The sequence below is a fragment of the Gallinula chloropus genome (assembly GCF_964237585.1).
Source record: "Gallinula chloropus genome assembly, chromosome: 1".
Lineage (NCBI taxonomy): Eukaryota > Metazoa > Chordata > Aves > Gruiformes > Rallidae > Gallinula > Gallinula chloropus.
Window position 1 is genome coordinate 53764705 of NC_140085.1, and position 288358 is coordinate 54053062.

The 288358-nt window shown below is 39.4% G+C and overlaps 3 protein-coding genes across 3 annotated transcripts in view; 1 reads left to right on the forward strand and 2 right to left on the reverse strand.

Moving 5' to 3' along the window:
* Positions 1-22747: 22747 nt before the first annotated feature.
* NEDD1 (NEDD1 gamma-tubulin ring complex targeting factor) lies at positions 22748-46375 on the reverse strand (the record flags this gene model as incomplete). The annotated part of the gene is made up of 14 exons (XM_084275382.1): positions 22748-23231; positions 23885-23951; positions 26239-26395; positions 26688-26844; positions 27527-27750; positions 28181-28231; positions 28418-28546; positions 31088-31268; positions 32189-32390; positions 33351-33580; positions 40846-40986; positions 42696-42812; positions 44257-44351; positions 46240-46375. 14 exons carry the CDS (start codon positions 46373-46375, stop codon positions 23127-23129), a joined length of 1992 nt encoding a protein of 663 aa, XP_084131508.1. The 3' UTR covers positions 22748-23126.
* A 7706-nt stretch (positions 46376-54081) lies between these two features.
* CFAP54 (cilia and flagella associated protein 54) lies at positions 54082-168345 on the reverse strand (the record flags this gene model as incomplete). The annotated part of the gene is made up of 69 exons (XM_084262396.1): positions 54082-54201; positions 56460-56537; positions 57891-58080; positions 58893-58999; positions 60162-60335; positions 63375-63583; positions 64481-64681; positions 67027-67168; positions 67703-67798; positions 68562-68667; positions 71452-71560; positions 72736-72891; positions 74944-75070; positions 76332-76517; positions 76716-76873; positions 77830-77968; positions 79167-79269; positions 84718-84887; positions 86179-86273; positions 86628-86838; positions 88233-88286; positions 89690-89812; positions 90866-90952; positions 93081-93263; positions 95866-95932; positions 97522-97728; positions 98177-98264; positions 99006-99203; positions 99732-99881; positions 100921-101035; positions 103108-103243; positions 103337-103560; positions 103775-104002; positions 105007-105185; positions 106824-106960; positions 107340-107570; positions 109146-109294; positions 110233-110344; positions 111021-111147; positions 112204-112293; positions 115894-115990; positions 117847-117990; positions 120172-120294; positions 121863-122018; positions 122996-123143; positions 125636-125775; positions 126789-126974; positions 129314-129406; positions 132335-132508; positions 135011-135132; positions 135216-135293; positions 136057-136204; positions 136892-137020; positions 137983-138041; positions 140233-140380; positions 141426-141560; positions 143525-143610; positions 144210-144378; positions 144495-144607; positions 145261-145356; positions 148518-148716; positions 153090-153191; positions 153293-153406; positions 153821-153964; positions 155114-155172; positions 156202-156373; positions 158402-158548; positions 162761-162866; positions 168149-168345. The coding sequence occupies 69 exons, from the start codon at positions 168343-168345 to the stop codon at positions 54082-54084; spliced, it is 9546 nt and encodes a 3181-aa protein (XP_084118522.1).
* A 26562-nt stretch (positions 168346-194907) lies between these two features.
* CDK17 (cyclin dependent kinase 17) overlaps positions 194908-288358 on the forward strand; it is a 96383-nt gene continuing 2932 nt past the window's right edge. The window contains exons 1-18 of the mRNA XM_084276477.1: positions 194908-195000; positions 232016-232164; positions 236688-236726; positions 246066-246230; positions 253030-253163; positions 271416-271541; positions 276282-276338; positions 277922-278036; positions 278571-278665; positions 279504-279566; positions 282806-282929; positions 283926-284046; positions 284583-284680; positions 284992-285097; positions 285868-285910; positions 287113-287203; positions 287369-287446; positions 287880-288358. The exon at positions 287880-288358 is cut by the window's right edge and continues 2932 nt beyond it. Coding sequence (XP_084132603.1) covers positions 232047-232164; positions 236688-236726; positions 246066-246230; positions 253030-253163; positions 271416-271541; positions 276282-276338; positions 277922-278036; positions 278571-278665; positions 279504-279566; positions 282806-282929; positions 283926-284046; positions 284583-284680; positions 284992-285097; positions 285868-285910; positions 287113-287203; positions 287369-287446; positions 287880-287917 — 1611 coding nt within the window. The 5' untranslated portion in view covers positions 194908-195000; positions 232016-232046 and the 3' untranslated portion in view covers positions 287918-288358. The remainder of the gene's footprint in view (positions 195001-232015; positions 232165-236687; positions 236727-246065; positions 246231-253029; positions 253164-271415; positions 271542-276281; positions 276339-277921; positions 278037-278570; positions 278666-279503; positions 279567-282805; positions 282930-283925; positions 284047-284582; positions 284681-284991; positions 285098-285867; positions 285911-287112; positions 287204-287368; positions 287447-287879) is intronic.

The following is a 288358-nucleotide window of genomic DNA, read 5'->3' on the forward strand; positions in this document are numbered from 1 at the left end:
TACTTCAAGAGAAGCAGACACGTGGAAGAGGGTAATTGCTGAATTCCTTCTGCTGTCCTACACCTCACAAGCACCAGTGTCCTCAGAGTTCACGAGATACAGAGATGACAGTATTGATGAAAATAAACCACGCAGACCATAAAGAGAATATAGAATATGAGACTGTGCATTAGCCACATTAAACAAAAGAAACACCCAAAAAACCCCATCCCAAAACCAAGCAAAAAACCAAAGCACCCAGCACACACAAGCAGCATCAAATCCTTATACTGGTGTAAGGTAGACCTCCCTACCATCTCCACTCATTTTCCAAAAAAACCCAAACTGGTGCTGAACAGTGGACCAGGCACATGGCAGCTAATAAGAATGAGCTTTCGGAGATAGAAATTACTGAGATGGAAGGAAAATCCAAAGAGCTTATTGCTGTCAAGTCTGGGTGGCAGAACAATCTTAATCACAGAACACCGAAAGAACTGGTACATGAAATTGCAACTCTGATAGCATGGATATTAAATAAATCCATCAAATGAGGGAGTACCAATGACTGTAGAAAACCAAATATGGTGGCTGTACTTAAGAGGAAAGACAGAGGGAAAAAAGTAATTTTGGTAATACAGACAGATCAGTCATCTACAGATAGCACACAAATCTCGAGGAAAAGAATGGAAAACAAAGGAAATCAAATGAATTACAGAAGACAGATTATGTCAGACTAGTCCAAAAATCTTTTTTTTTTTCTATTTTTTTCCCCACAAGAAACATTGGGAATATAATCTATCTGGATTTCAATGCATCATTTGCCAAAGCACTACATAGGCAACATTGTAAAACGTGGGAAAAGTCAGCAAATGTATAAGGTATATAAATCAGACAAACTATTTAAGGAGAAATGAGTAAGTGAAAAGTACCAAGCAGAACGCTCCTTCCTAAGGAAGTTCCTTCAGACTGGTCTGCAAGGACATGGACTTGAGCATCAGAAAGGACAAAAAGCATGATAGTGAACAGAAGAAAAGTTTTAATGGTGCAAGATGGAGTCCCTGTAAGAATTGCTATGGTACAGGATAATTCCAAGCTATCACCATGGCACCAGGGAAGTGCAGCCATGGGAATAGGCAAATGCAATTCATGATGCTTTCAGAACTGTTTTGAAGAAGGGCCCTGAGGCTGGCCAGAACATGGAGGTGGATCACATTATACTGAAGACCGCAAGTTTTCTGCTGCAGACTTGGGTTTTCAAGCTCAAGAAAGGTAAGTTCTATATTTAAAAAAAAAAAAATAATAAAATCCAAACTAAAAAATAATCCAAAACCCAAACCACAACACTAAAATACTCAAATTGAGTAGGGAAGACAACAGAAGCAAGAAAGGACTACACCCTGGATTCCTCTTGCCCACTGAACTCCCCCCAAAGGCTGCTCTCTGCTTTCCAAGTTGACTATTCAGGAGCTTTTTGAATTGCAATAAATTCTACACAGTCCTCTCAGAGGCCACTACTCACCATGCTCCTCACTACAGTATCTGTTGGCTTCAGCTACAGACTTCCCCTCCTGCTCAAAGGGAAGCTCCTCTGCCCGTGAATGACAACAGCTCCCCAAAAAGGAGGCTCTCTCCATCTCTTTAGCAGGTTGGGATCCCCTTAAAGCCATTTGACAGATGCAAGCAAATGAAAACCAAACACTATACATCACAGGCAGCAATAGGATGCCATTGGCAACATCATCCAGGCACACGGAGCGCTTTAATTACGGGTGGCGTGAGTGATTCTGGTCAGCCTAGAGTACAAAACTGAGCTCAGGAATACAGATTCTTCAGCTTCCTAAAAATCTGGGGTGCAGCTGGCAGCACAGCAAGTGGCATTAACAGAAAATCCCACCCAAGAAACTTCTTGAGCATGAACCCGGTCACCTGGCACTGACCTTTGTGCCATAGTGACTGTACTGTTAACAGTCTGTCAACTAGGGAGCTCAAAGGTATTCCAGCTGTGTCTATGGAGGCAGGCTTGTGGCAGCTACACTGTAAAGCCTGCTGAGGAGGTAAAAGCCTTGCTTTTTCATGTCAAAACCACTGTGATTTGTCTAAGCCAAGGTGAGAAGGAACAGCCCTTCAAACCAGAGGACAACAAAGAACGCACAGGTACTTGTTAATAAGGGCATGAATAGATTTAAACTCAATATTACTGGGATTTACCTGCTAAAGAGTGGTTCTAGGACAGCTTTTCAATAAGAGGAACCAGGGGAAGTCTTTTGACTAACGCTGGGACAGAAGAAGAGGCACTGGGGTAGCCCTATATGTATTTTGATTGTCTAAAGCTTGACAGTGGTATCAACAGCATTGAGTCATTTTGACTGAGAATCAGGGTGTAGGCCAACAAGGCAGATGTCATGGTGGGAGCCTGTTGTAGATGGCCCAACCAAGATGAAAAGGCAGATGAAATATTCTATGCACACCTGGGAGAAGTCTCACAATTGCTGGCCTTTGTTCTCATGGGGGACTTTGATTTACCAGATGTCTGCTGGAAATACAATACAGCAGAGAGGAAACAGTCCAGTGGGTTCCTGGAGCATGTGGACAGCTTCCTGACACAGTTGGTGAGTGAGCCAAATAGGGAAAGTGCACTGCTGCACCTGTTTTTTGCAGAAAGAGGAGTTGTGGGTGATGTGACACTTGGAGGATGTCTTTGACATAGCAATCATAAAATGATAGTTTTTAATTCTCAGAGAAGTAAGGAGGGGGTTCAGCAGAACTGCTACCTTGGACTTCCATAGGGCAGACTTTGGCCTGTTTAGGAGCCTGGTTGACAGGCTCCCTCAGGAGAGTTCTGAAGGGCAAAGGTGCCCAGGAAGGCTGGACATTCTTCAAGAAAGACATCTAAAAGGTGTAGGAGCAGGCTATCCCCATGCACTGAAAGATGAGTCGGTGGGGGAACAGACCAGCCTGGCTGAACAGAGAGCCTTGGCTAGAATTCAGGGGGAAAAAATGACAAGAAAATAAGAGAGAAGAAGAAAAAGAGAGGAAAAAAAGTCTATAGCCTTTGGAAGAAAGGGCTGGCAACTGAGGGGGGCTACAAGGATGTTGTAAGGTTAATCAGGGAGAAAATTAGAAAGGCCAAAACCCATCTAGACCTTAGGCTAGCTACTGCTGTAAAAGACAATAAAAATGTTTCTGTAAATACATCAGCAACAACAGGAGTGCTAAGGAGAATCTCTGTCCATTGTTGGATGCAGAGGGAAACACAGTGACAAAGGATGAGGAGAAGGCTGAGTTACTTAATGCCTTCTTTGCCTCAGCCTTTAGTAGCAAGACCAGTTGTTCTCTGGGTACCCAGATCTCTGAGCTGGAAGACAGGGGTGGGGAGCAGAGTGAAGCCCCATAATCCTAGTGGAAATGGTTAGCAAACTGCTGCACACAAGTCTATGAGGTGGGATGGGATCCACCCAAGGATACTGAGGGAGCTAGCAGAAGCGATCACCAAGCCACTTTCTATCATTTATCAGAAGTTCTGGCTGCCTGGGGAGGTCCCAGTTGACTGGAGATCAGTCAGTGTGATGCCCATCCACAAGAAGGGCCAGAAGAAGGATCTGGGAAACTGCAGACCTGTTAGTCTGACTCCAGTGCAGGAGAAGGTTATGGAGCAGATCATCTTGAGTGCCATCATTTGACATATACAGGACAACCAGGTGATCAGGCCCAGTCAGCACAGGTTCATGAAAGGCAGGTCCTGCTTGACCAGCCTGACCTCTTTCTGTGGCAAGGTGACCATTTAGTGGATGAGGGAAAGGCTGTGGATGTTGTCTGTCTGGACAAATAAAGCCTTTGACACTGGCTCCCACAGCATTCTCTTGGAGAAATGAGCTGCTTACAGCTCTGACAAGCATATGCTTCACCAGGTAAAACAATGGCTGGATGTCCGAGCCCAAAGAGTTGTGGTGAATGGAATAGCTGGTAGCTGGTCACAAGTGGCGTTCCCTAGGGCTCAATACTGGTGCCAGTTCTCTTTAATAACTTTGTTAATGATCTGGACAAAGCGATCAAGTGCACCCTCAGCCAGTTGGCAGACAACACCAAGTTGGGCAGGACCACTGATCTGTTTGAGGGGAGGAGGGCCCTACAGAAGAGTATGGACAGACTGGATCAATGGAGAGGCACCAACTATACGAGATTCAAAGTTTAGTTTGTCCTGCACTTGGGTCACAACATCACCATGCAACGCTGCTGGCTTGAGGAGGACTGGTTGGAAAGCTGCCCCAAGGAAAAGGACCTGGGGGGTCACTGTCCGGCTGAACATGAGCCAGCAGTGTGTCCAGGTGGCCAAGAAAGCTAATGGCATCTTGGTATGTAGCAGAAACAGTGTGGCCAGCAGGTCCAGAGAAGAGATTGAGCCCCTGTACTCAGCATTAGTGAGGCTGCACCTCGAGTACCATGTTCAGTTTTGGGTTCCCCACTACAAGAAAGACATTGAGGTGCTAGAGCACATACAGAGAAAGGCAACCAGGCTGGTGAAGGGGATGGAGAGCAAACCTTATGAGGAGTGGCTGAGGGAACTGGGGTTGTTTAGCCTGAAGAGGCTGAGGGGAGATCTTATCAGTCCCTGCAACTACCTGAAAGCAGGTTGTAGTGAGGTGGGCATTGGTCTCTTCCCCCAGATAACAAGCAATAGGGCAAGAGAAAATGGCCTCAAGTTGTGCCATGGGAGGTTTAGATTGGATATTAGGAAAAAATTTCTTCACCAAAAAGGGCACTGGAAGCAGACTGCCCAGGGTAATGGTTGAATTACCACCACTGGAAGTATTTTTTAAAAAGGTGTAGCTGTCAAGCTTAGGGATATAATTTAGTGGCGAACTTGGAAGTACCAGGTTAATAGATAGACTTGAGGATCTTAACGGTCTTTTCCAACCTGAGTCAATTATTCTGTAAGGAAAAGCTTCACTTATAGAATGTATGATGCACCTGAGAGTGTTAGCAGAGACCAAACCTGGTAACAGTGTGGGCCTGCCTACCAACTTCAACACTTCAACCAAGCCACACATGACCATGCCATCCCACTCTTGCCCCTGCTTTTTCCTCTGCTCAGGTGCATCACTTGCCTGCTGTGCCTTCCTCAATTCGGGCAGCAAACTCTCCAGGACCATGACTGAGACCTGTTAGGTATACATAGGGCTCCCGACAGAAGCCCCAGCAAAGCCTCAAGGCTTTACCAAGCACACTGAGAAATGATGCAGCAGTGGATAAAGCAGTGCAACTTCACAGGTTGGCACGATCCACAAGTGCCATCGGTGAAACTGGTGTCTGAAGAAACAAGGCAGTTCAGCAGGAATTTAGGCTGGCCGAGCTTTTAGATCACACCATTTGCATTTGCTGCCTCCCATATGGAACTGGTAAAACCCACACTACAAACTCAGTCACATAAAACATTAATCAAAACCCTTTGAAGACATGAAAAAACCAAAACCATCCCTCAAGACAGTCCTTGTTTTGCATAACTTTCATCCTATTTAAATCATGTCTCAGGTGCATGTCTACTAATAACATGCTTTCCCAAAACAATGCAAAACCAGAGTAAAAATATATATATAAAACAGAGTTAAAATAAGGCACACATGAACATTTTACCAGACAAAAAGTACAAACATTCTCCCCATCTCGGTGCCAACAGACACCTATCTCCGCGTGAGAGACCTCAAGGTGTAAACGTCGTGGCAGCGCTCATGTTAGGCAGACAGGCAGAAATCAATGTCCAAAACCTGGGACCCAAACCCTGCTCCAAAGACAGAATTTAGGGTCTCACAGGGATGTCAGAGGGGGATGAAAGCTGAAGACCTAAAAAGGGATTCAGAGACACACCTCTGAGCAGCCACAGCATCTTCCAGTTGAGCTCCTGTCTGCCAAGGCAACAAAATCAACAAATCCCAAATGCCACGTTTCTTCCCTCTTCCAATCTCCTGACACAGCCTGGTTTGTATTTCTTCTGCATTTAGACAGCCTGATAGTCACCCGGTGCTTTGGAAACAGAAGCTCCTTTTTCTGTTTCAGAGTTCAATTTAACCTCAGGCTGCAGCAATAGGTAACTGCTTTGGAAGGTGTGTTTGAGCTCCCCATAATCCTACAATTCAACATTCCTGCTTGCTCAGTGAGGATGGGGCATCCTCTTTAATTGCACAGAGATGACAGGTAAGGTTTCAGAATATTATTACTGGCACATATTTTCCAGAGATTGCTAAACTTGGCAAAAATTAAACAGAAGCAGCAAAAGGAACATTTCTGCCTAAAAATGCAGGCTTCTGCCAAGCCTTCCTTGCAATGCCCATGACACCGTGGCTGAAGAGGATTTACAAGTGACAAAATACTTCCTTTTTCCCCAGAAATATATTCTCAAAAAGAATCCTAAACATGTTGATGAGACAACAAGCAAAAAAGGGCGGCTGGCATGAAAACTTTCAATCCCAATGCTTAAGAGTTTACTACAGATTACTGAGAGGGAGCTTGCAGGCCTGATGGGAATACTGGTTTTCTCTATTTTACAGTTCAATTAGCCAAATGTTTTTGATGCCTTGAGTCCTGTACTAAACTCACTCCAGAAAGCAGATACATAGAGGAAAAAAGATGTTTACTTTAGCAGAAATATCAGAGACCATTTAGAATTAAGGAAACTTCACAGATAGGGTTTTCTTTTTAATCAGAAAAGACTAGATAAACTCAGGAAGGGTTATCTAGTACAGATGAAATTGGGATGAAATTTTAGGCCAAGAAAAAACACGATCAGCACCAAGAACTACTTTCAACTTTATGGGAACCACAAACAGGAGGCTTACGGAACAGAAATACCAGCTTGATCAGCTCCAGCGGGAGCTGCAGTCAGCAGAAACGCTAACTCCACTGCACTAGGAAAAAAATAAGGGAAAACAAGAATCCCAATAAGGGCACACTGACTAAGATGCAAACATAGGGCTTAACATACCATTGCGTTCAGAAAACTAACCCTGTATGCCAGCCTGGTACCCAGCAGGAGGGTGGTTCTCTCCATACACTACAAGTGATGGCAGCGTGCTGAACACACTGCCTCAACCACACTGTGGCACTGCAAAGCCCCTGTGTTTTAGAAGGGCCAAGGCAGGCAATTCTAGGTCATACTGTAAAGCTCCTCCTCTAAGAAATTCATAGCCTGATGGACTTTCAGTCATCTACAACATAATGTTGAAAGCAGAAAAGGGGGAAGAGCTGGAGTACTGCACACTGGCTTCCAGGGTGTGTGGGGAGACTGCAAGTGATGGTGGGGAACCGGAGGAAAAGGAGAGGTACTATGGGGAAAATGAGAAGGACTACTATGGGACCAGGGGTGATGGACATCAACTTGGGTGGATAGCTCAAGAGAGAGCAGTAGTACAGGAAACCAGACTTCATTGGCAGAGACATTCACAAATCTTCGTTTCTTTGTTTGTTGTGGTCACATCCCATCAAACCTAAACTCTCCATGGTGAGGGAGAGGGAAGGAAGATGTAACACAACACTCATCCTGCTCCAGCCCCGCTCTGCTTCCAGCCCCCATTTCTTATGCATTTAGTAGCCCTTGCCACCTTCACTCATCTCCAGTTTTATACAGATGTAAGCAAAACCAGGCTTCTGGAGCACACAGGTGGGACTCTCACATCTAATAATTTCTCAAACATTATTGCAGGTCCCTCAGCATTCTCTCCAGAGGCATCTTACTCCACTTATTATTTCATTTCCTGTTTGTTCCACTGCAAGTTTCCTTTTACTTAATTTCACGCAGCTTGGCAGGATAGCATCAAGCAATTAAAATGAGGCACGTATGGCACTCACAAAAATACTGCACAGTTCTCCAACGTTCTCCACATTGTTCAAATTAATTCACGTTTCACAGATACAGGCCTACAATGCCTCTTTCACTCCACACTTCAGTCCCATTTGCAGATATTATAGTTAAATAATATAACAATCAACATTCATCAGTAAAACATCTAATAACCCACCAGTTTTATACCATCAATGTCTCTCATGTCAGAGTCAGCCCAGAGATGACTGGGCTGAGTCCCAAGGTAGAAGAGGCTCAGCAGCAGGTATGCAACCATCCATCTTGGCACACAACCACACACCAGGCTTTCGCTCACTGTAGAAATTGCTAGAGAAATCGCTCCTCGAGCGTGGGACCTCACCAAAACGTAACCTTTAATCTGAAAACAAAACACATTCCCTGTTTTCACAGTCATGAAATCACTGACATGAACCAAATGCAATCCAGTGCAATATCTTCTTCCTTACTCTGGAGACAATCTGAGCAAATCTGAAAAAAAGTTAAGAACAGAGTTGTTCATCTCATCAAGTTGATTCAGAAACCTAAACGGGGAGGGCGGGGGAGAGCGATGAAGGTCTTAATCAATGTTGTGTCCCTGATGAGCTTCTCAGAAACATCCAGTTAAAATTTTCAATCTAAATTCCAAAACGCTGAAGAACTCACTGTCCTTTACTAAGCTGTAAAAAGTCAAAGCGCTTTCCAGCTCCTCTTCCAAAACTTGACAATGTAGTGAAGCGGCGTCAGTATAAAAGCGTAGCATCTTGGCAGCAGAACATGCAGAAAAAGCCATGTGAAATGCAACACAGCTCATAAAGTAGGTTTTGGGCATCTGGTTATAAGCTGCACCACCTCTTAAGTATCTGCCTTGCTTTTCAATTAGAAGTTGCTAAATGGTTTTTAGCTTACTGTGAAATTAGAGAGCGATATACATTGTAACTACCATCGCATCTTTGCCACCCAGCCTAGAGTGCTCCAAAAACTTGCATACAAAAGCCTGCAGGGGAAGCTCTGCTGCACTCTTAAGTTGCCCAGAAATCTTGTGGCTCTGAGCTCGGTGTTTCAAAATATGATACATTTATTCACTCAGTCCTTACAGAAGCGCAGTTAAACATGCGTGAGAGGCTTAATTTCTGAAGCCCCTAATAAATATGATCACTGATAACCCCAAATCACAAGGCAACACCACATACACCCCTTTGTCTCAGTGCCAATTAGTACATTGTTTGGGAACGAGCTCTAAAACCAGTGTATTACATTATAGAAATGACAGTTTCCCACTTGTTCTAATGAAAACAGAATGGGGAAACCTGAAGAACAAACCCTCTCCTGGTACAGACCCATCTACCTCAGTTGAGCTTCGTTACAAATAATTGCAGCTTTAGAAAACCTGTGATTAATGTTGTTACCTTAACAATCATGCAGTGACCCACACAAAGCACTAGAGAATTTTAGTGTCAAAGGGTTTGTTCCTTTGCTCACATACTTTCTAGCTCAGCCTTGGTGGTTTTCATTGTTTGCACTGTTGGAGGAGTAAAACCATACTTCTCTCTGAAAACACTGCCCAGAGGTCGAAGCAGATTCCTGAGTATTTCCACTATCACAGCCATTCCCCAACTAGGAAACTCTCACGCCTTCTACCAGGTGGTTACGTCTCTCCCCTAATTCCAGGATAACCAACTCTTCACACACCGCAACTTTACAGTCGCAGAGAACAAAATCCAGCTGCTCATTTGCAGCCAAGAGATCAAGAAACCATCAGCATTTTTGCTCTCAAAAGCCAGTGTTCCTTCAAACGGGATAATAAATTGTTTATCCCACGCAGCTTAAGGAAATTAGAGGTTTGTCATTCTGCCCTGCTGCAGCCACATTTTAGGTGCTTTATCTTCAATTGCAAACACAGGCTCATCTCTGCTTCATAATACATTTCAAACCAGATCACCATCAACCTTCACATATGGTCTCGAGCATACGTTTGACTTTGTTTTTGTTTTCCTCTGCTTCAACACCTCCTCAGATTACTCAGCTTAATTCTCTCATACCAAACACTCATCAGTATTCAGTCTTGCTTTATTTACTACCTCCTCCTGGGTTTCACCCACTTAAGATCTCCCTTATGGTTCTTCAAGCCCAAAGCCGCATAGCGCCGGGCACACGGCGCCTGTTTTCCCTGTACTACAAATTCATGCCACAAGCATCGGTGTGACTCAACTCCAAATGAGCACTAGAACAGCACTTGCATTAATTGTTAGCTATTTCTGACAGGCCCGGAGAGTTTTCACATTAAGAAATGGTCTCTTGAAACCATTTTAAGCTCACTCCTCCGTTACAAGCCCAAAATGAAAGGCAATACATGAGAAAGATAAATTAAGAAAAGCTACAGAGAAGGTAAAGAAGATGCCACTTTACTCTGCCTTAACAGAAAATACACACAGTGAAACTGCCATATGCTGAGAAAAACTTGTTTTAAGGGAATAAAAAAAACCTGAACTCCAAATTAATTGTCACAAAACAACATGTTGCTATAGCCTGCTGTTAAAACACAAAGTCCTTTATCGAATGCAAAACATTCCCCATTATAATGCTTCATAGTATAAGATTAGATTTTTTTCTTTTAAATAAAGATAAAAGAAAGCGAAACTTTGTCCAAGGACCCAAGGAAAACAATCCTTCTGGGCCAGTTATTCAACAGTTACACCACCATGTCACACACCTTCCTGAGGCATCAGGTTCTAGCTAACATCAGAAACAGATCGTATTAACCCAAACCACTGTGTTTAAGCCAGCACTTAACCCTAACAATTCAGAAGCAGGCAGTAAAGCAGCAGCACCTCTTTCCCCAAACAACAAGCCCTGTTCTTATGAACATTTGTGACACTGGCTCTTTATTGCTCTATTTCAGCCTATTAGTCAAAAACATCCTGCTTTCCCCTATGTAAACAGACTAGCACTCCACAAGATCTTCTAGAAATAAAAGCAGAAGCTCAACACCAGTGCAGTGATAGATGAAGAATAAATAAAAGTGATCATAAAGTAGCTAGGATGAAGAAAAATGGATTAAAAATAAATATTCACAATAGCTTATAAAGAAATATGCACATATGCTGCTTTAACCAGCATTATTAAAATATATGAACCCTGAATCATTGCTTTTGCTTAATGTCATATGAAGTGTGGGTGTTCTCTTGTTTCTGTTTTAAATGCCAATGGCCATCACCACTAATAAACACATGAAAGATAAAAACAGTCCATAGACTGTAGAGAAGAATCTGAAAGAGGGAGGGGGGGAAAAAAGTCTTTCAGTCATGTGAAAATGACTCCTTCATGACTTCACAGGCACTTGGCTCTTTCCTTGTCTTCATGCCTTTAAGCAGACTACGAAACAGCAAAGTTCAGGACAGGAAGCAAACCTGAAACGAGCCAGGACATGACTACAAAGGGATGAAGGGGAAGAATGTATGTATGTACTGCCCAGCTTTGAGCTCTTGAATTATCTGCCTGGACTTCCAGCTATACCCTTCATGGAGAACACATTCTTTCCTCGGGGAACAACACTCTGGTTTGTCCCCACAGAAGAAACATCTCTGAAGATGTTTCTCAGAAGAAACTGACTCAAGAAGGGGCCAGCAAAGCTAGCCAGCCAAGTTTTGCATCCATCCCCTTCTCCATGTGTCAAGGATGCTTTCTTAAGCCAACCACATTGGGAAAAGGGAGAGCAGTGGGGGCAAATATAGTCTCAAATGCTACATTCAGTTGTTAGTGTCTAAGGTACCCCCTCTAGCCACAGTGTGTGAGAAAGCACACATCATCATATCCCCGACCAGCAAATCCTTCTGCACACAGATAGAGCACACCCACAAACATTTCTCCTGGTCTCTTCCATAGAGAAGAAGATGGTTACTTCCACCTAGAAGCACCAATCATCAAGTGTCTCCTTATGTCACACCTATGAAGCTGCCATGGAAAAAACATGTCCAAACACCTTCTCCTATTCAGAGCCCTCTCACAGGACAACAACCCAAAGGTTTATCAGTGTACATCCTATCAAACACGTTACCCAGGTATGCTGCACCCTCCTCCACCTCTCAGCTCTTCACTGAAGACAAAGTTTAATTCAACGTTTCTCTCTCAAGAAAAAACCCAGATAAACAAAGGGCATTGTGATAACTATTCCACCTACTGTGATTTTTTTCATGCTAGGACCACAGTTCCCATCACAGTTGTGTGCTACCAAAACTAAGAGACCACCTCAGGAGAAGCCATTTCACTGTATAGCATCCACAAAGCCACGCAGCTCACTCCTGCCAAGGGCGTGAATGACCACCACAGAACCCACTGTCTTCAGAAATGAACGCAAATTTCCTCTGCTTTCCCACAGTACAGCCATTTCACACATCAGCACAGTCTCAGAAGAAAACTCCTGTCAAGTTGAAACAGCTACAAAACATGAAAAAGGTGATTCAGCTCTGAGGACATGCTCTGCTGGGCTCTAATAAGCACTGAAGCCTAAAAGAGTGGGAACTAGTGAGACAGAGGATTTAAAACCTTCACTTCTCTTTCTTCTCCTACTGACCAGAGGCTGATAGGAAATTTTGTTGTTCTAAAAAGATATAAACAAGATGGTCAAAACAGCTCAGAATCCAATAGACACCTTAAACAGTAGCCACACATAACAACTTGGATCACAAATGCTTACCCAGTATAATTAGCTTTAAGGTTATCCAGCTTTATTCTGGGTACCACCATCTCTGAAGGTATTTTTTTCCCTCCCCAACACATCGGTAACTCCCTAAAGCCATAAAGAACAGCCTGAGCTGAATTTTCAACAAGTGAAAACAAGGTATGAATCTGCTCTAAAGCTCCAAGACTGTTAGGTACTTAAGTGCCCCTTGAAGCTTCTTAAGTCCAAAAGGTAAGTGCTGAAGCTGCCACCCAGCCCCCACAAGCACCTGAAGGGCCTCCACTCTGTGTGACAAGGTATGCAAAGCACTATGAAAACCTGACAACAATGAGCAAACACCTGCCACAATTTCCATCCATCCTCTGGAAGGCACTGAGTAGGATCTTCCCATGTCTGGGTTCATTCACAGGACCAGAACCAGCAGATAGGTAGATAGATAGATTTGCCACGTGATGGTGGCCATCGAGAGAATATGGATTCTGTGAGCAAAACTCCTTCTTTTGGAGTTGAGAGGTGCCATCTTCAAACACTTTCAAAACCCACGTCAAAGGGAATGAGAAGATGAGATTCCATGTTTCCAGTCCTTTAAAAGAAAAGGACTGAGCCACACAGAACCATAACCCCATCAAAGCGTGCACTCCTCCCATGCATGCTGACACAGGCCAGCCACCCTGGAGTCATGTCCAGCACCTACTGTTGGTTATCTCACAGAGGCACGGCCCTAAAGAGGATGGCTGTTCTCCGACAGTTGTCTGACCTCGCGTTCAGCAGGGAATGGTTCTCCCATCCCGAGCCTATTTCAAGGCTTTAGGTAACTTCTCGAGCAAATGATACTGAATTTGGCAATCACAAAAAGCTCAGGACAAAGAGGACACCTTCTTAAGGTGCTTCTCATGAGCAAATTTTCCTTCCAGCCCCTGCTCTACCTGAATTGAAACAGAAACACCGGCCAATCTTTCTGTTTGACCCACTTGAGCTCCACAACCATTCACTGCAGCCAAGAGCAGTAGAGGGTACCCTACAATGTCAGCTACCCAGACCTTGGACTGTAAGGTCACGAGCAGCCTCCCTCCCCTGTTAGAGCTGTGTAAATACAGCAATACTGAGGTAGAGGATGGCTAGTTCTCCACCAGAGAGTTTTAAAATAAGCTCTAAAATAGTTTAAACTACATTTGCCTGGTTCCCTCTCTCTGGGGTTTAGGAAGCTTACTATTTTCACCAGGGACGGGAACGAGCTGAGGCCAAGACAGATCACCTGGTAGCATCCTACTTCTTCTTTCACTTCGTCCTTCCATCCCTAGAAAACAGCACACATCCTGGTGAACACCTCACATAGCCATCAGCAAGAACAATTACCAACCACCAGCAACAAAAAACCACCAAAACAACCCAAAGAAAACCCCATTAAAGCTCCCTGGAAGGTGCCTGATACCAGGGTACCACTCTCACACAACTCTGCAATGAAATCTACGTTACTTCACGTCTCTTCAGCGTGAATCGTTGGAATGAAAGATCCACTGGAGAGGCTCCTTCAACCAGGACGGACCCCGTGACACACCCGCGCCGCCACTTGCCCGGTTCGGAAGGGCAGAGTTACCCGCCCATCGCCGCGGCCGGCGGTGATTAAGGCTCACGCTAATTATCACTTACCGGCCGCCACCGCTCCCCCGCGACGCCTTTCCCCGCACATGTCACGGCCCCGCGGAGCCGCCGCCCGGCTTGTGGCCGGGTTCCCACGCAGCGGCCCAGCAGGGAGGACACGCGAGGCGCCGGGCCCACCCGTGGGGCGGCAGCCGCGCCGAGGGGAGCTCGGACTCGCGGGGCGGCCGCGGGAGCGCTGAGGCGCGGGGCGGCCCTGCCCTCTGCGGGGGCCGGGAGGTACTGCCTGCCTGCCTGCCTGCCAGCCCGCACTCCGGCCCGCCGAAAGCGCTTGGCGTTGCAAAGGCGGCGCCGCCAAGCACCTTGGAGTGAACGGCCAGGCTTTCGTACCGAGCGGCTCCCAGAGCGGGCCCCGCCGGGCAGCCACAGCCCCGCGGGCTGCTCTCCCGTAGCCGCGTGTATCACCCACCCCGCTCCCGAAGGGGCCGCCGGCACAAGGCGCGGCTTGGCGGCGGGATCTCGGCTCTCAGCCGGGGTGAAACCACGACAGGGGAAGCACAAGCGAGGCCAAGGCTGAGCGTGTTCCCGACAGGTGAGCGCGGCCGCGCCCAGCAGCGGCACAGCGCACCGGGGGACACACCCCTCACCGCCGGCCCCGGGGGGCCGCCGCCACCACCGGCCCGGCCGCCTCGCTTACCCCGCCCCCGACACCCAGTCCCGCCCCACGCTCACCGGCGGCTCCCGGGGTGTCGGCGGGAGCGGGCTTGTAGCAGCACCGGCGGGGAAGGGGAAAGCTCCGGCCGTGCGGCGCGGAAAGGAAACCTCGCCCGCCTCAGCGTGTGGGCTCAGGGATGGAGGATGCTCTGAAACGTGGCCTGGGCCCGAGGTGTTGGCAGCGCCGGTTCCCGAGCCTGCTGCCCGCCCCCCCCAGCCGCAGCCTGGCCGCCACATGTCCCCCTAAGCTGAGCCGAGGTCCCGCTCATCCCTCCCTGGCACTTTTAACTCAATCCTTCCCTCCAGCTCTTCCCCATCTTGTGTTCATCACGCAACCCCACAGGTACTAATTTTTTTATGCTTTTTTTAAAGCCCTCGGATGAGCCTTCGGAAGTTGGGTCACTTCAGGCATCGCACTCTCAGGGATGTTAATTTGATCCTCGATGCTGACATAGTACCAGGAGTAGCTGACTGTACTACTTTCTCCTCCGGAGCTTGCCATGGCATTATCAGAAAAACCCAATAGGTGGCTGGGATAAGTGTATGGATAGATAAGTTTGTTTACGCTCAGCCTTGGTGTGATGGAGTGGATGCTCATTGAAAGAAGCATTTCAAGGACCTGGAGGGCTCCTGTTATTGAATCCTCGGTGCTGTGACTCAGTGTGTGGCAAGGGCTGTAAATCCTCTGAGAGTTGTTTTCATTCCTAGATGCTCTTAACACACAGCAACCGTGGCAAGAAATGTCTCCATCTTTCCCTCTGCAGCTGGAGCTGGCTTCTATTAGTGGAGCTTTGCAGTCCCTGGGATAGGTTACTACCCAGCAATTTGCTAGGAAGAGCAAAGGCCAGGAAAGCGGCTTCAGTGTAGAAAAAACACGGAACAGCGGATCTGCTGTGTCAGAGAGGCGCTAGGGGGATAACATCTTTAAGCATCTCAGTTGAGAGGAGCTCTTGCACCAGGTTTTCTCTTCAATTGCAGATCAGCCTCAAGGTCCCTATCTTCGAAGCAGATCAGCAGGTGAACCAGGTTAATTGCTCAGACATCATTAGATCTGTCTCTCACCCTCCCTCCTTCCTAAAGATGCTATCTATGATCAACAAGGACAGTCAGGTTTCTCAAGCCCAGCTTCCATTTCTGGGAAAGGAGGGCAAGAGACAGGCACAACACAGCAATCCGAAAGGTGGGCTCTTCCCTGTACTCGTACTTTCCGTCCAGAAAGGAAACGGCTGAACTGATGGCACCACCACCAAGCCTCCAGAAAGGCAAACCTCCGTGGTCCTGTTCAACACTCTTCCTCACCACTCTAGTACTACGTATGCAGTATAATACTACTAAACTGATGGGAAAACAAGCAAAAGTCACAAGCAGAGCAAATCATTGGTGAAATCGAATGGTTGGATGTGAAATATTTTGGCTTCTTTGCCTTGCCTCTTGACAAAGGCGACTGTTAGGTGGTGAAGGGACTTCTGTCATTTCTACAGGTATAAAAGTCTTGGTCACTGTTGGGATTGAAATACCGACAAGCTACCGATTCCCTCCTTCAGTATGAGATAACTATTCCCATGAAGTTTGCCACACAACTGCCACTGAAATAACGCAGAAACACAAGTCAGCTGTTATAAACAGTGAAATAAATGCATACCCTACGTGTTTTGACTCGGTATTAAACATGTCATCATCAGTAAAGGATTTCCCATTAACTACAGGAAGCTCGAGTACATTTTGACTCTACAAAGGTAGCTTTTTTCCAAAAGGTGGAGCAATGCTTATCTTGCTCAATCCCAGCGGTGCTCCCATGTGGGTTTTATACTTAAATTCCTGTATCTCTAAAAAAAAGTTCCTAGTGCTTTTCCAAAAAATTACATCTAGTGGAGGGTGTCCCTGCCCATGGCGCGTGGGTTGGCACTAGATGGGCTTTGAGGTCCCTTCCAACCCAAAGTGGTCTGTGATTCTGTGAGTCTGTGACTCTGGGCGTTGCTTTCAAAGCACTGGTACCACTGCCCCCTGTGCTGCACTTGGAGGTGGCGATACCCAACTGTCACACCAATGCCATCGTCGCTTGCCTAATAGCTGGTGTGGAAAGTGGCCTTTAAAAAAAACCCCCCAAACTAAACAAAATAAATGGCAAAATCAACTATGGGATAGGCAATTACAGAAACCATAGTATTGTTGGAGAACACTTGTCTGTCACAGTTGGGTTTTCTGTCACTTCAGAATGGTATAAGGTGACTCAGATGCGTGTCACTGAAGTGCTGTTAGCTCCCTGCATCCTCTCCTGTTGTTCCTGGCTTTTTTGTCTTTTCCATTCTCAAGCATCAAAGTTACTATGGAAACAAGCAATGGCACTCGTGTTGTATTTTATTATTTGTGAGCCCCACCCGTACGTGCCCTGTGAAGTCAGTCTCTGTGGTGTGACCTACAGCTGGGGGAGCACGTTGGCATGGACAGGCACAGGGTGCTGACAGAACGAGATGTTGCTGTGCACCACCCCAGAAAGGGGGTCCAGGAGTGGGGCCAAATGCCCCTGAGGGAAGGGGGAAAGGAGATTTGTAGTAGTTTCTGCCACTGCCAAGAGGCAGAGAGTCCGCAGCTTTCTCACAGCCTGAGGAGCTGATAAGACATCAGACTCAGGGGACAAATACTTTGAACAGTGATGTTCCTTCTCCACACTGTGGGGATGAGTGTGAAGGAGTGTGAGCACCACGTGTGATTCCTTTAAGGCCAATGTGGCATGGGACAAATGTTGTGTATGGTGGCATGAGGACACAGGGTCTATTTAATTTAAATTTGCCCTAATTTTTAAAATTTGCTGACTTTTTTTTTTTTTTCTCAAGAGCTTGTGCTTGAGTAATACAATCAAGTACAAATCCTGCAGACACTCCTGTACTATTGGAAATGTAAAACTGGAGTGGCCAATAGTAAGCAGCAGCCAAAAGCACTCCAGCTATTAAAGAGCAAGTTGGATCTTGCACCATTTTGTTTCTTCAGGTAGACTTGGATAACAAATGATGTCAGCATCTTGTCTGACAAAGAAGTTGTTCCAAGATGAGAACTGGAACAGCATAAACCCAGGACTGCTTCTGAGTTTAGAAGCCATGAGATATGGGGCGCAATTCAATCTATTTAGCCCAAAACTCTCAAAAAATTATTAATTGGGTCGGTTTGCCCTATTTTTTGATTGGTCAGCCTAAGACCTTGGAGAAACATGAGGGGCTTGCTATACAGAAAGCACAGCTCACCCTCTGCAACTTGGTAACTATAAAAAATATCTCCAGCTAGACACCTCTGGGTATTCAGCCATTCTGATAAGTAGTGCTACAGTAAGGCAACTGAGCACTAATATTTATTTATAGCACTAATTTTTTAAAATGAATTCTGAAACGCTTCTGCCCTGTATTCGCTAATACGTGTTTTCATAACCTGTCAAGGCAGTCATATGTAAATAACCTGTGTAGGAAATTGGGCTCTTTTCTCACGTGTCCTTTCCTCTCTGTAATTTCTTCCCTTCTCCATTACTCAGAGGACAAGTGGGGATGAAAAGAATAAATCAGAATTAGCATTCTTGCAAAATAACAGGCTGAAAAAGCATTGTCTCGCAGTAATTTCCATATAGAGAGTGAGCTTTGTAGTGTAAGAAACTGGATGGGATCTATAATAACTTTCAATTATGAGCCTCAGCATTTTCAGCTAGAACGAGAGGACAAATTCGGGAGAGATGCAGAGCCCAAAGCTCAACCGTCTGTCTGCAACTCACATCTGTGAGATGTGAGGGAGAACAACATCCTGTTAGTAAGAACAACAGAAGTTTCCACAGCTCCAACAGGTTTCACGTGATCTTCAGAAGCACAATGGCAGTTTTAAGCTCCCTGCAAAGGCCAGAGACTACGTGGGACAGCGGGTGACAGAAAGCTGGGGAGTTGTTTCTGGGAACTGCTGAACCTGGCTGGAGGCCAAGCGTCCACCAAAGCCCCTCCTCAGCTGGACAGGGGAAAGTACATGAAAAGGCTCGTGGGTCGAGATAAGGGCAGGGAGATCACTCAACAATTACTGTCAGTGGCAAACCAGACTCTGCTTCGAAAAAAATTCATCTAATTTATTACTAAGCAAGACAAGAGTAATGAGAAATAAAAACAAATCTTAAAACACTTCCCCCCACCCCTCCCTTCTTCCCAGGCCAACTGGTTATGCAGCACCAGTGTTTGGAGACCAGAGCTGCTTCAAGATAGGCACAGTCCAAAAAAGTAAAATAAAATGGGTCAGTGATTGCTCCACCAAACAACTCCAGTCCTGGTAAGGTTTGTCCAGAAGGAGCAATGCTCTCTACTTGAGCTTAGGTCTTGGGTCTCTAAGTACCAAGGCTACTCAGCAGTCTACACTTCCTTTCCAGCACCAGTTTTCAAAATCCAGGCAAAGGTTCTACAGATTTAGCAGAGGTTTCTAAGCTTGTTTCCAAATCTGAGGTGTGCCTTCTGAATGAAGAGTAGGGGTTTTATTGTATCACCACCCTCCATCTCATAAAGACACTCTTGAAAACTCTAAGTTTATTAAATAACTGCCTCAGAAGCAGCTTCTGGGAGTTTGTTTTGAAACATTAGGGACACATCCTAACCCTACACTAGCTTTTCCCTGGGAAGAAAGGAAAAATTTCATACGAGCCCGTAACTTCAGTAGAAGGACAATTCAGCAGAAACTGATGCAGACACAGTATTAGATAGGACAGGTCATTGTCTGCACCTGAATGATTTTCTCATGGCTCTTTGTCCCATAAGTGTATCACTGTTTAGGCTGCCAAAATTAACTAGAAAGGATGGGTCTACAATAACTTTTGAAATTTTCATTGAGGGCAATTCCACAGTTATTTTCCTGTACTACAGCAGTGCCAGTGACAAGCAGGAAACCGTGATGTGTCAGAACACAGGTACTGTCTGTACTTTTCTTGTCTACAGGGAGACATCCAGACTCACAGCTAATTTCACTGTTTATCCTGAAAATACTTGAGGAAATGTTGTTCTTGTTCCTTTAGCTTCGTATCTTATCTCTGCCAGCGCCTGGCACGGGATGTTTAAGGAAGAAAGAGATTCTTTCCACATTCAATTCTTGGAGAATTTGTTAATCATCAGCCCCCAGCTACATTGTAAGAGGTAACACAAAAATGGCTTGTGCAGAACCTGAGCAGAAGGTAACACACCTGTAACACACAGGCACAAGTACAGGGGTGGGCAAGCAAACAGCGTGGAACCTTGGCAGCAGTGTGAGATCGGTCATCCTCATACCTAAACAATCCAAAACAGTTTTTCATCTGAAGTTTTGGTACCCAGCAAGGAACTCTAGTTTGGTTCCTGGATACCAAGGAACTCTATTTTGGTGATGCAGGCTGTAAGGCATTTCCTTCCTTTTCGTAACTCCTGTTCCCTGTATAGAAGGGGCAGCGATCAACTTCCAAATTCATCATCGTTGTGGTGTTTATGAACAGCACAGCATGGTGAGAGTTAGTAAGAAATTGCTGGTATTTTGCGTTTTTCTGAGAATAAATTAGTCCAGATCAGTTTTTAAAGTCTACAGACCTTGAAACTGCAAATAAACTTCCCCTCAGGAGAGGTGAGAGATGTACATGTGAGAGAAGGGAACTGAAAACAAGAACGATGTGTAAGTTAAGTATTGGGAAGACGCAGGATCTCCAACTCACCAGGAGCTTAGGTGACAAGATTACTCCCCCAAAAAACATCTGCTTGAACATTATTTTTAGCTGTGAACGTGATCTTTCTGTCATGAGTTTAACAGTTTCCAAGTTGGAAAAGGGAGCTGTACATCTGTTCTTTACTCCACAAGCATAAGGTAAATGTGAACAAGGCTGTGAAAATGATTTGATGGTCTATGTGGAGCCACAGAGACAGAAGAGCTCAATGAAGATTTTTGGGAAGGTGTCTACCTATTCTTCATCTCAGGCTCTAGCTGATTCCCTTTATAAAAAGTAGATCACCACAACATTTGTGCTTCAACCTTTTTGGAAAAAGAAAGCTTTATTTTAACATACAAATCAGATCTGTGTACAAGGCAAAACATACCCCTACAGTGGTAGGCATATTGGGTCTCTGCACGGCCTGTGGAGCCGCTTGTGCTACGGTAATCCTGAGAGATGGAAAAAAGCCCTAAAAAAAATACTTTTTTGTTTTAAAGGCCAAAATACCTCCTTTTAATCACACTCCACTATAATCACCTCCACTTGGGAATTAAGAAAAACATTATACAGTTCTGAGTCGAGAAAACAAATTATCTACAAGCCAAATACCCAAGATATTTGTCTAATTCCCTGCTGTCATCTGGGTATACCAGCAAGAGCACTTGGGGAACAAATCAACAGATGCAAATATGCAAGGTTACTTCATTAACTCTGCAAAGCATGGTGAAGAACAGCAAGATATTTTTGCTACTTCAACTACTATTGTCTTCACAAATTGTGTGGTCAGTGCATACAAATCCTATGAACTTATAAAAAACAAATTCTCTACACACTGTGTTAAGGTACTAAAAACCAAACTTTAACTTACTGTGCTTCCTTTCACCATGAAGTTGCGAGACACAGAAGTATTTTTAAAAAGCTTATAGAGAGCCATGTAACTGCAGATACTTAAGTTTCCATCGCTAATACTGAAGGCTACTTGAACACCCTTATGTTGCTGTAAGATTGAATTTTTTGTTACTTGTCAGGAAAAGAAAAAAAGTAACAGTCTGGGTTTTTTTTAAAAAAATAGGTTAAAGACAAGGAAAAGGTATAGATAAGGTGTTTTTTTAGTTTTATAACATATAAAAATAAGTTACACTATCTATTATGGCTTTCTCATTTAGCAGAAGAGTGCCATCATGGATTGAAGCACTAAACATAACTAACTCACTCAACATTTTCTTAGGTTCTTTTCTTTGAGTTTTGACTGCTTGAAAAGAAACAACCAAATATTAGTGGGAAAATTGAGAAGCCTCCAAAACAATTTAAAAAGCATTAACAATTTAAATAGCAAGAAGCACTTGTAGAAGAAGTCTTTCAGAGAACTTTCCAATTTAATTTACATTTCTAATATAAATTTGAATTCATTTAAAATTGAATTTTTAATTTAATTCCATGTCTTGGCACACATAAAGGCCAAGCCAAACCTCCCATGAACTTCAGTAGAGTTGGGACTTCATACTGAGCTTGACTTCAGAAATTGTTTTTACACACAAGCTATGACGCTGTTATGCTACTGAAGCAATGGTTTCTCCTTAATGTTCGTTGTTAATCACACAACTAAGACACAAGTTAGATTTGGTAGGTAGCTATCTTAAAAAGGCTCCAATAATGCTAAACCAGCAAGATTCAAAACTACAGGTCAACCGCTTGTGTTGTCCGCTACGAGTGACAACGACGGGGTGGAGCACAGAAGATGCTTGAGTCAGAGTATCCAAGACCACATTTACACCACGCTGTATTAGTAAGGGCTGAGTATACTTACGTTCTGAAGTGAAAAGCTTCAGAACAGCAGAAAGAGAAAGCAGCAGCTAGAAAAGTAGTTATATCAAAAATTCTTACAGAAAAAGGCATCCAAACTGTATAAGCTATGACAGTATTCAAAGACACGTAAATAAAAAGAGTTCTAGTCTCATAGCTAAAGCTGTAACAAAAGCTTCAGTGCACAATGGAAGTAGCGTTTGCAACACAAAGTTCCCAGAAGACAAGCACAAGTTTCAGACTTACAAGTGTAAAATGCAAGAAAAGGACGTGGCACTGAGTTTGGAAATATATTCAAGCTCTGGTTTTACTCAGGATAGAAGAGTCGCCAGTTGACTAAAGTTAACTGAATACTGTACTTTCCGACTCCTTATAAACAAGGCTCGTGCAGAAGAGGAACCTTCCCTCTTCTCCAAGAAAAGCATCTACAAGGCAAGCTACAGTGATTGCTCCTGACAGCAGTAAGAGAAAGCAGCAGCTAGAAAAGTAGTTATATCAAAAATTCTTACAGAAAAAGGCATCCAAACGGGTTTGATTGTGTTTATAAAAAAAAGGCACTTCACACGTCGCTAAGCCTCCGATGATGTACTAATCCCTTCAGTTCTTCTGTTGGGAGGATTTATCTCAAGGCGGTTAGCATGAGCACACAAACGTTCTTTACAGTGTTCTTCTGTTACAGAGTTTATAATTACATATATCTTACACTGCTTATTTTGAAGGAAAGATCCACGTTGGAAGGAAGAGCAGGCCTTCACACCATACTTGGGCGATGACGGATGATCTGTCAGACAACACACCACCTGTAGTGAGTTCATACTAATAAAATTAGCAGCGTAAATCTTTCAGAAGTGAGTCCTCAGTCTTTTGTTTTCCTCTCGTAGCCTCTCAATTTCAGCTACTAAGCTTTCATTTACAGAGTATCTTTCAAGTAACGCGTGCATTTCATTCTAGAGAGAAGAAAAAGAGTCCAATCAGTAGTTATAAAGTTAATTACTCCAGTTTTATCCCATTCCCTTTTGAAAATTAAATAACCTAGATAATACTGGTTTTTAAAAATTTTGATAAGAAAAGTAAGACATTTTTTTTATGCTGACATACAGTATTTTGATCATTAATACATTAGTGAATATTTTATCAAAGGGTATTTTGCACTTCTTCAGGATGAGAATCTACTAATGCAGGTTCCATTAAAATGTTCAGTGCCGAGACAAGGTCTTTTTAACACAGATCAAAAGAACAAAGACTCATCAAACATGAAGTCAGAGAACATGGTTCACTGTGCATGCAGTGCCTGGGAGTGAAGCTTTCTGTTTGAACTCCATCTATCTCTTCACCCCAGCTCTTGGTCCTTTCCAAAGGACAGCTGAATTTGGCTTTTTCTAACTCCTGAAATATGGAACTCAGGATGCCTACCCAACATTCACACTCCCTTTATTTAATCAGGCATAAAACAGTTAAACAGATTCCAATTCATTCCAATCCTCCCTTTCTTGCTCTTAATAAGCAAAGTTTATTTTGAGTTTTGAGAGAAGTCGGCATGCTTTAGTGTGACTAAAAATGAAAAACTGAATATATTTCCCACCCTTCCCTTTGTACATACCAGCTGCATATGGAACTGCTTGATCATCTCCACTTGCAAATTCACAATATCTCGATGGCATGCTTCTCTGGGGGAAGAACAGCAGCAGGACAATGCTTAGTTTTATTTAGAAAGCAGTAATTCTCTCCAGTCCTCAGCAACCAGAATGCCACATTTCCATGACATCATGAAACTCAACTCTAAAACCCCTTAAGCCATGAAACGTACTCCCTACCACTTATTTTCCTCAATACTTTTGTTATGACATTTCTTTTCACAAGTACCATTTTGTCAGTTTGTACAATAAAGACCAAGGGTCTTTTCTGTTTAGAAATATAGACAGGGTGATATCAGGACTCTTCTCACTCCCAAGCTGTAAACTCTCATTTTTACCATTCAAAGTTGATTTTTCAATCCCTCGATCACAAGTACCACTGAGAAAGGTGTTCACTGAAGATACAGCTTTCAGTACCACATTTCCAGCACTCTTTTCTAGGAGGGCCCAAAATATCAACTGTGATAAATGATACATTATCCTTGCAAGCCCACAGAAAGCTCCAGATTAGTCTACAGAAGAAGTAGCAGCAGTGCTGACCATGAATTCGTCGATTCAGGGACAACCATTGCACACTACAAGAGCCAGGCTTGGAAATGCCCTCTGAGCACTGCGGTGACACATGTGTTTGGGGTGAGAACAGCTCACGGGAAATCCAGGCAGCTCACGCACTCCTCCCGAATGGCACACACCGTGTCATCGCCTGAGTACTATGCTATGGGTACCACCGCCCTGAAGAAAGCAAGGCACTTCTTAAGTAGATACACACAGATCTTACTTCATTCTCCTTTCCTAGAACACACTGCACACGAAGGGAATATATTCTCCGCTTTTTCTTTCCCCGAGGTTACTGTGCTTCAGAGCTCCTACTGGAGGCAAACAGTCATCATCAAGGGGTCTCAAGACCACCTGCCAGCTTAGAAACCCAAACATGTAGGTTATCTCCCAAAGACAAGTAGTTCAGGAAACAAGAAGCTTTTTAGAACCAAATGAATTATATATTCTTCCTGGTCCTTTACAAAGATCCTTGTCTGCCCTCACCCCCACCCCCCATTACTCAGGGGTAAAGACTTCAGGGAAAAGAGATCATACTCATTCAGGTGAGAGGTATTTGTATCAGTGAGAAGCTCCCTTCCCTCTTACTGACCTCAGTACAAACACTCTTACATTCAGTTTGAATGTACCTACAATTTACAGCAGGGAAGAGGGCCAGCAGAGCCTTCCAGCCACTCCTGGAAGTGTAGGTCAGAAGAGGAAACCCAATCTCTGAGGCTCCAGATCTCAGAGACTAGAAGTACAAGACAGACAAGCCTGCCTTCCTTCCAACACTGCGATGCCTGAACACAGGCTTTAAAAAGGGAAAAAAACCCAAACATCTGCACTCACATTACTTAAAATGCAGTCTGTGGAAAGTTACAATTTTTAAATCAGAGGTGTGATTATTGCCAAAAATTCCCAGGGGAGCTTTACTATAGTCTTACTTAAAGACATGTAACAACATTCAACGTATTCTTCTGTTAGCAGATACTGAACAGCCAGAGCACAGAGTCCTACTAAGCTAGTTTTGCACTCCTTTTTGTCCCCGAGACAGGAATATTCCCCCTGCCCAGCAATCTTTTTACCCCTCAACCACCTCAGTTCAAGCTGCTACACCTTAAACATGGGTTGGGAAGTGGTCCCTGAGACACAACTCTCCCAACCGCTCCATCTCCTTCAAACTCGACTCCAAATCCATGCTGGCCTGACTGACTTCTTTCATGGCAAGTGGAACGTGAGGTATCCACAAGCACAAAGTAATCTGACACCAACCGTCACTTACAGCACAGACACTATTCTGAAACAAACCTTCACCAGTAGAAAAAACACACAGTATTTTTACCTTGTACATGCCAAGCTAACAACAGTCAAAGCCAATGCAAGTCTACTGTCTCGATCAAACTCTCCACAATGTCAACTTTAAGAGAAATTTCTCCTGCTGGGACTGGGAACGAGCAAGGAGGGAAAGAAATCAGCACAAGGCTTCATGAAAGCAGTAAGGACTTCACTATGCAAATAAATTTATCATCCAAGAAGTATTCACTCATTCTGAAAAAAGTACACGCTCTTTTCCTGAAAAAAGCAGTAACAAACCTCAGAGACATCACTCTAATTAGTCATCACAGCTAACAAAATAAAGTTTCATACCTAGATTTCCAAGATAAAGGCTATTAATGGTGTCAGTTTGTAATGCAAGTAGAAATTTCTTAAATAAGATGATAAAACATCTTACTAAGACAACATGTGACTGAAAACAAACAACATTCTGCATGAGTATCAGTACCTGAAGTCGTCCATTGTTTCCTGTATCATATTCTGAATGAAGTTTATTTGGTTTGATGTCAGAGGTGCATTTGGTCTGCTACTCCCAATCGTTTCTACTATTTTTTCTGACAATGAACTGGCCACTCCAGCTGTGACAGACGATGTTATCTTTGGACCTTTACAATTAAAAATAAAATAATCAATCAGTATAATGGAGAACAAGAGGTTCTGCATCTGTCTTGAGTCTTGTCAATATTTTCTCTCTGGAATATTGCCCACTAAAAAAAAAAAAAATTAGGTTTAGGATGAGTCTTTTCAGGGGCAATTAGAGCTGTTCTAGGAGGGCTAACTGGAGCTGCAGAACAATCAGGACTGGATGTTCTGTTTATCTCTAAGGCCATTTAGCAGGCTTCATTCACACCAGTTCGCAATTGGCCACGCCCACAGAGCCAAGCCAACCAAACTTACTTGTTGAGGTAGTACCATTTACTGGTAGATCATACGCAGGATGGGCCTGAACATTCTTCACTGGTCTGTCATTCGTATCAGGAGCCTTCACAGCAGCAGATGGTGGTGGAGGACTTAAAGTTAAAGATTCTACACTTGATGAGCTCGATTTTGAATGCTGACAAGTAAAAAAAAAAGAAACAAGAAGGTTACTTACCATAATTACCTAACTGCACTTGAAGACTAAGTTTTCAGGAATGCACTTTCAAACATTTTGTGTTTCTACTCAAAGGTGTACTTTTCAGTTTCTAGCAAGACATCCTGAAAACTGATTGCTAAGATATTCAGAATTGCCTCAAAAGCACGTGCAGACAGGAAGGACGCAAAAGGCATATTTTGTGGCAAAGTTCTAAACACCATTCGCAGCAAATTCAGACTTCTCTAAAGCAATATGAAAGGAGCTGAGGTTTCAGCAGAAGTACATCAAAGACAGCTCAAGGAGGAGGAAGATGGAGAACAGGGAAAGAAAAGAGGGTGGGAGTGACCTACAAATGACAAATATACTGGTGCAATGAACTAGTCATCATTGTCCATTTTCTAGAAAAATCAAAATATTCCTTAGGCTATCCCAGTTTTGTTTCATGTGAATTTTTGTAACCTGAGCTTGAAGAGAAACACAGATTTATCCTGCATTGCTGAAGGCCAATGCACTTCAACTGTACAACATTTTACAGATTTTTGTCAATAGTGTGAACAGAGTTGCAAATTAAGGTTAGCTAGGATGCTATTAAAGATTTTTTTCTTCAAGTGGTAGTATTGCATCAAGAATCTAAAGATCACTCACAACAAGAACATCATACCTGCTTTAAGACTTCTTTAGATTCTTGTTTTCCAAGATTTATTTTCTTAGTGTCAACCTCTGGATGTTCTTCCTCTTCTTTGACTGCAGCTCCCACAAGTGCATGTAAGGGACTAGGCCTTACTCCTTGTGCACTACTGCCTGATGGGGTTCTTTTTACTGGAAAGGCAGTGGTGAGGTGTGGGAGAAAATCCAAACTGAAAAGGTGGGACTGAAAATCCAGACCTAAAAAGGAAGAGGGAAGGATGAAATACATGAGTGAAAAAACAAACGCACAACTGAAATGCCTGCATACCCACACAAAATAAACCCACCCCAAAAAATCACCACCCAAAAAGGCCACAAAAACTAAATCCTTAAATCCAACTTGCTACTTTCATAAGGACAGTGATGGCATAAAACACAAAACGCCTCCATACATCACTACAAATTCCATAAAGGAAAACCAAAATCACTTTAGGTCCATACTTTTGAACTTCCTGTTACCATGTTGTGTCTTAGCACCTGTTAGGCAACTTCCAGAAAAGTTGATTTGTTTTAGTGTCTGTTTTCACTGCTTATTTTCAACAGTACAACAAAACTAACATGGAAGAACCAGCCCAGGACTCCAAAGGCCTGCCACTGACACTGAAAAATACACTGAAAGCACATTTACCGTCTCCTTTTCCTTGAGGGTGCTGTTCAGTCACTTTAATTGCAACAACATCTATAAAATACCAGAACACAGACAGATTAAGTCTTTATTAAATGAAACCTACATCAGTATTTGCATCATTGCATCGAGTTCATAATCAAAGACAGATTACAGAAATCAGTAAAAGACAACTGTCAAAACGTGTCACACTACACACAGATGCATGACACTTTACAAATGCCAGTATAAGCAACTTACCATCTCTGACTGGAGAAAACAGGTCTCCTAAACTATTCCGAACAGCATCAATATTACTTAAGTCACCACTTTTCCCATGATCTGTTTCTACAGATGGAATCCCATCTGAGCTGCAACTATGGGGCAAGCCTTAAGAGAACAACACATTCAGTTACTCATCGACATTTTCCAAAACCGACATAGACTATCCCTAAACAACCACAGCAAGCACGATGCCCAGCAAGTCCATCAAGCACTTAAGAGCCTTCAACAGATTTCAGTCCGAGGGTCAACTTTAACTCCCTCATTGAGGCTGTCATCTTAGGTGAATATAAAAGCTAAGACACTTATTTTTGTTAATCAGATACAGTTGGATTCCTTCTTTTTGAAAAGGAGACTCCTCAGCCTGAAGTGCACTCGTATTAAGAGAAATCTACATGACGGATGCAGCACATTTATGGTGTTATCAGGCGAAATGAAACCTAGCGAATGCACCTTCCCACATGGCAGGGTGGACAGTTGTCTGAAGAATGGAACCATGTCTTCAGCAAAAAAAATAATGCTGGTAATTATTCAAACCACAGCTTTTAGACTTTTAGGTGAGGAATAGATGGAGAAGTGAACTGAACTGCTAAGATAACAGATCAGGGCTGCAAGCAAGTTGCTATTCTGCCCTCACTGAATTCCTAATACTAAAAAGTGCTTAAATTTTGCTTGCACAAGTTAAGATCTAGGCAAAGAGCATTAGCACTGTGCAGTCTCCTAGAAATACATCACCTGTACGTACAAAAGCTTTACTTTGTACCCACTTCAGTTGAAAACAAAGAAACCAACCCCACAAAGTACAAATCGCTGTTCATAAAACCTACTTCTCCATGTGGAATCACCTCTTCAAGCAACCCAAATGCGCCTGCATGGATGGCTACAATTAATCACATCCAAGCATTTACATAAACTGGGATCTGAGTCAGGCTTAAGATTTCACTTTTAGATGTATTAACATAGCACATTTTCTGCTCCTTCAGATTTGTGACACATGCATAGGATTGCACTTGCTAGTTAAGTAAATACTTGGCGCACTGAGTCAAACTAGGAGTGCAACATCAACCTGTGCCAGAACCTACAGGGGACTGACATGCAAAAGGCATAATATCAAACAGGGCAAAATGTATTTCATATATATTTCACCCATCCCCAGTAATCTAAATGTAATAAGTGCCTGAACTAGAAAACAGCTGTTAAATAGACATTTATGAGAAGCCAGCTTGAAGTACATCTAAAACTTACCATGTTCTGAATTCATTTATACTTCTATGCTTTAAAATACCTGTGACAAAATGCCCCACTCCATTTATAAACTCTATGAACAGATTTTTTGTTTGTTTGTTTTAAATATTCCATCAGATCACTTTACTGCATGCCTCATTTTTCCAAAGTGAAACCCCATTATCAGGGCCTAGAAGAGTTTCTGCAGAACAAGCACAGTTTGCAGTCTCTCATCCATTCCCATTTTAAGTTTATAGACTCCACCTTCTGAAATGTACAGAGGTCTTTGCTTCTGAAATGAATATTCAGTTTAATGAAAAATATTTGTTTGACTTGGAAGGCCTTTATTTTCTTATTATGCATGATCCTGTTTATGGGGTAACAGCCACTGCATCTTCAAATAAAGATAATAAATCATGTATTTTTAACTGAAATAAATTTTGCCACTCCACTCAGCAGTGTTGATTAGCAACACTTCTTATATACACAGGAAGCATTCTACCTCACCTCGCACTTCCCTGCATACCCAAGGGAGGTCATTAATACATGCCCCTATGGACTGCAGTGGCTTATTGCCTAATTACTGTTGCTAAATGTATTTCTCCCTATTTAAAAAGGGAGGGGAAAAAACGCTGTTGCACTAAAATGGTTTGAGGATCTTTTTTTTTTTTGCCAAGAATCAAACCAGAGTTACTGATTTGAGCATATTTTCAGAACTCTTGAATTAAATGAAATTTCAAGAGCACATTTCACACAGTGGCAGAATTTTAGAATAATGCTCAAAATTCTTATAAAAAACTTGTTAATTTCAGAAGCAGAAATAGCAAGTACAGTTATACAACTAATCATACTTGCAACTATATTTAACATCTTTCCTACCATGTGATACTGGAATCCTGCCTCACATAAAAATACAGTTCAGTTCTCACTTGGGTTTTTTGACTGGGTTTTTTTCCAGCCCCCCTTGTGTTTTGTTTGGTTGGGTTTATTTAGATGAGGTCTGCTACTCCTTTTTATTAATAGAATTACAAGACATTAGCTCTGCATTCCATACAACCACTGCATCAGAAAATACATTAGGTGCATAAGGATGTACAGCCAGAATGCAAGAGAGACTCTAAAGGAGAAAGCCCACAACATCACCACAGAGTTTAAATGCAGACTTATACTTCAAGTCTGGAACGTCAGATTTCATGTGTCTAAAGCTTGCAATAGGACCCAATTCACTTCCCTCAGTCTCACAGCACGTCTAATGTAGTGGAGGGAAAAGAAGACACAGATGTGCCTGCATGTACACACAGCTCTTGCACACAAATGCCCTTCCCCCATTGAAATTTTTATACTGATATGGTTAAGGCATGAAATATTCCTTCCATTTTTGACATTATGCCAAGTAAGATTCTATGAGTAAGGAGGAGTCGCTACCTGTTTTCTCCTGCTCTCCTCCCTTATTCTCATTTGGCAACGTCAGAGGAGATGAAACTGCTGCTGCTGCTGGAGAGGCAATGTTTTTGATGCCACTATTTTGAATTCCTCCAAGATTACTGCCAGCTTTGACTTCTACTCTTTTAGATACAGGTTTATTTGAAGAACCTGTGAGGTTAGACTGAAGGGGAAAAAAAAAAAGATCAAAAAAGGACAAGTTGGATAAATTATTGTTCCTTCAGCTAAAAGTAAGAATATCAGCCAATATTCTTTCTCTATCAAAACACTAAAAAAAAAACATTTAGTTCAAGTTGCAAAGGTTGCCTAGGAGATATGCCTTCACAAATATAAAAAAGGTATCTTAATGGAACTTCAAAGAACATGGGGAACTTCTGTACTATATGAACACTATGTGGACCTGCAAAAGAGTAGCAATAGAACTTAAGGTAACAATGGAATGAACTGGCATGAGCCAATTTTCATCGTAGGTTTAGGAAAAATAAGAGATTAGAGAATTATTAGGGACTCCTCCATGTTGTAAAGCAATAGCCAAGCACTAGCAGCTAGTGTGCTAGAAGAAGTCTCAGAGAGGTAAAAAAACCCCACTTTAAAGTTCCTCTGTTTCCACTGATGGAGCCTAATTAAGTCTTAGAAGAACCTCTTAAACCCTCTTTATTAATTCCATCAACTTTTTCACCAGTTTTCTGTTCCTGAAAAAGTGGGTATGTAAGACCATGCAAAAACACCTCAAGACAGGCAGCTGTGTCTCTTCCCTTTCACTGGAAAGGCCATTACAGACCTGTCTGCTGCTGCCTACTAATGAACCCAAGGTGCCACAAACTGTTCTGCAATGGCAGCATATTCACACCAAGAAATTTAAAGTTTCACTCTCTTCTAGACAAAGGCTAGGGGTGGGGGGAATTCCACATTAAACCCCCCAAAATGGCACTTAAGACTGTGCAGTTTACAATTTCTGTGTTGGTATGATCCACTTTTGTTTGCACCTTGAATTCTTAAAAATTGAATAACATTTCTTGAGAAAATGCTTTGCTTTCATTAATCTATATATTGAATAACAAAAGGAAAGTTTGGTGGTTTTACCTTGGAAAAAGTGCTGCTGAACTGAAGACGTATGCATTTCACACAGCCTTTGTGAGCAATAACTGTTTTCACTGGTGATGTCAGTTGTCTTAAGTCATACTGGCAGATTTTTCCCCTGGAACACCCTATAGCCAAAGTAGTACCATCAGGCATGAAGTCTACTGTTGTCAGAGGAAAATCAGCTATTATTGTTGTCAGTAATCTTCAAATAGGAGAAAGGACAGAATAAAGAAGCTTTTAGAGTTCAAAAGTCAGATTTTTCAAACAGAGTACCTATAAAAAAGAAAAATGTAAAAGCTTTTGTAATTCAGTTACAGGTCACTAGTTCCACTTCTCCAGTGCCAAGTAAATTCAGTGACACATCTTCAGGAACAGTGGATTAGACTTAGATACTAAGTGTTCATGCTTAATAAATTAAAGACCGCATATCAAAGGATTTCACCAGGACAGGATCAAATTGCCTCTACAACAGCAGTTCTTAAAGCTACATTATTTACTGGTATCAGCATTTCCAGCAGCAGTCATACAACATACATCCTCTAGCTTCCCAAGCCTATCAACGCTAACCTTCCTACAACTCTAGGAAGAACTTCAGATCCTCATATGCATCCTTCTACTACACCCCTCCAATCCAGAGCCAGACTCATTTCACTCTGGATGAGTAAAAGCAGCACAACCCACACTAAAAGCTGAGTCCCATGAAACCACTTTCCATCCTACCATTTCACTCCACAGCCCCATCGCTACACCCCATACTTTTCCAGCCAATACTCCCTTATTTAAGGCTCACTGTCCCAGAGACTCCATGCACTACAGTTCAGTCCTGTACCTTGAACTAGAAAAGCAGGCAAGCTAAGCTGGGGTGGCTGCAGGTCCTCACAGGCTGTGCTGCCCTGCACAGAAGCCAACTGCTCTGTATCAACAAGAAAAGCCCAGGTCCAAGCGCTTGGGAATGATCGCTCCTATGTAACACCCAGGGGGTTTTGATTGGTATTTAAATAAAAATTTAAAACCACAAAAAAATCCAAAATGGACTATGGGCCAACCACTTCAACCATTCTGAATGCAGCTTGAATATTTCATATCACAGTTAGACATGCCTTTTTAATTTATAATGACCAACTAAGGATCCTATAAACCCCAGGGTTTTCAATATACTCACTTTTTACTTGAAGTGTCATACAGAATAATTCTTTTATCCAAACCTACAGTTACAAGCAGCAGCTTGTTGACTGGAGAAAAGCAGATTTCTGAAGCTGGTGCTTTATGAGCATTTTCAAAATTATGATATGGGTTCTGGCTATTTATATCCCAAAGAGTTACATTGCCACTGTCAGAAACGCTGCCCAGCAAGGACTTCTTAAAGGATGAATATTTCAAGTGTCGAATAGGCTGCAAAACAGACATAAAAGTGAATTGTAAAAACCACTATTAAACACCATATTAAATTATCTTATAAACACACAAACACATTAGAAATGCAGATCAAGTTAGAGACGTTTACAAAGGCTGGCCACTCAAAAAAAAGAGTTTAAAAAAGCTAAAAGAAGTTAAAAAAAGAGCCTTGACTTCACATTACAATGCCATTTTTGCTGTCAGAGAAGCAGACCTATTTCTGGGTTTTCTGTGTACCACTGTGGGGTACCATGAGCTCATCAGCAAAATGAAGGAGAAAGGGGGAAAAATAAAGGAAAATTAGAAAAGTTTCTTGATTTTTCAGCAAGTACCATGCCATCAAACACACTACAAAAAAACCCACACCACATCTAAAATTGAAGGAGTGAAAAGCTACATTATTTCACTGATTGGTCTCCTGCAAAGAATGTTAAATTTAATTCCCCCACTGATTTTAAGTACTTGGCTATAAGCCAATTTGATAAGAGAGTCTCCAGAGTTATGCAAGTGTGTAGGTCCTGCAGAAGAACAGGCATCACCCCGTGAGGGCTAGGACAACAGAAGAGGATGCCTGGTTTCATGCAGGCAGCCTTGATGTCACAGAACCACATAAACACAGGAAGTTAACTTCCCTTTCAGAAGCAGGTCAGTATTTTGTTTTCACCACATTGCCTCAGAGGGTGTTTCAGAACCACACTGTTCTAATATTAAACTATTACACTGAATTTCCAGATTAATTTTATTTACGACTCACTTGCACCGATTCACTCCTGTGACAATAACGCCCTCACACCCAAGCTGTTTCCTAACTCTCCAGTGCTGCTTTCCCCCATTTAAGGGTTTCCAGTACTATCACAGTCCCTTTGCAACACTCCCAGTTTGAATCCTTCTTGAATATGGACAAAGTCTCATACAATCCTCAATATTTTGCTACTGTCTTTGCAAAGGTTTCTTCTGTTTTGTACTGTAGATATCCTGCCATATCCTAGATTGCATTTTGTTTTTTGTTATCCAACCTCCTCTGGCTGTTCATTGTCATTTTATGATGAAGACCACCAGGTCCTTCTTCCCTTCCCCTTGGGAATTTTCAAGTCTAATAAGAAAAGCCTCAGTTGTGACCTAAGTCTGGTATCTTGATTTCTATACAGTCATAGTTCTTCCTGGGTCTATTATTTTGATTTTTTTTTCCTTTTAGATACTGATACCTCTCTCTTATGGGCAATATCTTCCAATTGTGTCTCATCATAGCTCTGCTTCTCATAACCATTATTGAAAATATTAAACAAGATTAGCTACTGATAACCCAAACAAATATTTTATTTCAATATTACCTACTGTCTGACTTTCCTACAACCAATTTCTTACCCATCCTCAAAGCCCTTTCTAACCTCCATCCTCCCTAATATTTTCTCACAAGGCACTGAATCAAGTGGTTTACTCGAGACAGATGAGAGCCATTACATTTTATTTGTCTGAAAATGCTCTCAAAAAGCTATTACAGTACCCTAGCATAGACCACACTGCAATGCACTCTACTGGGTTTTATCCTATTTCTCTCTTTAACTTCATTTCAAAGGAGGCGTGTTGGTTTATATCCCTCCGACACAATTTCCAGCACTTGCATCGTATGTCTCACTGCAGCTCTGATTGCTCCACAAAGAAATGGCACCCTCAGCTACACACTCATAGAGGACAGAAGGTAACTGCATAATTTATATGGTCCTCTACTGGATGCGGTGGAGACATTGTATTGGCAGGAGTAACAGCTTCAGTTCTGTACAGTTATTCCTGTACATAACCCACACAGGAAACATGCCCGTCCCTCACAGTTCTCTCAGTTCTTGACCTCCTAGCACCTTCCTTACTGCTCTGACGTCTGCTCACGTTCCATTTTCTCCCTCCTCTGCCCCCTGCCCACAAAGATTACTCTCTCCTAGCTCTCTTCAAACCTCTCTTGCTATCCTACCAACTTTCCCGTTTCCTTTTCCCACTTTTCCTTCCCACCTCACAGGCACAGGGCAAACACTCCATTGTCTTTCCCATACACAGCTTCCCCATGTTACCTCTGGTCCTCACTCTCACTGAAGTCACTGTGCTTCCTCAGAGCAGCTCAACAGTTCAGTTTCAGGTTGCCGATGGAGGAGGTGTGAGGAAGCTCTTATTCACTCCTCACTTTCACTAATTAGGTTAGCAACGAACTGCACTTGCAACGATGCAATTGCTAGACCAGGCTCCAGGAACAGAGGTGCTTAAATCTGTGCAGTTTTGAGACAAGCAAACGCATCATATTTGTGTCCCTGACAGTATGCTGCATGGCTAAGCTTCAAACCCCTGCCCAGACAGCTGGAGGCATGGAAGAACCTCACTTCTGAAAGCCTGCTCAACAAGACATAACCAAAACATTTCTGCTCCCACCAAGCCACTTAAGATAAAGTTTTCTTAAAAAAAAATACTTTATCTGAGACAAACCCCGGTGAAAAATACACAGCTTTGTGTTTAGCACAGTTAGAGGCAGTAGACAGCTCAGCCTCATATGAGAAAGCACCAAGTATTAAGATGCAGGTGGTCAAACTACATCACTTACGGTAAGTCTTCGCTATGCTTTCCTTATTTCCCACCCAACCATACTCAAAGAGCAAACTAGCAACTATTTCAGAATGAGAGTAGGCTTCATGAAGTAGCACACTGCCTTTACCTTTATAATATTGACTCAACTCTACATGAACGTTGTAACAAAGCAAAAAAACAACATGCTAACCACCTTTCACTGGAGTGAAGTTAAAACACACACATAGATACTATGAAAGCTTGTAAGTATACCCAGAAAAATGGTTTTTTGTGACCCAGTACTGCAAGGGAATGGGATTCCTTGTACAGGAACAAATGAGCTGTTACTACACTTGATCAGACATTTGAGCTGTTTAGTCTTAGACTGTTGTATGAGAGTGCTTGATACTGAAGTTCTGAAAAGGCTGAATGGGATCACTCCACACCCAGGAGACAGAGCTAGGATAATCCAATGCTAAACATAAATCTCAGTTAGTTAAAAACAACACTTATCTCCTTTACAGTATTGCTTTTGTTGTAATTCTCAAGATACTTTTCCAAACTTCTCCCTCTGACTACATTTAGCCAAAGAGGGTACTAAAGTAAGGAATCACCACAATCAGATGTGCATTCAGAGAAAACATTACTTTATTTGTCACTGAATGCAACATTTTTGTTTAACACTTAACATAAAGCACACAGTTATTTCTTTTTATTTTCTTCAGCTCCTTTCTTTTCCCTTTAACAGATTTCTTCCCTACTTGCAAAGCCTCTGTACCTCTGCCAACTGCACTTCTGTAAACATTTTTGAGCTGCCACACGCACTATTCTAGATCAGACTCTAATAATCTATTTTTAATTTCAGTAAGTTTCTTTACCTTACTTCTTAAAGTTTCTAATGTCTTTATCTTCTTGATAAGAAAGTAGTAAGTAGTCACAGTCCTCACCACAAACCCTTTAAAAAACGTTGATGTTTGGGTGGCGTGATGAAGCCACGCTGAACTTTAAAAAACTCCCAGTCAAGTTTTTCCTCAAGAAGCTGAACTTCATCTGTCACCTCCTTTCCCTCTCCCTAAGTTACAGTTTACAAACAAGAGTTCTGGTACTCTGATTTTCAACACCGGGGCTTCCAACTCAGCAACTCAGCCTAGCCAAAACCCCCCAATATGGTTCCTTGGCCTTTGTAAGGCCAGAGGTAGGAATCACAAGCCTAAAAAGGTCACACAACCCATGTGGTTTATATGGTTTAACTGCAAGGTTTACTGGTTACAAAGAAAAAAAAATAGCGAAGTATGTGGGAGACAAGTTAAAACACTGGCACATTGTGGAAAATAAGCCCAAGAACGTTTACCTATTACGATGTCATCAACAGAACTAAATGGCAAGGGTGTGAGATGTTTCCTAGGGAAAAATCTAACTAGGCAAGCCTAAATATCTTATCTGAATTAGGTCTAGGGGGATATTTAAGATAGATACTTGCTTTATTTTAAGTCAGCATTGATGTTCACTGGCTGAAATTCAAGTGTCTGAATAGAAGTGGGAAGGGGGCATCTGTTTTCATGATGATTTTAGTTACTACTAATAAAACAATTTCAAGATTACCAAGAATAACACAATTATTTGGAAAGAGACATATTTTGGAATCAACATGTCGAGACTGGGGGTGGGGGTGTAGGGGGAAGGAGAGGGGGGAAGCACACTGTGAGTAAGAAGCAATTTTCACTACATCTTAGCAAGTCCAACTCCTGATGATTTCTGGAAATTCTGTGCACACAGAACTACCAGAAACACATTTAGCACGAGGTACCGAACCCACAAAGAGACAGTTAAGCCCTTTGTGAAACATTTTACCAGTCACTGTAGCACAAAAAGCTATATACATCCTTCTGCCTTAGCTGTGATCGGAGCTCATTTTCTCTGGAAAATAGAAGTCCAATTTATCTTTAAGCTTCAGGGTACGACAGCCAAACGAGGGGCAGCGCACTTCAGAAAATGGCTGGTCCATTGCTGAGGACTAGTGACACTTCAGGTTTTTCACCACTGGAAAAGAAGTGAAAAGCCTAAAACTAACCCAAAAAGTAGGCTAGCGCCATTGAGTACCTTACTTAGAGGCATCTTAGTTTCTTAATCTCCTGGATACTTTAGTGAGCCTTGTGAGAAGGCAGATGTAAAGACAGTTGACAGCTTTAAAAGCTGAGGACCATGTGAAGACTACATGGAGCGAGCAGAACTCCTCACACATCTTTACACATCAGCCAGCTGTTCAAACAACTGAACTAAATCCTGTTGCTAGGAGAGTAGCACCAGGCAGCAAAGACCTGAACAAACATTATGTTTCGAAACAAACCTTAATTCATCCTCACAACAAGCAAGCAGATAAGAATCTGGCAGTCTAAATGAATACCAACAGCAAAGACAAATTATGGGATCTGCAAACAACTCTGTACAAGAACTCAGCTCTAATAAAGCACAAAGGTGTTTCTAAATCAAAATCGATTTAATCGAATATAGGTCAATATTCCCAAGAAAAGAAAATTGTTTAAAGCCACAGAAAGCACTGCAACCTTAGGCTGTTCCACTACTTGTGGAGTCTATACAATATCAGAAATTAACTGGCAAGGAAACTACATTCCATCATGCTGAATCAAACACAGACCAGCCAAATGTTATAAGCTTAGTTTGACCTCACATTCCCTGATTGGAAAAAAAAAGTTACTAGGGAGCTGTGACCCCTTACTAAGCCAGACAGCTAGTGCCAGGAGCAAGCAGGACAATACACTCTGTATCTACTCAAGCTTGCTCTCAGCAAACTGGGTCCCCTAAACTATAAATCAAGTACAGGCTTTTTAAATTTATCTGAAGACTTGTGCAATTCTGTCATTTGCTTCACTGCACAATTAATCCTGCAATTCTCTGCAAGTACCAATTAAAACCCAAAACCAAAAATAAAGCTGGTTTTGCACGTAAAAGCAAAATAATTTTTAGGATGTAAGACAAGCTGATAAACTGGGATGTCCAAGTAGTCATCCCATTACACAATTATAGCTCAATCCCATTTTAAATTAAGGTTGCAATCAAATAACTGCCCCCCTTTAGAAAATGTTATAGACCATTTAGAAAGTGAAAAGGAGCTCTGTCCTTGCAATTACTTTGATTTAACACTTCAAATATCTTTATCCATCTTAAAGGTCACTCAGCTTTGCAGCAGGCCTCTTGATTTCATCTGCCAAAATAGCTATTCAGTGCATCACTTATTCCTAATCACTTTTTTAACTGAAAGAGTTGAATACATCAAACAGGATGATGCAAATCATCCCTATAAGAATTTCTTCCTTTTCCAATTAACTAGCAGCATAGTCCCCACTCCAGACATTCACCTCAGCTGTGTAATCCAGCCACGAATTTCCCTGTAGCTGCTGCCTCACATCCACGTTTTTCATAGGCTCATAAGACTCAAAGGAGAAAAAATGAACTGACTATACAGATGGATTTTTAAGATCAAACCAAGTATGAAGTACAATTTTGTTTCAATACAAGTATGAGACTGGCGATAGATCAGAGACACTGCAGCACCTAGGAGCAGAGATAGCTTGAATTTAATAGAGATTTTTCAACAGAAAATAAACACAATTCCTGTGATGCTATAAAGTTGTAAGAGATTCTTCGTCAAGCTACATTGTTCATGCTAGACAGGATAAAAATGTAACTTCACACCCTATCCACAATCTAGGACTGAAAAAAAGCTGTTGCAGTAACAGATAATGACTAAATCACAACTTCAGTATTCCCTGTGATATTAAGGGTCAGGCTTAGGACCAGACCAACAGTTCTGCACCCCCTAGGCAGCTCCCAGCTCTGTAAAAATGACTCAGTAAAAAAAGAAGAATGCCCAGAACACACTTAGGTGTCCCTAAGAGAGCATTCACACTAAACACACACTGGAACTTCTGATGGGACAACAGTGCTCATCTACTACTGCAGGTGCTGTAGCATATCAAGGGAAATCTTCCAATGATATCAAATAATCCTGCTGTATCTTTTGAATCTATAAAAAGGAATTGCAGCAGAAACCCTCATCGAGGCACTTAAGTTGTACACATGCTTTGTGTTTGTCTTCTGGGTAGTTTTCCTTCAAATCAGTTATCAAAAAATCTCACCCAGACCCCTAAGTAGGTATATAAAAGCCCCAATAGCTTTTCTCTTTGAGCAGCTGTGCAATTTTAATCTCCAGGTGCAATAAACCTATTACTTCCAAATCCAGGCTTATATCCATCCCTCCCTACTGTACAGATGTCTCTGTTCAGCTGTAAATCCAGTTACTTTGGACAAGTTGGAATCCAGGCTACACAGTCTCTGCTCTCCACGACAACACACATTGAGTAGCACGTTGAAATCTGGCTTTGGTTTGTTAAGACAAATGGTTTTGGTTCAGTTCTAAGAACTGTTCTAAGTTTGTTCGAGAAGAACCAGAGCCTACAAAGTAAGATTTGTTGCAACCTGTATAAAAGGTACTTGAGAAATTTGTACTTTAATGTTTAGTATGATTTAAGACTGGAATACACACAAAGCTCTGTTTTTTTCCTTTCCCTAAGTGCACTCTTAAAAGAAAACAGATTAATAAAACAACTTAAATCCTCTTGGCTATGCACTTTCATTTTCCAACCACTGCAAATTAAAGCTTCATACCAGAAAGGCACTTAACACAGATAGCCTACCTGACGGAGGCCATGACCAAAGGGATTACTTGATAAATTGGTGGTAACACCATGTAGGATAATTTCACCACTCAGAGATCCAGAAGCAATGTAGAAATCATTCCAATTATATGTAACACAGGTGACTTCATCTTTATGATCCTGTAAGGGAGGGAGGTTAAAGAGAAGAGGGGTTAAAGACATTCAGGATAGCCATATTCCTTCCTAATCGTGGTGCTTTTGCAGAAAATCTTTAGCTTTGTGGTTCTCCCCTGCCCCCCAACCACCTGTATGTAACATTTAAAAAGATCATGTAAGTTATTAAGGAATATTCCACAAAACAGTAGTAGAACATACTGAAGATCAGCCATATTTTAACCACTGTCTGATGACTGTCCAAATATTTTAATAAATTAGTAAAGACGATGCTGTAATTATACACAGGATTTTAATAAGACAACCATGGAGATACCTACTACAGGTGTCATGTTAATGTTACTTTAAAAGTCAAGCCTTCTCAAAACCAGTGACACTTAAAAACACCTCCTGATGTACTACTGTTCTGGCAGCAATAGAGTTAATTTTCTTTCTGGTAGTTGGTGCAGTGCTGTGTTTTGACTTAGGATGAGAAAAAACACTGAGAACACACTGATGTTTTTAGTTGTTGTCAAGTAGTCAAGCACTTCTTTCAGCTTCTCATACTGACAATGAGAAGGAGGGGGTGGGCACCAAGGATCTGCAAGGGGACACAGCCAGGGCAGCTAACACAGGCTGGCCAGAGGGATATTCCATACCATATGATGTCATGTTCTGTTCATAACTGTGGGTGGGCTGAGAGGCTGGGCAGCTGGGGTCTTGCACAGCATTGCACTGCCCCAGCTGCACTTAGGGCAGTGAGAAATGGCGCTGTTCATCACCTTTTTTGTATACGTCATTATTATTATTATTATTATTATTATTATAACTACTATTATTATCATCTTTTTGACCTATTGAACTGCTTCTATCTCAACCCATGAGTTTTCTCACTTTCACTGTTCTGATTCTCTCCCCATCCCGCCGGGGGCGAGTGACTGAGCGGCTGTGCGGAGCTTAGCTGCCAGTTGGGGCTAAAACCACAACATACTGCCAACTCCTCCTTCTGACACTTCTACTATTAACACATGTATTTACCCAACAGCTTTTCAGTACTGTCATTTGCAATGATGATATTGTGCTTACTGAACATAGACAATTAGGCACTACTAGCCCGAAGGACGAGAAAAAGACATTTGAATTACTGTATTAGCTACTTAGTATTTTTGTTTCAAACCATAACTTTAGGGGAAAAAAATAATCCAGGCTAATTCTATAGGCACTTTAACAGTGGTCCCAAATGAGGGTAAATCACCTACTGAAGGCATCACGGAACTCTACTAGACCATCCTAAATTTTGGTTGTCACAGCAAGGTTTGAATCAGTTAGAAGATGACAACCATGTCCCAGCTGTGCCTAACCTGAGTTCAACTACCAGATTCTACAAACACAAAAGTGTTTTCTCATATCAGAAACAGCAATTATCTGAAATGCTGCCCTTGGATATAATCCCACCAGAGAATATCAATATGAATTCGCAGCATAAGAAGCCCAATTCTGAAAACATAAACATACTTTATTATAGAATTGTACTCCAAAGACATCGTTATGTATGTTTGTTAAATAAAATTTGCTACTTACAGCACATAAAGGACACAAACTTGAACAAGACACATACCCATGCTAGCTCACTTATGCACGTGCTATTGTTTTGGTTTGATTTTTTTTTTCTTTCTATAGTTGGCAGCAAAACCTGGAAGTCATCAAAGCCACAGCTCTTCCCCAGCCAAACTTACCTGAAGGCTACGGAAAACCTTTCTGGATTTCAGATCCCAGATATTAACTGTGTTGTTGAGGCCTCCGCTCACAAGATACGAGGAACTGGAATTGAAGCTGATGCATGTCTGTTTTGCCTTTTTTTTTTGGGGGGGGGGGGGGGGGGAAGAAAAGTATGTTAAAGATAATGAAGGTTTTCATGCAAATCTACTTAAAAGCATATTGATGTGTTTCTTCATTAACACAAATAGTCCCACTGAGCAATGGAACTACTGGGACACTACAGTCATTTCCTATCAAAAGGCCTATAAAATCCAGTTCAGTTTGGATATATGTTTAATATACTTTAAAATCTAAATACATAAACTCTCAAATGCTCACATTTCCCCATTCCATTTATTTTTTTTTAGCACCTCTTCCTGCAATATGCATTTTCCCTTTAAATTATAGCTCCCTGAAGTGTAATCACAAACTTCTACTCAGGCACCGAGTTTTAAAAAGAAAATTCTAAGTTTAGAAAAAAAAACCTCTTTAAAAGAAAAATCACAAAGTTGCCCAAGTCACGTACTTCACATTTCCTAAACATTACAAAGAATATTATAGCAGCAAACCCTCATAATTCGGTAAAGTGATTCTTTTTAAAATAATCACTGAAGTACCAGCTTTTGAAAAAAAATGTCAATCTTAATGATAGACCTACATCGAGGACAAATTATTATTCAGTTCTACCGTGTTGAAAATTCACTTTTAAGTTCCTGAAATTTGAATTAAGAAAAAACAAGCCCGCCTGATTATTGACATGGTAAAATTGGAAATGATTGCATTAGTTATAGATCAGAATCAGTGAAATCTCCAGCACAAACATTCTACCTCTGAAAGTGTTCACTTCAGCAACCTAAAAGCCAGGTTTGAACACCTTTTCAGAAGATTTCCAGTCCAAATTAGCATTACAATAGCTATCCAAGAGAATAATTAGAATGGTTTAGAACACTAACAAGTTATTCAAGTAACCATGTCAAGAGACTCTTCTAAAACTAAGCCGAGCTTTCTGAAGTTTATGGTGTCATGCTGCCATTTAACAGGGAAAAAAAAACGACCCCCACCACAGCAGCAGTTCTCCTATTCAACATAATTCCAGAAGCCAGAGCCTGTACACCCAGAGAACAACCTTCATACAGGCTCTTATGTCTGTCAGCATACAGTTCATAGGAATGCACAACACTAACAATTCACGCTGGAAAAGGAGGTTCAAGCTTGAGCTCTGTTTGTCACCTACTCATTAGATCAAGTTTGAACCGCTGACTGCCTCCAGATGTCACACTGAGGCTCAACAGGCAAATTCCACTAGCAGATGCTAGCATAACCCCATTTGGGTCTTCTGACTGGTAGAGCTATTTTAGAACCACTACTCCCTCCGCTCCTGATACGTATTTAACTATACACAAGAAAATGTTTCTGTACACGTGTTAGAACTCTAATGATTCCAAAAAGAAATTGTTCCCAACATGCAGGACAGGTGTTGGTACAAACAGTACAGTGGAGTGGGGAAAAGCCCCAGGGAACGGTGTTACTCATACTTACCCCTTCAGCTATTTCAAAGAGCGGGACAGGTTTGCCTTTACAGCTGGAAACAACTATTTTATCACCAGCACCAGAAGCAGTGGCCAGGTATCTATCTTAGTCACAAATTACGGACCATAACTGTATTATCCTGGTGATTAATAAAAGCAACAGTACGTTTCCCTTACTGAACAGAAAACAGATTGCCTGAACTGTCTGAAGTGCCATACCTTGAAGGGACCTAGAAATAGAAACATAAGGCTATTTCCCAAGCTCTCGTTAAGAAGCTCTTCCGCTAACTACAGCCCTTACTTCTCAATAGAAGGCAGAGCAATTTCTTTCAGACAGTAGCAGAGAAATACCTGGCAGTTATTATTTAAGAGCTCTTTACCACTAAGGCAGCTTATCCCATCTACAATTTTTCTTCCCCACCACTCCCAATTAAGAGCCCCATTTATCACTACAGTTCAAAGGCATGTCTCTTCGCAGACTATGGGTTTGAAGAACGCTCCCCTTCCTGACAAATGTTACACTACTTCACTATATAGTTCCTAGAGTACAGTGAACACTTGCTAATTTGTCTCCCTCTGCGCTGAGGGAAGAAACACAAACACTCCCTAAGAGAACTCCTTATGACACCAAGCACCTCAAAGTAGGAAAAGCCTTCAGTACAGAATTATAGAGTATGGAAAGTGCCTCTGCGCCACAACCAAAGGAATCGAGTGATCATTTAGGTTTCTATGTGTTCAGGACAATGCCCATTGTGATTCTGTATTTGCTTATTAAAAAACACAGGTTAACTGGCTGGATTTAACACCAAAGAACTAGTAGGCAGATTAGTGCTTGTTATTTCTTTCGTTGTTTCAAGGCACCATTTTAGCTTTCAGAATTATGTAGAACCAAACCCAGTGCTCTACCCCTAACAAATTAACAAGGCATTCAAAAGCTTACAGAGTAGGATACTTCATCATTTCATTTTTGCCAGACAATGAGAAGACATGCAGAAGAAAGCATCACAAGACAGACTGTCTACTGCTAAAGTTTACTAAACACCATGTGTGTGCGCATACAACAATCAATGTTATATAACGTTATAACTACACATCAATCCCTCTGCAAGCTCCACAGATAAAAGTCATTTGTGTTGATTCTTTTCACTTTTTTTTTTCCTCACATCCACTTATTCACAGACTTAGAAGACAGACAGAACTCGCAGGACTTAATTGTTATGTGCCAGCGCCCTGTCCTTTTACATCAGGATCAGACATCGTTGCCTTTCCCTGTGACAGCCATACAAGCTGTTCATCTGACAGTGCACTGTTTTCATGAAATCTCCTCCTCTATTCAAACACCTCATGTCATTCTCCTACATGAGGCTTCCAAGACAGAGGTGAGAGGTTTAAACAGGCCAGATCCCTTTTTGTGCACTAAATCGCCACCATCCTATGGAAGTTCTCCTATACATCCAACACATTCGTGTTTCCTCTGTAAGTGCTAAAGAGAACACAATGCCAGAGCCTAGAGAGAGGTAGAGGTCGACAGAACCAATCAGAAGCTGTTCAAGGAAGAATGAACATTTTTTTAAATGTCTCTTTCATTACAATTTTCCTCTCTACATTATGTACAGAATTTTACTACTGTAACAATTGCTTTGTTCAACCTCATCAGAAAATTAGGCACTGCCTTAAAATCAAATATTGAGATCGACCAGTGAAGAAACAAACAAGTAAGCTTTACAGTTGATAGGCAACTCAAGCATATCATAGTTATCAAAAGTGTTAGCCTTCTAAAGGGAGGGAAACTTCTTCAGAAGCATTTACCAATGAGAGTCTACTTCATAAGTCACATCAACACAGATAACTAGAACATTTTCTTCCCAATGCATGCAAATATTTCAAAAGTGAGTGCATGAGGCCTGTGATTTACAGACACTTCTGCAAGCAAAAAATCCCCAAAGTTCTGCTGAACACCAAAAAAAACTACAGCTGAAACTGTAAAGGATACTATTGCTGGACCAGCACAGTGAGCTGACTGGATGTGGGGGAGTATGTGGATTGAACTGTTCCACCACAGTTAGAGACAGGGAATCCCATATTTTAACGTCATCTCCCGATGAAGCAAAACGTATGCTTTCTTGCATGGCCGCACCTATTTTTCAAAAAAAGAATAAAACCATGAAAATACATTGATATTATAATTAAAAATACACAATAGGTGGTTTCACAAGTCAAGAACAACTTCACTCATGCCATTTAATACTGATTTCTTAATAACCGAGGCTTTACTTGGAGACTGACACAATGAGTATGGTTCAGCTGAATGTACTGCTGAATGTACTACTGAACGTACTGCTGACGCTCCACACGTTTAAGTTCTCGAGAGAAGCGTACGCTTTCCTTTTCACCAAGGAAAAGCCATCCCCTCCACGGTTACCCGGAGACTACGACGACGCTCATACCTCCAGACAGCGTACAGCCAGCCGCCTAACGCGACGCCGCCAATGCCTCGGGGCCTCACTTCCCGCCAGCAGATGGAGATCTACAAGCTCGGATCAAACCCGCTGCTGCGGGGGAAGGCTGGCAAGCTCGGACCCGAAGGGCTCACTTCAGCGCTCTTCTCGCCACCCTAACGGGGACGCCCCGGAACCCTTTCAACTCAGCCTCGGGCAGCACAACAGGAGGGGCGGCGAGCCGTTTCTCAACGCGGCACGCGCAACACTAAAAAGCCCAAGAGGCCCCCGCCACCGACGTACCACTGTTTCTTTGGGCTGATGCCGTTCTTAAGAGTTAAAGCCGGGCTAACCGATTCCAAGCGCCTAACCTTGCCCCTCTCCCTTCTGGGTAATGCTAAGCTGGCAACAAGCCAGGATGCCAATAGCGAACCCTTCCCTTCGCCTCCGAGTATAACCGCCCTTCAGCCGAAGGGTTCCTGGGCGCTCCTACATGGCCGCAGGCCGCTCAAGAGAGGTGCGCAGCACTGACGAAACCAGCCGGGCAACTCGAGCTCCGCAACCGCCTTCGTCTGGATGCCCGAGGCATCAGCCCGGCGGAGCAGCCCCGCGCTCCCGCCTCGCACGGGGCTTCTTCTCCCGCTCCGCACCTCCAGCCCCGCAGGCCCCGGGATGAGCCGCTCCCCCCGCATCGCCAGCGCCCAGCCCTGGCCCTGCTCCCGTCAAGGCGGTGCCCCGCCCCCGAGTCCCGCGGTCTCCCCGCGGCGCGTCGGGACGCTCCGCTTCCTCCCTCCCACCGCCGCAGCCCACCTGGCAGGGCCGGCACCGGGCCGAGCCCCTGGCCCTCCCGTCCCGGCTCAGCGCCTCCTCAGGGACCGGGCCCGGCACCAACCGCCGGCCGCCCCGATTGGCTCAGACCCTCCAGTTCACAGTTCTCTACGGGGTCCGCAGGCACTCCCGGCCAATGAGCGCTGGCCTCCTGCGCGCCCTCCCTGACGGGCCGACTTTCCGCGCCGCGTCCAACTTAACAGCCCGTCCCAACAGCCCCCGCGCGCCTCCGCGCCCCCCGACGACTACGGCGGCCCGGAGGGGGCAAACCGGAGCTGAGGCGAGCGCGCGCCCTTCCCGCCGCTGGGGCCGTCCCCTTCAGGCGGGAGGCGCCGCGCCGCGCTGACACCGGCCTGCGGGGCACTGGCCCGAGGCTGGGGGGGGGTGCAGCCTCTGATGGCGGGGATGGAGGTTTGACAGGTCACCGTGGCCAGGCGGAGGAGCCGGAATTGCCACTGAAACGGGTGAAGGAAGCTGGAGGGAGGCGCCGGCTGAGCGCCAGGTCCTGCCCTCCTCGGTGGGACCGTTGTGAGAGACGCCGGGCCCGGTGCCTGCTGCGGATTAAATCGCAGACGTGGAGGAAGGAAGAGCGGTGTTCTCCGCGTTGGGCGAAGATCAGCCGGCACAGCCGGGTCCCGGCCTTGCTCTTCACCGGGGACAGCGCAGTAACACATGCAATACGTAACAGTAAACACATTCCAAACGGAGAAGCTCCTGAGCCTGTCTGCTCAAGGCTGGTTTTAATTGTACCCACAGCATTCCCGTTTGCGGCCCCTGCACGCTTTGTCTTCACTTCCAGTAACTGATGAAGTAACGGGAACTGTTGCCTCTGTACCCGGCCTTAGGCTGCCTCTAGTCGTGCTGAAATTTGGAGCAGGAGGGGTTATTTTTTTTTCATGTGGCAAAATAAAAGCTAACGTTTCCTCAAAAGTAGTAAGGTTTTCCACTGTCTCTGTTTTATAAAACTAAGTTTCAGATTTTAAAGCGGATGAAAAAGTCCAGTCAGTCCCCTGCCACTGGAAGACATCACGACCGATAGATAATGGCGCGTGGTGTGAGGAAAGACACTCTGCGCAGGCCAGCAGATGCCATGGGAAGTAGAATAGCACAGGTGTGGGATCATAGAATCATAGAATTGTAGGGGTTGGAAGGGACCTCGAGAGATCATCGGGTCCAACCTCCCTGCCAAAGCAGCTCCCTAGGACAGATCACTCAGATAGGCATCCAGACGAGTCTTGAATATCTCCAGTGAAGGAGACCCCACAACCCCCCTGGGCAGCCTGTCCCAGGGCTCTGTCACCCTCACTGTGAGAAAGTTCTTTCGCATGTTGGTGCGGAACTTCCTGTGCTTCAACTTGCAGCCATTGCCCCTTGTCCTGTCCCCACGATTGAGAAGGGATGGGGCACGTCCCTCCTGCTGGAGACTCAGCAGCTGCAATAGGGTCACCATCAGCTAAAGACTTGCAGGCCTCATGCTGGGCAAAAAGAACTAAAACCAAGTACCTGACACGTGATATACCATATAATATATTGTATTTAGTTGTAACAAGGTACTGCAAACGCATCAAGAAAGAGCAAGGTGTAAAACTGCATTAGGCAAACAAAAATTACCCTGAATGAATTCCAGAGCGAGGGAGAAGACATCGTCACCACCATATTCCTCCTGGCCCAGGACTCCGGATGTGATGACTTACTGTAACAGCTCCTCATGCACCCATCAGCCCCAACCCATGGACCTTCAGACCCAGGGGTGCAGTACAAACATGAGCATTATGCACGTAAAGCAGAGTAAAAATAGTAAGAGTCTGCAAAATAATTTTAACTGCATTATTATTCCTTAAACTTTTTCTGCATGGAAGTATTCTTCCTTTTCCCATAACAGTTAGACCTGGATTAATAATGATTCTTGGATTAGGCTAAGATTTCAATTAAAGCCAAAAATTTACTCTTACTGTAAATAAGTTCTATTTCTTCTTTGCCCAGAAACAAGACTTTCAGGGTAGCAGCAGTGACACAGCGTTGCTGGGGGATAAGACCAGCCAGGAAACTGGGGGGAAAAAAACCCACTTGGATTTCTTCATGGTTATAGCTGCTCTTTAAGGCAGGTTGGAAATAGTTGGCATTACTCCACTTGGTCAAGGACTCGTACGAACATGAGAGCTAATTAATACACTACGCACTGTATGATAATAAAAAGCGTGCAGTCATTTTATAGGATAAACAGAACCTTGTGTTCTTCCCTCTGGCTGTGTGTGATCCTAGCAGTAGGAAGGCAGTAACCATGGGGAACGAAGCAAGGTGCGAAGCATGAAGCACAGACCTCGTTCTGCTCCGGTGTTGCAGCGCAGCCCTGAGAGCCGCCAGGCACTCGCAGATCTCACACGTGGAAAACCCGCAGTAGAGGCTCCTGTGCCGACCACCACCCCCCCCCAGGCCACGGTGCGGAGGAGAACACAGGTGCCAAGAAGCAAGGAGCTTTGCCTAGGACATTGTTGTTTTGTGGTGGATGCTGAAATGTTCTTTCCAATTGTGGGTGTCTGGCCAGGAGCTAAACCAGCCCTGAGGGTGCGCTGACTCTTTACTGAGCTTCACCTTCCACACTGCTGTTCGGAGAACAGCCCAGGTGCCAGGTCCATCACCTTGTGATGATTTCTTATGTTCTGGTTTCCCACTGTATGACACAGATTGTTGTTTTAATTCAATTCAATATGGACTTTTTTTTTCTTTGCACATTAAGTAGAATCCTAAATCATGCTGACACGGGAGACAAATGAGAATAATTCTAATTATCTCTGGGGTTTCAAAGTGGAAAATTAAATTGCAGTGGTAAATATTTGACTTCAGCACTTGCCTCCGGACCCTTTCACCCACTCTATTTTAAAGATTAACCTATGCTTCATATTTTCACTTATCCCATTTGATGATGTACTTAGTATCTTTAACTCAGAGAGAATCTTTGGCAAACATAAATGGAACTCTTTGCTGGCTTAATTAGTTCAGCATATTAGCCTGTAATTCCATAAATTAAATCTAGTTCCATCATTATTCTTTTTCAAAATCTTTCTTCTTGGATTTCACTGAAAATGGATTTGGAAACAAATTGCTACCCCTTCCCCATTGCGCCTCAATCGAATAGTAGCTTAAATTCCCCGCCTCTTTCATTCAAGGATCTGTAAATATTTTCCAAATGTTGATGCAGAAAACTTCAAATCCCTCACTGATGAGGGGATTACTGTTATCTCCAGATAAAGAAACTGAGGCATCATCAGGCTAAATGCTAGGATTATATTGTTAGATTCATTTCATCCAAAAACTGGACAGATACTTAGTCCAAATCAAAACGAGCGTGAGTTGGAGCTGTAGTGGGATTTAAAAACCTGGCACATACAATTGAATAAATCTGTGTGAAATTACTAATTTCCACATCACAAAATTAATTCAACCAGAAATCATTTCAGGTTGCTATATATTCGTAGTCCTGAGACAAACCCTGTTAATGCCTTGAACATACGTGTCTCTGTCAAGGCAGCAACATAACTCGTAAATAGACTGAAACAGCGTTTGGAAAGCAAAATATTCCAAGACCCACTCAGCCCTGTCAGTGTTCAGGTCCCTGTTCAGTTGGAGCCTCAGCGCATTCGTGACGATGCGGTTATTAATTACAGGACAAGAAGCTGTTTTGTTCTCAGGACACTTAATGTCATTCAGCTTGTAAAGCAGACAATGCCAAAGGAATTAAAAAAGCCCAAACCTCTCGTTACTGTTCTTTAGTTCCCTGTAGGATCTTTCTTGTCCCTCATCCTGGGGGTGCACTGGAGATAAAATGTCATTCATTTCAGAATCTTTCAGTCTGTCCCCAGAGTGCTCTCTCATGCATGCTCGCTCGCTCTCCTCCCTTGCCCCCATCCCACAGCTTATCAGATAGGGAAGCACTATTCATTCCTTTCACAGAGGTGGAACGGTGAAACGTTTGGTTAAAACACGAAAAGAACTGGTAAACACACCAGTGGTTCGAAGCTCTCAGGGCGGTCAGTAGCCCTTCAGAGGTGGTACACCAGGCAGGTCACAGGGCAAACCTTCAGGGAGCAGGAGGGGCCCTCTTGTACACACTTCAGACTGTGAAAGCAAAGAAGGTGCCTTTCCCCTCTTCCTTCTTAATTTTGGAGACAGTGACACAGATGAATATTCTATAGAAACTTAATTGAGCATGGTGCTGACACAAATTTATTCTCGTCTCACATATTGAAAGCTTTAGTCTGCATTCAATGGCAAGGGAAAACCCACCCAAACTACTATAATACATAAAACAAGAAGCAATTTACTTTGCAATTAGCTTTATGCTTTTTTTTTTTTCCCCTGTGCAATTACAGGAGACATTTAGATATGAGCTTTCTTCCTTACAAGCAGATTTTAACTAAAGAGTTTAATTATATGTTAAAAGAAAAATGTTTTCTCCGATGTTTTCTTCTGAAGCCTGCACTGAATACTTAATCCTGTGTTTATGAGAGTAAAATCTGCTGCTATGGATACAGTGAGGTCAACGTTTCAACACTGTTATTTCGCTCTGCTGTGTTAAAGGAGATGGTAGGATAATATTTTTGTTTCATCAAAAATATCTTAGAAAGTGTAATGTATTATAAATACATAGAGTATTTTAATTAATATTTCTCTTTTAAGTATGGGAATTATTACAAGGTCCACACTGAAGAAGCACGTCGTCTCTAGTAGAACTTTTAACTCCATTTTCACCTGATGCTGTAGAGTGTTTTACAAATACTAATCAAGCTGCACAAAAGTTACACCGTTATCCTCAAGGTGACCCCAAAGAGAGATTTTACATTTTTTACAAAGCATAGGGAAAGACTGAATAGCTTCTCCTAAAAAGCCGAAATTCTCTACTTGCTCCTTCTACAAGAAAAATGAGCAATGTAAATTTTTATCCTTCTGCTTTTTGAAGAACTGCAGAACAGTAAATTCCTTTAATTGAAAGCATAATGCTAAGGAATGTCTCCTCCAAACTGGCTGTTAGGCAGTTGAGTTAAATAACCATTCTAACTCAGTTTTAAAATCGCCTTGCAAAAACACCTTCCCTATCAATTACTCAGGCTTTACTGTCTTTTTATCGTTGTATCATAATCCTTCCAATTTTCCTACTACCTACAGCAATCCAGAAAGGGCTACACAAAGTAAAAAAAACAGCACAACTTTTATAGAGCTACATATAACACAAACACAGACAGTCTTCTGTCTCGTACAGGCAGAACGGGAGCCAGCAGAAAATCCTCACCCCACTTCTTCCTGCTACTGGTCACATTTAAGACACCCATTACGCTGAATCTTTTACCCCTCTTTCTCCCTCCATAAAAGAAACTTGCCTGACTGAGGTAACATTTCTCTGAACAGCAGAAGCCAAGGTAAACCTGCAATTTCCAAACAGCTCAAACTATTTTACTGTTTTAGCCCCGGGCTGCAGCCCAGGGAGAGCCCGACCGAGGCGAAAGGGGCTGACTTTTCAACCCAGTGGTTTATTTTTCACAGAAACTGAACCCAGGGATGGTAACTCTCAGTCCTGAACTTTCATGGCTACAGAGCAGCACAGGTAGTGACAGGACGAGTCTCACAGGCCTTCTGCCCAAATATCCTGGGGCTTTTTTTGCTGTTGGCTGCAAACAAATGATTCCAACTAGCCAAGAAGCACCTGGCCTTGTGATGTGAGCAAACCAAAGGGCTGTGAACTCTCTGGCCTGATTCTTGCTGTGCTCTCCTGTACAGCCTTGCTCAAGAAACTCAATTTTTCATGTCAAAATCCCCACCTCTAACACTGGACAAGCGTATTTCCTCAGGTGGCTGTTGTAAGGACCTGTTAGAGTTTCTGCAGCCCTTTAAAACATTATTTGCAACATTGACAGCACAAGTAGAGGGTTTCTTCACTGTCTTAGAATGATATCCAAAAATGTACCATATGGAACCATTTTATTTTTTTAAACTGGCTCCTTTTCAGACAATTGCTGTGAAAGTATGGAGACACCTGACTGATCAACAACCTGCGACGTGTGTTCATCTCCCGGGAGGTAGAAAAGCTAGTTTCCAAACAGAGTGAGAAAGAACAAACTCGGGGATGGTTTCAGGCCAAAAGAAAATTCTCACCCTCAGATATAAAGCCAACTTTTGATAACTGCAAAAGCAATTAAAAGTTCCTGATGAGAATAAAACCTCAGGGGAAAGGCGGTACCTATTAGTGCATGCTAGAAGGCTACAAGCCCATTCAGCTTTTCTAAACAGTGAGAAAATACTGAAAAGCCAGAAACCCCCCCAACAAATTCCCTTAATTATAGATGATTGAATAAATCGCATTTTTAATCCTCTTACTGAGAAACTACTTTTAATACGTTTAAATCCTAAAAATGTATTAATTTTTAAATCATTAGGAAAAATGCTAAAAATGAAAGTTATGAAACACATTGGGAGCCAAATCCTGGTATGATTAATGAGGTTGTTTCATTAACACCAGAACATCAGTTTAAATCTATAGCATTACGTAACTGATTAAGTCACTGCAAAACCAGCATTTATTGCAACAGAGAAACAATCCAATTGAAAAGACTTTCTTCAGTTATTATGCATCCACTGGCAGGATCAAACATATCTTCCAAACTTGCTATTGATTGCAAGGTAACATCAAACGGGATCTGAAAAAGCAAGGGGGGGGGGTGAAGCCAAATAAATAACTTTATTAAGCTTATAGATACCAAAACGGACATACATACAAATAGCTTCACATTAAAGCCAGATTTCTGACCTGAGACCAATGAATAATTTAGAAAATGCCTCAAAATAAATGGGGAGTTAATGACATCTCTTGCAGGAAACTAGTAAAAAGGGATTAAGAGGAGGAAATCTGACAAGAGCAGCAAGAACAATAAGCAATCTGGAAGGCTTTTCCTAAGATGGGAAGATGAAAGAATTGAGCGAACTGTAAAAGGTGAAACAGGGTGCAATGATAAACTGCTTTTTCTATACATTGGACATGGAGAAGAACTGGTTTGCTTATTTAGGTGTGAAGAAAATCTAACTCAAAGAAGAGAAGCTTGGAACAGGCGATCTCAGGAGATTAAATTTTAATGCAATTATTTTATTTATAAATTTTCATTTAAGACTAGAACTTCCAAATGTTATGGCTTATCATCTCCCTCAATAACATAGCTATTCATTAAATAGTTTTAAAAAAGAGCTGGCTGATCAATTTTGACTCTTCAAACGTGAACAGTCAAATAATTTTACATGAATAATTGAATAAAAATGCACTTTTTCCACTTAGAAATAGAATTCACTGCTGAATCAAAAGCACTCTAAGACACACGGACAGAAAAAAGAGAATCAAAGAAGAGAAGCTGGAAACATGATAGGAGTTAAAGCGTGACAGCTCAGAGAATGAGAAAGCAAATACCACAAATTAGAACTCACTTTGTCCAATTAATTCACAAGAAGAGGAACAACAAAAATGTGTGGAGTGAGGAAAAGCGATGTAAAGCTACATACAAGCAATGTATATGTTCCCATCTCCTGCACGCTTGAAAACCAAGGGGATGTACTATCCCACAGTGTACATCATCCCACTCTGAGCTTCCCACCTCCAGCCAAGAAGACTGGGTGATGCACACAGACAATTTATTTGAAAGTTTTGGAAATACTTCTTAAAAATACACCTGTTGAAACTAGCTCGTGGCATTTAGCCAGCATATGACAGAGCAGATAGCATCACATTCTTTCTGGAAGGACACCGCTTGATCTGCTCCCTCACCTTCATCATAGAGCCACAAATAGATGCAGCCAAAGTGAAGAGGAATTCATGAAAATTTTAAAAAAGGTCCAGGAGGTCCACGTGCTTCTACAAAAGCTCAGCTGTACCTTTCCCTAGGTATCTGTCAAATCTCTCTGCCACGGGAGATATTTCTGTGGGACCGTGAAAAGCAGATACTCATTCTGCAGAATTACATGGGGTTTTGATGCATTGAGAAAACCGGATTGAATGGTATGATGACCTGGGAGTCATTTGAGAGAGACCTTCAGGATGGATAGCAAGGGGTATCAATGTGTATAAAAGGGAAGTTTGTACTCCTAGGTACCAGGCTACAGGATGCACAGGATGGCATTGCATTTTCTCTTTTGTAGTAGGCTGAACTGTTCCCAGATTAAACTCAGGAATCTTTTCTACTAGGAAGAGCTATCTGGCTGGAAAAGATGAGGATGGTGGATGCCTTATCCGTCATCATTCCGTTGTGAAAAATTACAGGCAAGATGCCTGAGGATTAGTACAGGGAGTGTTATGTTACACATTCCAAAATCATCCCTGAAGTTCCTTGAGCCCTGGCAGCCATGGTTCTTTCCTGATCCACCTAGGGTGGCTGAGACTACTGAACAGGACTGCTGCCCATTGTGGGCCAGTTCCCATAGTCTCCTCAGGGATACTGACTGCATCTGTCTAACAGGATGAATACATAGCATGGACAAAGAAATGGGACACCATCTCTCAGGATGTCTCATGGGTGAGGCAGAGAAAGCTAAAGTAAATAGAAGGAAAGCCTGGATGACTGTAAAAAACACAGGAATGGAAGGAAATTGCAGTTGGGAATTGCATCATGGAAGTTCACTGCAGTCTGTGTAAACAATGACTGGTGGATAAAGCAGATGAACCTATTGTGAGTGAGACTCAATATATTTTTATATGTTTAAAAAGGTATAAAAGAGTGAAGATATTCACAGTTCATAGTTATGCACATTTGGATTTTATTTGTAAAGATGAAAAAATAAAACCCAAGCCCCGGAAAGTCTAACAACGAGAAAGAAAAAAAGGGGGTAATAATCCATGTTTCAGATTAATTGAGCAATTGTTTTATTAAAAAAAACCCAAAACCCCAGATTTTTACTACTAATGAGAATAGCATACCTCAGTTAATGGCAAGGACGGGGCTGGAACAACAGACAGCAGTGTTCTGACTTCAGATAAACACCTTTTAGCCATTTCCTAGTGGATAAAACAAGAAAACACTAACACCATACTATCTATCAATCTCCTCTGGTAAACTAACAGGTGGCTTGGCTTTCCAAAACCTTTCAGAACAATCAAGTTCTAGGTTATTCTAGTTGAATTCACAGCAAAATAAACCTTAGGTGATAAATATAATTTTTCTGCACCACAGATACTTGTGTTTGCTGCACAAACACAAGTGCCCAAACCTTGCAGTTTCTACGGAGGCAAAATTGCCCTTGGTTCAGGCATTAAATCCAGTGAGCAAGCCTCCTTTCCCTACGTGTTTACTGAAGACATTCAAAGCAAACACTCTGACAAGATGATATTTATACATGTATAATGCATGGCATGTTAATCTTAGTAATTCCCAACATTGTTTTTTCCAATTACTGCCATCTCTTAATGAAAGTTTGAGCAAAACTCTTCAGGTAATCAGGACCGCCCACTGAAGGACAGCTCTGTCTACCCTCCTGAAAGCACCACGATTGGCCAGAACATTGTTTGTTCTCCAGGCTGGCCAAAACGCAGCCTCCGAATAATGGCACGGTTCACAATTGTCACTGTTTCAACAGCCTCCATCAGACAAAATGACAGCCTCTACATCATTAATCATTTCATATAATAGATATAAAGAGAACCCTGTCACATGATAAATGTCTCCCACTTTGAAAATAAACGTCTATTTTGCCTTGGCATTTATCAAGCAGCAGTTATGCTGTGGCAACGTTCTATTCCAATGACATTATCTCAAACAGACCACATGGAAAATTCTGAAATTACCTCTTTTGTGTGTGTGTGCGGGGGGTGGGGGAGTTATTTGGTTGGGGACCATATTCAGCCTTGCTATCAAAATGAAAAGAGGAGGGTGGCATAGAGAAAATGAAAATAAATTCACTGCCAGTTTTAGTTCTCTTTCAATAACATTATTAGGAGGATCTTATTTCAGAAACCATCGCTGCTCGTTTTGCATTGGAGATGAGTAACTGATTTTTTAAAAACACTTTTGGGTTGATCGCCATGCTGAGTGAACGCTCTGTCAAGGCATTCTCAGATGTAGATAAATTAGGCATCGATTTTCAAATCTCTGGACCTGAAGATGTAGCCTTTATTTTATAGCAGAAGGTTGAAAATGCCTGATATTTTTGTAAAGTGACAAGCAATATATAGGGAGAAAAGAAAAAGTCAAATTTCTAATGAAAAGTTAAAATATTTCAATAATTCTTGAAAGGGGTGAGGGAAGTTTAATCTTTTACCTCTGCTTTCCAAGTTACTTGTCATTTATTTCCCCAAAACAGTCACCTTAAATAAAAGACCGTCAGACATACATAAGAGCATATTTGTTCTCACCTCTGTTTTTTCATCAAGATGCACTTTTGTAACATTCATTGGGGTTTTTTTTGAAGGCATTATTCTCAAGGTCTCCATTTTTTCTATGAAGCTTGTAGGTTCTGAATCTGAAGACGAGCTCTTAGAACTTCGCACCAACAGTTCCACTTGCTCCTTGAGATTAGATAACTTCTCCCGTAAAGAAATAACTCTGAGAGAAGACAAAATTACAAAACAACAGTATTTGTTGTTTCTGGGTTATAGTTAAACTGGCATGCTTTTATTACATATTCATTAGGTTCTACGTTTCCTTTCATTTCAAGACCGATCTCATAATTTTACAAACTGACATCTTCCATTAAAGAAAGTGCAAATATGGAATTCCCTAGCTTTCTGCATTAAAGATGGTAAGAAGAGTACGCCTCTCTGAGAACAGGTTCCCTCATCCAACCAGCACAAAGTGGGCTGGCAAGTCAGGAGGCAGGGGCTGCAACTCTTCTTGGCCTGTTATTCCTTCCCCTCCACCTGCTCAGCAGTTCCAGATGTTCTGCGGCTAGATGTATGAGAAGGAAGAAGCCATGAAAAACACCACAGGATGTAAAATGAAGGGCTGAGTCTGCAGCTCCAACTGAGAAAAAATCTTCCATGCTCAGAGTTGTAATATGGGATGGAGAAAGTAGCTGATCCAACAAGAGAATGGGAATAATTGCTGGCACTGCTTCTTGGATTTGCCAGTGTTTTCTTACATCATTATGCCAGTGTAATGTAATTAGCATGTGTTACTCAGTTCTTTAGGAATCAAAACTAAAATGCTAATGTACTGAAAAGGCATATGTTTGGATGGGTTTAAAACTCCATACAACATCTTCCAGTTTTTGCAGCAAAAAATCTCTGAAAAGCAAAAATGAATGCTTTTAAAGACCTATGGCTCTGATACTTTGTCCTTTATTTTTTCTCATCCTAAATGCCTGACTGATCTTTGCTATAGCAGGAAATAACAGGATAAAGTCAGTGATTATTTACCTAGCCAGTGGAATCTGCAAGTGGCCCGAAAACACAGACATTGAACCGGAAATCTTGATGTTGCTAATCTTGACAGGCTTTGTATTATAAGCATAAAGCAGCAAAACCTGTAAAAGGGATGGAATAGGTAAGCAATAATGCAGCATGGTGTAGTAGACCTGAGCTATTCCGGTGCTACTAGATTATAATAACTATCAAATACAGCGTGCTGATGAAGACTTGGATTACAGATCTCCCAAAAAAGGGATGTGTGTGTGTGGGTGGCCTCACTTTCCAAAGGCTCTTTGTAATTAGTTACATTTGCTATCCAGCCTTGTGCGTGGCTGTCATCATATTAGCTTTAAATCCATGCAGTGCACATACCGATCTAATCAAGCTGTAGCAATGTAAGAGCACAAGAAAATTAGATAGAATGTTCTCATCTCTCAATGAATACATTTGGTATTAAGATTGAAAATGCGCTTCCTTGTGGTAGCTGAGCATTTTGGCTATATGGAGAATGTCAAGAATATAGCATTCATATACTAGTAGTTTTCAAGAGTTGTCTCTGGATCTCTGATGATCCCTAAGGTCATGCTAAAGTAACCTGCAAAGTTACATTGACAAGTACATTGTTTGCACTAATTTCACAGGGCTTTTATCGGCTTACCAGTAGAGATGAAAAAGGTTTAGTAGAAATTTTGACACTGATCTTCTATGCCAAAAAGTTTGGAGATCGTGGATTTCTATTGCAGTAGCAGAACTTTTACCTGCATGCTATTCCGTTGTTTAAGAATAAAACTAATTCCACATCCTAGTTGCTTTTTTTCCCACAACCCTCTAATCTCTCTCATCTTTCGTGTTTAGTCTGATTTCTTAGGGAAGGAATGCCTACAAAATCCCATTTAGATAAATGACATGTGTGTCATTGCTTTTCTGACAGCCTCTCACCAAACTGTATTGTTTGAATGCCTCGGTCAGCACTAACCAAACTTAACGGAGTGGAGGTCTTAAACATCAAGGACCTGCAAAAGGCATGATTATAACATGGCCTGGAAGCTCTATGGTCAACCAAGTCTTTGGTCTGCCACCAAAACCCTGTCAGGGCGTTCTGTTTGTCCTGCGTAGCAGGTCTGTGGCACAGAAGGCACACAGCTCCCTGCTGTCCAGCTTGTCAATCAGCATATGTATGATTCAATCAAAAAGCCGATCAGTCGTAACTCAAACATTCACTGGAAATGAGACTTAATTTGTTCCAATACCTGAGGAACTGCTTTGGTGCAGTCATACCTTAGTCTCTGTGTTGTTTGATGGCTTTGCCAGAGGAGGAATGTACCACTGAATGTTAATTTCCTTCTTTGACGCACTGGCTGCCCTACTGTCTGTCTGACTGTCTGCTTCTGTAATGACAGAAACTGGAGAAGCTCTTCTCACATGTGACACCTTTGATGTCAGTCCAGATATCTGAAACACAAAAGAAAATTTCAAATTGTGGTTTTTTTTCTAGTGTAACATGCAAAATCTTTCTAATCTAGTGTCTACCAGAATCGGCATGACTTTTACTCCTGCACAAATATATGATTATTTAGATAAATGAGTAATTTTAAAAGGTGTCCCTTTTCCCCAAGTTCACACCATGAGGCTTTTCTAAAGGTAACACAACGGACCCGTGGGCTGACTTAAGAGGCACCTACAGTATCAATGATCGTTGCATTTGACATCTTTCCCCTATGGCATTACATTCTTCTACTAAATGGTATTATTTGACATGTTGATCATTCGAAGTTCAGTGCTGAGAAAGTCATTTGTCTGCTATACATATTAATAATTAAAATGGTCGTCTGAACACCAGGCGAATTATTTATGTTTACCTATTTGTTTTCTCATTAGCTGTGCAACTAACAAAGGGTGATACCCACTGAAAATTCAGTCACTTAATTTGTGAGGGTTTGTCATATGTCATGTTTTCTAAAATATACATGGAACGTTAGCAGGCTCTTCATCAAATAGCATGACCGTTGTTTACCAGGGAAGCAAGGGAAGAACACTGTCCACCAACACACATTCATGAGTAAAAGCCCTTTTAAAATGGTAAAATATTTGATTTAAAGCCTGAACAGTGCTGTGCCATTTTGACTTCTTAAAGTGTTGTGCAGATCTGCGAAGAACAAAGGTGTATTTTGTTGGTATTTTGGGGGAATGCTGAAGTTAATGTCTCCATCAGTGATTCCAAAATGTGGACACCGAAACAGCTGCCTGGAGTGCTAGTTCCTTTTTAATTCTGAATGTTCATCGCTGAAAAAACCTGGACAATTTCTCCCACTTTATTTTCAGAAAATACAGCCCATGACCGATACAGGACAGTAAATCCAGGTGAGCAGAGGATGGATTTTAAACAGTCACATGATCTTACTTCCTAAAGCCAGTTCCCATCCTGCATCACAGTATAGTAGAGATGAAGATAAAGCTGAAGTCATGCATCAGAGCATACAGATACACCTTCAGCATGGCATGGGACAATTACCCGGGGATGATCCATGCCACATAGACTCTCAGACACTGTGGCAGGGAGAACAGTGGCCATAACCCTGGGCATGCTGTGAGGTGCACATGAATCACCCACCTACCAGAAGGGTTGTCTACATTCGGGATCTAAGACTTCAGTTTTGGCAATGAATCACCCACTATCCTGCTATCAGGGAGAGGGAACAAAATCATGAGAAAACACGTATATGGAGGTGGGAACAACCTAATTTATGCCGTGTCCCTGAACTAAAATTCTTAAAAGTTAATTTCATAATACATATTTTATTTCTAAAAGGTGTGGTACATTTTCCTTTTCAATGAACTGCATTTTTTATTTACATAATATTGAATGTTTTTGAGGCAAGATGTTAAAACTGCTCTTGCCAGACCAGAGGGCTGCTGAATTACATACATAAATATTTATCTATTCAACATTCTAAAAAGCCTGAAAACAATAAACTGTCCTACTTCCAGTCCTACATGCTATCGTGGAGTTGAGCAAAAAATAAGCATGCAAAACGTAACAGGGCAGACAATTTTAATTATAGCCTTTTTAATGTAATTTGGATGCTCTGCTCAGCAGAGTTGGGAAAAAACCTTCAAGAGTCAAAAATACTACGACAAAGACATGTATAAGTGAAACAGCCTTGTACATATGAATCATTATTTCAAAATCACATCTGTTTGCACTGTTAAAAATCCCAGTATTAAATTAAGGTAACATTTTAAAAATAACTTCTACAGCCTTGTGAATAGTTAAAGCTTCTAAAAATGTTGTGATAAAAATCAATGAAGCTTAGAATTAAAAAAAGCAAGAGCTTTATGCTTGTTAGCTGTCTACAACAGTGAAGCTAACACATGATTATGCAGCTTGCACCTGTCACGAACATGACAGTGAGCTCTGAAGCTTATTATTCTAGGACAGTGTAATACTAATTATGTCAAAAGAAGAGCAGACAGAGTAAAATAATTTTTGATATACAATGGCTGTTATAAATGTCACATACCATATATTTACAATTTATTCAGTGGCAGAGTCAGCTCTTTGTTGGGAAATGAGTAATGATATGCTGTCCAACACTGCAGAAAGTTCACCAACTCTAGAAGAGCTACTTTCACAGAAGTATTTTAATTCCTTTTTATAAGATAACAAGTTCTCACTCCTCAAGGCTTCCCTGTCTCCATCTAATACTGAACATAATAGGTAAAAAATAAACCACAGAGGGTAACCTGTCATTTTAATTTTTTAGTATTATGATAATTATTAATATGGGAAGTAGAATGGAGAAACTTTGAAGACAATTATTTTTACAGTGAATCTTCAAAGACTGTTACCATTCAATATTCAGTACGTATACCACGGTCAGTGTAGACTCCAGAATTCCAATTCAAGATTTCTCTAAGAAATATAGTCTGAGCTGCCTACATCTGAAAGCTCAAACAGGCTGTTCACAAGCCAGAGATTTGAAAAGATTAATTTTCTATCCAGGTGATGATCTGTGAAAAAACTTGGTACATGAGGCCTTCAATAAACTTTTAAAAAAAATAAAATTCTCAACTGTAGAACATATTAACAATATAGAGGCTTGTACATACAAAGCAAACATTGGGACTTTTTTAGTGTGAAACATGGAGATCTACAAGATTAAAAGCCTCAGCTCTACCAAGTAACACAGTCAACTTAATTAACTAATAATGAAATCATCTAAAATATCATTCTGCTTAATCTTCTTGGGTCTAAATATACTGGCATGGGATAGAGATAATTTTTGCAGGAATGAATAACACAAGGATATTTGTATTTGTTAACTATGTCCTTCACTACTGACAGGATTTTTGTTTTGCACTGATCTTCTGGATAATGAATTTCACTCTTCTACAACACTCTCAGAAATGTCACCACTGGAACTAGCAAGAATCTGAGAGAAACACAAGTATAATGCATTTTGTTTTGAACCAGCGTAAGAAAATAAGTACCTTTGAAGAATCATCTGGCCTTCCAAGTGGCAATTGTAGATCACATAGCTCTTCTGGGCAATTCTCAAGATGACACATGGAGTATTCAAACAAGTGTTTTTTAAGAAAGGAATGCATTTCTGCTATGCGTAGAAAAAGCCCTGTGTCAAACCCAGGACTAAGGTGTCCAGCTCTCGCAGAAAATGATCCAGGTCCTGAGTCTCGGGCAGCTTTGGAAAGACATTTTTATTACATTATGATTTGCCATTTAAAGGTACAGTTTCTACAGCTACTCAACATTCAGAAATTTTTACAATAGAGTAAAATGTGTAAAATGATTCAACTCCAAATAAATGCATTTCCAACAACTATGCTCATTGCTCTTAAATATTACAAGGTTATGTTATTTGTATTGCAACTTTTCACTGAAGATCTAGTAATGAAACAAGCTTTCCTTTCATTTGGTGCTGCAAGGAAGAAACCCAACCCTCTCTGCAGTAGGTTGTTTCAGAGTTGCTAAGTTTACCTCTAGGCAGCACCTCTACGTACAGTCTAGTTCTGTTCTCCCCTTGCAGGTCATTGCCTACAGATCCAGGATTAGGGCCCTGAAAGGAATGGATTCTTACTGCTTGAAAGGTCCTATCTATCACCATCTTTTGTTTACAGTGAAATAAAGCCAGTGTGTGTGTGTAGCATCTGGGGCTTCAGTTAAAACATGTTCAATAATCCTCAGCCTTCCCATGTAAACTACAGTCAATGCTCTCAAACAGGCCCTCAAACTGAACAGATTTCTTTCTGAAGTCATTTAAGCCTGATACAGCTAGAACTGAAAATAAGTATAGATTAGGAATTAATTTAATTTTTTTTAATGCTTCAGATATAGAAATAGAAATTAAGTTTTGAGGGATGCTTTTCCTGGAATCATGAAGGCTTACAAATAATTCTGAGAAAAGCTAATATCACCTACACTTGTAAACTGATGTAAACCTTGATTTAAGTGAAGATTTTTTCACATTTATACAATTAAAAGGAACTCAAATGATGGCCTTTGACTCTGACACAGCTGGCCCCCAAGAACAATTATCTCACCTACAGCAGTTTTCTAGAAGGAAATAAAAAAATCATACCAAATAGGAGGTTTGTGTTATAGAGTCTTTTTAAATAACTGTGGTAGCGAATTAAGTGAACCCATGTTATTGTCTCTTTCTTCTGGCTGGCCTTGGTGGCAAGACTTTCTGTTCCTTCACTGTGGCTCTGCTCATCATGTGTGATTTGTTTGTTTTCAGCAGAAGATGCTTTGGGACTTTCAGACACAACATCGTATCTATCTGCAAATCCAATAACATTTCAACAATATATACATTAACTGAATGGTTGCAATTCAAAAGCTATTTCTGTATTGTGTGGTAATTGACTAATTTGTAACTACAAATGCAACTTGTGAACCCGGTTATGATTTTTCATAAGGGAAAAAGTCTTTCTGTTCTGCTTTAATATTAGTTGAACTAGTAAAGAAAATATTTCTTGGATCAAGGCCAGGAATGCAACTGGTCCTTGCAGGAAGCTAGAAGGGGTAGAGAACAAGGTGTTCTCTCTCTCTGAATTTAACTAAAGCCATTATTTCTATTGATGGTTCAACAGCAGATGTTTACTAAATGGAAACAATACTAGGAGTCATCGGTCATAACTACAGCAGTTGAACTTCCCAGTTATATTGACCTGAACTCAGAAGAGTAAGCTACTGCAGTGTCATTAGCTTCAATCCAGGGCCTATTAGATATTAAGCGCATTATCAATACGTTCTTGACTAAGGACTAAAAAATGGGGGTGTTTTGGTGATGCCTAGAAGTTATAATTATACAAGACCAGAAAAAAAATACCAGTGCAGTTATCACTATATCACTGCTTATATTCACTGTTTTTTTCACTGTATTGGTACATGGCACTCTCAAAAGCATACACGAGTCTGCTGATGTCTCCCATTCCAAACTGAACAAACATGATGTTACAGTATTTCCTAATAGCAAACTTCCAGAGAATAATGGTGCTCTCCTACAAAATCTGAATGTCTCCATTATTCCTGACGGTTCACTGTCAATTGTAAAAACAGAATTTAGTTAAAATAACCACATTGTTTATAGATGAAACTTAAACAATGTATTTCACTAATGGCTTTACAGAAAATACTTCGCACGCTGTGCTGATCATTTCCATTTCAATTTACCTTTATATACTTTGGCCTACTACTGCTTTTCTATATTTCCTATTCTTCTTTGCAGTGCCTAACAGAACTATCAGGAGAAACACCTGCTGGATTTGCTAAAAGAAAAAATGATCTGTAATTATAAGCAAATGAAGCTAGTACAAAACAATCAGATTGATGGAAGGTCTTAGCATACAACACTTGTTTTCATAAACCAATCAAAACACATATGTTTAAACACTGTACAGTAAGCAGGCATTGCTCAGCTGTGCCAGCAGCTATCAGGAAGAGCAATTCAATCTGTGCCAGTCACTTTGGATGGTTGAATTTAAGCCACTTAACCAAAGTTCTATCCCTACAGTAATGGTTCCCAACTTTAAAATACAGATATTTCACCTTAGTGCTTATATAGCATATGAAAACCATTATCCCAGAATTCCTAGTTTCACTGAATTTTGTTTTTTTTTAATCAAAACCTTCTATCTCATCAGGTCCACTAGCTGAAGTTGAAAATAAACCAGGCAAAGTTCTACAAAGGTAATGGAAGCATCTCTCAATGATAATCCATTGGACTGGAAAGGCAGTGAAAATGTTTTTATTATACTGACTTTAACTTCTAGAATACAGTACCCAGGCACATAATTTTGCAAGACTTTGGGATTGTCGGATTTGGTGTTTGGTTTTAAGGGGTGTTATTCTGAGGGAGGGTGGTGGGGAAAGACCTATTCAATACCAACCTCTATGTGCAAGAACAAAGGAAAAACTGAAGACTACCAAGGTGATGACTGATAGGGGTCCTAAGACCTACTCCAGAAGCCTGGGGAAGTCACATAACAAAGGCTCATCTGCTTTTTAAAAGTACAGTAGTATGTGCACTCTATCTTTCTGAGCCACGGTATGAAATTTTTCTTAATATATTGAAAGTACCAGCGCAGGCTGGTATTTAAAGATCCATTACATCTACTTAATGTTTTGTACTGCTATGCAGAATAAGGATTTTGCTTTTACTTTCCAAATTTGACTTACAGTTTTTCATAAATAAAAGCTACATATCAAATCTGGGATCTGATTAATGTTTATAAATACCTGAAGTGTGGGGCACAGGGGGAAAAGTCCAGCCTCTTTTCAGTGGTCTGTGGAGACAGGACAAGGGGCAGTGGCTGCAAGTTGGAGCACAGGAGGTTCCACACCAATATGTGGAAGAACTTTTTCACAGTGAGGGTGACAGAGCCCTGGGACAGGCTGCCCAGGGGGTTGTGGTCTCCTTCTCTGGAGATATTCAAGACCTGTCTGGACACCTCACTGTGCAACCTTTCTGAGGGAACCCGCTTTGGCAGGGTGGTTGGACTCTCTGGAGGTCCCTTTCATCCCCTACAATTCTGCGAGTCTGTGAAATGCATCACTAGCTTACATAGCATAGATCCTTGATAGTTATTTAATGTTCTGATATTACTAGGTATAAAGAAATACCAGATAAGAAATCTCTGTATGAAGCAAGGAGATCCATGGAAGCAAATTCTGGGATTTTCTGTTGCACTGCCTCATTCACACTGTGTTCTTTAACGCTCTTCATTCCAATTAAAAGCTGAGAAGCAAGCACAGCTTCACTGACCTAAAAATAATATTTGTTTTATTCAGAACCAGTTCACTACAATATTTACAAAGATTTTAAAATCAGAGTAGCAGGATGATGACAAAAAATTAATTGCTCAACATACTATATTTCTAAAAGTCAGGAAAACATTCTGTTTTTCGCTGACATATGGTACATACTATACTTAAATTATTACTGCTGACAGCTTAATTACTACATAAGTGGGTTTAAATCAGATATCCTCACCTGGATGCCACTGATGTCTACCCACATGTCAAATACATGTGCACACATATCAGGCAGTGTGCTGGTTTATTTGCACTGAATCAAATTTGAGGTAAACAGAGTCAGATCTGTCCCAGAGAGATTAAATGCACTACTCAGACAGATGTCCATTTTAATTTCCTCAAATAAGAACCATGCCAGAAATTTCAGGAAATCTTAATTCTTGTCTTGTTTGCATTGTCTTGTTTGCTTGTGTAAGTAACATAAAATGAAAGTTTAAAAATAATAATAATAATAATAATCACCTCTTCAGAATATTGCACCAACCTGTGTAGCTGCTCTCACTGCAATCCAGGCTTGTATTTTGTAGCCTTCTGATTTCAGAGCCTCCTCAGGAGAAGAGGAGAGTTCTCCAGGAGAGGTCTAAAATTATACACCAGTTCATAATTAGGATTCCAAATGTATTATGGTATAATATAAAGGTAGAAAAATTCCTCCTACTTAAGAATTATTGGTTTATTTAGAAGTTGTAAAAATCAGCATAGATTGCAAATCCATGGATTAATTGCTGAAATTGAAAGAGGTTGCCCACAGCATAATATATTGGCTGCTCCTGTAAAAAAATCTTCTCAGGGCAGCTCAGACTAGAGTCATTGCTGTGTACAGTTTTGTTATAATTTTCCTTTTTCTATAATCTTGATTAACTTTTTTTTCTTCCCCTCTTATGATACACATTAGACCTTGATTCTATGGTTTGTAGCCACTTGAACACTTTTGTATATCTCATGCCATCTCTCATATTTGTACAGAAAAACTGAAACCTAGTTAAGTACAAATATTACCCTTTAAAAGCAGGTTTGAATGTTATGTTTTCTTTGCAGGCAACAAATTAATCAGTACGAAATTAGAAAAAAAACCACTGATGATTCTGTTTCTTCCTATTTTATGCAGAGAAATATTTTAAATGGTGTAATTCAGTGTAATAAATGTGAGAAATAACATCAAACACGACAAAATTCGACTGCTGTACTATATGATTTCTTTATGGGATTTTTCTGGTAAAATTTTCAGTATCAGTATGACTTAGAAGTCACTGTAAGTAATAGTCTGCCAACGTGCACAATGCTCTGACAGAAAGCTATTTCCTGCTTTGAAGAGACCGCTACCCAAAAGACAGAAAACATACGTGTGGTGTGGAAGGCACCATCTCGTCTGCCTGTGACACTTCCTCATTATTTGTGGCACAATGCAAATATAATAGTGCTATTTCAAGGTAAGATCTTCTTATTAACCTGTAAGAAACAACACGCAGATCGATCAAGGTAACTATCAGAGTAAGCATTCCAATCATACAATCCAGCTCCTGCATAAGAGTAGCCAGGCATCCTCACTGAATAAATCATTCATCCAGCCCTCATCATCTGCTTAAAGCCTATCCTCTTTCAGAAAGCCACGTGATCCTGTTTTAAAGCCTTAGTGAGCCTAACACTCCCTGTGGCACACTTACCAAATAACACCTTGATTTAAGAGAATGTCAAGTATAATTTGCATTATGTGCAACAAATATTTCACAAATAAATTGTAAATGTTTAGTAAGAAAACTGTTAATTCTGCAAGGGAGGTGATCTTTCTGCACAGAATCTGTATGGGTTTCTTTTCCTTCCTGAAGCTAAGGCATATATCCATTGGCCTGCTTTCACTGGGTGGTTGAATTTGGATATGGGTCTTCAATCAAACTTGTCCTAGAAACAGCAAAAACTACCCACAGTGACCGTAACAGTCTTTTGTTTCTTCATTGGGCTCAGCTGAGGAACCTTCTCAGTTCTGAGTTGTGTACCAGAATAGAATGAGAGGGACTCTGTCAGAGAATGTAGTTACAGGACAAGGGGTTAATCTGCAAGAGGGTAAATTTAAATATGTGGAAAAACATTCTTCTCTGTGAGGGTGGTGATGCCCTGGCCCAGGCTGCCCAGAGAAGCTGTGGCTGCACCCTCCCTGGCAGTGTGCAGGGCCAGATTGTATAGGGCTTTGGGCAGCCTGGGCTAGTGGAGGGTGTCCCTGCTCATTGCAGCAGGTTGGAGCTAGATGATCTTTGAGGTAACTTCCGACCCAAATCACACTGTGATTCTATGACTACATCTTCACAGCAAATGTGCTCATCAATGCCTTTTGTCCTCCTATACTTCCTTCTCCTTTCAGTTATTTTTACAGTAGTGTTATAGACCAGGCAAAAATCACAGAATCATAGATTGGTTTGGGTTGGAAGGGACCATTAGTCCAGCCCCCTGCAGTGAGCAGGGACATCTTCAACTAGATCAGGTTGCTCAGAGACCTGTCCAACCTGATCATGAATATTTCCAGCTACAGAGCATCTACAATTTCTCTGAGCAACCTGCTCCACCTTCAGTAAAAAACTTCTTTCTTATATGTAGTCTGAATCTACCCTCTTTTGATTTAAGACCATTACCCCTTGTCCTACCGCTAGAAGTTGTATTAAAAAAGTCATCCCTGTCTTTCTTATAAGCCCTCTTTAAGACCACCAAACGATCTCCCCAGAGCCTTCTCTTCCCCTGGCTAAACAACACTATCTCTTTCAGCATTTCCTTGTAGGAGAACTGTTCCATCCCTCTGATTTTTTTTGCAGCTCTCCTCTGGACCTGCTCCAACAGGTCCATGTCTTTCCAGTATTGAGAACTCCAGAGCTGAATGCCATACTCCAGGTGGGGGTCTCACCAGAGCAGAGTCAAGGGGCAGAATTACTTACTTCAACCTGCTGAAAATCATTATATCTGAAGAATTTCTCCAACATTTCTATTCCTTTATGTTTCTCTAATCTTTTTATGCAGATTCATCTTGGCTTTGTAGGTCTCTCCAGATCTCTGTTACAAATTAACTTTCCTAAGCACAGCAACATAACAACTCCTGCTCCTGGAGTTACTATTCTGGACAGAGATGACTGTTTATGCAGTACAATAAAATCCAGCTTTGGTATGATTTGTGTAAAGCAAAATACAAAAGTCAAAGAGTGCTGTGCAGTTCAAGATAGAGCAAACTAACTAGAAAGATAGGAAGTTCTACACTTAGTTGGTGACAATTTAGTTTACTTTCTGGTCTTCCTAACAAACAAGGATTGAAGATATCAAGAAAAAAAAAACCCACTTTAATTAAAGAATCCCATAGATATCAGAGGGCTTGTATAAAGGTGATTGGGATGGTTAGTTCTGTAAAATAAGAAAGCCAAGGTCCATTGATGTTGCTGTACATTCTCCTAGAAAGACGGCAGCAAATTAAATGTGTGTAGCAAATTAAACTTGCAAAGCGTCACAACAGTCCATTTCTGTACTATCTTCCATCATGCTGGCTGCTGGTAGAGGTTTATTACTGTGCTACCGCTTCTGTGCTCAGAGTTCTGGTTCATTAACTTAAGTAACAGAACACCCAAACAAGCAAGGTAAATTGCTGCCTTTACACTGTCTGTAAACAGACATGGCACATTATTCATTAAGACTGGTCAAGAAACTGAAAAAAACCCCAAAACCTAAAGTTCAATATATCAGCGTTGCCTGACAGAATTTATTGGCTGGCTTGGCTCAGCTCTTCAGGCATCTTCTCTGCTGATAACTAATGCCAAAGTCACTGTACTGATATCTGTTACGAACACATTTCCTATGCTCCTTCTGCCTCTGTTCTTCTGCCTGTTTCTGGCTGCTAACCTTTTCAAGCTGGATTTCTATTATCAGGAAGTGGGCAGACCACAGCTCATCTTCTGAAATATGAATAAAACCCCCATTTAATTGATAGCTCTGTTCCTGATGTTGACAGGGAGGGTACAAATTTGGAAATGGAACAGAAAGCTATACCTCTGCACAATAAAATATGTTTAAAAATGTTCTCAGCATTTGTTTTAAATAAGATAATAAATATACAGTAGTCTTCTATACGCCAATAGAAGTCTCCAAACCCTTAAAGATCTTTCATAATAGAAATCCCCCACCAAATATTAGAAAACTTTCCAAAACAACCTACATTCATGTGTCATTTAAATTATGTTGACAGTTACATATCTAGTTTCTTACTCAAATTTTTGATCATGTTGCTGGCTGAGTTTTATAGCTTCCACCAGGAATTCAACAGCTCGAGATGACTTGTTATTGGATGCTTCAGCTATCTGGCGTTCTACCTTACCTAAGAAACACAGAAAGCAGATTCAGAAGATTTTAATTGTTTTTCTCTAAGTTCCAACCTGCTTTTCAACACCACAGTGCATTTTCTATTCTCTTCCTGAGGAGCAAAATCCTTTCCAATGTGTTTAAAATGTAAAGCACAACACTTGTACAGCAAATTACTTCATAGAGTAGCTAAAGGAATCAAACTTTGGAGTCATAAGGAATCCTAATGTGCAGTGATCCTAACTAGAAGACCATTGTACATACATGGAGGCATTAGTGGCCAGGCACAGCACGTTCTGTGCTGCACTATGCTGCACGTACAGCGTGGCCTTCAGGCCTGTGTTGTGCTGTGCCGCAGGGTAAGTATGGCCAGCTAGGTGTAACAGAAGAGCCTGCTGGCAGCATCTTCTCCAGAGATTACACTACCTTCCCTTTCTGTAAAAGCATAGCAAGAAGTTCTTATGTGGTCATGCTTCTTGTTTGACAGTAGAAATGGTGACTAGAATTGTCTTCTTTTAAGAAAATCCTCTAGCAGCTCAAAAGACCAAAATGAGGCAACCTTTCCACAGACAGGATCTGCATGTTGGGCTAGACCCGGATGGAAGCCCATGCAGTACTGCACAACTCGGGGCTCTCACTGTCTGAAGGGACATAAGGTCATTTAAACCATCCTCTTTTCCTTTATAGTGCTAACTCAGATAAACAGCATTTTAAGAGATACTTCACAGAGTCTGAGTGCCTTTCTGGCTGCGATCCTAACGAAGCAGCACCTCGAGGTACAAAACATAATGCCACTAAAATCCTAATGCATGCAAACACGGTGTAATTCATTAGCTTTGTTAAGTCATTTAGAAATATTTTCCAAGCCTCTCATCTTCTTAAGTTCAGAATGATGCAGAGAAGCTAATTAACTTTCTACAGTGTCCTTAATCTCATTGGCTACACCCTTTGATTCCTGAAAACACAGAGGTGGAGAAGTTCTACTGCAGTTTTGAAATTATTTGTTGCATAACGCATCCTGAAGTATGCTGGTGTGATACTAAACACGGGAGAGAGATCTGCAGCTAGACAGGGTGAGAAATGCACAAATCTGTTCTATTTTTATACTGAAGTGTCTCCGTTTTAAGAGAGGCCATATGCATAACATTGCCTAGGAAGGTAATCATGATGTACAAACAGGGTTTTGTTTACCTATTTGAAAAAGAAGTTCGGCTTCCATATCTAATTTTTTCATTGCAGATGCTCTGCAAAGCTTCAATGCTGATTCTAAATGTTTGAGAGCACATTGCCATTGCAGCAGATCTCCTCTTGCAGGTGTACAAGCTACTTTTTCAGCTAATATGTCTCCTACAGGAAAAAAATAAAAGACTGTAGTAAATTATTTAATAGCAAACCAATTTATACAAAAAGAAACATCTTCCCTAGGACAAACGCTGTTACATATTTATTGTTACAATCCAATTCCCCAAAATCCAAGCAATTAATGGATAGAAACATAGAATTATAATGTTGTTTCACTACTTTATGATACCACTGAGGTTTACCTAGGCCATCCGAAAGAAGCTCAGGCTACACAAATCAAAAGTTTCACAAACTATCTGGAAACACTAACAGTAAGCCACTTCATAACTATTTCACCTGGCAGTTGTAGTTTTGCAGAGGGACACAAAGATGATTAAGGGCCTGGAGCATCTCCCTTACGAGGAAAGGCTGAATGAACTGGGGCTGTTCAGCCTTGAGAAAAGAAGACTGAGAGGGGATCTGATCAATGTTTATAAATGTCTTAAGTGTGGGACACAGGGGGAAATGTCCAGCCTCTTCTCAGTGGTCTGTGGAGACAGGACAAGGGGCAATGGCCTCAAGTTGAAGCACAGGAAGTTCCGCACCAATATGCAGAAGAACATTTTCACAGTGAGGGTGACAGAGCACTGGGACAGGCTGCCCAGGGGGGTTGTGGAGTCTCCTTCTCTGGAGATATTCAAGACCTGTCTGCACACCTACCTGTGTGACATGTTCCAGGGAACCTGCTTTGGCAGGGGGGTTGGACCCAATGATCTCTGGAGGTCCCTTCCAACCCCTACAATTCTGTGAAAATCTACACCAGTCTGAGTGTTTCCAAATTCCCAAATTCCTCTTGCAGTAACCAGTTCTAAAGGCTTCTTTGATGTACTACATACATCTTATACTGTACTCCCCCCACATTCATCTGTATTCATTGGCTCTTCCTAAAAATGTGGATTCAGAAACAGCAACCAGTCAGACACGGCCATTACTGCAAGTGAGTCTGGCCATGCCTGCACTGACAAGCAATAAAGCACAGTAAGAGCGGATCTCTAGAGAAAACCAGCTGGTGTTGAAGACCTGATGGCTGCAGCAGGATGTTTACTGTGCATCACCTCTTGAAAAAGGATCCAGAATGCTCTGAGGCTGCTCCACAAAGCATACCAAAGTGCAGTAAGTGATTTCTAAATTTTATAGTCCATTATAAGTCAGATATACACCAAATTAAGTTTTAGAAAAAGAATTTTTATGGAGGCAATATCCCTTTCCGTATATTTGCTATACAGCAACAAATCTCAGAGAGGTCTTAAAGGTCATTTCTGCTACTACTCAGCATATTTCCAAGTCTCTAGAGAAAGTTACCAATAAAAGTTGTTCAATCAAAGGGTGACAGCAATAACAGATGCGATTTATTTTATTGGGATAGGCAGTTATCACTATTGTCTTGTATGAGTTAATATCATTATTGTATGATTTAATATCATTAGCTAGTTCCCATATAACTCCTTCCAGAGAGACGGAACATATACAGGAAGTTTTCACAGAATGAATATTTTTTACAGAAGCTGGGAACGTATTGTTAAGTTCCACTTTAAAAAAACTGAAGTTCCCATTAGTTTCATCACGCAATAACATTAATATTAAAGCCTTTGTTGATGATAGTTTCTGTAAGAATTGTACCTTGCTTATACACATTGCATGTAGCCAAAGAGGCATCTCCTGGTGGTTTTTAAAATATTTTCTTTCTGTGTGAAAATAAATTAATTTATTACATTTCCTTCTGATGCATAATTCAGCAGAATCAACTTTATTAAAGGGTAGACAATGGCAGGACAAGGAGGAAGTTTTTTTACAGAGTGGTAAGGTGCTGGAACAGGCTGCCCAGAGAGGTGGTGGATGCACCATTCCTGGAAGTGTTCGAGGCCAGGTTAGATGGGAACCTTGTGTAGATCCAGGCCTGGAGGTTGGTGGCCCTGCCTGTTGGAACTCTATGATCCTTGGGGTCCCTTCCAACCCATGCCATTCTATGATTCTATGCTCACTTTATCTGCTGTTGAATAAAATAGGAATGAAAATGAATGAAAAATTAAAAATAATGACAGCTTGCATTTTTCTTACCGATTTTCATTTTGACTTGGGCTAGCCAGTTGATCTGTGGCAAGTAAATGTTTTTTGCAGGTAGGACCGGACAAGTCAATGTACTGTCTTTTATTTGCTGCTCAATGGGTTCTCCACAAACATAAACCTATGAAAAGAATGTGCTTTGTAAAGATCAAACTGCAGACAGCAAATTAAATAGTGGTTTGAAAAAGTAAGATAGGTATTGCAAAACCCTGCAACTCAAATGTGTTTTGTGAAAGAGCCCTAGAAAAGGGCTTGATACTCCCAAACTCCTTTACTTCAGTTTGTGACTGTCTTCTTTGCAGAGAAGTCTGGTAGTAAATGAACAGTTTCAGTGAACTCTTGATGAAATTTATTATGTTATGCTTTGGTTCCTAAAAGCAAAGTCCCTCAAATCAGTCTTTAAGAAGCAGATCTTCCAAGTAACCTAAAGCCCTGGAAAGAAACTGTCATTTCTACAAAATATTCTGACATCCCACAAAGGCCAGAAAAGAGAAAGAGAATAACAGGTATGGACTGGTCAAACTTTTCATTCATGGAAATAAGGCAACAGGGATTGCTTCAAGTCTCTTGAAGGCTAGCAAGTCTCACAAGCTGATGTATGAGTCTCAACTGATTTGTATGATTATTACTTAGGGAAACAAATATTTCAAAGGACTAAACTTCTGTATTAGGAAATAAAAGGACAGAATTTATCTAAAAACTTTTGTCTATAAACTGTATCAAGAATGTGTAAAGGCACCAGAAGTGCCTATATATTTCTGGGTCACCAAATAGGTAACAGGTTTATTACTATACATTCCTCTCACAGATTTCATGTCTTTATTTTTTGTATTGCCTATTTAAATTTTTACCAGGGCATTATTTCTTCATACTGGTTTTAAAAATACGTCAATCTAAAACATCATAAACAATATACTACTTTATACAGATTTGCTAATTTAACTTATTCTATGTTAAGAGAAAAAGGTGAATTCTTAAACTTGGATGTTCAAGGAATTTTATAAGATGTACATCCTCCCTGAGGTGCTGAGTACAAACATATCCCTCAGTTTGAATGGGAAAAGCAAGTGATCCACATCTCTTTAAAAGCTGAACTGCCTATTGCAGTTTTCACAGATGAATGACCATTTTGCAAGTATTTGATATTTTTAAATTGTATGAAAACACCACACTCCATACATGAGTATGCATGATGAGCATGCATAAATAAGTTTAGCAAGATTTACTTTGTTTCACTGTGTAATCTAGGGAAATTTGATCTGTTAATAGGAATAGCCCTTTTTAATAAATTATTAAAATAGCTTTGAGAATAGATAATTAAGATTGTTGGAAGGATTTGCAAATGTTGTGTAAACATATACATATGCTCAGCATATACTCACTGCTTTAACGGTAAGCTCGTGTGCCAAAATTAGTAAATTTAAAGGTTCCACTGTAGAAAAGGAACCTTCTTTATCCTCTACTGTTTGCAGTGTTTGTATATCAGCCAGCAGAAGCATACTTTTCACAAGAATCAAAGAAGCTGGAGGGGAAATAAATGGATCCTCTTGGAGTAAACTGATGATGTTCTGTTTGGACATAGACAACATAAACCAAAATAGTTACTACTTTTGCTGTCTATTTATGAGGACAAATCACACAAAGTGGAAAAAAAAGATCTGTTTTAGAGACACTATTTCAAGCTTATTTAATGCTGGCATCAGCTGTTGTGACTACATGAAAAATGCATCAAAGAAAAGCGAGCAGTTTCTCCTTTGTGCTCAAACCTGCAAAAGAAGTTTAATGTCTGCCACAGGACGTTTTTCTTGCAGGTCAAGAATAGCAGCTTGTACCATCATTTCAGCCTGAGTCTCAATATCACCAAAGGCTTCTGCCTCTAGGATTACTTCTTTTATCACACTTCTGCGTTCAGTCACATAATTTTCTAAAAGAGAATACATGAACAGTAAAAATACAACAGAAAAGACTTGACATGATCTTCTACCATTCCTAAGAGGTCACTTCCACACTAAAAAGTTGCAGAAAATCTGACGTTATAGATTCCACATTTACCATTTCATCGATTCTGGGCCAAATTTACAAAGAAAGAAAAAGCACCTAGTTTTTAAACTGCACTTGATTTCAGTTCATCCAAATGCATTCTTTATATGCAAGCCACCAGCAAAAACAGTTACATTTTGTGAGTCAGATGTCATTCTCACCCATAAAACATATTCTACATATTCAAAAATCTCATCTTAGTTACCATTCCAAAATAGTAACAGCCCTCACAGGAATTATCCAGAAGAGATTAAATACAACTTTGGCTACAGATTTAGACTGCAATTTTGATACTTAGGTAAGTGTCAGAGTTTATACAAAAGTTCATAGAGCCACGGAACGAAAAACATGTTCTTCATCTAACTGCAAGAAATGTATTTTGCATCTAATTTAAATTCTTTTAACAAACCCCAATCTGAAACATTTTTGGGAGATATATAGGAACATTTAATTTATTGGAGATATAAAAACGAAAAAAAATCTTCTGAGATTTTAAAACTAGAAATATGTAGCCAAAGTGGGTTTTTTTTAATAAGAATACTTAATTAACTTAATTATGCAGAGCATTTGAAACTTTTTCACACACACATAATTTATCAAAAGATAATGATCCCTAAATGACCATTAATATGAAGATTTGTGTCTACACACTCTAGGGAGAGCCTGTACTCAGAAATATATTTTCCTTTTTTGCACTGGATAAATTAATACAAATAATTGCTCTGTGATAACACAGCCCCAGAATTAATGTCAATTTTTTTATTTATGAATAAGAACTGTGTCTGCATAGGCTCACTTGCCTGTTATACTCCAAAAGTCTAAAGCAAAATGGGGTAATACCTTCCATATCACCAACGCCATGTATCTGCATTACTAGTGCGGTCACTAACATCGTACGACACCGTAGCCACAGAGGTATGCTCACAGGATCTTGTGCTGTTACACTGTGAGGCAATCGAACATCCTCAACATGAGAGTCCTAATAATTTCCAAAAGCAAGAGAAATGTTACTTTCCAAGTCAACTCCTTTATTACAAATAAAGCAACGGGGCAGCATCTAAAATAAATCACATTAATACAAATATATTACAAACAATAACATAATTATAAACAGATGTTTGTTTTGTCATGGCAGAAGTTGATTTATTATTTAACTTTTAATCTGTAGGACAAAAAGATAATTGTAACAAATAGAAATTAATCCAGCTTTTATGGGAGAATCCATAACTACATTTCCATATACTGCATGTGTCATGGAGAATAATTCTAACAGTTTGGTGATTAGAAACAAATTCGAATGCACTAGAGCACTGAAAGCTTTTGGGAGAATTCTCAGCTCAACTCTCTGTGCCACTTTCACATATTATAAGCAGTCTCTATTACAAAAATTCTACAGTCCATATTCTAAGGACTTATTCCAGTAAGCAGTAAATGGACACTGGACCACCTGTGCTTTACTTTTACAAAAAAACATCATGAATGACTTGCATTGATAGAAATGGGGGAAAAAACAGCCATAGTTCAGTTACTGGCTATAGGGCAGTCCTAAGAAAATGTAGGAGCAAGTGTGGAAAGACAGAAGACCCTGATATGGAACAGAGACTGAGAATAATTCCTCTGCATGCAAGCAAGTTCACTCTCATTTTGCATGTTACAAAATCTGAACTCATGATGCAGTTGGTTTGGTGCACTGGCTTTCCAAAGTGGAGTTCAGCATCCCTGTTTGTTAGACACAAGTCAGCTGCAGTCTTGCTAAATTTGGGACACACCGATGATGTGAACTGATGTTTGGCTCTTTGAAAGAGGATACTCTCAATTATGTTTTCAACCAAAAAAACCCTCAAATAACTTAACTGAATAATGCAAGATTTTACACCTGGTATCTGTTGTTTCCACATCATGCTTGTTAGGGTTTTTTAAACAAAGGGAGATTTTCAATGCTGGCATTTGAGAGAACACACATAGAAACTGTAATTCCTAACCACATACAAATTAAAATTACGATTATAGACATATCAAATATACCATAGGCATGTCATATATTTTCTCCCCAGGTTAATGGTAGCCATGTAATAGAGCTGACTGCTATTTTCTGGGATTCTGAAAATCACTCAACACTTAATGGAAGACTTCATAGATACTATGAAACAGTAGTGTAAAAAAAAATCCACACATACCAAACACTCCCTTTCATCCTTTTCTTCTTGAAAGTGTTTCACTTTTGTCCCAAAAATTTTTGCATCTTGGAGAAGTCGAATTGCAGAGAAAGCCAAAGCAAGGCTGGGATACAGAACAATATTATTAGAAAAACCTAATTGTGTCAGATATTTTATGCTTTTATTATAACTTATACTTCATTTCTGACTACATCAGAGACATCTATCAACAGTTATTATTTTTTGCTTCAGTAGAACACAAAAAAATGCACTCAGAGTATACTTCAAATTTCTAGGCAATGCCGTATGAAAATAAGAAAACAGCAGTAAGAGAAAAAGTTTTGCCATTAACAGACATAGCCTGATCATAATGTATCAACCAAGATAGTCTGCTGGAACAACCAACTTCACTATAACTTTCAGTGTACATGTATCTGTCGTCAGGGATGGGCTTTTAGAAATTAGAATAGATAAAAATACTGAAAATTACAAGATATATTAGGAGAGCTCTGTACCTCATCCACAGGAGAGGTAAAAAACCATCTTCGTTGAAGCCTCTCCAGGCTATATGATAATCCTGTTAAATCCACATGACCAAATACTCACAGCATTTTAGCAAACACCATCAACCAAAAATAGAGCCAGGTGCCACTATGCTAAATCTTGTAAGCAATGACACAACACCAAATCCACTGCTCCCCACATACCCCCCTCCACACCCCAATAAATCCTCTTCTGGAGTTCAAACAGATACAGACACTTTCAGGGCTGGTGCAGCATTCAACTCCACATTTCAAAAAAACGTGAGATAGAATCCCAAAAATAGCATCATGTTTCTTAAAATATTAACTGCTAGGTTGGTTGGTTGGTGGTTTGGGGTTTTTTATGTTGTCTTTTTAGTGTTTGGACTCTATTCTCTTGACATCTATATAAATCTGTATCTGTAACAGCAGACTTTGTGAGTACTATTATTTTCACAACATGAAGACACTTTCAAAACCAACATATTGAGAAGACAGATCTTTTTCACAACAAGATTTAGTGCCCAAAGAATACACTTCTCAAAACAGTCTGAGAACTGCCAAAACAAGTATCTCATGGTATTAAGTTTTCCATCTCTTAATTGTACATTCTCCCCTACATCTGTAAATCTCTACTTTCCTACCTCTTCTCTAAAAGATTTTGGGGGTTGGAGGCTTTTTTTCAGTTATACTTATTCTCAACCCATTGAAAGATACTTTCCTAATGATGCCAAAGTACCTGAGGGTATCCCTAGCTCACCTCTTGAAGATGTTTCAGTGAGTTAATTGTTTTAAAATATAGAAGCAAAATTCTCCTCTACACTGTGTTTTTACATAGAGAGACTCTACATAGAAACTGGCTGCTATGAATCCAAGAAAAAAAAATTTATTAACACTTCAAATAGTTTTTACACTGCCAGAACACTTTGAAAAGCTTTCAATGTAAGAGAGATTCAGGCACAGCTTATTTATTGCTTTTGAGAAGTTCTAGATTAATTGCTGTAAAGGCAAAGTTCTTGATTCATGCACAAAGAAGTCAGAACAAGAGCAGCAGTACTCTGAAATTACTCACATTATTCTGCCAACATGTATCTAACCACAGGATGGATAACATCAAGAGAAAAGAGGGTAGTTAAAGACTTCCTGTCATTTCTGATTCTGTCCTGCTTGTTGGTTTTGTGATGCAGAGCTGGATGGATTACACCAATTCAGCACAAGTACACCCCAAAGTAACAATGAGAACCAAAACTGTTAATATCTTGCCTTTCAGCGCTCAGAATTCAATCCTTATGAATCTCCTTCATCATCCCTTTACCTCAGTTTTAGTCAACAAAATGAAACCAGAATAAATCAGTGCTGAATTTGACGGTAACCTTCTCTCTAACAATGGAAAGGAGGAAACAGAATTTGCTTATAAAAGCAAAAGAGACAGTAATAATGCAATGAGATATTCTGACTGCTTTACTTTCTTTTTCTTGAGAAGAGTTTTCCCTTGGAACCAGGCATCAAAGTTAAAATTACAGCAAAAGCTGACATTTTCCAAAACATTGCTTGAGATGCTGTGGCTAACATTTCTCAAATAAATTGGAGAAGATGCAGCACCCAGGAGTATATATAGGCTTTTAAGGCATATTAACCTAACTTTCTGAGCATTGCTGCCTCCAGTTAACTGCTGTTGTTCTCATTTAGAAACCTTTTAAATGAACCTTTTTTTTTTTTACCTAGATGCTTACATACAAATTTCATGAGTACAACATAGACCACAAGTGCTGAGGTTCATACGTGTATTGATTTAAACAGTAATGTGTTCATGTAAGCAGGTATTTGAGTAATTTGAAACATCACCTGCTTAGGGTGGGCACCATGTAAGTAGTTTCCTTGAGATCAATGGAATTAGTCCTATACAAAAACTTAATCTGAGGCATAAATTTTCTTGCAAGACAGAGGCTGTAATGTAGAAGCTTCCCTTGATGAAATTTTTGTGACCCTCTTCTGCTGTCAACAAGAGTGATGTGTCTATATATTTCCCTTGACAAAATACACATCCTTTTATCAGCTGAATCAGAAAGTGACAAGATGATCAAAATAGGAAAGTACAGCTGACTATAACAATTTCACCACTAAGTCATTTCGCCAAAGGAAAAAAATGATGAATTTCTGTAATATCATGCAAAGTTTGATTTCTAGGCTGGCAGGCAGGAAACATTCAACTGTCTGAAGGAATGTTTCATTTGTATCTGAGGCAGATATATCAGCAGTTTCCATAGATGGTAGTGCAATAAAACAGTAAAATAGGTTAAAAAAATAACCCCAAACCCATGCTTTGTTTGTTGGTGTTTGTTTGGTAAGGTTTTTTCCTGCTATCTGACCACTGTCAGTATATAAGGCCCATTAAACACCCATTAAAAATTTCAGAGTTCCAAAAAATAATCCATAAAACGCTTGACATCCATTGGAACCCCTGATATTCTGAAAAAAAGAAAAAAAAAGTTTCTTCAATCTCAGACAAGTTACAAGCCAAGAGTAAAAGTACTCTAGGATATAACTACATGTCAGAAAGAAAGCTCCTGCACTGAAAATGGCTTGCACACTGGAACCGGTTTAGCACAGTGAGAACACTTGGGTCAGAACTCTCCTCATACAAGTTTTACCAAGCCTAGGTTGACACCAGGCTGGGTTTATGCACAGGAGATTTTCTAAGTCTGTGTACTGGTCCTTAGTTACTAATATGATAATTCTACAAAATCCCCAAAGCACAATGAGGTCACTGGCCAGCAATTTGTTGTTTAATCTTTGACAAATTTATAGTAAATTAACCTAATTCGAAAGGCACTGAAACAGATGAATATTTCATGATGAAAAATGTCCACAAATGTCCTACAGGTTTTGACTTCACATCTTCACTAATGACATTACTACTCAATTATTTACAGTCCTAATATCTGAGCTTTTGGGAAACTTCTATCTTTTAAAATAACATAAAACACAGGTGAAAGTTCGTGCTGCAGTACTCTTCCTGTTTTCAGTTCAGTAGTCGATTCAGCACTATGAACCTCCTGGCCTTGTTAACTTTATTTTTTTATTCCTGTACCATAGCAGCTAAAAAGGAATGGTGCTATTTAAAGACTAGCTAATTTGGAGGTTTATTTATTCACTGACAGGAGAAGGAAGATGGAAATTACAAAAAAAAAAAACCCAAAAACCACGTAACCTTACATATCCAGACTTTTTGCTTTAACAAAAACCATGAACTGTGCAGCTTTTTCTTTGATTTTTCTATAACACATTTCACAGAGAAATCATAGGCCAAAAGTTGATGATCTTTTAAAAAGTCAAAGCACCACATATACTAAAACTGGAATGATACAAAGATTAGCATGGCGACTCTGCAAGGATGATATGTAAATTCATGAAGCGTACCATATTTTTAAGGTTCTGGCAGTCCCCACTAACTGGAAAAAGGGAACTAAACCCTCAATTTTTAAAAGGGGAAAAAGGAAGACCCAAGGAACTATACAGACCAGTCAGTCTCACCTCTGTGCATGGTAAGATCATGGAGCAGATCCTCCTAGAGACTGTGCTCAGGCACATGGAGAACAAGGAGAGGATTGGGAACAGCCAACATGGCTTCACTAAGGGCAAATCATGCCTGGCAAATCTGGTGGCCTTTTATGATGGAGTAACAGAGATGTTGGACAAGAGAAGCATGATGACACCATCTTCCTGGACTTGTACCGGGCCCTCAACACTGTCCAGAACCACATGCTTGTCTCCAAATTGGAGAGACAAGGATTCAACAGATGGACCAAGCAGTGGATAAGGAACTGGCTGGATGGGCGCACTCAAAGAGTTGTGGTCAATGACCATGTGGAGGTCTATGATGAGTGGTGTTCCTCAGGGGTGAGTACTGGGACCAGCACTGTTCAGTATCTTTGTTGGTGACATGGACAGGGGATAGAGTGCACCCTCAGCAAGTTTGCTGATGACACCAAGCTGTGTAGTGCAGTCAACATGCTGAAGGGAAGGGATGCCCCCCAGAAGGACCTTGGCAGGCTGGAAGATGGGCCCATGTGAACTGCACGAAGTTCAATAAGGCCAAGTGCAAGGTCCTGAACGTGGGTCTGCGCAATCCCAAGCACAACGACAGGCTGGGCAGAGAATGGATTGAGAGCAGCTCTGAGGAGAAGGTCTTGTGGGTGCTGATCGATGACAAGCTCAACATGAGCCGGCAGTGTGTGCCAGCAGCTCAGAGGGCCAACTGTGTCCTGGGCTACATGAAGAACAGTGTGGTCAGTAGATCAAGGGAGGTGATTCTGCCCCTCTACTCTGCCCTCGTGAGATCCCACCTGGAGTGCTGCATCCAGCTCTGGGGTCCCCAGTACAGGAAAGACACAGAGCTGTTGAAGCAAGTCCAGAGGAGGGCCACAAAGATGATCGGGGCTCTGGAGCACCTCTCCTGTGAAGACAGGTTGAGAGAGCTGGGCTTGCTCAGCCTGGAGAAGAGAAGGCTCCAGGGTGACCTAATTGCAGCCTTCAATACTTCAAAGGGTCCTACAATAAAGTGGGACTGTTCAGCAGGGAGCACAGTGGTAGGACAAGGGGCAATGGCTTTAAGCTGAAAGAGATAGGTTTAGGTTAGATGCTAGAAAGAAATTCTTTACTAGGAGGGTGGTGAGGCACTAGAACATGTTGCGCAGAGAGGCTGTGGAAGCCCCATCCCTGGAGGGGTTTAAGGTCAGGTTGGATGGGGATTTGGGCAACTTGGTCTAGTAAGGGTGTCCCTGCCCATGGCAGGGTTGGAACTAGATGATCTTTGAGATCCCTTCCAACCCAAAGCATTCTATGATTCTATGAAAATAAAGCAACAAAAAATAATGAAATGCCAGTGTAACTTACCTTTGTCAATACACTAGTGGTATGGTTATGGCTGGTTGCTAGGATTTAGAATATTAATGTGACACAAAGGATTCAAAGAAAAAACTGCTGGACTTTTTTTTTTATCTTCAGTAGTCAAGGCTGTGCAACATCAGATTGTTCATAGTATTACTTGCCTGAAAGCTGCTTGATGCCTTTGCTGAGAAATAGCAGCAAGCTGAAGTTTGGCCTCAATAAGAGCCTCTAAATCTTCAGCAGAACACTGAGATATTTCCCCATCATATTTGTCCTGTATGTTCTGCACAAGATGCCTAAGACTTTCTTCAGCTTCTGTCAATAAAATCCCCTAGAGCAGCATTGTATGATATCAAAAACATAACAAAGGAAATAAATAACAAAGTATTTTATTCTGTTATAGCTTAGTATCTGTACACCCTGTTACAAATCACCTTGCATATAATATCTTTTCTATAAATAGCAGGGGGGTGAGCAGGGTTTGTGATTTTGTTTTTTTCAGGTTTACAGATTCAATGTACTGAAAGAAGCAACATTTGAACTGTACCAGTACTCTTGTGGTTAAGCATAACTGCATAATTTATGGCTTAGTAATCTTAATCAATATTTTTTTCATTCTTATCTTTATCTTATAGCTATATTTACTAATTTCATACTATACTTCTTACTATTTTAAACAATAAAATTCAGTATTAAAATATAACATTAAAGATGTCGCAAGTATTATTACATTCTTTTCTAGTTACACTTTAACAGATACTTTAGTGCTGTATGCATCCTGAAAGTTCAACTGTAATATACAGTCTTTCTGACAAAGATTTAAGAAGCTGTGAAACCCAAATCTAAAATAGTTAATTTTAAATAAAATCTGAATTGCAAACCTTTCAGCAGAATTTAAAAAAAAAAAATTCAAAGGTTTATATCAGCCAATATCTTTTCTTTTACCAGTTCCCTCAATGAATTCAGAGCTCTACTTAAGAATGAAAATAATAGTATGCTTAAAGAAAAATAAGGGTGAGAAATATATTAAGTCTCTTAAATGAGCACCATTTATATTAATTTCTATTAAAATGTTAATTCTAACATTTGTATTTGAATTCTTTTCAAAATGCAGCTTTTAAGTTATTTTCAAGCTATGCTAAAACTTCCACATTTCTAGTATATGGCATTCACCAATTTCCATACAAAATCATGCTCATTTCTCCAGATGGGAGAAAAATGGAAAAGGATGAAGGTGGAAGAGGGATGTGAGATATTTGAGACATTTCACATATGGTTTTCCATTTTTTTTGCAGGGAATACTTCCTTATCAAAGAGTCTCTGGCACTTTCTACAGGTACCACCCTCTGAAAGGAGATGATTTTATCCTTGAAATCCCAGTCTGTCTTTACACTTGTTGCTGAAACAGTCATACTGAGATCTGATTGTGTCAGTATTTCCCATGGACATTTATACAGCATAAACTGCACCAAACCACCACAACTACATGTATGGCTAGTAAGATTATAATCAGATTAGAAGCAGAAATTTCTAGCCCCCTTTCTCATGCCATTCTCCCATCATAATTTCTGTTACATCCAACAATCTGCAATTTCTTAAGCCTTTTTACAAAGCAAAATTACCTTCAGCATGGCCATATTTAATTCATCTTTACAGTCAACAAGCTGTACCATTGTGCCTCTTTGTTCCCGTTGTCTTGAATCCTTATCAGCATCAACTGTCACATATACATTTCAGATGAAAATACAGATAACAGACACAGAAACAGCAATTCTCAATAATTTGAAGAATATGCCCCGTGGGGGTTTTTTATTTATAATTTGATAATTTCAATATCAAAATAAGTGAGGAAGAATGGAATACACCTCTAATAATATTAGAGATAGTAGCTTTAAAAACCTTATACAAACTTAATGCTTATTATATTAATAATGGCTGATTTTTTTCTGGGAATATTTAATGTTTATTGTTTATAATACAACACATTAATGCATGTGCAGCTAAAAGTGAAAAAACTATGCGTAAAACAAGTTGCAGAATAAACTCACTTTTTCACCACCCTTATAATTACCTTTTGCATTTGATGCTGCAATTGTGTTTGACTCCTTAAAGCTGCTGTTTTCAACAACATGCTTTTCCACTTTTTCGGGTATATTATTTATTGTGGCAGAAAGGCAAATGATGAAATGCATTTTGGCTAAGGCTAATTTATTCATAACTTGTTGGTTGCACAGGGGTACCACTGATAACGACACACTCCAATTAAATATGTCTTCCAGGACCTACAAGAAAGTTAACAATTGGGACAATCTGAAAAATCAATATTTTACATTTTTCTGGTTCAAGGTATATTCTGCTTCTATTAGTAAGGATGTTTATTAGCAATCAGTGGGAATGGTATTGGTAATATGCTCTCAGTCATTATGGATGAGCTGCTGTTCTACTTTCCAAACTTAATTCACCCACTTGCTACAGCCTCAGTGATCGATTTTCCAGTACAAGGTGCATCTGTGCAGTTATAGTTATTACTTTGTGTGAGTTCTAGTTTTCTGCATTGCCCATAGCTCTCTTTGAGCTAAGGTGGTCACAAAAAATATGTAGGTAAATCTGTAGTCCAGCAATCTCAACTCAAAGGAAAGTCTGTTGTTAAAATTCACCCCGACAAGAAAGATTAAGCAAGGAAAAAAATATTGTATCAAACTATTTGAGCGTATTTCATAGAATCTTTTTTGTTATTCATTTCAGCATCCTTGATTTTTCTTGAGTTTAAGATTCTCACTTTAGATTAATAAATTCAGAAGTTGAAAGTCTACACAGCTTTGCAAAATCATAAGACCAATAAGAGCCCCACACAGACTCTGAAGTGTTCAAATCAAAAGCTCAAGATAAAGCACAACTTCAAAATAAATAAGAAACTAGTGAGATCAAAAGCTACCAAGACAGACATCTCATTTCTGTCTTCTAATATCAACTGTGGTATGAAATACACAAACTTCCTGTAAACAAAAGAGAGAAAACTGGAACAAAAGTGCTTTTTTCTACTTTATCAGCTTGTTTTTATGATGCAGCTTCTTTTCCACATTCTGCTAATATTTAATTTACCCCTATTCACTGAATTGATTTCTGATAAGGCAAACTAAAAAAATTATTAAAACTGAAAAACAAAAGTCACTGATAAACATGTGATTTTTAAATAAAATGAAACATGACTGTTCATTAACCAGTTTACAGATTCACCTTTTTCTTTAATTATTTTTTTTGCCAGAAGTGGACTTCAACCCCAATCTGAGTTAGGATAAATCTATGAAGAGAGCTCTGGTTGATAGAAGTGATAAATCCAGATGACTGATGTTCTCTATATTTTAACAGGATAAACATCAGACCATACATATCATGACAAAACTTGAATAATTCTGAAGGTATGCTTTGCAGAGACACATCACAGATTGGTACATATCAGGTCTCCCATCTGAAAAATGGTGATAGTGGTACTTGTCTCTCCCTTGAGAGGTCAGCCATAAAATTTAGGGAAATGGTAAACTGTTGAGGAGAATGTGTTTGCTATTTACTGGTTTTTATTAATAACAAGTTTATTTTCTCACCCAAAAGTCTAACTGATACCAGAAGAATAAGTATGACTAGCATAAAAGTTTTGACTCTTTCAGAGTTTCTTTACCTGTAAATTTGTAACAGTGAGGAGAGATTTTGAGGAGTCAAATTTCTGTATGGCCTGTAAAAGGGACAAAACCAAAAGTCATATAAAGTATAAAATGAGTTAGCAGAGCAGTGGACAAGTGCAGTGCATTTCCAACTATACTTTGAGGGCTCTGAAAATACAATTACTGGGCTTCTATGGGCTTCTGAACCATAACCCAAAACCTAGAACTATCCTTACATCTCCTATGCCATTCACCAAAGTTGTTCAAGTGAGAGGATGAAAAGTCATAACCAACAAAAATACTTTTCCAAATTCTAGGAGTTCTATAGACACCAACCATCAATTCCCTTTATATTATTTACATTTCTGAATCCCAACCTAACTCCAGATTTAGCATATGCTCTGCTATTCACCAGAACACAGACCTGTGAACTGAATAAAAGCAAGAGATACATGTCAAGACGAACTGGAGACCTCAGCCTCCTTGAGGGCTCTAAAAACAACTATTTCTTTGCTTGTATGTGCTTCAATTTTCTGAACTCTAACCCTAATTCTAGTCCTTACTCAAAAACTCTTTATACTTTCACCAGGAGACAGATCAGGGGAAGGAAAAGGCAGAAGTAAAGATCATTTCCAGCCTTTGGTATAACCGAGAACTCTACATACAACTGTCACTCAGGTTCTATGTGGGTTTTATTAATTCTTTTATTAAGTCTATACTCCAGATTTAGTCCTCTATCATCTTTGTCATTCCCCAGAACATGGGTCCTTCTTATTCTGAGAGCTGTACTAAAGTCCACAGAGCACTTAGCTTCACTGTGTGCGACACACACATAGACCTGATGCTGAAGCTTCTCTGGTCTTCACCCAAACACTCACCTGTGAACCCAGTTAGAAAAAGTCAAGTGACATATCAGCCAGACCTCATCCTGTGAGCTTATTAGACAACACAGAAATTAAGGAAAGGACATACAGATGCATTTTAACCTGACTACCATCAGTAAGGAGTAGAGCATTCACTGCTGCAGCTATAAACAGGGAAGCTTTGCAGACCAAACTCCAGTGAGGACGGTGATAGCTCTTTATGGCTCAACCTAGTAAGAATTTAATGCAGCCTGTGGTCTGAGGAAAACCACTAGATTACACCTCACCCAGCTGGGGTAGTGGGAGTTTTGCCATTAACGGGGCAAGATCTCTATCTGTATCTTTAATGTCAACATATGAAATTCCACATTACGTTTTTCAATGGTATTATCTGCATTACTCACTGTATAAAACAGACTAATAATTTCTAAATTTATTTCTGTTACTGCTGTTCAGTCAGAGACATTAATGCCATTCAATGACTATTTGACCTGCTTAGTGAAAGAGGCTTTGGAATTTTTTAGAAGTGTGTAACAACTTGCAGACATGGAGTATGTGCAGTCTCATGAAGGGAAGTGATTGTTGCAGTTCAATACTTTACTGGTGTTTACCTTCATTTGTTCAATTTTTCTGTATCCTGCAGGTATTTTCAATGGAATTCTCTCTCCACAGTTAAGCAACGACAGTTCATGAAAGGCTTCTGTAAAAAATCCTATATCTGTAAGTACTTTAATCTGTGAAAAAAAATAACAGAGTGTTTGATCTAAATAGTTTTCTATTATCCTTTTTGCTCAAAATAATGTTTCAAAGGTAATTTTTAAGTTGCTTTGGCTACTGGAATAGTACATTGATGGAGAATATTCTTCAATGGAAAGAAATATTTTACAATTTGTATGAAAAATGAAATCTCAAACTGGGTCCTTTGCTTTTAAAACCAAAAATGAAAAAAAATCCAGTAACATATTCTTCAAAAAGTTGCTCCTGACAAAGGAAGATAACTTAATTCACCTGTCTGGAGCTCTAAGTTTCAGTCCAAGATCATCCCCTTATCAAATTCTGTTTCATAGATTTTACTCATCTTAGTCTCATAGTACTCAGTTACTCTACCTAACCTGCATCAGCATTTCCTGAAAATACCTAAACCAAATAATACTTTTACTACATGATAGAGTCCTTTAAAAAAGAGAAAAAAAAGAAAAAAGAGAAAAAATAAACCCAACCCATAAGAGACAAAAACACTAAACCAAAACCAAAAAGCAAACATTAGTGAAATGACAGAAGTCTGTTCCTGGAAGCCTGACAACCTGTTTCCTCCATGGTAATGGGAATAAATCCACAAGTGAAGACTGAACAAAAACACATTTATGTTTTGCACTTAAGAAAAGAAAAAAGAAAAGAAAAAAAGAACAGTGGAACAAGATAAAAAGTACCAGGTAAAAAGTTTGGATCTAGGAAGGAAAATCTTAATATCATATCTTTAAGGAGAATGCTTGTTAAATGGAGAGTAGAAAGAAATAATGAAAGAACTTAACAGTCTGTAGGACATTACCAGTAAAACTCCATAACTAACTCTACATCGAACTAAATTTTAGAATATAAATAATAATTGCATTTAGAAAGTGGTCCTGATTACAATCTGTTGTGCCAGTAACAGTTGAACTTTAAAAGCATTACATTTCAAAGCCGTGATATGTGAAGAAATATTAAATCACCTACATTTAGCAGTGAAAAGAAGAGTGCATTTGACATACAACGTGCTGTGATAAAAAGACACTTTGCTTGATTACCTTGAGGATTCTTCCCTCAATACTTTTAGCTGGGTCCTTACAAATCTCGGAAACAATGTATTGGTATAACGTGAACAATGGTAAAATCTGTAGGAAGATGTGAGGTCATCTAGTTATGAGTGTCATAAAGGGTACAATTATAGGCAAGTATGTTACAATTATATGTCACAAACAGAGAGATAATATAGGAGTACTGCTTTCACTGCCACGTATCACCGCTACTTCTCCTATGAAGGACGAGCATGTTCTTCAGCTGACTAAAGACCCCTCATGTGATTCACCATGTAAAAAGTGAGGTTTCCCAAATTTAATCAAGGTGGTTATTTTTCCTATGCATTAGTGAATAAACCCACTGGAAAGATGTTGATATAAGGGATTTCTGAAACTGTCTGCATTTTGATGTCATACTTATTTCAGTGTAAGTAGCAGAATAACAGCATTCTTTAGGCTTTCTAAAATAAACACAATGAAGTCCTGCAGCTAAATGAAACAATACCAACTGTAAAATACACTGGATGGTGATGAGGTTTATTGACAAATTTCTTAGTATTCATTTCAAATGGAAAGCTTTTGTAGGGGCAACTAACAAATACATTTTAAAACTGAGTTCTAACTAAATATACAAACACTGTATTTATTGTTAAATAAGAAAAAGCAGATTCTTCCCTAACAGATATATTTGGTTCTTGAAAATGAAAGAACTTGCAAAATCTAATTACCATTCAGCTTTTGGATTTTTCTTCACTTTAAAATGTCCCCAAGCCTGGAAAATGCTAACAGCATTGTTATTTTTTTTTGTCAAATGCCCTTTTAGTTTTCATAAGGTAGCTTAATACTTCTGATTTGGGATAACACACGCTTGAAGCAAATGTTTTAATTGTACCCATACAGTTTTCAACTGATATTTCAAGTAGTTCAACAAAATTAGTCTTTGAAGTTTTATTTTTAATAAAACTTGCAACTTGATGTATTTTGATTTAGATGTTAAATCAATTTAGTTTCCACCATCCAAAACATTCCCACACATTAAACTTCCAGTGAAAATGAAGCTCTCATCCTGCTGAAACTGCAATTGCTTTGACCATGATCTGTGACCTGGATCTATATTCTGCTCGTACCAAGTGCAGAAAGAATCAAAAATGCGCATGGCCACGCGAAGCAAGCAGTCAAATTAAGTGCCCCTGCCTCCAGGTAACTGTCTGCTCCTTGATCTCACTTGGTCTCCTACAGCGAGGGCAGTTAGACAAAGATTAATAACAAAGTGAACTCCAATAAAGCAGGATAGGAGGAAGCAACAACAGGAGGTAAGACAGACACTTAGCCTGAAGTTCCAGAAGAAATCAATCCAATAAATGGCTTGCTGAAAAAAAAAAAGGGGGTAACATCTTGCTGCCTCCTCCTCTCTAACTTCTCTTCACTCTCTACCCCTTCACCTTTTCTTACTCCCTCGTTGCCTGCCACGCCATCTTTTCCCCTCCTTTGCACTGGCTCTGCCACTTGCAGGACCTTTCCATAAGCGGATTCAACTCATTAAAGCAGGAGAAAACCATCTGCTTTTTCTGCTGGGCAGTTTTCTGTCATGCTGGGAGTTGATTTATAGAGGTATACAGTAATGGCCTGACATGAAAATCTGTTAGAGCATACAGGACCAAATAGGAACAGAGGTAGAATTGCACCTTTTTCAGTACAAGAAAGCAATTCAATCTGTTTATTCCAATGTACAGAGCTGCACCTTTGAAAGAAACAGGATTAAAGTGGAAGTGGTCAGTCATTAAATGGAGGAAATAAGCACATGATCAAGGTAAGAAAGAAGCTGTAAAGCACTCCATGCTGAGGATTAAGGGAACGTGAGAAGCAGAAAGGCAGAAGGGACTTTTATTTACTGAATTTGAAAGTAGAATTACTGAAAGCATTCTGGCCATACTGCATTTAAAGTCTCAGTACAGTATATTTCAAACTGCATGTAATAGGAAATTTCCTCAAAAATGCCTAAGCAAAGTGGACTGTCCATTGTCATATTCCTGAATAAACAAGTACCCTGTATGCTCTAAGAATTGTAGGCAGCAAGCTATACCTCCCCTCTACATCATTGCCACAGAACCTAACCATACAGGCATTTTGCTAGAGCTTCTGAGGTATCCATAGGTACACTCACACCAAAAAATAAGACTTGATGTCTTAAAATTAATTTCCAGAGTATAAAAATAATACTTACTATTAAATTTTGTTTTGCAAAGTGTAATTGAAGCATCAGGAATTTGAGACTTGCAACTACAGTAGAGATATCAGCTCTGTAGCGATCAGAGAACAAGTCGATACCAGGAATAAGCATATCTGTTTCATATTGGGCAAAGTCACAGTCAGATGTTGGATGTGGAAGAGAAGCTCTGAAGAGAGTCTGAAAGTAATAATAATTAAATACTTGTGAAAAGCTGTATAGGCATTAGTGAACCACTATAAAAGTCCAATCCTTGAGACTCATAAATGACTTCATAAATGAAACTCAGCCAATGTCTTAAGTATCCAGTTTTTTCCAGACAAAATAATGAAAAATCTTTTTAGAAAAAATGTTTTATGTGTGAAATTGATGGAAGAGAGGGGGGAAAAAAGGTTGTATATAGTCTTAAAATTGTATTTCACAAAACAAACAAAAGACAAAAACCAATCTAGGTGAAGAAAAACAATCAGGAAAGATTCTCCAGCAAATACTCCCCAGGTAATTAAAAACCTTCCTAAGGAGCCAATGGCATTTCTCTAAGATTCCAAGTCAAAGCATCCTAAAGAAATCTCTAGAAGCACTGGAAAAAAAATCTCATCTATCACTAGGGGTTCTCACAAAGATTTCTTAGATAATTCTTAGGAAAAACTTCTGATTAGCAGAAAGAAAGAATTTAATTTATTCAAACACCTTCATTATCAAGGAAAATATGTAGAAAAAAAATGTTGAGATGATTCTGGGGATGTGTTCAAACTTTCCTTACCAATCCGAACATGTTTCAGAGAAAATGTCTTCCATCAGAAGAAAAATCTCTGTCAGAGTTGCTAACTTTAAGGCCAGCTAAAAGCCAGTTCCACCCTAGTTCCACCTATAACTAGATCAGCAAGTACAGCTTAAATCATGTAACATAAAATCATAGACTTACAGAATCACAGGCTGGTTTGGGTTGGGAAGGACCTCAAAGCCCATCTAGTTTCAACCCCCTGCCATGGGCAGGGACACCCTCCACTACTCCAGGTTGCCCAAAGCCCCATCCAGCCTGGCCTTGAGCGCTGCCAGGGAGGGGGCAGCCACAGCTTCTCTGGGCAGCCTGGGCTAGGGCCTCACCGCCCTCACAGGGAAGAATTTATTCCTAATGTCTAATCTAAAGCTACCCAGATGCAGTACTCCAGGTGAGGTCTCACCAGAGCAGAGTGGAGGACAGAATAACCTCCCTTGACCTGCTAGTCATGCTGGCTTTGATGCAGCCCAGGATACAGCTGGCTTTCTGAGCTGCAAGCACACACTGCTGGCTCACATTGAGCTTTGCAACAACCAACACTCCCAAGTCCTTCTCCTCAGAGCTGCTCTCAATCCATTCTCCACCCAGCCTGTAGTTGTGTTTCAGATTGCACCGACCTATGTGCAGGACCTTGTGCTTGGCCTTGCCTAACTATCAATGTAAACTTCAAGGAAGTACCTTAATCGTTCCTCCTTTCAAAAGGGAAGTGTATGAACATTGTCTCTGATGCTGGATATTCCCTCCCAATTGTGTTTATCTTGTAATTAGCAGTGATATGCTAGAGAAATATGCATTTACATACTCAGATCTGAGATATTAACAAGCCTAAAGCCTATACCACAGGTGGAATTTAAATAAGGTTATAAAAGCTTTCCAAATCAAGGAACAAATTATGGGTTTGAACTTCACAAGGTACAGTGACAGTAATTGATTATATTTTTCAAGACACTCACCCTGCAAGCTGCTCCTATCCCAATTAATATCAGACCCACTTCAGTCAAGTCACAATTATTTCTACCATTATACAACTGGAACAAATGCTTACTACTATTTCTGTCAAAAGGAGGAATCAAAATTGTTCAGCTTTGTACCACCAGTAATTACAGTGCTAGAAGCTAGTCAAAATTCTCCTTTACCTTTGTTTCTTCAACTTTTCCACCTTTTGCTGAACTTAACAAGGTTTTAAATGTGGCCTAGCACACAGTAACAACCATGGCTGGCACAAGATATTCGAAAGGGACCTTGGTTTGTTTTGGAAGAAGCCAACTAACTTCCTGATGCTGCACTGCAATTAGTAAGCACTGACCCCAGTGGAGTACAACTGGTGGAATAATTGAAGTTCTTTTTCCTGTATCACTTTTGTTACTAGTATTTTAAAACTTCCTTTGAAAAGTAAACTGAAACCCTTTCTTCTCTACAGTTAGCTTCTGAAAGTTTAATGATCTTCTTTTCTTTGTAAATGAAACCGAATCATTTTTACCATCTTGTTTTTAGAGCAAACATCACAGAGCTGGAATTTTAGAACTACAAACCAGTATCTTCCAATCCTAAAAAAGACTTGAAAAATTCTTTTTGTTAAGAGTCTGTTCTCCTGGTTGGAAATTTAAGACGATCTATGAAGACTCTGTACAGCTCTGACAGAGAGCACTCTGCTATTGTTGATGACATCCAGCTCTCCCTGAACAGAACACTTTCAAGAGAAGAAACCATATTTGACTGCCAAATATTTTAGCCATCTCCACTATTCAGTATTTCATTAGTTCTCTGAGACAGTAGCCTCTTATTGAAGTGATAATTTTTAGGCTATAATACAGGAATAATGTTAAAAAACAGAGAATAAAAACATCTAATCTAATGTGCATAAATTGTCAACTATCTCTGATCTCGTTTTCCTTTACAATCAAAATGAAAAGAGAATTATTTTAATAGAGGGTTATTGAGATTTAAATTTTAGAAGCAATCTGTCAACTTCATAAATTCTAACTGAAATTGCCTTCTTACCTTAAAAAGCGTAGCAGAAAAATAGCAGTATTTAGTTCTTAATCTCACATTTGATGTTGCTATGTACCTAAAGTACAACAAACAATAAGAAATACGAATGTGCCCATCAATATAAATTATTCAAACCCTCTCTCTTTTTTTTCTTTAATCTAGTGTAATAATACCAACACAGTCTAGATGTTTTCCAAACTGGAAAACAGCTGTCTGTTCTGTTGATAGGTCTTCCTCAGCTATGCCATGCAAAGAAACATTTGACCAAAGATATACCAAGACAAAGGGAGGGGTCTAGATTCTCTTTAAAGTTAAAGGAGAGAAACAGGCAGTAAAAGTACAAAATTAATGTCATACAAAACTAGAAAGATAAAGCAGGTCAAGGAACTCACACCTTAGAGTGTATTTCTTTCCATAAAGGAAGCCTAAGATAACTAGCACATGTGGACTTTCACATGGCAGATGCCTAGTTAGATTAAATGAATCCCACATGATACCTCATCAGAGCTTTAAACTGTCCTGGTAGTGGGGTACTCCTCTGATCTACAAAATTAGGAATCTTTAATATAATTTTAGAATCCTTTAATTGGCATTATACAGCCTGAGGTTAAGTTGCTCTAGAATGAGCAACTCAGGGGACACATGTTTAGGAGCCCAAATCAGGTCCAAATAGAAACAATCAGCTTGAGGGAGAAGCCAAGAGGATAGCTCCTGCCAGATCCCTGCCAGGATTTGGAGAGGACATATTAACAGAACAGCGGTAGAATACAGGCCAGCAAATAGATGCCACAAGCACCTGTAAAACGAGGTAGGGATTTGGTCTTGGCTAACTGGACCTGAGCCTGCACCACAACTCAGAATTAGAAGAGCTATGGTTTAGAATCAGATTAAACTCTTTTTCCTCTTGGGTCCTATTTTTGAGTGTGGCAAAGCCATTTCATCCTGAAAAACCCACGCTAATGCCTTCAAAGCTACCTTGGTTTACAGATATGTTACAGTGGTATTAATATGACCTGCTTCTTGGGAAAGACAGTTTACTCTGTTAAAGCTCTGCCTTTTCATGGGTATAATGCTTCTAAAGGTCATTTAGAGCTGGCTTAGATATTTCTATTTTGTACAATTTTATATTGTACAATACATCGAGGAACAACTCAGAATTGCATCCATAGTGTTTTACCAGCAGTCAATGAGTACTGGACAGAAATCTTTATTGATGGTAGGCTTTAATACAGTAATTCAAATTTCAATTAGTTGTAATTCACCAGAAAATGAGTACTTTAGGCAGTAAATCTGCCCTCAAGATACATTAATATTTAATATGTGCAATGACTTGGGAGATGTGATATTTCAATTGAAAATCAATATGACTGTAAAATCCTTGTGCTTAAGACTTCTTATCATTTTGTTTTATTTCAATGATCTCTCCATATAATATACAGCTGCAATTACGATCAAAGATGAGCAATCAAAGGAAGGAAACAAACAATGTTCTCCAAAAGAGCAACTTCCTTCCTGAAAGGAAAATTTCCTCTGCTTTTTCTTTTCCCTATGTCTTTTTCATAATAACTCGTTAGTATTTTTAAATTGATTTGAAGTTGCCTACTGTCCTGGATCAGCAATTTGTTTAAAATATTTTAAAAATAGATATAGATATAAAATACTTACTGAGCTATCTTAGCCACTAAAACTGCTGCATGTAAGCATCCCCAGATTCCAGCTTGAGAAAGAAATTTCTGACTGATATCAGCTGATCTTCCAACTGCAAAGCAGTCTGTAGCATTTTTTGGAAAACCTAATTCTTGCCAGTTGTTAAGAGCATCAGCAATGTTGAGTGTTTCATCAAGGGCTTGACACCAATATTTACAAGCAGCTCTGTAACACATTAAAAACATTCTCATCATATTGCTGACATTTTCCAAAGTGAAAGATAAGAGTCGCTTCATTTTACCTTTATTGCCAGAGATATAACTAATTCTGATTACGTCAAAAACTGAAATACAATTTCTACAGCAGAGAAAGATAACCATTCCTGGTCAACAGAATTATTGGGACTTAGACTAAAATTAAATTCTCGACCAATAGATGTTACTTCTTAAAAACACATAGAGATACTTAATGAAGCTGAAGCTGCTTAACTGCAATTAGTTAGCTAAGAAGAATAAGCAATTTCTAGAAAAAAGCCTCTGAAAATATAGCTAATAGTGAGATGAAGTTATATGGACTTGAGGACAGCACAAGAACTTAAAAGACAATTGAAGGGTATATGAATGCCAGTTAAAAAAATGAAACTACGCTCTTTTTAAATCCAGTAACTGTGTACCTTTTGTTCCCTTCATAAAAGTGAAGATTTCCAAGTTCATGTAGAGCTTGAACCTTGAGGTCTCTCTGGTTGTTTACTTCAAGGACTCCTGTTGTTTGTTTTTTAATCAATTAGAAAAAAAATATTATCACATCATTAAATCAGTTATTGAATCTTGAACGAATTTCGCATGAGGAAGAGATACTCATTCACATATAATTCAATGCATGAATATTTTTTGAAAGATTTAATAGGCTTCTATATTTTACCTCCAAGTGTACAATTTCTTATTTCTACTAACTTTAAAAACAAGGGTAGAATGTATTTCTGGACCTGTTTACCTAACTTGTTTTTTCAGACCTCCTAAATTGCTTCCTCTTCAAGAGATAAACCAGGAAGCAGGTTGGCCCTGCTAAACAACACTGTCTGCAGGGACAATGCTGTCCCTGGCTTGTTTCCGGACCATTTACTTGAAATAAAACCACTTCACGGCATCTGTTGACCCACCACACTTCACCTACTTTGTCACAGAGCAAAAGCAGGTAGTAATGCTGAGTGAGCTGTAACTGTGAGTACTGTACAGCACCACTGAAGTAATGTTTTTTTTTTATATAAAATGAGATAACTGTAGAAGTTAAAAACCAACTAGTAGCTTCTTTAGGATCTAATGCAGATTTTCTGAATCAACAAAAAATGTTTCTGTATGGCTGGAAACCAGCTTCCACAGAGATACAGCTGTCTTACAGAGAAAAAAAAAAAGCACTGGAATGAACATATATGAACACAGATGGGCAAAATAGTATTACATATTAACATAAACAGAAATTTGTGAAATAAAAAAAGAAATTACCAATTGTTTGCTCATAGGAAGAGATAATTACTGAAAGCTGCGACCGTGGTATTGGTTTACTCTCAACCATACAGGAGAAATTAAATTTTTCTTCAGAAAGGTCATGTGGTATTGGTAGAAATATCAGTTCTGCTCCCACATTAAATTCCACCCTTCTATTTGAAGAGATAGGATTGTTGATTGTTCTCCCAGCATTTTCTAGACCAGAAAAGTGATTTATATGATTAGCTTGGAAAACTATTGTATTATTTTCAGGACCACAAATCTTTCCACACCAAAGTACTTGAAAAAATACACAATTCGTTTGTACACTATTTTTAAATATTTTCCTATGTTATGATTTTTTCTATGTGCCTTCTAATTAAACTTACTAGATGTAATTCATTGGTCAGTGCAACCAAATAAAAATATGTGCTCTGTTAGAGAAAATATATTTGGGAAGATCTGCCAGTCAGTCCTCTGACAGAAGTTTGGCTGCCAACAAACAAATGACACAGCAGCATGCAAAAAACAACACCCTATCAACCAACCATGAGACACAAATCATAGGAAATCAGGCTTAGAAGTTGTGCTTACAGACCTTCATATGTAATTTTATATTCTGTTTTTTTCCTAATTGTCAATAACAACTAATACTTAAATTTTAAGAAATCTATTCCTTTCACTCTTCACTATTTCAACTGCATATACACCTTCAAGTGAGAAACACTTCAATGAATGACTCACCTTGCATGCGTGCAAGAAATAATGAAAGTAGTTTTCTGCTGTGTCTCAGTGCTCTGCTGTGGTATTTTGATTTTTGTAGAGTTTCTCTAAAACATTTCAGTGTATCATTCACATCAAGAGGTAAAACTAAAGCTTTTGCTTGACTGCGATCTAAAAGGAATTAATAGTTAGGGAGAACAATTTTGTATTACAGAAATACGTTTTTTTCACCCTGGAAAACATATATCTGAACCATTCCATAACTTCAAAACTGAAGTATATTAACATAATTGTCACCTTTGCTTCCTGTTGGATTATGAAATAAAGAAAAATTATTAATCACTAGAAACACTCTGAGTGTTTACATCTTTTCCAGTGTTCCGTTTTAGTTCTCATGTGACAACTATATTCCCTGAATTCTATCTGCCCTGGGCATGCCTCAGATTAGCTCTCTGCTTTGAATTCTCCGATCTGAAGTTTGGAAACAAATCCTTTACTAGAACAGCTGATCCTATTTACCACAATTACTGTCATTTCCATGTACTAAACCTGTGAGTTGGCATGCTCCCCCCGCTGAATGCATAATACTAACTGCTCTTCTTACATACAGCATCATTTATTCTTTAATAATGTTCCTCAGCTGAATTTAGCACAAAGCCTTGTGTGCAATGTATTGACATATCTGTGACATGAGGAACTATGCTTTACAAACTTCTGTTAACGACTATAACATCTTAATCCTGGCTGAAAAGAACAGCAACTGTGGGTAAAAGATGGTGTTTTATCACTTTATAGTTCACATCAGTTTTTCCATTGTTTCTATAAGTAACACATTAGTTTCTGGGTGTATTGCTAGATATCCAACAATACTGACAGAAACCTGTTCCAAGACCACCAAGCTCATTCAACATACTGTAGGGCATCTGGATAACAACTGCTTTTATCTGCTTTCATATACAGCCTGAAAGGGTCTTGGAAAAAAAATCCTGGAAAGGTCTTGACAACATTATAATTTTAAATATTTTGGATGGATTGCAATTTGAAGGCAAAAGTGACTTTATACGAAAAGAAACAGATTATAGGAGCACTGGAAGACCTATGATAAGGAGGAAAACAAACCAACCAACCTATCCAGCATGAAAAAAAAAGGGGGGGATTGGGGAAGAGTTTAGGAGAAAAGAGAACTCGTGATACTGAAGTGTGCTCTGACCTGTATAATCATTTTTCATCTCAGGATAGGAAAAACATCCAGGAAAAACACGGTCATTAGCAGCATGAGTAATGGGCAGCTGTAATTTCCACCCTAGGTAGTTTCTGCAGCTCATCTAAAAAGCAAGTTTTGTTTCATGATAAATTAATAATATTCAGATAAACTAGTGTTTGGTACCTCAAGTTAAGTATCTAAATATTCAGCTATATGACAAAATAAAAAAAGAACTAATTTCCAAAGACACCCATGACCCCTAACTAGTACAATATTATACTAGGACTAGTACATTGTGAAACGTTCATGATGCCTAAACATTGTATATAATATATAGAAGTGTTTAGATGTTAATGAATTGAACTTGTATCTTATTTGGTAATTGCCATAATCTTGAGCAACCCATTGATGTTCAGGAAACATTCCACTTTTCTTTGTCTGGGTAAATACATGCTTGCAAAGAACCTGCCAGTGTAAGTAGGCCTGAAGAGTAGGCTGCCTGCAAAGCACATTGTAATGCTGTGCAAGGGATATACAAAACACCTCTGAGAAGTAACAGAAGCTGTCAGAAGCAAACTTCCAGAATCTATAAAGGGCTAATCTATCACAGACATTTTATTCTCCTAATGTAGCTACATCGCTTCAGAAGCAAAAGAACCAATTCAGAGCTAGTTCTAGACTCTCTGAAACACGCTCTGTTGTGAAATACAGCCATACCCTCCAAATTTCTAACCTGATAAAGTCTTTTTTTGAACAATCCTTATCACTATTCACTAACATACATAAGTTGTGTTTCAAAACTATGATTACTTTTCCACATTTCTCAAATTACAGCACTGTGTGGTGGGTTTTTTTAGACAAGGGACGATGTTCTGAATAGCAGAGCCTGAAAGAAGTCAGCAGCAAACAGCCTTACAGAAAACTCAAGACAGAGCACAGAAGGTTCCCTTTGCCCAAGCCAGAAGTGTCCCCTGAGCTCCTGTGAGCCCTGGGGCGCAGTGTGCTCTAGGAAAGACAGCAGTTCCTGAACGCTCCAAATTCCAATTCCCACTTTCTCCCCCTCTCCCTCAAGTCCTGTGTTTATATTAGTAATAGAAACACATTAAATACATCAGCCAGGCAATTAATTTCAGCAAAACTTCTTAGAAATAAATCTGAGGTTAAATAAAAATAAAAATAAAATCCTAATTCTTAATAGCTAATTCCATGAAAAACTTCCAAGTAGCAATATCAGTTTACTGCACAAAAGACATGGAGCTGTTGGAGCAAGTCTAGAGGAGGGCCATGAAGATGATCATCAGAGGGCTGGAGCACCTCTCCTATGAGGACAGGCTGAGAGTTGGTCTTGTTCAGCCAGGAAAAGAGAAGGCTCTGGGGAGACCTTATTGCACCCTTCCACTACCTAAAAGGGCCTAGAGGAAAGCTGGAGAGGGACTGTTTAACAGGTAGTGTAGTAAAAGGACAAGATGCAATGGGTTTAAACTAAAAGAAAGTAGATTTAGATTATATATATGGAAAAAAATTCTTCCCTGTGAGGGTGTGGTGCCCTAGCCCAGGCTGCCCAGAGAAGCTGTGGGTGCCCCCTCCCTGGCAGTGTTCAAAGCCAGGTTGGATGGGGCTTTGGGCAACCTAGTATAGTGAGGAACTAGGTGGGCTTGAAGTCCCTTCCAACCCAAACCAATCTGTGATTCTATGATTCTACACATAGCCATGGCTTCTAATAACAAGAGCTTGCTGAGCAGCTTAGGAGTTTTTTATCAGTATTGCCAGAGTTTAGGTTAACTCGATTGATTTTGGTCTTTAGAATGGCTCTTCCAATGCAGAAACAAAGCAATCTGCTTGTATTTAATTTTAATTAATCTCAAAGATTGCACAATATCCAAATAAATATTTTCAGGTTGAAAGAGCAGCATCAAGAACTAACATGAAATTAGATTTAGGCTCATAACATGGAATGGGTACATTATGCATGGAAGAAATGTCCTCTGGGTCATCAAGTCCGGACCTCTGCTCCTGTCAGAATTATGACATATAAGCATATTCATGCACTTCAATCAGTTATGTTCATTAATTTATTATAATTTATGATTCATGAACATTATGAAAAAAACATATTAATCTAATCAGTGAAAGTACTTCCTTATATTTAGTTTGCATTAAGAGTCAGTGCCCAAAAAGAAATCTGTGTTTCACCTTATGTGCATTATCAGACAGATATTTTATGAAATGAGATTCGTGGCTGTCTGGGCCACTAAATTGCTGTATCGTTTCCAGCAGCTGCCTCTGAGCATACACCAGCAGTGGACTCACTTGTTCTGTGTATCTCTCACTGAAAAATAGCAAAGTATAGTAATTAAGCAAAATAACAGTATATTTAACTATGTAATATTGCTTTTTAGTCATTAGAGTTGGTGTAACTTACTGTGTAAATATGTTAAATTGTACAGCTATGTGCACCAGTGCTTCCCACTTCCTCATTTGATATAACAATTCTATCGTTTTAAGAATGAGATTACATATCCATTTCAAGTCAATCACATTCACATCATCCAGAGGAGACTGTGGATGGAGATTAGAACCACCATTCTCATCCATAATACCTCCTAAACAACTGGGAATGCAGAAATCTCCTTCAGGATCCATAATCTACAGAAAAGAAACATTATTCTATTTGTTATTTTCAATTTTTTTTCTTTTTTTAATCACAAATCAAATTACAATGTTTACCATACGCTGCAATCCTCTAAGAACTCATTACAGAAAATAACTTGGAGATACCAGAATATAATGTAAGAGAAAGAAAACTAATTAAGATATCCTAATAAAGAGTTTATTTTTTAATAAAGAGAATATTTTTTACCTTAAGAGACCTGCTTGCTTGTAGTTCAGTTATCATGTCAATGATCATGTCCGATGCCAAATAAAATGGTAACCAGATGGTGTTCCTAAGAAAATCCATGGTAATGGGAAATGCATCCACATGGGAATGTGGATGGTTTGCAATCCACTGTAATTCTTGAGTACAGTTCCAAAGTTCTCGACAAGCATTTTGAAGCAACGTCCAGTGACCACCACGGTGAGCAAGAACCTACGCACATAATTCAAAGTATAATTATACTTTGGAAATACAGAAATGAAAAACTTAATTCTTCTATTGCAAAGTTTAGGTATAAATAATCTTTCAACATTATACTCAATGGGTAATCCCATAAATCATCCCACTCTAATGTCTTCCACTCTATGAGTCATCCCACTCTAAGGGGCAATGGCTTCAAGTTGGAGCACAGGAAGTTCTGCACCAATATGTGGAAGAACTTTTTCACAGTGAGGGTGACAGAGCCCTGTAATAGGCTACCCAGGAGGGTTGTGGAGTCTCCTTCTCTGGAGATTCAAGACCCGTCCAGAAACGTACCTCTGTGACCTGTCTTAGGGAACCTGCTTTGGCAGGGGGGTTGGGCCCAATGATCTCTTGAGGTGCCTTCCAACTCCTACAATTCTGTCTTTCTGTGACTCTTAATCACAGATCGTTCAATATTTCAATTTATATAATGCATTACACAACCTTAATATGGAAATTTCTATAGAAGCACTAATTTATAATGGAACTTAGTTGCCACTTTTGGTGTGAGAATAAGAAATAAAAATTAATTCACACCACCTATACATGTGTTTTTACTTGGGTTTAGAAGGGTTTACAGCAAGCATAGTCAGTCTCCACTTCCTTTCTATCACTGGTCCTTCTGTTTGTACTACCCAGGCATTCACTAAAACCCATAAAGGGCAAGGTAAGTCTGCAAGAATTTTCAGAAAGGTTTAACAAATATGAGAAGGAAAATTACAAAGATTAAATTAAAAACAAAGCACCTACTTTTTTATATATTCAATAGAGATCTACAATGGGATAACTGATATGTCTGACATTTCAAACTCTGTGCTTGGACATTTTGCAGAAGATGAGAAAGCATTGATTTTTCCCACTGAAGGTTTTTTGAAGTTTCTGAAGTGTGGGGTTTTTTAATGTAGAACATAATTAAGTATTGCAATACAAGGCCCAGCAATACCTAAAATGCCTAATAAGAAAGCTTATCTTACCACTGCTCTTCTTAAATGCAAAAAGATTTTTGTAAAATGCTCCAATAAAATGGAATTTGACAGAAACTGGTTGTATTTTTCGGGGGAATGAGAGCCGGCTATTTCTGTATTGTTTGTTGCTTGAGTTGGAAGAGTATCTGTTCCATTTGGTTTTATGCTGTGCTCAGATTTATCTGTGGCTGAAGACAAAAAGTTCACTGGTTAAAAATGAGTTAAAATTCTCAAAAACAACAAAAAAAAGAAAATATTATCAGCCAGCTAGGATTTTCCTGTGGCAGCTAAATACTTAAATGTTAGGAAATGCCAATGTTAAGGTTATCATATTTATAAGGTTATGATATTTAAAATATAAGATGCTTTTACTTAAGCACTGCGAGAAGCAGGGATAAAAAAAAGCATACCAAATATTTTTTGGCCTCAAAGCCAAAACATAACCCTCATAGAAGTTAAGTTTTAGAAAGAAATCACCACGTGGCAAGTTCCCAAAGGCCTTTATGAAACCAAGGCCTCTGAAAGGGAGCAGTAAAGAAGAAGGAAAGATTAATGACAAATGCTGTGGTATGTGTAGAATTGCTTCATTATTTTATTCAATACCAAATATCCTCCAAGGGAAAACACAAAAGTTTGTGGTAGTGGGACACAGTAATATCTGCACTAGAGGATTCAGGTGGAAACTAATTTCAAGCTAAGCAATATTTGAACTCCACGGCAAGCTACACACTTCAAGAAATTCCTTCATTCAGAATTTACTACCAAGTAAACAGGATTTTCATTAGTTTTCAGCAACTTTGAGTGACACAGTTCTCAGTGAATTGCAAGTATCAAGACAAGAGTATAACTGACAGTAAGCTGTTGCAAAGGGAACCACTGAATTCAATTTTTTTCACGCCTCCTTGGAAAAGGTGAAGAGGATGGTTGATTCTTACCTACCAAAGTCCTGCATGGAATGATAGGAGAATTTTGCTCTCTATAGCTGTGGGAAGAATGTGTTCTGTCAAGCACTACTGAAATGATAAGGCTTGTGATTTTTACTTGAACTTAGGGTGGCTAGGCAGAGTACTTTCAGTTGACTTGTATGTTATCACCAATGTCAGGTAATCAAAGTCTTGTATTTCACACTTAGCTACAAACAGGAGCCTTCTGGCTCCTGTTGAAACCTTGAAGGATGTTATTGAAAATAGCTGCAACAATAGAATAGCCATATGTGAAAGGCAGAACTGAAGTGGTAGAACATAAAAACTTGATCCTGAGGTAGTCTCTGCCACCGGAAAACACTGGGGAGCAAGCAGTAGAGAAGGATACCTAAATTATTCCACTTTTATTTGAAAGATAACAATAAACTTTGGTCTATAATTATAAAAAAAAGACTTAGAGAATGACCCAGAAAAGTATTGCTTTAGACTTCCTAATGGGTCAAGGCCAACGAACAACCACGAAACTAATAAAAATTATCACTGCATTTAAAATAATCCGGAAAATTATTAATTTACTAGGTCTAGGTATTGTGGCTTCTGCAAACCAAAAGCTAGTGACATTAAAGTAATAGAATTTATAAACTTGTAACTAAAGTATGATAAAGAATAACCCCTTGATAAAAAGTAATAGATTAATACAATAAACAATGCCCATTATTGCCTATGACTTCTTTTTTATTAGTTATGCCAAAAAGAGAAAATACAGAGAACATAAACATCTTCTCTGTAAACTGACATGAGTGTTTTTTCAAAGGTGATAAGGAGAAATAGCAATGGAGGTCAAGATAGAAATTAAGAAACAGAAGAAGTTGAAACTGTTGTGCACCCATTAAGAATTCTTACCAGTTTGGTTTTCGGTCATTTCTGATGTTTTAAGGAGCAGAGGAGTTGACATTCTCATGTTATTCTCTCTGGTTTCTCTCATGATTACAGTGCCAGAATTACTTAATGAGAATATTTCAGGATCCAAAATATTGTAACTGTAGAATGGAAGAAAAAGAAAAGAAAGCACAAAACAAACCTAGATATAATATTAAAAAGAGTTTTGATCTATACACACAAAACCCAATTTCTCAAAAGTGAGTTTTGATTACTCTCCAGCAGCTTTAGGAAATAATGAATGATACTGAGAAGTTATAAGGCACCAAAACTTCCATCTGCCCAGTTAAGTGAGCAACCAAAAATGCTCATGTCACCTGACGTATGATGGAAAGGGAAACCTGTTACATATTAAATCAGTTTGCATTTGGAAGCTGAACTGTTCAAACTGTCTGTTGATATTGTTAATTCAGATCTGTTTGCAATAATGACAATAACACAATAATCTATATTAACAGCACTGATAAGGCTAGGATATACCTGTCCAGATGCTGTGAGCCACAAATTTCACCATTACATTGCTCTTCCAGTTTCTTCTTAAGTAAGTTGTAGTGTGCAACTGCCAGGTAGATATTCATCTGAGATCTCCAGGGCATCTCTTCAAGACATATCTGATGAAACTTCTTTTGCTTTATGTAATTACTAACACTTGGTTTCAGCAGTACCACTAAGGTTTGATGAGCTACTTTTTTCAACTCTTCCTTGCATTTCCTAAACCAAAATAAAGTTAGAAAAATGAAACTGTGTTTTCTTGAAGCTCTAGAAAAGAACATCATAGTACGGATTCAGAGAAGTATCCCATTGCATATCCCCAGACTGATGTTAACTGAGGAGCATATGACTAGCAGAAGGTTTTTTGCTGCAATCAAGAAAAGCATTTGTGCTTTCCCCCTTTAATTGCATTTACAGCACACTAAATCATATATTTTACCACCTTCCATAAGATATTGGCCTTCACACATACAAAAAGTTTAGCTCTGTGTTTGAAGATATTTCTACCTGGAATCATCCAAACAGAGCAATACAGCAAGCGCAATGTGTTTCACAGTCTGTTCAGGAGATGGAGGGTCTACTATTACACTAAAAATTTGGATCATTCTTTTTATTGATATGTTTTGGTAGCTAATCATCCTTATTGTGAAGAAAACATTTTAGTTCAGATTTGGATGCCTAGCTTTGAATTCCAGCCACAGATTTTAATTTTTTTTTATGTTTCTCTGCCAGATCAAACAATTCTGTCTTACCTGGCACACATACAATGCTGTAGTCAAATCAAATCTCTTTTTTTCTTTTTTATAAACTGTAAACTGATCCCTTTATCAATCTAAATTCCTTTTTTGCCTGTTTTCCATCCTTAAAATGTGGGCAGAAGAGCATACCACATGCAATGCTGATTATATTACACAGAAATATAATTATATAAGATATGAAAGAGTAGATGAAAAAGCAAAAAGCACAGAAGTTAAAGATGCCCTCTTCCACTGAGAGCCATGAAAATCACAGTAAGTCAGGTGGGTTTTTCTCTGTCAAGGAGGAAAAAAAGAATGTTTTAGGTAAGTATTTAGAAGATAGTGTATGTTTTTGAGGGTCTTATTTAAAACACTTCCAGAATCAGTTATTCGACTGTTTATATTCAGATGGTGTTTAGTTGTCTACTTGGTAACTGCTGGAAGAATAAGTGACCAAACCATTGGGTAATGACTACAACAATTCCTTTCTGTCAGAAGCTACTGCTATTAATGAGTTAACCAAATATATGTAATTATATGCCAAAAGAAGAGATGAATGTATTTTCATTTGTTTATATCAAGAAACACTTCTTCAAAAGATACAGAGCAGATAATGCAAAAAAGACTGGGAAAGGGATGACAAAAATCACTCTGAAACTACCTGATCAGGAACAAATAAGCATTCTTTATCAGATTTTTAACAGGTAAGTTCCCCAACACAGTTTGAAAGGCATTACACCATGCAGATTAACATAGCATTCACCACGATGAATCCACATGCTCAAGTTACAACAACTGAAATACAGCCTTTGACTATTAATATAAGTACTTCAAAATCTTCAACAGCTATTCTCAAAAATAGAAATGAGATAGATATTGTTCTCTTGAGTGGAAGCCATTTACATACCAAACTAAGACACAAAAGTGAGCGGTCTGTGCACAAATTCATCCCTTTGATAGAAAAGAAGTTTTTTTAAATACACTTTTAATTGTAAACTAACTTTCAGACAAAATATTTTGTTCATGTAAATGAATGCAGAAACTTATGCTCATTTACCTTTGTGCTTCTGGAGATGTCATTACATTTGGATTTTTCCTGAGATACTCTCTAAGAGTTGGTCTTTTTCGAATAGGACTCAAGGCATCTTGTCTTTGTTTCTTCAAAGTTGATGCCTCTGGCTTCTCTAAAGGTGAGATCTTCATACTCTTTAAAAAAAATCTTGAATTAAAATCTTAAAAATACTTCAAATACTTATTTATACCTACATTATCAACTACCTAAGGTATACAGCACTTTGGCTGATGCAGGAACAGAACAGAAAATAAACTCTGGAATTGTTTGTCAAAATAAGACAGCAAAAAAAAAATTTAATATCCCTGAAAGCTTTTCAGTTTTTCTGGAAGGTATTTGTGAAATGTCTGACACAAAGAATCTAGCCAGGTTCCCAAATATTTTCTTTTGTATACCAGTGTTTTGCATCTCAAAAATGACGACAATTCTTTTCCTATTGTTGTAAATAGTAAAAGTTTGCAATGCAAAAACTAAAACAGAAAGCCCTTTCCCCAATATATCTCAGATGCTATCAGTATTACAGCATTACTAGAGGGCTGAGAGGGAGAAAACTCTTCTGCCAACTCTTCCAATCTCTTCTTACTTCCTAATAAAAAATCTTTTCAGAGAATTCTGAAGAAAAATCCTTTATTGCATGATTAGAATATCTGCAGAAGGAGTTAATCATCAACGACTCCTCATGAAAAAGTGAAGGTACAATGTATTGTACAAAAAGGCCTAAACTGATCTCCTTTTCTCAATGTGATAGTACTCAGGGCATTTCCTGTTAATATATTGGGGTTTTTTAAAGGAGCTGAGGAAAGGCAAGTTTTCTTTGGTTTTGGAATGTGTTACTCTGACTCATGTCAAATTCTTCACAGTTGTTGGTCTTTTGGATAAATCCCACGCCACTTTTTCTTCCTGGTTTTTGGAATGCAGAGGAGAGGTGAGGACTAGAGTTTATATCCCAAATCTTAGTAATTATGCAGTGACTAGCTGAGGCTTTTATGAGACGGGTTTTAAAAGATTATTTTTGTGCTTATGGTATTGCTACTGAATAAGACATGCCCACTGCCTTAAAAATAAAACTCACTTTCTTAAACTCTGTAACTCCTGTATTGCATCTATCCATGCCTTCCAGCAGAGTGGGAGAACATGTTTCTTGTGTTGATATTCCACTTGTACAGAGAAGATGGTTGTTCCTCCTGACAAACAAGTAACGTTAAAACCATCATCATCATCATCATCATGTTAAGGTCCTTTCATATTTAAAAGGGTTGTCTTTCTTCAAGGGTTGTTTTAATCCTCTAACGGGTTGTTTAAAGGGAACAGGTAGGGCACATGCAATGCTTTTTCATTGTGAGATTTAAATACAGCAGGTTTTCTTTATTTCACTTGAGAAAATAGGAAAGGCTCACTTTTAAGGTTTATTACAGAAATCTGAATTTATAGGTAATAACTATGTATAGTTATTATAACTATTATAGTTATTATATTAATTCCTAGTAAAAAAAATAGTTTGCTTCATTACCCAGATTTTACTATAGAACTCTAGAAAAACATGCCCTTTTTTTCTTTTGTCTTTTGTAAGAGTAATTCCTGTTCCCTATGGCTTCCTTTCATTGATTATTTTTCTTTCAAATTTTAGAAATACTGTTTCTGCTTTTTTAACAAAGTTGTAGTTAATTTTTTGGGGGGATCCTTTTAAGGCAAGTGTCTACAATTTGGTTCACTTATCTTTTCAGCATATTTGGGTTTTTTTTTAGCCATGGAGAGGACTCCAGATGGGTCTGATATCAGGTACAATTTAGTTTCTGCTATAACTGTGACACCAGTGAACCTAAGTAGTAGTTTTTCACTACTACTATAATATAGATGTACCTTTTCAAGTAAGCTTGCACATTGTCTGCCCATTCCAGAACGCACTGAAACTCCTCTTCATTCAGGGTTTTGAGCAAAACTTGAACAAAGAACTCAAGAAAACGTGATTTCTTTCTGAATTTCATCACTGCAAGGAAGTAACAAATAATTAATACTGGGGGTTTTGTACCTATGCTGTAGCAGGTTTCTGAATTCAGCTATAATTACAGCTGTGTATGTCTCAAAGCACATATTTATGTCATGTTGCACGCTGATGAAGAAAACACATACTGGTATTATAATCAGACAGGTCATGATACATAATAGCAGTTACTAAATACATCTTGTTCTGACTGGGCATGCAGAATCACAAGTTCACTCTATTTACACTCCTAGAATGACAAAGACCAAGGGACCAAGACAACAGGCTTGGAACTATTTTTGCAGCATTTTACATAGTGCAAAAATATTTTATAACAATCTTCAGCATGCTTAATTGCACATGTCTGAAAACCCTAAAAAAACAACAAAGCAAGCATTAATATAGTAATTGTAACTCATCTCAGTGCCAGTCACATTAGTGTACAAGCATCACACAGTTCTCACTGCAGCAATGGAGCTGTTTAGTCCAGATTTTAGGCATCTTCTTGTTTGCAAACTGTTTTTACTGCTTTGCTATCTTCATAATTTTTAACCATCAAGAAATAAATCAGGATTTATCCTATCTGAAAGCTATATTAATTTGAAAGGCTAGACTCCATAGTTATTTTGAACACCAGTATTAAAAAAAAAGAGGCAGTAGCAAAGGCCACATACCAAAATCTTAAATTCTGTTTCAAAAACACAAATGTCCTCAGACTTTTGTGAATTCCTCTTTCAGTAACATAACGTGGAAATGGGGTATCATAATTTTAAAACAACATTTCACACAAATAGAATGTTTAAAAATTTGACACAACTTTCCAAAATTACCTCAGTTTTAAGTTTATGAGAAAAGAAACATATTTAGAACATGAAAAAAAGAAACATTTAAAATATGAGTATTTTATATACTCATAAATATCTGAAATTATTTGTTGCAAGCACTTCATACAGTTCTGAATGTGACTGTATTAAGAACTTCTCTTAAGCTATATTTTACTTGAACAAAATGAAGAGAAAGTTTCCAATACCTTATTCCAAGCAAGAAGTATAATTATCCTACCTTCTCGATAAGCAGTCTTTGATGTCCAAGCTGAAATTACAGGATAGAGAAACAAAGGGTCTTCCTGACCTGTAAGCTCTGATCCACGAACTGTATCAATAACCAAATCAAATCCATTAGGACAAGCAGTGATAGTGTATAATACAAACTCTACCTGGAATCATAACTGAAGATGAGAAAAATCCTTTTTTAGCACAGAGCTTGCTTTTAAATCTCCTATTGTCATCCACAGAGAAATTCAAAAGCTTGTTATTCTCTTCTAGCATAAGTAGCTGTGCCACTTTCAATAATGAAGAGCTTATAGATGTAATTGATGAACTTCCAACTGCTAGACTAATGATTGGGATGCCTGGAGTTGGTCAGAGGCCTAATAAGGGTCCATACAGGATGACCTGCTGGAGAAGAGCTCTGTGGAGAAGGACCTGGGGGTGCTGGTTGATGACAGGTTGGCCATGAGCCGGCAGTGTGCACTGGTGGCTAAGAGAGCCAATGGGATCCTGGGATGCATCAGGAAGAGTGTGGCCAGCAGGTCGAAGGAGGTGATCCTCCCCCTCTACTCCGCCCTGGTCAGGCCCCACCTGGAATATTGTGTCCAGTTCTGGGGTCCCTGGTATAAAAAAGACAGGGGTCTCCTGGAGAGAGTCCAGAGAAGGGCTACGAAGATGATTAAGAGCCTGGAACATCTCCCCTATGAGGATAGGCTGAGTGAGCTGGGACTGTTCAGTCTTGAGAAGACTAAGGGGGGACCTTATTAATGTTTATGAATATCTTAAGTATGGGATGCAGGGGGAAATGGCCAGCTCCTTTTCAGTGGTCTGTGGGGACAGGACAAGGGGCAATGGCTGCAAGTTGGAGCACAGGAAGTTCCGCACCAACATGCGGAAGAACTTTTTCACAGTGAGGGTGACGGAGCCCTGGGACAGGCTGCCCAGGGGGGTGTGGAGTCTTCTTCTCTGGAGATATTTGAGACTCGCCTGGACGCCTCCCTGTGCAGTGTGAGCTAGGGAGCTGCTTTGGCAGGGGGGTTGGACTCGATGATCTCTCGAGGTCCCTTCCAACCCCTATGATTCTGTGATTCTGTGATATAAGTCATCTGTGGAGGAGTATGTGCAGAAAGGACCTGACCAAAAATGTTTTTAAAGCTATACAGCAGGACTTGAACATATGATGCTACTAGTGACGAGTGATTACATACATACATGCCCAAACATTTGAATAGCAAAAGTAAGTAAAGGAATCTCTTTCTTCACTTAAATATGTGTATAAATATATGTCTACAAATGTATTTCTGTTTTATAAATAATATATTAGATATAGGTTAATAATATATACAATACATATATAGTATATATAATATATAGGAGAACAATAACTTGGATTCTGAGAGTTAATGACAACTGTTTACCAGCCAATGAGCAACAGAACTATTTTACATGTGTAAGTTGCTATTTTGCCTTAATAAAGATACAGGACCTACAAATTTTGTGCTTAGGCAAGTTCTGCAGCTGAAAAAGATCAATGTAGCTAGTCCCAAAAAAAACCATGAGGTTAAAAATGCACTCTGGAATAACCAGTTGTGATAGTGGATCAAGAGCTACACCCTTCAGTGGTAACAGTCAGTTGAATTCCGTTGAATGCATATAGCATGCAATTAAATAGGACACCCAGCTGGAAAAGCACATTTTTTAAAGATTTTTTTCTTTTTAGGACAAGTCACACCCTTTATTTCTACTCTTTCCTATTTGACAAGTTGAAAAATATTGCTTCAAATTAGCATTTTCACAAAAGAGTAATACCACCCAAGTTTGGGGTTTTTTCACATGGGAAAGCATTTGAAACTTCAGAATTTAAATTGTACTGTCTATGACATGTTTTGGTGTTCCCAGTTTCTCATGCAAGAGGCAGATTCAGCTTTTTTTTGTTTTTCTCCTAGATTGCCGCCAATGGAATGCTAAGTGTTGATCCATCTTTAAGAGTCTCCTATTACAAGATTTTAGTCTAAAATACTTATATCAGCATGCCCTACAGGTGTGCACATTGTCCTAAACCACTTATACATATTTATAAGGACAGCTGTAAGCTTTGTTATTTGTTTTGCACACCATCAGCAAAAGACTCTTCTGAGTTGTATCCTGAAACTTATTGATGAATATGCTATTTCACCAGCAGAGAAGACTTCAGCCGTCAATTATTTGCCAGTTTCTGAAAATGTGTTCTTCTCCTCCAGCTGATCAAGCCATTAATTAATCTTTCTATTAAGCAAGAACGGAACATCAATTTATTAAGTAAAAAATAAATCAACGAAAAAAAGAAGGACCAGTGTACAGATGAATGGAATTTTTGCGTCATTCGTTTTATCCTATTAATTGCAGAAATGCTTTCTCTTTTAAGACAAATGCATATAGAGAGATGATGAATGACAACTAGAACATGAGGAGGCAGCACACCCTTGCAGGAAAGACCAGTTGCATATTGGGCTGTATTAGAAACAGCACAGCCAGCAGATCAAGGCAAGTGTTTATGCCGCCCTATTCACCATTTGTGAGACTACAACTAGATTACTGTGTTTGGTTTAGGACGCTGTAGTACAACACACTGACACCCTGGAGCAAATCCAGTGAAGGGCCACCAAAATGATAAAGAGCTAGATTGCACGACAAAGCAAGAAGAGGCTGAGAGAATTGTGTTTATTCAGCTTTGAGAAGGCTACGAGGAGCCTACACTTTCCTAATTGGAGGAGTAGTCCTCACTGATAGCACAAGAGGTGATAGACACAAGATGGAAATCAAAAAACACCAAGCAAATACAAAGGAAACCTTTTTGACCATAAGGATGATCAAGTATTGGAACAGGTTGCCCATGAAGGTTGTAAAATCTCTTTCTTCAGAGAGATTCAAAATTTGGTAAGTCCCATAGTCACTTGGTTTAATTGTACCTGCTTTGAGCACGAGCTTGGAATAAATACCTTCCAGAATTGCCTGCCAACCTAAATTATTCTATGATTCTATGCAGGCTCCAAGGACTACAAGATGCCATGTAAATAAAATAGAAAAAGGTCAGTAGTGGCTCTATGTTTTACGTTCTAATTGAATTTCCTTTATAAGCATTACGCATTAATTCTCTTAGTTTGGCAGAACTATTAGCCTGAAAATTCCTGTGCTTAATCCAGACTCTTAAGGTCTTTTAAATTTGATATATATTAATTCTTGAGTTAAGAGACAGTTAAATGCTAGTACACATGAAATTCCTTCACAAAAAGGACAATTTCTGTTAACTTTCTTCAGGAAGGTTTTTCTCCACTAAAATTTCCTGCAATGTCCATTACTACCAGCACTGCAATAAACGGGCAATGAATGGTCTTTGCCACAGCATTTTTTGATTTAGGAAGATAAAGCAAGCCTAAATAACATGGAACTCAATTCACACAAATATATATACATATATAAACATACATATTTACACAATAGAACAAAAATGACAATTTCTTTCTAAAAAAGAATGTGTTCTGGTGGAAGCGATGAAATAGAAGAATAAAAGTCATTGTACACATCACTGAAATTATGATTTTGGTTGATTTATCATAAAAGATACAGGAAAGAAGAAATATTTCTTAGGTAAATAAATTTTACAAACAAACCATAGAAAATTCCATAGAAAAAAAAATAGGAAGTGTTTTAATAGTGCACTCACCTGGCTTTGTCAGTCTGAGGAGATTTGATTCAAGAGCACTTAGATTTTCTGTTGCTTTTTCTGTTGCAGCTAAATGGGATGTCTTGGCAGAAGTGGTCTGAAATACACAATACTTAGTTACGAAAACTTAAGCTTTTGCCTAGCTAAACCAGCAAGTCAATAGTAGAGTTTAGATTAGATCCCTAGTCTTCCAATTCTGTATCTGACAGTTTAGACAGTATCATCCCATTTTTCTTCTCATGTGAAATAAAATTGATACCTATAATTTTTTTAGTATGGCTTCAAAAACTTGTCCATAATTCATCCATCTCTGAGGGAATGAATGGAGTTGTTCTGGAACCAAATAAATTGTTAGGGAAGTCCCACATGCTACTATAACATATTTGAACAGATTGTTTGACAAAATATACTGTTTTCGAGAAGAAAGAAACCACTTTTGTAAGTTATTTATGGTCTACAGAAATCACAATTTTCTCTGGAAAGCAAGCTGTTTGTTTTCACTTTGGTGAAAATGTAATTTTCAGCCAGCCCTTCTTGGTGTAAGATTCAATCTTGTTCCTATAATCTGAGATTCCTTTCTCTTTTTTGGTGTTAACCTGGGCACAACCTACACAAATTAAGCAATAAAAAATGGAGAAAAATTTGTCCTGGATCCTATCAGCATTCTATAAATTTTCTTACAGATAACAGCCCCTGTAAGCTAATTTTTATCCTCCTCTTTAATATACCTCGGTTTTATGTTCACACTGCTTCCTTTTTTCCTCTCTCATTAGTCCTACTTCCTTACCTCATTTTCCAATCTCTCCAGTGAAACTTCTAAAAATATTTAAATAAAAAAAACCAGACAGAAAAGTATGGAGAATCTGCACTTTAATTCTAATTTGCAAGAAATCCTCACAACCAGCTGCATCTCCTTGTAATTTAAGATCTTTGAGGTTGAAAGTTCTTCCTCCATTAAGAATAAATTTTCAGCTTACACAATCCCTTAAATTATTCTCTTACTATGATTCCATTTCAAGCAGCTGCTACACAACATGAGAGGCTAAGTTTCTACATTATTTAGAGTATTTCTGGGGTTTTTTACTTATACAATTTAATTATTTTTGGTGTCTCATAAAGCATTCCCAGAAACTATACATGAAGACCAGTTAGGGATGCTTGTATAAACATCTGCAGGACCCTCATGGCTCTGTACTCGGCTTTGGTGAGGCCACACCTCAAGTGCTGTGTCCCGTTCTGGGCTCCTCACCATAAGAAGGACATTGAGGTGCTCGAGCAAGTCCAGAGAAGGGCAACCAGGCTGGTGAAGGGGCTGGAGGGCAAATCATGAGGAACGGCTGAGGGAGCTGGGGATGTTTAGCTTGGAGAAGAGGAGGCTGAGTGGAGACCTTATCACCACCTACAACTACCTGAAAGAAGGTTGTAGAGAAGTGGGTGATGGTCTCTTCAGCCAGATGACAGGAGATAGGACAAGGGGAAATGGCACTGAGCTGTGCCAGGGCAGGCTGAGATGAGATATTTGAAAAAGATTTTTTACTGCAAGAGTTGTCAGGGCCTGGAACAGGCTGCCCAGGGAGGGGGTTGAGTCACCTTCCCTGGATGTGTTTTAAAAAAGGGTAGATGAGGAACTTAGGGATATGGTTTAGCATAGGGCAGGAATGGTCGGACTCAATGATCTTAAAGGTCTTTTCCAACCTTGTGATTCTGTGACTGCTAACCCCTCTCCAGCTCAAGAAGATGAGACCCTGTACCCACTGCAATCTGCAACTCATCTTAACAAGGATGGCTACAATTAAATAGAAGCTTCTCAGCTGTACTTCGGGACCTCTTACTCTATAAGCAAACTCTTATTCTACATAATCACTTCTAAACCAGAAAGTTAATAAATGTAGTCTTCAAAATAATAGAATACAGTATTTAATGAAAAGAAAATGTAAAAAGCAGAGCAGTTACTTTAACTTCTTTGTCAGTGTGTTTTCTTTCCGTTTTCATTGCTCCTGACAGGCAGGCTGTGGTTGTTGGTGAGGAATCCAACAATTTTTTCCCATAGTTAATGATAATTACTGCTAGTTCATATTCTTTCCATGAACGTAGTACCTATTAAAAATCATCCATTATACATTCTTGTTTTGTATAACATGTAAAGTTTCATTATTGTCTACTTACAATTGTCAAAATGCATTAATATTATAAATAGAAATTAATTACTCAATACTTAAGTTTCCTTTTATTAAAAAAAAAGAAAGAAAACCAACAGGACTAAAGAAAGACCTGCAAAATAATTGGAATTGCAGATATCTTATCTATGCATTCTATTCCTGCTTAACCTATCCCTCGGAGAATCAAAAGATTTAGCCAGAACTATCTATTGCTGTGATTGACATTCTCCCTGTTCTCAGGCAGTATTGCTATCAAAGAATAAAAAGGGGAACTAAATGATCCTCATTTACCTCTCTGGTGTCAAGTGCACATTTGGAAATCCCACCTGTATTTGTGAAAGGAGCGGTGAAATTTATTTTTTAAACTATAAAATTTATAAATGAACAGTGTAGGGAATGTTTTTAGATGGCTTTATCTTCTTTAAAAAGAGCTCTAAAGGCCAATGTGCTCCTACTATATGCAAGGTAACTCCACACCAGGATGTTTGGTTTTGGGGTACAACATAAGTGCATAGATTACTTTAGGATAAATAAATGCTTTAGGACAAATACTTTAGCATAAATGGCTTGACTGTAACTCAACAGAAAACCGTATACCATGGATTAATGAGAAGCATTAGCAATTCACTCATTCTGTATGCTGTTCTGTTGAAATGCTATCTCTAAGGAAAAAAATCAGCAGTACAAGCAGGCAGTTATTAAGCTGGGGAATCCAACAACAAACACTATATCAAGGTTTCAAGGTTCCTTAAATAGGCTGTATTGGCCTTGGCAGCCTCCACCTCGGCACTGCCGCCCTGGGGCCAGGAGCTCCCTTTCAGCTCTGCTCTGAGCCTACAGTCCCTGCCAGCTCCCCTTTATGGCAGGAATGTTGGTCTACAGTGTGCTCCAACCCACACCTGGTCTTGCAATGGATCCACTGGTCTGGACATCAGGTATTGACTATTACTACATTGACTGACCCCTCAGCTTCACCTCATACTGCTCCCATCATGACAGACCTGCCTTACTGGGCCATGTGTGACCCTAGCTACCCCTCCCTCACCACACTTGATGCTGACCTGTGGACTGACTTCCCAGCCTCAGTTCAGACCACCCTCACGACCACAAGCTCACCTGATAATCTAGACTCCTGGTTGAGCCTGACTGTAAGGTGCTGCCCTGCGAGCCATGGCATTGCCCTCAGCTCCTGGCATCCTGGCCTTCACCATGCTCTGCTGCTTCCCTCACAGCCATAAAATAATTATTTAATACAAAGAAAGTGACAACACTAAAGCTTTCAATGCTCCTCTTAATAGAAAGAATGAAAACTGGGTATTCTTGCAGTGCACTTTTAAGGATATTTGACGCTGATCTGGTCTTGTGAGGTAAGCACAGAGATCCAGCTCCTATAAAGACCAGGGTGAGGGGTCACCAACACAGGGGAATACTTTAAAGTGCTAGTTACAGCTCAGCTTCAGCATGAGCTCTCTACTCACAGCAGAGGAAAGCTGACTTTTTCAGCATCATACATTTAACAGGGTGGGTACTTTAGCAGGTCCCTATACGTGAGGAAAATAATCCTACCAGAACCATATTTCTTCTTATCTTACTAAATAGAGTACTCAAACCATAAATGTGATCTACAGATAGGTATTATGGCTAAAAGTCACTATGTTTATGTTTCTGCCAGCATGTGTGACTAAACAGTATGAAGTCTCTCTAATTACCAAATAAGTCACATATGCTGAGCTGATTAAAACTACAAATATGGCTTACTTGCAGTAAATAAACTTTAAAATTTCTATTTTGCATATAAGTCTTTGAAAATAGTAGTGCTTTCTGTGTATTTTTACATTTAACGATACAAAATACAGGTCTTGTGTCATGGACTAATAGCTACAGTCTGTCTTCTGTAGAGAAATAGAAAATTCACCATGCTATTTAAAGTCACTATTTCATTACTACATAAAATGCAGCGATACAAAGATACAAATAAACATTTCTACACCTTTACTATTTAAGAGTACTGGTTATTTAAGATATCACTTTGAAGGCCAGCTTACTAAGTCTTTTTTTTCTCTTAAGAACAAGAGCTGTATTTTAAACGAAGTTATAAGCACAATAATGCACACCATACCTTCGCTGTATAAAATGAAGTACAAGCTATCATATGCTGAATACTCTCATAGCATCCTGGCTCCCTCCTCTGCAAAGTAGTACTTGGAATTTCTTGAAGGACAGCCAAGCACTTAATGAGGATCTATAAATAAAAGGGTTAAAACAAAATGTGGTACAAGCTTGTACCTCTGTACAGCCTATTGTATTTGATGGTGAACTTTAGAAACACTTTGAAATCTAACAGATAGGATGAAATGCTAGCTCTACAAAATCCAATAATAAAATTTCCATTGAATTTAATGGTGTCAAGATTTCAACCACAGCCCTTTGAAACAAATGACATGTTCATATAAAATCAGAAATATTAAATTACAGATACATAATGGATATTTTTGCTTATTTAATTAACATGAAACCAAAAGAATGCTTAATTCAGTGAGATGACATATGCCTAACAGAAGACTGCTTAAAAATATATTGAGCTGGTCAGAATTTAAAATGGAAGAAAAATGTTTCCAATATGCTCTAACAATACAAGACTTCTTTCCCCCATTTTTGTCTGTCAGACATGAAAAGAGCAGGCGAACAAATTATTTTTCCCTTTCATTAGGAAATCTGAAGCAGGAGCCACTTCCACAGTCCTAGCTGTGCCTTTATGTAAATGGATTTTTTAATCTTTTTTCTAAACACCCCTAGAAACTTCTCAGGGTCCTGAGTGTCCCAGTAGTCATTCCTGGAGCAGCTCCGCTTGTGGTGTCCACTCACACCTTCTGCCTAGGGTCCCAGAATTCCCAATTTATCTCAGACAAAGCCTCCAGTCCCTGCTTGAGCTGTGGTGTTGGTCTGCTGGTCTTCAGTTCCATCTCCAGGATGGAACTTGGACCTGTGTTGTAGCTTTATCTCCAGTGTTTGGCTCCAACTCCTGCAGCTCCTGACTTTTTCTCCTAGATGGACCCTAAGCCAGCCAAATAACTTCAATTTCTCTGGGCTTTCAGTGGATCCTCTTGCCAGCACCCTGTTCTGTCTGCCAAGTTCAGATGCTGCTGATCTGTGCCTGCAATGCAGTCACCTCATCCTTCCTCATGGAGCAAACACCCTCTTACTCCTGCTTTCTGACAAAACTACCTCATTAGGGGGAAAAAACTTGCGTGTTTCTACTGTACTACTAAAACTAAAAAGCCACATCTGCTCCTTCTGCAATGTCAGGAAAGGATTCAGGTGCTCTGTTTTCAAAGAGAAGGTGCTTACTTCTGGGAAGGAGCACATGCCTGAAAACTAACACTATATTATCAAAACACTGAATCACCTTCTTTTTTTAAAAAAGAAAATTTTATGTGAAGCAAACATGCAAAAAAAACCCACCATAGGCAAATGCTACTTTACTTTCCTCAAAATTTCCATCTGCAAATAGCATTCAAGTTACATTGTAGATTATTGTATAGTTTTAAAATACCAACAAATCATCCTGAAGAAGCAATCAAGATTCTGCAGGTACTTTAGCATATCTGAGAGCAGAATCTGTGCAGCTTACTTTGAACATACACATACTGGGAGCGTGTAAGACCATAAAAAGCTTTTCTTTCAGCAGCTACTACGAAATCAAAGCCCAGATATTTAGCTCTCCCACTGGAGATTCCATTATGAGTTTGACTTGAATCACTGTAACTCTATGACTTGGATGCCAGCTATTTAGTCTTAAAAGGCACTCACCTGAGCTACTGGCACTGAAGAAATCTTGTGATAAATAATTGGAGCGAGGAGACCATAGCACTGTACAACAGACTGCAGGATGTAACTTGGATCATTCAACCAACTGCTAAGTTCAATTGCTATGGTCATTCTTTCACATTCTGCTAATCTAGCAACCTGTAAAACAAAACCACATTTTGATTCAATATTAATTCAGGTTATTTAAATCTTTTGAAAGAAGACAGATGTTAGGTGTTATTGCAGTTTACAAAGCAGTGTAAGCAGCAAGTAAGATAAAAGCTTAAAAATTAGTTTACATTGACACTTGTTAGAAATATAAACATACACAACAACATTCATGATTCTAAAGGAAATGATCGTTCTTAACAAAATTTTGCCCTCTGAATTCGCCCATATAACTTATAAAGCCTGGTTAACAAGCTCAGCCTGTGTGGAATGGAATTTCCACGTGCTAACCTCTCTGAGTAGGTATGGGGAAGATAAAAATTCATTCTTATCCCTTCCAGCTATCCGCTGCAGTCCTTGCATGTGTGAGCAGATCAGTAAAGTCACTGAGTAACCAACTGATCGCGTTTTTATGAGACAAGTACTTCAGCAAAGGAAGGGTGGAATAGGAATATAATACAGAAGACAAAACTTGACTATCCAAACAAAAAAGAAAGTGTTTTGTATCATTAACATGCGATTATACTATAAGAAAGCCTGAAATAAGATAAAAGGTTAGGATATTAAAACTATGAAACCTTGTTAGAAGTTCAACATTAATAAATATATATAGAGAGAGCAGAAATGTTTAAAATTAAAAATCCAAGGTGCATCTCTGTAGGACAAAAATAACAATGATTATATTTCTTTCTTAAATTACAGTCTACCACCACTGAAGTCAAGGAAGATCCTTGCTCAGTTGCAGTCAGTGGGCTTTGGATTAAGCAATAAGTGATTCAGAAACCATCTTCCCACCAGGACACAAAATAACCAACAGCTACTAAAATACTTCAGCAATGGAGACCAGATGACTCACAGAAAATGAAGTAAACAGGATTAGTACATTGCAACATTTATCTTGCGATGTTAAAATAAAGCTGATCAAAAAGTAAAATCAAATCCAATATATTATTTTAAGCCACACATACTTGTTCTTTATAAAGTATCTCATTGGAACAGATGGCATCACAGAAGAGTGCTCCTTCCATGACATTAATGTCACAGACAACAAATATATTTCTCAGGAAGAGGTGCAAGGTGATAGGAGAAGTCTGAGATACAATTTCGTAACGTAACCTACAAAACAAAAAAGCAAAAGAAGAGTAAAAGCATGTTAATGATGATTCAGATATTGCATGCCTGAAACAGTGATCTATTAAAATGCAGTCTTTAATTTTAAAATGATGGGGAAAAGAGAGTTATTGTAGCTACTTCTGGATATAAGTTATACATAAAACTGAAAAAAGGCTTTAAATTTCTAGCCTAAAAAATTTTAAAAAATAGGGCTAAGACTTCTTTTCAAATTGTTGTCCACCTTCTACTATTGTAAGACAGCTTTTCCTTAGCTGTTTCATCTAATTCAGTGAAACTTACTTGGAAGTTTCTTTGAAAACTTGGGGTACTACAACTTATTTTGTAACTGTCTCACACATTGTTTGTCTGTATTCTGTCAATGACGCATGTAGTTGTGAAGTGCATTACTAAGTGTTAGTAACAGACTCCTTTTCATCACTGGTGCCTTGTATTACAAGTCTCAAAAGAATCTCTTTTCTTCTGCCTGCTTTTTTGTTTTTCTTTTTCTTTTTTTCTTCCCTGGCAGTAGGGAGGCATTTGTCCTTGTTATATCTTTTGAATACTTTTGTTACAGAAAAAAAATCCTACGATTTTGCAGTATAAGAAGTAAATTCCTCCCTCTCTTTGACTATATTTCCTAAAAGAGACTGAAACTCAAGAAGGAAGATCAAATAGACACGTTCACATACTTAACATTACCAAGATATCAACAGGGCTTCCAGCTGGAAACAGGTTTCCTTTCCTTCCAGCTCCCTCTACTGCCTTTTTAAGTCCTCTGTACTTTCAAGCTAGTCTAATTTCTTAGCTAGATCAGTAAAACTGAAACTGTCTTATTTCAGGTCTACCACTTTGAAAATCTTCCATATTAAAACTCAGGCTTGGATGTAGCTGTCAGAAAAGCAACATCCCTGAAACTGCTTTCCACAACTGCTTAAGATTTTCTTCATTTGAAGAGCTGTATGTGTTTAAAAAAGAAAAAACTGATTGGGGGAAAAGATAAATGAAAAACAAGTGGGGGAAAAAAATGCTTAATGACCAGACTTGCATTCCTGCCTTGTGTGCCTAGGCCAGGGACAGATTTAAAACATCCACATAGCCATGAAATACAATGTCTAGCCATTATCTGCCTGCATCAATGCAGTGCACAGGCTGCCTGTAAATCCCAAATGCTCTTACGGCGTGTAACGTCAAGACCCTTGGTGAATTTGTATGCCCAGTATCAGATCCGTGGTGGCACTTGAAGGACAGACAGGATACCTGCCAGTGGTCTGGCCGAGCCCCAAGTAACAAGTACGCTCAGCCACATTACTTTCTCTTCTCACAGGAGTCAAAGCACACACCAGCCTACACTGTCTGCTTGCATCCAAACAGCATTACCATGAGAAAACCATGGGCTCTGATGAATGCATGTCAAAACACTATAGGGAAAACGCTAGCTATGTTGTATGTCTTAGAATAGCCAGTTACTGGTTATTCAGTCTGTACAGCAGAAATGGCAGTATTATGAGCAAAATTTTAGGAAATCCCCCAAATACCTATTTCTTGAAACAAAGGCCTTTATTTTCTTTATTTCTTCGTTAATTCTTGAAACTATTAATGGCTATGCAAGAAGGTTTTCGACATTATGGTCAAAAACCTAAGCCAGTCAGTCAAAATAAAAAGAGAGGCTGCAAAACTTTTCCATACCTAACTCCACCAGCTGGCCAAAACTTTCCTAATGAAAGAATTGGTCTAAAAAGATTTCCAGACAAGTGAAGATGAGGATTTGTGTTCAGTTATACTGGATGTTAGCTCATTAGCAAATTATAAGCAGTTGACTAACATTTAAAACATATTTAATATTTCATTTCTGTTACTGCATGCAAGTCTCTTTTATCTGGGAATTAATTAAGTTTTTATTTATTTCTTAATTAGGATCTACTGAATTTCAGTGAATGTAACTGCCAAATTTTTAGCTGAGTCTTGTCATCATGAAAAACCTATATTTTGGTTGAACATTTCATTTGTAAATTATTTAATTTAACATCTATTCTAAAGCACTTTGGTATACTCAAAGATTATTGGCATATTTATACAGTGACATTATAAGAAAATTAGCAAGCATTTACCCATTTTTCTCGTGTTCTTGCCAAAATTTCTGAACTCTACCATTCCCTTAATGGGAAAATCAAGAACCCAGTGCACATTACATATTTTGCATATGTAAATGCATCATGCAGAATTAATAGCCACTTCATAAATGTTTCCCAATTATCCTAAGAAAACAATCACTATAAAGAATTAGGTGTGTAAATGCTAGCAGTTCCATAAATAACAAAAATCCTCTGCTAATTATAAACCACTACATTTTTATAACACACTTAACACCTTTTTTTTTTTCCAGAATGTTTTTCATATCTCAAGTCTGAACAAAATTTCACAGCCTGATACTCCTTAAAATAAAATGCACACATCTATAATTAACTATTATTTTCATTTTTGTTTTTGCCAGTTACCTGTTCTCAGATATAGTCAAATTACTACTTGCAGAAATAACAGCTGCATTGGCAGGCAGTGGAGAATTTGAAACAAAATAATTCCAGACTGGTGAAAATGCTTCTCTGGCTAATGTATAGTTGCCAGTCTGATAGGCAACCTACAAAAAAAATAAAATTAACAAGTTTACATGTTCATCAAATAACCACTCATATGATTATAGTATAAAGCCAGGTTTTAAAACTCCCTCTTAACACACAAATTTACAATTTCTATAAGAATATTCTGATATATTTGAGTAGTAGCAATCTGGTTCTACTAATAATAGGTTTGCCTTCAGAATTGGTATTAGATCAGGCAAAAGAGTTTCTTGACTGTTAACTGAGGATCTAACAGCCCTTTGTTGAATACTTTACAGGTGTTACCCTGCAGTTTTTGAGAACATGTTATTTCATCTAAATTTGTTTTAATTTTGCTCATACTGCAGAATGCCTTGCTACTCTGGATAATGGGATGGAAGCAGATCAGCACAAATAGATATGAAATCACAGGGATACCTCTTCCTAGAATCTTCCGGAGTAAATCTTCTAACTGTTCCTGACAGTTCTGTTCCTGTTCTGACAATGATGGCTAGACATGATTAGGCTAGACAATTTTGCTTTTCTCTATTACATGATCTGGTTTAAATTTGCTTTATTAAGAACACAGAAAATTATGATAAAGGTGTGAGAGAGCCTTTGTGGTCTGACACTACAAAATAATTTCAGTATGAAAATGGTAAGATTTGATACCTGGAAAGTTCAATCACATTTTTCTTCCCACACTGTAATGACTAATAGGATGATTTCTAGCACTTGGTTTCAATCACAAAAAATGAAACATTAAATTTTAACAAAGAAGGAGGAAGTTAAATGCAGATTGAAAAACAAGAACAGGGGTAAGAAAGCTAGCTGAGAGACACCTTTCCCCTTAAACTGGAATTTTCAATAATTTTGAATGAAGAATTGAATTACTCAAATTACCAGTTGTTACATTAAAATTGTTATTTCTGCTTATCAAGCTTTTGGCAAGAAAATCTGGAGGTTTTACCAGAAGAAGTTTTAGAGCTATCAGTAAAAACAAGTAATTACAACCAAATTAAATTACGTGTTTGTGATCAAAACTGAACCCTACCTGAGTTAGATAGGCTCGAACAGTAGTAATGGAAAGAGGTGGATAAGCAAGGATTGGCTTAGTCATTTCCCCAATGGCATCACCAATAAGTTTTCCATCAGAAGAATATGCTGCAACTGCAAATATGTACTTCTCATTGGGATCTAAGCCTTTTATTTCCAAGAGGCTTTTCCCATCAGCTGGTATCTATCAATAAAAATATTTTCAAGTTACCTCCACTGTATGAATGAAAAATAAATCTCAAATTCTAAACTTTTATTGTTAAATAAATTATTTAATGGTCTTGGATGCAATCAAAGTACAACCTAAATTAACAGACATGACATTTCCAAGTAACACTAGGTTCTCAAAGGCAATGAGGAAATAATGAAATGACAAAGAGAAACAGAATGCAGTTAAGTGTATAGAGCACATCACCTAAGAGAACAGTTAAGTACCAGGGCCTAGAGTTTCCCAAAGACGTTTTTGTCCAATTGCACATTCCCACTGTGAGTGTGCATGCTTACAGTCAATGAGCTGAAAACATTCCTGCCCTGAGCTGTGCTTCCAGAGAAAGAGCATATGGCTCTTCTCCATATGTGCCATGTACATATGTTAGATAGGGCAGAGGATGTCTCAGGTCCTCTCAGCACCATTAACAGGACTTCAGAGTTTGTGAAACAAACAACATATTTTCAAGATCCTCTCTTCATTTTTCCTTCAAATAATTGTCCACCTGCACTTTAACATCATGGCTCATTTCTAAAAAGCTTTTCTACTTTCCCCTCTCCCCAACTAGGACAACTTACACAAAGAAAAGTTTTAGGGTCTTGAAACAACAGACAGAGGGACTTGAGAATGACAGGAGAAATGAGATCATTGTAATGTAGCATCAACACAGTGCTTTTATTCAAATACTGTCTGGACTTCCTAAGGAGACTGGTGAGCAACAGAAATCCATTCAAATGCCATAGCCAAATCCTCAGCCAGCAGACTAGAGATTAATGTAAGACAGTCTGTAGTATCCCCCTAGAGCAACCTTCTCTCGTCTTCGTAATCTGATAAATCATTGCACCATCAAAAATTCTAAACCTTTTCCACAGAACAGGCAGATAGTGACTTTGACTGAGGATCATCATTTGCAAAAGCATATCCTGAAGCATCCAGAAGTTCCATTGCTGAGGCATATGCTTAACCTCAGGTCTGTGCACCTTTAGTGCCTGCCAGAGCTAAGACAGTCAGTGGCTTGGATGGACTGGGGCAATTTCACAGGAAGAACAGCTAGCAGTCGGGTGAAAGTCTCCAATGAAACAATTCATCTGGAACAGGATAATATATGAAACAAGCTCACTGGACATTGCAGGAAGCTTGAGTCTCTGGATTTGATAATACAAATATCAAGAATAACTGTTGCCAGTAGCTTATACTACCTTCTCTTTTTATACACTTTCCTTTTGGGGGAGGAGATAGAGGGAACAGACACACAAAAAAAGATTTTTCTCTCCATCACCAAAGACAAGTCTATAGAGCTTGCTCACAAAATCAGGAATGTGTGAAACATTGGGAAAAACAGGTTGAGATCATTCTTCTGTCACAATGCAAAACAGAGACCTGCCCTTCAAAGAACAGAACTCCTCATGAAGAAGATTTCCAGATATAAAAATGATTGGTCAGGTCTGAGGCTACAGAAAAATAGGCTGAAGAGGATGTACTGAAGCTTTTTTCCCCCATTTCTTGGATGGATCATGGTTGTCATTCAGGCAGATGATGCAACAGCATACGTAAGTGAGTGAAAAACAGAACACTTCAGTTTATGCAGGAGCATCAGTGTGATCCAAAGGAAAAAACTACATTAATACAAAACAAACAAAAAAAAACCCCAAACACATGTAGGAAGTAAAATAAAATAGAATAAAATAAAAATGAAGAAATTATATAAATGAGTACAGGCATGATCAGTAATAAGTAATCAAAGATGTGTAGGATGATACCACATGATCACAGCATGAAAAAAAGAGCATGAACCTTGAAGTCAATCATGTCTGAACGTGAAAGTTATTGAAGGAGTTATATTATCATGGCACTGAATTTAAGTAAGGTAAAATCTTTCATAGACAAAATATCTGATAGAAGTTACACAATTAAGAATAATATTTATATCTGCTTAGAATTATTTTTTCTAATCCCTGGAAAAAAAGGATGTGTCTGGGCCACACTGTAAAAAATTCATATACTTTCTTTTCTTTTGGTATTTATGACATATCACTGAAAAAACAGAGGTATAACAGAAGAGACAGAGACTTGTCTAACATGAAGCTTTTGAATAATTTATTTCATTATTCAAAAAAAGTTCCTAGAACTTTTGGGGGGGTTGGTATGCCTTCAACCTAGCAAAATTTCAATTGTTTAAAATAAAGGCCAACAGGTTTTGCAAAGGCTTGGCCAGTTACCTTGGTAAGAAAATGTCATATGTATACATTTTAAAAGTTGTGTTGTGTTTTTTAAAGATGAGAGAATGACCTAGAGGAGTTTTACCTCTATCTTACCTCTTCGCCTGCATTGGGAAGTTTATTGTTATTTAACCTTACTTTCTTATTGCTTCCTCCTGCTACAGAGCCCAAAATACTGTACCATGAAACCTGTGAAGAAAATGAGAACAAAATGAGTAGACAGTATTTCCAACTTTTGCCTAATGTAGAATGTACTGATAAAATAGTCTCTGAAAAATAAAAATAGTTATAAAAATGTATAGTTTAACTGCCCTAGAAACTTGATTTAGCTGGAGAATTAGATATACAACATTGGCAATAAAAGATGACTCTCCATTATCTTATCTCCTACCTTGAGTGACCCAACACTCAAACCCATTCCAAAGCATAAACTCTATAGGTCATCCTGTAGATTTAGATTTATCTAGATCCCTTATTTGATCCTTGCAATGTCATTCTTCTGAAGTTGACATCAGGTTCTGATTCAGCAAACTACTTGAGGACAGATCTTAAGAGCAGGCAACAGGAATATTTTCTGGAGCAGTGATCAGTCATGTCCAGTGAGATCAAACATAGAAAATAATTTTTATTTCGTCTCTGCAGAACTGGGCAGATGGATTTCAGTAAATTGTGCATCTGATGAGGTTCTCTTACATTAAACTTCTACTAAAAGCTGTAGTAAGTCTATTTGCTTTCTGCTTTGCTGAGGCTTGGCAGATGAGGTAATTTTTTGACATATAAAAATTGTATACAGCTAAAATTTTCATTTTTCTTGTAATACACTTGACACATCTTGCAATGAATCCTGACTGGTTTTTTAAGGAGGAGATATTGAAATAGAGATTAGTTTCACCAAACAAGCAACTTTAAAATCAGGAAATTTTAGAAGTGCTATGACTCTAGTACAGGAACGATATATGCCTAATTAAATTCCAAGTATCTATTTCCAGTTAATAAGTTCTTCATAAAAAGTAGCTTTCATGTCTGCTAAACAGCTATGAGTATCTGCAGAAAAAAAAAAAAAAAAATCTTCTAGAATATCTGGGCTCAAATTATAAGAACAACAATCATATTGCACCATCTGGTGGCCCAATATGTTACACTCACTCTCTTGTATTGAACAAAATCAAGTATTAACACTAAAACAGATGAACTACTAGATTTTAAAGAATGTGTATTTTTAAGATTATGTTAATTAGGGATAAAAAGGAAGAACTTTCTCATAATTAATTACTTTCAAATTCACTGAACAAACTGCAAGTTATAAAACAATTGTTCACCACTATTAATAAGATTTGAGTTTGCACTGGTTTTATACATATCATTATTTTGAAGAAGCTTACAAAATCCCTATGAAAATTTCTCTCTCATGTAAAGTGCAGTTAGTGAATATTTCATGCTTCAGCTTGTTTAACCCTTTCTGGATATATGAAAAAGGTGATTTGGAACAGTGAACATGGATTTACCATTGCTGACCACCATGATTGGCCTCTGTGACAAAATTACTTCATTTGCAGAGAAGGGAAGAAGACTAGATGCCATTTAACTTGACTTTAGCAAAGGACTTTTTTCAACACTGTCTTCCAGTCTTCTTATATCCAAGTTAGGGTGATACAGTATGGGTGCGTGAACAAAAAAATGGGTAAAACAGTGGTTAGAAGATCCGACTGAGAGGGTGGTTGTTAATTGTTTGCACTCTACCTAGACAGTAGTAAGAAGGGGACCACCACAGTGGACTATCCTGGGACCTGCCCTGCTTAGTATCTCTAGCAGTAACCTGAGGGAAAAAAGTGAGCACACACTCACCAGGTTTGCAGATGATGCCAAATTGAGGGAAACAGCTGATATCTTTGAGTGCAGAATTGCTATTCAGAGGGACCTAGAAAGGCCAGAGAAATGGGCCAACAGGAACCTCATGAAATTTAACAAATGCAAAGTCTTGCACCTGGGAAGGAAGAATCATTCAGAAGGATAGTAGCTGGGTACTGATGGGCTGGGGAGTAGCACTAAAAGGACCTTAGGGTCATGTTAGACAACAAGCCAGACATGAGTCAGCGGTCTGCCATAGCAGTAAAGCAGCCTAAAAGCATCCTGAACTGTATTGATAGGAGATTGATGAGCATGATTATCTCCCTCTGCTCAGCACCCATTAGACTACATCTAGACACCATGGCCAGTTTCCCTTCTTCCCCCCATCATTCTAACAAGAAATGTTGAACAACTAGAGTGATAACAGCAGAGAACCACCAAGATGGCTGGGAGATGAAGCACTAGCCCTGTAAGAACAGGCTAAGAGACCCAGACTTAGTCATCCTGGAGAAGTGGTCGCTTCACAGGACCTACCGAGAGCCTGTAATCAAGGGATGAAAAAGATGTAGCCAGGTTTTTCACAGTAGTGCATGGCAGGAGGATAAAAATGTAATAGACCTAAACCAGAGCAAGAGAGACTCAGCAGAACATAAGGAAAAAAAGTTTTGCCAAAAAAGAGGTTGTCTTGTTTGAATAGGTTGTGCAGAGAATCTGTTCAGTCTCCATCCTTTCTGATTTTCAGAACTGACTGACCCTGAGCAAACTGGTCTAATCTCACTGCCAAACCTACTTTGAGCAGAGGGTTAGACTAAAATCCCTTATGATCTAAGTAGTTTGGTGGTTCTACGTGTTCAATAGAAGGTAGATTTTTCCACCTGAACTATAGCATTTCAGCACTTCATCAACAGAGACTTCAGTGTGGTACTTTCTCACGTCACATGATGCAACAGTCTTGCATCTCTTCAGAGGGTAACTAGGAGTACATCAGCCTCTACATGACAGAACGAGCTTTTGAAAAGTAGAATTAATAAGTGTTATACAAGAAAAACACCAAGGAACATGATGCATGAAATGAAGAAAGTTTCATGCAAATGTGAAGATCAAAACAGTGAGTCACAATTGACTCAGAGTGGGGAAAAGCATACTTAATGAAGTCAGAATAACATCATATTCTCAAGAACAACAGAGAAAACAGCACTCTTGAAACAACTTTTGCTTTCTTGAGTATTGTTTAATTATTTCTTATGTAATAAACATGAAAAGCATTACCTGAATATCTGAAGAGAACGGGGCTGGTTTAAATATCATGGAGCAATGTGATCTAGAAAGTAATATAGGAGGAGGAGGAGTCCTGCTTTTTTTCTTGCTGCTCATGGATTCTTTGAGACTCTGGTACAATTCACTTTGTTCAGCTTCAACTTGCTCAATTAAAGTTAGTGCTTCCTAAGATTTAAATTAAAACAAAAGGGAAAAACTATTAAAACCTAATAATCAGGCAGATTTAACACTTATAAATGGTTTTCAAAATGATCTCATAAAAAATGCACTGCTATGAAGAAACTACAGATTTTCAGATCATCTTCCATCCTAAATTAGGATGAATGGTACTTTGCTTAAGCCTTACATATGCAATTAATTTCACCATGTATGACAAAGGCAGTGTATGGTTGCATATGAAAGAGGCAGGGCCAAGTTATATCAGATTTTTGAAGAACCTATAGGAAAAAGAGAGTGATTACAAATAATGTTCATGAGCAATTACTGGAAGCCAGTAGCTCCACCAAACAACCAACCAAAAAAAAAAATATATCAACTCTTATTTAGCAAAGAGCTGGAGACCTAATTTATGGAATTTCTGAAGGAGTTATGGAAGTGGTCAGAGTGATTTTCTGTACTCCAAAATTAAAGAGAAGAAATACAGTACCTGAAAGGGACCTACCTGAAAGCTGGGGTAGGACCTTTTGTAAGGGCTTGTAACGATAGGATGAGGGGCAATGGTTTTAAACTACAGGATGATAGGGTTAGATTAGACATTAGGAAGAAGTTCTTCACCATGAGAGTGGTGAGACACTGTCACAGGTGGTGGAGGCCCCATCTGTGGAAGCATTCAAGGTCAGGCTTGATGAAGCTCTGAGCAACCTGATCTAGTTAAAGGTGTCCCTGCTTACTGCAGGGGGGTTGGACTAGATGACCATTAAAGGTTCCTTCCAACCCAATGCATTCAATGATTCTGTGAATGAAAAGGGAAGACAATGCAGGCCTGGAAAAAGTAGGGCTAAGCTACTTTCCTTGGTTAGCTGGAGAGAACTGAGCCGACTGACAGTCTACTAGCACCCTCCAAAAATGGGAGACCCTCCTGCACTTAACGATTATGTGCCCATTTGGTTGGTGATCATGGTACATTTTTTTCTTCTTGGACTGAATGGCAAATTGGTAGATTTCTTCACCTCGTTTGCATTGTCAAGATAAGAGCAACTGTAGATAGGAATTTAATATTAAGACTTTAGAGCTTTTAACACTACTTGTGGCAGTTGTCCAGTGCAAATCAAAGCAAAAAAGGCCAGATCCCAGAGATTAAGAGATGAGGGGTGTCTTGGACAAATTACATTCCTTTGAGAGGAAAGATTATATGTTCCTACAACTAGGCCTTTTATTTGAAACTTTTTAGTATTATATACTAGAGCAAGGATTTAGGCTGAACTGTGTCTGAAAGATAAACTGAAAAAAAAATCAAATTATTGGTTATTTAATCCCAGTCCTACAATCTTGCACCTTGTAGTTCCTTGTTTCTGTCCTCATATGGCTATAAGAGCAACCATACCAGGTCAGATCACAGATTGAATAAGCCACATGTGCAAAAATGACCAGAAGCTAGCCATAGATTTATAGTAGATTTATAGAAACAGGGAGCTAAGATTCAATAGAACCTTAATCACATCACATAGCTAACCATTTGCACAGCCATCATTTCACACCACTCCCTTCCCCTTAAGGGTTGAATCTATCCTTGTGAAAAAAAAGTTTATGGAAAAATATAAGATAAAGAACAAGATATGGAGTGACTTCTTCCTTCACACAACCATTCAACTTCTTAAATCAGTCGTTAGATACTTCATTGCTTCCTTAAAAATTATACTTCTTTATGGTAAGCTGTACTATGATACAATTTTTAAACAAAAGAGACATAGACTCATTCTTCTCTGAGGACCTATTTCTTATTAGTGCAAGGATGGAACCACTCCTAGGTTGGTTAAAGATAGTGTTGTGACTGAGACAGGTACAGCGTGACATTTGGCTTCCTCAACCATAAGATTATCCTTTCTCCATTGCAACACTGCCACATTTATTATCTTCTAAGTGTTGCAATGGAGAAAGAATAATCTTATGGTTGAGGAAGCCAAATGTCACTATAACACCCCACATTTTATCCCCGTGTCTGCCACAGACTTCCACTTAATGACATTAATTCAATTTTACAGCTGGCCAACAAGAACTACCAGATTACCAAATTCTGTAAAGACTTGGATGTCCAACTAGATATACAGGACAGGAAGGAAGAATGAAACAACTGGAAAGAAAATTTTAAAAATGAAGGGTACACAGTAGCTCAAGTAATTGAGTAGTATGATGCAGATGAGTATACACTATGACTCAGAAGCTTCCATACATGGCTGGTGGTTTACTGCATGAGAAAAGGTTATTTGTACGTTGCTCACATAAAGAAAATAAAACCCTGCTTTCCAATTTTGCAGAACAGACATATACCACATTACGCTGAGTACAGTAGAAAAGACAAGAATATATGAGTAATTCTATATAGACCTCTTGGATGTTCTATGATTCAAAAGGCAAAATTTGTACAAATAAGTAACCCAAGTTTTAATTATATAGAACATGAAAAAAAACATGAAAATGTTTTTTTACCATAAGATAACTTTTTATTACCTCCAGTAGCTGCCTTTGGGAAGAAGTGGTTAACTCTTTAGGGAACTTCTGTACAGCCTTTTGCATCAAAAAGATTGCTCTGGATAGCTTATTCTTTTTTATTTTTCTCATTATAATGGCCTCTATAAAACAGATATTTTAAGACATTTATTAAACATCAGCAACAATTTATTATACTTTTAGAATCTTAATTAATAATCCTTACCTGTTAAATACTGGGAATGTTTACTATTTTTCACATGAGACTTGCTAGACTTAAGGTTTTTGTCAACCTTTTGAGTACCTATGTGGGAAGGAAATGCGGAGTTATTCATTCTGATAGTGCTACTGAGAAAATTTCAGTGAGAGTGGTTAATACATTGTTTTGTAGTAAAGCTCTGCTCTATATCTCATTTTCTTTTCTTTGGTTCAAGAAGGATTCCTTGGACTGATGATGCCGCTGAAAAAAATTCCACCCTTGTGCTCTAACATCTTTAGCAGTTATACCAACATCACAGGAAAAGAGGGATCTTGTATGATCATAGGGAGCAGTGCACAGGGGAGCTGTGCAGTGTCATACCAATAATAGCTTTTAATTAAAAGGGAAAACCCACCAATGGGAGAATAAGTGGAGTTTTCATAAGGCATTTGGCAAGAATGGGATGTCTGCTGACTAAGAAAAGATAAGAACACCTTCATAGTAGAACTTCAGATGACAAAGACCATTGAATAAAATATTCAAGTCATTCGCTAGAGAGAAAATTAGCGTTATAGAAAAAAGTTCCACAGAGCATCCCTCCATTAATGACACTGTAACAATATAATAACTGAGATACTACAATGAACTGTCTAGCAGCTGTTAGCAAGGTTTAACTCATTGGTTGAGTAGAGGTTAGAAATTAGTATTACGTGGTACATCTAAATTGTTCAAACTCAGTACATTTTTTCTGCCCAACATCAGCTTCTCTTCAGAAAGTAGATGCTCCTTTATTTCTTAGTATTACAAAATATATTATCAGAGGACTCCAATCAAGCAATGAGGATCATTTAGCTTTACTGAAATCTACCTTGTGCCATTTTAAGAAGTTTCACAGCTACTCGGTGTTGGGCCTGAATGAGTTCTAAGTGTAAATCCATTACAAAGCCATTCTCTGTTCGTGTCTTAACATTATTACATTCCCAAACAGAATTCAAATGCTCATCACTCGAGTACACCTAATAAATAAGAAGTGGCAATTAGGAAAATACAAAGTTTTAGTACTTAGCTTACTGTATTTATCTTGACATTGCTATTATAATTTCATTAAATTAACACACACTGAAATTTTTTTATATTTGTGTAATATGCAGTCATTCAAGAAAGCATAGAAGGAAGAAGAATCACCAGACAGAGGAAGCATGGACAAAGAAAGCTAGATGAAACCTGAGAGGGAGTAGGAAACTGGATTAATAATAAATATGAAACTGCAGAAAAATGTTTCCTTGTTTTATTGTGTTACCAGCCCACAAAACAAAATCTTATTGACATAGAATGATAATATATAGAAAATCTGAACTCTTCTCAACAGCACAAAATAATTTATTAACACACAGTTTCAAGCAATAAACATGAAAAAGATTTCCACTTTTATTGTAGAGGGGAAAGCTACAAATTATAATTGTTTCCAAAAGACAATGGAAAAGAAAACCTAAAAGAGTTTGTAGATTATTACTGAAAGAGAAAAATCCTATTTCTACTATGCAGAGTTATTTTTCTATTCTTCTCTTAGATGGAGCAAGAAGATGAGGTACAATTGATAACAGTAAGATTTCTACATATGAAGAAACTTTGAAGTTTGTGTCATCAAAATCCAATATACTATTTCTAGATGTTGTTTCAGTGCAGCTTTTTGTAAACTTTACCTTTGTACAACAGTTGTCAAATACTGATTTTCCATCTGGTAGAAGGCTCATTAAGCGAGATGTGTTCATTCCATTAATTGCTTTTTCAAGACTTTCATAAGCAACTTGTAACTGTTCTAAGGGACTTTTCTGAAATGAAAACATATGGAAATGAAAACACAGGGGGTTTTATTAGATAAGAGCATTAAAGGATATAATATGGACTACCAAAAGGAAAATATTATTTTTAGCAGTTTAAATATCTGTTAAATAATCTTTACGTAGGCACCGGTCCCAATGTTTTCATATATTTATATCAATATTTTAAATTTCATGTCGTTTTAATTAATTGAGGACTGATTTTCCTTCAGCTCTCAAGCAAAAAAATATTAACTCGAAGAGTTACTTATAGAAGAATGAAACCAAACTTAGAGAATTAAGTTGACAAACACGGTATCTTTCACAAGCAATTTTTCAGGGTTTCATTAAGAGTTGTTAAGAAAACACTGATTTTTCCACTTCTATGCAGACTGTTACTGAATTAAAGCTTCTCCATGTGTGTTAGCACTGGCTTATCACAGCCAAAATTCCTGGATCCTCAGACTAAGGTATGTCTGTTCTTCTTCATGTGTTTTAGTAAGTAATTTTGAACTATGTGATTGGACATTTCTGTAAAGTGCTGAGCACAGTGAACAAAGCAAGGACTCAGGATATTCTATCTATTCCACATCACCCTTACAAAAAAAAAAAAACAAGAAAAAGCACAACCCAAAATATTTCCCTAAATTAATCAAAGATCTTTAAATAATGTGCTATTAAACAGTTTAAAGCTGGCATAAAAAGAGTGTACAGAAGAAATTTGTATGAACGCAGTGTAAAAAAATATTCAGATAAAACTTGCATATCACAGATCACTATAAATGATGACAGAAAACTTTTCAAATTTCATTTCATTTGAAAAAATGTACTTTCTTTTTCCTCTGCACTAGCATGAGTGCATGAAACATTTCAGCTTTATAAAACTAAATACAAAATTGCATAAAAAGCTTCAAGCAGAAAAAAGTTTATAATATTCAAAAATGTTTTATTAATGAAAATTAATTCAACATTACCATCAGTATTTCAGGAATATCACAGGTTTCATCTTCAGAGAGAGAGGCACTTCTCTTTACTTTTTAATAGGAAGAAAATCAGAAAGAGAAAATGAAATATAGCTAGAAAATGTTAGTACCATTCGACTTGCTCTAGTACTAACTTAAGAGTCTGGCAATAATTCAGTTCTTCGGTATTTGACTAGGAGAGGTAATCAGATTGTTTCTTGAAAAACTTTTCAGGGTTTAAACACAATAGCTACATATGTACAGTTACACTAATTATCCAATAACTTATTTTTAAATGTACAATACTTTATAGCCATGTTATAACCAAGCCAAAGATCGTGGAATCATGAAATTATAGTATGTTTATGGTTGGAAAAGACCTTCAAGATCATGGAGTCCAACCATCTATCCAGCCCTACTAGATCGAACACTAGACCATGTCACCAAGTACAACATCTACTCTTCTTTTAAATACCTCCAGAGATGGTGACTCAACCACCTCCCTTGGCAGCCTGTCCCAGTATCTTACAACCCTTTTAGTAAAGACCTTTTTCCTAATATCCAACCTAAACCTCCCCTGATGTAACTTCAGACCCTTTCCCTTTGTTCTGTCACTAGCTAACAGGGAGAAGTGCCCAACCCCCATGAGCAGTGAGGTCTCCCCTCAGTCTCCTTTTCTCTAGACTGAACAGTCCCAGCTCCCTCAGCAGCTCCTCATAAGACGTTTCTTCTAAACCCTTCACCGGCTTTGTAGCTCTTCGCTGGACACGCTCATGCATGTCGATGTCCTTCTTGTAGTGAGGGGTCCAAAACTGAAGACAGCACTCCAGGTGTGGCTTCACCTACTCTTACTGGCCATACTGTTCCTGATGCTTGGACTCATTTCAATTTCAATTTAATATTCCTTGAAAGGGTATTATCACTCTTTAAATGTTCATTTTGGTGGCTTTAATTATTATTATTTTTTATAATGAATGCACCCAGAATTGTGTTTCCCTTTCCAAAACAAGAAGTAAGCAGCCAAAACCAGACAAAGCCAGTTCTGTGTCAGTGTTTCCAGTGCTCTAGCCTTTCAAAAAGTTCTTTCTTCACCAAAATCATTTTTTGTCCTTCCAGAAGGGCAACCTTCTAGTCATTCCTATACCCTTTGTGACACTTTGCTTGTTTATTTCTGGTTGTTCCCTGTCTCTTTCTCATAAATAAGAAAATCTATTTTCAGTCAGCATTCATTCTGTAAAAACACTCTTATCAGCATAAATATGTGCTTGACTGGCTATGTATCATCTTGTTTTGAGCAATGGCTCCTATTTATTAATTTTTTCCCCTCCAAATAAACATACTTAAACCAAATGAAAAAGAATAGCAGTGATGCTACAATGAGGATTCATCCAACCCCCATCAGAATGGTCTGATTTTCACAACATTCACAGAAAACAATACCTACTCTACCTTAAAATGGAACAGTACTGCTGCAAGGTTTTCTTACTTTCAAAAAAGCAAAAGGTATTGTCATATATATAGAGTATATATTTAGATATACTCTAAAAGGGTCCTTAGAATCTACTCTCCAGTTACTGCAGAAGAATTATGAGAAATATGATTCATATCCCAAGATACAACATCCAAAACAACAACAGATAATTGTAAAAGTATATCTAAATATTCCTATTTTACAGCATTAGTCTGGTTTTGTAGGGAAGTTTGTTTGATGTGAATGGATTATATCCTAATCACGTCAGCCAAGTTCAATTTCAAAGACAATTGCATTTCTATACAAAAATCAAGACTTGTGTAGACAAAAGATACAAATTAATGGCCTAATATAAGCAAAAGCTTCAGTATAACCTAAATATTTTCCTCTTCCATTGGCTTGTCACTAGTAAAGCTGCACTTGAAAGCTCCAAACAAGCAGCAACACACACTGCCTTCTACCTAGATGATATTCAAAGAATGTATGAGTGATCTGAGACTGCCCTGAAGGAGCTAATAGACATATAGAAGACCTCTGGGTAGGGTGAGTCAGAAGAGATGTGTTTCAAAATGTATACTTCAGTAGAACTGGAAATTCAAGGAAATAGGGTATAAATCCTTTGAAAATCAGGTTTCATTAGCTTTAATTATGGATAAAAAAATTACTCTTCTATTCTCAATAACATCTACAACAATTTTCAAATACGTATATTAGCTAGATTTCAATTCCCCAAAGTTCTAATCTTTGAAGTCATTCATTAAAGGCAAGTACATTTTTGTTGAAACCTTTACCTGCTTTTTCCTCAGATTTACTTGTAGAATCAGCTACATTTTCTAGTATTGCAGTGAGATGTAAGGTTACCTCTGCAAACATTACATTAGTGTCTGCTATGCCACTCTTCTGAACTACTTCATTTATTATCCAGAGTACATGAAACCACTAAAAATGAGGAAGGGAAAAGAAAAAAAATCAGGACAGAGTTAAAAGAAATTTTAGTAAGATATTTATGTGTTACAGAGGCAGGTGGGGTTTTGTATTCAAAATTGTTTTAAAAGACTCATAAAACTGCACATAATTATGTCCATAATGACATATGACATAATCCTTTCCTGGATTTGACTTCTTTTTTTGAATGCCCACAAACTAAGATGCTAAATTTGTGCTGTTCTGAAGCCCTTACCTCTTCAGATAGCAGACGACTTCTTCTTTTTTTAAATTTTAGAATATTATTATTTTTATTATTTTGGAAAGATTTAGAAATGTTCTGCAAGCACAACTTTTACACCTTGTCATATACTCTGGTAAGCTTTACAGCAGATTTGATCATTTGCCTCTCATTTGTCCCTATATCTTCCCACTTAAAGAGAGACCTGAATACGCTTGTTGTACACACAGAGGAACATAACTGTACGCTACCTTCTGGTGAAGCTCTCAACAAATTTATTATAAGGACCAGGACCAAATTAACTTCTCCAGAAACTGTTTGGTCAGCATCAGCTTGCAGCTCAGAGAAGCTAGTGTAAATTATTCAAGACTGCATTTCATTAAGAGCCTCTCAGTCCCGGGAAAAGTTCAAGATAAGGCAGTGACTCTATCCAGTGGGCCAAATCCTGTTGACTCCCATGTTCCTTCCCTTAAGCTGTAAGGTTTTCACTTTCTTCAATCGATCTAGGGAACTTTCTTCAACTATATTGATATTTTCTATCACAACACACCAAATGCTTACATCATGCCCAAATTCTTTAGCTTCTATTGTGGCCCACTGGCAGAAATGGGGTTACTTTACTGGGAAAAGGCTAAGTGGTATTTGGATACCGCCATATGGAAGCACAGAATGTTCAAAGTTTAAACACAATTCACATTTTCAGTGAAGAAGATTTATCTACACTTTAGCCTTAGAAAATAGACTGGAGATCAGTATTTAAGCTTGTCTTTAGTCTAACAGACTACACTCATTTTAAAAGAAATACATTATAATGAGTACTTGGTAAGCTTTGTGTTTGTGGATATATTCTAAGTAGTCATTTCCACTCATCTGGATTTCCTGAAGTCCCATTTTGCACTTCTGCCACAAAAATGTTATTGTATCAACAAGTATTTCTTGGTCAGGTTGGATGTTCTGGAAAGAAAAAAACCAACATAGTTGTAGAAATAGGTATGTATATTCAGTACATTAGCATTCTCCAAATTTTTCAAGGTAAACCATTATCATATTTAACTTTCCTATAAGGGATGACAGCATTTTGAAAACATAAGAACTAGTTTAAGTAATTTCTGGTAGACCACACAAGTTTTTCTTCTCCCGACCACAGAAATGGTTTTAGAAGGTTGGGTTTATTAAAAAAATATATCTTTTTTTTTTTTATTTTAAAGCTCTTAAGAGTAACACAGACAAGGAAAGCAATGAGATGAAAATTACATGGGAGAGACAAGCAAGTTAAGTATCTGTGAAATGTGATAATAGTCAACACATTCTAGGAATGTAGTGATGTAATTTAACAGTTACATTAACTTTGGGATTTTTTTATTACAACATTTAAATATTTGCAGATCTAAATTAGTAGATTTCATTTGCAATTGACACAGGTTGTTGGTGCATCTCAGATTAGGGAACAGTGAAGAGCAACTGAACTAGAAAAAAGGTTGGAGTGGAATATCTAACAACTGAAAGAAATGTTAAAACACATCTGGATCTTTTGAAGAGAATATTTAACAAATTCAAAACTATTCAGTTAACCTCCTAATTAACACATTTTAAAAGGCAACAGAGTACATCTACACCATGTTAAAAACATCTGAACAGTAATTAGGGATCAGTACACAGCTTTATCGTCATTTATACCAGAGGTGGACTAGTACCTCAGGTGAAATGAAATTCAAGCCTGCTATATCTACACTACCTCCTATGTGCATGAGCATAAGATTACAGAAATGTGGGTATTGAGAAGGGGGGGGACACCACTGAAAAAAAGTAAATTGAGATGACTTGTGCCATTCATTTGGTGATAGAAAGATTTTAGACTGGCTCAGCTATATCATGTAACTTCGCTATCAGTGAATTCACTGTTAGTCAGGGGAGAATTTGCCTTTTTTCCTCAGACAGATTAGGTAGAGAGGAGATTTGTGGGAAACTGTAGAAGCAGCAGAAGAGTTTAAATCCAGGTAACCTGCCTCCATACTGCAATCTAAAACAAAGCTAAATCATGCTAAATAAAAGTATAACTCACAGGGAGGGTATTTTGACTGGAAATATTACACTGAAGCTAAAAAATGTGTGTGTCTCAGTTATACTCAAACTGGGGCAATATTTAAATTATATCTAAAATTAATTTTGCAGTTAAAACATGACATGTTAGGCAGAACACATTTTTTCTAAGGAAAATTTTGTATTAATCTTTTGGATCACTAGCTATTTTACTGCAAATGCTAGTGGAGACATTGCATTGTAATTCTTTTTCCCTCACAGTAGCACACGAAGGGAAATTTCAGTTTGAACAAGTGAACTAAAAGTGGTTACTCTGGGAATAAACCGTCAGATATATATAATGGGATTATTCTGTAATACAGACCTCATCACAAAACATCACACTCTTTCTGTTTGTGCTGTTGTTGCTGCTTGATTCGTTTGCAGTGTGAATTTATCTTAAATTGCAAACATATCGCTGCTATAAAGGCATTATCATTCCTTAGGGTCACTGCTTCCATTTCTATAAATTGCAGAAATGTTTTCTACAGTTGAGCATATTTGCCCACCTAAATCTAAGAAATCTGATCTCTACTTGATTAGCTGAAACATGCACTTAGCTTTATGATATTCCTAATGGATTTAATACCTATTAAAGTTTTTTATATTTCTATATGCCTGAGTAAAGAGCATCAATTAAAAAAGTGAAACAAATATTTCATATTTTACTATAATAATTTATTTTAATATAATAATTAAAATATTAATATAATTGATCGCATCCAATGGGTAATTTTTTCATTTTTCTATTTCATTTTTTTTCCTTTGGTCTTAAATTATATGCATTAATTACAGATTTCATGGCTTGTTCAGAAAAAATGTCTCTAATACAATCCTACCTGCTTAGACGTGGAGACACAGGAAAACACTGTTGTTGCCAAAATCATAAGATCATTAGAAGGCTCTCCGTGCTTTAGGGAACCCTCTACATTCAATATTAAAAAAAACAGGAAGAAAAGGAAAGGCAAAATGTCATTCTTTGTTTGAAGATAATAAATACAAATTTACAGATAGTAAATACAAAAAGGACATATATTTCCAAGTTTATTAACTTTCTGTGAAAAGTGACCATTGCTATTTTTGGAAATGGAAAGCTTTCAAGATATCTGCAGTTTTTTGGAATGTTACACACTTTTAAGTTACAGTTGCTTTAAGAAGTTTTTCTTTTTCTTGCTTCAATGATAAGACATTTTACAAAAATTAAGTATAAGGAGAAAAAAAAATCAAACATGTCTCTTTCACTTTTTTCCTGAAAACCCCTCTGAAAACATCCATTCATTTTACATCTTGGGATATAATATGATGTTAAATATACATCCTATTTCACAATCGAGGGAAATGATATCAAGTCATGTGTGGCAAATGAAAACTGGACAAAATTCAGAAGGTTGCAATTTCTCAATTGCTGGCTTTTGTCATAGAATACCAAATGCACCATATTAAATAGATTTTTCATAATAAACAATATTTCTTGCAGCTAAAATTTTCGAAATCTAAACATAGCTGTAACTGAACAACACTCACTTTTGAACACTTGCTTCTTTTTGGAATCATGAGGTATCTTGGCTTCTTTGGTGTCATTTTCACTAACAGAAAAACTAGGTTTACATTTTCCTGGAAATAATAACGGTTGCATCAATGTAAGAAGTTTGAGCTCCATTTCAGCTTTCTTCCATGTTGGATCATCTTGAGCCTGATTGATAGAAACAACCAATAGAAATTTGTCTTTAAAATATGTATTTTGAATACTCTTCCTTATCCTCACAGGAAAAGACTATATAAAGAATATCTACATAGCACCTGGATTACCTGAAGAAAATTAACGACATATTCAATAGCAGAGTCAAACACATCCCACTCTTCATAGCTGAAAGATAATTTTATAAATTTCACAGCAGCATCTCCAGACACCCCCTTTTCTCCTGCAGTGATGACAAAAATATTTTATGTTTTTTATATATATATTCAGAAGTTTAATTTAAGCAATAATTTGATTATTGATAAATACAAAGATAAAACTACAAGTTTTTGAATAGTCAGAATAATCTTGAAGGAGTTTTTTTTATTACTCTACAAGATACAATAGCTTTATTTTACTGTAATCTCCATGCTTATATACTGCTTTAATGTAATGATGAATCTGCAATGTCCTATTACATTCCAAAGAGGCTGTACTATTATGGATATTAATGTACCTGTGTAGAGGAAATCAAGGACCTAATCCTTTCTGTAGCAGAAAGAGCTTAAATCTGGATATCACCCCATAACAAGTTGTCTTCACAGCAATTCAGTTTAAAAAATTAGCAGAAATATTAAAAATTTATTGTAAGATAGGTGAGCATTTCTCATCAGAGAATATTCATGTACACATAGGGAGTCTATTTTCCCACTCTTCGAGTTTATCCAAGCCACACTAAGGCAGAAAAGGGATTTCCCTGGAACTCCAAGCAAGTGGCTAAGCTAATACATTCTGCAGTCCTAAGACTTCAGTCCCTTTGTGCGTGGAACTGCTACCAACAAGCAACCATTTGCATCACTGCATGCAGAATCCTTTGAAAATTCAAAGCTAACTCACCTGTCAGTATCAACTGCAGAAGGGTTGATGATGCATTAATTATACCAAAATGACTGGGGCAAGGACTTTCTTGAATACTAGTACTGCTCACTCCACCTTTAATACAGAAAATGCATTAAATAAGTTTATCCTAAATCCAAATACAGGCTGGGAAGAGAACAGATTGAGAAGAGTCTTGAGAAAGACTTAAGGATGTTGGTGGATTAGAAGCTGAACATGAGCCAGCAATAGGCATTTATAGTGCAGAAAGCCAACCGTACTCTAGGCTGCATCAAAAGAAGTGTGACCAGCAGGTCAAGGGAGGGGATTGTCTCCCTCTACTCTGCTCTCATGAGACCCCACCAGGAGTGCTGCATCCAGCTCTAAGCCCTCCCAACATAAGGAGGACATGGAGCTGTTGGAGTGAGTCCAGAGGAGAGCCACAAAGATGATGAGAGGGCTGCAGCACCTCTCCTGTGAAAATAGACTGAGAGACTTCAGCATATTCAGCCTGGAGAAGAGAAGGCTCTGAGGAGACCTTATTAGCAGCCTTCCAGTACCTGAAGGGGACCTACAAGAAAGCTGGAGAGGGACCATTTACAATGGCATGGAGTAATAGGGCAAGGGGTAATGGCTTTAAGCTGAAAGAAGTTAGATTGAGGTTTGATATTTGGAAAAAATTATTTATGTTGATAGTGGTGAGGCACCAGAATGTTTTGCCCAGACAAGTTGTAGATGCCTTCCTGGAAGTGTCCCAGGTTAGGTTGTGTTGGGGCTCTGAGCAACTTGGTCTAGTGGTGGGTGTCTCTGCCTCTGGCAAGGGCTTGGAACTAGATGGTCTTTGAGGTCCTGTGGTGGTTTAGCCTTGGCTGGAGGCCAGACACCCACCAAAGTCAGTCTATTACTCTCCTTCTTAGTTGGATAGGGGAGAAAATATATATTAAGAGGCTCAGGAGTCAAAATAAGGACAGGGAGAGATCATTCTGTCATCAATGACATGGGCAAAAAAGACTCAACACAAAGTGAAGAAGAGAGAAACTACCTACTTTATTATACTACACTACAAAGAACAGTAAAACCGGAGTTGGGAGTGCGACCAGATCTTAAAACACTTTCCCCCCACCACTCCCTTCTTAGCAGACTCTAGTCAGAATTTTGCTCCCTTCTTCCCCCCTGTTCGCAGCACAGGGGGGGCAGAGAATGGGGAAAATGGAGTTCTCAGTAGCACCTTCCTCCCACCCCTCCATTCTAAGGAGACTTCTCTATAGTCATTATCTTGCTCCCTTATTCCCCCTGCTCGCAGTACAGGGGGGCAGGGACTGGGAAAAAATGGGGTTCTCCGTTACTTCTTCATGAGCTGTTTTCCTTTTCCAGATCTTAAAACACATCTACCTCTCCCCACCACTCCCTTCTTAGCAGACTTCACTCTAGTCATGATTTCACTCCCTTCTTCCCCCCATTCGCAGCATGGGGGGGGCAGGGACTGGGAGATGGGGGCTTCGGTGAGTCCCTTGCAAGTTGGTTTCCTTCTTGGACAGGGTGGGGGGCATTCATTCCACACCCTCCCCCTGCTGCACTGTGAGGTCTCACCCACGGGAGACAGTCCTCCATGAACTTCTCCAATGTCAATCCTTTCCCACAGGGCTTTATCTGTTTATCACAATGTCTCTCCATCCCAGTCCTCCACGGGGTTCCAAGCCTTCCCCAGCAAATCTGTTCCAATGCAAAACACTCTCACTCATCTTTGTGTCTCTGTTTCTCCTCATGGCTGCAAGTGCTGGCAGCAGCTTGTTCCAATGTAGGGTCACAGCGTCTTCTCTGTGTCTCCACCTGTTCCATCCAGCATGGAGCCACTCCACGGGCTGCAGGTGGGGCTTCAGCCTTTTCCATGAGTTTCTCCACGGGCTGCAGGTGGGGTCTGGGCCTTTTCCATGGGTTTCTCCACAGGCTGCAGGGGCATCTTTCTCTCCAGCACCTGGGGCACCTCCTCCCCTGCCCTTCTCCGGCCTTGGTGTCTGCACAGCTCGTTACATCTTCTCACTCCCTTCTGCAGTGGCAAAATGCAGCTGCTTCCAGGTTGTATTCTCCTATATATGATTCTCAGAGGCGCTTGACTATCTCTCGGGCCACGACTTTGGCCTTGAATTGTCCAAAGTTTACACTGAGGCTGGCAGAAACCTGTAACTGCTGCTTAAAGAAACCGTCTCAGCAGCACAACCTCACAAAACTGCAACAGGTCCCTTCCAACCCAAACCATTCTATGATTCTATGATACGGCATTTGACTTTTTATATTCCAATTAGCTGTAATAATATCAGGAAAATATTATTTTGAATTGTATTTAGACTCTATATTAATATTTATTAATAAAGTATCTCTATAGCTTTGGCTATATTCAGTCCAGATCCTAGCAAAAAAATTGGGACGGAATCAAGTCCAGTCTTTTTCTCAAGTTTTTAAATCTAATTTCATTTTTGTTGGGGGAAAAAAAAAAAACCTGGAACACCGTGGTGTTCCACGGTGGGTTGCTCCTGACTGGGTTCTAGACCTTCACCACTCACTCCCCCTCAACAGGAAAGGGGGAGAAAATAAGATGGAAAACCTTGTGGGTTGAGATAAAGGCAGTTTAACAAGAAAGCCCATATGCATGTGCAAGCAAAGCAAAACTCAATAATTTATTCACTATTTCCCAGAGGCAGATATCCTGCCACTTTCTGGAAAGCAGGACTACAGGCTGCACAGCAGCTGGTTAAGAAGACAAACACCTTAAGCACTAATACGCTTCCATCCTCTCCCTTAGACACAGGTTTTATTGCTAAGTATGATATCATATAGAAAGCTGTTTGGTGAGTTCAGATCAGCTGCCTCACCTATATCAACTCCCTCCCTCTTGCCCATCCACAGCCTACTGGCCTTTGAGGGGAGAATGGTTGGAGAGACAGCCTTGATGCTGTGCTAGCACTGCTCAACAACAGCCACAACACCAGTGTGTTATCAACACTGGTTTAGCCACAGATGCAAGGCACAGTACCATACGGGCTGATATGAAGAAAGTAGACTCCATCCTGCTGAGAAAACATATGTGTAAATTTCTGTAGATTTTTACTGATACAACAGACAACAGAAATTGGCCCAGATTTGTATCTGAAATGTTATGAAGACACAAGAAAGACTACTTGCTTTTACAGGTGCTATCGATATTAATGAACTAGGAAAGAAAATACTAAAATGGAGGTCCGGGGTCCTAATCAACACTTTTTGCTGCTTTATGCTGTTACCTGAGAGGATTTCCAGGCCTGCAAAAAATAGCTCTGAGATGACATCACGTATTTCAGTTTCATCAGGAACGGGTGGAGCAGGGCACAAGACATGCCTGCTACTATCAGACAGAGCTTCCAGGATGGCAAGGAATCGAGCTGCAGCACCATCAAACATTTCTGTCAGCAGCCGTTCAGTAGTAGTACGAGGCCATGGCAACTAAGTAGGAAAAAGTAATGTAAGCTTCATGATATATAAGCCAAGTTACAATAAAGCAAGATTTCTTTCAAAACAGTTCACCTTCAGAAAGTAACTACTGTAAAGTATATTGTTGTTATGAATTTCATGCTTCAAAGGCATAGCAAAGCCTCATGGTAAGTGGCTACGGAACTTAAGAAGCTCCATAGTTTCATAGCAACCACACGCACTGCTACGTGGTATTTTACTCAGAAAACAAGACAATAGAAATTATGAGTGAGAATATTGAGGCCACGCAGTTTAGACACCCAGATCTCTCCTAATAACGATACAGACTTGACCATAAGAAGATAAGTTCTATACACTTTGCAGAAAACCAGAAAAAGATTAGGATGCTCAGCACCACAGTGAAAGCAAAACACTATTATATTATATTCTCACTTGCATGTTTCAAAAAGCATAGAATAAAAAATACAAGGCAAAATGCACACAAATATATTTGCACTGTTGACAGCTAAGAAATCAGAGATTTATATAAGAAAATATTTTTAAATTTAAGATTATTTAAATTTATTTTTAAAGTTTAAAATGTTCTGTTTGCATGGTTACCTAACCACTACCATGCATCAAGTAAATCAGATATACAGTACTTGAAAATGTTGCTCATAATCCACTAACTGTTCAGTTCCACTTATTTGGCACTTAAAAAAAAAATCACTTTAGATCTGTTTCTAGGCACATTTAATCAAACAAAACCAGACTAAGCTCTAAATATAACTGTTCTACCTGTTATACTACATTGTACATGTTCTATAATTAAAAAAAGAAATTGTTTTGAAAGCCAAAACACTAGGCGAAAATAAATGTCCCATCTTTTTATATAGATTTGACACTTAATAAGCCTACAGAATATTCTGAAATAATTATTAAAACAGTGCTTTCCAATTTTACATCCTTCAACAGATCTTGTAAAGCTGCAAAAGACATGCAGAAATAAATGTGAAAATTCAGTATGATTCCTTCTTAAATAAGGTAACGAAAACTGCTGCAGCACATGTCAGAAGCAAAAGACTTGGTGGGGGAGTTATGAACAGTGTCATTTCTAACAATTTGTTGTTTACTTCAGGCATTCATTTTTATCAGAAACCCAAACCGACACTGCAGAACAAAACAAATCACTGTGGACTTTTCAAGCTTCTGGAGATCAGATATATGAGATTCCTGCTATGTGGCAGACGTAGGCTCCTAGTAACACGGCAGGTGCCTGACAAGCAGATATTGTTTGAAAGCACGCTGAGTTCTTAATATCCTAATTGTTCAGCAAGGTTTTTAGATGGTTGTCATTCAGAAGTACTCAAGTCTTCCAGAATCTGATGACCCTGAGAAAGCTGACCACTACCTTTGTATGTGCAAACCACACATACTTGGACATAATGAGTTTTGGGGCCTGTCTTGGATAATGGGAAATTTCCAGTAAGTGAAGTTTGGAACAGACCCACATAACTCTTAATATTAATTATGATTCAAGGCAATGATTTGAAACCTGAACCATCAGATAGGCTTTATTTAAGTTTTGATTAATAACCTATGTAACGGAACCATTGTATACAATCAAATCACTTGTAACACATTCATGTTACATATAACATGTTCAGTTTTGGGCCCCTCACTACAAGAGAAGGGCAGTGAAGCTGGTGAAGGGTCTGGAACACAAGTCTTACAAGGAACAGCTAAGAGAATTGGGTCTGTTTAGTCTGGAGAAGAGGAGGTCAGAGGAGACCTTACTGCTCTCTACAGCTACCTGAAAAGATGTTGTGGAGAACTGGGGTCACCCTCTTCTTGCAGATAAGTAGCAACAGGACAAGAGGGAATGGCTGCAAGTTGCACCAGGGGAGGTTCAGGTTAGAAATTAGGAGAAATTTCTTCTCAGAAAGAGTAGTTGGCATTGGAACAGGTCGCCCAGGGAGGTGGTGTAGTCACCGTCCCTTGGGGCGTTCAAGGAAAGACTGGGTGAGGTACTTAGGGACACGGTTTAGTTAGTAATAAAGGTGGTAGAGGGACAGTTGGACTAGATGATCTTGGGAGGTTTTTTCCAACCTTAGTGATTCTGTGATATTGGTATAGACACATTATAATTTTACTATTAACCATAAAAATATCAAATAGCACTCTCAGTTGCTTCTAATAAGTCTTTCTAATGCAGCAAATTTTATTAAACCCTCCCCCCACACACACACAGAGTATAGACTAATGGCAAATAAATAATTAAATTATGCCATCAATATTAAATAATTATTGAAGAAGGAAAATGCATCATTCTTACTTCAAATTATTTGGCTTTTACTGTACCTAGTGCAGTACATGTTTTCAAGTGTAGATTATCCCAAATAATTAGATAATAACAAACAAAAAAAAAAATCCAGATTTAACCTATTAGTTCAGCTCTGAATGTTTTAATCTCTTTTAGATAGCATCTGATTCGCCACTTTGTGTTATCTCTTTCCTTTTGTTTTTCAAAAATGCAAAAAGATTGCTCATTTTGCCGTTATATTATGAGGTGCTGTGGAAGTTCAGCCCCAAACAATGGCTGAGCACCACACACTGTTCACTCCTGGAGGAGAAACAGGCAGAGCCTCCATGCATTGGGATAAGGGCATTTTACTGACAACATCACCATGAAAGTAGAACAGTAACAGCCCACTGCAAGTTACTCTCACACCCAGTGATAACTCAGAGTACCTTATTGACCAGACAATGACAGCAATGCACAGTGTGCTCCAGCCACACTTACACTGCCCTGGAAGCATCCAGAAGCACCCCTTCCCAATCAGCCCCTTTTATGGGGCTGTGATGTCAAGTGGTGTGGAAAACAGCCCTGGCTAACTCAGCTCACCTGGGCTGGCTGCTTGGGGAAGCTGATTCTGTCCTGGCCAGAACCAGGACAGGTACATAGGGAATTGATAACAAGGAGCATTGTCCACAGTTCCAACTTTGGAGTGACTGCACCAGATGACTTCAGATGAGTCTGAACGCATTAGGGATGACTGGCAAATTGGACATTAGTAAAAGTATGTTAATTAGGAGAGTAGTGCAGTAAGAGGTTATCTAGATTGACAAGGGAATCTCCTTCATTGCAGGTTTTGAAGACAAAGCCACAAATTATTTGATCTATTGCTGGCAAAAGTTATGCTTCAAGTCAGAGGCTGGACTAAATGACATCCAACATCTTTACTCCTACAATACCGTAATAACAGTAATTCTTCATAATAAAGCAGTTGCAAAAGAAATTCATTTACTCCATAACTATGTAGATTTGTATCACCATCAGCTACCAACATCCCACAGAATAATGCTTTTTAGCACAAGACGGTGTCAACAATCCAAAGAGATCATGACCTCTTGCTTACCTGGGTGCAAAGCACCCCAGTGGGCAGGCACTCAGTATAAGTGTGGGTTTCATAGCTTGCTGATTAGTATTGCAAACAGTAGGAACACTGAACAACTGTCTGTCCATGACAGAGGGAATAACCACTCAGAAGCGTTCTCTTTGGCATAGTGCAACGAAAAGGAGAACTTTCCATTGCATCTGTCATGTCCTGCATTTAGGAAAGGTCTTGAATTCAAAAGACCTATCAATCTATGACCCGAAATAGATCATATGATCTAAGCAAGATGCACAACCATTCCATATGCATCCACACAGTAGCATAATGGCATAAGGAAAAACTTAACTACTGAAGTCTGATATATTAAAGTCTGCACACTGACCAAAAGAGGGACAAAGGACTCACACACACAAAAAAAGCATTTTCTTTGATTATTTATAATTCTTATCCCAAAGGTTCACTCATTTTTCACACTGGCTGTAAAGAACACAAAAGACTGACCTTTGAGCAAATTCATTACTTCCTTAAAAAGCTACTTTGTATCCCGGATGCCTTTCTCAAACTCATGATGTCTTGCAGAAAAGCAAGTGGCCTTCAAAAACAATTTCTCAAGACTTAAGAGAGTTCTCCAATGTAAGTACAAAAATCTAAAAACATGGAAGCTTTTTTTCAGAGGACCTCTTTATCTTCACAGCCCTTTAACACAGCAGAGCAAACTCAGGACTCCCATACATTTGGTATGAATTTGAACAGATTTTTCTTAGTTTTATTTCTAACATAATTGCTAAAGGGAAAAAAATGCAAGAAAAATCAATATTTTCTAAAGGAGTAGTTACTACATCTTCCCTCCTTTCAAGTTTGTTCTGAGTTTTAATAAGAAAAAAAAAGCTTTTAATAAAACTTTCTGCTTGTGAATAGCACCATGTCTATTAAGCAGAATTATATCACATATTCACCACATGCAAAAAGTAAACAAAAAGAAGGATTATACAAAATGTTAAGACTTACATTTTGTGCTTCTTTCAGACTAGCTCTTAACTTGGGTCGAAAGTAGGTTTTTGGCTTTCTTCTGGATTCATATACCGCTCTCTTGAAAATGATTACTGACATCTGACACAAAGAAAAAAGCAAGTCAATGACGTTTTGTTTCATGTGTTCTGTTCAGAGATTGTAATTACTCCACCAGTTTACAATGAATTGTACAATTATACCTTTAGAGTGGCCTCTCTAAAAATCTTTTTTGTCTCTGAATTTTCCAGTGAAGAACAAGTATTTTCTAATTGCTTCAGTTCATCAATTTTAATCAGACCCCGGCGAGCAAATACCTGTCCAAAGAATTAAAAAAATAACAGTCATATTCTTTAGGTTGGCATTTAAGTTTTAGAATCATATCATTCTTGAATTCAGACAACTGCAAAGAACAACAATAAAAGCCAGATCATGAACAATAATTGAAAAGGAAAAGTAAACCTTTGCAAAATACCTTTTGTATAAATCCATTGGGGCTTGCTACTACTTAATGCTAGAAGTCTATAGCTATGATTATATTACAAAGTACTATTGCATTGAAATTTGAATTGATTACTCGTGAGGAATCACACCTCCGCTTCACAGTTAAATTCTGGAATATGGGCAGAACTCTAAACACAGTCAATCTGATAATGAGCAGGAGTAGTTAAATAAATATTTATTTCCCATCTGACTGTATCTGAAATGCTGCACATTGTAAATCAGGATACCTCTCCATGAATCCCAGCTTGACAATCAAAATAACACTGAGACACTGCGGTATATAGGGTGGCTCTCCATGTCAAATAATGTACAGACAGGAGCGGAATGGATGATTCCATACATACGCTGGCCCACAGTAAATATTCCAGGACCTGTATTGAAGAAATCCAGTTTTAAACTGAATGCATCTTAAACTATATAAATATACTACAGGATATATACAAAGATTTATCCTCACCTGGTAGGGCAAATTAAAAGAGGAAAAAAAAGTCACAGAAATTGTATTATTTTTTAATATGTTTTATTGACTATAAAGCATTCCTCCTGCATATTACTGTCTTTTCCCCACCTGAAGCTGTGGTCAAGCATCATATTTTAGTCACCAAGCTACCTTAACCACCCCAGTTCACTATAGCCTTGCCACCAGACAGAGGTCCTGCCCTTCTCTCCTATGTGCTTTTATCTTGAGAGTTCTTCTCCTTTGTCTCAGCTCAAGTGATAGTATTTTTCTAAATTAGTTTTCAACTAGATGAGCAAGTTTATTTGCAATGGATTCCTGTCTTCTTTGGTGACCACCCACACAGATTAAATCACAACCACAGAACTACACTATTGGCTCTTAACTTTAGGGCCAACGTAGTCATTGCAGTAGTCTAATATTACGAATTAGTCCTACTAAACTGATTGAACAATATCTTCCCCTTGTATTTTCTTCAGGTAGACTGTTACCTGAGGTACACAAAACATGGATAAATTTAGTCCTAAATTAAGTCAATATATGGATTTTCTTTTTGTCTGAATTAAAAGAATCTGAAATACCTATGATCAATTCTGCTGTTTTCTGTGTAGTATAAGCCTGAAAACATTTAAGGAGATGCTAAATCACATTGGTAGATAAAAAGGGCAGAGGGGGAAGGCAAAGTCATTGTTATCAAGTGCTCACAACTAAAAACCTAGCCACCAGGTGTCAGTACATTTCCATATTTTATGAAACAAAAAACCAATTCGTGGGATTTGACGCAGTTGCCCCCTTCTCCAAAAAAAAGGATCTAGAGCCCTCTGAAAGAGCCTAACAAATCCCATCTCAAAGACAACAACTGAGGAAGGAGCAGTGTTGTAAAGGCAGGAGGGCTTAGAAGCTGGCCATTTCCCAATCTAGACATTGCATTCCCTTGTGACAGATTGCTCCTATTGTCAATGACAATAAAATAGAGCCATCAGGGTACAGTCTTCTGTAAAACACAGGTGCATTTTTCCATCTTCTGTGATTTTTTCAATTGTTTCTATTTATTTTGCCATACCTTAGCAGAGTGACCTTTTGTCATCAATTGTCTGCATATGGTGTAAATATGAATAGTACCTGCAAAAAAAGAAAAGAAGTTTTAAATAGGTCAGTTCCATAATCCTACATTAAATTTGTTATTCTGATCAACTGAAACTTTTTCTTAATATCTGGGTTTTCATTTCCAGAGGCTGAAAAATAAGCTAGCAACTTTTTCCTGTAACTACTTTTAAATTGGAGAAGATGAAGCCATTCAATTCTTGGATGATAATAGCTTAAAAATATATCAGTACAGTATCATAAAAGAATAAAATCTTAAAAATACTCTTATTGATTTTTTATTAAGTAACTGATAGAGAGAAAAATCTTACTTTTAACACCAAATGCCAGTCTCTTTAAAAAAAAATATTACTTCTCCTCACCGACATTACCTTACATGATGTTTTTAGTCTGTCATGGCACTGCACTAGCAGATAACACCACTATTATGTGATATTAAGTATGATAAGTTAAATGAAGAAAATTGATTGTGAATAGAATTTTCAAATGCATCAACGTGACTTACAAATAAAATCCTGTCAAAAATTTACTTGATTTAGGCTATGTCACAAAATTGCTTTTCAGAAATCAGCCCTAGAAGTATAAAAGACATTGAAGTTTTGGAGGGGGGAGGGGGAAATTCTATTCTGTCTGTACCAGTGTTCAGAAAGGGACACCTGCAGCAGCGGAAGGCATCACAATGTCAACCGTCAGAGCTAGATGGGTGTTATTATCCCCACAAGCAAGAATTGAGCAAGCATTAGGAAGATTTTTTTTTTCTTATCAGTCAAATGTGTAATGAAGCACAGAACCTATTGCAAGAATTTACAGAAAAATGCTCAGAAACTGGGAAAATAGTCTACCTGAGAAAAGCATCCTAGGTAGAAACTTCAACTTGAAAATCCCTTGCTTTAGAAAAAAAAAAGAAAAGTTACAAAAAAACCTACTGGGATTGATGACAATGAAAGATTTATTCATGACCCTTAGGTTGACATTGAAGAATAGTGTATAAATTTTCCCTCCATAGGTTTTCTTAGCAAATAAATGTAAATGGGAAGCCTGACCTACCATTGTAGATAAGCCAACACAAATTCTCCTGAGGTAGAGCCGCTTGCATAGTGAGTCGCAATGAGGACAAGACCTTGAAATAAGTCTGCAGGGACTCCTGACTCTGGAGATTCCTGTCACTGCTGCAAACCATCTGATAAATGCAAACATCCCTCTCTTGCAAAGCATGGAACTAAAACATATGGAAACACACATAAAACTAATATATATGTAGATAAAACAGATGCATATGTCAGTTTTTACATCAGGAAGTACAATAAAATAGTTTTAAAAGATCAAGCATATTGGGGGGAAAAAAATCTGGGTGACATTGAAATAAGGATTGGAATACGGAGAAAGCACTAGAACTATAAGGTTCTCTGAGTCAGTTTCTACTGCTCCACAGGATGAAAATGCACCAAGTTCACTACAGATGCTGAAGGGAGAAAGGATAAGTGAGGCTTTAAACTGATATTCAAAGAATCTGGCTTTAACTCCTGGCACCTCTGTAGATGTCCTCTGTAAAGTAGCGCAAGTCTTAATTTTTCTGCACTTTACTTTTCCATCTCTATCACAGGTACCTTATTTCTCACTCTTATTCGTTACTTTTCTCCTGTATAGATGCATTGTTCCTTCTCTTCCTTGTAATACCTAACAAGATGTGATCTCAGTCTTGTCTGGAGTGCAGTAACCACTGAACAAACCAACATACGAGCTACGTGCAACACGGCCAGTCAGTACCTATTAACGTCTCAAAAGCCTACTAACCTGATAATATTTGAAATTATATTAAATTTTGCAGTAAATTCACTGCATTTGGAGTGTTTCAAGTCCTGGAACTCCATTTCTGTGATTTCCTTTGTGTTACATTAAAAAACAAAAGCTAGCCACAGAAACCTGTCAAGCCTTTAGATGCAATCATTTGACACATTATCCTTATCCATTTCCAATTGTAGAGATCGTTGTCAAAATAGATTCCAAATCTGAAAATTTAGAGATATTTCCATGTCTAAAGGCCAAGTTATAGAACAGGCATTTTAGCATAGACTCATGATAACACCTAACACTACTGACTGGTCACAGTCTAGGCAGATACAGAAAACAGGACAAAGCATCTCTGGAACTTCAGGTTTGTTTATTTATTTGTTTGGTTGTTTGTTTAAGTCAAAATAAAATTAATTAACATAGTATTTGATCATATTACTTCTAGGAAGCTGAACTCTGTTTGAAAAACAAAAAAATAATATAAAGAGAGTATATTTTCTATCACAGTATTTGCTACAAGCAAACTTTTCTTCATCATTAAACATCTATTTATAATCTAACTTACTAGAGGAAGTTGAGTTTCATTTGCTCAATACACAAGAGATGCCTACAATTTCATTTTGTTGTTCTTGATCACAGAATAACTTGCATTAGTTTCTTTTTAAATAAACTACCATCATATATGGAAAATACAGCTTCTCAACAAAACACTCTTTAAGATAAAATCTGACAAGTTTCTAACATTCTCCCTATACCTACAGAAACCATTTCTTCCATGAATAACAAATAATAAAATGCAAGCTCATTTCTCAGTAAGCAATTATCACAAAAGGATGCCAACATACACTAGAGGTCACTCAGCTTCCCAGTGCTTAGAGCACTGACAGAACTATTCAGTATCCAGACTTTTTTTTCATAGTGGGCAAATAAGCTATTGATAGGAATGCAATCCTGCTTTTTTCTTACTGCCATGAGCTTTTTGAAAATTTACTGTACAAATGACAATGTTTTCATTCTCCTGTCCTCTGCCCAGTTCTTCGATCATAAACAGAAAATTCTACAATTGCAGGACAGTTATCAAATTTTGCCCATATCCTGATTTTGACAGTGGTTAATAGCAACTATGTTGAGCTGAAACTGCTGTAGACAGTTACAGAATAACCTGTTCAGAGAAAATTGCCTTTATAACTTGACATTCGTTGGCTTATGCCACAAAAGCATAAGCACTTTATCCTTTTAAAATGTACACCAACTCTGGATATCCATATGGTACATATGACTGTTAAATCTCAATACAAGCTAAATAAACTATAAACATAATCTATTTATAACTGTAATTTATTAAAGATTAAGTTTTAATTAATGTGAAGTACATGTGTGGATGATAAAGCAGGCTACTTACTTTGAGTCTGTGAATTTCTGACACAAAAGGAAGGGGGGGGATGACCCAACCTACCGTAAGTACTGCATTTTTGTCTCTGAAACCATTTGGAAAAAAGGTGGACTTAAATCGATGCACATCATCTAGTATATCATCATGGTTTACAGAACCAAACTGCTGAAGGTATCTTCCATAGCACTGTAGAAGCGCCAACTTGTATTCCTGAAGAGCAAATAAGATGTTATTTTTTTAGCTTTTATATTACATTTCTATTTCTATAAAAGATGTGCTATGCTTTATTATCTTTATGTAAAAAAGTGGTGATGAAAAAGAGCAGCTGGTTCTGCAGTTTCATACAAACATTCAGCAATGTAACTTCTAATGTGAACGCGCTCAGCGTATGAAACGCTGAAGTACTTAAAAGAAGAGCTTGTGGTCTGGCAGTTTATGTTTATTTTAATCATAAATATGACATATTGGGGAAGAATTGTAAAGTACAATCCTGGGCTAATGGAATAAACAAAAAGGGCTCCTGGAATCTCCTGCAAGTTTGCAACAGTAATGTTAATAATACTATACTTCTGAGAAAAGTTACTTCATAATGTAGAACTTTATAAGCAATATACAGACATCAGCACTTCCCTCTTCCCTGTTTCCCTCATGTCAATGTCCTAACTTTACAAAAGCAGAGAAAAGGAAGAACAAGATGAAGTGAAAAAGAACGCAACCAGCCACAACCAGAATTTACATATGGCCAAGAAGTCAGCATGAACTGAGCAGAAATTGCCACTGGCTCTTTAAGAACTATTAACAAACAGGATGTTGAGCTTTATGTCTCATTCAAACTGCAGCTCCCCAGCAGCATGTTGAACCACTCTAACATCATGCTGAGACTATTGTTCAGCTCGGACTCAGATGTGGAAGTGCCATTTACTGAATCACCTCCACCACTTCCTGCAGCAAAGATTATTTAGAGGTTTCTTTACCAACTTCACTAAATCTAGCACGTACACACACCAGTCATGATAAATTCCAGGGGGAAAAAAAGAAGTAACTAATTTGTTTTAATAAAAATTATCCTTTGATGTTTAATCACAGAAAATTGAAAAGTATTTCCTTGTACCCACCTTTTTCAATACAAATTCCTACCACCACAGTAACATTTACCCTGAATTTTTAGCCATCTGAGGAGTCTAACTCACATGGCCCCACTGTCCTCTTTGCCACGCAAAAGCAGCAACCATACACGGAAACTCTTCTTTCCCATGGACAGCTATGGGCAGTCAGTCACTTGAGTAAACCCATAGACAGACTCACGCTGTGGTAACTCATAAGAGTCTGAAGCTGTGGGTCCAAATCCCATTAAGTTTGTTACTTATATGTAACAAAAAGGTAATTTCTCTCCCAAACAGTTTAAAATATATGTATAAGTTTAGAGATAACAGGCAGATACAGGCAGAGAGGGAGGGGAAATAATGAGTCAGTACTGATCAGTACAATGACTAATGGGCTAAGTGATTTCCAGATGTATGACATAACGAATTTAGGTGTGTCCTAAAAGATACACAGCATATGTAAAACAGAACGGAATCTAAAGTGAGAAGGCACTAAAAAAAATAGCAGAACAGTGAACTAAGCAGGTGTTTACCTGGTGACTAATCCTATTCAATAATTAATTTTAACTACTCCGCATCATGAAAGATTATATAACATCAAGGTAGCTTAAAATTAATCTAGGAGTTGACTTTTTCAACTAGGAGTCAAGAGTTTAAATTAAGAGTCAAGAAGGATACTTATGGAATAGGTTCTACCCCACCTATGACAGAGCTTAATGTTACACCACATTGACCATTCCTGTAAGGAAGCAAATTTATAATTAACATCTATCATGTATTTTTTCTTTCTATTTTCTCCAGGGGGAAAAATGGATATAATGAAAATTAAATTTGTAAAGTCAAAGTAATGCACTTAAAACTGGGAGTTCCAAAGACAGCTCATTTCAAAATTTTAGGCTGGCCAGCAAAACCACTGTTTTAAACAACGTTTCTAATTTTACCTTCACTGTAGAAAATCACATTACACCAAAGGACTGAAGTTGCAAACGGAAGCCTTTACTAAGAATTCCAATTTTTAGGTAATCTAGGGCCTGGTCATTAAGCACCTTGAATGTAAGGACTAAATCACCACATCTGAGCCGTGCTATGAGAAGCCAATATAAAGTACACAGAGCAGGATTTGATGCTTTTGAAATTACTTCTTACTGAGAACACTGTGAAAGGAGCAGCTCCCAAATGCTAAAAGTTTCATGTAATACTCCAAGGAATTCCTGGGGCCCAGAAGCTATGAAAACTTGAGGAAAACATGAACATGGAAAAACGGTGAATGGAACAATGGCAATGAGGTGGCTATTAACAAATGGAGTTATTCGAGCTTCCTTAAGATTTTCTGTGAGTATTCCTAAACCTATACAATGAGCCTATAGCTTCAATTATAATGGCTCCACAGGTATAGACTTTTCTATATGTCTTCTTCAACCATCAGTGAGAGTACTGCTGAAGTTCAGCTTCAGCTTGCTGTTCTTTATTGGGGTTCAACAAGGCCAAATGCCACATCCTACACTTTGGTCACAATAACCCCAGGTAATGTTACAGGCTTGGGGCAAAGTGGCTGGAGAGCTCCCTGGAGGAGAAGGACCTGGGGGTGTTAGTTGACAGCCGGCTGAGCTCATGTTCAGTGTGCCCAGGTGGCCAAAAAGGCTGACAGCATCCTGACCCATATCAGGAATAGTGTGACTAGCAGGAGTAGGGAAGTGATAGTTCCATTATACTCAGCTCTGATGAGGCTGCACTTTGAGTACTGTGTCCAGTTTTGGGCCCCTCACTACAAGAAGGATGTTGAGATGCTGGAACACGTCCAGAGGAGCGCAATGAAGCTGGTGAAGGGTCTTAAGCACAAATCCTATAAGGAATTGCTGAGGGAGCTCGGGCATTTTAGTCTTGAGAAAAGGGGGCTGAAGGGAGACCTTACCGCTCTCTACAACTACCAGCAAGGTAGTTGCAGAGTTGTCAGGGTTGGTCTCTTCTCTCGGGTGACATGCAATAGGACGAGAGGGAATGGCTTGAAATTGCACTAGGGGTGATTTGGGTTAGATATCAGGAAGAATTTCTTTACTAAAAGGGTTGTCAGGCATTGGAATAGGCTGCCCAGGGAGATGACAGAGTCACCGTTACTGGAGGTATGATCTAGAGGTGGACTACTCAGGGCTAGGCTATGGTTGGACTCAATCCAGGTGATTCTATGCTTCTGTGATTCTATGATCTGGTAGTGCTTCTCATAATCCGACTCTGGTGTCACTGTGTGTGCAGTGTAGTGTGATAAATTAGAGAGTTTTCTTTCCTTTATTCTGTGCTGAGTCTGTTTTGCCCATGACACTGACTGCACAATGATCTCTCCCTGTTTTTATCTCAACTCCTAAGCCTCTCAGTACATAATTTCTGCCCTGTCCAGCTGAAAAGGGCAGTGATAGAGCAACTTTGGTGGGCCCCTGGCCTCCAGCCAGGGCCAAACCACCGCATTAACAAATATCTTCTAATACGTTCCTAGTAAAAAGTAGAAAAATCCACTGACAGATCATTACAAACTCAAAATCACACTAAGCAGATTGCATATATCTAGGACCTGTTCCTTACTCAAAATAATGCTAATTGTCTACAGCCTTCAAGTGTATTCTCTCAAGCAACTTGTCAAGTACTGAACCTTTAAAATAAATTGGCTAGTTACTAGCCCCATATCCTATCTCCAACAAGAGCCAGTAAGAGATGACGAGGTAAGAGTATAAAAATAGTTATCATGTAGTAAAACATCCTCCGAGTACTCAAAAAGTCTTCAATAATCTATCTCCTTAATCTTTTGCAGCTGTAATTTGCCTTTTTTTGAGGAGACCAGAAGTGCACATCGGAATGCAAGGTGCAGGAGCACCACTGATACATATAGTTGTATAATGGTGTAATTGCACTCTGTTTTTTAGTATCTGTTCCCCTCCTGACAATTCTTTACATTCACTTTCAGTTAACTGAGCACTGAGTTGGCATTTCAGTGGAAGTAACCACCACTGTCAATCTGTACTGAAGCAGATAGGCACAGTCAAATACTGTGTTGAAGCTCTAAAAACATACTGAAGAAAGATTTTGGAATGTTTACAGAGGGAATAGGTGCATAGGAAATACATATATAGAAAATATATCCAAAAAATCCAGCAATTTTACAATAATAAGCAAGAGATACAAATCACCAGCTCTCACTGGAATTCTTCTGTAAAAGATTTTGCTGCTTTCTAAATAGCTTCCAGTAAAATACGATTAAAAATTAAAGTAGCACAGAAACATAATGAAACAAAAACTGTGACTGAGCCTTTTCTGTTTTCATATGACTTACTTTGATCTTAGCGAGGGAATCACCAACTTTCAGAAGTTTTTCATTGTAATACCACTCTGGCAGTCGAGGCTTGTATTTGATCCAAATATTAAATAAAGTATTTGCTCTAAAAAAAAAAAATACAGGAAAAAAGGTTTTAGAGTAAACTGGCAGTAGCCCTGTCATAACAAGTAAACAAATCAGGAAAACTTCAAATTGTGAAAACCCCTTTCTTCCAAATCTATTTGAACCTCTATGTATTTCAAAACAAGTGCTCATTAAAACTGGATTTAACAAGCAGCTATGGACATTTCTGGGTTTCATTTCTGTCACGAGTTTTTAATCGCACATTTTAAAACAGGATGAATTTTCTCCTGAGTAAATTCTTATTTAAATGTCTTGGTATTAATCCCTTTGTGTCATTCAAACAAGTGGGAAATCTGCCCCACCTTTCAACTAGTACATGAGAAGTTCTGTTTGAAGAAACAATTTGCTATTTTAAAGAAACTCAACAGATTACAGCTCTCGGCAGTTACTGGACTGGAAACTACAAATGCTAAGAGCAGGAATAAAAGATCCCAAAATAACAACGCATGGCACATAGCAGCAAGCTTAGGAACTGGTAGCCATGGAACAAAACATAGAGCTATAGAGCAGAAAGAGCTATGGTATGTAGAGATACAGAGCTCATGGTATCTAGAGCCATACCATGAATCACAAAAGAAGAAAGTCATTGGAAAGTCCCCTAGGATGAACTGCGTTTGGCGTGAAATGCTCAGAAATTGTAAATCATAAAGGGTAGGATTCAGAGAGAAGAGAATGACACATTTGTTATAACAGAAAATTTTATGGCGATAGTTGCAATGCTCTTCTGTTGCCTCTGCCTGTTATTCTAGCCACAGCTGTCAATCAAGGGTGACTTTGTGTAACAAATCACGTATTTTACCGAACCAGCAAGCCTCCCATAAACAGTAACTGCCTCTAAGCTGTTTGCCTCCTCTGCAGAGGAACTGACAACATCAAGCCAGTACTATAGTCCCTATTGTTTGCTGTTTGACGGGTTAGTGCCTTCATGTGCACAAACTTTCCCACCAGACTTCTGTAGGAAAGCTGTATTCAAACTGGAAAACAACAGTTTATCAGACAGACTGAAAATGAGCAAGGGGATTTTACCGAAAAGAATCCTGTTACCAAATTATTAATAGTATTGACAGTGTTCACAGTGCCAGGCATCTCCTGCATTTATTCTCTTAACAAATCAGTTCTACAGAAACCTCAGCAGAGTGCCTTGTGAAACCACAGCGCCTAAATTATTCATAGGTAGCAATTTCTGAAGAAGGAAAACAACTGATGAGAGAGGAATTAATGGCTGAAAATAACCTTCTAGCTGGATTCTTACATGTAAACCTTGTGTGTGAACCTAACTGGTTTGAAGTAGCCAGAACTTTTCAACCTCTTAATACACAGATGGTAGACTAGAATGCAAGACTTTCTTAAGCTGTTTTCTGACATCCAGGAACTTGGCATCCATTCTCACGATCTCCCAGACAGCTAAACTTCATTTCAGCTTATAAAAAGATCCCCAATAAAAAAGCACAATAAGTAACATCAGTTTTTTCCACACAGATTGCTGCAAGCCACCTTCACGTTTCAAGGTGAAACAGATGGGCGTATGAGAAACCTGTCAAAATGATCTTTACACCAAAGAATTGCAACAATCATAATCCTTTTTTTTTCTAGAAATGTCAGCTCAGCACAATTCTCAGTTCTTGAAAGTAAACAGCAAAGAAATAAGTAGGGCATTCTAGAGGTATATCCTAAAGGAAAAATGCAGTAACAGCACAAACTAGGCCAAAAGCAACAATATGAATAAAATGTACTAAGGCATTATGTTTTTAAAGGAAACCATAGCCCAGTCTAATGAAAAGCACCTTATAAATGGAGAATGAGTCCTTCCTGGTCCATCCAGAAATAATTAACAGTGGCTATTGACTTCTTATAACTGAGAGAAGTGTTCCACTCCAGTTACTAGGGATAAATCTGCAAAGAGGCTCCAAAGCAAAGGAATCTGTCAGGCATCTGAGCAGAGTTCCCTCCGACCATCAAGGGAAGAAGCTTAGGGAAAGACTTTCAGAGTCCAAGAGGCTTGATGAATAAAACTGGCAGGAGGGAGAAAATAAAAGAAAAAACCCAAAAAAAGTAATTATCAGTTTGTAAGGCTGTAAAGTAACTGATAGCAAGAATGACTGTGGTTAAAGCTCTGGGAGGTGAGACTAATAAACTTCTTTAAAACTGACCAGCTGGAAAGTCCCTGCTGAAGGTCATCTTCATTTTTTGTTTTGAATGCTCATGTTACCACATGAGATGCTTAAATGTAATAAATGAGTAACAAATCTGTAATAAACTAGTTTAGCAAAGTAGTGACAAATCTGACTAGCCTTTCAACTTCAATGGGAAGATTAAGGTAAACTCTATCTCCTACAATGCCAAGACTAGGTACAAGTGAGCTCATGACACAGGTATGTTTCTTTGACACAGACAAAGGAGGAGAGTGAGACACTTCCCTAACAGCTCATCAGCCTTTCCTTTAAACAGGGTGTAAGACACCAGAATAACAAGTTAAGCAAGTAAATTCTTGAAAAAACACCAGGCTGCAGGAGCTCAGAGATGAAGTTTCTTCATCTCCAACCATTCTATGAATAATGAAAAAAAATTTCCCTAAGGTCAACCCATAACAGCAGTAAGGCCCACATGGTTATACTGCTGGGCCACAAGGCTTTACTACAGGTAGCAAAGGATTCACTGATATGGATCAAAAGATGTCTTATTTAATAAGACATGAGATAAAATCAATAGTTCAAAGCAAACCTTCTATGGCCCTACTGCCAAGAGAAATGGGATAAAACAACTTCTTGTTGAGGGGGAAATACTTTTGATTGAAAACATTTGTGATTCCAGTACAGGGCAGGTCCTCGGCAATTTTAGTTTCTTACTTTAGAATATTTTAAGTGACTAAATTATGACCTTACTGTTGATTTATCATCACAAAAGGCTGGCAGCATTGGAGGAATGAAGCTGACATACTTGCCATGTGCAAGCTGGTTTTCTTGCTCTTCTACTAACAAGAACACTTTGATCTCAACCCATGCCAGGAAAAGCAGCTTGAAAAGTGACACAGCAAGAAGTCTTTAGAGCATTTAGGAAAGCATCCCTAATAGCCATTACCTTCAGAAATTCTTAGGAACAACAAGACTAAGGCTGGTTCTGCAAGCAGCACACGCTTCAATTTTGAGTTATGAAACAGTAAGAGGCAAGGGAGAAGCAACCCTGAAATTTCATAATCACAAATAAATACCCATGACTTTCCTAGCTGCCAACAAACACAATTCCACTCTTGTACCTCTGTACTGTCCCTATAAAAATGAAGAATGCCAGAGGATGCAGCGCTACTGAGAGCTTCGTGTTACACAATGTTCTCAATGCCCTGGTCTTTCAGTATGGACCATCACCTCTGGGATGAAGAACTAGGTACCATGAGCTCTCATCTCCATGATGAATGCTGCAGAATCCTTCGGATGAGAAAAATGTTCTTGTGCCAACTGAGTTATGTGTGGACACGGGTTACAACTACAAAATACCAGTTTGGAAAAGACAGAGCCTACTCAGGTGAAAATATTCCAAGAGGGTATAGAAAGACGTGGAGACATTGTTCATAAAATCTGGTAATTTAGCATGACATTTGTAAACTTATCAGACTCAGCGTGCCCAGCTCTCAACCAGAAGATATAATGAATGTGTAGAAGATACAATGAATGTGTACAGGATACAATGAATGCATTCATTATCAGCAATTTTAGTGGTTTATGAAGCAGCTGAGTGGCATTCCTTCCTCTAAGGGACCTAAAGGAGATATGTTTCAAAGCAAGAATACACATCAGCTAAAGCAGAAAAAGGTCTGAAGCCATAAATGCAAGGCTTAAAAATAGCAACACACTGAAACCAGCTGCTGAAGCAATGCAAAAAGCCAACATACTAAGATTGAAAACACTAGAGCCTGGAGACTGATACCTACATGATAGTTCTAGGCCTAGACCTGAGGATGAACGTGCCACATACACAAATTATAAATCCAGGTACCTTAGAGTAAGAAAGATCTCCAGCCTGTAGAATCTGACTACCTCCTGAAAATGTATGCAACTGCTTTAGAGAAGGGCCATTTCTAGAGAACATCAGGAAAGCACTGAGTGAAATACATACGGGAAGAATCTGCACTGAAGTGATAAACCAACCACCCTGAAAACTAACTCCTGTGCCACTTTTGAATTAAATGTCGGTAACCTGGGAAACTTTCAATTTTATATTAAAGAGCTGTAAATTCAGAATAGAACACTGCTCAGACAGGAACGATAGAAAATCAACCATTTACCTTAAAAGAAGCAGTTGAACTTTTATCTCCCAACATACCTAAACGCAGCAGGGGAGAGCTACGTGAGAAATGCACAGCCTACAAAAGACACACGCGTGCACTGTGAATCACACCCTGATCCCAGTTGCTCTTGCCTTAACCGCATTACAAAAACCTAGCTCTGTGCATACCCCCGGATAGGCATGTATGTGAGCAAACAAATATGCACAATTATACTCGCCATATGTCCCGCCGGCATCGCTGTGTATAAAAATATACCAACGTAGACACAGCCATATGCACGGAAAGCGCCGTGTGGTACTATCCTCATGTAGCCCGACCGCGAGCGCATCTCTCTGAGGCATGGACGTGCCCACACGCATTCACCCTCGCAGGCAGCAGCACGTGCTGGGGGGCTGCCAGTTGCTCCCAGTACCGCGAACGGGATTTTCCTAGCAGAGAGTTCAGGCAGCTCTGCTACAGCCAAGAGTGGTGGTGCTGCCAACCTCCACACCGCCTTGTGCTTTGCCCCATAACCGTTTGCTTTCTGGGAAGTGCTGGGGGGAAAAAAAAGGGGGGGGGGGGTCTTCAGGCTGGGGGGAGTGGGGAGGGGTGAGGGTTAATTTAAAAAATAAGACCAAAAAAAAAATGGATTGCCGGTGTCTTGGCACACTGCTGGAGATGCTGACCCTGAACAACCTCCTGGCTTCCTCCCGGGCCTGGGGGGGAAGGAGGGATGGGGCTCTCCGACCCGTGGGATGCGACGTGACGGAGCCCTCACGTCTCCGGGAAAGAGGGAAGGGGCCGGAGGGCGCCGCTGCGGGAAGGGCAGGCTGAGAGCCGTGGGGAGGCGGCATGGGGCGGGGGGAAAGCCCGTGAGGTGGCTGAAAGAGCCTGAGAGATGAGATGAGGAGGTGGTTGAGGCAAGGGCAGAAGGTAACGGCAAGTGGGTCCCGCAGCGGAGGGGGTCGGGGACGACAAGAAGGCGGCGGCGCAACCCCTACCCGCGGCGGTGCAGCTCGTGCTGCTGCGGCTTGGCGTCCCCTGAGCCTCCCAGCCGCCGCAGAAAGCCCAGGACGTCCCGCAGCTCGGCCTCGAAGCTGTCTACCACCGGGTTGCCCGGCGCCACGGCCCCGAAGAAAGAGGCCGGCGGGGGCTGGGGGGCCCGGGCGCGGAGCGGTGAAGGGGCTGGCTCCGCCATGCTCCGGCTGGGCCGCGGCGGGAACGCGCCGGCGTCGCTAGGCGACGGCCCCGGGCAACCGTCCCGGGCAGCCGTCCCGCGGGGCTCTCTCGCAGGGGCGGCCGTGGAGCTCTCTGGGGCCCGTCTGCGGCGCCGAAAGTTCCGTGCTGACACCCGACCCTGCACCAGGAGGGGCGGTGGAGGGATGTAATCCGCCTTCAGCCAAAGGGCTCGGGGGTACTGATGGATGAAAAGCTGGACATGGGCCAACAAGGTGCACTCGCAGCCCAGAAGACCAGTTGCATCCTGGGCGGCATTAGAAGAAGTGTGGCCAGCAGATCAAGAGAGATAATTCTCCCTTGCTTCTCTGCTCTGGTGACACCCCACCTGGAGTACTGCATCCAGCTCTGGAGCCTTCAGCACAAGAAGGACATGGACCCCTTGAAGTGAGTCCAGAGGAGGGCCACAAGGATGATCAGAGGACTGAAGCACCTCTCCTATGAAAAGAGGCTGAGAGAGTTGGGCTTGTTCAGCCTGGAGAAGAGAAGCCTCTGGGAAGATCTTACAGTGGCCTTCCAGTACCTGAAGGAGACCTACAGGGAAGCTTGGAAAGGACTGCTTGTGAGGGCATGTAGGGATAGGATGAGGGGCAGCAGTTTTAAACTACAGCAGGTTAGGTTTAGGTTAGATATCAGAAGTTCTTTACTGTGAGGGTGGTGAGACACTGGCACAGGTTGCCCGGAGAGGTGGTGGAGGCCCCTTCCCTGGAGACATACACACTCAGGCTTGATGGGACTCTGAGCAGCTTAATCTAGTGAAGATGTCCCTGTTTACTGCAGAGGGATTGGACTAGATGACCTTTAAAGATCCCTTCCAACCTTCCATTCTATGATCCCCTGGGCACAGGATCAGGCATCAGGTTGTAGCCCACACAAGAGGTGAGCAAAGGGTCTTGCACAGCCAGAAGGGAAGGAGCCTCAAGTCGTCACACCTCTCTCCATCAGATGAATGAGGCCTTTTCTCTCTCAGAGGCTACATACTGCCAAGAGGCAGTTGAAGAAGCTTCATGGGCACCATGTGCCATGGCAGCGGGTAGGACTTTTGCTAGCAAACGGCATTGCAGTAGGGAAGCTGTTTGCCATGCACAGGCTGCTGGAGGAAGCTTGGACAAGGCCAGGAGATGCCTCCTGAGACTGTTTTTCAATAACAGTTTCATCACATTTGAATTTAGTGATTGTATCACTGAGCAGGCCTCCTACGTGACTGCAGATTTTAAAAAAGAAAGAAACCATGATAACCCTCTAAACACTTGTATCTGCCTATTAAAAAAAGGTGGCAAACTAGGAAACAACCAGGCTGCATTTATCAATGTTATGGGAGGTGGCCACAGCATCCCATGTGTTTTCAAGTTCCTTATATGCATCATGGTAAAGAAGTTTGAGCGGGATCTGAAGGAAACTGGCTATGTTGCCATGTGCATTGTTGTGATGAGCATTAAGGGACAGCTTAATTGAAAAATTAAAGTCAAAGCTTAGAAATGTGGTGACTGAGCAATGAATCCTAGCAGTAAGGGCCAGTTGGAGGCAGTTTCTTCATGGTGAATGGAAAAGGATCAACAGGAAGCAGTAAAGTGAAGAAGTACCTGAAAAGTGCATCCAAGTAATTCATAATCGATAGCAAAGGAACTATCCTTTGAACAACCACATAGATGTAGCATGAGAACTGGACAAACTGCATCAGCCAGGCCAGAGAAATGTAGGAATCATTTAGATACTATGGGGAACATGCAGAATTTAAGATTAATTGATGAGTAATGTGTCTGACTCATTTTGCACACTGACTTTGTATTGTTACCTGCTGGGAGTTGTGTGGATCCATCTCCATCCTCCCATGTAACATGGGGAAGGTATTCCTAGAAATCATTACAGTAGGTGATTCGTATGCACGGAGTTAATTCCACTGACCATGGGAGCAAATGGCTGAGTGCAAGAGCAGGTCCCTCAGATATCTGTGGAGGCTGTAGATAATAGACCCTGCAATGAAAAGACGTGGTATAAAGGTGCTGACGCTGGGATGTAGAAATCCCTGGGTACAGAGACAAATTTTACAGGACAACTGAAACATGAGAACATGGCTTGGAGAGCAGTTACTGCTACATTTAAAGATTCTGTCTGTGCTTTGCCACAGTAACCAAAGAGCTTCCTGTGATGGATTCCAGATGACTAATAAACACTGGCCTCTTGAAGGCAGGTTGTGCCACTGCTAATACTGCTGGGGCTATCCGTTTCAAGACCCTTTGAAAATCTGAGGTAGCTCACTTCACTAGATGGTGCTGTGTCCTAAAGGGCTGATCTTCACATCGCTGGGGTCGAAGAACCATGCTCTGAACAACGTGGCAGTGCCTTCAAGGGGAACTTGAGAGATTCGAAGAGAGACACTGCTGAGTAAAACTTTGCATATCTCTAATATTTGGATAGCAGGTGGTGGACTGAATGTAACATTAGCAGTTTGCATTATTGTTTCAGCCACATAAACAAACTGAGTCAAAGAAAACAATGAGAGAAAGAGAATATAACCATTTCCCAACAGGGAAGATTACAGAACCATGTAAAGACAAAGCTCTGGGAAGTTAACCATGGCTACCTCATTAAGGGGTTCAGTCTAAAATTCCTGGGTCAGACCTTGACAGGGTCCAAGTACACACTCCTTGCTAGGTGGAGGTTTAGTGTAAGGAGGGCAGTGGAGACCCTCTCAGCACCCAGAGTGAAAGGCCATAAACAACCATGGCAAGGAACTCCAACACAGCAAGCATGATGGCAGGTATGTTATTTAAATATCACATGCTTACAATATTTGCAGAATACTCAAATTTACACTTCAGATAGTTTCCATCTAACATTTAATGGGTTGAAAATTGGATGGGTCCAAAAGTCATAAAGGCTTATAGTTAAATGAACTGAACTTTTTAACTTCAGAAAGATTGTAGATCCTTCAGAAGCCTACAACATACATAATCTGATGTTTACAGGGAAAAGCTTTGTGTAATCAAAACAGTAAGAGAGTGATGGGTATTGAAGTTAAAACCATGGTAGGAGAATTTCCTCAAAAAATGGAGTATAGATATCAGTTCCTGGATGTCTTGGAAAGTTTATAGTGATCCTTTGAGTTACCTATGTCCCTACATCCGGAAAAAAAATGTGATCTGTTGATTGGAAGGCTAATGATTTATTCATTATTGGTAGGTGAACATTTAGACAATAATCTGAACTATGGTAAAATTAGGGATAAACCAGGCCAGATGATGGTGTCATAGGAGAGTTGGCACAGACAGGATTCCAAGAAATGGACTTTAGGTAAATACACTGGCCCAAGCAGAGCACTTGTAGCAACCTGTGATTTTAATATTGCCAGGTCAGTTACAAGGAAGTTGCCTCAGAAACAGAAGAGCCCACAAAGAGTTAACTTAGTAAAATCCCATATGGGAAGTATATCGCTGTCATGACTATAGGGCCAAGAGTATGTTTGCATCAGAAAGGGGAAAAACTTTGCTGCTAACTCACCAAGCTTCCCATTTACTTCTCATGTGTCAGTTCCACTTGTGTGAACAGCAGTGGAGTTACTAAAAGACAACAAAGGAGGGAAAACACTGTATGACCACAGCGAAGCTGGACAGGAAGAGCGTCCGGTGGTGTCAGGGTTCAGGGGCTGAGATAATGTCTGCTAAACCCTATTTAGTCCTTCAGTCAAAGTTTGTTTCCTGTGAGTAATTCTCAGATGCACGTTCAGAAGCCTTCCTAAGATGCTCATGGCAAATGTACACCTGAATTTTCGTGTCTATTGGTTTTGCCACTTGATATTCAGGGACAAGAGGCAGTCATGGGTGCTGTATTACCAGATTTCTGCAGGGTAACTTGACAGCCCCCAGAGACGGAAGAGCTACATTTATGTCATCTCTTCCTCGATGCTTTTAGGAAAAAACAAAAAAAGGGTTGAATTGAAGTGGTTCTGGGCCATCACTTAGCATTTTCCAGCTGATAGGGTAGTGGAGACATGTGACTTTAAAATAATGTTTAGCATGTTTATGGACTAGCATATTCAGAACCGGGATGTGCATTTACTGTGTGGTATTCCTGCCTAGTGGCAAGTGCTGGTAAGAATCCGGTTCCCCCCCTTTGAGTGGGAGTGCATTGCTAGATTTAAAAAACAGAAGTAACTCTAGAGAAAGAAGTGGTGGCAGGTATGTGCTGACTACTCTGGAGAAATTCAGTTTGTGAGTTAGGCAAGGAGAACATGGTCAAGGACCGATAGAAACAGAATGGTTTATATGACAGCACAGCATTTGCTGTCCACATGGTATAGGGGAATCAGATATGATGCAAAAGAATAGCTCTATGCCACCTGACAGAGGTCCTTAAAAAGCCATCAGATAGTTGGAAGAGGTAAAATAAGTTGCTGAATGCCAGGGGTATACTTCATAAATGTGATGAAAGTTGTCCAACTGGGGAGAAAAAAGGAAGAACTTGTACTTCAAGAGGCAAACCACTTGCACCTTTCAATTAACTAACTGTAGGGGAAGCAGCACACATGCAGGTTTACTGCTATTGAAACCCATGGCACTTGTCTCTACCTACAACTTGTGAGACTGATGAGGGAATATGGGGCTTTTATGGGCATCTATGAGGCATTATGCTGTCATCATTTCCTTCCAATACTTCTGTCCTCTGTGTTTTAGGGATGTTTGGTAGAGCTGCTTGTGGCTTACTGATAGCGTTTTACTAAGATGCCTTACTCAAATCTGCATTTATATTCAAACATTGTTTGTGGATTCGTAACCTTATCTGAGGGCTACCTGGTCCCTTTCAATGGAAAAGTTAATAGGAAGTGAGAGATACATTGTCATGTTTTTGCTGTTCCATGAAGAAACATGTCCTGAATTCGGAAGGTAGGTGCCTGACTGTAAAGGAAATGTGAAAAGATGGTGGGAATGGTTTATTTAGGATACATTAGAGACAGTAACATTGTAACACCCAGAACCTACAGAGCCTGAGGCACCTACAGAGGAAGGACTGTGGTGCTTTTCAATCAAAGAAGCAGATCCAGTCCTTTCCTGAGATGGTCACAACTATTAGTAAAGTATTCCAGCACTGTCCCTGTCTCTGAGCAGTATACAACATTTGTCAAACCACAGAATGGTCTTTGAACCCTGGAACATACATTAAAGAAGTCCCTGAACCTTGTGAATCTTTTAACAAGCAACTGATTGTCTTTGAAGGTGACGCTGAAAGCAGATCTGGGACGGTTTTAATGCAAGTGAATGCTAAGAGAAGGAAAATGCTACATTTTTACTTGGAAGCAGTTCTTGGCTTCCTTTCTGATCTAGCACGTCAGTGTAGTAAGAGGAAGGGAAAAGAGTGATCAACACAAGGAAGAACTGCAAGGACTGGGAACTGCAACTGCCAGGTTCCTACAGAGCTGTGTTTGAGTTTGGCGTGACAGTTGTCACTGTGTTTTCCTTGTATCATATGAAAGGTTTCGGTGCCAAATTCGAAACACAAAGTATAAGCTTTCAAGGTTATAATGTAGAAGTAGTTCTGGCTTTGTTTTTTTTTTTTTTAATGTGAGTGTGAACGCTCACAGAAAAGTTCTCTCAGTTTCTTTTTTATCATTAGGGAAATATTCTCTGGCATATAGATGAATTTCAGTTGATTTGTAGAAAACGTGTTCTTTGCGAGAAGCGATCTTGTTCAGTAGATTTTAATTTTTTTTCCTCAAAGAAAGTGTAGGAATGTGTAATATTTGTGTGAACAATCTGTGATATTTGACTCACCCACTCAGGCTGTATTGTTATGCACTGAGTAGGTTAACTCGTCTTTGGGGAGAGAGATGCAGAGGGCTTTTTATATTGTTGCCTGAGCTTTTCAGAGGTTTAAGCTGAAACACAACATATTCTGAGATCTACTTTATGGTCTTAGGAACCTATGGCAGCAGTTGGACACATCAAAGTCCATTAGTGACTTTCCAAAAGGTGTAACTATTGCTTCTATGAGACAGTTTGCCTATAATTCCTGTTATTTTCTTTATTTGATAAGATAGGCTTTATTAGGCTTTATTATTCCAGTTTACAAGCACATTCTACTCAAGTAGACATCAATTTTGGAAAGACTTCCATATATTCCTCCAAATATTTTTTCTGAGGATGTACTAATTTTATTTCACTTGACAGACCATGTAGGTAAACTTCTTGTCTCACTCAAAGATCTTGTCCCAAATTTCAGGAAGCCGTAGGTGTTCTTCTAATAGAGCTATTCCTAAAGCTAGTTTATACTGGCTATAAAGACATCTTGTACAAAAGCCCTCTAAATCCCTTCCAGTCATGAAAATTGAAAGTCTGAACAAGATTTTTAGTGATGTGTATGAAAGCTGTATCTCAGAAACACACTAAACCTAGAGGGAGGCCTGTGCTAAAGTCAACATCCAATTTTTTTGAGCAGACAAAGGCATGATGGTTCTATTTTCTATGGAATGTAAGAAAGAAGTAGCAGAGATGGAGCAGAGCAATGAATTCAATTTTAGCTGCATGCAGCTTAAGCTGATTGCTAGGCATCGAGTAGTTAAGATTTGATTTTGGAAGATAAGCAGTGACATGTTTTGTTTTAAACCATCATGCATTTTCTTAATTTCACAAAGATTCTCAACTACAAACTTTAAATGAGAGGAATTACAGCCTACTCCAAGAAATAAATTCATTCTGAAGCCCTTCACAAATCTCTCTTGAAGCCAAGTATGACAGCGCATTTTTATTCATATTGTCCTGCTGCACATTTTCTGTTACAATTCTGAGCTGCTACAAATGCTGTAGATAGAAATCCTCTTGGGGAAATAACACTATTGTTTGCATATAGAACTTCTGAGTAGCCAAATGCATCCTTCTCATGACACTTTCTCTGTTGTGCCTTTGGTCTGGGAGTACTCACAGGATCAAAATAGACTCTTCTAGAATTAACCACTGGCAACAAACAAAGGGAGACCTAAAATAACCTCTAATATTTTTAGATCAACGCATTTCTGTTCAGGCCATTTCTTACTGCATTAGGGTATGAATTTTAAAACTTTCTGGTACTATTGTTTCCATTTTCCATTTTTATAATGTTTCTCACTCACTTGCCAGAAAATTTAACTCTAAAGTCAAAGTATCTGCTGACTGAGACGTGTTCAAGCAGCTGACAGGGTCATAGCCTGAGCCTGGACTAGGAGATCTGTCAGCTTGGAAGCCAGCAGTGGAAAACTATGCAATTTGGAAAAGTAATTTGTTGATTATCTTATTTAAGGAAGTAGAAAAAAATATTATCTTCAACGCAGTTATTTGTACACCTTATATTTTTCAGCAATGCCTTTTTATTCTATATATTTTCTAGGTTATTCTTTCTGATAAGCTAATAAGCTCCTTCTGAGATTTTTGTATATATTTTTATGTTATATTGGTATAATTTCTAATGACATATGCAATGATGTCATTATGAGCTTTTATCTCAGTACTTTAGAACTGTCGAAAATGTTTAAGACCAAGTAATTGTTTTACATTCTACATGCATGTAGGAAGTTTGTTTGTCTGGTGTCTAAAATAGTGGAACGTGGGCATGTTGGTCTTATTTCAGTCTAATTAAAAATTAGGATAATTGTTCTTTTTAGAACAATTGGTGCTGTTTCCTGATCGTATTTTATGAAATATAAACTGTGCGGAATCAGGATTATATGTTTATGGGTTTCTATAGAAATGTGGGCACTGGATTATTAAAACCCTAGTAGAGCTCAAGGAAAAACTACAATATAAAAAAGAATAATGACACCAAAGAAGAGCAAATAGTTGTGAGAAGGAAGATTAAAACCCCACACTTGCAACCAGCTTCTAACAAGACTGGGTAGAGATGCAGGTGTTTCCCACAGGGATTCTGAAGCCATTTGGTGGTAAACCACTGATTGCCACTGATAGGTAAGCCCACAGAAGTTGAGGTGGCGAGCAGAAGTAGATCAGTTAGAGCCAATGTGGTTGAGAAAAGCCTTTCTTCAGCCCTTTTCTCTGTAATGCTTTAAAGGGCAGACCGTTATTTTCAGTATTCATTTCACATGAAATAGAAGTACACAAATGCGTAATGGGAGTGGGGCACCTTTGTTAAATTAAAAAAAAGAAAATTACTCTTCCTGGTGTTTTGTCCTGCATCTCATAATCAGTGTGGCAAGTGATTTCTTTCTGGCTTTGACTGCAGTAAGTTTGAAGTAGCTGATGCTTTTATCTCTCTCTCTCTCTCTCTTTTTTTTTCAAGCCACTCTTGTTTGTTATGAAATTTTATTATTATTTTTATTTCTATTTCATGCCTAGGATTTTTTTCTGGTTTGATTTCATTCAGAATGTCTTTTCACTACACATTTGGGCTAGGGCTTGTATTTAACAACATTTAGTCTGCTTAAAAAATACTTTAGTATTTTATAATACTTTTATTGAAATTATGCTAAATGTCAGTGGAGTAACTTGGAAACATGGTTTAATCAATCAGAATAAGACAATTTAAGATAATTTATTCCTTCACACTGAAGGATTTGTTTATGTTTACAAAATTGTAAACATACCTTCCTTAATTGCAGACCAAGTGAAGTTTATTAGCTGTACCACTGAACTTCTCTCTGATGCAGAGAGAACTTGGGTGGAGTAGTATTCCAGGACTGAGCTGGACTCATGTGAGATTGCAAGCTGAGAACTCCCTTTTGAGATGAATAAAAAGGAATGCAGAAAAAAGTAAGCAGTGAAAGATACATACCTATACAAAATACCAAAAGAATAAGGGAGTAAATGTCTTGATTATTTGTAATTTGATAAAGTTTAGTTTATGTGCCTTAATGTACATTTTCATCCAGCAGCGATGTGTAGCAGAGAAAAAAAACCTGAATAAAACAGTATTGGCAAACAATCTGTAAAACAGACAGTCTGTTGGGAATCTATTTAAGAAACAGTAACATACATTTTTGAAAGTTACATGAGTGAACAATCCTTCAATCATCTTATTAATTGAGACCTTACACATGGCATTTTTATTTATATTTTCTATTTTAACCCAATAGACACTCTAAATAAATTTGTAATCTTTGCCCTTTTCTCCCTCAGAGTTCCAAATCAGAAAGATCAGACTATAGTCTTTTCTCTACATGATGGCACTTTAGGAAAAAAAGAAATTGTTATCAGCACTTTACCATGTCTAATTGATGCAATAATAAAAAGCACGTAGACCTTGGCCACACAAATGTAGATGAAACTTTGGCAGCAAGTTTTGAAAATTTTGCTAAAATGTTTTCAAGTGGACATATGACTCTTCATCTACTAGGTGAATATATGAAAACAGTTACATTTTACTTAATGGATCTACTTTGTATATTCCAGCACATCCATTACATTTAGGGACAAAAGCATGGCATTTACCTTTGTAGAACCAAAGTAACTGAGATAGATTTTATCCCTTCTTTTGTATTGTTAGCACTAGAGTTGCTTAATAAGTTATCCTCAAAGGAGCAAATTTTGTTATGTTGTACCTGTGTAATTCCTCTATAAGACGGACAGAATGATGAAATAAAGCATTATGCATCCATCTGAGATAGCACAAAGGTAACTTAAATATAATTTAGTCATCAGAAACATAATCACTAGGTATCAGACATGAAGAAAGAGCCCCAAGCTAATTTGTAGATCTGAGATTACAGGTGCATCTACATCAGCAATGTGGTTCAGATCAAGAGTGCACTTTTGAAGCACCCCCAGCTCCTGCACTTGATTCATGTTACCAAGCGAACTTGAGTGCATGAGCTGAACTTCTGAATAGAAGCAAGCCAAATTGTGTGCTCCCCAAGCACACCTGACATCTTCCAACTGGTACTGAAGATTCCATCTCTGGGAACAGACTAGAACAGACCCAAAGTACACCCCTCTTCCCCCCAAAATGTGCATTATGTGAACATTCGGTCCCTGGGACTAATTGTTTCCCAGTACAGATCTGCTCCGCTTGAGCTGCTTTCCTTGCTAATACAGCCATAGCCTCCTTTGCTAATTAGGAAACAAAATGTTTTGAAGCAATATGAAAAACAATTATGCCATTTCAGGAGAATTGCTTTTGAAAATATGTACACTTGAAGGAAAACCCTTCTAAGACACCACTGCTACCTGAACGTTTCTTTGCAGGGAGAGAAACTGCTTACAAACTTTATGCCACAAGATTTGTCACAGAACTACACATTCTGACTGTCTTACAGAGCTAAAGAGAAGACTGTCAGTTTCTCCTCAGTGCCATTAACATAGCTGTGAAAACTGCAGTGATTATATTTTACGTATCTGACAAAACATGCCTGCACATTGCATATGGTACTGTATCTGTTTCAAGGTTAAAATTTACAAATAGGGCCTATGCCCCTGTTTTGTTGTTTTCCCGTAATTTAGTTAAAAAGAAAGGACCCCATCATTAATCCCTGCTACAAAAAGTGTTCTCCAGCTCCGGAATTACAATGTCCTTTCTTTCGGATCTATGGTTTATTTCCTTAAAATAACAAATTTATTCATTGGGTAATTTCCTAGGAGCCTCCATTTTTACCAGGTTATTCTTCATGTACTATCTACGTGCAAATACTGTCCCTAAGAGAAGCACCACTTGTCTGCACAGCTCTGTTGGTAGGCAGCAGATAATTCAGACTGGAGTAAAGCTGAACTCCCTTTGAAAGATTCAGCATGAGGGCTCGGTTCACACTGGTTTACTATAGTTGTTTTCAAGGACTGAGAGAATTAGAGAGCCTACCCTTCTTGTAGTTTTGCATGACAAAGTTCTGGTGGAGGGAGGGGTGCAGGGGTGGCTTCTGCAAAGAGCAGGGAGAAGCTTCCCCTAGCCCCCACCAGTGGGGCTCAAGGCCAGACCCGCCACTGACCAAGGCTGAGCCCATCAGCAATGGCCACAGCATCTCTGTGAATCACATTTAGGAGAGGAAAAATGCAAGCAGACACTTTTTGCCACCAGACAAGGGAATGAGAAGGTATAAGAAACTGTGCAGGCACCAAGGCCAGTGAAGAAGGGCAGGAGGGAGTGCTGCAGGCACCAGAGAGAAAGATTCCCCTGCAGCCCATGGAGAAACCCATGGTGGAGCAGGTTGTTCCCCTACAGCCTATGGAAGATGACAGAGAACAGAGACCCCACCTGCAGCCTGTCCAGAAACCCCATGCTGAAGCAGGTGGAGACATATGGAAGATGCTGTGACCCACGTTGGAGCAAAGCCCCTGGCAGCAGGCCTGCAGCCCGTGGAGAGGGAGAGACTCACACTGGAGCAGGTTTGCTGGGGTGGGGGGCGGGGGGGGGAGGACTTGTGACACCATGGGAAACCGGGCTGGAGCAATCTGGGCCTGAGAGACTGGGAGACATTCTATGATTTTATGACTGCACCCCATAAAAGTGAGTCACACTGGGGCAGTTGAAGAGATGAAGCCTCATGGGAAAGGACTCAATGCTGGAGAAGTTCATGGAGGACTGTCTCCTGTGGGTGGGACCCCACACTGAAGCAGGGGAAGAGTGTGAGGAATGTCCCCTGCATCCCGTCCCCCCCACACAACCCTCCCCATGGCTAAGAAGGAAAACAACTTGTGAGGAACTGACCAAAATCCTCATTCTCTGTCTCCCCATGTGACACCATGGGGGGAAAAAGGGAAAGAAATCATGACTGAAGTGAAGTCTGCGAAGAAGGGAGGGGTGAGGGAGGTGTTTTGAGATCTGGTTGGACTTCTCATTATTCAGCTCTGGTTTCTCTGTGTGTGTCTGTAGTGTAATAAATTAGATGCTTTGCTTTTTTTTTTTTTATTCCACGTTGAGTCTGTTTTGCCCATGACACCAATTGCAGAATGATCTCTCCCTGTCCTTATCTCAACTCCTAAGCCTCTCAGTATATATTTTCTCCCCTGTCCATCTGAAAATGAGAGAGATAGAGCAGCTTTGGTGGGCATCTGGCCTCCAGTCAGGGCCAAACCACCACAATACTGCAGATTGTATGGTTCTTCCAGAGAAGCCAGAACAATTTCCTTATAGCATATATTAAGAAGCATGTCTGAGCATAATGTCTATCGTAATGTAATACTTCTGTTCTTTAGATATCCCAGCAATACCCACATAGCCCTCACTCAGCAACATGCACACTCCAAAGAACGTGCTTCTCCTCTGTGCCTTCTCAGGACCTATATTACCTACAGTTGACAACAACCTGATAGTTCCAGGAGAATGAATATTGAGGTGTTTTCAGGGAAGCGTAAGAAAAGGAACTGACAGGTGCCATAATGCCAAGTCCCAATTTCAGTGAGAGGTCATAAGACTCTGTTGCCAGTCCTGATCTGATGTCAGACGCAGCATGTGAGCCAGCTCTAAACAGGCTTAGCCACTTGGCACAGCACAGCGCTGTGTGGAAATACCAAAACAATGCAGTTACAGCAGAAGGACGTACCAGAACAGTCTGTCTCTGACTGAAGTCAGTATATCTGGGATCATGTTGTGCATTTCTGATAGGGTGCTGCTTTGCATAGTGTGGGTGCACATTTAATGGCCAGTATTCATTGTGCCACTAGTGCACAAAGCAAAGGATCCAGGAATATCAAAATATGAAATAGGAGATGACAAGATGGGATACACTGTTGCTACTGGGATGCAAAAGCATAAGTAGAAGTCTAAGTAAAAGTTAAAAAAAGTATTAGTATAAAAGTATAAGTAAAAAAGTATAAGGAAAAGTTTAAAAAATAAAAGAAAAAAATTGCAATTTGCCTTGGAAAGCTCAAGGACTGTTAAGATGTGGCACCTGGCATACAGGGAGAAGGAACTGTAGTAGATGATAATAAAACTTCCATTGTAGTTGTATAGGATGGAAAAGAACATGCAAGTGGTATTCTTCTTTATGGGGAGAAGAGGAGGGAGCCCAGAAAGATTATGGGAGTCCACAGCAAGCAAGGAGGTAAAGATAGAACCAAGGGGTGAAATGGAGAAGACACTAAAGGGAGAGGACAGCAGTGGAAAGGACAGGAAATAGGCTGCAGCATCCTAAGTGCCTACTATGTTTAAGAGTAGGGTAGCTGCCAGCCTGCGTGACAGTGATGCTGCCTGCCTTCACACAGCAAAAAGGGGCTTCTGGCCTTATTTTCTAAGGAAAAGGGCCTTAATTTGTTATTGCAAAGAATACGATATTAGTAGCATCCTGAAATGTTTCTCCTTTTTTTGTTGTTGTTGTTTTTTTGTTCTCTTTGGAACAGCTTTTGCTCCATTTAAAAATAAAAAAGGAGCTTTCCAGCAGAGTCAAAGGTAGGGGGCTAATGTTACTGCTCCTACAGTTTTGATTACCTAAGATGTTTTTGGAGAAGCAGTTGGAGTAGAAAGGCAGAGAGTGGGAGTACTGAATGGGAAGGTGAGGGGGTCGGGCAGATCTCCACAGAGCAGGTGGAGCTCCCTCAAGCCTCTGACTTACATTTTCTGAGTCAGAGAATTAGGGTTGATGGTGACAATTACATATGCTGAGTACAGCAGAGATCTGAGATAATGAGATAATGGTCTTTCTTAGGAGAAGAGAAAGGTAGTAGCTGAGAGCAATAGAAGAAGGAGGTAAGAAGAAAGGCAAAACATGTAGTGGGAGTAGGTCAAGGCATTTTAGCAATGGTGCTGGAATTTCAGGTCTTTTAACCCCTTCAACAGGTGATGCTGCCTCTCTGGGGCTCTGTAGCTATTAATATGGAAGAGATACATTAAAATGTAGAGAGACAGTCTGGCGTTTAGTCTCTGAGAAGTTTGCAGACAGGGACGTGTGGGAAACTTCCTCAAGGAAAGTGTTTTGCCCTGAGGGTATAAATGGTGTTCCTGAGCAAAGGGAGCTGGGGAGGTTCAGGCCAAGATGATCCTCTCTTCATTAGTGAGCTGTAAGAGGTTTTAGTGTGTTTTCGAAGGCTTGAAGAGATGGCTGCTCATCAAGTACCATGGGATGACTTTTCAGGTTCACCCTGTTGTAGCCTGGATGATTTGATAATGTCTTGTCTGCACTATACTTCCCTTACAGTCTAGGGATGCCTCTCTACTTCATTAATTTTCTTTGGTCTGGTGACTTCATTTTATGTCCTTTTTTAATTTAATTTAATTTCATTTAAGTTTTTATTTTTAAATTTTGCCATTTAGTTTAAGGTGATTACTATATTTTAATAACTGAAATTACTGCAGCATTTAGGAAATAAGCAGTTGATCACTAGTTAGGCTGAATTCAACTCCCTTTTAGAGGCTGGTTGCCTAATTACAGGTCATGTGGGGCTAAAGAGCATCAGCACTAACCTGAAACTATTCTACACTGTACTATTCAGTGAGTCGATACATTTCCTACATTTCAATACTCATAGTTTCTTGGGCATTATTATATATTAATTTATTAATATTTTTTGTGTTCTGCGCACTTCTGTAGCACCTCTATTATTATAATAATTTAGTTAATCTCTGTCATCCCTTTGACTATAGTTTTCAATAGAGAATACCTGAAAAGTAGGCACAATTATATTACTGAATAATGCAAACCACAAGAGAGATTTACAGAGAGGAGTAAGAAAATACATGCTAATGGCTAATTCAGCCGTCATTAAATACAAAATCTAACTTTTATGATAAGGTTTCCAAATTCCTTAAGCATCTTGTATAGCCTCTGTGCAGCTCCTCCACTTAAAGTGCACAGTAACTGCTCAGAGGAAGAGAGGCTTTTGTATTCGCAGATGCAGGTGCAGGTGCATTCAATAAAACAGTTTCCAGCAATTTCTGAGTAAAATTCCAGTTCTGCAGATCACTTCTTCAGTGGGGCCTGTAGAACTTGGAAACGAGCTGATTTCTGAATCCTCTCCTAAAATTCAGTCTGATGTTGGAGACTTTGTTTATCTCAAATCTGTTTATCCTGGCCAGCACCTCAGCCATCTTCTCTTTCCTAGTTATTTGACATCTACAACTATTGTACACTATCAGGATGTTCTAGTGCAAAGCACTGAAAATCATCATGGTGAATGCTTGTATCACTCCAGGACACATTATGATTTTAAAGACTGGACCTATTACAAAGTAAGAACGCTGCTTCACTGCATGCAGAGAGAGTTACATTAGTATGTGGAGAATCAAGCTCTGCAATCCAGCTATTTGCTGATACGCATCTCTTCATACTGCATGTCACATGAGTATGTTTTAACAGGATAAAATGAAGCAAAACAAATATCTTCATTTTGCTTCTCTGGTTTTTTTTGAGAGAAAAAGGAAATACAACAGGAAATTAATACATCCAGCACTCTTGGGTAACAATTATCACAGGAGTTTGAAAAACAATCATACAGAGAAGAATATATGCAGAGTCAGAGACCACAGCGACCTCCCACACGGCAAAGTTCTTCAGAATTACTGAAATTACAAACAAAGTAAAAGCTCTTCTTTCCCAAACAGCCGCCTCGATGTCACTTGTTTCCACATTCCGGCTTCTGTCGCTGCATCCCACACTCTCTTGTTGCTAAGTACTTTAGGCTTCTGCAATATGTTCCAGCAGCTCCCTGTTTCTCTCAGAACTCCAAACCTGCTATCATCTGAGAGCAGAATGTCTGGGTTTATCTGACATGGCAAGAAAAAAAAAAAAAAGATTAAACTGTACAAATTACAGCTTCCTAAAGAACACGAGAATTTTCCATACCAAAAAAATGTCTGTAACCTTGCATGCCCTTTCATAACATTTTGTTAGAACATGTTTTCAATTCACAGTAGGATATGTGAGGGATGGGGGCATGTTATGGCTCCTGGGAGCAGCTATAACTAAACCTTGACTGTAAGTGACAGTAGTGGCACAGAGTACTTGCAGAAGCTTCCATCACTGCTGTCACTGAGCTATGCAAATAAAGAAGCTCGTAAATAAATGAAAATCATAGGAAAACCTGGGGGGCAGGAGGGTGGGGAAGGGGGGGGGGGAAGGAGGGGTTGGGGAAGGCAATGCAACAGTTAACAATTAGTATAATTTTGGAATTGGATTAGTAAGTACTGACTGTTAAATCTATTCATCATTCTGGCTTAAACATTGTTTAGTTTCATAGAATCATAGAATGTTTCTTCTACCCTTGCAGCAGACACGTAGTAGCTTCCGCTTAGGAGAGAATGAAATCGTCATAGTTATTCACCCAGCTATGTCTCTTTTTTAAAATTTTTTTTCCTTGGTGGATAGGCACCTTACTGAGTGCATTTTTCAACCCATGTGCCTTTACCTACCCTGGGATACACTTCCACAGCTCTCCCTGTATCCTTGGCTACAGTACCAGAATATCTACTCCTGTGACTGCCAGCAGGTTTTGCTGTATCTCTGCCATTCAAATTAAGATGTGAAACATTAATAACGATTAAAGAGCTGCCTTAAAAGCTAACATGTATAATTAAACTGGGTGCACATCCCTCCCCCTCACACCCCTCTCAGAAACATTCTAGGTACATATTTCTGTTAGATTTGCCATATCCCAAAGCCAGCTCAAGGTGCAGGCAAAGTAGGCAGTATTTTCCTGAGGAGATAATTCAGCACATGAAGACTGGATCAGTAGAACAAAATGGTCGACACTGAGGCACCTCATTTTTCCATTATATGTATTTTGGGGGTTTATTTGGGCTTATATTTAGCCTGGTCCCCAGAGCCAAACACCTCCGCTGCACGTGTTTCAAAGCTTTCTGAGGAGAAGTGTTAGGTATGTGCTAGAGGACCTTGTGACAACGCAGCTCACACGCTATTTTGGAACCTGCTGTCCCCATTAGCACTAGGGTGCATGTGGAGCAGATTTGAAGCAGAGCTGCTGTTTTCATTTCCTCCTGAAGGAATGTAGTTTGTATGCACCAAAACCACTCTGAGAACTGAAACACCACATGGTAAACGGAGACAATGACAGGATTTTCCTCCACGCTGCACTATTGCTTTGAAACAAATTGCCAGTGTAGACACAGCCTCTGACAGCTGCTGAGGGCAGCAATCTGCCAGTTCCAGCAGGGCCTAGGAGAGGAGATCAGCTGCTTTAGGCAGAATATCTTCCTTCCATACAGACCACCTTTCAATATTGCTGCAGGCCTCCTTGCTTTTCTTGGGGCTGCATCTTCTTCCTTTTCCCACACCTGTTCTCACCCCCAGAAAAAGGTCCCTGACCTGCCTCAATCTCTTCCATGTGGAGTGAACCATGGCTGCTGAAGGCTGATGCAGGATGTAGAGTGAGGACTGACAATGGTGTGAGACCTGAGCACAGAGATGCCACAGCCACTCAGAACTGAGGGAAGAGTGTTTTTAGGTTGGAGTGGGCATACAAAGGTTGTGAGAGAGGGGTGTGAAAGCTCCCACAACTTCTAAAACTCTAGGGCTTTTTTCCACACCTCAGAAACATCAACAGCAGTTCATAGCACCCTAATGTTCCCCTGGAACAACAACCAAAAAACCGAACAAATAAAACAAACTATCCCTCACAGTGTCCCCATTTCTCATTCTGAAATAGCTCACTTGCTAGTGCTGCAAATTTCGATTAGCTACACAAATCCAGAATTTTTAAAACCATGTTTCAGCAGATGCTTCCTCTCTTTCTCCCCACACAGAGGGAGAGTTTTCTTTTTAGATCTGCCTGGTTTCTCCTGGTTCCTAATCCTCTTCTTTGCCTCCAGACATACTCTTTTAATAACTGCATGCTGAGACAAGAGGTATCTCGACTCTGTCTTAATTCCCTCCGTTAGTCTGGGCCTGAAACCAAAGCTGATAACCACTCTTTACCTTTACCAAAACCTGGGATAGTATGTTCTGTTGCTTGATACCTTAAAAGCCTCTGCGGAGTTAGGACATTCTCTACTTTACAGCGATGTTAAATGGCCTGGGTTATTTTGAATTGAAGAATAACAGCCAAGGCAGATATTACTCTCAGCTGGGATGCAGCAATTGATAACTAAAAGCAGTCTAAGAATCAGTTGAAAAGCATGCTTCTTCCCTTTCTAACTGGAGAAAATAATGGCGTGGCCCACACCCAAATCTGGGGCTGAGGCCCAGGCCAAACATGTAAAGTCCACATAGCCCTTGCACCACTCTTTTATTTCCTGCTGCTTTTCCCCTGAAACACCAGTTAAACCAAGCAGCATTTAAACTAAGATCTTGCAGCGTAGTCATGTGCTTAACTTGCTAATAATCAGCTCAGTGTAAATATCGACATGGTGCTGACAGAAGCTCAAATGTCATTGTAATTGTTCCCTTGGATCATTTCAGCATGGTGAGGAACAGAGAGAACAAAGTCAGGTGCCAGAGGACAAACAGGTGCCGTACAGCAACCATGGGGAACAAAAAGGAGAGGGGCAAAACTGCACAAGAGCTGGTAAAGCTACGGTCAGCTGGAGTCCTCCAGCTGGACTCTGACATGGCAGAAAAGGAGCACCCAACAGAGCAACTACCGATTCAAGAGGTGACACCAGTGACAAGGTTTTAAAGATTTTTTCTATGTAAAAAGATTGGGGAAAATATATCAGAGGCAGTAGCCAAATCAGTTTTGCTTTTGAGTGACAACAGCATGAAGTGTTAATGTAGTTAATTTGCTAGCATCCAACCAAAATAAAACAGAAAGGAACCCAGCTCCAAGCTGTAATGGACAGCAGTCTGACATCTTTGCTGAGGTGCTTCTATGAAGGCCAAGGAATAATGCAGGCAGAAGCGACCTGTACCGCACACATAAGGAGGTCAACTAGGAAACAACAAGACATGTTGCACTGCAGAGCTGTGCCCGCTACAACTGCTGAAAGACAACTGTCGTGTTCCCTGTAACAGCTACAGATGTCTCTTTAAGAGTAGTATACACGGATGCAGTGTATTCCCTGAACTCTATTCTTGGTATGTTACTAAGATACAACCGTTTCTATGGAGAGCTTATTGGTGGGCAAAATAAACTGTTTTGATGAATTATAAAACAGGTAAATTAAATTTTAAAACAAAATATTGCATGAGTGCTAATGATATGAAATCACGCTAATATTGAATTCCAAGTACATACTTCCCTCCTCTTTTTAATTATTTTTCTTTTAAATTTCTAGTAGATATTTATCCTAAATTCTGTATGGTCTACAAACTGATATAAATTAGTATCTGTCCTGCAAAACACTTAACTAACTGTAACAGCCACCTACGTAGTGGCTACAAAAGCTCCAACTGAACATTTGTTTGTATTTAAAAGCTAAGTATAATTGTACTGCAATTTATTGTGGATTATAAGTTTCTACATGACCATGAATATGCCATGTTGTGAAGTGAACAAAAGAGCTTTGAAATAAGAACGGTAAAGGCAAAGAAGGAGAAAGCAAGTAAGTACGTTAAATAAAGCTCAGCATTTAATTTTAACAGGCTTCTGTGGTAACAGCTAGACTCTACAGATGACAAGTAATAGATATGTGGGGGTTTGTGGCATTCCTGCTTCTTTCTTGTTTATAGCTGTAATTATTTTATACTATGCTAAAGCAGACCTTGAAAAATGCTGTGCTTGACTTAGAGAAGAGTTTAGTTAATCAATCAATGATCTGGCAAAATAAATAACAGGAAACTACACAAAAAGTAATCAGAGAGGAATCCCACAATTAAAGCAAGTGAAATTTATGACTGACTTTTTTTTAATCTTTACATGTGTATGAATTATTAATCTCATTTGAAGATGCACTTCGATATTTCCATCGTCAGAAATATTCCATATGTTACATATTAGTTTAATCAATTGGGTTTTTTTTTATTTATTGTTCATAAGAAACTCAGCCTGGGATTAAAATTCAGGCTTAAATGCACATGCAGAAATATAAAGTTTCTCATTGGCACCTAGCAGGAAGCTTTTCTTTCCATGAGCAGGTAGAAGATACTATCTGTACCCTTGCAGTTTTATGCTACCCTATTTTCTCTCTCAGGTGGTTGCAGTCCTCCAAACCTAGCACCAACATATGAATATTCACATGGCTGCCTAAAGCAGGAGGATTCATAGGACAGAAAAAATTAGTTAAGAGAAGCCTGACTGATCTGGTGGTGCTGAATCAAAAGAAATTACAGACCACATGGGTCTGTCACTCCCAGCTGCCAGAGGGTACCATCCTCCTAGAAGGCAAGGCAGAAGAAACTACAGGCATCTGACTCACCTGCCTCACTGGTGGTTAAAGCTAATTGCCACACTACACAAGGAAATAGGTACAGTTCCCATCTCCTCTCTCTTCAGGATGTAACAACTTTTAGCAGAAGGGCAGGGCAACTAGCTGAGGCAGTAATGCATTAAGAAGGTAACGTCTGAATTCTACTGACCTACCCCACTAAGATTACAAGACAGTAACAGCCTTTAGCCCAGACTGCCAGGTTAAGCCCTACATCTACTAACCTCCTAATTTCCTGCATTCCTTTTCCACATCTTCCCTCTTGCATTCTCTTTCATCCCCCCCAGCTCTCCTCCTGTCCCCCTTCTCTTACCTTAGTGCTTGTTCAGCATATACTATCTCCCACTGACATCTCACAAGCTACCATTATAAATGTGAAAGCAGTCCTGACATCCAGCTGCCAGTGCAGAAGAAACTCCAAAATGTGGCAAATCTGAGCATGCACAGGGATCTCCAGAACAGAGAAGGAATTCTCTGTACAACAGTACATATACTCTTTGCTTGTGGCACAGAGAGTGACTCAGTCCTCCTTACAGTAGCCCGTGATTCCCACAACCCACTTCATTCTGTCCCCAGATTTCCTGTATTTCATTTTATCTCCAACATCCACTATGTATACTGGTTCCATTTTCACATGCTCTTTCTCATACTTTTCAAGTTCCTTTGACTGCATTTTAGCTCTGATCCCTATTTTTATTTCCTTGCCTCTCCATACCCTCCTGTCCAGCCTTAAGTGCATACATTTGGAGAATGATCATATTCCCTCTTCCGTGGAGTGGATACCATCTTTGCTAGAACAGACTTCATTGTTATGTAACAGGATTAGCGGAAAGTAACCAGCTGTCATGACTGAAAGGAATTTCACTTAAGTCCTAAAACTCTCTGGAGAGAGCAACCAGTACAATAAGGAAAAAATCAGAAGTCTGACACCTATAATCTTGTAACTGCAGGAGTCTCGGTGTATTTTGTGCTTTATTTTCAAATCCACTAAGTACTTTGAATTGGCAATGGTACAAATGTTCTGAGACTCACTGATGGCATTTCTAATCAATTCAGTGAGTAATGACCGCATATTTCTATGAAGCAATTCACATGCAATGAAGAAGAGAAAGATGCTTGCTAGTCTGTCTGAGACACTCAACCAGTATGAATGAAACAGAGAAGAAGAATAGGAGCCTCTTCCCCTGCCATTTCAGATTTCTGTTTCACAAAGGGAGACGTATGTCCCTGAGTGGTTCTTGAAAAGGGGAAGTATCAGAGGTGCTCATACACAAGTGACCTGCTTTCATTACCTGCAGGTCTTCACAGTTTCACTCAAATTCTTGTCACCAGTTTTCGTCTCCAACACAAAATTCAAACAAAGTATCACAAAATATCTTCCTTTCATTCAGCTAGAGTTTCACAGTGACCTATCTTCTACTGTAGAAATATCATTTTCAGATAATATACAGAAAACACCTCAGCATTTCCTATCGGAGTATGACAATTGTACTGGGGTAGGGTAGGCCTAATATCTTTGGGTTTGAAAAGCAGGATGTCCTGCCTTTCAGGGTGGTAGTGGAGAAATAAAGGAGTGTCTAGCCATTTATTTGCAAAATAGGGTAGAAGAGGACAGAAAGAGTCTCTCTCCATGCCATTAACTTCATTCTACCAGGATCAACCTGACTCTTGCTGAAGTCAATGGAAAGACTTCATTCTTTCAGGTTAGTTGGTTCCTCCAACTAGAGGAAAAAAAGATCAAGAAAAACCAAGCAGTTAAACTAGGTATTTCACTAAAACAATGCCCTGTATCACAAAAATATGCACAGCTTCTACATCCAAGTCCCAGAAATGACAGATATAAATAAAAGCATCAACACAGATATTGTAAAGACATTATCTGCATGAATGATAAATTATATTCAAAATTTAGTGATACAGTATGTAAGGAAACAAGAAAGAATTTTTAAGTAGCATTTTAATAGGATGTTGTAAAGTCACATATGAGAACTGAAAGGCTAAGCAACATAGGAAGAAGGAAACAGTGGACAATGGTATGTCAAATGTATATGTCAAGTCATATAAAATAAATATTTACATGCTACAAAATTACAAAATAGAGCTAAGGGAGATAAGGGGTAAGCATGGGATGACACAGACCTTCCAGTAACCTTCTCCGAACACCAGTATAACTACACAAATGCAAATCTCAAGTGTAGACAACAAACTCCCCACCATTTGCACTTTGGGAACTCTTGCCTGCTTACCAAACAAGAACAAATCTTTACTTACCCTGTTGCTATACAAAATATAAAATGCAACTAAATCAGTGACCAAATAGCAGTTACTCAAATCAGGATAGAAATGGCTACAGCTCTTAGCAGCAGCAGAAGTATATTGCCTTCTGTGCAAAGGTGACCACCTTCTGGTCGCTACTTCCTGCTTCCATTCGTTCAAAGAGGAAGGGCTTTGCTCTTCCAGTGACGTTACCAAATTATTATTTATTTGTTTTTACTCTAGAGGCCTGCAAGTATTACTTTGTACTAAATCCAAGGAACCTGGAAGGTGCTTTATATGAATACTAGCTTGGTATAAGAAAGTAAGAAACTATCTTAATTTGATTATTTTAAATGGATTGGAAGATTTGTGTAGGTGGAAGATGATCCTTACAGAACGGGGTGCTACACAGAGTATCATATAAATAGCTCGTGCTGTAAGCAGAACAATAGCTCTGTTTCTTCTCTCAGAGCACAGATACAATTAGTTAGAGGACATTGTATTCTTTAGAAATTTTCGGCATCCAATAGAAAAACAAACCAATTGCATTTCAAAACAAAATATTGTATTTGAAAATCATTTCCCCTTTTAATTACCTGCCAAGGCTTTCCGTCTTTCCCCTGCAAGTGAACATATCCCTTGTAGTTGAGCACAATGCTTTCCCACACTGCTGGCTGGTTGCGAGGTCGCCGGCTCCTGCTGCTGTGACGCAAAATCCTCAACTTGGCTTTTGGCAGGAAAGTAACTGCTTTCCACATACATTGTGTTAAAAATACAAGTGTTTCTCTAAGGTTTCCATCTACCATTAGGTGAACTTCACTGATTCAACTCCTATACTTTCACTGTCACAAAATAACTACATCCTTCTGTTCAATAAATGCAGAGGCAAAGCCAATGTGTTCGTATTCAGAGCAGGAAATGTCAGTCCCCTGACAGCACTGTAGTCCTACAGCTGGATTTATATTCTAATGGCTGATGTAGATTTCATCAGATTGTCCAGTGGCAATAATTCATTCCATGTAACCTGGGCCTACTCTGTTCTCGCTGGCTTGGAGAGCAGACCTATTGCACTCATCAGCCAATCCATCTTAAAACTAGTTTAAAATATTAATAATCATGGTTAGCTAGATGGAAATATGATTGATTGCTACATATACCACTAAATAATAAAACGAATCAATGGCTATAGTTATAAAACCAGGCTCATGGGATAAATTAATCAAAATCACTGCCTATGTTTCAAACTTATGTCTGTCACTTGCTACCGTACTGTCTTTTGCCCAGATGTGAAAATCTTTCTTTGAGGGCACCAGGTAGTGGTACATACAAAGGCCAACTGGATACCAAGTGTTACACCGTTACATACCCCTGTCTCTAAACAACTCGGTGTTGTCCCCATTACAAGTGGAAAAAAACAAAGTATTCTCATTGCACTGCAACAGTTGTTGACCCCTTGTTTCTCAGGTGACTCATCCTGACTGCTCATTTTTTCGTTTCTGCTTTTGTTTGTCATAATTGCTTTTCCTGTCATAACAGAAGAACCGATGGCAGACAGGAATATTTATAAAGTAAAACAAGCTTATTTTACCGGTATTTTTAATGCATGAAAACAAAAAGAGAGCTTCATAAACTTCCAACCCACCTTCTCCCCATACCTCATTTATGGAGCATGATTTACATGGACGTGTGCAATAAATGCACTCGGTGCTGTGCCGTCTCAAGAACTTGTTTTACAAATCACGTATGTAATAACAAACTTGCACACAATCATTTATAATGATATTACTTACCCAAAATAGCCTTCAAATTGAATAAGATAAAACAAAGCACAGATCATCTCGTTAGCGTTCAAAGATCTGGAGAACTGGTAGGTCTAGCAAGAACTGGTAGGTCCTGAGCTTTAAAGGAGATCCATACGGGATATCTTTGCATTACCAGGAAGTTCAAAGCTTGAACGTCTGCTTTGTCTGTGTTATTAAAAATCCCACAAGTTTTGCAAAGGCAAGGTAGTTATCCTACGTCTTGAAAACATTCAAAAAGCCTTGGTGACTATGTTTTGTCTCTCTAGACAGCAAGTTTGCTCCAGAGCCAAATTTACTGCTTTTTATTTGCAAGTGATTTCACCAAAAGCCTACACCAGAATGAGCAAAGTGAATTTCTGTGCATGTAAGTGGTTTCATGCTCACACACCTTTTTTTTTTATTTTTTGAAAAAGCAAGTGACTTCTTGCTACTGGGAAACATATTCCTCTGTTTTCTGGTTCGCTTGTGCTGCTGGAAGGGTGCAACTGGAGCTGAAAGCTGGGAAATTTTCAGCTGGTGCTGCTTCTCCAAATGCAGCTCCCACTTGGCCCTCCTGGGGAGAAGGATTGGCTGGAGTGAACTGCACATAGAGCTCCTCGTGATCAGGAGCCTGAGGAACTGCAAATCAAAATGTACTCTGGTCTCCACCTAGACACAGCAGAGCTCAGACCCACTGGCAAAGCAATGGAGCTTTGGCCTCCTTCAGCATATACAGGAGTGTGGCAACGCAGACTCAGAAGACCTGCGAGTTCCTCTTAAGGAGCCCATGACGTGGCCTGGCATAGCCACTCAGGACCACGGTCTGCACGACAGCAGGAGACCCATTTAGAGAAATTGTGGTCGTGACACTGAATTTTGGGTGACAAAATAAGAGTGAGCAGGCAATCAGCAAGGATCAGCAGATGTTCAAAGGGGAAAAAAAAAAACCCTATAATTTGCTAAATTCTGCTCTAAGTGTACCTATGACCTGATACTTGAAGTTCAAATTCACATCACTAAAATTACTTAAGATTTGGCCTTGTTCTATTTTGTCATGTGGTGGAAATATGAAAACAACAGATAGTACTGAGTAACTGGCTCACAAGACTAGCTTTTAGCTTTGGGTCTTGTTGAGCAGGATGCAAAGGCAAAGAAATTTAGGGATGGCAAGCGCTGAGACGTGAGGAAACGTGAACTGCATCATTTTGGGGGGACGAATACTCCAAGCACAGGAAGGAAACACCATTGCTGCTGGCAGAACAATCGCATGGAAAACAAGAGGGATAGTACTCGGACTGTGAGTGCAGGAGACAAAGGAAAGAAAACACCACAAGAATTAATATAGAAAGGATGTTTTTGTAGGTACTGACTTAGAAATCGATCTAAAAAGCCACAGCGCTTCCCTCAACTTCAGCTACTGGCTTATCAGCAGAGGGGAAGGGGCAGCATGGGAGGATGCCTGCTACCTCGGAGATGGGCTAAATCGCCCCGCAAATCCACGAGGAAACACTGCAGGAAAACATGAAGCGAGTAAACACCCCTTCCCACACTGACTTCCCCGAAAGCGCTCGGGGACACCCCCCGCCGGACGACCAGCAGCAGACAGGACCTCGGGGCAGCCTCCCTGGGCCTCCGGAGCCTCTGCCAGGGAGACCCGCTTGATGCACTTCCTCCCACCGCAGAAGGCTGCACAGGGCCGCTGAGGAGGAAGCCGCAGCGCCCCTCTCGACTCGGCTAGGCTGGGCCCGGTGCTCCCCAACAGGGAGGGCAGCCCGGAGAGAGGCTGCAGGCAGAGCCCCCCGCCGCCGCCCAGGGCATTCCCCGCGGCGCAGGCCCCAGGCTCCGCCCTCGGCTCTCCCCTCCGCCGCACCGCGCAGCCACCGACTCGGCCTGCGCCTGGGTCGCCACTAGGTGTCGCCGGCGCCCGGGCCTCCCCCGCGGCCCCTCCTGCGCTCGGGCTGCCGGCGGGGCTGTCTCAGTGCGAGGCTCCGCGCTGCGAGCGGGCGGAGGCGTCTGCCTGCAGCGGAGACGCGCAGCCTGGCTCGGCTCGACCCTTCTCCACGCAGCCCCGCGGCTCGGCCCGGCTGACGCGCGGCCAACCAGGCCGCTCTTGGCACCGCCAGCGGCCGGCTTACGAGCACGGCCTGCGGCCGCTCTCCGGCAGCGGCGGCGGGGAGCCGCGGCAAGGCGAAGGCTGCGGCGGCGACGGGGAAGCAGCCATGTTGGAGCGGGGAATAAAGTGACTTTCGTCGGGGAGGGAGCGCGCCCGGCGGCCCGGCGGAGGCGGCGGCTCACGGGGCGGCGAAGGGAGGGGGGGGGCTTGGCTCCCGGCGGCCGGATACCGCTCCTGGGCGGAGGAGAAGGGGAAGGAGAGGGGGGAGAGGAACCGCCCCCAGACCCACGGAGCTCCGGCGCTGCTGGTGAGTTGTGGCTGCTCATTGTCTCTCGGACCCGGGGTGCGGGTCCGGTTCTCGGGGTTGGGGCCCGTCCGGTGGGGGTCGCAGGGGCTCTTCGGCCCGTGTGTGCGTGGGACGTCGCGGGAGTGGGGGGGGGAGAGGTGGAAACGCGGCCCTGGAGAAAGGGGGAAGGTGATGGGGCGGGGGCGCCGAGGGAGGCGGCCGAGGGACTGTTCGGGGAGACTTCGGGGGCCGGGGCCGGCAGGGCTGCTCTGCGCTCCTGGACAGGCCCGGGCCGGGGAGGGCTGTGGGGGATTTCCGCCACCCGTTGGCGGCTGGGAGCGGCTCCGCGGGGCCCGGGGCAGCTCTGGGGGGCGAAGCCCCTTGTCTGCGGGGAGACCCGAGGGGAGCCGGGCCGGAGGGGTGAGCCGGGGCTTGCGGGCGGTGAGCACCGCCGGATTTTTTTGGTGATCCTGCGTTCGTAATCGTCCTTTCCCTGCCGCCTCCTCCCCTCCAAGCGAGGCTGCTTTCTCCTGACAGCGCTTTTCCTCGCAGCCTCCGCACGTATGACACATTCGCTTGTATTGCAGGTCTGCCCCCCCGCTCCCCCCCACCCCGTCCCCGCACACCCAAAATACATGTAGGGTTCTGTGCGTGGCACAAGACTTTTTGTGCCCGTAGCTTGCAGTTCGTGGATGACAGGATACGTGAACATTTGCTGACCCTGAACTTCTGTGAACTCCTCTTCTCCCTCCCCTTCCTCTCTGATATGTAATGGCTTGGGTCCAACGAGAGCAAAATGGTTCTCCTCTTGCAAGGTAGAGACGAATTAGGTAGCATGAGGGGTATTTTATATTTTATGGAAATTACTACGCCTACCAGTTCCAATACCGTGTCGAAAGGAGTGGATTAGCTGCCGTGTAAGAAGAATGCTGACCTTGATCCCCTTTGTCTCCTGCAACAATTTCAGTAGCTGGCTGGAGTTGTTTAAAACTCGGTGCAGTCTTTGGCACTTGGCTAATGGTGGTTAACAGTGAGGGAAGCAGGGCTGAGGTATACCGTAATTGAAACTAAATACATCTGTTCCTCTGTTTCCTTTTTTTCATGTTAGTTCATACTTTTTTTCCCTTTTTGTAATTTAACAGCAGATGAGTAACAACGTTTTGTAGCTATTGTGGCAGTAGATATGAGGAGAGGAAGCCTGGTTTGACATTCTTCCATTCCCTCCCCTCCCTCCTTTTTTAATTGTATTAATTGAACTGGAAACTAGATGACCAAAGGTTAAATGCTTGTAAGATGTGAGGGAGAAGAAAACACTTAGATCTAGTACAAAAATTCAGGTTTGTTTTCTTATTAGAATTGGGTAAAAGTGACGTAGGTGATCTGCTGTTTCATGTACTTAAGATGTTAAATAATTTGCCGTATTGCTCTGTTGTAGGAATTAAGTATCATCATAGACAGCTCTTGTTATTTGTGATGTGAGCGCTTCAGTAAGTGGTGTGAGAGGCTCGTTTTGAATAATTAATACAAAAGTAACAGATATGAAAACAGGAAATCATGTGTTTGAAATGCATAGTGAAAAAATAATTTAAAATTATTATTTATACTTGAAAGAACAAACTGAATTTATTTCTTCAACACAGAGAAACTATTATAATGTTAACTTGGCATGAGAAGGGCCACTTAAATTTGAAAGATGCAAGCCTCTCTTTTTTAATGGCATTATTTAAATACTGCTTTGGCAATACTGAGTCTGGCTTTTAGCAAGGATAGTGAAGTTCATACCTTGTGTTTGCATGTTGTGTGATATAGCCCTGTGTTTCCCCGAAATGAAGCTCTACAGAGATTAGTAAGTGGGGTCTGCCTGCCTCGATAGCCAAGAGTTTGCGAATTTGAGCCTGTGTTGTCTGATGCAAATTATACTTTGAAAGTGGCGAGTCATTTACTGTAAACTTGGCTAAGGATGTAGTGCATTAATTGATCATTTTAATATGTAAACTACCGCTAACGTGTAGGGAAAGACTTAATTCATAATTCTAAATATAATTAGATAGAGAATAACTGAAAACCAGAACAGGGCTGTGTTTTTTCCCCTGAATGGCTCTGGCTTCAATTTCTGCCTGACACTGCAGTGTGAAAATGCGATACAGCTTATTGCATGGATGTTAAGATGTTCTCTATGTTACGGTGTAGAGCTCTTAAAACCAGGCAGATTTTTGAACAGCTTATTAACATACAATAATCTCCTAATTTCTACCCGCTGCTAGAAAAAAAAAAAAATTAAAAATGTTTCTTTAGTCCTAATAAGTTTTGGTTCAGTACAGTATATTTGAGTAGATCAACCGAAGAAGTGCAGTCAGGAAAGGCTTCGTTGGAGACTGATTCAAGGAAGAGTCAGCGTTACGACCTTTCCAGGAATTTGGTATTTACTCTGTTTTCACATTTAATGGAAGCTGTTGATATTTCATGTGCTGATCAACTTTTATTTGTTGGCCAAGAAAGCTAATCAGCTGTTTTTTTAAGAAGACACTGTACTAGTTGCGTCCTTACCGAATGTGTGATCTGGGGCGATGTGACAAGGACGGGTCCTGTCTAAAAATCAAGCTCAGTAATAATACAGTTTTCTAGCGTAAACATGCTTACATTTTTTAAGTTACAGGTGTATCTTGCATTCTTAGCTGGATGCTTTTCAACTCTTGCTCTTTTTTTTTAAATTTTATTTTTATAGCAAGCTCTGGATCTGTATCTACTGAGGCAGCTGGGCAGCGCTGTCATCAGTGGCACTCAGAATGAGATATAAGACACTACTCTGCATCTTAAGCTTGTAAAATATTTTCTTAAATGCCAAATGTTTACTCGACAGTTATGCTTCATATCTATAAAGAACAAACTAAACCAGTGTATTGCTAAAGATCATTGTCTTTTTTGCAATGCATGCAACTGTAGCAATGACTTTCTCCTTCTGAAGGTAAGAACTGGAAGGGTTTGGGGTTTTTTGTGTGCCTGTTCACATAACAATGTAGGAACTATCTTACTTGGATGTTAGATGTAAAAATATTTTGTATTTAAATATTTTGATCACTAGGCAGTAATTTTCATTTACTTTTTTAGAACTTTCAAGAATTTTAAGACTAAGGGGGCCTTTTAATAAATTTACTAAATGTTTTCTGCCCTGCTGTGTATATCTTTTGGGGCCTAGTGACGTGGGTTTTTTTTCCCCCTGATGCAGGGAAGAACTGATACTGTTTCCTCCAGCAATACTGATTCCTAGAAATGCCCACTAATGGGGTGGGATGTTCCTGTGTATTTCGTGAAGAGTTATAATATACTTTTGATAACTTTTTTTCTGAAGAGTGAAAGTTACTGCTTATTTTGAGAAAGGCCTGCATATAATTCTGTATGGAATATGAATCCATAGATGTGTGCTCCTAACTGAGCTGAATTAGCAATTCTTCCAGAGTTGATGGTTCCAGACTCCATTTCGCAGCGACGTCAACTCTGGGGTTCACAAGAACTGGCTAATTAGAACATCTACAGACAGGTTTAAACCTTGAGCGTTTAACCACTGATGTTAATAGTCACAAAGAATAAACAAAACTGGAACTTGAGCTTGCTTGCTAACTTGGAGCACAAGAAAATAATAAAAAAAGAAAGAGTTACTCAGTTCTGTGATCTGGTTACATGGAAAACTGTAACCTTAATGGATGCATAGATCAGGTAATTTTCATCTGACCAGCTTTTGAGACATCAGTCCTTGGATAGTAAGGCAGTTGCCATGTCTTGGTGATCATTATACCCTATGTCTGACCGTAGTATAAAATACTTCTGGAATCAGTGTGTCTTTGGTAATAGCAGCTCTGGTGTATTTGGGTTTTTGTGGTCTAGTGCCTGTTTTTAAAGGATTAGAAATTTCTTTCAATAGGAAACATCAGGTTATCATGAGCTTCTGTGTATAAGCACAAACGTTATAAAGAGAGGAGAAAGAAATGTGTGTATAGCTCCGTCAAAAAAAACACAGCAGCAGAAGAAATAACTGTCAAATCAAATACACATTTTTCATGTGGGGCAGAATTAAACATAATTTTAAGAAAAGGGAAAATACTGCCTTTATTACAATTTTAAATAACCACTCAAAAGCTACTGTGAATTTCAGGGCTGTGTTCTGCTTGCTTACTACTGTAATACCTTGAAAATACAGCAAGCTGAAGAACAGTTTTATCCTAGGTTTTGGTTATGACCTTTTTTTTTTAATCTTCTCTCTGGAACAAGTAGTTGTGCATATATTATGATGAACAAGGCTGCATTATTATACCAGAACAAAGAAATGACATGTCTTTCATTTATACTCCCAGCTACAGTTCTTGCCTCTCTGTATTTTAGATTGGACTTGCTACGAATCTTGCATAAGTAAATGCTACTCTGTGCCCTCTAATCATATTTCATTTAATTACAATCTGTACCTCGTAATTGTGCTCCTTTCTCTGACTGCTGCTGGTTTCAAGGCTTGGCGGAGTTGCACGACGGTGTCTGATTTTTCAACATCTGCGCTGTGTCAGCTTCGCTGAGAGGATCCTCTTGTGCTTTCAGTTTGTGTTAAAGTTGGCAAGGCCCTGACTGTCTCTTCTGCGCTGGGCGCATTGGGGCATTCTGCAGGCGTGTAGCTGCACTGACACGCTTATGTCGTCGTGAACTGCCGTAACCTGCGCGCTCGTCCGTCAGAAACTTCTCTTTCCAAGTATTCCTGACTTCCTGCCCTTTCTGAGACGGAAATACCTTGATTTGTTTGCATTTTGCTCAGGTATGTGCAGGGCGTCTTTATACAGCAATCATTAAAGGTAATGAGGTTTACAGTAATGGGTGCTGTTTGGTGTTCGCTAAAATGAAGATCTCTGGGTCATGCAGATTACAGAAAATAATAAAAAAATATTATTTATCGGCAAACCCTGTAATTGTGACACAGCTGTTGGGGTTAAAAAAATTACAGTGGCCTACAGGATTAAAGAAGGCAGTTTCAGAAAAGGTAAAGACGTTGAATTAAGTGATTGGGAAGGGAAGCTGAAGACTTATGGGGAAATCCCATGCAGTCAAAGACTGTGACAATAAGACAAGGTGTTTTTTAGGAGGAAAACTATCAAAGCCATTAACCTGCTAAAAATGCTAAAGAAAATGTTGGGGTTTGGTGATCTTTAGACGTGGTTGATGTTCATTAAGTACTGCTACACTGAGAAGTAAACCCACGTGATAGTCACTTCTGAAGAGAACCTTAGGGGTACTTCTAAACAGCAGCCACTGAAGTTGTAGGACAAAAATTGTACAAGTTGATAAAACACTTTTTGGAGTATTAATTCTGATCATGTTTTTCAGTATGTGTCAGGACAGAAATTCTGTCATTTTAGCACAAATTACAGATTCTTTCTGTGGTTTTAAAAGTTAGCAATATACACAGTAACAGGCATTGACAGAGCAGGAGCTTTCAGTAAAGGAAATAATTATTCAGTGTATATTTATAGAAGACTCATATTGTGAAGTTAATTTCTGGTTCTCTTGATAAGATTACAAACTTTGTGTGGTACAATGTTGTTGATGTTGCAGACAGGCTTCTCTGAAACCTTTTACTTGGTTGTTACGTGACATTTTGATAAAGGCAGGGAAATGATAGATCGAGTGTCTACGTATGAAACAGTTTAAAACCTGGCGGATAATGTGAATCAAGTGGCTGACTATAAATAGTCGCCGTTACGTAACTGCCTGTGATGAGGGTTCCTCCTTGTCAAAGTACGCTGATGAAGGAGCACTGGGAAACCTGTTGGGCACTGCCACAAGCGAAGTGAAAGCCAGTGGAAATCGCTGATCCTTTCTGTAGCTCACAGAAAACTGGGAAAACAATGGATACTGCGGAACCGGATCATTAGCACAGGGTGGCTGCTTGGGAAAATGGGCAGCTTCCTGATTGTTCACTCAGTGCAGTGTTTTATATGGGGCTTTCAAAGATTGAATACAATATATTAACTTATTTTAAAAGGTAATGATATTTTGTAATTGAAAATATAAACCCCAAGCAGCTATTAATATTAGCTTTTAGTTTGGGAATTTGTTTTGTAAGGCTTTGGAGCAGTTTCTCATGTATAATCCAGAACAGATATTAAATGCTGATCCACATTCAGTATGTGCATCTTAGGGAAAGCTTGAAACTAATAATGTAATTAATAATTCATTAATAGTATACAAGAGGAAAAGAATCGTAGAGTCATAAAATGGTTAGGGCTGGAAAGGACCTTAAAGATCATCAAGTTCCAACCCCCCTGCCATGGGCAGGACAGTTATGAAATAATATATTTCATCTTCTTATATTTTCACTAGTTTTCTGTATATCTTGAAGCAACCTTGAATTTCTAAATGTAGAATTGATACGCCTCTTGTGTAGGCTAAATACGTGATCACATATGTTTAACAGGGAAAATTAAAAGCCTTTTTCCTTTTTACTCCATCCTTAGTTTACTGCAAGAACAGCTTCATCTCTTCTTTCTTTGCCAAGATCTGGTTGTCATAAGCAGCAGTAGAGTATTTACATATGCAGAAGGCTTGTTTCCTTCTTAAGTACTATTCAGTCTTAAAGCTCCGTCATAAATATCTTACTAAATCGTTTAAGTGTCTGCTTGTAAAATGCAAAACTGTTTTATAATTCTCTTTATTTATGTTTGCTCTGAAAATTAAGTGTAAAAACTTCAGTCTTCCTTTGTGACTGTGGGAGACTGAGCTAGGGCTGGTGCTGCCTCTGAATAACTTTGTCATTCCAGACAGTTTAAACTGATATAATTTTGGCACTGTTGCTTAGAGCCTAAAGCTGTGGTGGTTTTCCCCTTTGGCTGTGGCTCTCATCCCCTCACTTCTGCCTGTGTACTTGCAGGAGTCTTGTGGCCTTATAACTATGTCGCAGAACTGGTGAAGGTTACAAGTGGCATTTGGGCTCAATTTTACTTCTCTTTTTACACGTAAGTAACAGTCACTTTCTGCAGAATCAATGGAAAAACAACAGTTTGTAATTATTTTTTTAAATATCCTGAGCAGATGGGAGGGGAAACTTCCTGTTGTACGAAGAGGAAAGGAGGTCCTCAACTGCTAAATATATCAAGCATACATGCAGTAGAAAAGTCTTTTGAAAATTATGTGTAAGGGAGCAGCTCAGAAACTTAGGTTTGGTGCTGAATAAGAAGGGACAGCGGGGAAATAATTACTTCTTATAAAATACAGCGTGATTTTTTTTTTAAATATGGGTACATCTTTGAGGTGCTGAGTTACAAAAGCAAATAGGATTTTTTTGTGTGTGACGTTGTCAGAGGAAAGCTAAGGAAGCTGAGGTGTTGTGTTTTGGTTTTTTTTCTAGAAAATAGTATTTTTAAGAAGCCCTACAGAAGCTGAAACTGAGGTATGGTAGTAGGTCAAAAGAAATTCTGGAGCAGGCAACAATGGAAAAAAATTAGTAAGTATAGCAGGCATATTTTAAAGGGGATCAGTAGGGAAGTTGTGTAGGGTGCTTGTTTTTTCTGAAGAAGAGATCACTTCAGGAGAGACAAGATGAGATCTTTGGCTTTGCTGAAGCTACAGCTGGATTTAAATCACTGACTTTTACACTGAATGTTCTTAAGCATAATGTCCTGTACAGTACTCAGATAAAGCAATTCCAAAAGTTTAAGATTCTCCATAGTATTTAATTAACTTTGCCACTATGATTCAGTAGGTTATGGCAAAGCAGCAAAATATTTTAAAGCTTATGCTATTTACCTTCAGGATTAAACAAGATAAACAGCTTACAGTGTTCCCATTTGCACAAGTCACAGTATTTTTAAACCTGCTGCTTGCAACACTGTGTTGTTGATCAGGGAATGCAGTTAACCTAAATGATTTATTGTGGCTGGTTTCTGATTCTTCCCAATATAATTCTCAAAAGCAAAATTTTTGGTCCATAAGCAAACCTGAAATCTGTAAAAAATGTATTTAGGTAGAAGGCCTTTTGGTTTTAAGCATACTTTCTTTTTTCTGGACAGTCCAGAAGAAACATGATGGTGTATAGTAATTAGTTTGCTCTGTAGGTATATGCTTTTTTCCTTGAATTATGAAATTTTAGTATTTTTAGGAACAGTATCAAATGGATGATGAGTTCTGAAGGTCTGGATTTGATGTGCTTTGTTAGTGTTTTTTGTTACTGCACTTAAAATACGTTTGATTTTAGTTTGTATATAAAATGTTCAGTGCTGATGACAGTGTGTTCTGAACCTGCTTCCTTCAAAATGGGGTGCTTGCTACTTAGAATCATAGAATCATAGAATGGTCTGGGTTGGAAGGGACCCCAAGGATCATAGAGCTCCAACCCCCCTGCCACAGGCAGGGACACCAACCTCCAGGCCTGGATCTACACAAGGTTGCCCAGGGCCCCATCCAACCTGGCCTTGAACACCTCCAGGGACGGGGAATCCACCACCTCTCTGGGCAGCCTGTTCCAGCCCCTCACCACTCTCTCTGTAAAAAGAGTGTGTGTGTGTGTGTGTGTGTGGTGCTACATAATAGGAGTTTTGTTTTCCTGGTATTTGTGAATATTTCTGGTAGTGGAAGAGGTAGACATTAGTGGAAGGATTTAAGTTGCAAGTTGTTTGTCATTGTTAGAAGTTATTTTGGGGATGAATGGATATGTGATGATTTGCACCTGTATCTGCATCTTAACAAAGTACCTATATCCTTCTTAATCATCTGTTTCTAGGAGTGGGTAGATAAAACCTGGAAGTTTATTTTTTTTTTCAGCAAATAATTTATTCACCTCTAAAATAGAAATTGTGCCAGATTGATTTGGGTTTTGGGTGTGGGGTTTTTGTTTGTGTTTTTAACACTCAATTCTATAATCGGTAGAGAGAAGCAGGTTCAGAGGGTAATCCAAAGATCTTAATATAGAGCTGCCTCTCTTTCCACATTTACCTTGGAGGGAGCTGATCACAATTGTCATTTTGGTATTGCAACATTACATTTGGAGCTGAATTAAGTGCTTGCTTCAGAATAATTTTTGCTGCATCAGTAAACTGAATAGATTTCCACTACTATCTGGAAAGTACCAGAGGGAAGAGAGCAGGCAGGAATTACATGGCTGATGGTAAAGAAGGAAGAGAGGGTGGATTGGGGATGGAACCAAGCATTTTCTTACTGGCAGTGGGAAACTATTAACTGGCCCCAGAACTAGTATGAAACTCAGGTGCCTGAAGATGAATAGTATGAGTACTACCCCCTCTCCTCCCGCAATGTATGCAGTTGGGTCTTTAATATGTAAGCAAGCAAACATGCAGATTTTCCTCTGTTCTTCATTTCTGCTTGCAGATGTTGAGCGTGAGTCATGTGAGAAGTAGTGATAGTATATTTTAATACTGGAATAGATTGCCGAATGGTCTGCTCTCATTTCATGTCTCATGGCAATTTAAGAAACTAGGCTTGCAAGGACAAATGAAAGATACCTGGAGGTTTTGGTATTGTGAAAGCCTGGTTCTTGGAATATATATGCTCCATGATAAAATAATCCTAGTGAAGATGTGAGTTTATACTGCTTGCATTGATACTACTTGCTGGCTTTTTACTGACATTGCGCTGCATAAAGGTATTTGTAAATTTATATCTTTACATGATTGGATTGGCATATCAGCTGTTGGTAATTGAAACTGCATCTTAATTGAGAGTTGGTTTTTGGTTTTGCTTGGAATATTGGATGTAAAATCTCACTTTTACTTATATAGTGAGAAATATTTCCATGGGTTGGACAATGTTATCTGCCAAGTTTTATGCTAGTTTAGATAATCTGTTGAAGATGTTATTTTAGGACAAAACTGCAACAGGTTTTGTGTAGTGACATTAGCCAGTTTTGATGGAAAGTAGTGCACTGCTAGCTAAAGAAGTATGTAGGGAGAGATGATGTCAATTTTTGATTGCTTGAATTGAGGCTAATCTTCAGGGTGTGAGTGCTGAGGGTGTTTTGAAAGTCAGCCTTAACACTGTTAGCTGCAGAGACCTCTTAACAGGAATAATACCCTGACAGTGGCTAAAAAGCTAGTGATAAAAGATTCTAGCAAACATTTCAAAGGAGCAACTGGAGAAGTGGAGATGGTGTATCTATAAAATGCTGGTAAACCAGCATGATACGCTGTAGGACAGCTTCCCCTCTTATGTGTCGAAGTGGTGTGTTGCTCTCAGTCTTTTTAAACCAATGTAAATTAATCTGTCTTGGAGTATTTAATCTACACTAATGCTTTACGTCTCAGTCGAGGTGATTGTGGTGGTGCCTCTTCCACTCATATAGCAGACAGAACTAACACATATGTAAACCTCACTGATTCCAGACAGGGCTGAAACACAGTCTGGTTGACTGTCTTCTACAGGGAATATTCTTCCTTAACTACCTTGGGTATACAGAGCTTCCAGTAGTAGACTATTAAAAAAAAAAAGTTTAAAAAAAAGTTTTTTTTAAGGAGGAAAAAATCTCAAACCTCTGATAAAGTACAGGAAGCAAAATTGTTGACAGAGAAAATTCCTGTTCTGTATAGTCATTTTTATGAGAAGAGCCGCACCCCAAAGGTAATATATTTAACTGTTAGTGGATCCCAGTGACATCATGCATGTTTTTTCCCCTTGTATTCAGAGGTTTAAAAGGGATAAAGAAAATTATGTGGGTTAATAGCCTTTCAAAGTTATTGTGGTAGGTGCCACCTTATTTGTGCTGTGTTCTAATTAAAAATATTTGCTTCTCTGTGATCATAAGAGGCTTCAGAAAAATAACGTTGCGTTTTGCACAGAAGCATGAGGCACTTGTGATGGTCCTTTCATCTGGCAAAGCTCCTTCCACGGTGTGCACAAGCCTGGCTTTTTCTGCTGGGCGGTCTTGCTGTTCCAGCTTGGATTGAGTTATCGCGGCTCTTTTTAATAGGCTCTAGGAAGCTTTTTGATTAAGCAGTCTGAAATACAGAGAAGTTGCACTTTGTTTTAAATCACAGAGGTGAAGTTTTCTTTTAATAAAGGCCCACCTTCCTCTTCAGCTGTGTGTAGCGTGTCTTTTTGAATCAAACCTTGGGTAGCAGAGGCGATGAATTCAGGTGTCAGAAGTGAGGGCAGGAGGACGGAGCTGGGACCCAAGGAGAGCTGTATAGGCAGGGCATGCTGTTCTGGCACGCCTCGTCCAGAGTTGGGTGTTACTGGAGTGCGCTCTTGTGAAACGTTTGGAATCTGCTGGAGTTTTTGTTTTGTTTTTAAGCCAGAAGAAGGCTTAGGGGTTGACTTAGGGCTTTGCTGTCTGTGCTGTCAAAAATATTTAGATCTGAAAAGGCAGACATCTGTGTTTATGTAGCGAAGCACTGCGTATGTAAATCTGCTCTTAGATCCCCGTACTGCAGGTTTTCTTTGAGAGATGCTGCGTACAGTATTATTCATGATACATACTGATTATGTTTTCTAAGGATAATTAAACGTTTTGAACTTTAGTAGGCCATAGGGATGTATCGTATCCAGTTCTTTTAAAATTCCAGTCATGAAACGCTGTAGATTGAATAATATAATGTTGTAGAGAAGCTGGAGGTGATTACTGGATACTGCTGTTCATTGCTGTCAAACACATGCTCTGCAGCATCAGAAGTATTACGACAGAGGAGAGTGAATTAAAGCTTAGAAATGTTTCAGGTGTCCTAACGCATTATCTTGTAGTGATGCTCGTTTAATCCTATCCATGGTTCTGACACAATGTTTTTTGTTGACCAGCCCTTTCGTAGTTCAGTTCTGTGCCTCTGTACCTGTGAACGGAGTGCTGGTCTCAAGAGTTCTGCTATGAAATCCCTTGTACTACTCTCTCTCTTTTTTTTTAAAACAAACTTGAATTTTAAGAATATAAAAGCTAAATACTAGGAATTGTATTAATAGAGCTTAAAATTCCTAAAGGAAAAAGGAGATTTTCTGCTTAATTTGCAATACAGGGTTTTATGAAATCTTTTTTTGTCCACCAGTGCTGTGTTTCCTAAAAATTGTCAGTAGGGAACATCCCAGGAAGCATGTATTGTATGTTTTTATACATTTAAATTCTGCATTGTATCTGTTTTTGGTCCCTGTCTTTTTTAGCAATTAGGATCCTACTAGAGATTAATATTTTAATTTTAGGTTTTTTTTTTTAATTGACTTTTAGATTATTTCAGTCTCCATCCATCTTGCTCATCAGATGGCAGAGCTGATGTTTTTGGTGTTCAAGCATCCAGGATCACTGAGTGCCAAAGTTAGTCACAGGACCTTACTCTGAGCCCAGGTTTTCCTTGCGTTTTACTGGCTTTCCTACATAGGCGGTGCAGAAATTTATTTACTCAAATAATTCAGTGAGAATAATTTATTGCTGTAATAAAGACTGAATTTTGTAGCTTCTGATCTGTAACTTTGCAGGCTTAATTTTTAATTTCATTATTTTAAGTGATTTATTTTAAAAGGGTACCGATGTTTCAGCATGCACTAATACAATATTCATTTTTCTACAGTGTAACACAATGCATAATATGGGCTTTAATTTTTTACCTAGTCCCTGTTTGGAACTTTGCTGGTGTGTATGCTTTTAATATTTAATTGTTGAAAGTCTTCATCTGAAATTTATGTATTTTAAATTAATTTAAAAACTGATGGCGTGTATTTCTTCTGCCTTATGTAATTTCCTAGAACACTGAAGCTATGTTTGAAAACAATAGAAGATTGCCCCGTGGAATGATTTAATTCTGTGTTGTTTTGAGATGCTCCTTAGAAACAGTATGTGTGTTACATTGAAACAAAATACAATATATACAAAAACTTCAGAAGTGGTGTGCAATCTAGCTCTAAATTCAAGTAAAAAGAGCAAATGTGATCTATATTAAATGTTAATTAAATTCATAGTTAGTAGAAATGCAGCTGATGGATAGAAGGACATTGGGACCTTTTAGAAAACAGAAGGTATTTAGGATTACAGTAAGCATTGGTAGGCTTTTTGTACCATAGGCTTTTGTATATAATAAATGTGACCTATTTTTCAGTTTAGTTTGGTTTTTTGACTATTGAAAATCCTGCTTATAATGTATTTGGAACTGTTTTTACTTGAAAGATGCAATGAAAGTTTCAGGTATTTCTTTATTGAAACATTTGCATATATCCAGAGGAGGAGGTTAAAATTGCTATATACAAATTTCACCCAGTCATAAAGTTGCAAAGGAGATGCAAAGAAATGCAACCACATTTTCTTCACACATGCAGGAGCATGTTCTGAAAGCAATTTCTGCAGTTACCTTTGTTGGGCACTTCATGATTAGTTAATGTATGTTGGGCATGTTATAAATGCATGTCTGGCATATCAGGATATGATTTATACTGTGTAAATCATAAATACTTTATTCAGTATTTTCACTGCTCATTACACAGAATTGTCTAGCAGCACTTCAGAGAGCATAAATGAATTCTCTTAAGACCTAAATGTTGTCATCAGCAATATCTAAGCATTTACATTCTCAACTGTGTGGGCTGTATATGGACCACTTTTTAAATAATCCACTGTGCAAATAAAGAACATTCAAGCCTTTGTCTTGCTGAAGTAGAAGTTTAATACAAGCACTAAATCAATTAAAAATACTGTTCTTTTTTTTTTCAATAGAGAAACTATCTCTCAAATTTAGACATGCTGTCTCAAAACAGTATCAATCATTTGGTAAGGTCAAAAGTGAAAGTTGCTTTTCAACAGATCTTCGAAATTATTCCAAGTTAACTGTTTATTTTAAAGAGGGAAGTGAACTTTCTTTGTATGAAATGGTGTACAATGCTGATGGGTAGCATGGGATGTACTGTTTATCGAAACGATGCACCCTAGTTTAGGATCATTTAATGAAAACAGGAAAAACTTCAAGGTGTTTTATTTATACAACCAGATCATCATAAATAACTTCCACTGAAAGCAAAGCTTGAGGGTTTTTTACAACTCTTTAGGAGTACAGGTAGCTGGGAGTGACCTTCCTGTCCCAAAGGGTGTAAGGCCGAAGGGGATCAGGGTATGGTGGGGACCGGATTCTTTGTAGCCTGGCTCTGCCAGGGAGAGTGACGTGGTCCCCATCACTCTGCTTCCAGTGCACTAGTAGGTCTGTTCTTCAATGATAAAACAAGCTTGCTACCTCAAAGCTCAGAAAAGCATCTTAAGCTGCTGCATTAATTCTCTTCTTTCAAAGAGCAATATTGGGTAAATTCCTGTGATCCCGTTCCTCTCTTTGTTCTCACTAACTTGGGTGTTTGGCCTTCCTAGTCAGCATACCTACACTCTATAAAAACTTAATTCTGGTACCATGATGAAGGCCTCTGTCTAGGGAAAAGATACGTCAAGTATATTGTGAGCTACAGGGCAATGATCATCTATTTTCAGGGTGAACATTTCGCTTGTTGTGCCATATCTGTTTTAACGGATAGAAAGTTGTGATTTAAGAGTAAAAAAACCTTTGAAGTGAGTATGCATTTACTGTCCCTTCTAAAAGTCATTATTGACTGTATTACATGCTAATATGGTTGGGATCCTTTTGTGGTAAGGTATTTCCTTAATTAGCTCTACCTGTCAATATAAAAGGTAGTAGATCTGCGTGGTGTTCTGAGGTTTATTTTTAGTTCATAAAGTTGCAGTGTGTGGCACAAATTAGCTTTGCTTTGATACTCTAAGAAGGGTTCTTGAGCTGAGGGTTTGTGTCTGCCACTATCCCGTGCTATTCTACAGATCCAGTGGGGAAAGCTGATTGTAAGCCAGGTCTGGTGGCACTGGTAAATGTCTTTGTAAGTAATTTGGATTTGCCAGTGTTCAGTACCAGGCTGTTATGAAGCTGAATCAACTTGAGTAATTTTTTTTACCCCCGTTGCACACGAGGTTGAAAATAAAGGTAGGCTTTCCATGTGATGTGGTGGTCATGTGGCTGGAGTAGCAATCATCTAGTACTCCAGGGCAGCAGCCTCTGTGGGCTTCACCAAAGGAGAGTTCACAAAAGGACTGCAAGTAGGGTGGTAAATCCACAGTGCTTTTCTCTCTGGGTGGTAGCTTAATTTAATACCATTTAGAGGAGTTGATGATTAGTCATCTCTCTCTCTTACGTCAGTTATTTGCTGTGAAGCTGTCTGCTGTATATGCTTGTTGACCTAAACATTAATGTGTTGAACTGCTGCTCATCAAACATGCACATTCCAAAAAAATCACACGCTTTCAGTTCGTCCTTCAAGATGCTCTGCAAGGTACTTGTAGTGTTTACATAATGAAGGGAGTTAGTTAGGTCTTTCAGTTGACTTGGTGACTAAATTAGGTAATTCTCACAGAGGCTACTTGGACACTACTCATAAATTAAGTAATCACATGAAACCTATTTGTTACAAGCCTAATTAATGAGAAACACTTATTCTACACTTACCCCTCTTATCCTTGTTGTGTTTTACTGAATGTCAGTTAAGATAATATGTAATTAAAACAATTTGAACAGTATCTCAAGTATCATAAATTGTGAAATAAATGATGTCAACCCTGTAAGTCATAACAAAACAAGCTGCTTTTTGAGCTTGTTGGACTGTCTTAAGGAAATATATTCAATAAGAATTTTTGCTGGTGGCTTGCAAAATGTGAGCTGTAGTAGAAATAAAGTTCCAAAAGAAGTTTGTTGAGCAGTAGATAAAATAATACTGTTTTGATGGTAGTAGAAAGATTCCAATCCTTACTCTTGCTTTAATTGTGAAGATGGAGTAGGTACAAGAGCTTGTAAGCATGGTACTTAAAAATGGATGTGTGTTTTGTTATGCCTGAGAATGGAAAGTTTAGCAAGGCATCTAGCTAGTATGAAAGGCAGTATCTGTGTTTTGCTGCTTTGTCTCCCCTTATTTTTTTGATGTTTGGTCTGTATTGCTGTGAAGAAAATACAATAATGTGTATTTTAAAGAGATGATACAAGATGTAGAATAAATATCAAGTGTTCAGAAATCATGAAATTTGGCTTAAAAAGCATGCTTGGTTTCTGCTTATACTAACTGCATTAGGATGGCACATATATGGAGCTTAGTTTAATAGTCTCTAAGTTCCAGTTTGGTTGTTCTCCCAAAGGCTGTGTTCCTTTTTCCACTTCCAGAGTTCAGTCTGACACGCTGTATTTTGATACTTTACATCATCTTTCTGGCATATGCATGAGCCTTCAAAAGGTTAATTTTCTTTATCTTGAAATTTCTAATCAGCTAAAAGTCTCCTCTGTTTGGCTTGCTTTCTTGTCTCTTAAGCTGTCATGTTTCCATGGTAAGCAAGAGGTAACCCATTCTGGAAAGGGGCAGGATACCTGGTTTATCTAACTCTGTTGTAATAGGTTTGTGCAACATGCAGAGAGCACATGTAGCAAGAACAGGCTTTTAAAATTAATTTGTCCTAGCCTTTCTTTGCTTTGTAAATCCAGATGTGAATGTTCAACAGACATATTTAATGATGATCACATACTTGAAAAACAAATTGGTGTTAGTTTCAGTAACCCTGTTGATTGGAGATTCTTTGATGGAATGAGAGAAACTTTTGTTGTGGAGTCTTGTGAGAGTGAGCAAGAAGTGTGAAAGATGGATGTGGGAAAAAGAACAGCTCATCCAGATCGGTCAGTCTCTTCCCTAGGGCATCCTGACTTTGTTCGAGTCTCTGACATTCAGTATGTGAACTCTGTGTTTTTCTCCTTCTGATGTCTAATATGGGACAAGTAGTAAATTCCATGCTAAATTTAAATCTTTCATATTCAAAATTTAGAGCTTTTTCTAGCCAGTTGTCAGGTAGTTACATATTTAGCTACTTCAGCCTAGAAGTTAAATGTGCAAATATGTTAATTTGTTCCCTGTAGAAAGGAGAAGGTGCTCACCACGAATTGCTTTATCAGGTGCAGTATAAATTTATTGACATAGGTCCTGTTCTCTACATGAGTCTCAGATCTTGTGTGCCTGCAGGCATGCAAGCTGTATACAGTTATGTTTGCATCCTCAGTTTTTTGGTAGCTTGGTTTGGGGGTATTTTTTCTTTCTAGTTTCTAACACTTCGTGAAGTCCTTCAAGCTTATTCCAGGTACAGTCTGATTCTTGGGAAAGAACTTGATCTGTACCTGCAGGATTTATTTTGCACGTGGGAACTGTATGATCTTTGTTAAGGAGCTGGTTAGAGTTCGTGGAAGCATGTCGTGGGGAATTAGGTGTTGGGAAAAGAGGTACTTCCACGCTTGGGTTGTTTCAGATTTGCCTCGGTAATGTTTGAATGCCTTTGATTTTTTTGCTGTCAAAATGTCATTATTTGGATCTTTCCCAATGTTTTTGTTCAAGTGATAGGAAACAGAAGGGAAGGAACTAATTGGTATGAGTCTGGAAAACATGCTTTGAATACATGTAGAAGCATTTGTGCTTTCTTACCCAGATTTCCAGCATGTGAGATACGCAGTGGCAGAAGAATTGTTCTGGGAATGGAGCTAGAGCTCTTTGGGAGTCCAAAATATATTTTCATCCTTATTGCCACTGAAGGAAACTGGGTATTTCTCCCCTTATTCAGACTCTCTTAAATTCTTGCTTTATAATGAAGAGCTTTTCTTGCTAGTTCATTAGTAATTGCTACCTCCTACCATCTCTTTTGTCAGCAGGAGGTAGGATTTCCTCCTACACCAAGGAAAAAAAAAGAAAATTAGGTAGTGATAGAGGCTAAAATTAAAAGAAGTTTGAGAAGAAGTAAGCCAGGTTGGTTTCAAATTCTGTAAGACATCAATTTTTTCTTTAGATTTTAGGTGAAAAAAAACCCCATTCTTTTCTTCATTATGCTATGTGTAGGGAACCAAGCAACACCAATGGTGCTGGGCAGAGAATCTTTCCACATAGGTCATCTGCTTTTACTTGGACTAGCTAGCGTGTATTGGCATTACACATTTAATTAAGGCATTTCTGAGAGGAAATCTATCTGCAGTTCAGAAGCAGTTACACCCGATACCCTGGCTGCCTCGCAGCGAGAAGCTGAGGCACTTACACAGCCTTGTAAAAACCCAGCCTGTGAAAGCTTACAGTCCTGTTTGTGCTTCAGCACAGTGTGAGCACAGTATAGGTAGCAACGCTTCATCCAGAAAAGGTCTGAGGGGAAGTGGTTTGTCACAACTCCGCTGTGGTGGCTTGTGTATCTTTTTCACTATCTCAGCCTATGTCTGTGCAGCAGCCGCAGCGGCGGTGATACCAGAGCTGGCTACAAAGTACTTGGTTTGCATACTGCTACCGACAGCTGCAGTTAGCTGGAATTAGTTGTGAAAAATGCTATAAAACTTTCTGTCAAGTGTTCCAGTCAGCTCCCTCCACGACTTGAAGTTTTTTACTCCCTGGAGGTTAAAAAAACTGCCTTTTGCTTTTCCACGTTCCATTTAACTTAAGTGTTTGGCAACTGGAGTAAATTTTTTTTCAATTAATTAATCTGTTTCTGGGTTGGTTATTTCAAGTGATCAGTGAATGCTTATTTCTCCCTTGCCCCCTAAAATTTGGTACACAATTTGAAAATACAGTCTAAATATATAGAATAAAAAATAATCCATGTCATCCTGAAGTTGCGATCTTTGCTGAGGCTGTGTGAGGCAGGAGCTTGTTTAGAAACACTGTGTTCTGTTGGGTCGTCATCACCTATTGCCATGAGTTTTCAAAATTGAAAGTATTCCACTCTAAGTACTGAAATACATGATAACAAAATGTGTTATGGGAAATAATGTATGTCAGTCCTTGTAATATTTGCCAGTCCTTTCCCTCTGCTGTTGTCATGCTAGCAGGTTTTTTTTTTTTTCTTGTGGGGGTAGACAGCTTAGAACTTCTTTATGTGTTCACAGAAATGTACGAGCTTAAGTGGTCACGATCTCTGGTTGAATCATCAGTAAGAGTTCTGTTATAAAACAGGTTGTGTGGCATTACTGACTGTTCTACTGAACTATAAAGTCCTTGTGATCAAGCCTTTTTTTCCGCATGTGGAAATTCAAGTAATTGGTTTTCAAGGAGTCACTTCTGCCTATTTTCTTCTTTATTTCTTTAGTAGCTTGATTGTTTTGTCTGTTCTCTAGGCAACAGGTGTCCATGAGCATGATGATTCTTAGCATTAATTGACTTTCATATTGCCAGTCTAATGGCAAGGTTGATACATAAATACATATGGAAAATGCAAATAATAGTCATCAAAAACAGGGAGAAAAAATGTAAAGCGTTTTTAAGTGCGAAGAGTATCAAGTTTGTTTAGATTCAGATGACTCCTAAGTTATTTTTTTTTAAGGTTGAGCTGTAACAGTAATATATTTATCTGTCTTGATTCTCTAGTCTATATGACAGTCAAGTATTGATTCTTGGGGATCGGTATTTGGAGTGAATATTTCGATGGTTAATTAAAAAAAAAATGATTCAGTATTTCAGATTTGCCATTGATGTGCAAATTACAGAGTATAGCCAGAAAAGCTAAAGCTAATGTGATCTTTAATTTTCAAAAGATGCGGTTGTGCCTATCATTGCTATGATCCATGTTAGTTTCTTCAGCATTTCTCAAAGATAGCATACTTCACTCAAGTTTGGGAACATAGAAAAATGATATGATTTATTACGTATTTCCCACGTATCCTGAAAAGGGTAGGATTTCCTACGTAATTCACTCAGCATCTCTCAACATTAAAAATAGATCTGTGAAATTCTTTCCATTTCTGGCAATTTCTCATGGTAAACATGCAACATTGGATATTTTAATTTCTAATAAAAATTGTAGACCATGTTTAAACAAACTTCAGCCTAGCTTGGAAGTGGAAATTTTTAAAATCAATGCTAGAAGGGGGGGGGAAAAACAGTATTAAAAGAATTTTTCAAGATTTCAGCCTTACAGAAGGTCACTTCTGATGCTTCAGTAAAGCTTCAGTCGCAGGTAACTATTTTGTTCTTTAGATTCCAAACTTCATTTTTGCTGTGCTTGTTGGGCTGTATCTGTTTCTTTCCATGTAGAAAGGTTACCTTGGGCAGAGCAGGAGAACTTAAGTCTCACATATCTAGTGCAGTCAGGGCTAAGCAGTGACACATAAGGAAGAGTAAACTGAAGAGCAGAAATGCCTATTAAAGTACTCTTACATAAGGAGAATATTTTTGAACTGTGGTGGCTTAGTGGTGTGGATTTTGTAAAGGAACTCTTGTATGCTCTTATAGACACTTGCAGTTTAAAAACAAGACTGTCTTATATTGAGCATAAGACTTCCGACTCTATAGAGAACATGGAGGGTTGAGAGACTGAAACAATTGTCAACATTTTTATTTTGTTGGAAAGGCTTGAGGGGTTATTTACTGGGTTTTTTGGTTGTGTTTGCTTCAGAGCCAGGTTGAACTTGCATGCAGTTAGCAAGAGCTTTCACATCCTGCTCTTTAATGCTTTTATTTAAAAAAAAAAAGTAAAAAAGGAGAGAGAGAAAAACAAACATGCACACAAAAACTCCTGCTACCTCTAAGGCATATTCAGGATTCTGAAAATGCTTTTCTGAACGATGTCCGTTACAATGGAATCTTGATCAGACCAGAAGCAAATGAAAAATGCATTTACTTCCTTCCATTGTTCACATAGCAAGATGTCAACTTCTAAATGCGGCTTTAATATCTGATTACACAATTGCCTAAGATAAAATAATCATAGACTAGATAATGGGGAAGAAGATGGAAAAATGGATTCTGAAACCAAATTTGTATGCTGTCTCTTGATGTCAGGATTTGAGTTGAATCTGTAGCAACTTAAACTGGCCTGAAGATCATCGGGGAAAAATGGGTATGCTTCTGCAGTATCGACTTACTGAGCCCTTCATACTGAACCTTCTTTGGTTTGAGTCCTACACTGTTCTGAACGTCTTTCCGTGTTTCAGTTCCTTGCAAACTTTTCATCCCAGCATAGAACCCAAATTTGTCTACTGCATGACTTAGATGATCCCTGTGAGGAGCTGAAGCTTGCTGCGCACGTGTGTCCAGACCAAATTCTTCCTCAAAGACTAGGATATGGGCATAATGGTTACATTATTTTCCTTACAGGTGTACCAGGTTTGGATTAGGTCTTTTACAACAGTAGTCATGCAAATACAATGAAAGAAGTTAATTTTTTTCATGTCAGTATATTGTTAAATTTATCATTTGGGCAAAAACAATGAGGCTACCTACCTTCAGGGATAAAGCATCAGGTAGCTATTTGATGTGTCTGTGTCACTGTAAATTTCTTCCATTCTATTAAATATCTGTTGTTTAGCCCTACATGCTCTTACATATAGTTAAATAGTGCTAATGTCTCAAATAACTGTACCTTCAGTAATAATACATTTATTCCAAAGCAGTCTTGTTTGTCTCTTGCTGTTCACTGAAGGTAAAATAGTTAAAAAAAAAGTTAAGCTTTGAGAAAATGAACAGAAAATCACCACTGATCACGATATAACCTTTAACTGTAGCCTTTCACAGTAAAAAATCTTTTTTTTTTCCCAAGAAATCAATTCTGTCACTAATATTTAGGCTTAAGTACTGTGTTATTGTATAGCTGTTAGTGTATTTCTCTTTCTGTAAGGATTAAAGAGAAAATTGTTGCAAGTTAGTACTTTATTGTATTGAAAATTTGAGTTGTAAGTGCGCCAAAAGCAGATATGAATATGTATTGTAACAACTCGGAATTACATAAAAAATCAAACCTTCCTGTCAAATTGGCTGAGTCACGTATTTCTCTCTTTTTCCCCCAAAGCTATTTCAAATTTAAGAAACCGCTATGCAGAGTACAAGATAATTAGAAATAATAGCACACTTCAGTATTTTTACTTCAATGGTTTCAGCTGCATGAAATTTAAATTGGCCATCTAGGCCAAGGGGCTGAACACAGATGGCAGAGTAATGGCTGGCTAGTGATCTACTTCAGAGTTGAAAAGACTACCTTAATTTTATGGGCTAAGAAATAGAGTTTTAAGAACATAGACTAAAACAAGTCAAAATCTTTCAGGACAGCCTGCTTAAAAACAGTAGAATGCACATTGTTAAAACTGAATTAATAACTTAAAAGTGGTTTGTCTTTGCTTTGATCTATCTGATTTAATAAAGGTGGTGATTTTTTTTTTTTGCAGTGCATGTTGAAAACATTAGCCAGGCCATGTAAGAGAGAAGTTTGCATACTGCTCTGTTTCTCTTTCTGTGTAAGAGGTGTCATTTGCTTCTGTGATACCATCCTCACATAAATCACAGCATGTGTCTTTTGCTGTTTCTGAAAAGGAAAGAAATTGTTGTTGGCTTACCTGCAGGGGATGAGTTACAATCAATTCTGTTCAAGAAGCATTTTGAATATTACTTTATTCCTGAATAAAACAAGATTTCTGAGTTCTGGTAAATCTTTTCTTAGACTTTATTCTTCAGTTTTTTGTGGACTGACTTTTGGTTTCGTCATACTTCTGGTCTTTCCACCTTCTTTGAGGATGAGATAAGTGAGCAGAGTCTCAGAACAGAGCTTGCATAGTGTGTTTGTGTCTCTGAGCAATCCGACCAATTCCTGTGGTCTCAGTAGGCATCGTCCCTTTGACTAGATGTTCAAATGATTTTCAGAGCGTAGCTCTACATTGACTTAAAACTTCCTGTGTACAGTAAAGGAAACCAGAGATCTTTGAAGCTCTGGAGATCTTGTGTCTCATTCCCTTTAAAGTGTAAAGCCTGCCACAGGCACTTAAGGGTTCACTAACTGGATGTGGCAAATCATTAGCATATTTTGTGATAACACAAAAGTGGCAATAAATCTTCAATCTTTCTTGCATTATTTTTGTAGGAAGACTTCACAACTACAGACTACCCCAAACATTATCCTTTACTCTTGCCCTATTTAGGGGTCATTTCTGAAGCAACAAACCCTTGAGAATAGATACTTCCTAAATACCTAGCTAATTTTGCAAAGTTAAGTAAAAAGTCATAATTGTGGCATTGAGTAAAGAGGGGAATGGTGCCCTAACTGAATGCTTCAATTCTTGCTCCTATGTAAGACAAAACCTTAGTTTCAGAATGGTCCTGGGGGATTACAGGTGTGGCTCTTAAACTTTTCTTTCTTGGAAACACACAAGAACTGGGAAAATGAAGGTTTAGAAATACAAAAATTCCTGTTTTACTATAAGCCTTCTTGAACTGATGTAAAATTTGGAAACCTTCCATTCACAAGTGACATTTAAAGTAATCCTTTTAGTCTTAGAGGTGTCTTATGTTGGCATAACAACAGTTCTGAAAGTTGGTGGGAGTCTTAAGACCTTCAGAGGGATAGGAGGTGTAATGTAGTCAATGATAGCATTAGAAAAACAACCAACCAACTCCCCCCCCCCCCCCCCCAAGCCCCCCAAAAAATCCTAAATCAAGTACTGGTAGAAAAGATTGTTTAGGGGCTGTAGGGTTTTCCTGGCTGCTGTTTTGCCCTGGAAGCTGTCTGTACCTCTAATTTTCTGTGGGCTCCAGTACCTCAGATCACAGCTTCACCTCTAGCAATAGCAGATTCATTAATTTCTCTCTCCATGGGATGACCCATCAGTACAAACTTGATCCAGATGAAGTATAAGCAAATAATACTTGTGTTGATTTGATGAGAACATGCAACAATGCTGCTTTTCATCTTCATGGCGCCTGTGGTGGGGGTGCAGGTCCTCTGTTCAGCACAGGTTTGGAACAGAATTACGGTGTTTTGAATGGGTTCGTACAGACAAGCCAGGGAGCTCTGGTGCTCTGCATGGAGTGAATGTGTGGGGGTTTGATTAGTAATTAGGCAGCCTAATGCCCAATTTACTGTCTAGAGATGTAGGTCAAGACTCTCTCATAATTTTCACTTTTTCTTGGTGAGGGAACTCATTGCATACAGGTTACTCCAGTCCTTTCTCTTGCTGCTTTTCTTTTAAATACCTTGTGAGTCTCTACTTCAGTTTCTCCTTTCTTGTAATTTCATAGTTTGCATCTGTCATTCATTGCCCATTGCAACTCCTTGCTGAAGCTTTGTTCTCCAGTGGCTCTAGTTGCTTTACCATGGAAATATCTGTGTATTTTTAGCTTTAAAAAATGTTTTCTTGTAACTTTTAAAATAAATTATATATTCTGGAGCAGCTTCCTTAAAAAGAGGAAGCTTGTATGTACTGCTTCTGACATGTAATTTGCTAACATTCTTTTTTAGTAGATCTTTAAATATTGCTAGGGTACTAGCAATGAAAATAGCTTGTTGCTTTTGTTGTTCCTAGGGTTGCATGTGATAGAACGTAATTTTTAATATCATTGAAGACTGATAATCTGAACAGACATTTGAAGTAGCTTTTATATAGGTGATAACATGGACAACAAAGTACAGGTTGAGCTGTTAAACAGTAATCATCAAAATGACGCTAGGGTTGTATTTTGACCTTTATAACCTGTGCAGTCAGTTCTTGGATGATCACTTGGCTTCTTGCCACCTTCAGAGATTTCTGTCTTAGATTTTGCTATCAGTTTCTCTTATGTCTGGTTTCAGTAACAGTATACCAAGGTAACACATATTGTTATTTGTTACTTCGCTGAAAATTGAAATGGTTTGGTTTTGTTGTTTTTTTTAAAGCAACCTCTGTTTAATTTAGCAAATTCAGCTCTGATTTTTGGAAACCACTTCTACTTTCATTAACTTGAGTATATTTTCTATCTTTTGTGTTAGGGAAGAGCGAATGTGCTTCCACTGCAGTTTTAGTCAGGAGGCACTTCATGCATACTATATTTACTGCCATCATTAAATTTCCCCTACAGCTTTTTTTCCTCAATAAACTTAATAAATTCAGAAGGGAAATCATTCATAATCACATAACCATTTGTATCTGTTTTTTCTTTCTTTGTGGTCAGTGACTACATTTTGGACCCTGCTTCCAACAGCAGAGATAGCCAAGTTGTGAAGAGCCAAAGCTCTCTTGATTTCTGAAACAATTTTGCAAATGTTCGTCATCTTAAGTATATTATGACATTGTCTTATTTTTGTGGTGGATTCTGGTCTCTACCTTTAGGTTTCAGAATAGAGTTGATGTTCTAAGCTCTTCATGTGCATTTTGATGAAGCCTGTCCTTTCCAGTAAGAATGCACTCATAGAGGTGGAAAGTTCAGTTGTTGGGATAGTCTTAAGAATTAGCAGAACTGATCGTAGGCGTGTCAGTGGTACCTCCTTAGAGCTGATGAAATTGGATCACTTGTGTTATATGTGCAGTAGAGAAGATATACATACTCTGTATAAAAATATATGTAAAAAAATAACAATGTAAGGCGGTCCTGAGGAAGTTCCAAGCTATGGAGTTCCTGCCTGCAGTGGAGGAAGGAAATTGAAAAAACCCACAACCAAGGTGGTTCTTTATTAAGCAGAAGGCAGGTTTAGGCATGCCTGACCAGGTAAAGGAAAGAGGAGAGGACATATAGTCCTTGGGCAAGGAATCTTACAGTCACTTGTCACTATAGCATTATAGTGACCAGAACTGCTTAACTGCTGAGGTGATGAAGATCGTCTGGAAAAGCTAGGAAATCCCCAGATTATGTCAGAAGTGCTTATTTGAATGCTGTCTCCATGATACTCAGGTAAAAATCCCTTCAAAAAGTATTCCTTATGACCTCTGCCTAGGGACTTACCGGGTTCAGATACTGTCAGTGGAGGAACAGTGTCCAAAAGTTTCAACAACTGACAGGGTATTGAAGGTATGGTTGTCCCAAAGGCTTTTGAAGCAAATTTGCTTATTGTTGCTGAACAGAAACATAAAGTTATCTAATTGTGTATGTGTATCTTGTCTCTGTGAAGTGAATCTATATAGTTTACTAGAGTAAATGGTAATGGTAATAGCTTCTGCCATTCTGGTTTGCCACTCGGCTGATGAGAAGTTTAATTCTAAGTAAGAATTGAGAATTTTTAATACTACAAGCATAGAGTCCAGGATGATAAATGAAGGCTCACTTCTCAGCACCAGTTTGGCATATTTTTATTCTGAAATTTTCACCAGAATGTAAAATAGGTGTGTGAGGAGAATCTTAAAAAGGAGCTTTTGTAAAGTTACTCAATTAAAAAAAAACAAACCAAACAAAAAAAAAACCAAGAAACAAACCCAACAAAAACCAAACCACCAAACTTAAAAACCAAATGTAATTTCATTGTCATAACAAAAGGTATGTAGGAGCTCATTTTATTTACTTTGCAGATAGGTCTGGTTACAGGATGTTGTGCTGAAACTGTACTCAAGATGCACAACTTATATTTCAGTATGATAGTACTTGATTATTTTGTGCTCTCACAAATTACTAATAAGGCCTTGTGAAGGTGTTGTAATGGGTTCCCTTTTATTAAACACAAATGTAGAATAGAAAGAAAGCAAAGCTATAGCTCTGAAGTACTACAAACCAGAAGTTTCTTGGATTCTTTAATTTCAAGGTTGTGGATCCTAGTTATCAAAAGGAAAATAACTGCACTGGGAGGACTCTTCTGGTTACTCTTCAGTGTAGTTGGGTGTATTGAAAAATGGCCTTCTTAGGTGGTTAAACTTCCCCTAGGGTGCATATAGATTTATTTCAAAGACTATTTTGGCAACAGGATACTGTTTTCCAAGGCTGTTGAACTGGGTAATTCAAGAACAGCTCCAGTTCTTGACATAGAAACAGTAGTTTGGTGAAAGAATAGAATATCCTGAAATTTTAAATAAGAAGAACTTGCCTTAGATCAATCAAAATATCATCTTTTACTCTGAGAGGACAGGTGACATTAGTTGGATGTACTTAAAGGCAAAAAAGGACGTACTCAAAGGCAAAAAGACAGCATGCTAGGGCAGGGTTTTCCACAGGAGGTTATGAAACAAAGGTCCAGACAGGTAGTAAGGAAAATAAAAATTAAATTATTTTGAAGATAGCCATAAAATTTCAGTTAATTCTTCTGCCAGGGAAACAAAAGAGAGCAAATGAGCCTTCTCAGCGCACACGTGGTCAGGAACAGGGCTTTGTACATACTGTGTCTACCTTTCCCAGCTGCTTTACAGAGATTTTGTACTGAAATATCCACCTACCTTTGCTCTGGCTTTAAGCTGTAGCTTGCAGGATCCTAGAGAAATCCTGCTTTGCCCTGTGTCTGTGCCTGCTTTTGTTGGCAATATCAGTGTTGCTTGCTTGGTATTAGTCACGATTATTGTACCTTCTTTAATTCTGTTAAATCTGGAGACTACTTGTCTTTCAGGTTTTGTTTGCTAATTATTCATGTCTGGTTTAATGTTATTGACTGACATTTAATAGCTGTTACTTTCCCAGGTTTCCTATATGCTACTGCTGTCTTATTGATCAGTCATTTACTTACAGATAGGTATTTTGCCACTTTCAGTGGTTGCTATTTGTCTCCATGTAGCTGATATTGTGTCACTGTCTCAGTTCTTTGTAAATGAGGGGATTTTTTTGTTGGTCCTTGATCTTCCACTGGTCTCTGTTCAAGGTCTGGTAAACTTGCTTGGATGCATTCTCAGGTAGAGAAACGGTTATTCTGAGAGAAGGTGATGTAAAGTTTGAGTAGCATTCTTTGTGCAAGGCTGTTTGCTCAGTCTGGGAGGAGAGTGGCCTCCATATTTGTAATTTGGTTTCAAAATTTGGAAACCCCTGTTTGGGCAACCTTATTTTCCTGGAGGATGAGCAGTGCATAAGATCATGTATAAAAATCACACAGCAAAGAATTACCACGAAGAAAGAACAAGGAATATCCATTCAGTGATACACAGATATCTTCAGTCTCCAAATCTGTTAGCCTCCATGTAGGGTACTTGGTTTTGAGCCAACAGTGACAGTTGTGACAGCTTGATGCATGACAGTTGCCTTATTTTGTATGTTTCAAGGAAGATGTACTTTCTTTCCCCCCGCCCCCAGCTCCTTGAAAGTACCCCAAAAATGTGTTTTGTGAGGCATGGCAGGACAATTTAATTTGGGAGTGAGATATTGCTGTGGGAGCAGTATAGAGACAGAAAAAAGAATCTGCAGGTGGCTATTATTTGGTGGGAATTGTAATGGCCTGAACCCATTGTTGAGATGAAGGCATTTGTGCTGAATGCTTTTACTTTATTTCATATCCATTTGTTCTTGTTTTCCCATGTCCTCTTTCCTTGACAGCATTTGCTGTTGTCCTTTATTTTGTTCACAGGTTGCATTTGTTTCAGATCTGAGGTTTTGTTTTCCTAGGCTAAATAAGCTTAAGGCAAAACTCTGCAGCTTTTCAGGCTACTTTCCTGGTACACAACAGTTCTGTGACAGCGCTCCCAGTGAGGACAGCCTTACCTTGTGTTTGGTGTAGGCTGGCGATCGGGCTCTGTTTCCATGAAGGTACCAAACTGGCTTAGGCAGGCTCCTGCTTTCTTCTCTGCCTTGCAGGGCATATTGCCACCACCTTCTTGGTGCCAACATAACTATTTGCGAAAGCCGCTCAGCAAACATATGTCATAATTCTTCTTTCTTTCCCAGGTTGTCAGCTAGATCATGATTTGCATTAGGAATGGTGTCATTCGCTTATGTGTTCAGTGTCTTTGGCAGTGGATCCTGAAATGATCCATGCGTGCATGTTCAGTTGACCATTAAGCCTGAACACTTCAGACAGACGTAGCAACATTTGTCTGAATGCTTTAGCAGAAGAAATCAGTGCCACTCTGGGACATCTTGACTGCTGTGTAAAAAATTGTAGCAGAAAAAAAATCTTAATTATGCTTCAGAGATTTTCCATTAATGAGAAACATCTGAAGTTATTGGATTGGAGAAGGGAAGAAAAAGCAATAGTTTGTGAGATTTTATAAAATACTGAATTGAAGGATATTATGTATTTAGGTAAAAGTCATTAATTCAAATAAATCTTTGAATGAGAGTTCAAAGATTGTTTATTGCAAGAATGGGCTTATTTTCTGCCCCTTCAGAGTTACCTTTAAAAATACCTCGGTCGAGATGCTCCATGTACTCAGCCTGACTGTGCAAAAGTTGTTCAGGCTGTTCTTGCTGTCAGTAGTTACTTTCCCAGTTGTAGCCAAGGTATTCCACCTCTCTATTGTTTCAGGAATAGTAATTGTACTACATCTTATTATTGTTAAAAATCTCTAGGAAAAAGGCAGCCTACAGAAGAGACTGTTAAATCTTAGGCACTAAATAAATCTCCAAAGAGTCTGTTTTATCATACCCTTTTTTCTGCATGTTTTGTGTCTCAATAGAATGCCTGCAGTGCATCAGTTCTTAAATGCAGCCTGTTGTTCTTAGGAGAAATACACATATATGTTGTCAGTACTGTAGAATGTGATCTATACTGTGCTGCTTATGGTGTCTCTTATGTGCTGATTAAAAATCCTTCCTGTGTTGTGCTTTCTTCCAAAAAATCCCAACAAAACAAACCCCTTAATTACCGTGAAACAGCTTTGTTTCTCTTGCTTTTTTTTTCTTAAGTTGTCTTCTGTGTGCTCATAGATCTGTGGGAGAAATGCATGCAAAGCTGTCTGTTTTTAAAACCATTCTGGACTCTTTGGTATTACTCATATGCACAGGCATATATGTGTACAGTAGTTGTGGAAGTGTTTGGTTTTAATGTAAAACCTTTCTCAGTGGTGGTTTTTTTGTGCCTGTGTTCAGACTATACAGAGAGTGTACTGAGATTCAGTAAGTAATGAACCCAAAAATTTGGTATTTGGAGGAAAAATGGTGAGCTGTGAATTTACAGCAATTGTACCAGTTAATCAAAGAAAATTGTCTTTTATGATGGTCTTCATTTTATCTGCAATTTTAATAATTACAAAGCTTTTTTCCTGGGATGAGCTCTGTTATAACTCTCACTTGGTGATTTCCAGGCAAGCTGTGATAAAGGTTTCCTCAACAGGGTTACCCAGTGTAATTAATTTTCTGTTTTAAGATAAAAAGACCAAATTCTTTACATTTTATTTAGAAACTGTTTACCACTGTTCTTTGTTTAACCAAATCAGGGATGTCTTTAGTTTTCAGTCTTAGTTCAATATTGATGTGGTGTGTTTACTGTGACTCTTGGTGCCAGATTGAAGAATATTAAAAGAAGTTGAAAGCTTTCTGTTTGCGTAAGTGTTGGGTTGTCTAAGGGTTGGTTTTTTTTCTGTGAGCACAAGAAGCAGCAGATGTTGAAGACTGGTCAGGGAGGTTCAGATGCTTTATAGGAGGGACGGGTGGTGCTGGGTTGAGAGCTACTCCTGCTTGGGAGAAAGTTCTCCAGTATGAAATTCTTTGATTTGGTGCCTGAACACAGAGGGGGAGGAAGCCTTTAGGTTCTGAAAGTCCATGTTTTTTATGGACAAAATTGCAAAATTCCTCTGGTTCTCAAAGGATTGCAGGTGCCTTTCAGTCTCACAGTTAACACTGCTGTCTTGGGCCTAGAAGAGGCTTTCTGAAAAGTTTTCTTATGAAGACAGGCTCACTTGTAAGGCTGTGGAAGATGGTCCCAGAAGACTGTAGCGTTGTAAATCTGTCAGTAAAATAATCTCCGTATTAGGGGACGGCAAGCTTTGAGTGCAGAACTGGGGGTTTTAAAGTGCTTTTCTGAAAGCTGTGTTAAGGCTTTTATGCCTGTTAATTAAAACTAGTAAAATTACAGACATTGCTTTTGGTTTCCAGCGCTCATTATATTTTTGAGATGGAAAGTCCCGTGGCCTGTTCGTAGTGTGTATGCTACATTCATGCAACCTTCTGGTTTTTACCTTCTCCTTCGAGAGAAAAAGGTTTATGGATTCAACAGCAAATGCAAGAAGCCTTGCCAGTCAGCTCATTCGTTTTGTTGGCTTAAATGTCAGCCAATTTAACCAGACTGTGTTTTTTCTCTTGGCTGTTGAGAGAACAGAACCTTTCTGCTGAGAGAAGGTGGAGCTTTTCATCAGTACAATCTCTCTAATCAAGGGATATCTATCAAATGGAATGTCTCTCTCTCAATTTGGCTGTTTGATAGTTGATAATGCTTGTGTCTGTATGGGGGAGAATGCATGCCTATGTCGTAAAGAATATAAACTTGCTGTGATTGCCTAAGTAAATCCTGAGTCAGAAAGAAGATAAGCATAGGATAGGAAAAAAGGGCTGCAAGATTTGACCCCTTTGGCAGATATGGATTTTTTCTTTCTTTTAAATTCTGTACCAGTGGTATGGTTAAGTATGTCTGTAGTAATGATTAATTTTATTTATTTTTTAACTTAAAGGATTATTAAAAAAACAAAACCACAACCCGCAACCTTTTTTTTTATTTTTGTCCCTTATTACCCTTAAAGGGCAGAGGGGTCGTGTGGGGTGAAGGTAAGGAAAAGGATTTGCAATCTTATTAGGGCAAGCTATTTTCCATATATTTCCTCTGTTCACAGAGGTTCTTCCCGTTGGTGATCTAGATCAGCAGCTGAATATAGATGCTCTTATTCACTTAGGGAGGAGTCTCTTTGCCTGTATTAACTAGGAAAACTAGCCTCAGATAAGAAGTTAACCTTTGTGAATGCTTTTTTACCTCCTGCTTTCAGTAATTGTTTGGCTGCAATTCTATAAACACGTAAAAAGAGGCGCCACCTGAGAAGTTCAATTCCGTATTGAATATTGTTTCATTCATAGGCAAAAGGCTGGGAGAGTCCTTTTGCCCTTTTTCACTGGGAAGTCAACCTGGGCTGTGATGTTTGACTTCATAGTTACTTTTCTTTTGTCAGTAGCAAAGGCCTTGTTTGTCATGTGTCACTTATGTCTAAGCAGTGTGGGGTCTTTGCCCTAGTGCAGCATAAAAGAAAAACTAAGTAATTCTGTTTCTAATAAAACAGTCTAGTTGGGCTGAATCATTTTGTTTCTAAAGACTGAAGGTGGAAAAATGCAGCAGAAATTTTTTTTCACCGATGTGAACAAACATGATTTGAGACAAATACAAAGAACAGATGCAGTGAGTAAGATGCCATATTTAAAATCTGTTCTTGTACAGTAGGATTCGGATTGTAAGGAAGTGCATCTATAGGAGCTGTGAATTTTATGAATGCTCAAACTGGTGCCTTATGATTGGAAATAAATTATCCATTTATTCCTCATTAGTGTAATTAATAGTTTGCTTTGTATTTGATGTACAGCATGCTTATGTGATCAATAGATTTTTTTTTTTGCTTTTTTAAAATTCAGATAGATTGAGGACAGATTAATAAATACAAACAATATGGAAAGCTGGCTTTCTTTTTAGATTAAGGGGACAATATCCTGGACAGGTGTTTCCTGTTCCTGTTTTAAATTAATATTGTTTGCAGTTCTCTAAACTTTTCAGACCCTTTTTTCTGAAGGCTTGGATTATCACCTTCAGAAAAGACTTATTCCTAAATTAGAGGCATCTAACATTATTAATGCAGCTAAACAAATGGTGCATAGTTTACTGTGTGCATGAAAACGTTTAACAGACCTGTAACTTATGTAATTAAAATGCTGGTGGAAGGTTAAATGATTATCTGTTCAGATTTGAATGGCACAGTGAGCAGAGCAACTTTAATGGTGAGGACCATGTGAGAGAGAATTTAGTGATTCTTATTCTTGTTTCTAGTTGGGTGGGCTGTTTCTGTTACTTGGTTGATAAAACCTTGTTTGATTTTCCATCTTAGATCCTAAAAACTGTAAGTCTCTTGATATAATCTTATTTCTTCAGAACTCTGCCGCAGCTCTACCTCTTTGCAGGTTTTTCTAACCATCTTTACAGGGTTTGGCCCACTGCTATGTAGATGTACTCATTTGGTTGTAGCGATTTTGTGAAATCAGGTTGTGTCCCCCATGTGTTTCTGCATCCCCTTCTGTCCTAGGAGTTCCTATGGAGTGCTGTTACCTGCCTGCTTCCATGTCTTAAACCCATGGCTTGAGTTTGTTGACCCATCCTTATGGGCCGTGCCATGGCCGTGCCGTTGTTCAAGCACTGCTCTTACCTAGGGTTCTCTTCCTCCCCTGTCCTCCCGCTCTGGGTGTCATCTTCAGCTAATGAGTTTCCCAGAACAAGAACTGCCCTTAAATGTTTGGAAAACACCCACTGCATCATAAAACAGCTTATAAAAACAGTCAAATAGCAACTTCAGTGTGTGTCTCAAGTGGAAAAGTAATTTTAAAATGCTTAATCTCTATGTCGATGCATCTTAATGCAGTGTAACATCTGGGAACGGAGGAGTCAGCACTTGGTCCCATCCAAAGTGGAGTTGAAGGACAGGTTCCCATTGACTTCAAAGGGCTTTGAATCAGCAAAATCTTAGTGAGCTTTTGGTTATTTGTGACCCTTCTGAAATAAGCTGACTAAAATTTAATCTGTTAAATACCTTCTTTTCTTTTGGAAATTTTAGCTGAATTGGTTTAAACTTTAAAGGAATAAGCACACAGCATATGTTCGTTGTATATAAAGAACTTAGGTATTTGGGTGGGGTTTTTTTACTTTCAAGGTATCAAGAGTCTTGAGAGCTTGAAGGGAGTAATGGGTGGTGGTGTAAGAATTTTAGCCCTCGACATTGTAAGGCCTCTAATTTGTGATGCATAGATAAGTGGAGAATCTAGTTATTTGAAATCAAAATGCTGTAATATCAGTCTGCTATGTATCCAATGTGTTGTGGACACGTGTGTTTGCTAACTGAGATGTGATCTACTGCAGGTGCTGTGGGAAGGATTCTTAAGGTGCAGAAAAAGGGAGCCAGAACCCACTTGTTTAAATCTGATCTTACCTGGATGATGTAAAAACTATGGAGTTTGTTTTCAGAACCATGTTACAAAGACCACTATTAAATGATATCAAGAACAAAGTGGGAGTTTTAAGACTATTGAAGCAAGCTGAGTTAATTACAGGGAATGTTGGAAAATACTTTTTTCCTACAGATTTTAAGGTACATTTTAGCATAGTTTTCAAGGATTAACTTGTGTTGCTTTTTAATACAAAAATACCAACTTTTCAGTGTTAGGTTGGAGGTTGGTTGTAAGAAGCAAGGGTTCCTTTTATACACTGTCGCTTCCTTCATTTCGCGTCAGGATAAGGACTGAACAAGCCTGTCTCTGCCAGCTTTTCTGGGTTGTATCAGATAGTATAGTATCAACTTGCTTGTCCTCATTCTGTCTGCAGAAGACCAGAATTTGCATTAGTTGCATTCAAGTGTGTGCATCTATCTGCCATGACATCTAAAATATTTGTTTTGGGTACGACCTATTCAGAGAAGATAAATTTATAGAAAGAAATAGTCAAGCCCTGGGCTCTGTTCTAAAACTTAAAACCAAAAATAACAGTGTGTGTTCTCACAATTGGTAAGAATATGGGGAGCATTAGGGGCCTTATTACCACTGATGTAATTATTAATCAAGTAACTTCAGTTTGGATTTAAATTAGATTAAAATGGAGAAAATAAGTATATATATATGTTAGTGGTGAAAATTGATATCTGACAACTTCTTTTAATTTTCTTAAGCTGAATGAAAATTTACTTTTCTGAGAAATTGCTGTTGTTTTAGGGAACTAATACTCGATTGTATAGATCATATTTTCAAAGCTCTGTTCACTGAGACCTTGTCTCAAGCTATCAAGATTTAGCAGGTTCTGCAACTTTGGCCAGAAATGAGAATAAAGAAATCAAAAAGACAGGACACTTCCAAGTACTGGATATGCATCCTTTACGCATCTGAATTAGCAAGAATGCTGATGCTTTGAGAGAGGAAAATTTGTGTTCATATCAGTGAGCATATTTTTCTTTAAAAAAACTGAATTATGTTTCAGTAGAAGGAAGCATTCACTAACACGTGGTTTCCTGCTCCTGATTCCTTTATATTATTAAAATCTTTCCAAATCAACCCCTGAATTTAGTTCATAACCTTAGTTAAAATGGTGTTCCAGCACTTCATGAAACCTTTCTTTAACTGGAGAAATTTTGTAACTATAGTTAGCAAATATTTGCTTTTATATTAGCTTGAGATTTAGAATGCCTCTCAGATTTTCTAATCCATGGGTCTCTTAATTTATGTGTAATGCTCTTCAGCAGTAGACCTTTTTTTATTACTAAAAATTTTGTAGGCTTAAATATTTGCAATATCAAAAGCCAAGAACAGCCTGTTTCCATATAAAGGCATCTGCTTTTTCAGTTACTGCCCAAGTGGAAAATTGGAAAGAAATTGTTGTGCTGTCAGGTAGCTTTAGGGCATTACATAGCTAAAAATTGCTTTTTTCTTTTTCTTTTTTCTTTTTTTTTTTTTTGACATTTTTGAGAATAGTGCACAGGGAAGATGCAAATTTCAAAGAACACTATAGGAGAATTGAGTAAAACCACTTATAAAGGATGTGTCCTCCCCTTCTTTAAAAAAAAAATCAGCAAAACCAACTAGATTTTTAAGAGAATCATAGGCCATAATTTTGGACAAGTTAAAGACAGAAATACAGTAGCTTCAAGTAAGGTCTTTAAAGCAGGCCCTGAACAGGGAAAGTAAATGTTCCTTTTTGAATGCAGCTTCTTAACAATAAGAATATCCTGCTTTTGAATGAGAGAGCATAATTATTCATACTAAGGTGTGGCTTTATGGCACATACAGCAATGCATTAAAAGGGCAGTTTTGAAGCTGCTGCCTTAACTGTATCTCCAGCAGTTACATTTTTATTTCCTACATATCTGTACCCAGTGCCTGACGGTTTCTGGTCACTGCAGCTGTGGTTGTCTAAGATGTTACCCTGTTTTATAATTCACCTCTTTCCCCTTGAATGCCGTTGCTTGTGTGCCAACAATTGTGCCGTCCCATCTCGAGCTTTTGGGCTCCAAGCCCAAAGGTCTGCTTTTATCCATCTGTGCACGTTACTTACTGTCCTGTACAATCTAGTCTGGTGATCCTTTACTCCATGTATGTATATCTTCTATTTCCATCAGGGAACATTTCCAACTTGTTCCACCAATTTGTTCTTCTTTTTATCATGCAGCATCTGAACAAAGGTTGTTATGCAATTGAAATGTGTATACTTTGCTTTTACGTCGATGTCTTCCCTTAATCACATTCACAATTTGTTATTAAACTTCGATCTTTTAGACTGCTGCTTCTTGCAGGCCTCTGTTTGGAGGCAGACGTCGAGGAAAATTTTCTTCTCTAATTTTGTCTGTGAATTATGCATCTTGGAGAGCAAAGAGGCTGACAGATGAAGGGGAAAAAACACATGAGCAGCTCAGGCTTAGAAGCACTCTGTGCTTGTGTTTGACACTGCCTGTGTGACTCTTGGAGGCTCTGAGCAGATGAGCAAGTTATTGTGCAATAGCATCTAGGGTGAATTCTCCAGATGGAGTAACGAAGGGCAGAGCTGCCCTTGTTGTTAAAGGGCAAACATAGGGCATGCTGCAAAGTTCACTCACCAGTTCAGGCTTGTGGCAACGTGTTTATCGGCCTGGACCGTTGTTGTTCCTGATTGTTTGCTTACTGCTCTCCGTGGAGAAAGTGCCCCTGCTTTCCTTCCAGTTTAGTCTTACTGCCTGACTGCAAAGAAGCATCCATTCTAGCCGTGGTTATCAGGCCTGGCAGACTTTTCGTGTTGTCCCCTTCCTCCTCCCTTTGTGAAAAGGGCAAAATAGACGGAGTATATTTGAGTGACGTCTCATCTGCAAACAAATGTGCTGAAAGAGAGAGAAGGTTTCAGCCTCCTCAGTGGCTTTGGTTAAAGAGGCTGCAGGAGGAGGCAACAGAGTGTGTACCCAATAGGTTTTCAGATTGCTTTTGTTACTGAATTGTAAAATTAGTGATCGAATTAGCTGTGTGGGATTTTTTTAACCCAAAGATTCTCATTTTTTCCTAACAGAAATAAAGATTGCAGAAATGTATGGGCACCTACACCTCAAGACATTCTTCTTCAGTCCAGTAGACCAGTCCTATTTTAAGGATAATGTTTTAAGAATAACCTCTGTGTTGACTAAATTTCATTTCATGCATTTTTATATAAGATAATTAAATTTAATTTTCTCATCAACTAATTTTTTTCTCGCTTCTTGCTTTTGAATTTTTTTTTCAGGCTTCCTTAAGCCAGACTTAATATTGATAGAATGAAAAAGTTTAAGAGGAGACTTTCCTTAACCTTGCGTGGAAGCCAGACCATTGATGAATCACTGTCTGAGCTAGCAGAACAAATGACAATTGAAGAGAACAGCAGCAAAGATAACGGTAAGTATATCTTTCACTTTCCAGGAAATGTAATAATTTTAATAAGCCCCACTGAAGTGAGTGTTGTTGGGGTCTATTTTAGTTTTACCAGTTGCATGGACTTCTTCACTAACCTACATGTTTTGATTTGTACTGCATTTGACTACCTTGGTTCTTTTTAACAGGTTTGTGTATTGTCATGTGTTGGTTTGGTTTGCATTGATATTAAACTGTTATACAGCAATATATCAAAAGCTACCTAAACTGATGTTTTAGGGTGGTATGCAGCAAGAATCATAGATGCTCTTTCAGTAATCAAACCCATTATTGTGTGAACATCTACTTCATATGGCTTCAAATTAAAACCTTTTTACAAAATCATTATTTGGTAATACAACTGATAATAATTGCTTAAGTATTATAAATAGAACTGTTTACCTTGTCATTGGTGATGCAGTGCAGCAGTGTGAGAATTGTCACCCCTGCATAGTGAGTCTCTTCAGTGGTATAAAGCCAGCTAGAAGCATTCAGCTTTTCTGAGGATTTTTACACAAGTCTTTGGCTGATCCCATCCATGTACCCGGCTGCTGCAAAGTTCATATTAATGATGATACTGCTTTTGAATGCAAACTGCAGTAATAAGAACTGGAAGAGATTTTGTTGCTTTGTTCTGTTTCTTGGGCTGCAGCTTTTAAGCCATATTTCATCTTCTATGCTGATTAGTGTTATTTCTTGCTCTGCTGACATCTAAGATTTTCACAAGTATCAAGTGATCAGTATTTTTTCCCTAGCACCAAGAAATGATTCTGAGCTTTCCTATTGAAAACTGACAGAGATGGGAAATTGGAGCAGAAGTAGTGGCAATGGAATTTGCCCTGCAGACTTTTAAAACCCCCATCCAAAATCTGTTTTGTACCAAGCTTTTAAAAGCTGAATTTACCTTTGGCAAACAAAGCTTTTTTTTAGTTTTTTCTTTTTTAACCTGTAATTCCTGTTCTATTCATTGGTGTTGTCCTGTCTTCTTCATGGGCCATGCCCAGTAGTTCAGAAAGTGATGTTTATCACCACTTTTTATGCGTTGATACAAGTCTACTCTGAAAGATTAATTGTAGTGGTTTTGCACTGATATCTGTGAAGAACTTTCTGAGACACTGAGAAGTTATCCCACGTGATTTCTCCTTTATTAGCCTTTGTTACTGTGCATATTTTGTTCAGACCTGTATATGCTTCTGACAGGTTGATTTAATTATGCAAATAAGCGCTAAGAATATTACTTTCATGATGGGAAATCAGCATCAAAAATTGTCACCAGCACCAGTGAATGTTGTGAACTGGGCAGCTGAATTGATTCAGTTGAAAACTGGATCCATGAAGAATAAAACACTTCTATTTTAAACTGGATCATGTTCTGGGTGCCAGCTGGAGGAACAGAGGACACAAGAAATCATTTACAGAAGCATGAGCTTATGCCATCTTAAACCATGTATAAATCTATTTACAGTTTATAATATTTATCTGAGAATTATCTCAAGCAGCAATACTTTGATGTCTTCTGCATGCTTATCGCCCAACTTTGACAAATGTAACTTCTCAGTACATGTTTAAAGGGATGAAAATACAACTGAAGCACATTCTTTTAATTGTGAATTCATTGTTCAGCTTTCAGTGCTCCTTTTATTTTGCTTTACACATTATTTCATTGGCCAAAAGGAAGCTTATATGCTAATAGGGTGTGATACAGTACAGACTGTGCTTACAACTGCAAAATGTTGTTAATGCCTTAGTGAAGTATCTTTGGATACGTGAAAGTGTTGTTGGTCCTCTCCAAAGAGGAAGGTTAGTAGATAATAAATTGTACTGTTGCTATGTGTGACCTTTAATTCATCATTTTATGTGATTTTAAAAAGTTTTACTGACATTTGCTTCCTTTATCTGATACTTGTAGAATGCAGGTATTAGTATCTGTCCCATCTTTGATCTTGCAAAGATGAACAGGATACTACTTTGTGGATTTTTGGTTTCCTTTGTTTTTCCTTTCCGACCCTCCTTTTCTTAGAAAGTAGGGTTGGAAGAATGCTTGCTATACCAGCTAGTCCAGCTTCTCTAAAGGAAGCTCTAACTCTCCCATAGATCAAGATATTTTGGAAGGAGCAGTTTTCAGACCATAGGAATTGGGGTTTGGGCAACAACAATTGCTGTAAAAAATAAAACATTAGGAAATAAATTCTCTCTTTTGATGAGAGACAAGTTTGGCAGAGAGCACAACCTGGAAAAAAATTCTCCAGTGGACATGATTAAAAAAAAAAAACCCTACTCACAAAGGAGTGCTTAAATGAGAAATGTTTGTCTTGACATCTTGTAGAGTCAGAGTGCTAGAATGCTGTCAATACCTGGCTCGGGTACAAGAGAGGATGTAGTCTCTTGAGTCTTGCAGTGATGGCTACATTAGGATTTTGAAAGTGCACCCTTTACTGCAATGGTGCTGATCTGAGAGGGCAGGAGTACCCAGCTCCCTAGTTTTGCTTTTAAGAAGCTTAAACAGCTCCTTTACCCCATGGAACAGAGAAACACAAATGCGCCCAGTTCGCGGGCTTTGGATCTGTTCTTAAAGAAACTTAAAAAGCACAGCTTAGTAAATCAAAGGCAAGCCAATATCTTGATCTACAGAGAATCAAAGTCAGGGATACAAACAGTCTTCAGAAAGTGGTTCTTCATATGTGGTTCATTTTCAACCGCTATTACATCATGACCTTGAGAAATGAGATTTGAAGGGCGTTGCAACTGTTCTCATGCCAGAAGGCCAGGATAGACCCCCGAATGCTGAAGGCCTTTACAGCATTTTTTTTTCCCCACTGTTGTCCAATTTTGGTTTTATTTTTTATTCTTCCTAGCAAATCACCCATCTCGTCTCCTGTCATTCCATTCTGATGGCTGTGTTCACTGAAGGATGTAATTTTATACAAGCTAGCTTTTTCCCTTCCTGGCAAACAGCTGTTTTACTGGACCTCAGAGGCTGTAGAGGCTACATCCACAGAAAACCACGTGTGCTGACCTGGGGTCCACACTCACGTCTCTCTGATTGTTCACATACCTGTCCTGTAAAATCTTTATTATTAAGTTCCAGCTCAGCACTGCAATTCCAGATGTGACTCATGCACACAGTATCAGGGACCTTTCCTCAGGGTCACCCTTTTGCAATAACCTGGCTTGTTCATCCCTCTGGCACACATTTCCTCTCCCAGAACAATCACCTCTGATTTCAAAACTGCTGCTGCTCCGATCCAGAGACCCACCTTGTCATTAGCTCCAGCTTTTGAGTGGGTTGTTTGAAGATTTACTTTTAAAGAGCAGTACTCCTAACGCAGAAGGAATTGTCCCATCTGCAGCTCACAGACACAGAAATAGACAGGCGACTTTTGATTTCTTCGCAGCGCATCGATACCACTGAATCAGCCAGCCTTTTGTGTGCAGTGTCATCTCATACACGGCCTCCTTCATCGCGTGATGTCAGTACAATCTCAGTATGCAGCACTCATCCATCGGCAGCAAAATGGGATTAGCAGGGATCAACCCATATTGTTCAGTGCAGTGGCACAGAGCTGTTGCACTGAATGGAGAATAACCAACAGTTCTGCTTTTGGTTTTGGGGTTGTTTTTTGGAACACGGTCAAATTATTTAGTGAGCAGAAACCTATATATAATTAAATCTGCCTTACAAATTGTGTTCATCATAATTGGCTTCTGGGTGAGGAAGCACCACAAAATCAGATGCATAAACCATAAAAATAGAGGGACCAGTGAAATGCCTAATACCTATCTGAAGCCTTATGAACTGTGGACTGTATGAAGTATACTTTGGGCTATTTCTTTATCTGGCTGTGGCAGCTTTTCATGGTCTCCGTTGCAACATATAAAGCCAATTAGTTGGGCATTTGTTGTTTATTTTTCATTCTGCCTTGATTCAAGCACACTAACAAGGTGCCGGCTTGCTCTTCTAAGTTCTACCTTAATATGCGTATTCAGCTTAATATTGAAAATACTAAATGGTAATTTGTAGCAGTTGACAACTAAATTTGCTCCTGAAATTTTTTCCTTGCCAGTGACATACTAATGAAATTTGGCTAGAAGTAACATCCAAATCATGCATATTTAAAGCCCAATTAACTGTAAAATTTATGCAAATACTTTAAATACATATGAATATGCTCGCTAATGAAGGCGGAAAATGGGGCCGTATTGTCTAATGTTATAAAATAGATTATCGCAAGCTCCAAGCATGCTTTGAAGAATTAAGAGATACGTTCAAAAATACATCCACAGCTCTTGCATGTATCTTGGAAAGCCATTCTATATTGCCAGGTTTTATTTTTATATTTAGATATATACACAGATGCATACTAATCCAGTCAAGTGAAATTCTGGTAGCAATGGCTTGATTAATTTCTAGCATAGCATTTGCCTCCGTTTGGTCTGTTTTCGCTCAGTGATGTGACCATAGGATCCCGTCTCACAAACACTTGCATAATTTTTTTGTAATTTTACAGGTGTGAGTAATAATGGAAGGATCAGCTACAGTAAAGTGCGTAAGTGTTTCTTAGGTTTAAGGCCTTAATCACTAGTTACGACTCTGATAAGAGGAATGACTGTTTATAAAAATTTGACACATTGCGGTACTGTCTCAGAACATCCAAATGTCTTTGTAGTTGTAGTCATTTCATATCATCTTCAGTACAGCTGAGAAACTCCCATTCCATCTGCTATGTGCAATTCCTTCAGTATGGAAGGAAAACAGTGTGTTGCACCATATTTTCAAGCCAGCGTTCTTGAATTGAAAATATGAGCACAGAAATACTTACTGGTAATAAAACAATACAGTTTCTCTGTTGATACTGGAGGAAAGTATCAAAATAAAAAATACTGGGGGGAGAGGGGAAGAAAAAAATCCCCAGAAGTACTAGAGGTCATTCTAGAGCTACAGATTGCTGCAGATAACTGGCAGTTGTCACAGCTAAATACTGAACCATGTACTGTCCTTTAGACCGTCCTGATGATGTTTTTATTATAGTCTGTACGTACCCTTCTGTGCTGTGGCATACATCAATTTCTCTTATTACTGTTCAGTATGGTTTCTCCATCCCACGTACACTGCACAACATAGTGTTCTTTCTTCCCTTCTGTTTTAATTTGCTTCTTCCCACAAAACCTGGAGGCTCTATTCATGTGTGGAAGTGCTTATAAAGTCAAATGAGCATGAAAATTCAGTGCCTGAAAGCGTGCTGCAGAGACCTGTAGTCATGGGGTGGGGGGGATGGTTGTCCTCTCATAAGCATTTACCTTCACAAGCAGAATGCAGAATTGGCAGGAAAATGTGCTGCTTAGATGCAGAAGTGGACCAAATTTCTGCTAGCGTAGGCTCACTGATGGATATGTAGAGATTTGTTCTCAAATAGCGTTCAGATGGACTTGCTGAGTACATTGGAGTAAAATGAAGGTACCTGGCCAGCACCATTACTTCTGAAAGTAGGGCAGAAAGGAGCCAGATCCTCCGTTTCCTGATTTCGTTGGCAGTGTGACCTCCCAGATGTTTGCCTTGGGAGCTACAGGGTAGCTGTGTGTGGGGAGGTAAGGACCGAGGCCAGGGAGGCTTGAATCTTGGCTGTGATGCTGACTCACATGGATTTAAGGTGTAGATGCCTTCTTTTAAACAGTAGGAAATACATAAATCTCAAGGGCAGGTTTTCAGCTTTGCATATTTTTCATTTGATTGTGATCATCTTTGTCTTGGTACCTAAACTGAAGGCAAAAACTTACTGTATGTGAAGTCAACTTTGAAAGGCTTTTTGTAGTGTTTTTCAGATGTCTTGATCTTATTTTTTTGTCTTGTGTATTATCTATTGGTTTTGTAGTTTAAACAGACTCCTTGGGAAAGTTTCTGTCCTTTCCATCCCAAATTTAAAAAAAAAAAAAAAGTTTACAGGTCATTGCATAGCCTTTTTAATCATTGTGATGCTTAGTTTCTGGGAGGAACTGAGTGTTTTTAGGTTTCTCTTGGCACACTTCTTCAAACATGCTACCAGTATTTCTTGTCCTGTGTCTTCCAAGTGAAGAACATTGGCTGTGGATGTGACTCAAATGGATTAATTTGGGGAGGAATCCCTTGAGGTTCTGCAGAGTTTTTAGTTTTGGTCTAGTTAATAGTTTGAAGGTATCACTTGAATAAATATGGGTTTATGTTATATTCAGTGGTTGCTCTAGTTTTAGTGTTCCTGGATATCACACTATGGACTCCAAGGAAACAACCTCATAAAATCATGTATAAAAAGTACAGTATTTTACACAGTGCTCCTCATGTATCTCCCAGAGAGTGCAGATATAGCAAATATATAGCTGCTTTGGGTTAAGTATTTATTCTGTGCCAGCCATCACCTGCAATCAGCTAATTTTGCTAGAGTGGGTCTGACAGCCTTGCAGCAGTATAATTAAATACTGTACGGTGCAGCATGCTGGCTCCGAGACATCTGAAATTCACGTGGTTCCATTCTAGGGTTTCTGAAGAAAGAAAGGGCTGCTTGGCATCTGCATCTTCAGAAAAGCAGTTTGTTCAAAATATTTTGTATTGCAAGTCCAAAAAAATAAATCACTCTGTATTGCTAACAGACATGTAAAAAAATTGAGTAATCACTAATGGAGCATGCATTCAGATTAGTTAAATGAATGTGTAGTAGATGATGCCAAAATATGAGTAATCTATACGACAGGAGCATTTGAGACAACGGATATAAATCATTTTAAAAGGTTATTGTGGTGGATCACAAGCTTCATGAGAGAATGAAGATGTATTTTCGTGTGTAGATTTGACAATGCCCCATTCTCTGTTAAAATGGAAAAGAAAAAAACATGGAAGTTTTCTGGAGCAAGGGTGAGGTCAAGATGGGTGGTAAAGAAACTGTTCTATAAAAACTGGTAGCTGATTTTCAGGGTGTTCAATGAGATTTTAGTAGTTGAGCTGGTCTAAAGTCAAGCTGCAGCTAGAAGGGGTGAGTGTGGTTCTGCCTCCACCCTTCTGTCAGCACCCACATGCTGCATGCCCTGTCGTGTTCTAGTTCAGAAACCTAAATCAAAACTGCACATCTTTTTTGCTGGGGAAGGACCTTAAGCCACCTTTTTGGTACCAGCAGTGAATTGTGGCAGGCAAATTGGTGTCACACAGAAGTTCATCATTACTTAGAAAATGGAGCATGCCTGGGTTCAGTTCCCATTATATACTCAAATCAGAAATCAAAAATGCTAGGTCTGTGTAATCTGTCTTTGATGAGAAAAAGCCCTCCTCTCATGTACTTCATTTGTATGAAATTTAACTACTTATTTATGTATTTGTATGCTTTCCATGTCCAGAATGGATAGTGGTTACTGAATAATACATTTTCTTGCTGACTTCCTCAGTTCTATCAGAGGTGCTTGATTTAAGGGAAAATGTCACCATGTATGACAGGTGATTTTGATTCTTTATTAAAACTACCTGAAGAAAATACCATTCCAAAATCTAGACAGCGAAATCTGAAAGCCAGCTTGGCCTTTTTGTCACATAATAGAGATACTCGAGGGACATAAAAAAAGAAAAAGAGGTAGTTGAATATGTGGTATTAGATATTCATAAAATGTGTTTTAAAATGCATTTACATTCCTAATGAAAACACTTTCTTTCTTTAATCCAGCAGCTGACTGACGTGTGACAGTATGTCAGTGTCTGAGGCTTTGCATAGAAATGCCAGGCAATTCAGCAGCCTTTCTGGAACTCAGATTAAGTAAATCCAGTTAAGTAAATCCAGCACAGGAAAGAAAGTGGTAGTGTGGCTCTTTGTTCACGTAGATGGACAAGAAAAAGAAACGTTGGGGATTTATTGAAAAATTGCTTAACTGGGGAGTAATTTCAGGTCAGGGATTGTGGTTTATTTAAATTGCAGGAAAGGGCAAAAGAGGAGACATCTTTATAATCTCATAAAGTAGTTGGTTTTAACTAATTCCTTGGACAAGCTTCTTGGTTATGTACACTGTTGTTCTACTTGACTCTGGCAGCTCGCATAATTATGAGATAAAAAATCAGTTCCACTTAAATTCAAACATAAATTTCCATCCCTTCACAACTGAAAGATTTCAGCAGCTCATTTGAGTTACACTCAGTTCTTCTATGTTTATTAGAATTGGTGTCAGCATTATGTCAAATTTAGCAAAGCAGTGGCACCTTTCTGGGTACTGCGTTAAGCCCTTAAAATATAGGTGTGTAGTCTAAAATGGGACTGGCAGTGTGGTCTAGCAACTCTTGCAACATCAGTAAGCACAGCTGGTTATATTTTAAACAGTATTTTCTTTGAATGGTGCTGTTGTAATTATTTTGCATTATGCCAATAATAACGGAAGTTTGAATGATAGGATGCAAGAAATACAAGAAAATGATCCAAACGAAATAAACCAGCAGCTCAGCATTTGCCAAACTTGAAAATCAAGTAAGGCAACAGTGCAGTCACTATGTGTTGCCCAATTTTAAACCTTGCTGAAGATGCACGCTTAGCAAGGTAAAATGGCTGTGGCATTGAAAGAAAAGAGTGTGTCTGTGTATGTGTGTTTCTGTATCTGTGTATTTGTGTGTGTGTTTGTGTATGTGTATGCACAACAAAAGTCAGGATACATTCAGATTTCAAGAAATGCTCAGGGCCATTGAAAAGAAAGCCACATGTTCATCCTGTATGCCAGGAAAATATTTCTAAATACTCTCATTTAGAATGTTTCTCTTAACTTTTTTTTCTTCACATTTAAAGACTAGATTTGCATGATAGCATAGTAGTTCCATTAGAAGTTTAAGAGTTGAGCTGAGATTCCTTGAAAGGTGAGTGAAAGATGAAGTGTTTTGTAGCCAAAAGAGGAAGATAATATAACAACTGACCAAATCCAATTAAAAAGGAGCCATGGAGCAACCTCTCTCTCGGCTCCCTTTCCATATTTAGAAGTTTTATCAGCTTGGAGTTACAGATTATAGAGCAGAGTGAGATAAATCATTCACAAGGCCCTTGCTGGAATGGTTGTGCCAGCGTGAGCCAACATGCACGAGTTGCTCAGGTGCTGCAGAAGCCTTGCGCCGTAGGGGCGGCTGGAGATCTGCCTGGCTGTTCTCCAGACTCTAAGGATGACATTTAAGGGCAAGTCTAAGATTAGAGCCCAAAATATAACAGCATTTCCCCAGAGTACTGTACTGGTTTCTAGTTGAGAGACTTCCTGAACTAGGCAGGTCTCCATGCATTTAGTAACTCCGAGCAGATTTCTTCTTCAGTCTCTCCTTGAGACTTCCAAACTTCTGGTAGTCATAACATCCTGTGGAGTGGGGTTTCCACAGGCTGCGAGGAATCGCTTCCATGTGCAGCCTCCCATGCTTTCTTTTTCGGTGACCCTCACTGTTGTGCTGGAGGGAGGCAGTGGTGGAGGCAATTGATTCCTAGGTGCCCTCTTCAGCCCTCCTACAAGTGAGGGTTGTATCATACTTCAGCAGTTTCAACCTGTTTGAGCAAGGAAGACGACAACAGCTTGCAGCAGTAATCTGAAGTGCAGGAGATCCATACGCCTGCATATTGACATCGTGATTTTCTGGTGTTTTTCTACTCCCCTCAATTTCTATCATTCATTTTCTCTGCACCTGAATATTAAACCAATAGCACCATGAAGGTACCTACTGTGCTACCGGAAACCGCTCAGTTGTCAGCTAAGCCTTTTAGTGGTTACTGAGATATTTACCAAGTACAGTGACACAAACACAAGGAATGTTTGGAAGTTTTTTATAGGGAAACATTTTTGTAAAGGCAAACCAAACCTATAATTGCAAAGATAAAATTATAAGAAGCAATTTATAGATGTATGTAATAAGGGCATTTAACTTTTACAGTTTTGACTCCTCTTATTCAAGATCCAAGGCTGCTGCACTGAATTCACACCTTTAAAAAGGCAGTGTTACCCTGTAAATGTAATGATTCAACATAATAATAGTCCTCAAAAAAAAAAAAAGAAATTCCTCAAGTGAAATAAATGAAATTGTAACTTTGGAAAAAGCACTTGGAGATCTTCAGACAAAGGAGTTAAATATTTTTTTTTTCCAAAGCACTTTCTTTAAATCTTCTATCTCACAAACACACAAAAATAATAATGAAACAAGTCTCGTAAGTTAATTTCCAGTAAGAGTTTGCTTGATCATTTTCAGTATTTGTTTCAGCTGTTAGCTGTTACTGTCACATTTGCAGGGAGGAAGGAGTGCAAAATGCAGAGTTCATGTGAATGTTTCTTTAAAAGTTTCTGTCATTTGGCAATGCAAACTTGACTCTGTGTAACATAATTACTTTCCCAGACCAGAAGTCTATATGTTATACCATCATCAAAGGTCATCCCTTCTTCTAAATGAATGTGTACAAGGATTTTTAAAAATATTTGTAAGCAAGTGCTATTAATACTTCTCTTAGCCAGAAGTATACTAGTAATCTGAGAGTTTTTGTAACCTTCATTTCGTTGTCTGTCAGTAGTTATGCCTGCCCTACTACCTGACCTAAATTATTGTTGCTAAATTTTATAATGGACTCCATAATTTAGAACTGTGCTTACGACAGTATGGGAAGGTAATAGTTTCCTACGATGGTAAAAGTTATTTCTATATAATTGGATCTTATTCTTCAGATATTTTAGGAATTTTGTTTTAAACTGTCAAATACGTGCACATTCATTTTCCTCACCAGTGCCCTGAGGAAAAGGAGTTTTTTTAACAGCCCTCTCCCTTCATCCCACTGTTACGTCAGTAAGGAACATAAAACTCAAGCTCTACTAAGTAGTTGGGTGTATTTGTAAACTCTGACCTTTTTTAGGTGCTGCACAGTCCACTGAGACAGATGGATTTTAACATGAGTAGACAAAAGCCGTAACATACAAAGGAAACTACCGACTCTGTGCTCTACCAGCGCAGCTGTATTCCACACGTGGGTGTACGCTCCAGTGTGATTAGTGGTGCTGGAATCCTCAGTGACTGTGACTGTGTAGAGGTGGGTCTGGGTGGTCAGGATGGCTGAGACAGGTGCTGCCACACAAGCAGTTTTGCTTCCAGCTGTATGGCCCTGACCCTTTCCTCTGCTGCCTTTGGTGCTTCCTGACCTCTGTTGAGATGTATCCTAGCATCTTCAGTTTCTCACTAGGGTGAGAAAAGTCATGTTAACTTTGATGTAGAATTTGCATTTTTGTTTGTGAGACAGTAATCTTACCATGGGAGATAAGTTTTCTGTTACCAAGCAGCAGTCTTGTCTCAGACCTTTCTTGGGGTTTAAGTTACCCTCCAAACTGTAACGCTACTGATGTTAGTGGCAAAGCTAAAAAATATCTGATACTTAGACATACATATCCATGCCAACAGAAAAAAAAATATCTGAGGGCTTTCTTCCTATGTTTATTAGGGCTTTAAAACAAAACAGAAAACTGAGGGACTTTTACTTTGCTTGGTGTAGCAGGACGTGGTCAAGGGGAGGAGAGTTTTGTTTCCCAGAAAATACATCTCTTCAAATTAGCTTTTTTCATTAAAAAATTGTTTTGGAAACAATTAAAATTACATAGATTTGCATATTAGTATATATTATGCACTGCTTGGTTAAGGAATACAATTGAAGCGATAACATAAAAATTCTGCAAACTAGCCACTAAAACCCACCAAATATTATACCTGTAACAGGTCATGACTCTCAATGGAACAAACCATGTACTCATCAGGTATTCAGGTTTTCAGTGTCACCATTCATTTGCTCAGCACTGGGTTTAAACACAGCATGACATTTTTAGTTTGGAAACCAGGTGAAATTCAAGTCAAACCCAGTAAGAAAGCTGGAAAGCAGTAAGCAAATTCACATACTTAAAAAGCAAAAAGCAGTAGTTGTGCTGGATGTGATTGTGAAAGTAGTAGTAATAGATTTTGCTGCCTGCTGCCCTAGGGTAAATCTGTTGTTGGAACCATGCAGCAAGGAAGCTGATCGCACTCTTTAAATCAAAAGGGGTGATGCAATGTATTAGAAACACAACTAAGGGTTTGGAACAGAGATGTGCAGAGTTTTGAAGGTGAATGTGCAGATTGTACTTCAGGAATAGGTGGTGTGTTTTTCCTTGTGTTCACTCATTTGAAGCTGTGCTTATGAAGGATGCTAATTGAATGCGGGCAGGTTCATAGCAGTGCTGTGTTGTCCTTTCACGTTCTGTTCTCTGCCTGAAGCACTTTCTTTGGCTTTTCTTTTTCCTGCAGGAGCTGAGTTAAAGTGACTTTTTGTCTTTCTGTATTACCCATGTTTATATGCAAAAACTCCTTGTTTTGTTTTGGGGTTTTTTTTAAGTCACTGGCCCATCCTTAGATAGTTCCATCTGTGTTCGTCTGTCTCTTTGCTTCAGACCAATCGTAATAATTTATTCAAAAGTTTTTTGGATGTGTGGGGATTGAGGGAATTCCCTTCAGGATCCTGTTTTCCGTAGGTTGATAGGTGTTTGTCACTGTTATTTTCCTTCACCACTGAAATTCTACTTTCTGTAAAATAAGTTCTCCTAGCTGCTGTACTATTCTTATCTTATTTTGGAATGGAAAGCAAGACTTCAGGTCCCTGCATGTGAGAACGTAAGTCAGGGTGATGAAATAGCATCCCAGACTGCTCCCTGTCCCAGGAGGTGCAAGCGAAGCTCTGAGCAGATCCCAACAGCCTTGTGCCCTGGGAGCTGTGGCTCCAGAAACACCTCGGAAGGTGCCACTCCATTCAGCAGCACTGCCATCCTTCAGTGCGTGGCTGCTGCCTTTTCTCTCTTCCAAATAATAGCAAGCAGCACATACCTGTCATGGGTACTAAGGGTCAAATGATGGAAACATATCTCTGGGTTTGTCTTCTGGTCTCTTTCCTAGTACGGGGACAGTGCTTGTATGATGTAGCTGCTGGGTGACTATGACCTCTGGGTATTTCTTCTTTAATTTCTTATATGAACGACTGCATCAGTGGTTCTGATAAATCCAGTTTTGTGACAGTACAAACTGACACCTGTTCTGCTTCTTGTTGGGGTAAAAAAAATTCTTTGGTGTTTTTAGAATAAGACTGCTAGTGCTATGGCAGTCCTTGAGCACCAGTCCACATATGCAGAGGCAAGCTGGTGAGAGAACATTGGCACTCAATTTCTGTGTGTATTTGTACATAAGATTTTAAAATTTATCAACACTATATTTTTTTAATCTTATGGTTGATCCTGGTGTTAAGTCTAAGAACAGTGAACTGAGACACAATCTAATACAAAGCCAAAGTAACTTACTGAAAACTTAATCATTCTGATATCCTTTAGGTTAATAACCTTAATTATGGCATGACAACTCTGGTGGGTATAGACGGGTACGTTTTCTTGTAAAGACTTTCAGCAGTGAGACATTGCTACTAGAGACCCTCAGATTTTGAGAGAAAGCACTTCCAAAGGCTTGTGGTTGAACTTGCTTATCATGTGAGTTGATACAACAGCTGGTCTATTTAAAGATGAAACATTATGCAATAATATAAATGGTTAATATTAAAGAATTATATTAAAAGCTACATTCTGGGTTTTATTCACGTTTTTAGACTGTGTATTCAGGTAATTTACTGATCCAGTCGTAGAGTGATAGAATTTCACAAAAGGAAATTTGAGTAATACTTAATGCCATGTTTTGTATTAATTTGTAAATAGAGAAATAGCAGTAGTATGTTGGTCTACTGGTCTTACCAGAGTGTTAATTTCCTGTTTAGTAACTATTTTTTTCCTTTTTTTTTCTTTTTTTTTTTTTTTTCTCTTCTGGCATGTTCCTGACACTCCTACTTGCTTGTGGGAATGAATATTTTGATCCTTGTGAATTGTAGAGCCCATTGTGAAGAATGGCAGGCCTCCAACGTCTCACAGCATGCACTCATTTCTTCACCAATACACAGGATCTTTCAAGAAGCCCCCTTTACGGAGACCACATAGCGTCATAGGGGGCAGCCTCGGCTCTTTCATGGCAATGCCCAGAAATGGGAGCAGATTAGGTAATTTACTACATTGTTTGTTTAAGTTCATTTTTCTATGAAGAATAATGTCTGTATTGAATCTTAGTAAGAGAAATGGTTATTCTAATGCTTTAATAAATCTCTGAGAATTGCAGTAATCTTTCTCTGGAGTTACTGGAGAACCTTGTTTTTAAGGTACTAAATGTCTCCCTAAGATTTTCAGGAAGAAAGCAATTACAAGAACACACACAGGTCACCCATGAATTTTTGACAAGTTGCAAAGTTAAAGTTACAAAATACTGTTTCTTAATGCTTTGCAAGAAACATGTGTGTGCTCATCTCAGTTAATTATTGGTCAGAAATACAGTACATGGATATGATAAAACCAGAGGACAGTCATCCCATATGCAGAATTTACAAAGAACTGGTGTATTACTTATTTTTCATTGCTATAAGAAGAAAAAAAAATTCATTTTTTCACTGATAAATTAAGGCCACTTAAATATGATTATCTTCTTATTGTGGTCCCGAGCTGTATTTGTGGTTCTGTGGGGCAAATAAGTTATGAAAACATTTTTCTTCTCCTTCAAGTAATTTGTCATGTTGCTGCCTCCAGTCACCATTAACGTTTTACCCTGCTTTTATGTTATTTTAAATTATGCTTGCTTAATTGATACTAGAAAATGAGAGCAAGTCACAGTTTAATTAGGATTTTATGAATTTTTCAATCTTCTGCCCTCCTTTAGAAGTCTGTGAGAAACTGATCTCCTTCAGTATTAACCAATGAGTCTTCAAGACAATAGTCAAACCACTTATACCCTGCATTGCTATATCATCACTGATCATGTTCAAATCCATGCCCTTTTACTGTTTGTACTACCCTTTGAACTAAAAAAAGGAATTCTATCCTCTTGAATGGACTTTAGGAGCTGTGGTTGTCACAGAAGAGGGCAAGTTTGTTTGTACACAGTTTGCTACTGTGTCACTCCCGGATTTCACTCAAGTCCTATGCACTTCCTCCTCCCTCCTTTTATTTTTGGCTAGTCAAACTTTGCTTAAATTACCAAGAATCTAACTGGAAAACAAAGTGTAAAAAAAATTCTGTACTTAAATCTCTGATCACGAGTATTTAGTGTTTTATGGATGATTTGTCAAATCAGATGTACATAAACCGTACTGGAATGGCAGAGGATATACCTCTACTCTTGTGTGTTGCTTTTAAAATACTCTATTACAATTAATAAATTATTTCTCTATAACTTGTTCAAAATTTTACTATGAACTTATCAGCTTTGCAAAGGAAACTTCATGAGTGGTTTTTGTTTCTTGTAATGATTTTCCAGTTTTCTCAAAGCTTTATTTTTCACCTGAAAAAATACGAATATGTAAGTATTGCAGAAGAATGCCATTAGTTGTATTTTTCCCAGGTGATCAGTTTCTGTAAGTGATAAAGTGTTTAAATAGCACTCACAGTTTTAATATGTTTGTCTATAGGAAGTGTTACAATAACATGTTTTAACCAGGTTCCTGTAGAATTTGTAATTTCGTTGAAGTGGCATGGAATAGATTTACTGAATGTATGTGTGCATATGTTAACTCTTTTTACTTGGATGCAGTGATGCCATTAATGATGCTTTTTTTTTTTTTACTCCTCATTTGATGAAAATTTAAGCTACTTGAACATGTTATCTAGTTGTAGATAACGCCAAGTACAAGCACATATGAGCATAATTACTAATGTTCTTTCTGCTTCTCCTTCACATCTTTCTTCCTTTTGTTCCAGCCATATGAGAATAGTTATTACTCAGCAGGGTGCTGAGGTTTTCTCGTTTGGGTTAATGACATCAGAAATTAAAGTCAAACATGCTACACTACATGAGACATTATTTTCTTTGCTTTCTTTATTCATCCTCTTTCCACTTTTTCCTCTATTCCAACAGTGGAAAAATGCTCTTGGAGAGATACGCTTGAAATACTGCAAGGTGATGGCTGTTAAAGAATGATTCTTTGGTTTAGGAACAGACTAAAATGAGACGGGCCACAGGTGCTTTCTCATGCAGCTTGCTTTTGAATAAGGTTATCAATATAAAAATTGGTTGAGAAGCCTGATGGGGTTTTGGAGTCTTACTTGCCTTCTGAACGCTGAACATGAGTTCCTGCTGTTGTGTTAACATTTAAAATCCAAAAATATTAAATATTTTCTACTTGGAAACAAATTTGTAAAGACAAAAATCTTAACAGATCTCTAAAAAGTGTGCCTTTGTTTAAAATTTTGTAGCCATTTTTAATTTTATATTCAGTTATCATGGTAATTTTAAATAAATTGTGACTCTTCCATGCCACTGATGCAAATGAAGATCTAGTTCACATATGGCTGCACAGCTCTAAAGCCTTGTACCTCCAGAAGTGCTATACTCCTGCTGTCCATGATGGAGCCAGAGTTAATAAACCCTTTTTTGGACCTGACCTGAATGCAGAGTCAACTTAGGTCTCTGGTCCATATTTATATTACTGGGAACATTGGAGAGACGATTGGAATGTGCAAAGCTAACCCTCCTGAGGAACCACAGTAGTAGCCAGGGGAGAGTTTATCCCTGCCTTGCCCAGTTGTGCTGAGACACAGGGTGTTTGGTTTCATTGTTGTAAACATTGGAACTGAAAGAGGTGTTTCCATACAGCTTTCATCCTTTGGTACTGTTAAGAGCAAAGGCAATTTCTCACTTTGCCCTACCTCAGTTTGAGTCCTTGTTAGTGAAACTAATCATAACGCGTGGCTGCTTCACAGAAAAGAAAGGTTTGGAAAAGTGCACCTTGGCAGGAATCTGATAGGCAAGTCAGGTGACTCTTTTTGTAATTGTTTGCAGAAAGATGAGAAGACCACTTGGTCTGACTCACTACTGGCTAGTTGGGGATATAACTTCAGCTCTCTTGGAGGAGTTCTCATTTCCTACGCTGTAGGTTCCCTGGGTAAATCTCTTCTGTGGTGCATTCCTCACATCTGAACCAAGAACAGCCTTGCCTTTTCAATGTACTTCCATAACTGCCCTGTTACATTGTAATCACCTACACAGCTTTTCGTTAGATGGCCTTACTGGATATTGAATTAGATATGTGGAGTACACTAAAATAAACATCTGTGTAAGAGAAGGGCTTGGGTATTCAGTCAAAGCAATTCAGAAGTCATTCAACCTTCATGCAGGTCAGTTTGCCTATAGAAAACCTTAGTGAAATTGAGGAAATATTTTCATGATTATCATAATTGCTTAATCAAATGTTATTGTGCACCTGTGCAAAATGATTAAAATTACCAAGTTAATGCCTTATTCCTGGGCTTATGCTATTCAAATAATGAACATAAGGCTCTACTAATGCCTTTTTAATTGAATAAAAATAAGACACTTTTATATTAGATGATAACACAGTCCAGATATTTTTTTAAAAGCTTAAAAGTATTCCTATTTAGAATATAATTAAAACATCTGCAAACCCTCGTAGATGGGAACAGTTGGGTATTTAGTCCATCAGAAATCTAAGCGCTGGCTTAATGATACATTTTTGGATGTCACAGCCAGTATCCTGCTTAAAACCTTTTGGTTATGAGTATGTAGCTTATCCAGACTTACCAGAATTAATCATATCACATCAGTATTCAGAATGGACTGACCATCACTTGATTTAAGTCTGAAATACTACATTTTCAGACTCGAGTGGTACACACACACTTTGTCTTCACATTCCTGCTTTATAAAGACCAGAATCTGTTTGCAGTGCCGTCATCTGCCCCAAATCTCCCACCATAAGAAGGACATTGAGGTCCTTGAGCAAGTACAGAGAAGGGCAACCAGGTTGATGAAGGGGCTGGAGGGCAAATCATATGAGAAATGGCTGAGGGAGCTGGAGATGTTCAGCCTGGAGAAGAGGAGGCTCAGGGGAGACCTTATCACCACCTACAACTACCTGAAGGGAGGTTGTAGAGAGGTGGGTGATGGTCTCTTCAGCCAGGTGACAGGAGATAGAACAAGGGGAAATGGCATGAAGCTGTGCCAGGGCAGGTTTAGATTGGATATTAGAAAAAAATTTTTTACTGCAAGAGTTGTCAGGCTGCCCAGGGAGGGGTTTGAGTCACCTTCCCTGGATGTGTTTAAAAAAAGCATAGATGAGGTACTTAGGGATATGGTTTAGCTTAGGATGGGAATGGTTGGACTCGAAGATCTTCAAAGGTCTCTTCCAACCTTGTTATTCTGTGATTCGGTAAATGTAAGAGTTTGTGTTACTAGTTCTTGAAATACACGTTAGTTGTGTATTATTGAATAGATGGTCTTCTTAGCAGAGGAAATCTCTTCGTCAACTGGGATGTTCTCTTGTAGTTCTAGACATTGCATTTGGAAGTATCCTTTTTTTTAAAATAATCATTTCATAATGCGTGCACTTTCATGAACTGAACATTGTACATCAAGGTAAAAAAAGCACGACAGTATCAATCGCACAATTAATAAGTGTCAATCTCTCTTAAAAATAAATTACATAATTACTCCATGGCTTAAAATACAATACTACTTTAATTTCTTTAGTTTTATTTATAGGATTTCCCAGACAACTGTCTCTTGGCTAGCGTCTCTTAAAAAAAAATACACTTTGGGGCCCAGTCAATGGGCTTGTACAAACATGAGGATAAATAATTGGGGAACAGTAGTCAGTAGCTGTTAAGTTTAATTTTACAAACAGAATCTTGAGAGCTGCAATTGCTAAAATGGATTACGCGGCCTCTCAGAAAAGTATTTACAAAGAGAATCTTTAATAAAGAACTGATGTGGTGAATGTGCTGTTTACCAGAGGCAATGCTGCAAATAATGTTCTTAATAATGCTTTTATATTGCTAAAAATAATTTCCTACGGTTTGTCAGAGATAAAAAGACAGCTATGAAGTCACTGCAGGAGAGGAAGAGAGCTTTCATACAGGCTTGGCAAGAGAGAGGCACATTTTTTCCGCTTAGCTTAAGGTTAAGGCTGCTCTTTAGGGACAACTTTCTGAAAATCTTTTCCTCTGATTCAAACCTCTATGCTTTTAGAAGCACTGATGAGTATTTACCTTGTTTGAAACCAGGAGATCAATTCTCGTTATGCAGGGAGTGCAGCTGCTTTTTCTTTCCCCTTGTTCAGTCCAAATCTGAGCATGATTTGCAGGGAAAAATCTGATGCAATGTGGATTTTAACTCAAAATCCAATTTAGATCCACATTGCTGCAGGAAAACCTGTTTAGTGCATGCAATCATGCAATACGTGCTTAGTTTTTGTGTTTAATTAAAGCACTTTTGAGTTAAAATCCGTGGTGCCAGTACCTTACAGTTTAGTCATTTTATATCCATTATGGTTTGCGTAAAAGGAAGTTCTTTGTACGAAGGAAGAATTTGATCCTTTGAAGTCTATGTGGTTCTATGTGAGCCAAACTAGAGAAACATTTTTAGAAGACATACTGATAACCAAACATTAGCCTTAAGGCTTTTTTTTTCCTAGAAAATCCAGCTTTCTTGCTTGTTGATAGTCATAAAACTTGGATTTTTCTCTTGTGGTTTTTTAATCGCTATATTGCTGGTCTAACGTTGAATATTTCCAGGTATGTTGGTGGTAAGGCTGAATTGAGCTCTGTGTATTTTGCTAATATTAGCAGTTTTTTAGGGACAGAGCTCTGAGATTTGTAATTGTTTCCCAGGTTCTATTTTGCCTTGTGCAAGATCATCCTTAATACTGAGGATCAGGAGAGGGCAAAGAAATTGGTGTCTTTTGAAGCACTTCCTTTATGTGGATAAGTATTTAATCTGTATAGGATTTTAGACTTCAGATATACCAGAGGTTCTTTATTCATAGTGAATTGCTTGTATGACCACTTTCCCATTCTGTGTCCTTTTGCAAGTCATTTGGCTCTTAATTAATGCTATTAATGACACCACCGTGTTCTTCATTCGTTACAGTGTTTGTCCTACAAAGTATGGAAGATCCTGTGGTGCTTTAAATATCAGTTGTATATATACACACACACATAATGTACATAAACTTTTTTTAAGTACTGTATGTGTGTGTGTATATATACACACAATAAACTCTTGTGTGTGGATGAATCTACAGGACTGGGTTAAAAGCATCAATGTCAGTTGACATGAAGATCCTGCAACATCATTTGAACTAGGCAGTCCATTACCTAAATTCCCCCATAAGGTCACAAGTTCTGCTTAATTGCTCCTAAATATCAGGTCCTCTGCTGACTCCATTGTGGGCCTCTGTTCAGACAATCAGAATAAATCCCCTTCCTTCACACAGACGCACCAATGGGTTCTATATCTGGATTTTCCACGTTTGGAACTTCTGAAAACAATACCTATACTTCAGAGGATTTTTTTTTAAGCTTTCTGAAGATACATGCTACCATCAGGCAGTCTGATATGAAAATGCTCATATTCTCCCTAATGTTTTATATCCAAGAGCAGCTAAAAGAGAAGAGGTAGTGAGGGAGTTCAAGAACTGAAGCTGTGAGGGGAAGGTGGCCTATGGGAATTAAAATTGAGATTGGACAGTCTTTTGTTTTGGAAATTTGAATTCTGCTGCAAATGAAATAAGAAGAATAATGATAAAGTTTATGTGAAGTTCTACAATGTAATCCTGTTCATTTTGTGATTACTGAGCCATAAGAAGTGTATCAAGGCTACCATGGCTGTGATGAGTCTTGAACTCTGCCATAATGACCCCAGTGCGCAGTAATGTTACGGTGGTTTTCTGTCCCTACGAGAGAGATGTTTGGTGGCATACTGAATAACTGTTTTCAATTCTTTGGATTATTTTTAAGATATTGTTCATGAAAATCTGAAAATGGGGTCAGATGGTGAAAGTGACCAAGCTTCTGGAACGTCATCTGATGAAGTTCAGTCTCCCACAGGTGTTTGTCTCAGAAACCGGATACACAGACGAATCTCAATGGAGGTAATTTACTTTTCACATAAGGATCATTTAAATCAACAAGAGAGTTGGGGGTTACTTTAATGATTCTAACTGGTTGTCCTCTCAATTAACTGTAACAGCTCTGACATGTTTCATGCACAGAGCATTCTTTTAATTTTACTTAAACTTATGTCTTCATTTGTCACACAAGAGCAGATTGCGTTGTTTATGAGCTGTTAAGTTTAAATATCTACATAGGTTGTGAAACCTGGATTTTTGTGAAGAATTTAACTGCAGTGTTTGATTATCTTTGTCACGCTCTGTGTAATTTACCAAGTATATTCAAGCAGATGCAGTGTTTAGACATTTTTTGCCTGAGACTGTTTTCTAATCTTTGTCAAACCAATGCTACAGCAGCTGATGGTCCTGACTGCTTCAGCCTTTCCCTCTCTTCCTGTTTTTTAATGAACGGAACTTTACAGGATGGTAAACAAAAGGAGGAAAAGTGCCGTATGAATAACCGTGCACATAATTTCCTTTATTTAAGAGTCTCATTATGAATACTAGCCACCCTTGTGCTTGCTTTGGTGTCATTTCCCTTGGTGAAGAAAAACAGAACACTTCCCTGTTTCTTGAGCATATAAAAGTTACAGTTACAATGATGCTTTTGTTAGAGAAGCATGTAAAATTTTGTAGTTGCTGCTTTATGACATACATACCCATGTGCATAGTTGGTAAGATTTTAAATCTTCCTGAAAAGCCTGATACCAAATATAGGATTGGGGGAACAGATCTGGATAAGTTACAGTAGGGTGTACATGCCAAAAAATGTTTTATCTGTGAGGCATTGTTATGCTTGGAATTCCAACACCCCAGGTATGTAATGCTGATACGATTTTAAGAAGTCGTGAATTAGGTGTATTAATTATTTATATCAATTCTTGCAACCAGGGGTGTTGTCTTCAAATTCCTAAATTTGAATGTTATTCTCAGGTTTGATACAGGGTTTACCATTTACTTGGGAGAGCTAAGGTGAGTCCGTTGATTTATGGAGGATGCTTAAATTAAGAAAAAGGAATGGTGAGAACGTGCATATCAGAAGGTATGCTGGAGAAGCTAAAAATCAAGGAAATTATTTAAAAGGATTATTTCCTTTTTGTTCATTGTCTGTTTCCTCTGCATTTTGAAATGCGCATTTAAAACAGGAAAGGAATAAGGAAATTTGATGATACATAATGAAATTAACCAACTGAAATGGAAATGTGTCAGGTCTTCCAGAGAGCGCTATGAACCCTTAAAGGATTCTCTTTTAGGTTAGGATTCAAGAAAATGACAGAAATAACAAAAGAACTTGCAATTACAAAGTAATTGAAATTACAGAAGAATGAACGGAGAGCAGCCCTTGGGAGAAGGACCTGGGAGTGCTGGTTGCTGAGAACCTCAGCATGAACAAGTGATGCACACTTGCAGCCCAGAAAGCCAGATACCCTGGGCTGTGCCAGAAGGGCGATCAGCAGGTTGAGGGCGGTGATTCTGCCCCTCTGCTCTGATCTCATGAGACCCCCCCAGGAGTACCTCGTCCAGCTCTAGGGTCCCCAGTACAAGATAGATGTAAACCTGATAGACCAAGACCAGAGGAGGGCCATGAGCAGAGGGCTGAAGCACCTCATGCAGATGCGTTGAGAAAGCTGAGCTTGTTCGGGCTGCCGAAGAGAAGGCTCAGGGGAAACCTTACTGCAGCCTTCTAGTATGTAAAGGGGCCCACAAAAAAAGCTGGAGAGGGGCTGGTTTGTAAGAGCATGGAGTGATAGGACAAGGGGTCATGGCTTTAAACTGAAGGAAGGTAGGTGTAGATTAGATACTAAGAAGAAATTCTTCCCTGTGAGGGTGCTGAGGCACTGGCACAGGTTGCCGAGAGAAACTGTGGCTCCCCCCTCCCTGGCAGCGTTCAAGGCCAGGTTGGATGGGGCTTTGGGCAACCTGGACTAGTGAAGAGTGTCCCTGCCCATGGCAGGGGAATGGAGCTAGGTGGGCCCTTCCAATAGTTCTCTTCCAACCCAAACTAGGCTGTAATACTGTGGTTAACTCAGGAGAGTCAAGTTCAGGAAATGTCTTTGTTTATTTTTCAGAAAGTGTCCATTAGAACATCTTTTCATTGGCCTCCATAATTGCAAAACAGTTCTAATATTACTGTTTAAGAGGCTTTGGGTAGCTTTTATTTCAAGGGGGGTTCTATCCTGTGCTTACTTTTTCAGTTTTCTCCAAATTCTTATTTCTGACTGTTGAAATTAATATTGTTTCTTTGTTGACTGGCCAAGTCAATGAGTGTGCCAATTTTTTGTCAGCTCTTCATGTATATATTCTGTGGGAATTGTAACATTTCCCCCAAATCACTTCAGTATTGCTCCGATGACTATTCCAGTAACCTATGAAGCTAATGTCTTCTAACGCTCTCACTTCTGAATTTTAAGAATGCTGTCACTAAGAGGTATTTTTTGGTTGACTTAAGTTTCCTTCTAAGTGGTTTGTAGCAAGTAGGTGGGGTTTTTTTAATATGTTTGTGCATTCCAGAGTAAAAATGCCATAGCAGTCTTTGTAGCTTTGGTTAAAATACCTTTCCAATCATAATCTTTTCAGTCGACTTTCTCATTTCCTAAGTGAAAAGGCCTTAAGTGATTACATCGTCTGCCTGTCTTTCGCTCCTCTTATTTTTCCCATGGGTCATTTTCTGTCAGTTTTGACAGATGGATAGAAATCTCAGATGCTAATTTCCTATTAATGCCTCCACTGCTAGGAAAGATGCAGCCTTTATTAAGTACCGCTGTATCCATGTATGAGTTGAGTCTCAAGGTGTGAATACATAGAAAACCGTGTTTTACTGGCTCTGCCCTTTGTGGAGTGGGATCACTTGCTTCTTTGGCCTTGGAGGGATCCAAATAAAGGTTCCCTCTTGTACCAAATCTTGCCTGCATGCCTTGAGTGATTTGTGCCATGGAGCTAGCTGGTTCAGTAGTAGTTATTTGCTTATATAAAGAGAAAAAATTACGTTGTGAAGTAAGTTTCTGTTGATTCAGTTTTGGTTCTGCTGGTTTGTTACAGATTTTATCTCTAGACACCTTTGGGTAGCTGGAGGCCATATTCCCTTTATAGTCATTTAGGTTGAGTTACAGCTGTGTGTTACACATACAGGTTAGAGTGAATTAATACGCATGTGATGGTATGTTTTTGCTGTAGTCTACTGAAGTCATTAGTCACACTTGAAATCCATTGTAGAATGTATTTGATTAAATATACAAGTTGGGTTAACTCAATAAAGCAATATTCATTCCTCTTCCCTCCAGCTTAATATGAATGTGCCAGTCCACTATGACTGTATCCTCTTTTGTGTTTCATTTGGCCAATTTTGACTCTATTTGTAATATCTGTGTACATTATTTCTTGGTTATATGTGTTTATTTCTCTCTGCTGAATTGACAGAAGTTCTGATTTGTTTGGAAGGTAACTAATCTGGTAAAACTGAAACCTTGGAACAGTGCCATTTACTCATAGAACTTCATGTTTATAGCCACATTTTTCATGCTGAGATTGAATTTCCTCTAGAATTCTGAAAATGAGCAGCCCATCAAAAAGTAAAACCCAACCAATTTTTTTAAATGCTTGCTAAAAAACATGCATACTGTAATCAAAGCGCTAATTACCAATACTGAGCATTCTTGGGATGTTTTGTGCATTAGGATACACACTTTGTTTCTTGGTGCCCATCCCCACTGAAGCAAATCATGTAATAAAGCTGTTTTCTCTGTAATCATTAAATAATTCAGAGCTACAAAATAAATTGAAACATCAAAGAGCTCACAGATTCTCTTGTCCAGAGTATGTGAAAGACTTTGTTGGGAAAGACAACTTGATTTTTCTAAAATTTTCCCATAGAGATACGCTGGAAGATAGAGGAGTCCACAACGGGCAATGTAGATGCAACTAGAAAATGTGTTTCTTGTAGCAGAATCTCCATAGCAATAGAAAGCTAAAATTTCATAACTTTAAGTTGAGCTGGTTTAGATAAAAAAATCATTCTAGATAAGAAATCATCCTACTGCAGTGTAACTGAAATGTAAAGCATTTCAGATATGAAATGTTGATACACTGCGATGAGAAGGAATTCTGTTCTGCAGCGAAAAATCTGCTGGGGTGAAAACTTCCCTTCCACAGTAACATCCAGGGAGCTACCAGCTTTCAATCTGTCATCCTCCCCCAAATGGGGGACATAAAATTTCAGCCAGCTTGACTGTTACAGAGAGGGAGATGATAGGCATTTGCTACTGAATTTGACAACGCTGCAGATGCAGGACTAGATTATTTTTTTTAACTGATTGTTCATTGTTATCATGTGCTTAAAAAACAAAGAGAACATACCAGAGTCTCATTGTGTTGCCTAGATAAAGTTTATTTTGCTTGTGATCCACAGCCTACAAATGGTCCATAAAGCAGTTGCCTTACTACCCCCCCACCCCTTTCCTTCCACTCATTCAGGAACCATGCTGACGGTAGGTGCAAGCATCTATTGTGTGAGGAATTTGGTCTCAAACAGCTGCTAGGTTTTAATTAAAATGTCTTACTAATCTCGTGCTAGTATTAATGATTGCCTAGAAAATCACTAAAAATGTTTTTCAAAACAGATATATGAAGTATTTTTTTCCAAGTATCAGAATCAATACAGCCTAAGAATGAATACATGTCTCTGTATTTTAAGTGTAGGAGTTTTCATCAGGTAATGAAAAACACTTCTCTGTATCACTCAGTTACAGCTTAAAGCATTTGCACGTTGATTTGCTGGAAAGAAGACATAGGCAGTAATGCATTAATAGAAATTCATGTTTCAAGCCATAAGTGTTCACTGGGGGCCCTGCGCCCGTGCGCTGGATAGTGGATGTTTCATTAAGAGCTGTGGTGGATATAAAAACCGGGCGATACAGCCTGTGCAAATTGAAACATCTGTTTCCCTTTCCCAGAAGTCCAAGGTCTGTAAGCTGTCTTCGCATGTGAACTGGCAGAGGGCCATAACCCACTGTTCACCAGCCTGTTTCCCAGATATTTTATCCTGAGAAACAGTTCTTATCCATCCGACTGTCACATTAGTGACGGGAGCGTGTTCCAGATCAGGCTGCTTCTACCACGCTGCTATAGGGTATAATTTTCCCTTGGGAGGAAAGTGAGGGTTTTTAGCTGAGCAGAGAGAAATACAAAGGCTGTGAAGGGATCCTGTAGTCATGTGTGCATTGTACTGGTTACCTTTTGAAAGAAAGAACGTACACGTAAGAGATGAGGTTTTGGCAAGCTCCATCCTTTACCAGGGGTGTGACTGTTTCAGGGGTCTTGATACAGCCAGAGTAACCCGGTGTGCTGTTGGTCCAGCTGGGTCAGTGTACCTTCTCCAGAGAAAACCCCACAACATCAATTGATGTTTCAGCTGACACAGTGCTGAGATTTTCTGTTTGTAGGCTTCACATTAGAATGTGGCTCGTAGATCCCCATTCTCATGTGCAAACAGGGCACTTCTGGCTCTGTTCAATCATTTAAATTCTTGAACAGCAGACTGGATGACAGGACTGACCCAGGCTTCCCATCGAGGGCAGTACAATATTTTCTCCTGTCATCAGGCTTGGAAGCTGGAGGCACGCTGTGAAAGCCAGCCTGAGCATTCAGCCCTACATCTCTTGCCACTTGAGAGGTTCCCTTGGATCCCCGAAAGGCATTACTACAGGGTGCCTTTTCTGAGAAAAGGCTCTTCCTTCAGCCTTTCTTCTGTGCTGGGCAGCCTGTCGATAACTTTTTCTGCCTTATTTACTGGATGTTGTCCAGTTGCCTTCCCTGCACCTCCTGAGAATGCGTAGTTTTTCTTCTGATCATCTTTGACTATTACCAGCTTTCATTTCCTTTACAGAAGCAAACTGACATTGCAACAAGAAGAAGAATACGAGCTTGGATAACAGGCAGATTTCTTTAACCTGCCTTCTAGATTTTCTAGGGGTAACTGTTACCATCAGTTGATGGTTTTTTACCCTTCTTTAAGGAACAGTTGTAATCCTGATGCTGAAATTCTTGCATTCCACTTGGACATGCTACTTCCCTTAGAAAAGTTCCTGCACTAAGCAGTGCCCTTTCTATAAGGATGGAATATCTGCATTTTTGGTGTTGCTTTTTCTTGACTTGTTTTTCATAGAATCATAGAATGTGTTATGTTGGAAGGGACCTTTAGAGGTCATCTAGTCCAACCCCCCCTGCAGTAGGTAGGGACACATTTAACTAGATCAGGTTGCTCAGAGCCTCATCAACTCTGACCTTGAATGCCTCCAGGGATGGGGCCTCCACCACCTCTCTGGGCAGTCTGTTCCAGTGTTTCAGCACCCTCATACTGAAGAACTTCTTCCTAATGTCTCATCTAAACCTACCCTGCTCTAGCTTAAAACCACTGCCCCTCATCCTATTGCTACATGTCCTTACAAGCTCTCCTACCCCAGCTTTCTTGTAGGTCTCCTTCAGGTACTGGAAGGCTGGTGTAAGGTCTCCCCAGAGCCTTCTGTTCTCCAAGCTGAACAAGTCTAACTCTCTCAGCCTCTCTTTATAGGAGAGGTGCTCCAGCTCTCTGGTCATCTTCATGCCTTCCTCTGGGCACACTCCAACAGGTCCATGTCCTTCTTGTGCTGAGGGCTCTAGAGGTGGAATACACAGAACTCTGGGTTGGGTCTCACCAGAGCAGGGTAGCAGGGGAGAATCACCTCTCAGTCTGCTGGCCATACTGCTTTTGGTGCAGCCCAGGATGTAGCTGGCCTTCTGGGCTGCAGATGCACATTGTTGGTTCGTGTCCAGCTTTTCATCCATCTGTACCCTCAAGTCTTTTTCTGTAGGGCTGCTCTCTATCACATTATCCCCCAGCTTTATTGATAATCAGAATTGTCCCAACACATGTGCAAGACCTTGCACTTGTCATTATTGAGCTTCATGAGGTTTGCACAGGCCTACCTCTCTAGCTGGTCCAGGTCCCTCTGTATGATAGATATCCCATCCTTCTGGCATGTCAACTGCACCACTCAGCTTGCTGTACCTTGGAAGTTCCATTTCAGAGTTGTCGCTATCAGGCTGGATGCGTCCATCTACAAAAATACATCTCAAAAACCACTGGAACGCAGCAGATGAGAGAGGTCAGTGCTTGGATGCAGTTTCCTACCATGCACTTCATCCTGACTGTCCTCTGCAGGAAGGTCAGATTTCCAGTGTCCATATTCAGGAAGTTGGCTTCTTCGGAATTAACCAGTTTCCTCATGGGACTTTCCCTTTGGTACTTGCAGCTTGATGTGAATTGTTTGCATTGGTAATTAACATTACACAAAACTGTGTGAAGGGTCCAAGTTTTCATTCCTGCAGTGATAGGTTCGGTTCCATTCCCCTCCACCTCTTTCTTCTTGTAAGCTGCTCAGCTGCTGTTACATTTCCTTTTTTGGGTAGTTTCTCTTACTACTCTGTTACAGAAATGGATGAAAACATACAGGTATTGGTCTGGAACGATCAGGAAGGTGGTAAATCAGGCAGAGCTTGCTTTATTAGCATCTGTTACTGCCCAACACCTACTGCTGAGTCAAAGAGCCATCAACCCCCAGGTTTCAGCAGGGTTTATGTTAAGAGCCTGATGCCACAGTGTGTTATCTTCCTAGGTGACAATGTAGGCAGACAAAATCAGACATGATCTTTTTATGTTTATTATTATTTTTCTTATTTTCTTAAGTTCACTTCCTTATGAGTTGCAATAATAAAACAACAAACCAAACAAAAAACCCAGGTAGGTATTTTTGGCATAAATGGTCACAAATTTCCTGTGTATTTATATGCTCAAAAAGAAAGGAATCTCTCACATTTTCAGTTTAATTTTTCCTTTCTCAGACTTTTCAAAAATTGTTTTATGTGTCATGTGTTTGGTTTGGTTTCATTGGTTGTGAGCTGAAGCTCCTGGAATGCAGTTTCTGAATACTGTATTTGTGCTGAACAGCTTCACCCTTTCACCTTAAAGCTGCTGGGAGATACGAAGTAAATAAAAAACTGACTGGGTTTTTTTGAAGAAAGAATGAAAGAGCAGTTTTTATTCAGCTGGTCAGTAGTGTAAGGACCATATCCACGAAACTAAAATTCTTGTTAAAAGTATTTTGAAGAAGAAATTGTTCATATTTTTATTGCTTACATAGAAAAAAATCCTGTTTATTCACCTTTAATTCTAATTTCCTGGGTTCAAAAATGCTAAATGTTACATGTATTACCGAAAAAATACTTGGAAGATCTCATACGTTTTTCGTTGTGCTAAAGTAAATAAAAGTAGAGGAATCTGCTTCCAGTTCTAGTTTTTGTGCTTTTAAGAATTTTATTATTTATTTTCATTTGAGTAGCTGTAGCTACTATAGATACTGGTGATAACTTCCTTTAACTCCTGACAGTGAAGTCTGTGTTTTGTTGATTGATGATGGTACATGTGCTGGGAAAATGTAACTCCCAATCTCAGAATAGAGACTAAACCTTAGAATTCTTAACATCAGTATTTCACTGATCACACTTGGCTCCTCATCTTTTCCTAGTTTCTCAACATCAACCCTGATACAGTGTGTTTACTTTGAGGAGCAAGGCAGAGACAATGGAGCATCTGTGGTCATTGGTATTGATACGAAACAGCCTGTGGGCTCAAACTTATGTTAAAATGCCTGAAAATATTGTGTGTGTTTGGTTCAGTTACCATATGGAAAAAATCCCTCTTGATTTAAATTCATGAATGAATTACATATCTTGGGTCATTTCTGTCCCACATAGAAAAAGCCAACTGATTCAATGCTCAAAATTGATGTTTTCTTGAATTGCGTTGCGTTTCAGTTGACTGGCTGAAAACCAGCATGGATTTATGGGGTGAGAGGTAGCAGTGATACCTTGTAGATGGGTCTTAAGATTATTTTTCATTACAGCTTTTAATTGAAGAAGGGGTTCTCTGAAGACCGTCTCTTCAAATTTAACAGAATAGTAATTGATTAATTGTGATTTAATATTTTCAGTAAAAAAATCAAGTATAAAGGAGAAATGTAGTATTCAGGTGTAAAACCATTCTGCAGAAGGAAGAAAAAAATACACTTTCTGCATCGTGATGAAATTAGTTACATCTGTCAGTTGAGTGGGGGAATGACGGTGGGTTTGTATACCTTGTAGAAACAGTGGTATAGGTAAATAATACCAGCCATTAAAGTAATGGGTTTGGCTAGAGCAATGGGGGCTCACTTATAACGATGTTAAAATAGCATGGTGCAAGGATGTTATATGATTCTGTTGATAGATGTGTATGTTGATAGATGTTTTGCTTCAAGACGTTGGGAGGTCTACAAGGCTATAACCGAACAACAAAATTCTCTAAAATTATATTCTCTGATTTGGGGTTCGTTTTGTTTTTGTGTGTTTTTGCCTCCAGCAGTCTTGTTGTATGTCGTAATTCTGTAGAGGATCCAGTTGGCTTCAACAGTGCTAACTCTGTCATTAGACAGAAATGCACTGAAATATGATAAGGCAGCCTTCATAAAAACTCATACGTGTGGCATTTGATACTGAAATGGTGCAGTAAGTACACACATAGAAGTTTGTATATTAAAATGTTTACATTCTCATTGGCAATGTTTTTCAATTAATTTGTTTGCATGTCATGAAGTAACACATGATACACACTTCTATTTAAAATATTCAAGGAAAGAATACTATAAAAAGTGGATTTATTTTTTTTTTTACAGTAAACATGCCGTGAAGTTGAACTGTGTTGCATAGGGTGTTATATGAGGTAGCATTTTAGATCTCATTAAGCATTCTCCAGTGAACAAAAGCACTATGACTTATTAGTGAACAGCTTGTGGTTGCAGCTGACATGTCTCGCTTGTATTTTCTGAAACTGGTGAGAAGACTAATTCAGATCGATGCTTACACAAGAGAGCAAAGCATTTTCATTTCATCTATAGTGGATTGTTTAGGCAGTCAAGCTGATGTCTGTAGACTTAAGAGAACAATTCTTCTTTGTGAGGCTGTAACAGATTTTTGTTGATAGAACATAATATTAACTCTTAAAAGACAAGCTAAAACTTCAAGGAGAGGTGAAGAGCAGTTAGTCTGCCTTAAGTTATTACCTTATGTAATACTTGATCTGGAAATGCAACTTTCCAATGAAGTGAAGCACTAAGGATCGGTGTATAATCACAGAATCATAGAATCATAGGGGTTGGAAGGGACCTCCAGAGAGACCAACCACCCTGCCAAAGCGGGTTCCCTTAGGAGAGGTTGCACAGGGAGGCGTCCAGATGGGTCTTGAATATCGCCAGAGAAGGAGACCCCACACCCACCCTGGGCAGCCTGTCCCAGGGCTCTGTCACCCTCACTGTGAAAAAGTTCTTCCACATGTTGGTGCGGAACTTCCTGTGCTCCAACTTGCAGCCATTGCCTCTTGTCTTGTCTCCACAAACCACTGAAAAGGGGCTGGCTGATTCTCCCCGCATCCTATACTTTAAATATTTATAAACACTAATAAGATCCCCCCTTATGCAGCTTAGCAATATGGTTTGTATTGCCTGCTTACTACCTGCTCCTGACAGAGCCAGCTTCCTTCCAGTGGCTCCTGAACTTGCATCAGCAGTTAATACGCCCTTTGTTTTGAAGGGGCAGTTTTCTGCTGGTTTACTTCCTTACCTCACATCACAGCATCATTAGCTTAGTAGAGCCCCTTCTAATTCAAGCAGCAATGGGAATGACTGGCTGCAGGCAGTGAACTACTGGGTTTGGAGGTAGTCAGCTGGTAGATTAGCTAAATGAAACGTTCAAGGAACAGTGAACTGAGACCGATGCTATCATCGGATTAAGGTTGATGCTATCATGAATTTCCCTTCCAGTTTTTATGATGTGTCATTTAGTAATACGTGATTGACCTTTGATTTTTTGCCTGCCTGGCAGAAGCCTGAATCTTTCTTCTCTTGTTTGCAGTTCTGAGTGCAGCAGCGGCTTGAAACAGACTTCCAGTTGAAAGATTGGTGGCATTTGCAACACAGTAGTTTTGGGAAAGAGTTATTGTTTCTACTCCAGTGAGAAGGAAACACAGTCTGCAAACTGGCACGTTTGTTAAAGGATAAAAATAAAAGTAGTCTCAGTTTTTCTGGGTTTTGTAGCACAGATCGGACTCAGGAAATCCTTGCTCTTAGGGCAATATTCTGGTTATTTGTTTTTAATTTTTTTATCATTGTTATTCTGTTTTGTAAAAAAAAACGAGTGTTTATTATTTCCATCTAGTATAGAAGTCAAAGATATGATGACTTGAGTCATCAGAATACAGACTAAAAAGAGTTTCAAATTGCTTCTTTTTAGAGCTTTTTTAACATGTAGAGTTAAAATATTCTATATCTTGAGATAGAACCATCTATTTCACTTCAGTGAAATTTGCAGAAGTATGTAGTGCATCTTGGCAAAGAATAAATAGTGAGTTAAGGAAAAAGAAGCTGTTGATTTTAATGTCTGATTTGAAGTGTGAAAAGTTAACAGTGTTGCTTTCACAAGTAAGAAAAAGGTCATGCTGTGGAAAAAAGTACTTTTTTGGCAGGGTTTAAGAGAAGTGAAAGTAGATCTGTTGACTAGGAATGAGGGTTTCTGAAAAGTGTGACCCTGTGACACTAAAGAATATTTTGGGGGCCAAGCAATTAGAAAGAGGAATAGCAGCTAAGCTTGTATTATGCTGGGGTTTTTTTTATTTGGAAGATGTCTTTGTTTTACTTACAGGATTTGAGACTCCTGCCTCCTTTTCTTGTGCCCAAGTGTAAGAAGTTGGTGGCAGACAGAACACACACATGAAGTTACAGCACCACAGTTGGATACTAGCCAGATGAAAGAAAAGGCTCGAGGAAGTGTAGCTCTTCTGAGAGCATTTGCTGTAGCCAGTGTTAGAAAAAGATGGTAAAGACAAGCACAAGTGGGGTAGTTTATCTCCACGGAAAACAAAGTCATGTTAGCATCACAAGTGCTTACATGTTTATCTGCCATCAAGCAGAGTAGGACAAACGTGATTCTCATTTCAGGCTAGTTACAAAAATAGTATGTGTTTCTCAGCCAGTAATAAAGCAAGATGGAGAATAAGCGTTGCACATGAAGATAGAAAATGTGGTTTTGAGATGTAGAGGAGGAGGGAAATGCCACGAGCATTCTGGCTACCCTAGCAAAGCAACTGGTGCCTGAATATGTTCTCCAGAATATATTCTGGAACTGGATCAAAAAATAGCTCATTAAGCAACAGTTAACTGTAGCCACTTCAGCATTTAACAGTACTGCCTTACTGAACATTGATGTATTCTGTTGCAAGCCGACCCTGAAGATAACCAAAAGGAATCAAACTATTAAATGTTAGGAATTGACCTAATTTGGAAAAATAAATCATAAGTGATGTACAAGAACATAGTATTGTCTTAAAGAGTTTATTTTACCCAAAGTAGTTTGTTGTCCCTAAAAGATAAGGTTTTGCATTCCAGTAAGTCTTTGCTTGTTAGAGTTAAGAAGGAATGCACAGATTCCTTCTGCATAGTTGAGGGTCTGTGTACATCACTTACACACCTGCTATGTTTAAAAAAAGGAACTGTAAGATAACTGTAAGATAGGGAGTTACTGGAATTTACTACCTTCACAAATGAAATAAAAGATTAAAAGATCCATAAAGGGATGAAAAGTTAATTAGTGTTAAAAAAATTGACGTTTAACTCCATGGTGTTGACAAGCTCAGAATCTTAGGTGTCAAAAACTAAAGAGCACAGGGGAAATCATCAGTCCTGCCATTAATTTTACAGGCTTCCTTATTACTTCATTTTAACAGCATTGTAGCAGGGTCTTGTAACAGCCAGCGTTTTTAACAGCCCACTAATAATTTCCATTGCAGAAGGTTTCTTGGTTTTAGTTGTTTTCCTTGGTTAAGGTTTCTTGGTTTGTTTGTTGGGTGGCTTTTTTTCCTTTCTTCTGAGAACTGGTAACACGTCATTAGATTCAGTTGGTAGTTAAAATCAATGTGGACGAAGTCCTCTGTTCCCAGAGCGTCCGTCTCATTGTTTCACAGAATTCCACAGAGGTTTAAGAGAATAAGCAATTCTTTAAAAAAAATCCCTGTTTCCTATCATTTCTTTTACTCCAGCCTGGCATCATGCCAAAATAGCAGCAAGCCATGGGGCTCAGGAGAGCAGGTTTTGCTGCTGCTGAAGCCCCAGTGGTGAGATTGCAATGGGGTGGCTGCACTAGCAGCATTGGGGAGCGAAGGTGGCCTTTGTGTCTAACATTGAGCTCCGGGCTTCACATCCTCTCCATAAAGGTTGTTTGGCACCAGAGGGAAAACTGGTCGCTGCCCCCAGGCTCAACAGCTGACCTGAACTGGCTAAGGGGCTGTTCTGTACCATCTGATGTGGCGTGTGTCAGTAAAAGCTTGGGGGGAAGGAAGAGGAAGGGAGGACATTTATGGCTGTGGTATTTGACTTCCACTTCCCAAGGCACTGCTGGGCATGCTGAGGCCTGGTTTTCCGGGAAGCAGTCAGTCAGTCAGTTCGTCTTCCCACTCTGCTTGGGCACACAGCTTGTGTTTTCCCTTATTAAACAGTCATTGCCTCTACCCACAAGTCTCCTCATCATCCTTCTGTCATCTCTGCATCCCATGGGAGCAGGGAGCGAGCGCTCAGCTGGGAGCCAGGCTCACCTGCTCCCCAGGGTCAGCCCACAGCGGGGAAGTAGGTCTCTTGCTGCCGTCAGCTGATGAGGTTGCCTAAGCGTCAGCAGCTGCCTGGTCTTGAATACTCAAGGCTCAAAATTGGTTGGTGTACAGGAGGCTTCTTGCTTTTCTTTTTGACCTAATCTCAGTTACGTTACCTGTGGTTTTCAACTGTGTCAAACTCAAGTAATTTTAGTTTCCATTTCTTCTATTTAGCCACCAGGAAGTATTTGGCTTCCTTCTCTTCACACACGTTTAATGAATCCCCTTCCATGTTGCTGTATGGCATTTAATTATGATTGCTTTCTTTTCCCAAGAGGTGGTTGCTTCAATTATTGCAAAAACTGGGAGGAATTAAGGTGGTACAAAAAAAACAAAACATCATCATTTCCGTCTTCCAGGTATTTGGGTTCACAATCTAAATTACTTGCTTTAATTTTGGTTATTTTAGGCACTTAGGTAAAGAATCATAACACAAAGAAGACTTTATATATGAGACTTTATATATGGTCTTTTAAATACTGGTGTCATAAAGGACTTCTGGCTGGTAGGTAGCAAAATTAATATGTCATTTTAGGAAAGTGTTGGCTTGACTGGCATTTCAACACAACCAAATAGGTGTGAGTACTGCCAGTAGAGTAACAGTGTAGATCTTTTAAGAGGAAAAACCTCTCAAGTACCTGCTGAAGTTTCCATCAAATCATTATATTTTTAGAGCTGATTAAAGTTTCTTTTCTGAGAAGAAACATTAAGGAGAATGGATAGTGTTTTGGTTTTGTTTACAATATGACAAAAACTTCAGCTTCCAGCACTAAATTCTCTTTCTTGAGGGGTAGGGGGAGGGATTGCTGTCATATATTGGCCATTATCTTCCAAATATAACTAGAGTTCTGAAAAAAAAAATTCTCCCTAGTTTTCCCCTCAGTTCGTGGCATGTTGTTTGTTTTTTTTTAAAGACAGAGGTTGCATAGGAGTGGGAGTGAGGGTTGTTCTATACTTAAAGTAAACTACTGTTTGTGGGGGTTTTCCCCCAAACTGGAATAGATTTTGGCCTTTGCATCAGTAAGTACTTGCATTCAAACAGGATCTGTATTACTGTGGAGCACTAAATGTAAGTTTACAGCTTAAGCTCAATTTAGTACTGAGGATGAGACATGGATCTTTGAAGTCAGTCATGGGGGGGGTTGTAATTGCCTGCTGCAGAAATGACATAGGCAAGGGTTTGAGAATGAAGGAGAGGGAAATCTGTAATAGAGTTACAACTAGCTCCCATTACGATATTTTCTGATACCTAAAAGTATCATTGCCTCTAGTTTTTATGGTACCTGTAGTGAATTCTTAGTAACTGTAAAGCGTCTTACACTTGTTTGGCTTCCCTTCCTGTGCATTTGAAAAGGTATGTGTTTATTGATGGCAGGCAGGCACTGAGAGCAGTTAATGGCATAGTTTTCAAATTGCCACTACAGCTTAAAAGCTGCCTTTGCTTCCTTCTTCCTACATAGCCATCAACTTGGTATGGAATGCTTCTTGGAAGCTCTGGAGTTAGGTGTAAAGCACCACTTTGGCTGCCTCAAGGGTGAGTGCTGTGGGAGGAGAGAACATAGAGATGGGACATCTCTGGGGTACGATCGACTGAGTATTTCATGAGGCCTTTGGGTTGTGGTCCATGATCTCAGTATCCCTATAAACAGACTCTGTTAAAATACTTACTTTGAAACGAGCGCTGTGGGACAGTAAGAAGAAAGCACTACAACACGTTTCTGGGCTGTAGAGTTAATAGATAGGAGTGGGAGAAAGCTGTTTTGCTGCAGGGTACGCAGGATGATGAAGATACCTACTGTGTTCAGGAAGTTTTATTGAAAAACTCAGCTCAGTGCTTTTTTCTTCTGCTGTCTTGGCATTTGTCAAGTTTCTGTTTTGAGAGAGAAAGAAAGTTTCAGTTTTGAGGAGAAAGAAAATCAGGATGTTTCCCCCCTGTCGATTTGGGGTTACAATAGGAAGATGGAGTAGAGACCGATGCTGGTCCTTTTCTTGCCATCCCTGTCTTGTTCCAGCAGTTCCATGGTCTCCCACTGCAGTGAGATGACAAAGCTGCTTTCTTTAAGGCAATACGGACCTCTTTACTATGTGCTCATCTGTTTTGATGAGCTACATGAATTTTTAGAAAAATGCAATAAATTATAGGTAGGGTAAATTAATTCATTAATTTAGTTTTAATAATCTGAAGTCCTCTTCGGTAGGGGAAAGGCATTTCTGTTTTCAGATGACTCTTAACCTCACTGAATTTTGGTTTGCTGTTACAAAAATGACATCAGCAGAGCCTGTCAAAAAGAAGACAAATTCTTCACTGTAAAATAGTGTTTTTACTGTAGGGATTACTGCTAGCTCCTGTTGTAATGAATCAGTTCCTCCGCTCTCCCAGAAACCACACACTGTTAAAATTGCCAGTGTTTTGAAAGATTTGAAATGCCAAAGCTGAAAATTCGTAAAGAAATCGGAAGCTGCCAAAACTTGAGGCATCCTTTTGTTCTTCAGTTGAATTTCAAAATGTTGGTTAAAGCTGCCATGCTGTGAACAGTACTTCTTTTGTTTTAAAAACAATTTAAAAACTCTACAACATGAGAAATGCAAGCACTGATTTTTCCAGTTACACAAAAAAGCTGGTGTTGGGCAGCAGAGTAGAAGCTAACAGGCTTTGTGCTCGCTACCCAAGGAGATGTGAGGAAAGCAAGGAGGGGTCAGCTGCCAGAAATTAAAGCTTTGTTGGCATCTCCAAAAATTTCTGTCTCTGTGCAGTGGCTGTAGTGAATAGCATATGTAGATCAGACATCTGGGGAGGGATGTATATTAGCACTTCAGTCCTACCTGAAATACTAATTGCCAAGTTACATTAATTTCTTAAATATATATATATATATTTAACTGTTTTGTTGAGTTTTTTTTCTTTTGCTTAGCTATTATTCTAGGTACACATACAGAGATCATGTATATCCATGATTCAACCCCATACATTATCAACCCTGAAAGCTTAACGAGTTGTCCACGAAGATCTGGAAGTCTTGAAAAGTCGGACAATCCAGTTCTTAGGCAGCCTAAGCCAATTTAGCTGCTGGCTTCCCAGGCTTGCCCTGCAGCCTCTCTTGCCCTGTGTTCAGGCTGTGAGCTCGTCTGACCTTACACTGAACCTGTTTGGAGCACAAAGCTGGCAGGAAGCTATGTGCTTCACCCAAGATAGTTTCTCGATGATTTAGCACTCCCAAATAGTTCAAAGCTGCTGCAGAGAAACACATGGCTGAGCCAGAGACACCAAATGGGGCCGTAGCTGCCAGCATGTAGATTAACTTGGGATGCCCAGAATTCAAAGCTGGAGGTGATAGGTAAGATGGAACGGGGTAGCATCAAGAAGAGCTTATAGCTGTTAGGTCAGTATCGATTAGACCAGGGGTCTGCCAGCAGGAATTAGTAGATTCCATCTTCTACTGGAGAAAAGTGTGAATAGCATTGGTTCCAGAGATCTCCTCTTCAGGATAGAATCCATAGGAGTGGATTGTTTGATGCTGAGCGGGACTTTTCTTTACTTTTTACTTTACCATAAAAACTTGGATAAGCTACCTTTACTGAAAAATAATTCCTGCTGTTCTGGAAATTACTGCCCATTCTTTACAAGTCTGAGTAGGTTGCCCTTCTGTCTCTCTAGTGGTGTCTGGCCACCTTAAGAGAATATTTGGTATTTCTTTTTTTGGTATGTTTGAGATTAAAGTCAAACTAAAAAAAAACCAGATGAGAACATGCAGCCACCCCAAGCAAACCTTTTTTGACAGGCAAAATAATTTTGTCCCCCTCTTGTCTTAGAAATTATGCCTGCTGTTGTTGGAAAAATTTACTGGTGGAAAACAGAAACTGATGTAGGTGAAACTGGATTTATATCATGTCAATTTGATTTTTCTAAAGGTCGTATACTAAAGAGCTTGAAAATGGAAAATGTATTAACATTTGTAGTAGTTTGGCTCAGTAACTCAGAGATTCTGTTTGTGAGACTGGAATATGGAAGTTGAAGCAAGTTTAGAACTTTGATTAGTCAGAGACATCTGAGTGGGGAATGATATACTTTGAATCGTGGAGGTCTGTTGTTAACCTAATTATATAAAAAGAAATGTATCTACCAGCCCTTGAATTCTCAGTTTCTGATATTCCAGGTGTGCATAAGTATTCACAGAAACTCACTATGCACCCACGATGTAATTAAGTAGATTTTAATATTTTGGTTTTCCTGTTAAAGGAATGAGTTAGTAAAGCACTGAATTTTTGAGCCAGTTACCTAACCAATTTGAAGTATTACTGGAAGAGAATATTGTTTGTTAAAAGCATTTATGTGGAATTACTTCTTTTTTCATTTGTGTGTTTCCGTCTTAAATAGCAACCCTGTAGTAACAGTAAGACTACGAGTGTTTAAAAGATTTTATTCAAGAAATTCAGAGTTCTACTTGACCCTTCTCTTGCTGTATTTACTGCAGGATTTGAACAAGCGTTTGTCCCTGCCCGCTGACATCAGGATACCCGACGGGTACCTGGAGAAGCTGCAGATTAACAGCCCGCCCTTCGACCAGCCCATGAGTCGACGCTCTCGTAGAGCATCGCTGGTAAGTGTCACGCATCTGCTTTGCTAAACCAGCCTCTCAGTTCTCCAGGTTCCATTTAGTGCATATCTGTCTATGCCACAGGCATGATTCAACTTCACTTACAGTTTGGCTTTTATGTCCTGAGCTTCATTTGGCACCAGTCAAAATCCATTGAAGAATATCATCTTTTCTTTCATTTTTCTTCTGCAAACTTTGCCCTGTCACTTCTCAGTGACCCTTTGAAATCAGTGGCTAAACTCAACTCCTGAAGGGCAGACTTAAATCCTTGTGTTTTTTATAGCAGGGATGATCTGTTTGAACAAGTAGGTGATGTAGTCTTAGGTCAAGGCTGGAACTCTGCTGTGATATAGGAGGAAGGCCCTAAAGCAGCATGATATCACTCACTCCTCTTTTTGCATTTCATAACAATTTTTCTTTTCAAAATTGCTGGTGAGATAATAGATTTCTTTTTCTTTTTTTTTTAAGTTATATGTGGATTCCAAAGAATACAAATGAGTAAATTCACAGATATCTTTTTAGATTATTGGGTTATTTTAAAAAAAGTCTTTCTCTGGAGATGGCAGAATAAGGACTCCTACACTGTATAAAAGCTAGAAATCTTGGATGCTTATATAAAATGTGTATCCATGAAATAATAAAAAAATAATTTTTCTTACAGTTACAAATTATTTTACATTTCAGTCACAATTTGATCTATCAGTTTTCTTTGTGTTAATGGAGGTCTTAAAGGATTCTTTGACCGTTATTGACTTCCTGAGCAGATTCATTGGCAAGAAATTCTTTGTAGAGGAAAACTGGATAGGTTTATGAAATCAACATTGTTCTTTCTTTTCCTGACTTCATGGCTTATTTGCTGAAAAATAAATATGAAAGCATGTATAGTGAATTAGTGTTATTAACTGTGAAATACCTTTATTATTTTTGAACTAATGACATCTGTAACAAAGCCTTGGTTTGAATTTGATCATGTTGTTTTTCCCCTGAAAAAAATGTGATTTAGTGTGCAAGACTAAAGCTCTGATTTGCATGTCTCCTTGTACAAGAACAGTTATTAAAAGACGAAAAAGCACTGGAAGTAATAATAATGTAGGAAGCTTAAATGTTTGTGCCAGAATCTTGTAGCTCATTAACCTCTTAGTTACAGATGTAGCACTGAACTGAGAAATAGACTTCCCCAAGCCTGCTCTTTCCAGACACTGGTGAAGTACCTTCTCAGCAGAACCTTCTCAGTGGAATATCGTATTTGAGGGATGGGGGAAGTTCCCTGTATCTAAATTACCTTGCTTGTTGTTGAGCAGCTGAAGTTCACTCCATGACAGACAGAAAAACAGTGCCCTCTAATGAGTATGGTGTGTGTATGGAATCACCTTCCTGTCACAAGATTGGTTTGGTTTGCCATTTAAAAACTCTGTTTTGAGGGCTTAGAAGTCCGAAATGAAACCAGCTAGCAGTGCAGTAGTAGGCAGGCATGCATTTGCTGCGTTGTCCTCTCCTGATTTCAAACTAACCTTTAAAAAAAAAAGCAATTTGAGGGCTCATTATTCTGAGATTTGTCATTGAAAGCTTGTGAGCAGACTGCTAATTGCAGTACGTGAATATCGTGCCCGGCTTCAAAGGCACGTCTCTTTTTCAAGGCTTGGGACGAGTCAAAGGAAAAAAGCTATAAAAAGTATCAAGTGAGGACTTGTTATACTTTAGGTCTGATGGATTTCTTTGAAATACCACCAGAAGAATTAGCTTTTATGGTAACTATTTTGTACACGTACATGCATGCGGAGGAGCATAGGTCTAACACCTATGCACCGGTCTTAACTGTAAAAGCATCAGTGTTTCTGTGTAAGTCAAGGTGGATAGATGTCTATTGCAGGGGAGGAAAAAAAGGTAGTCCAGAAATTATTTAGAAGGAAAAAAAGAAAGTAATCTTAGTTTCAGGAATCTAAAACTTAGTTTTTCTTATGAGTAGTAGGCAACTAAAATGTGATTAAAAAGTTAAACATATTAAAAGGCAGGTCCTCTGTATGTAGGAAATTTTGTGTGGTCTCATTGTCTAAAGAAGATTGTAAGTTTATTAGTCTTGATGAACAACATGAAGGTTTCTTGGAAGTGAGACATTTAAGTTATATTCCAGACCATCCGCAATAACAAGGCCAATGACTATGATTTATCCTTTAGTTTCTCCTGTAAACTAAGCAGCCTATCTTTTTAATTCTAATGCCATCTAATACTCACTTCAAGGTATGTTTGGTTAAGTAGGTCAGAAGGCACTTTGGAAACAGTATTTGTTTTCCTAACATTGTACTGTATCAGTGGAATGTTTAAAATCTCACTGGAGTCATGTTGTCATATCTCAACTTTGCTTGTATTTTGAGATAAACAGCTTGACTCCAACAAGGTCCTAAATCTGCTTGATCTTAAAGGATCTTTATGATGTTCTTAAATATTTCAATTCTAACACAAATTTATTAAAGCAGCATTACTCTTAATGCTATATTAAAACATAATTATGTGCCCAGTTTGTTTACAGGCAGGATCTTACACTTATTTCAGATGTATTTTCATGCATGTGCTCTGAAAATTAAGTATTAATCCAACACTTTGTTGTATACCTTTGTATCATATTGTTGTCAAATCTTAATACAATCAGCAGTATTGATGTTACATTGTGTTGCCATGAAATAATACACAATTCCATTGGATTTTAGGAAAAAAATTAACATATGTCAACTTGTGGATTTAAGTGCTTAAAGCAGTCTGGGGTTGAAGTATTGTTCCTTAGAGAGAAATAGCAACTGAAGGACTATGTTTGGAAATGGGAGTAGGAGGTGATGCTAGGGAGAAAAGCTGGCTTTTTTGTCTTAGTGTATGTTCAGTCGTCAGTAAAGCAAAACCTCATGAAGCCTGTGGATTTGGGGTTTTGACAGGGTACAGGTTACGTGCACTTTGTAAATTGTTTTTGAAATTGAGCTGGTTTACATGTCTGCTTTCAGCATTCTTTATGCTATCAGAACAATGTCAAGCTTTGATGTAAATGAAAGCTTTGACAAGCGGTGTTCCTCAAGGGTCTGTGCTGGGACTAGTGATGTGTAGTATCTTTATTAATGATACTGACAGTGGTATAGAGTGCACCCTCAACAAATTCGCTGATGACACCAAGTTGAATCGTGAAGTTAATGTGCCAGAGGGACCTGGACAGGCTGGAGAAGTGTGCCCAGGTGAACCTCGTGAGGTTCAACAAAGCCAAGTGCAGGATCCTGCACCTGGGTTGGGACAATCCCCATTATCCATACAGGTTAGGAAATTATGTGCTTGAAGGCAGTCCTGAGGAAAAGGACCTGGATTAAGAAGCTGGACATAAGCCACCACTGTGCATCTGCAGCCCAGAAGGCCATCCACATCCTGGGCTGCACCAAAAGCAGTGTGGCCAGCAGATCGAGAGGTGGTTCTGCCCCTCTGCTCTGCTCTAGTGAGACCTCACCTGGAATATTGTGTCCAGCTTTGGAGCCCTCAACACAGGAAGAGTTGGAGCATGTCTAGAAGAAGGCCACAAAAATGACCAAAGGGCTGGAGCACCTCTCCTGTGCAGACAGGCTGAGAGAATTGGGCTTGTTCAGCCTGGAGAAGAGAAGGCTCCAGGAAGAGCTTAGAATGGCATTCCAGTACCTGAAGGGGACCTGCAGGAAAGCTGGGGGAGGACTGCAAGGGCATGTAGCAATAGGATGAGGGGCAGTGGTTTTAAGCTAGAGCAGGGTAGGTTTAGATGAGACATTAGGAAGAAGTTCTTCAGTATGAGGGTGCTGAAACACTGGAACGGACTGCCCAGAGAGATGGTAGAGGCCCCATCCCTGGAGGCACTCAAGGTCAGGGCTGATGGGGCTCTGAGCAACCTGATCTAGTTAAATGTGTCCCTACTTAACTGCAGGGTCCCTTCCAACCTTACACATTCTGTGATTCTATGATTCTATGAAATGGCAGTGGCCTTACTGTTACCCCTTGCAGTTAGTTTCATGTATTAAATATAAGACTAGTAGCAGTGGATTTGACCAGGGAAAGTAACGATCATACAGCCATCAGAAAAAGGTGGTGTTACATAGGTGGGCAACACCTCCCAGCTTGCATTGCAGAGCTAACAGTGACAAAGAGAAGGTGAATAAATCCAATTTGAATACACAAATAGTTGATGTTTTATGAGCCATGAAACATGAATTATTGAGAAAAAGCTGAAGCTTCTGGAGGAATTATGTTTAGGGATTTTACTGGAAGAGTTTCAGACCAAAAAGCATTGAGAGGTCAAAATGGGAGAGGATCTCAAATGGACCAAGTAAGTAAAGTTATTTTGAAAGGAGCAGTGGCATATGGTTGTGCTGAGCAAGAGAAAAGGTGGAATAGTTTGTGATTATACCTGTACTCTTTAAGTTATGACAACCTCATTAGTAGTAATTAGATCAGAAGAGTGGAGTGGACTTAAGTAGGAGGTAGGGTAAAGTTATGTTTCGAGCAAAGTGTAACTCACAGACTTTTGAGTACACAGTAGACTGGTCAACAGCCTGAATGTTAGGCTTTGGTGCTGGTACACATTTATGTCATAATATGTTAAATTGTTTTTAAAATAGCAGAATTGTGCAGTGTTTGGTCAAGTACTACCAGATATTTTTCTGAAATAACATTTAGCTTGCTGATTAAATGACGGATATATAAAGCATTTGGTTTTAGTGATCAAATTCCCATTTCTTTTCATTACAGTCAGAAATTGGATTTGGAAAAATGGAAACTTATATCAAATTAGAAAAGCTTGGAGAGGTATGTATAGCTTTGTTTTGAAATGATTGCTGCTTTGATGACAATGTCTTGTGTAAAATTTTACAGAATGTTAACTGAAAATCCCTTGAAATACCCGTTGAATTTATCTTTTCAGTAAACCAAACATGTAACAATGTCACAACCACACCAATGTTCTGTGCTTACAAGCAGAAAAAGAAACAGGGGACAAGCAAAACTCCATTACAGATGATCTGTGACCTTCTTGCACAGGCTGGATTTGTGTGCAGATAGAGCAGATGACTCTGCAATAGAATTAGTTCTGCCCAGTGTCGTCCTGCCGTGCGTTAGGTGTTAGGGAGCACTCACGCTGGGCAAGAAGCCAGAGCTTGTGGGGAGCAGGCAGTAGGGCTGGGCATGTTCTGGTGGAGAACTCACCTGTGCCCCTGAGCTGGACAGCCGACTGGCTGCTGCTAAATGTCATATGCAACACAAAGCTTGCCTTTCCTTCTGGGAGGGCAGCAGGACAGCTTTCATCTTCCGCTCAGCCTCTGACTTCCAGAGAAACAGTAGAATTCAGGAGGGGCCAGGTATCAGTTATGTCCAATTCTGATTGAGGTTGGCCAATGGAATCACAAATAGATGAGGAGCACCAGGATGGGTTGCAGACTCTTGCAGAAGGAAGCAGGGCCGGTCAGCATCTGCTGTGAGTGTTGCTTGCTAGTCCTCCATTTGCGACGTTCTCACTTCCATAGGCATTTGGTTTTGTATTTTGCCTCCAGCACTTGTTAGATGGGTCACTAGTTGTGACATAACATCACATATCTTTGAAGGAATGTTAACCTAGTAGCTGTGAAGTCGTAGTTGGAGGTGTACATCATCTCACTTGCTTACAAGGTACAGTGGACAGCACCGGGTATGTCCTGTAACCTAGGGCAGTTTCTGTAACTTTGTGCTTCCTCTTTGCTTTTGCTGGGATTAGCTGTACCTGTGTGCTGTTTTGTCAGGATATGTAACATGCCATAAGGGCTTTGAATCTCTTCTAGGGGAAAGAAAAGAATTGGAAAAGATAAGCTCTGTAATATTCACTGTTCTTGATGTCAAGCAAAGTGAAACCGACAATTCCTTCCCTGTCCCTCAAAAAAGAAAGGAAAAAATAATGTAAAATATGTAAGGCAGACAAGCAGCTATCAAAAGGAGTTAAGTGTTCTTGTAAAAGTAATGGAAGAGTATCTCTGCAGCCTTTGGGAGCGTAACTGCGGCGTAGTGTGGAGATACATGAGCTGGTTTTAATGAGATAGAAACTTTCAAGAGGGTAAATGATCCCAGCAGTGATCTTGGTGAACGTGATGGTACCTGATCTGACACCTTTGGTAGCTGTATGGCGTATAGCTTTCCGTGTCCCGTTCAGAGTTGCTCTGTGTTTGACCTGTGCTTCCAAAATGTCTTTGTGCTTTTACATGTATCGAAAGAAGAGAATCTAAAAATAATTCATATCCAAAATGAAACACCTTAGAACCTCAGATAGAAGTCTGGGGTTGGTTTTGGCTTTTTTTTTGTTCATTTTTAACAGGTCTTTTAACGAGGGAACAACTTTCAAGTTTACTACTTCTTCTGTTTTGTAGGGTACATACGCAACAGTTTATAAGGGGAGAAGTAAATTGACGGAGAACTTGGTAGCCCTGAAGGAAATCCGCCTGGAACATGAAGAGGGAGCACCATGTACAGCCATAAGAGAAGGTGATAACTTCTGGGGTTTTTTTTTAACTCCTTAGAATTCCAGATACTTCAGGATTTCTTTTTGACCAAACCACTGTTGGTGCTTGGGAATGTGTAAGCTACATGGGCCATTAATGGAATTGGAATTAGTTTTGATGAGGAGACTTTCAGTCTTAGATGTATGAAGAGCTAGTGTCTCAATTTTATTTACAGGGAGCGGTGGTGTTCTCAAATGCAGTGTTATTTACACTGAATTAGACTTTTGCTAGTGAGTAATTTGCAGGGATTCAGCATACATGTTACCATATGCCTACTCCTGCCTGAAATGTATGATTTGGGAAATATTTACTGTTTGTTACTCAAATGTTTATTTGGTGTTTTGATTAAATAACTTCCTTACATTTGGATTTAACTTAATGCTATATGAGTATTATGGTCTTTGAGATAGTGTTTTAATTAAAAAAACCCACTCACTTCTATGTATGAGCCTGTTAGAAATGCATTTAGTACTCGTGTGTGCTGCGTTTATGTTATCCCTAAAATTCTCTTTTGCAGTGTCGTTGCTGAAGGATCTGAAGCATGCAAATATCGTTACCTTACATGACATTGTGCACACAGACAAGTCTTTGACTCTCGTTTTCGAATACTTGGTAAGTGCTTAAAGAACTAGGGAGCTTTACATTCAGTTTACTGTTTGGAAGTAACACAGACATAACAGCATTCTGTACTCTTTTCAAAAGTCCTGGGAAGGTTAGTTTTGTCCTGCATAGAATCATTCAGCTGAAAATGAGAAATGTTTCCAGCTCTAAAAGTGCTGTAAGTTAGTAAATAGTGTTCTGATGATTTCAGGGTTTCATTAATAGCAGTTAGTGGTGATCTCCCTCAGCAAACTCTCTAATTCTACCAAAATTGTTAACTATAAAAAAGGATAATCGTGCTGTTATTCAAACAATACTTTTCTGTTATGATGCAACTCTGGCAAGTTGGCCAAAGGAAAAAAGTATGCTTAAAAGTAAACAGGTCCCATCTCTTTGTTACAGCCTTTTCCAGCAAGTGTCCACAGATAAGTATCTTGCTTGCTCACCTCTTGCACGGTAGACTTTTCACTCTCTCACTGAAGCTTTACTGTCCTGATTTCAGTCAGGATGGATAATGATATCTTTGTATAATATGCTGGGATGTATATGGAAGTGTAGTACGAGGAATGTAATTGGAGAATGTAGCAGTTCCATAAATCGCTGTGGCACACACAAGATGAAGAAGGTGGCAGTAACAATTAATGTCTGAGATGATGCAGCTTGCTGGAAAACATGGGTGTTTGTATCCACTGGAAAACCAGAGGTTTCTGCATGTTCAGGCTTTGGGAGATTTATGATTGAACAGCTCCTGCAGAAAACTCTGTTTCTGATGAACTATTTTGGTTCTGATAATATTTGAGTAATCTGTTGTCTGTAATTCTGCTGAACAATGATGACGGTGTTTTGACAGGACAAGGATCTGAAGCAGTACATGGATGACTGTGGCAACATCATGAGTATGCACAATGTAAAGGTGAGCGTTTTCAGTGAGAGTCTTCTGGCTTTCTCTGCTCTAAGAATTTTGGAGAATTTAATAATCAGAAGGTCTATAGTTTAGGGCTTAAAAAAAGAAACAAAATTAAGAAGCTTTAACTTGCTTTTTTGAATTTTGGGCCTGTCTTAACTGTGTTTGACGTTAGATGGAGTCTTTGGTTTTGATGGCTTTTAAGTCTTTGAGACACTGAAAGCAGAAGAGAATATAACTTTGTATGTTTCAGTTTTCTGTGAAGTTTTTTATATATGTACACACACACACACACGAGCTAAAAACTTTGCTAAAAACAGAATGCATTGATAACTCTTTTGACCTCTTCTTGCCTTTCCATTATTTTACACTCATTTATTAAGACTGTAGTTAATCAAAGCAGAGTAGGGTAATGAGATGTAAAAACAAATCTTAAAACACCTCCCCCTACCTCACCCCTTCTTTCTGGGCTCAAGTTTATTTGCGATTTCTCTAGCTCCTGCCCTCAGACAGCACAGGCTGATGTGGGATGGGGGTTCATCACATGTTGTCTCTGCTGCTCCTTCCTTCTCAGGAGGAGGACTCCTGACACTCTTTCTTTGCTCCAGCATGCGGTCCCTCTCATGGGAGACTGTCCTCCACCAGCTTCTCCAGTGTGAGTTTATCCCACAGGCTGCAGTTCTTCACGAACTACTCCAGTGTGGGTCCCTTCCACAGGGTGCAGACCCTTAGGAACCCTCATTTTCCCATCTGTCCTGCTGAAACTAACTCAAGTTCAAGTGTTAACAAGCAGGTTTTGATTTGGAAAACTGGAATACTACTTAATGTTTTGGGTTTTTTTTAACACTTCTGACTTTATAAACAACATTCCAGAGGACAACGCTATCTTGAAATGAGCGAAGTTGTCCAAGGATGCTGGATTACCTATATCACCCTACTGTGTTTCAGCCTGTGCTGGACTGACTGTACCTTTAAAATCTCTTCATTAAGCCATATATAAGTGATATAAGGGATGTTACTTGTATGGTAGATGCGTTTGAGAAATTCTGCTACGCCTCCTGGGACAGGGGGGGAAGTAACTTTAAGATGTGACCCTAAAGAATAAAACCATGAGTGTGCATACGTGGTAGGAAAATTATTTTTACACAGTAGCACATGGCACAAATGTGGTTGACAACACAGTATGCTGTGAAGTGATGGGCTTTGTGTGCATTCCAGTAGAGTTGTCATCCATGGTTTTGGCTTAGCTGGGCGCTGAAAAATCTGTTCTTGGTTGAATTGCATATGGGATTCAGTCTAGATACTGGTTGCTGTTTGGATGGCTTTTTCTTTTGTTCCATTGTCACATCACAGTAAGTATCTTGAGGGAAAGACATTTGCCCTTAACCTACTCTGTTCCTTCCTTTGAGAGTCGACAAAGGGAAGTTCTTTCATTTGTATCTACTTCAGAGACACAACAAAAAACATAATTATGCTTGTGTTTTTAATTAACTACAAGTTAGTAAGTAGCTTAAAAAAAAGAAGAAAGGCTGTAAGTGGTAAGCTGTTAGAGAACAAGCAGAATCTGCTTGTGGTAATCTGAGCTAAGCAGAGGAACTGTTTTGCCTTGTTTGCCCATGGTTTGAGCTGTGCCCTAAGAGCAGGTTTGTACAGTCAGTACCTTTGGCACTGACGCTTAAATGCGGTAGCTGTAGGTGGTTACCTTACAGCTGCTGGGGGGTGGGTCTTCATTGATATTTGAGAGACCTTCCTGCCATCACTCCCCTCACATTCCTCAGATAATTTTAGGGGTTTGAGTTTTAACAAAATGAAGATGTGCAATACAAAGATGTGTGCGATCTCCGTGGGTATTACTGATCCAAACAAAATCTTGAGCTAACACATTTTGCCCTGTGCATTTCCGAAAGGAAATTTTCCATGCTGACTCTGGTGAAGAATGATCTACTTTGCCTTCTTGGCTAACCCTTGCAGTGCCAGTACACGCTGGAGATGGCTATCGATTTCCACAGCAGGTCCTGTTAATACCACTTGGGACTGACTACCCCTGCAACAGCATGGCCATGAGTAGATGGAGCAAAATGGGCTGCTTCTCGTTCTGCCCTTCAAAAAACACGGAAAACAAATCGATCCAAATTTACTTTTTTTTTTTCTAGACCGAATAAATCCCACTTAAGCAGCCTGAGAACAGATGGATCTAACTACACCTGCTGCGTGTTTGTCCAGTTTAGGAAAAAGAATTTGGTGGTGTCGCCCGGTACAAAAATAAAAGGATGTGTTAGAAAATGGTTCTATAAAAGCATTGTAGTGTTTTCTCCTCAAAAGTCCTGTTAGATGCTCAGTTTGTCAACACCGGTGACACTGCTTCTCTAGTGCTCTGTATTTTTTCATTGTACGTTTGATCATCTATGCTGGCTGAGGTCTGTTCCGTGATAGATGCCAGCAGTGGGTGCTCAGAAGCCCCATGTTTTAAGATCAGACCCTTTATATATACAGGAACAGCAAAAGAGTAGTTCTTCATGCAGCAGTGCAGTAAACTTCCTTGGCTGCCCTCTGCTAAACCTTTCTTTATCCCTTACTATTTCTGTGTCTCTCTATGTGCAGCATTAATATGCATGACTGAAGTTGCTTGCTTGGCTAGCTGTTCCAAAGGACTAAAATAAACCCGTGTGTGTCAAGGTGAGGGGATGAATATGAATGCCAGAGGCAGTTGGGCTGGTTTAATAATCCTCATTTCCCCATTTCTTCGTGTTTCCGGAGCTTGTCGGATCCAAACGTGTTTTTCCAATAGCAGGCCAACGCTGCCGTTACGTGGTTCAGCACAGTAGGCTCGAAGGGATGCTGAGATGCATTTTCAGAAGAGCTTCTGTGGCAGAAGAGAACTTGAGCATAGTCAGAGACAGTTACCTTTAAAGGCATCGCTGTGGGGAAGAGCATCAGTAAATGGTTACTTAAAAATAAACAGCCCTGTGGTTCTCTTCAGTTAAGCAGAACAAATTACTCTTAAAATCCTTCTTGCAAAGGAGCCTGTTAAGGCAGTGCATCAGCATAAAGGGGTTTGAGTCTGTAAACAGTAATGGTGATGTTCAGAATGTGTTCCTGTAGAAAAGTAACTTACTTCTTAAGAAGTGTTTTTTGTCCTGCTTACAATACAAAGACTTGTCTCTGCAGCGCCCAAGTGGGCTGTTATACTCCTGTAAGCTGTAGATTAACATTTTTAGTCTAATTTATATAAATGTTCTCTTTTGTAGTTGTTTTTGTACCAGATTCTTCGTGGTTTGGCATACTGTCATAGAAGAAAGGTATTGCATCGAGACCTGAAGCCACAAAATCTACTAATTAATGAGAAAGGAGAACTGAAGCTTGCAGACTTCGGTATGGCCTGAATTTACTCTGTAACTAATATTTTCTTCACTCAGCAAGAGAGGGGCATCTTTCCTTGTAGAGGAAAGATGAAAACATCAGGTCTGTAGTGAGTTTCTGCATTCTGGGGTGGAAAATGAAAGTCAGCCTTTACAGGATGTTAGTAATCAAAGTAATAGGTGTGTGGGTAAGGCTGTCGCATGACTTGTGGTTTGAAAGTAGTTTACAGCTTCCTTTGAAATCGGCACTTAGTCAGATCCTTAAGGTGGAGCTCAGGTTGCTTTTCCTAATACTCCACATTACTCAAAAGCGGAGTAGTAACCACGAGGTGAGACAAGAAGGGTCTGTCCCTGTGCTGAACCAATTCAGATGTTTACTCCATCACTGATACACCCAGTTCCAGTAGTGGGACGTTTGCAGTTTCCTGTTACCTTCTGCGTCAGGACAGTCCTTTGAAAGTTGTGCTACTGCTGTTTTTTCCCCTTGTGTGTGGATGAAAGCTGCTCAGAAGATTGCATCTAACATGATAGACCTAAATTTTATTGAAGTTACTGCTGACAAACTGGCAGTGTTAGAATGGAAAACCCCTGCTGATCCAGCTCCGATTTGATCTGTTTCCACCGTCTCATTATTGGTTTGTTGCCTTCTGCCATTTGCAGCCTCATTCTCAAATGGAAATCTTGCAGAAGGTTTTCACCTTCTGAGGGGAGGTGGTGTATTGATATAATGCTTCCTTGTTGTAATGAAATTTATGGGATTGCTCCAGGTTTTGATCCACTTGCCTGTCTTCTGTGCATAAAAATGCCAAGCGTGAGACTCCTGTGAATAGTAAGAGGCAAATCACAAGTTGTAGACATATTTATTAGGGCTTTTTAATGAACATTAAGGGAAAGTATTTAGCAAGTGCAGTAAAGTTGACTTAGCCCTTAAAAATTCATTGTCAGTTTCATGCAAAAAAAAACCCATTTTCAGCAAACTGCACATGACTTTATTTCCCTTTTTATCAAGGATTGGCTAGAGCAAAGTCCGTTCCTACAAAGACCTATTCCAATGAAGTTGTCACGTTATGGTACAGACCACCTGACGTTCTCCTCGGATCTTCAGAGTATTCAACTCAGATTGACATGTGGTTTGTATAGTTTGGTCTAATTTACATTTTTATTCTGTGTCGAGTTGAAAAAAATGTCATCTCTTTATTATTACATAGCAGCAGTCAAATGCTCATCCTTTGAATTCGTGAAGGCTACAACTGAGTTAGATTTTTAGAGAGAGGATTGGCAGACAGGGGAGATGCTATTATTTCTCTCTGAGTCCCTTTTTATTGCTTGGAGTAAGCAGGCGTTGGGCCCACACTGTTAGGAGAGAAAAAACAAACATGCTCTCCTAATGACGTGGTATTTTACAATGGATTTTTAATCCTATTGATAAACCTGCCACCTGAAGGAAGAGGATTTAATACAGCTGTGACATACGTTTTGGTTTGTCTTTGACGGTTCTTTTGTTGCTACGGATCTTTCAAAACAGTATTTTTGATAGCAGTGCATGGCTACCAACTAATTCAGTAATTTGTTTTAATTGAAGAGAAATCACAGAAGTCTTGAAAAGAACTGAAAGCTGAAATTGTTGGGCTGTTTCTGATTTCTCTTTTTCTCTGTTTGTACAAAGGGGCGTGGGATGCATATTTTTTGAAATGGCATCGGGAAGACCTCTCTTTCCTGGTTCTACTGTTGAAGATGAACTGCACTTAATTTTCAGACTTCTGGGTAAATGGATATTTTCAGTAGTAAACTTAATGCTATAAGTTTGTTCTTCTAAGCAGTTTTTCCTCAAGAACTGCAGATCCTTATCGATAAGCAAGGATGTTTTATATTGCACTGTAATTAAGGTGAATGACCGTGCTGTTGATGACAAATGATTGAGCTGGCTGCATGGTTGAGTCTGTACAGCAGACACTCAGCAGCTGATTATTTTTTTATTTCTTTCCTGTCTAAATTACAGGATTAAATGCTTATTTGTGTTGAAGTTGTTCCTTTACAGTTTTTTAAGTTTAATTTGTTGCCTTTTTTAAATGCAGGAACCCCATGTCAAGAAACGTGGCCGGGTATTTCTTCCAGTGATGAATTTAGAAACTACAACTTTCCTAAGTATAAACCACAACCCCTCATCAACCATGCACCAAGGTACTTTGTGTTCTAGTCACAGAAAACAGGCACCTCTCTGGCTTTGCATATGTGCAAATGTGAACGTGTTTCCAAGTAGGGTCTGCTGCTGAGTGCTGGAACACTACACATCAGTTGTGCTACAGTGGGCAGATAGGCACGCAAAGCATGGTCCTAGTACTAGGCAGTTACTTTGTCTAGTATCATTCAAGACACCCCAGCGCCTTCATGACCTATAGAACTATAGACTGCAGTTGATAATTCCTGCATAGAAGAGTATTCACCCAGCACTTCCTAAACAACTCAAATTCTCTTCTGTCACATAAGAAGCTGTGGTTAAATGGCAAGGTTTCCTTGAGCAGTCTCTTCAAATGATTCTAAAACATTTATGAGGCATTTGAAGGGTCTGCACAGCTGTTTAACTTTATAACAAAGACTACCACGCTTTTGTCAACGCTGGAGAAGAAGACCTACCATGGTGTCCTTCAAGGGAGTGAGTAGTGTTAGGCTTTAAAAAAAACTTGCTAAAATAAATGATCCAGGCCAGCTTAGTAAATCACAGTCCAAAGCTCAGGATTTGTCTGTCCCCAGTGTTTTTCAAATAGTCTTGTTGTGGGAAGCTGGTACTAGTATGTATATATGGTAACATGCAGAGAAGCTGCTTGGCTGAAAGCATTTCTGTCTTTCGTTTTCAGGTTTGATGTCATTTACTGAAATCAGTTCCTTAGCTTTGCTTTTGTAAATAAAGTTCAATAACTGTTTTAATTTTGTAAAATATTTTTTGTTTTTAGGCTAGACACGGAAGGGATTGAATTGATAGCCAAGTTCCTTCAAGTAAGTTGTGTTTTGTGGCTTTGCTTCATAAAAGAGGGAGTTTAGATTTTTAATACATTATTTACAAAATGTTTTAGAAGCTGTAGTACCTGCTAGATCTGTCTCAAAGTGGAATGTGCAGCTGAGTCTGCAGTGGGTGACAGGGTGGGGAAGAATGACCGTTTTGGGAAGCCTGTCTACTGTAAGAATTTAAAGCCTGTTTAGTTTTCAGTTTGTTGTTGGTTTTTTTTTTCCTAAAAGTGATTTCTTCCCTTACTACTTTGCTAAAACTAGAATTGGTTCTGTGTTAGCCATTCCCCTAAAAAGCTAAATCCCTGGTGAGATACAGCATTAACCCAGAGCTTTGACGCACCAATGCTGAATTTCTGTGACAATGAACATAGCTCACTACTAGAGAATCAGTTACTGGGGTGTAATATTACTCTCTGATCTTGCAAACTGGATTCAGAAGGCGAAGTGGTACGTGGGTTTAATCTTTTAATCTTCATTAAAAATGAGCCAGAAGCAAGACAAAGGGAAGCCAGACAGAAGGCCAGCTCTTTCATCTTTGAGTCGGTGCAGAAGCACTGTAACTTCGTGATGTTAAAACTTCCTGGTACATAAGGTGGAGTGTAGTTACTCTGCAGCCTATGATTTATCTTACATCAGGTCTTCATCTTGTTTACACATGATGTCAGAGCAGAACTTGCAGTCCTAGTTTGGACTTTGTTCCTGTTTGCATATGCCTCTTTAATGGCTGTGCCTTCGGTCAGACGCGTGCACGTGCCAAGCAGGAGACGTTTGAGCGCAGGCTGAAGACCCTGTTGTCTAAAGTTCTGCTCTGTGCAGAATGTCCATCAGATTGGAAAACTTGTGGTCTCACGTAACAGCATTTTCATTGCAATTTAGTGTTCGAACATGAGGTAGACAGAAGCCTGTCATCCAATCCCTACATCTATAATTAAAGATTAAGTATATTTTTGACTTGCATCCGTTCACAGCAGTTATTTTGACTATTCCAGCAGTCTCCTCGTATGTTGCTACTGCTGATTGCAGATAACATATGTTACGTTTTCATGTGTGAAATAAAAGTAATGAAAACAAATGTGTCCTAGTCGGTTTAGTGGGAGGTACCAAGCGAGTGGAACTCTGTCCCTCCCTTGGATGAAATGCTGGAGTCTCTTAACATGAACCAACCTGCTCCTTTCCCTTTGTGTTAACAGTACGAATCGAAGAAGAGGATTTCAGCAGAAGAGGCCATGAAACACGCGTACTTCAGGAGTCTTGGAACAAGAATACACACTTTGCCTGAAAGTAAGATGGGTAGTAAATTAGCAGAGTATTGTTAAAGTAGTATTCTATTAAAGAAGTTTGATAGATGTTGGCATATGTCATTTAGAATAGGAAAATTTTTATCTGAACTGTGTAATTAAGGCTAGTTATGTTCAGGTGTGGATTAATGTTTCTGTTACATTCCAGGTGTTTCAATATTCAGTCTAAAAGAGATCCAGTTGCAGAAAGACCCTGGCTTCCGAAATTCCACTTACCCAGAGACAGGTACAGAAACTGTGGGGTTTTCTCATGGCTGCAAAGGGAATACCATGCCAGGGGCACTCGGGACTGAGGAATACTCTGTTCAGTTGGTCTGTGTGAGTGCACTCAAAACAGATCTCCAGAACAGTTTGCTCAGATTCCTGAGCTAAACATGTGGGAGGAGGGGGTGAGCTTTACTAGGGGCGGTAGAGGGACTGTTAGTACGAGACCTTCTCAGAGCTTCACAGGGTTCCTGTGTGGGTGTGGTGTCGAATGGTGGCACGGTCAAAGAGCAGGAAAGGCCCAAGTGCAGCTCAGAGAATGATGCTGATACCGGATTAAGCACAAAGAAGGGGCGTTCTCTCGGAAGGGCGAGGCCGCAGGTGCAGGCGGTACCTGAGTGGATGCCCTGACGTGCCCGTGCTTTGGTGTCTTACCCTGGTCTGTTCTGTGGCAGGACACGGGAAGAACAGAAGGCAGAGCATGCTCTTCTAAAGCCAGCGGTGCGGGGTGGAGCCCAAGCCTGTCCTCTCGGTCGAGGACTCGGATCTGAAGGCCGTGTGCTCTGTTGGTGGACTTGGAATCGCAGTTTGTCTACACTGTCCTCTTCACAGTGGAGTCTTTTTATTTCCAACCTGCAGATTATGTTTTTATATTTGTTGTCACAGTGTGACAATTTTTTGTACAGTTGGTTTTAAGGTCTCCTCTGCCACTAGAGCCAGTAGGTTACAGCTGTTGATGTAACTGTAGCTGCAATTTTTGTGCAGGACTGAGAAACACAGTGCATTATTTATTGCGGAATCATTGCTGCTAAATAACTACTGTCTGTATAGTTAACACAACAGTTCCATGCCTGAAGAAGTTGCAATGGCTTTATAATATGTGAATGCATCTGTTTCTCTTCATAAAATGTTCTACTGCTGCGGGGTTTTTTTG